Source organism: Hyperolius riggenbachi, chromosome 3, assembly GCF_040937935.1.
Source record: "Hyperolius riggenbachi isolate aHypRig1 chromosome 3, aHypRig1.pri, whole genome shotgun sequence".
NCBI lineage: Eukaryota > Metazoa > Chordata > Amphibia > Anura > Hyperoliidae > Hyperolius > Hyperolius riggenbachi.
Genome location: NC_090648.1, coordinates 195,055,874 through 195,344,231, shown reverse-complemented (window position 1 = coordinate 195,344,231; position 288,358 = coordinate 195,055,874). Strand labels below are relative to the sequence as shown.

General features: G+C 44.8%; 1 protein-coding gene across 3 annotated transcripts; it reads left to right on the top strand.

The window, feature by feature from the left end:
* Positions 1 to 138,203: 138,203 nt before the first annotated feature.
* On the top strand, positions 138,204 to 248,020 carry ZNF280D (zinc finger protein 280D). 3 transcript variants are annotated; one of them, XM_068275502.1, is made up of 21 exons: positions 138,204 to 138,289; positions 192,069 to 192,243; positions 193,033 to 193,095; positions 193,171 to 193,538; positions 193,693 to 193,807; positions 197,292 to 197,507; positions 198,031 to 198,228; positions 208,595 to 208,725; positions 209,627 to 209,856; positions 221,445 to 221,602; positions 223,651 to 223,751; positions 226,372 to 226,518; positions 226,640 to 226,774; positions 228,436 to 228,728; positions 228,970 to 229,110; positions 229,700 to 229,762; positions 232,035 to 232,153; positions 232,296 to 232,335; positions 241,523 to 241,568; positions 242,785 to 242,828; positions 245,885 to 248,020. In XM_068275502.1, the coding sequence occupies exons 2-21, from the start codon at positions 192,075 to 192,077 to the stop codon at positions 246,504 to 246,506; spliced, it is 3,399 nt and encodes a 1,132-aa protein (XP_068131603.1). In that variant the 5' UTR covers positions 138,204 to 138,289; positions 192,069 to 192,074; the 3' UTR covers positions 246,507 to 248,020. The 3 variants fall into 3 exon arrangements, with proteins under 3 accessions (XP_068131603.1, XP_068131605.1, XP_068131604.1); XM_068275504.1 differs by lacking the exon at positions 197,292 to 197,507; XM_068275503.1 differs by lacking the exon at positions 226,372 to 226,518.
* The last annotated feature ends 40,338 nt before the right edge of the window (positions 248,021 to 288,358 follow it).

Below are 288,358 nucleotides of genomic sequence, written 5' to 3'. Positions count from 1 at the left end.
ATTTTCTGGTGTCTGCTGCCCACATTACGATTTTCTAGTGCCTGCTGCCCACATTAGGATTTTCTGGTGACTGCTGCCCACATTAGGATTTTCTGGTGACTGCTGCCCACATTACGATTTTTTGGTGACTGCTGCCCACATTGCAATTTTCTGGTGACTGCTCCCCACATTGCGATTTTCTGGTGACTGCTGCCCACATTATGCTTTTCTGGTGACTGCTGCCCACATTGCGATTTTCTGGTGACTGCTGCCCACATTATGATTTTCTGGTGACTGCTGCCCACATTACGATTTTCTGGTGACTGCTGCCCACATTACGATTTTCTGGTAACTGCTGCCCACATTAGGATTTTCTGGTGTCTGCTGCCCACATTGCGATTTTCTGGTGTCTGCTGCCCACATTACGATTTTCTAGTGCCTGCTGCCCACATTTCGATTTTCTGGTGAACTCTGCCCACATTACGATTTTCTGGCCCACATTACGATTTTCTGGTGAACACTGCCCATGTTACGATTGTCTGGTGAATGCTGTCCACGTTATGATTTTCTGGTGAACGCTGTCCACATTACGATTTTCTGGTGAACGCTGTCCACATTACGATTTTCTGGTGAACGCTGCCCACATTACGATTTTCTGGCCCACATTACGATATTTTGGTGAACGCTGCCCACATTACGATCGTCTGGTGACTGCTGCCCACGTTACAATTTTCTGGTGACTGCTGCCCATGTTACAATTCTCTGGTGACTGCTGCCCATGTTACAATTCTCTGGTGACTGCTGCCCACGTTACAATTTTCTGGTAACTGCTGTTCACATTACGATTTTCTGGTGAACTCTGCCCACATTATGATTTTCTGCCCCACATTCTGATTTTCTGGCCCACATTACAATTGTCTGGTGAAATACTGCCCACTTTACAATTAATTTACAGTGAAACGCTGCCCCATTACGATTATTTGGCACCTATGGGGGGGCCCCATCCAAATATTCGCAGGGGGGCCCAGTGATTTCTAGTTACGCCCCTGTTTGCTTTTAGTGCTTTGCAATCAGAATTCAGTTCAGAAGCAGTGCGAGTGATTCCCCTGGTGGTTTAGAGGTCCAGGGCTCACCTGTATCTCCCTCTGGGTATCGCATGGTAGTTTAGGGGTCCTGGTCTGTGGCAGATTCCAGGGGCCCCTGACTGACGTGTGAACCAGTGTTTGTGGTTTTACATGTTTTTTTTTGCAGCTTCCAGGATGCGGTTGATCGGTGAGTTGTTAGGGAGGGGACCAGATGGGCGGTTACCTGCACACGGTGTCCCTGCTGAGTGACATAATCTACGATTACGTCCGACCGAAGTCCCCCACCTGAATGCTGCTGCTATATCCAACAAGCGCAGCAATGTCTCAGTTTTGCAGAAAAAGACTTTGACAACATTCAACACTCCAGTCTGCAAAATGGTCTCAACTTATTGTAACTTCATCAGTCACTGGAGTGATCCACACCAGCCCAGGAGCTCATCTTAAGCCCTCCTGCCACTCACCTTACGCCTCCTCGCCCAACTCCAGGGGCTACAGGCTGTGATTTGCATGGGAAACTGTCCCATCAGCACTCAGACACTTTTATTCAAATTATTCAATAGTATAACTGTAGGAGCACAAACTAAAATATTTTAAAACAACAAAATCCCTACGTATAATGGTCCTAAAACTCTCTTGCCAAATAATCAGGTCAAAGGGTGGAGACATCAAGGGAGGAGACAAGGCTTTAGCAGATGAGGAAGTGATGAGCTTTCAATTCCATCTACAACTAATTATAAGCTTATCTGAAGAGATGTTTTAAGGGTGTTTTTAAAGAGAACCCGAGGTGGGATTTAATGATGTTAGTGAGGCACAGAGGCTGGTTGTGCACACTAACACCAGCCTCCGTTGCCCCATGGTGTGCCTCCAGGACCCCCCTGCGCGCCGCTAAACCCCCCCCCCCCCGCAGTGCTAGCAACACACAGCGTGTCGCCAGTACAATGTTTACCTATGTGCTGTCTGTTAGCGCTGCTCCCCGCCTCCTCTGTATCGGCGCTACCCGTCCCCTTCCTTTCCCTCCCGCCGATTGGAGGGAAGGGACGCGGGCGGGTAGCGCCGATACGGAGGAGGTGGGGGAGCGGCGCTAACAGACAGCACATAGGTAAACATTGTGCTGGCGACACGCTGTGTGTCGCTAGCACTGCGGGGGGTATAGCGGCGCGCAGGGGGGTCCTGGAGGCACACCATGGGGCAACGGAGGCTGGTGTTAGTCTGCACAACCAGCCTCTGTGCCCCACTAACATAATTAAATCCCACCTCAGGTTCTCTTTAAAGATTTCCATGGCCGTGACCAAGCTGGATGACAAGAGTGTCTCTGAAAGGAGTGGAAGTTCCAGGAGGGATGGTATCTGTAAATGAATGAAGAAATGTATGGAGATGACATCCTATGTAGAGCTTTGTATGATAGGGTTAGGAGTTTGAACTGGATCCTTTGGGTAATTGTCAGCCAATTAAGGGATTAGCAGTAAATTGTACAGCACTTCCGACTGGCGATTTTTACGCGTAAATATAATAATCCAAATATAGTTAGTTATACTCACCTGGTTTCCCGATGTCTGGCTTCCGTTTGTAGCCCCGCCCCCTAGCGGAGGAGGTCATAAGTATGTCTCTAGGACCAATCAGAGAAGCGACTGTGACCTCTTCTGCTACGGTCCGATGCCAGACATCAGAACACTCAGTAAGTATAACTAACTGTATTTAAAAACAAAACATTTAGGCCCCAAATTGCTGCAATATCACTTTGGAAAGCGATTTTGTAGCATTTCAATACTTTGCCTTGAGCACAAATGCACCCAAAATGCTGCATTTCCTGAGATCATGATTTTTTCCTAATCGCAACCGCACTAGTGGGCACTGATGGACCCATACTTGTTATCTCTGACGTATACTGCGTGTGCTATCCTATACTTAAGCCGTGCACATGCCAAGCCCGATGCCGGGCACGATCCAGTGGTGCTTGGTGAAATAAACATGATTCTGATTTTGGATTGATTTTCTTGGAGATGGTAAAATAACTGATTAATTTAGGGCAGAGTTCTTAGTGGGACAGCTGAACTTCAAGTGAACCATCCTCAATTTATTTATTTAGTATTTCTATGGTGCTGACATCTTCCACAGTGCTTTACACAGTGTACAGTCTTTACACTAGCTGTCCCTCAAGTGGAGCTCACAATTTAATCTAGCATAGTCACATGTCCATCACAGTCTCAGGGCCTTTTTCCAGAATCAAAATCAGAATAATTTATATTGCGAAGTACAAATGGGGGGTTGTATCCGGAATTGGTTTTGGCTCATACAGGTTCTGGAAGGATGGCGGGATAATGTCCAAAAGCCAAGGAAGGCAAAGGATCAGCAGTGATGACCCAGTTCTTCATGAAAGAAACTTGTGGTGATTATTGACACTGCAAATTGCAAAATACAAACATATGTGATTGCGATGTTTCGTACATTTCCAGCATGCGATCATGCATTTGTCACTTTAACATTAAGCACAATCATGATCAAAATTGCACAAGGATGCATTTGCATTTTCATCAAAAAATCAAAACTCAGCAATAATAATTAGCAATTTGTATTCTGTAGTGACTGCAGTTGTGATTCGCAAATTGCATCTATTTTGCAATTCTGACCGAATCGCGTTCAGTGAGAAAAGGGCCCTCAAGCCTCATAAACACTGTGCGGCGAGTTTAGGGACCAGTCTCTACAGGCACATGTATATTTTTACATTTCAGCAGCAAGCTTGTAAAATGGCATTACTTTGTGTTATTCATACAGCAACTCACTGTAATGCATTATATATTCCATTTAAACATTTCTACAGTGCTCATTTAAATTGTATATTAAATAATTTATTAGACATCATTCACAATCTGACCAGATTTTTTTTTGCAATGCATTTGCTGAAAATATTTATGCATATTAGCAACCACTAGAGGGCATATTGATCTTTGTTCTACTACAGCTGAGCTGGGCTCATGCTCAGTGTGTGAGTCTGAAGAAAATTTTAAAGCGGTATTGTCACCATAAAAATCAAATTTCAGCAGCAACTGGTCTGAGTGTATTAAGTGATAAAGATGCTAATCCTGCATTCAAAACTTGCAAAACTTTTCTGCTGTTATGGTTTGTAGTTTTCACATACTTTAGGAGCACTGGCCCTAGTGCCAAACAGTGCCAAAGAGTTGAATGCTGGGAGTTCTTTTTATCTATAATATATTCCTCCTCTTCCATTTATTTCCCTGCCTAGCTGCTTATCAGAAAAACCCTATGATTACTTGTGTTTACGAGCAAGGCTGAGGTGACTCAGTGATTGGATGTGTAAATAAAAAAAAGACAGTGCAGTTGTTAGTATACACCTCAGTGGGAGTGTCTGAAGACTCTGGGAGGAGGGCAGCTAATGAATACACAATGAGCAAGAGAAGGGAGGGGGGAAAACAAGAGTCAGGGAGGATATGATGTCAGCATTAGCTTGGCAAGATGGCCACTGCCTAGAATAGGATTTTCTGCTTTTCCTTTATAAAATTCACAGGAATCATTACGTGGATAGCACAATACATCTGTTATGTAAATAGAACTAGTATTTATCTACTTATATATGTGTGTTTTTTATTTCTAGGTTAGCATGGGTGTCGCTTGTTCTTTAAAGAAAATCAGAGCTGAGATAAAGTAAAAGTTTTATACATACTGTACCTGGGGCTTCCTCCAATCCCTTCCTCCAACCTTTATATCAGCTCTGGTACACTTTAAAGAGAAGATCCAGGATGAATAAAAAGCAAAAATCTACTTACCTGGGGCTTCCTCCAGCCCCTGGCAGCCAACCTGTGCCAGCCCCTTGCTGTAGCTCCGGTGGCTCCCAGTCCCCTCCGGTGCAGAAGCTGACTTCGCCAGGTCAGAATCTACTTGCGCTTCAGCGTGCAGCTCATGGAGTTGCATTGATGTCATCCAGACTGTACTGCGCAGGTGCAGGACTACTTTGCCTGCGCAGTACAGTCTGGATGACGTCAGCGCTACTCTGTGAGCCGCACGCTGAAGAGCAGTAGTCATTTTGTACCGGAGGAGACCCCGGGCCACCGGCGGGTAGCGGAGCTATGGCAAGGGCACGGGATGGCTGCAAGGGGCTCGAGGAAGCCCCAGGTAAGTAGATTTTTGCTTTTTAATCACCTCAGACCTTCCCTTTAATTGACAGCTAACTCTCTGAATCTTTTAAGATGGCCAATAAATTATATCATCCAGATTCAAAACCTTCTGCCTTGACACAGTGAAAGCAACACTCACTAAGCTTTCCACAGTTTGGAGTGTTGCATGGTCAGTGAGCCACACATCCACTGTGCTTTGCTTTTCTGTAAGGGCCAGTTCACAAAAGTGACTGCCGGTGTTCAGAGTGTGGTTTACCACAGCGATCAAAGAAAATGACATTGACGTTTAACGTAGTTTGCCGATGACTGTGGGAACATCGCAGTCACTCAAAATTTTCCAGATTCTGCATGGAGCTCCCCTGACAGTTCTGTTAGCCACTTCCATGCCCCTCATGGGCCTCAAAGCACCATGTGACGATGGAACGACAAGAACCGAAGCCAAATGCTTTTTTGCTTGGTTGCGGAAAAGCGTTTAGCATTGGCTAAACGAGACATCCCCTGAAATCTGTGTGACCCGACCCTAATAGAATCAAACTTTATACATATATTATGCAAATGAGGCATTCCTATGGGGTGCATTTGTAAAGCATGTACCACAAAAAAATGCTATAAATATAGACAACTAGTCCCAAAGCCCGCTAGAGCACAGGTTCTCAACGTGTGGTACGCGTACCCCAGGGGGTACTTCTGATGGTTCCAGGGGGTACTCGGGCTTGATATAATTAACCAAGTATAACAAATTTAGAGTTTTAGATTATGATAAATCCTATATAAACAACACCAAATTAGTATTTTAGCTAATTAAAAGCAATAATAAATGCTTGGAAATGGTTTAGAACCAATTATTATGTACTATGATTAAAAATATATTTGTCAAGGGGTACTTGAGATAATGTTTACTATGCCAGGGGGTACTTGGTGAGTACAGGGTTTTAAAAGGGGTACATACCAATAAAATGTTGAGAAACTCTGCGCTAGAGAACTGCACCGTCCACAGCCACGTGTCATGCAACATGACTCATGGTCATGTTGCATGTGCCTGGCCCCAAGTGAGTCTGCGAATGTGCACTTCTGACCCTGCGCCCATTTATGATTTCTGCATGAAATCTGACCACGGCAGTGAGCCGCACATTGGCAGACACTGACACGGATGTATACATACAAGGACACAGGAGGACGCAGCAACAGGGAGATTGTTATATAGGATTGTCCATTGCCTGCTTTATGTTGATGAAAATGGTAAAATTTACTTACATTAATGGGGATTTTAATATAAAATATATGCTCAAATTAATATTTGCACTTTTTATTTGTACAATATATAGTAGTGCTTCCATAACGTAAGGTGGCCACACATCCTACCTAATAAAACGCAAGTTTCTCTGCGTCCCATGTCCCTGTGCATGTGCAGGGAGGGACGCAGAGACACTGAGGAGAGCTGGGGGAATGACGCGGTGGGGGGCAAGGAGGGCGGGCGCATGCACACAGCGGGAGGGCATGTGCGCGCGTGTGGCTGGCGGGCGCACGCACGTGAGCACGCGGCGGTCATGCACATGCAGGCAAGCGCGCAGCGGATAAGCGGTGACAGACTTAGCCGTTTTTAAACAGGCTAAGGTCAATAGTGATACTATAAAAGGATCAAATTTTCTTTGACTATGTTTACATACCTCCTTTTTGAGATAAGAGGGACACTTAAGCCATGCCCCTGTCACAACCATAACCATGCCCCCGGCACACCCCTTGTCACACATACCATAAAGATTTCATAAGAAAAATTAGTTGTTTTATAATTCAAACAACACCGGTTCTTTCTATCCTGGTTCGTTTTCTTTCATATTAACATTTAAAAATAAGAAATATATAAATTGCATTGATGGCAATAAAGTTTAAAGTCAGTTTAACACATTTTTCAGTAAAAAAAATAAATAAAAATACATTTATTTACATAGATCTGTAATCAGTCTTGAAAGAGGGAAAAATAAGGAAAAAAGAGAGACAGAGAGATTGGGTTCCCTAAGAGCGGCTGTCCTAGGACAGTTGGGAGCTATATGTCTATTGAAACATTTAATAAAAGAACAGGAAACATGCAATCATAATAGTCTAGGGAAAAAAAAAAACCTAATCTCCAGCAAATAAAAAGACATACAATTACCACAATAAAGGTCCTGCTTTATGCATATGATAAGTGTTAGATATAACCCATCTTAAAGGGAACCTAAAATAAACAGGGAAAAAAAGCGTTACACTTACCAGGGGCTTCTACCAGCCCCCAGCAGCCATCCTGTACTCCGCCTCGTTCTGGAACAATCCTCCGGTCCCCCACAGTGGCTGAGTTTTGATTTCGCCCTGCGAATCCTCGATCACACTGCCTCCACCGGGAGCGTCCTGCGCATGCCTCATTCCGCAATCATGCATGCCCAGGAAGCTCCTGCCTCCAAGGCTGCACACAGCCAGGGTCACGCAGGCGCAGTGGCCGGCGACTGGCTCTGTCGCTGAAATCGAAACTAAACCACTGCAGGAGACCAGAGAATCGTTCCAGTATGGCGCAGGCACAGGGTGGCTGTTATAAGCCACAGGTAAGTGAAACTCTTTTCTTTCTGTTTACTTTAGTTTGCATTGAAACCCAAAACAGTATACCCAGAAAACAGAATAAGAACAAAACATGTGGTCTCCAAATTGCCAAGCATATTTGGGGGCTTTGCGGGGCAATTTGCTGGGTGATTTGCAGGGGGCTTTACTGGACACTTTGCTGTGGGCTTTGCTGGGTACTGGGCTGGGAGTTTTGCTGGGCTATTTGCTGGGGGCTTTGCTGGGAGATTTGTTGGGGGCTTTGCTGAGGGCTTTGTGGGTGCTTAGCTGGGGGCTTTGCTGGGCGCTTAGCTGGGGGCTTTGCTGGGCGTTAGCTTAGGGCTTTGCTGGGAGTTAGCTGGGGCTTTGCTGGGTGTTTACTGGGGGCTTTGCTGGGTGCTGGGCGTTTTGCTGGACGCTTTGCTGGTGGCTTTGCTGGGCACTTTGCTGTGGGCTTTGCTGGGCGATTTACTGGGGGCTTTGCTAGGTTATTTGCTGGGCGCTTCGCTATGGACTTTGCTGTGTGCTTAGCGGGTGGCTTTTCTGGGTGCTTAGCTGGTGACTTTGCTGGTTGATTTGCTGGCGCTTTGCTGGGGGCTTTGCTGGGCACTTTGCAGTGGGCTTTTCTGGGCAACTTACTGGGGGCTTTGCTGGGTGCTGGGGGTTTTGCTGGGTGCTTTGCTGCGGGCTTTGCTGGGTGATTTGATAAGGGGCTTTGCTGGGCACTTTTTTGGGTGCTTTATTGTGGGTTTTGCTGGGGGCTTTGTTGGATTCTTATGTGAGGGTTTTGCTGGGTGCTTTTCTGGGGGTTTGCTGGGCGATTTGCTTGGGGCTTTGCTGGGTGATGGGCTGGGGGTTTTTCTGGGTGCTTAGCTGGGCTATTTGCTGAGGGTTTTGCTGTGTGCTTAGCTGAGCTCTTTGCTGGGGGCTTTGCAGTTTTGCCGGGAGATTTGCTGGGTTGGGTGCTGCCTCACTGGGTGAGAGGGCTGGTTGCCGTGCTGCAGACCTCAGATCAGTGGCAACTGGAGAGAGGCAGAGCAGAGTGTGCATTTCCTGCCCGGACCTGCTACACTTCACATGCAGGAAGTGACTAATGACGTCACTTCCGCATTTGAAGTGTCTGCATTCGTGGGTAGTGTGCGCCCTGGCCCTGCTCTGCCTCTTTAAGGTCGCTGCTGATCTGAGTTCTAATTGAGAGAAGAGAGGCAGCGGGGATTGGGAGGCACACTGCGGGGGAGGCCCCATAAGAGAGCGGTGCTGGTGCCATGGCAACTGGCACCGGCGCCATTTTTAAAGTACAAGAGGGCACACTTGGGATGCCCTGGCGGTCCAGTTCGGCCCTGCATGTAGGAGGTTTCTTTTAGGACTTATTGTCTAATGCATCCTAAATCTCCTCCAGGACTTTTAACTACTTTACATCAACTTTACATAATTTGCTTGCAAACCCTGTGTAGGGTAGAGTTATTATTGAAAACTAACTTTATCTCCAAAATAGCATTTATTATTGTATTTCATGGAAATGTCAAAGGCTGCTGGCAATGGATAAGTCCAGATGTTAAAAAAAAGTAACAAAAGCAACAAGTATCTCCTGCCTTGTGTACCATACTACTTCTTGTGATGATCCCGGAGTCTAAGTTGGTACCTGAACTTCAATGCTGCTTATTTTTCTTTGCAGCTGCCACTCCACACTGTGTCAGTTCCTTCATCTTCTTGTTTGTTTCAGTTTGCTGTGTGCCTCTTTCTTCCCCTCTTTCCCTCACAGTGCAGATGAAATCATTACAAGGATGCTCAATGTGTGAATGTTCAATGGTGCAGGACCAAGCTGACCAGGGCCCACAGCCAGAAAGATGCAAGTTAAGTCCACAAAAATGCTGGACCGCCAAACTTTATTCTTCAGAGGGATACAAACATCAGAAGAAGCAATTGACAAGTCAGCTTTTTTTCAATCAAGTTTGCTTTTAGAAGCTCACCAGCAATTTCAGAGATGAAATAATTAGACAGATATAGAAGTCCCTAGCTTCCCGGCATGTGTTGCATGAGTTCAGCCTAGTCTTTGTTCTGCCACCAGCTCACTGAAATACTTTTGTCTGGATACCAAGTTCAGCCACGTCTGTGTTCTGCTGCCAGCTTCCCTGAATCTTGACATTTTAGCCTGAGCCTGAATCCTAATCTTGCAACTTGCTGAACCTGAATCTTCTTATAATTCTGATTCTGCTGCCTGTTGAACTTGTATAATGTTCTTGAAACCCAAACCTGAATCCTGATCTTACAATCTGTTGCACTTGAATCATGATTGTATACCCTAAACCTAATCTTACAAGCTGTAAAACCAAGACAAGACAAATAACATTTATATCGCGCTTTTCTCCTGGCGGACTCAAAGCGCCAGAGCTGCAGCCACTAGGACGCGCTCTATAGGCAGTAGCAGTGCTAGGGAGACTTGCCTAAGGTCTCCTACTGAATAGGTGCTGGCTTACTGAACAGGCTGAGCCGAGATTCAAACCCTGGTCTCCCATGTCAGAGGCAGAGCCCTTAACCATTACACCATCCAGCCACTACTACAAAACCAGAACCTCATCTTGCAGCTTGTTGAACCGGCATCTTGTTTAACCCTGTCCTGTATCTGGAATCATGATCTTGTATCCTGTTTACCATCTTTAAAACTTCTAACTTGCTTTAAAGTTAACAGGCCTGACTCACAAATCTTTTCTGTTAAATTATCTCACCTTATTTATTAACTCACAATTTATCTCTCCTTAAAGAGAACCCAAGGTGGGGATATGGGGGGGCGGATGGGACACAGAGCTATGTTCTCTGCCTAATGACATGGCTCTGTGTCCCCCAACTGCCGCACTCTGCCCCCCCAACGCCGGGCTATAGCCCCTTAGGTTTAGCGACAAGATTTGTTGCTAACTCGGAGGTAAACAGAGGGGAGAGGAATTCGCTGTTTAAAACGCACACCAGGGGCATTCCTGCAGGGTTTCCTGAGCTGCCATTGGGCAGCTAGTCGCGCCTCCTGTCTCTCCCCGCCTCCCTGTATGCTATGAGAGACAACACAGCCTCTCAGTGCAGCGTCGTGACCCAGGGGTAACGCAAGTGAAAGTGGGCCATTGCGGTCCACGGTAGTGAAGGGGAGCGGCGCTTTTTGCAGCTACCTGATCCGCTCAGCCCTGCGGATCAGGTAGCCTGCTTTTGTTTTATTTTTTAAAACCCACATCGGGCTCTCTTTAAATGACTTAACTCATGGTTTAGCTCTCCTTATTTGACATAACTCATGGTTTAGCTCTCCTTATTTGACAAAACTCATGGTTTAGCTCTCCTTATTTGACAAAACTCATGGTTTAGCTCTCCTTATTTGACAAAACTCATGGTTTAGCTCTCCTTATTTGACATAACTCATGGTTTAGCTCTCCTTATTTGCCACAACTCATGGTTTAGCTCTCCTTATTTGCCACAACTCATAGTTTAGCTCTCCTTATTTGACATAACTCATGGTTTAGCTCTCCTTATTTGACATTGCTCATGGTTTAGCTCTCCTTATTTGACATAACTCATGGTTTAGCTCTCCTTATTTGACAAAACTCATGGTTTAGCTCTCCTTATTTGACATTGCTCATGGTTTAGCTCTCCTTATTTTACATAACTCATGGTTTAGCTCTCCTTATTTGACATAACTCATAGTTTAGCTCTCTGTATTTGACATAACTCATGGTTTAGCTCTCCTTATTTGACATAATTCATGCTTTAGCTCTCCTTATTTGACATAACTCAGGGTTTAGCTCTCCTTATTTCACAAAACTCATGGTTTAGCTCTCCTTATTTCACAAAACTCATGGTTCAGCTCTCCTTATCTATTTATCTCATGAATTGCCTTGCCTTATTTGTTTATCTCATACATTAGCACTCGTTACTGTTAAGGTGAAAAATCAGTAACCTTCATGAATCAACCCCATTGTCTGTTACTGGATGAATTTGGCTCGTTCTTAGACTCTGATTGCTAACAGTCTGCCCTGTCTCTTGGATTGTGTATGGTTTCTCTCTGATCACTGATTTGTACTTCCTTTGAACTTAAACTTGTTTATTAACTTGTGATTGCCCATAGTAACTCACATTGGGGTTGATTCACAAAGGTTACTTATTTTTCACCTTTATTGTAAGGAGTGCTAATGCAGGAGATAAACAAATAAGATGAAACCAATGCCTGGCAATGGAACAGTTTCCATTGCGTGCTGGTTATGCAGAGCAGTGTGGAGCGATCCAAAAATCTGCAGCATGCTGCGGATTCTCGCATGGCCGCATCCTCCCGCCGTCTCCTCCTATACACTTCCGCATTGGGAGATGCGGAAGTGACGTGAACGAGATCGGAAGTGACGTGATGCGATACTCGCATCACATCCCTTCTGTCAGTGGAAAAGGGTCCTTAGTGACATGACTATGGACTATATGATGCACTGTGGAGCATGCCAGTCCTATATAAATAAACAAATAATAATAAACAATAATAATAATAATAATAATAATAATAATTCCAGAACAGTGTGGTGTACTGTCAGAATCCCTGGTCTGTTCATCATTGCAGTTTCATCACTGACCTACAGTACATTACATACATACTCACATTACAAGTAAATTAAGAAATAACCAAATTAGAAAATACATTTTTCCATATGGGACAGTGATCATCACAACATAATCACTTTCTGTTTTCACTTTTCTCCGCTCATATTTTCCCTCATCCTCTTCCATTACAGTTGTCATATCTTGGCATGATGCCCAACCAGCATGACTTATGTCCGTATATAAATTCCTTTGAAAAGTTGCTAAAAATATGAAACGCAGAGTGGAGGGAAAGAAAGGGTAAGACCCCCTGTGTTATAGTAAGTTAGGCTGACATACAGTCCATTACATTCTTACTGAGACAAATAGGAAGATTATGCCAATTCGCACGAGTCCTGCAGTCTGAATCACACATTCTCAGCTTGGAAAACAGCAAGTTAGAGCTAATTTAATTCCAACCATAGGAGAGGAAAAGTCTGCAATTGCTACCACACTGTTTAATTTGAACTAGAAGCATAGATCCTGAATGGTACGCTGAACATGAGTAATTATTGTCATCTGCGCTAAATGTCCAGTGAAATGTAATTATGAGAAAAATAAATGTAGGCAATATACAGAATTAAGTGAAATTTTAGTCAATTTTTCTCACCTGGAACATTATTTTCCTTACTGCATTACACAGATCCCATGATATCCAGAAACAGATATTTAAAGATCAATGAACTTAAAGAGGAACTTCAGCGAAAAGGGGAAAAAAATAAATCAACACATTGCAAAGTGAGAAGTTAAAATATAGAAGAAAGATCAAGAAATGATTGATATTCGCCCTGTAATTTGTTCATATTGTTTGATCTACAATCAGCCTGCACATGATCATCTTTACTACTGGCAGACATGAAAAATACAGACAGCACCAAATGCCATTATCTATAACCACAACCCCTAACAATTCAATAGGTTAAAAGTTTTTTTTTTTTATAGATATACATATGTACAGAGGGATATACTGGTTGCTTGACAGTTGGAAACAGCTGTTATTTCCCACAATGCAACAAGGCTCATAGACAGCAAACTTAGGTCCTGACATCACACTGTGGGAGGGGTTTCACCACAATATCAGCCACACCAACCCCCTGATGATCTATCCGAGAAAAGGTAAAAATTTCTCTTGAAAGCAGGGGATGGGGGTTATCACCTACTGATTGGTATGAAGTTCAACCTTTGGTTATAGTTCCTCTTTAAAGAGTAACTGTCAGGCTGCAAAAGCTAATTTAAACCTTTATTCTCCTGTGTTAAACAGTTTAGAAGGAAGCCAAAAAGGCAATACTGAAGTTAAAAGTCTCTCTTACTTTGATGTTTGCTGAATCCTCTTTATTCCCAAGCTCCTAAGGAGGCCGACAGGCCGCATAACAGATACTGCAGAGCATGCTGGGGCTGCTTCTTCTCCCTACTGCACTCCCTTGGTCCTCCCCTTCATTTCCCTATCCCGCCCTAAGGCTGCTTTCACAGTGGGAAGTTACAGGCTCATGTTACAGCAGCTTATAACTTGCAGCCCAACTCACAGCACTGAAAAATCAATGTGCTGTTCACAGTGCACATGTTCGGTTAGAGTATACTGCAGGAGTCCGCTATTGTTCCTAGCCACATAGCTAATTAATATTCACTGCACAGTAGTGTTGTCTGGATCATGAACCATTAGGATCTTTGATCCGGATCTTTTTTGTGAGTCAAATCATCCGAGATTCGGTTCACAGTGGATGTCTGGAAGAAACAGGAACTGTAGCTTCTGTCACTCTGCTGAAATGATTCAAAGATTCGGTTCAAAGATCTGGATCTTTTCAATGATCCGATTTGAATCAGAGTGACAGACAATATGCCCCGTTAGACCAGAGACTGGTGGGAGTGTCTGAGGGCAGGAACTTGGGATGGCTAAAGAATCATCAATCACGAAGCAGGGTAAGCTAGGATATTACATCACAATTGGCTTCATACAAGACAGACAAACATGGAACCTGCCATGAGCTGTCAGGAGCATCATTCTCTGCAAATACTATATAAAAATTCTGTGAAATCCAAACATGGACAGTGAAATGCATATGTAATGTAAGTACTGCCAATATTTAGATTCTGATATACCTGTTATACCTAACAGCTCCTCTTTAAAGGGAACCTTAACTGAACGGGGTGTAAAGAGTTTCAATTACCTGGGGCTATTACCAGCCCCCTGCAGCAGTCCTGCGCCCTCGGAGCAGCTCTGGAATCCTCCGGTCCCCCGCTGTCACTTAGTTTTGTTTTTGACGACTCACCAGTCGGCCGGCCACCATGCGTATTATTGGACGCATTTCCTACTGCAATTAGCGCTGTTGCGGACCGCAACGCGTACAAAAATGCGGCAACGTGTATTTTTGTACACATTGCGGTCCGCAACAGCGCTAATTGCAGTGGGGAATGCGTCCAATAATACGCATGGCGGCCGGCCGACTGGTGAGTCGTCAAAAACGAAACTAAGTGACAGCTGGGGACCGGAGGATTCCAGAGCGGCTCCAAGGGCACAGGACTGCTGCAGGGGGCTGGTAATAGCCCCAGGTAAGTGAAACTCTTTACCCCCCATTCAGTTAAGGTTCCTTTTAAGCATCAGAACAACAATGTATTTACATGATAAAATGGAGAATGTGATATTTTTTACAGCTGCATACATCTAGTTTATCAGTATAATCAGGGCCGGATTTGGACTTCCTAGTGCCCTAGGCCCGGTACCACCAACCGCCCCCCCCCCCCTCCTCCACACACACACACACACACACTCAGGGTGCATACACACATCAGACCATAGTCTTTGGAAAATGAAAGATCACAGACCAATTTTACCCCCTTCCATGTAGTATGACTGCCATACCTACACAGTCTATTCTATGGAGCTGAACTCCCCATCAGATAGAAATCTTTGCAAGATCCTGCACACAAAGATGCTGTACACATTCAAAAGATCAGTATCTGCAAAAGATCTTTTCCTGCAAAAGATCCGTTGCTGCAAAATGCATTCATAGTCTATGATATCTGCAGCTCCTCATACATACCTTGTTTAACAAACATTCATCTGCAGATCAGATCCACCAGGATGGATCTTCAGATCTGCAGATAATTGTCTGATCTGCGGATGAATGTCTGTTAAACAAGGTGTGTATGAGGATCTGCAGATATCATAGACTATGAATGCATTTTGCAGGAACGGATCTTTTGCAGGAATGCAGATACTGATCTTTTGAATGTGTACAGCATCTTTGTGTTCAGCATCTTGCAAAGATTTCTATCTGATGGGGAGATCAGCTCAATAGAATAGACTGTAGGTATGGCTCTCATACAACATGGAAGGGGGTAAAATTGGTCTGTGATCTTTCATTTTTCAAAGACTATGGTCTGATGTGTGTATGCACCTTCACTCAATATCATTCTGTCCAACATCCTGACTAAAGGCTCATACACACATCAGACCATAGTCTTTGGCCACATACACACATCAGACCATAGTCTTTGGAAAATGAAAGATCACAGTCCAATTTTACTCCCTTCCATGTAGTATAATAGCCATACCTACACAGTCTATTCTATTGAGCTGATCTCCCCATCAGATAGAAATCTTTGCAAGATGCTGAACACAAAGATGCTGTACAGACACAAAAGATCAGTATCTGCAAAAGATCTGTTCCTGCAAAATGCATTCATAGTCTATGATTTCTGCAGATCATCATACACACCTTGTTTAACAGACATTCATCTGCAGATCAGATCCACCAGGATGGATTTTCAGATCTGCAGATGATTGTCTGATCTGCAGATGAATGTCAGTTAAACAATGTGTGTATGATGATCTGCAGATCTCATAGACTATGAATGCAATTTGCAGGAACGGATCTTTGGCAGGAACAGATCTTTTGCAGATACTGATCTTTTGTGTCTGTACAGCATCTGTGTGTGCAGCATCTTGCAAAGGTTTTTTTCTGATGGGGAGTTCAGCTCCATAGAAAAGACTGTGAAGAGTATGGCTCTCATACTACATGGAAGGGGGTAAGATTGGTCTGTGATCTTTCATTTTCCAAAGACTATAGTCTGATGTGTGTATGAGCCTTAACGATCACTTGTTTACAGGAGGAAATGCCTGTTATAGTGACTTGTGTATACCTATGAATGTTTTCTCTCTGAAAAATGATGAATGATTGTTTTTCCTGTTAGAGCAGTGAGTCCCTAATGCCTGGTACGCACCAGATAGATGAGTTGAATCGATTTTTTGATCACTTATACAAAGTCGATTAGAAAAATGATCAGAAATCAGATTAGACCTGTCAGAAATAATCAATTCGAACCCATCTATCTGATGGCAAATTGCATGGTGTGTACCAGGCATGAAGTAGCAGAGCGGCGTTCATCTCCCTCTCTGCTCTTCTGTAATCACAGATCTGTTGCATTTATTTTATAGTATTTATTGTACTGACTCTTTCACAGTTGTTTTTTTTACTGTTTGCCAACACGGTACAAATATATATTTTTTTTAATTTTTAGTGTATGTTATTACTTTTGGTATACAAAACAATGTAACAATACAAAAGTATACAACAGTACATTTGCAATTATAATTATAGAGAAGTTGTCTATCTCATACTACTGCAGACATTACTGCTGCCTTTAAAATGAGCCAGCAAGGGGTTAAGATTTAGCTTAGAAGGGGCTGTCATAAATCTCTCTAAGGAAAAAAAACCTTATCTTTCTGTTTAAGATTTACAATCCAGGGGGAGAGAGGAGAAGGAATGGCTCAAGTCATTAACAGAGTCTAACCAGCAATACATTGTTTAGCCCAGCTTGAGTTGTAAAGTGAAAATAATTCTGTTACAATGGTTACCTTACTGGATCAGAAATTGTGTCTACATTGTGATCCATGTTTCTCTCACCCCTGGCAATAAACTGAAGCTTGTATGTTCAGGAGATAGCACTGTCTCATCGCACACCACAAAGTAAGTAAAATACACGGAGCTCTGGAATTCTGACTGTGTGTGCAGCAAAGCCAGGGCGCTTCAGAGCAGGAGAAATGATTTATTTTGACATGCAGCCTCTTATCTCTCTCAGGTCCTGCCACCCTTTTATCCTTCTGATTTTTTTCCGCCCCAGGCCGTGGCCTTTGTGGCCTTTGCAGAAATCCGGCCCTGAGTATAATTTGAAATCATTATGCATGTATTGCCTGCTGGAGATGGTAATGAGATTAAATCATTTTGGCTAGCCTGTAGATTTAATACAAACCATAGGAAAACGGAAATAGCGCAAATCAGCTAGAAGTGCAGTTAACTGGTCTAGGTCCAAACAGATTACAATTTGCTTCACATTTTCATGCAAGCTGGATTTATTAGCATCTAATTGACCATGACCATTCAAAATCCACAAATTTAAAATTGAAATTGATTTCAACTCTTTCACCATCAAATCCCTCGTTTTATGATCGTCTATTATCCCATGTTTTCATTAATTTTCTTTCTTTTTCCTATTTACATAACTGAAAAAAATGAATTATTTAAAGTCTCCTAAAAGAAGAACTCCAGCCAGCTATCCATATGGCAGGATGAGAGGAGGGGGGTGTACTTGTCATGTTCCTCCAACAAGGGGTCATCACTGGATCCATGCTGTTGAAAAATTGCAATGCTGGTCTCCAGCAGCCATTAAAGGGAACCCGAGGTGAGAGGTATATGGAGGCTGCCATATTTATTTCCTTGTAAACAATGCCAGTTGCCTGGCAGCCCTGTTGATCTTCTGGCATAAGTAGTGTCTGAGTCAAAACCCTCGAACAGGCTTATGGCTAATCCAGTAAAACCTCAGTCAGCTGAATCAGAGTACCTGATCTGCTGTATGCTTTTTCGGGGTTTATGGATAAAAGTATTAGCGACACAGGTTCAGGAGAACTGCCAGGACTGGTATTGTTTAAAAGGAAATAAATATGGCAGCCACCATATCCCTCTCACCTTGGGTTCCCATTAAAGTGCACCTGAACTGAGAGAGATATGCAGGCTGCCATAAAAATTTACTTTTAACCAGTTCACTCCCAAGGGTTTTTATCCTAACGGACCAGAGCAATTTTCAGTTGTCAGTGCTCCTCCCTTTTATTCCCTAATAACTTTATTACTACTTATCACAAGAAAATTATCTATACCTCGTTTTTTTCGCCACCAATTAGGCTTTCTGTGGATAGTACATTTTGCTAAGAATTTTTTTATTCTAAATGCGTTTTAATGAGAAAAACAGAAAAAAAAGAAAAAAAATCATTATTTCTCAGTTTTCAACCATTATAGTTTTAAAATTAAACATTCTCCTGTGGATAAAACAAACACGTTTTATTTGCCAAGTTGTCCCGATTATTAAATAGTTTAAATGATGTCCCTATCACAATGTATGGCGACAGTATATTATTTTGAAATATAAGTGTTATTTTTCTGTTGTGTTTTTTTTTTATTCTGGCCATAATTACAAGCCCCTATGTAATAAATTAAAATTAATTCCCCCCCATAAAATATAAATTAACAAAGCTGAGTCCCTAAGGCAACTATTAATTTATTTTTTTTAGCTGATTTTTTTTTTACAAGTTTTTTTTTTTTTGGGGGGGGGGGAGGGTTGGAAGTGTAATTTTATTAAGATCTGTATGTACTTGAAAATGAATGTATTTTGTAGGTGTAATGTACTTTTTGGCCACAAGATGGCGTTAGTGAACACTCATAGGAAATGTTCACTTTTTTTTTTCTTCACTTTATTTAATTGTTACATTTCCTGTTATTGTGAATGGACGTAGCCGCTGTTCGCGGTCACGTCCATTCACTCCAGGCACTGCGATTGGGTAGAGGACCGTTTGGTCCTCTTCCCCAATCACCCAGCACGGAAGCCCAGCGGGAAAAGCGGCAGTAGCGGCGCACACACGGCGGTAGCATCGGCGGGAACGCGGGACGTATTAAAACATCATGTTGCTGTTAATAGCGGTAAGCATGACGTTTTAATACGTTAGGATGTCAGTAAATGGTTAAACAATACCAGTTGCCTGGCATTGCAGGACGCTTATCTCTTTTGCTGCAGTAGTGCCTGGATCCCATACCTGAAACAAACATGTGGCTAATCTAGTCAAATTTCAATCAGTAACATTTGATTTGCATGCTTATTGAGAGTTTATGGCTAAAGGTATTAGATGTAGAGGATGAGCAGGACAGCCAAGCAACTGGTTTTATCTAAAAATAAATAAACAGGCCAGCCTCCATATCCATCTCAGTTCAGGTGTGCTTTAACTTAGAACTGACCTGAACTCAGAACATCCTCTCTGCTCTAAAAGATAAGCAATAGCATAATAAACTTCAAAGATAAACATTTCTTTGTTACAGCTGATAAAAATTGTGCAACAATTCTGCAGTGTGTCTACATCCTGCTTTCAAGGAAGCAGACATAGGGTTAACATCCTGTGGTTACAAACTAGTTGCTCTGCTGAGATTTTTGAGCTGACACAGCTCAAGAGATCAAATTATACTTTTGATTAGTCACAAATGAGGAGGGATTAGACAGGCTAAACTCTCTAAATACATACAGCTTGGATTTCTCTATGTTTTTTATCTGCCCTGTGCAAGAGTTCAGATCCACTTTAACCACTTGAGGACCGTGGGCTTTACCCCCCTTAAAGAGACTCCGTACCAAAAATTGCATCCTGTTTTTTATCATCCTACAAGTTCCAAAAGCTATTCTAATGTGTTCTGGCTTACTGCAGCACTTTATACTATCACTGTCTCTGTAATAAATCAATGTATCTTTCCCCTGTCAGACTTGTCGGCCTGTGTCTGTAAGGCTGCCAAGTTCTTCAGTGTTGTGGTTTTGCTTTGAACTCCCCCTTCCAGGCCCCTCTCTGCACACTGCCTGTGTGATATTTAGATTAGAGCAGCTTCTCTCTTCTCTCTTATCTTTTACAAGCTGGATAAATCGTCCTCTGAGCTGGCTGGGCTTTCACATACTGAGGAATTACAAACAATGGCAAAGCTGTTTGCAGGAAGAAAAGAGCAGCCTGAAACTTCAGTGCATGGGGGAAAGAAACCCACAAATGATCTCTTGAGATTCAAAAGGAATGCTGTATACAGCCTGCTTGTGTATGGATGTATTTTTCTATGTGTGGACATATTGTACATCAACCTACTTCCTGTTTTGGTGGGCATTTTGTTTGTTTACAAACAAACTTTTTAAAACTGTTTTTAACCACTTTTAATGCAGCGAGGAGCTGCGAAATTGTGACAGAGGGTAATAGGAGATGTCCCCTAACGCACTGGTATGTTTACTTTTGTACGATTTTAACAATACAGATTCTCTTTAAGGACCAGGCACTTCTTTTCCATTCAGACCACTGCAGCTTTCACGGTTTATTGCTCGCTCATACAACCTACCGCCTAAATGAATTTTGGCTCCTTTTCTTGTCACTAATAAAGCTTTCTTTCGGTGCTATTTTATTGCTCCTGCGATTTCTACTTTTTCTTATATTCATCAAAAAAGACATGAATTTTGTCAAAAAAATGATTTTTTTAACTTTCTGTGCTGACATTTTTCAAATACAGTAAAATTTCTGTATACATGCAGCACGAAAAAATGTGAACAAACATGTTTTTGATTAAAAAAAACCCATTCAGCCTATATTTATTGGTTTGGGTAAAAGTGATAGCGTTTACAAACTATGGTGCAAAAAGTGAATTTTCCCATTTTCCAGCATCTCTGACTTTTCTGACCACCTGACATGTTTCATGAGGGGCTAGAATTCCAGGATAGTATAAATACCCCCCAAATGACCCCATTTTGGAAAGAAGACATCCCAAAGTATTCACTGAGAGGCATAGTGAGTTCATAGAAGATATTATTTTTTGTCACAAGTAAGCGGAAAATGATACTTTGTGACCAAAAAAAAAAAAGTTTCCATTTCTTCTAACTTGCGACAAAAAAAATGAAATCTGCCACGGACTCACTATGCTCCTCTTTGAATACCTTGAAGTGTCTACTTTCCAAAATGGGGTCATTTGTGGGGTGTGTTTACTGTCCTGACATTTTGGGGGGTGTTAAATTGTAAGCACCCCTGTAAAGCCTAAAGGTGCTCATTGGACTTTGGGCCCCTTAGCGCCGTTAGGCTGCAAAAAAGTGCCACACATGTGGTATTGCCGTACTCAGGAGAAGTAGTATAATGTGTTTTGGGGTGTATTTTTACACATACCCATGCTGGGTGGGAGAAATATCTCTGTAAATGACAATTGTTTGATTTTTTTTACACACAATTGTCCATTTACAGAGATATTTCTCCCACTCAGCATGGGTATGTGTAAAAATACATGCCAAAACACATTATACTACTTCTCCTGAGTACGGCGATACCACATGTGTGGCACTTTTTTGCACCCTAACTGCGCTAAGGGGCCCAAAGTCCAATGAGTACCTTTAGGATTTCACAGGTCATTTTTGTTTCAAGACTACTCCTCACGGTTTAGGGCCCCTAAAATGCCAGGGCAGTATAGGAACCCCACTAATGACCCCATTTTAGAAAGAAGACACCCCGAGGTATTCCGTTAGGAGTATGGCGAGTTCATAGAAGATTTTATTTTTTGTTGCAAGTTAGCGGAAATTGATTTTAATTGTTTTTTTTTCACAAGTGTCATTTTCCGCTGATTTGTGACAAAAAAATAAAATCTTCTATGAACTCACCATACTCCTAACGGAATACCTTTGGGTGTCTTCTTTCTAGAATGGGGTCATTTGTGGGGTTCCTATACTGCCCTGGCATTTTAGGGGCCCTAAACCGTGAGGAGTAGTCTTGAAACCAAATGTCGCAAAATGACCTGTGAAATCCTAAAGGTACTCATTGGACTTTGGGCTCCTTAGCGTACTTAGGGTGTAAAAAAGTGCCACACATGTGGTACCGCCGTACTCAGGAGAAGTAGTATAATGTGTTTTGGGGTGGATTTTTACACATACCCATGCTGGGTGGGAGAAATATCTCTGTAAATGACAATTGTTTTTTTTTTTTTTACACACAATTGTCCATTTACAGAGAGATTTCTCCCACCGAGCATGGGTATGTGTAAAAATACACCCCAAAACACATTATACTACTTTTCCTGACTACGGCGGTACCACATGTGTGACACTTTTTTGCAGCCTAGGTGCGCTAAGGGGCCCAACGTCCTATTCACAGGTCATTTTGAGGCATTTGTTTTCTAGACTACTCCTCACGGTTTAGGGCCCCTAAAATGCCAGGGCAGTATAGGAACCCCACAAGTGACCCCATTTTAGAAAGAAGGCACCCCAAGGTATTCCGTTAGGTGTATGGCGAGTTCATAGAAGATTTTATTTTTTGTCACAAGTTAGTGAAAAATGACACTTTGTGAAAAAAAAACAATAAAAATCAATTTCCGCTAACTTTTGACAAAAAATAAAATCTTCTATGAACTTGTCATACACCTAACAGAATACCTTGGGGTGTCTTTATCTAAAATGGGGTCACTTGTGGGGTTCCTATACCGCCGTGGCATTTTACAGGCCCAAAACCGTGAGTAGTCTGGAAACCAAATGTCTCAAAATGACTGTTCAGGGTTATAAGCATCTGCAAATTTTGATGACAGGTGGTCTATGAGGGGGGAATTTTGTGGAACTGGTCATAAGCAGGGTGGCCTTTTAGATGACAGGTTGTATTGGGCCTGATCTGATGGATAGGAGTGCTAGGGGGGTGACAGGAGGTGATTGATGGGGGTGGTTAGAGGGGAAAATAGATGCAATCAATGCACTGGGGATGTGATCGGAAGGGGGTCTGAGGGGGATCTGAGGGTTTGGCTGAGTGATCAGAAGCCCACACGGGGCAAATTGGGGCCTGATCTGATGGGTAGGTGTGCTAGGGGGTGACAGGAGGTGATTGATGGGTGTCTCAAGGTGTGATTAGAGGGGGGAATAGATGCAAGCAATGCACTGGTGAGGTGATCAGGGCTGGGGTCTGAGGGCGTTCTGAGGGTGTTGGCGGGTGATTGAGTGCCCTAGGGGCAGATAGGGGTCTAATCTGATAGGTAGCAGTGACAGGGGGTGATTGATGGGTAATTAGTGGGTGTTTAGGGTAGAGAACAGATGTAAACACTGCACTTGGGAGGTGATCGGACGTCGGATCTGCGGGCGATCTATTGGTGTGGGTGGGTAATCAGATTGCCCGCAAGGGGCAGGTTAGAGGCTGATTGATGGGTGGCAGTGACAGGGGGTGATTGATGGGTGGCAGTGACAGGGGGTGATTGATAGGTGATTGACAGGTGATTGACAGGTGATCAGTGGGTTATTACAGGGAAGAACAGATGTAAATATTGCACTGGTGAATTGATAAGGGGGGTCTGAGGGCAATCTGAGCGTGTAGGTGGGTGATTGGGTGCCCGCAAGGGGCAGATTAGGGTCTGATCTGATGGGTAACAGTGACAGGTGGTGATAGGGGGTGATTGACGGGTAATTAATGGGTGTTTAGGGTAAAGAACAGATGTAAACACTGCACTTGGGAGGTGATCTGACGTCGGATCTGCGGGCGATCTATTGGTGTGGGTGGGTGATCAGATTGCCCGCAAGGGGCAGGTTAGGGGCTGATTCATGGGTGACAGTGACAGGGGGTGATTGATGGGTGGCAGTGACAGGGGGTGATTGATGGGTGATTGACAGGTGATCAGTGGGTTATTACAGGGAAGAACAGATGTAAATATTGCACTGGCGAATTGATAAGGGGGGGTCTGAGGGCACACTGAGAGTGTATAGGTGGGTGATTGTGTGCCCGCAAGGGGCAGATTAGGGTCTGATCTGATGGGTAACAGTGACAGGTGGTGATAGGGGGTGATTGATGGGTAATTAGTGGGTGTTTAGGGTAGAGAACAGATGTAAACACTGCACTTGGGAGGTGATCTGACATCGGATCTGCGGGCGATCTATTGGTGTGGGTGGGTGATCAGATTGCCCGCAAGGGGCAGGTTAGGGGCTGATTGATGGGTGGCAGTGACAGGGGGTGATTGATGGGTGGCAGTGACAGGGGGTGATTGAGGGGTGATCGACAGGTGATTGACAGGTGATCAGTGGGTTATTACAGGGAAGAACAGATGTAAATATTGCACTGGCGAATTGATAAGGGGGGGGGTCTGAGGGCAATCTGAGCGTGTAGGCAGGTGATTGGGTGCCCGCAAGGGGCAGATTAGGGTCTGATCTGATGGGTAACAGTGACAGGTGGTGATAGGGGGTGATTGATGGGTGATTGATGGGTAATTAGTGGGTGTTTAGGGTAGAGAACAGATGTAAACACTGCACTTGGGAGGTGATCTGACGTCAGATCTGCGGGCGATCTATTGGTGTGGGTGGGTGATCAGATTGCCCGCAAGGGGCAGGTTAGGGGCTGATTGATGGGTGGCAGTGACAGAGGGTGATTGATCGGTGATTGATAGGCGATTGACAGGTGATTGATAGGTGATTGACAGGTGATCAGGGGGATAGATGCATACAGTACACAGGAGGGTGGGGGGTGATCAGGAGGGAGCAGGGGGCAGTTTAGGGAATAAAAAAAAAATAGCGTTGACAGATAGTGACAGGGAGTGATTGATGGGTGATTAGGGGGGTGATTGGGTGCAAACAGTGGTCTGGGGGGTGGGCAGGGGGGGGTCTGAGGGGTGCTGTGGGCGATCAGGGGGCAGGGGGGGGGAAATCAGTGTGCTTGGGTGCAGACTAGGGTGGCTGCAGCCTGCCCTGGGTGTCCCTCGGACACTGGGACCACCAGGGCAGGAGGCAGCCTGTATAATACACTTTGTATACATTACAAAGTGTATTATACACTTTGTATGCGGCGATCCGGGTGCTAGTAACCCGCCGGCGCTTCCGAACGGCCGGCGGGTTACAGCGCGAGGGGGGCGGAGCCAGTCCCCGGTGGAGGATCGCGTCACGGATGAAGCGATCGCTCCGCCCATGCCCCTACAAGGACCGCCACCTCTGTGCATGCGGCGGTCCTTGCGGGATCCACTTTCCGGCCGCCCCTGTGCAGTGGGCGGTCGGTAAGTGGTTAAAATGTAACTGTTAGGCATTAAATACAAAATTAATTTTCTAGTGCAGGCTGTTACAATAGTCAAGAGGATGCTAACCAGGCAAATCCAAACTTCAAAATTTATCTTACTGTGCTCCTTCTCTCCCCATGCCCCCAGGCTCTAAGATGGTACGCAGACTAACACAGACGCAAAAGAGAAGTGACATGCTATGCTGTATCAGCCTGATTGGCTAAAGCCTCTGTCACTCACCTCTCTGCACTGTGATTGGCTGCCTGCTCTCCCCATTACTCTCTATGTTTCAGCCACGTTAGTGCGCAGGGAGGGAGGCCAGAGGCTGTCTCCTGTCACTGTCTTCGGCCCCCCTCCTTCAGAGGCATGTGGGCTCCCTCTCTGCTGCATCTGCCGCCCGCCGCCCGCAGAATTCTCCCTCTTCCCCGTGCTGAATATTGGGGAAGGATAAAGGAGCTGCACACAGACTAATTGAATAATGGTTCCAGGCGCAGCAGTTCCCTTCTATTCTCTCTGCACTACCTCCGGTGGTAGTGCAGAGAACAGATGGGAACGCCAGCACTTGGATACATTGTTAGGTGAGTCTGTGCCTGCTGCCTTTATCCTCCCCGCTGTGCTCTGAATCAGTGCAGGGAGGAGGTGGATGCAGAGGGGGGGATTCTTTAACCTAGAGGGCCCAAGATGGCACCTGCTAGGAAAATAATATAAATTGAAAATGAAAAGAAACCAAAACGTGGACAGTGCATTACATCTGATACAGTATGTAAGTAGAGCAAGCATTTATCTACTTACATATGTATTTTTTTTTTGGGGGGGGGGGGCATATGATAGCTAACAGTTGTCCTTTAAGCTTTTCCACTGTACTTGTGAATTCCTGCTTATTCAACTAGGTAACTGTCTACAGACCTCCATAAGAGTCTAAATTCAAAAGACAAGAAGGTCCAACAGAAATATGGAAATCTCGCTGCTGGAGATTTCAATGACAGATATCCAGCAATGCCTCCTGTAGGGTGAGTATTCCCACACTCTCCTTCACTTGTGTGTTATATGGTGCTGGTGATATCTGGCCCACCATACCCACGAAGTTGGAAAGCACTGATGTAACTAATAAGTAATATTAACCAATGGCATGCTCCTTGCTTGTAAAATCGCATGTACAACACTAAATGGTTTGGGAATGCAAGCTAATAGGTTTGCACCTGTGATATAATCAAAATCAAATATCCATGTGTCACAGGAGCCCTAGTGGTCTGACCGCACTTAGCCTTCTAAACGGTGCCAGCGCACAGATCGTGCGAACTCTGGTCGCAGTCAATGCGCAGGAACCGTTAAGAATTAGCCGCAGACAACCCAGAAGGGAGCCTGTGAGACACGGGTAATTACAACATACACACGATTCCACGGTATCTGCCACCACCACTGGTATGGGCCAGTGGACCCGATTTACTGACTGACTAGTCCTGCGAATAAAACGGTTAAACACACGGTATTCTGTCTAGCCAACAACAAACAAACAGTAGCGTATCTTCAGAGACCTGGGATCAGTTCTGTGTGTGCTGATAAGCAGGGTAGCGGACAGTGAATGACTTGGAGAAAGTCTTTTATTCACAGCAATATAAATAATTAATATATACAGACAATTATTAAAATCAACAATTATTAAAACAGTAATAGCCAGTATAAAAAATAAAAGAAGGGAGAAAAATACTTAGTTCCTGGAAAGATGTCCTTTTTTGTGGGAAAAATCAGAGTTCTGGGTTTCAATCAAAGTTCAGAGTTCAGACCAGGTGGATGCCAGCATATCCTCAAGCTGGCACCGATGAGTTCAAGATGTTTTCAGGGTGGAGGACTCTGAGTTTGGGTCCTCTGCCATTCTTATGCCCCTGATTCAGTAGGAGGGAGTGAGGGCGGGGAGCCACACACCCCCTTAGAAGATGAGATGAGCCCTCCCCTTGTCCTGGGGACCAGAAATCATATCTACCCATATATGGGCTCTATCTCACAGAACCGTACAGGTCAGGGCAGATTTATTAACATTTTCAGGTCTGTCTCGATTTACCCAGCGCCCTGATACCAGACATGAGGGGTGGGACCCCTGTGGTATCATCAGGGCACTTTCAAACTGCCTAACTGGCAGTCCTTACCGCAGAATGTTCTGAAACTTCCTCAGAACCAGCATCGGGACTCATGCTACACTTCCCCCACGTTTGGCGAAGCTGCCATCTCAGGAACCCCAGAAATATGACAGATCTGGGAAGTTATGGATTATGCTATGAGACTCAGGTTATTCAGGATGTGTTCTAGCTGCTAACAGCTGACTTCCCTTTGATCTTTACCAGAGAGCAAGGTGTCAAGACCTCCCGAGGATTCGTAGCCTGCCTGGCTGCACCTAGGCATCCTGATCACCCTTTGGTTAATTAACATCTACATGAGATCAGCTAGGTGTCACCTGGTTCCCAGAACAGAAAGGGTAATTGTGCCTTCCACAGGAATATGTCCAAGCTAATTAACACCTCCCCCCCAGGCTTTCACTTCAGCTAAGACAGATCCCCCAGCTGTTCCTAGGCAGAGGGATACTACACATCAAATCTTGTTTCTATTGATCTAAAGCGCAATCGATGCAGGAAATCGAGTGCGATCGTTCTTTTCTTCACGGGCGGTTCCAGGACGCGCCTGCGGCCCCGCAACCGTCCGTGACAGCCCTCCCCCTTGTCTGCGGCTTAGCCACACATCCGCAAGATGTGTGGCGGCGCCGCTAACCTGGCTGACGGGCCTCGAGTTGCCGGTACGGCGGGAAAACCTATTGGAGCCTGTGGCTCGGTTCCCCGGGACCGGTCGCGGTCTGCTACCCTCAGGGTTGACCCGACATGGACCGTTCTGGACAGGGCGTTTGCGCCACTGCAGTCGGACGTGGTGTCTGCCGGGACTGCTGACAACGGGCAGTGGGTTGGTTAGGTCAACAGCCAGCCCACGCAGGGTTCCCCTGCTAAGTGGCTGTGGACCTAAGGGAACCCCGCGGGAATCCCTGGACCTTCCCAGCTCCTGACAGACGGCACATGCCCTGCAGTAGTTTGCTACATCCCTGTTCATCCGGGGCCAATAAAACTGGTTCAGAATACCGGCAAGTGTCTTGCGGACACCCGAGTGCCCTGTCAGAGGATTACAATGTGCAGATTTCAGCACATGTCCCCTGAACGCACTCGGGACCACAAGCCATTTGGTATTCGTGTGGGATCTACCTGTAGGGGGCTGTACAGACTCACTGTACAGTCTCCCACCTTCCCAGTACACCTTGAAAGCGGCCCCGTCTGTGAGGGGCTCAGCGGCTTGCTGCCTGAGCACCTCCAGGCTTGGGTCACTTTGTAGTGCGGCTGAGAATACGGCCCTGTCAGTTTCAGCCAACTGGCTCATGTCACACGAGGCCAGCGGCTGAAAGGTTTCATCCCTGCGGTCAGAGGAGGGGGAGGAGGCCGGAACCCCCTCCACCTGTTCTGAGCTCGGGTTCTGAGCAGTGCAGCTGCGCGGTACTGCTAGCACAGGTACACTGTCAGAATGGCACAGACGGACATTACTCAAATCATCATTGCATGCAGTAATGACATTGACAGGTATAGACATTTTTTTCATTACAGACAGGTTGTACAGGAAACTCAGGTACAGTTACGGCATCATCACAACAGACAGTCTGTACCTCAAACTCAGGTGCCTTTGAAGCAGGCACTATTGAACCTGGTACCCTTGAACTGGGCACATTCAACCCACCTCCCCCTGGTGCTCCCCCAAGTGTATAAAGTACCTGGTGGGGGGTGGAGAGTCCGTCTCCTTCTGTGAGCGACAAGGCGGTCGTGGCAGGTTCATAGTAGGACACAAGCTTGCCCAAATCAGTCCGCAGCAACACAGGGACTGGGAGATCCTTCATAACCCCAACAACCCTTTCTTGGATTCCTCCTACTCCCCAATCCAGCTTCACTCTTGCGTGGGCTATGTGAAAAAGGGTGCCCTCTACTCCAGTAAGGGCAAGGGATCGGCTGGAGCTGATGCTCTCCTTTGGCACAAGGTGTGAGTGAACTAACGTGATGTCAGCTCCGGTGTCTCGAAATCCGGTGACAACTTTGCCGTTCACTCTAACAAGTTGCTGCTGGTCGGTTCGGTCGCGGATTTCCTTTCCGCGGGCAAACAGGACAAAATCTGATGATCCAGGCTGTGGTTCGCTGGCGGGTTGCCTCTGCTGTGGGTGAGGTACAGGTGATGCAGATGATCCAGGTGCTGGTGGTGTCTGTCTCCGCTCCGGACAGTCGAATTTCATGTGTCCGGGCTGGCGGCAGTAGTGACAGGTGACCTCTCCAGGGGCTGCAGGCCTGGGTGCAGCAGCTGCGCTGGGTGGCCTCTGTGGCTGACGGCTCACAGGGGCAGGAGAGTCTGCCGAGGTATTGGGCTGACCTCCTCTCCAGCTGGATGGGACAGTTCTGCGGGTATCAGCCACCCGGGTAGTTGCAAAAGTCTCAGCAAGGTCTGCAGCGACAGTGGCTGAAGCCGGCCTGCGTTCTAGCACAAACTGTCGTACATCAGCAGGGCAAATGTTCAGAAATTGTTCGAGGACTATCAAGTCCTCCAGGACGCCATAAGACCCTTTGGTGAGGCCTAGAGTCCACTGGCGGAGTGTGGTGAGCAAGCTGCTGACCACATCTCGGTACGAATCAGAAGACTTTTTCTGCCAGGCCCTATACTTTTTCCGATAGGCTTCTGGCGTCAGCTGGTACTTAGTAATGATAGCGTCTTTTATAGCAGCATAATCATTATCCTTCTCCGCAGGCAATTCTGCGAAGGCATCAAGCGCTTTGTAGCGCAGCAAAGGTGTCAGATGTCTGGCCCACTGGTCTTGGGACAGACGATACTGACGGCATGCTTTTTCAAAAGACCGCAAAAACAAGTCAATGTCTGTGTCTTTCTCAATATTAGCAAATTTAAATTTTGCACTTACGGGTGTTGCAGCTCCTTCAGCAGGGAGGTTGGGCGGTGAACTCCGGCTGGCCTGTTGAACCTTTGCCATGTTGAGCTCATGCTGTCGTCTCTCCCGCGCCTCTGCAGATTGGCGATCCAACTGCGCTTGCATGTACTGCAGGTACTTGTCCAGGTCAGTCTCCATCAGCTTTCTATGGAGAAAGACAAAAAGAACAATCGAGAGCCCCCACTAGTGTATTACTGATAGACAAGTTGCGTATTTGATAATAGATGAGATTATACTCACAAGTGTGGGTTGCCAGCCTCAGGCAACCACTCTCAATGCGTATGGGGAAATTAGACCTGTCCCCACTCAGGCTAAAAGAAGTCGCTCTCCGTAGAAACAGAAAGGGTATAAACACCCATCCACCAGGTGGATTCCAATGTATAAGAAAGAAACAGAGGCGCCAGCAGAATAAAAATGTAGCCAATTAAAACCAAATAAAATGTTGGTGGCGAGGGTGGACTCGTCTCCCCAACAAAAGAACACAACCGCTGTGTATGTACACAAATTTTTAATCAAGCAGAGACGCTACACCAGCTGACACTACTGCGCTGTTACTCCTGTTGCATTTTTGCCTGAGGAAGCGGGCTTGAGATCCGAGAAACGCGTTGCAATTGTTTTTTGGAGTATTTACTAAATTTGATTAAAAATTTGTGTACATACACAGCGGTTGTGTTCTTTTGTTGGGGAGACGAGTCCACCCTCGCCACCAACATTTTATTTGGTTTTAATTGGCTACATTTTTATTCTGCTGGCGCCTCTGTTTCTTTCTTATCCATCAGCTTTCGTAATGCCTGCTGCATTACCGGGTCAGTACAAACGGACAGTCCAGTACTGGCCGGTTCCAGGCGAGTACCTTCAGAAACTCTGGGATTGGGGTCCACACTGACATTCTCCTGCGTAACTGTTGATGCAGGGCCCTCAGGATGCACAACCTCTGTACGGTCAGGAGTCTCAGTCTCTGGTTCCCCTCGATTGTCAGATGGGCTGGTATCCACTTCAGCGGACACTCCCGGCTCCCGCAGTTGCTGGGTATCCCATTGAAACAATTCCGTTACCAGGTCCCCTTGTTTCTTGCGGCCGACATCAATGCCTCTCTCTTGGCAAAGATTTTGCAGGTCCGCCAGGCACATTTTCTTGTAGTTCCCGGACATTTCCACGCCAAATAAAATAAAACATTTGGGGAGGGGTACTGGCTACACAGTCTCTCTGTATATATAAAAAATATATTGCCTTCCAGCTACACCAACGAATTAGTTCGTTTCTTGATAGCGCTAGCGCTATCTTAGATACCTTCAGCACAACACAGGTCCCAACCGCTGCCTAACACTGTCACAGGAGCCCTAGTGGTCTGACTGCACTTAGCCTTCTAAACTGTGCCAGCGCACAGATCGTGCGAACTCTGGTCGCAGTCAATGCGCAGGAACCGTTAAGAATTAGCCGCAGACAACCCAGAAGGGAGCCTGTGAGACACGGGTAATTACAACATACACACGATTCCACGGTATCTGCCACCACCACTGGTATGGGCCAGTGGACCCGATTTACTGACTGACTAGTCCTGCGAATAAAACGGTTAAACACACGGTATTCTGTCTAGCCAACAACAAACAAACAGTAGCGTATCTTCAGAGACCTGGGATCAGTTCTGTGTGTGCTGATAAGCAGGGTAGCGGACAGTGAATGACTTGGAGAAAGTCTTTTATTCACAGCAATATAAATAATTAATATATACAGACAATTATTAAAATCAACAATTATTAAAACAGTAATAGCCAGTATAAAAAATAAAAGACGGGAGAAAAATACTTAGTTCCTGGAAAGATGTCCTTTTTTGTGGGAAAAATCAGAGTTCTGGGTTTCAATCAAAGTTCAGAGTTCAGACCAGGTGGATGCCAGCATATCCTCAAGCTGGCACCGATGAGTTCAAGATGTTTTCAGGGTGGAGGACTCTGAGTTTGGGTCCTCTGCCATTCTTATGCCCCTGATTCAGTAGGAGGGAGTGAGGGCGGGGAGCCACACACCCCCTTAGAAGATGAGATGAGCCCTCCCCTTGTCCTGGGGACCAGAAATCATATCTACCCATATATGGGCTCTATCTCACAGAACCGTACAGGTCAGGGCAGATTTATTAACATTTTCAGGTCTGTCTCGATTTACCCAGCGCCCTGATACCAGACATGAGGGGTGGGACCCCTGTGGTATCATCAGGGCACTTTTAAACTGCCTAACTGGCAGTCCTTACCCCAGAATGTTCTGAAACTTCCTCAGAACCAGCATCGGGACTCATGCTACACTTCCCCCACATTTGGCGAAGCTGCCATCTCAGGAACCCCAGAAATATGACAGATCTGGGAAGTTATGGATTATGCTATGAGACTCAGGTTATTCAGGATGTGTTTAAGCTGCTAACAGCTGACTTCCCTTTGATCTTTACCAGAGAGCAAGGTGTCAAGACCTCCCGAGGATTCGTAGCCTGCCTGGCTGCACCTAGGCATCCTGATCACCCTTTGGTTAATTAACATCTACATGAGATCAGCTAGGTGTCACCTGGTTCCCAGAACAGAAAGGGGAATTGTGCCTTCCACAGGAATATGTCCAAGCTAATTAACACCTCCCCCCCAGGCTTTCACTTCAGCTAAGACAGATCCCCCAGCTGTTCCTAGGCAGAGGGATACTACACATCAAATCTTGGTTCTATTGATCTAAAGCGCAATCGATGCAGGGAATCGAGTGCGATCGTTCTTTTCTTCACGGGCGTTTCCAGGACGCGCCTGCGGCCCCGCAACCGTCCGTGACACCATGTGTTTAGAACAGCTGAAATAATAATCTGGTTAAAATTGCCTTTATTGGACTAAAAAAGCATCTATGCTATATACTAGTTACTTACATAGTAAGTATGCCAACCGCTTACAGAATCACCAAAATCACAATAATGTCTACCTGGAATAGTGCGTCTTGTCTATACAACATAAGCAGCCTTTGGTGATAACTCTAACAAAGTTCAAAAAATCCTTCCAGAAAAATACTCACAGATCCACTATAATTAGTCAGCCTTACTCCAAAGGTTTTAAGTGGTTGGTGGGCGTGCCACATCCTTGCAGTGGTTCAAGGCTTTGGCATCATCCATCTATGGAGATAGACTTAGTATGTCACTGTTTTAGGGTAAATGTTTGGTATGTCTCTTCGGTGCAAAGACAGGCATTCCTCCACCTAGAACTCCTTTGAAGAATTGCCACTACATCGTAGGGTGGTGCTATCTAGGTACTTTGGGGACAGGACATTGGATGCACAAGGATTGCTTTTCTGATATATAAATGGATATAAGGAGGGAAGAAGGTGCTGTGAAGTTGTATGCCATGCTCCGAGGAAGTCAGGTGAACCCGAAATATGAAGCACTTAGTACTCATGGCTAATGTGACCTGAACCCACTACTGTAGGGGGGGACTGTGATCAGCTGGTGAGATTGTTCCTAGCTAATGGCCCAGCATTGCCCGGGTATGTATTTGGATGTTGTTGGCCCCGCCCACTTTTCCTAACCCTAACACAATTACTAAATGACCAAGTTTGTGAGCTTTGCGATCTGTGGCATCAATAATTTGCATTACAATTAAACAAATCTGACAGGCTGTGGCTCCACCCCCTTTTCTGAATTTGAACCCCACTCACCCAATGACCAACTGTACCAGGTTTCTTAGCAATTAAATATTCCCCTTGAAAATCAATAGGTGAATTTTGATTGGCTTTGGTAGGCTCCACCCACTTTTCTGAATATTAATCCCAGTCACCCATTGACCAACTGTGCAACGTTTGAGAACCCTGCCATTAACAGTGTAAGAATGGCTGCAGTTTACATTTTCCCAGTGAAATCTGTATTTGTCTCTGCCCACTTTTTGTTTATGGGGATAAAAAAGTATCCTATATGTTATTCCAGATAATGTATTATGTGTGTGCCAAATTTCATTCAACTCCGTTCAGCCATTGTTGCGTGATTGAGTAACAAACATCCAAACTTTCGCATTTATAATATTAGTGAGATTATATTTAATGCTGACCAGACATGCCAAATTATATATATTTTTCCCAATATGTGAAATGATCGTATCTACAAGAAAGAGTTGAAAGACATTAGGATTGGTGAGAGGTATATGAGGAAGTTTTATTCTATATGGGGGGTGTAAGTGGAGGTGAGGTGGCAAACGGCTTGCATTGTCGACATGAGATGCCAAGAGTATCCTACACCCTGGAAAATCAACAGGTGGGTAATGCACATTTAAAAGGGCTGCTAGACTGCCTTCATTTCAGACACCTGATGATCCATAAGCAAAACTGTCAGGGTGGAGAAGAGGCAAGTTATGCATTTTTATGCATTTATAGAAAGCCATTTATACCTGGTAGTGTCCTTATTTCTGTACAACCTGGATGTAAGTTGTATTACTTTTTTTTGTACATATGAAATAAAATGGCCTTTTAACTTTACTGTCTGCTTTCTATTTTTTTGTTCATATGCCTACTGGGACATCCTTTGACTTATGGAATAATTATTGATGGCTATCTGGAATTGAACATCAGATTATCCATTGAAACATGTATTCTACATTGTAGACTTTATAACTTTAGTCTCATTCGAATCTGATAAGCATGGATTTGTCTTGATGCTGGGCATAAAAAAATTCATGATCCAGTTTTCTAAAGATAACAGTTTATTGGATTCAATGCACAGAGCTACATTTCTTGGCTGCATCTGGACTTTTAACTAAACATTTATTTATTTATTCACTAGCATAACTATATAGCATTTTTATATAAATTACTGATTTGCACGCTGCTCCTTATTTTAAGATCCATGTGTGACCAGCAATGAATGTTAGCTAATAAATAACCCATATGGATCATCGTCCCATTTCCAAAACTTGTTTACAGCAAAGCATGACCAAAGAGTACTAAAAGCCTATTAACTTAAATTTAAACTACAAAATAATATACATTTTCTGTAAATATAAGATAAAAATGACCATGTTTGTAGTAAGCAAATGAGCCATGAGCAGGAGATTAGGGACAAAAAAAAAAAAGAGTAAGGAATCAGAAAAAAAAATGCACTATGGCCCATATGTAATTCACTTTTTCTCCTAGGTGATATTTTTTCATCTTATTTTTAAAATAACTTTTCAGCATTTTGCAAATGCTGATGAAGCTGCTGCTGGAACGCAGGCCGCACATCCTGACAGCCGGAGGGTGCAATCCCAGTATGCCCTCCGCAGATGTAAACAATAGTCAGCTGACAGCGCGGTTACAGCTGACACCTAGGTAGATGTACCGCTGTATGATTGGATGTGCGGATTGTGGCCGGCCACTGATTGGATGAAAGTTGTATTTAAGCCTGCAGAGTGCTCCCAGTCATCGCCCGTGATAAGCATAGCTGTGGCTAGTTGCTGGGTGCGCATTCACATTGTTGAATTACTGGATCTCGACCTTGGCTTGTATTTGACCATTCTTCTCTGCTGTTATTAACCCTTGCTTTGATTCCTGGACACTCTTGCTTGCCGCATGGACTGACCTCTGCCTTTTAACTGGATATTCTTGCCTGCCGCCTGGATCGACCTCTGCCTGTTAACTGGATACTCTTGCCTGCCGCCTGGACCTACTTCTGCTTGTTAACTGGATACTCTTGCCTGCCACCTAGACCGACCTCTGCTTGGTAACTGGATACTCTTGCATGCTACCTGGACCGACCATTGCTTGTTACTGGACACTCTAGTTATACCTGGACTAATCCTTGTTTGTTGCTTGAATAACCTTGCATGTGCACCTTGCATGAACTCTCTCACAAACTGACTGGACCATTCACTGCCTGTTCCTGAAACATCTGTCATTACTGGCATTCAACCCTGAGGGCCTCATCCTCCTGAATCAAGGTAATAGTCCTTTGTGATATTTATGAACTATTGAACTGTGTTACTTGCCTCAGTGGGGTTCTGGTGGGTTATTGTCCTCTCTACATCAGTCTGTATGCCTTGCACATTAAGACCTGGGGGTAACAGTAGTCAGGAGACAAATAGATTGGGGCATAGAGACTGATTGGGGACATAACCTGTCAGGCCTTACAGGTGGTTTATTGACAAAAGGTGAAAATATCACCTAGGAGAAAACTTGGGAGGAAAGGTTAATTGCATATGGGCCCAGGTCTCCCAGAGTGCACTCTGGAGCAGAAGTCTGTGCGACCTCATAGCCTAGGCTAAAGATCACTGGGAGGGCAGGGTTACATTCCAATATACAGCAATATAAAGATACAGGAAATATTTCTGACTCTGAAACTTGGATATATAGCGTAATATTGGCTATCTTGAATAACGCATGACATTCTACTATATGAAGTTATGGAGCCTTTAAGGGGTCCAGTAAGCCCTCTATAGAGCTTCTACAGCAGTGTATACAGGCAGACTACGCCCTCCATAGTGCTAGTGCAGTGTCTCCTTATGGGAGCATTCACATTGCAGCATTGCAATTTGTATAAAATAAATCACAGAAGGAGGAAATAATCTGAAATGCCACTTACCAATTCCTTACATTATATATAGCTGAACCAGATAATTAACAATATTTTTTTTTCCATAATTGAGAAAGTTACATTTTAAAATGTAATTTGTGTTCTTTCAATAATGCCATAAACATGGCAACACGGTTTGAAGGGTTAGACTAAAGGAAACATTTATTACTAAACTGAAATCAAAACCCTCCAGTACTACAAAGGTTAACATAATGCTTTGTTTTAAAGAAGTCAGATTCTGGCAGCAATAGATAAAGACACCTGCAAAGACCTGACACATAATTGGGAAGTGGGAGGACTTTAAATGGAACATCCTGTGGTTCTAGCATGCTGCGAGAAAGTATTTAAACAGATGTTAAGCTCCAAAATGCAATCTCTGATGATAGCTGTTTTTGAAACGTTATTATCCTTTATGGTCTATTTCATTTATGCTGAATAAATACGATTTTTGTAGCTGTGTAATTTATTTACCTCCTGTTACCTTCATTGCTGTATTTTAATTTGATTGACTGGTTTTACCAGGTGGACAAATATCACTGGTGCCTATCTGTCAACTATGACATTAACATAACAAACAGCACTCAGATTCCTCCAGCACGCTCTATTACTTACTTACCATAGATGTTACCCTGTCTTTATGAGCGTGAAAAAGCTCCCCTGCTATGTATGAAAATTTCATTTCATCTCTTTATTATAATAATTATTGCTAGCAAAAGCGTGGCCTTTTTGTAAAAAAATATGTAAGTGTAACTTTCTGGACTGAACATATTTCAGTGTGATGTATTTAGGGGGACAAGCACAGTCAGGCCTGGAACCCACTAGAAAGCACAAAACGCTATCGCAATCGCTAGCGATTTGTGAAAGCGTTTTGCAAGTGATTTTAGGAGCGATTTTCCTGCTCCTATACAATTCATTAGAATGGAAACGCTCCCCAAATGCTGCATGTTCTGCGATTGTGATTTCCTTAATCGCAAGTTTGCAGATCACGTCTTGGCAGAGCATTTAGGGAACCGTTAGCGATTGAAAAAGCTCCCTAAGCGCTCTAAAAACACTGTAGTGGGTTCCAGGTCTAAAGGAGGTAAAGGAAGTACGCAACCTGCATGAAATGGTTAAAGGCTACTTGTAGCTCAAGAAATAGCTAATACAGTATGCATTTTCTTTTTCTGAAAACACTTGTTGGTGAGATTAAGAATACACTGCTGCACCCCGAAGCTACAGATGAGCTATTACCTAAATGCTAAGTCACTAGCAACTAAAATTCCAAGCATCTGTCCTGCACCTGCAAATTACTTTTCCTATAGTTGAGTCTATAGCTCAGTTAACTCAGCTCCTTACCACAACTTAAAGTGACACTGAAGCGAAAATAAACGTATGAGATAATGAATTGTATGTGTAGTATGCATAAGTAATAGAACATTAGTTGCAAAGAAAAAAGTCTAATATTTTTATTTTCAGTTATATAGCTCTATTTATAACATTGCATCTCTCTGTCATATTTGCAGTTTAGAAACCACACTCTGTATTGTAAGCTGTAAAACAGAGCAGAGCTAATGAACTGTATTTGACAATATTAAGACCTAAATTAATTTATCACCACTATCTACTGGTCGTTATCCAACTTATTGTAAAACACAGGGGCTAGGTCGAAGAGAGAAAGGAGGAAACAGGGATTAGCATAAAGAAGAAAGCCAATTAAGCTACTCAGGAGACTAAGTTCATAAAACATTTTTTTGTAACTTCACTCATGTTTTATATAACTCTGATCCAGATTAGGAGGGGGAACCAAGAAAAGCTTTTATATGCAGGCTTTTACAATAAACATATCTTCTATTACACATTTTTAATGCTCAGTGTAATAAGCCTTTTCAAAACAGAAGGTGTTTGAGGTAATTCAGCTGTAAAGGTGTGTACACAAGTTACAACTGTAATGAACGAAGGGTCCGCCAGACCCTCCCGCTGGGCGGGTGTTCTGCCGACAGTAGTGCATGTGTACAATCTGTCAGGCAGACTGATAAGGCTCGTTCAGAAACAGCCTTATCAGTCTGCCGATAGACTGTACACACGCACTACTGTCGGCAGAACGCCCAGCGGGAGGGTCTGACGGACCCGTCATTCATTACATTAGTGCAAGTGTATGCACCATAAGTGAGCAACAGTGGTTTCCCATAATGCATCCCCCCTGAATATGCCAATTATCTCTTTCCATATGCCTCCATGGCAGCATACATATGGGTTAAGCCCCACCCCTACCAATTAACAGGACCTTAGCTATAAAAGAAAGTGACTCCTAGCGAGCAGCATTCTCATTTTTGTCCTCACCTCCGAACAGGTTCCTTAGTGTTTCATCGCTATTTATTTTTATTTTACTCTTACCTCGCCGACATTCCTGCGGCGTTCCGGCCAGGTTCAGCCTCTCCTAGTCGCAGCCCTGTTGTCATGACTAAATGTCAAATTATTTAGGGACCTTATATCTGGGGGTGATGGTGGGAGCTTGATCTAAATGATCTTTTCCCCCCTTTATGGCTGCTCTGCATGACTTAAATACGATTGCAGAGCACAGTGTGATCCTTCTCACTTTTTTTTTCTTCCTGTCTGCTGTCTGCAGTTGCACAGGTTAGTGGTGCATAGTTCAGCTTCTCCTGCTGGGTGTTTGGTGCTGCTGAATGTTAAGTGTGATCCATCTCACCTGTTTCTCTTCCTCTGTCTGCTGACTGCTCAGGCTCCATCATGTGAGGCATACTTTAGCCTCTCCAGGTCCTGCAGCGTCTCCCTGCTTCCCCTGTCTCACAGTAAAAGGCTCTGAAGCACATGGCTTAGAGTGCATTCCAGCTTGGAATGCACAGCCATCAGACCAGGAAGTGTTTGCAGTGACTGCTCTCCATTCCCTGCTCTGGACACAGCAGAGATCTCCTCACAGCTGAGCTCTCCTCCCCTACTCTCACAAGGCTGGATACACACAGGACTGTGCTGGCTGCAACACTACCTCCCTCTATGTCTGGCTTAAAGGTAAAGGCACTATTATTTGCTGTCCCTCTGATGTAATGCTTCTCAAGCTGCAGGAGAAGGTAAGTTATTCCAAGTATCTTGGTAGCACTATGTACTCTATTCTATCATCTGCCATTCTCATTATAAACAGTTATATTATTTTTCTGCTACGTTTCATGTACCTCTTATCTTACTTATTTCATCTCTTGCGGTCCGTTGGACTGCATTCTGGATCACACTGTGCCAGAAACAGATAATTCTGAGGTCAATAGGTAAGAGTCATACAGGTAAGTGACCCCGCTTTTCTACAAAAAAAGAGAGCACACCTTCCATAAATGGGCTGTACTTTTTTATATACAAGCCCAGGAAGAAGAGAACAAAGGAGGGCAAGTTCCCACCACAGTTCTAGGACATTAGTTCTTTGTCATCATTTGAGATCCTGCTCTAGATCTTTATATCATCACTCAGGATCCTGCTCAAGGAGCAGGTAAATAATCTGCCTGGGACCTGGAGGATCAGGTCCCAGTTAAAGGCACCATAGCCCCCCAGAATGCTGGGCTTGTGGCGACAGAACCATGCCAGGGAAATCAGTAAAGTAGATCTGTTTCCACCAGATGGGAAAAGAGCCAGAGTTCCACCAGATGCACACATCCAAGATGATAGAGCAGGCTGTCCAGGAATCAATGGACTCCTATGTAGGCTCTTTGGTCCCCAAGCATCCTCCCAGCAAATCAATGAAGATACTGAATATCCTCAATCATCTATGGTTTAGCATGAATCCAATGAGAGTGAGCATACAGATATCTGGTTTCTATTTCTCCTTTATCCAAACCATCTGTGAAGCATTTCACTGGGAAGAGGAAACCCTTCTCCAGGCTAAGAAACGTCTGAAATAATTATCATTCTCCTTTCCTGTCTTGAAAGAGATCAAATAAAGATGAATGGGAAAAGGTAAGGAGGAAGTCCTTCCTGAAAAAGCAGACTTTCCAGACATCATCCTTTTTCTTCAAGAAAATTCTCCAGTCCTAGGGTTCGCTTCCATGGAGGACATGTCAGTCATGTGTCTTGCATGCCATGTAAGGTTAAAAGTCTTGATTACTTTTTAAGATGTCCTAGACCATAAACTTGATATAGATTTAACGATGGTGTATACCACTACTGGAGGGGCATGTAAACCAGCCCTGGCTCTATCTTCAGTTGCCACGGAAGTGGACAAGGATTCTGATTCTATCCTGGCAGCTTAGAGAACTTTCATATTGTCTCTAAGTTTATTAGGGATGCGGCTATAGATTTTGTCCAGTCCACTTAATATGCCAGGCTTTTTGCCATGACAGTGAATTGGCCTGTCAAAAAAAAAAATAATAATCTAGTCTGCTGATCCCAGCTTCCAACAAAATGTGTTTAAAATTCTGTTTGATGGAAGAAATCTTTTTAGTAACAAGTTGGATCTGGCAACCAACAGTCACCAAGGCTGGTATTATACCAAAGGAGAGAAGACATTGCAGAAGGAAATACCAGACCATAGGAATTGGCAAACTTCACATGCTAATCTACATAAGCTCACAAAGCAGTAAGCGCAGAGTCCTATTGACAATTCTGAAGTCCAGATAGTAGCTGCAAGACTTCAGCAGTTCCATATTATCTGGACAAAAACAAAGGACGAGTGGGCCACAGATGCAAAGTGGTTCGGTTTTTCTTGGATGTGCAAGTTCACTCCACCACTCAGTCACTTTGTCTTTACAGAGACCTGCTCTTTTACATTCATGACTCATTGCAGAAAACTGCTGTTATGTTGGTTCCAGAAGAGGAGCGCTTTCAGAAAGTCTACTCTCCTCTCTTCGTTGTAAAGAAGTCAGGTGATCTGCGTTCAGTACTGGATCTGAAATTTCTAAATCTTCATCTTTCTGAAAACATTCAAGATGGAGTTACAACAAATGAATGGATCAGCCATTCCCTTACAGAACTGAATATATTCAATAGACTTGGCAGATACATTCATTATTCCAAACTTCTTTCCACCATGCAGTTGGTAACATTCTTCTCCAGTAACCATCCTCCTTCTCAACATTATCACAGCCATGACAACCTTTTTTGGTACTAGTGTGTCTGGTTACTCAGTTGAGAAAGCAAAGTTAGGACTTTATCACTATTTAGACAATCTTTTGTTGCTAGCCTCAGATCCCAAGGCTCTACTGTGTTAGCAACAGATTCTTCTTCAAACACTGTCTGTCTTTGGCTGGTTAACAAACAAGGAGGAAAGCCACCTCACTCCTTCTGAGGACCTAATTTTTCTGGGAGCAAGATTCCAATCTATATCCAATGCAGTAACCAGAGGAGAAAATTGCTGCCAAAAGTTCGCGAGTGCTGATTATCATACTATATTCATTAATCAAGGTGTTGTATACACCTCCTGGGCACTTCGTCATCTACAATCCAGATGGACAAATGGGTTCACTGGCACATCTGCCCATTCCAACTAGGGTTTCTCCATCAATGAAACCACCAGAGTTACTCTCAGACCATTGTTTTTTAACATGTGTAATGCATAACGTATGTTTACTGTACCATCACCGACGCTGATTGTGCCAAAAATAATTCCGGGTACAACTCACCGTTGTACTTGGCGAAATAAATGATTCTGATTCTGATCCTTCTCACTCCCACGATGAGACTGTCTGCGGTGGTGGCTAAACACAAGCTATTAACCAATCGTTCACCCATAACTCGTAAAGATGCAAGCATGGTTTGACATGTCTACAGGTCGTATTAGCCTAGGTAAAATAGTCAAAACAAAGCTGATCGATCCCTGCAAATATACTCAAACACAGGGTGGCTTATATGGTGCTTCAGACCTTCAGCCATCACTGGGATGAGACGTCAGTCTTTGATATCAGGTAGCAGAGGGACACAAGGAGTCTGTTCCTCATGTTAGAGGTCAGCAATATTATCTCCAGTGCAGAGAGCAATCTCTGCAGCATCATGGCAGTTTATCTCATAGGGCCTCAGAACTCTGCGGCAGATTTTCTCAATAAAGGGGACTGAGGCAATAGCTTGTGGCCACTCAATAAAATATATCCAGAGTGATCTGTGACCATTGGGTAGGTGGACCTGATGGCAACCTACATCAACTAAATGCCAGCTCGAGGAGATTCGCCCCCACATTCAAGGGCTCAGGGTGCTCTGGCAACACCTGAAATTTCTGAATGGTCTCTGTTTTTTTCCTCCAACTCCACTTTTCTTCAAAATTCTGAGGAGACTCCTCCTAGAACAAGTGGTACTCCTGGAGGTGGATCCATTTTGGCCATGCCAGCCACGAGTCCCTCTAATTTGGAGCCTGAAGTTGGAACCTCCTATTCCTCTTCCAGTCAGACCAAACCCCCTGTCCCAGGACTCAATTTATCATGTGTCTCCTCAATCCCTTAATTTAATGGCTTAAGGATTGTGGGAGAAAGCTAAGAGACCTGGTAAACTCAGAATCATTGATAAACACACTGCTAAAAGCAGGGAAAACTACCACAAACTGGAAAATATTTTTTCTCCATTGCTCTGGTAAATAATTTTGATCCGATGGCTCCACCAGCACAACATATTCTTAGCTTCCTCCAGATTGGCCTAGAAAAACAATTGGCTCGCACTCTCAAAGTGCAGGTTTCTGCTATCTATGCTTTGACGGATCACTGCTGGGTCTCTCACCCTCTAATAGTGCAATTTATGAAGGCTGCCACCAAAAACAAGCATCCTAATTGCAACCTTTTTCCAAAGTGGGAACTGCGCAGGTTCTCAGTTACCTAGCAAAACCTCTTTTTGACCCAGTGGAAGACTGCAGGAGATGAGACCTATGTGAAGAACTATGCCTCTAGTCGCTATCTCTTTGGACAGAAGAGTTTCCGAGCTCCAGGATCTAGGGGCTCATTCTTGACATTCTACTCAGTAGTTTTGAGACAGATTAGATAATATAAGTAGTTTTGAGACCACTACAGCACTTCACTTAAGAACTATGCCTCTAGTCGCTATCTCTTTGGACAGAAGAGTTTCCGAGCTCCAGGATCTAGGGGCTCATTCTTGACATTCTACTCAGTAGTTTTGAGACAGATTAGATAATATAAGTAGTTTTGAGACCACTACAGCACTTCACTTAAGAACTATGCCTCTAGTCGCTATCTCTTTGGACAGAAGAGTTTCCGAGCTCCAGGATCTAGGGGCTCATTCTTGACATTCTACTCAGTAGTTTTGAGACAGATTAGATAATATAAGTAGTTTTGAGACCACTACAGCACTTCACTTCCGGGCTTCCCTTTAATCAGGATCGGACAGTGCCATCTTTTATGGATACAAATTCCTCTGATCTGCATGTTCTAGATGTTGCAAGAACACTTAGAGCCTATGTGAATGTAACAAGGGAGCTTCAGGAAATCAGAACAGCTCTTCATAATTCCATCAGGTCTGAGAAAGAGCCAGCTAACATCAAACTCAAAGATCTCTTCATGGTTTAAATGAATTAACAAAGCCTTTTATTAAGGCTAGCCTTTTATCAGGGTTTTTGACCTTGTCCCTCTGGATGGCATTACAGTGCACTCTTCTCAGCTGTCCCCTGTGCCACCTTCGCTATCCGGGCAAAGATTCACCAGGCTGCCAACTGGTCCTCTGTCCATACTTTCATTGCCCATTTCAGAGTCAATCCAGCAGCCTCCGCTTCAGTTTAATTTAGAAAGAAAGTTATTTCTGAATCTGTTAAAGCCTTAATTGAAATTATTTTTGGTCAGCAAGTCTTGTCCCACCCTTAATTTTTTTCTGCTAGTTAAATCCCATATGTATGCTGCCATGGAGGCATATGGAAAATGGAAAATTGTATACTCACCTAACGGTCATTTTCCTTTCCATGTGCATCCATGGCAGCATAAGGATTTCCCTCCCTTTCCTTTTGTTGACTTTTTGCTGTTCTCTGGTTCGGCTAGTCAATAAGAATGCTGCTCACTAGGGGTCACTTTCTTTTATAGCTAAGGTCCTGTTAATTGGTAGGGGTGGGGCTTAACCCATATGTATGCACATGGAAAGGAAAATTACCGTTAGGTGAGTATACAATTTTCCGTTTTTTGCCCCTGAAGAAGGGCTCCTTTCTCTGCACAACTACAAGAGCTGAGAGCAGGGCAGCCATCAGGTGGGGGGGGGGGGGGGGGGGGACAACTGACACTGCAGTAAGGGACCCAGGACTTCTGGAAGGGCTGCATGTGCTGGCTGTGGGCCGGTGACTCACTAACCAGCACACCGCGTTCCAGCACTGAGAGAAGAGTGACATCAGCGCTTGAACGTGGGGAGCAGATGAGTGAGACCACTACTATACTATACTGGGGAACCTATACCTGTATACCTATACTGGGGGCACCTATGCCTGGATACCTATACTGGGGGCACCAGGAAGAAAAGAGGGGGACAAAAGAGAAGGCATAAAGGATAAGAATGGACATACAAGTCCCTATCTCATTTGTTAGCCGGGGACTACCTGTATTTTGCTAGCATTTGGCTCCAGCCACAATATGCCATGGCCAGGCCCACTTTTTGCCGCATCATACTGTGCAGGTCGCTTTCTTCAGTGTCAGAGCCATGCACATTTTTCGCCGGAGCGCACTTCACGCACAGACATGGGGTAGCTAGTGGGCGAGCACAGCAACCAGTGGGTGGGCCTAGGGATGGGGGGCCCAGGCTTGATGATGTGTGAGGGGCCCTAAAATTTTTGATGGAGGCCCTGGCTGAGAGCATTTGGCAGTCTCAATACCAGAAGTGTCATTTGAAGGTCACATCAGGCCAGTCAGAAGAGCAACAGCAAAAACATGAAAAAATAGGTTTAAAGCATTTCTGCAAAAATGTTTACAATTTTACTGAATATGAAAAAACAGCAACCTAATGGTTGCCATAAAACATGTAAAACTTGTTAAAAACAATGACCAGGGCATAATGTCACAATTCAGTATTGCAGATTCACATGCACGATAGATTCCAAATTGCAATAACCATTGTGGAGATCTCAGGTATAGCAAGCGGGTAATATGAAATAGGCAAAATGTTGTAAAACTGCGTTAAAAGCTAAGTCCTAAGAGCAAGAGTAGCATGAACAGGCGCACCAGCAGCTGTATAATAAAGAAGTCAGTTTGTTAATTAGAAGATGTCTCATGTAAAGAAAAACTGCCAGCACAGGAGCAAGACTAGCAGAAGTTAGCAAGGTGCTTGAAAAACATTCAGTGTTAGGAAGGCCTACTTAAATGTAATGTCACCCATTCATAGGAGTAATATTATGCACTGCCAAATCAAACTCCAGCCGCTGCTTGAGACTCTGGCTGAAGACTCGTATGAAAAAAGAAGATATGGCAGAAGGAGGACATTTGGGAGCGGCAGAAGTTTGGGCACCGCCATTGGCGCCTTTATAAATATGAACAATAGTGTGAAATTTGGGTGCCCTCAGCACGAAAAATAGCAAGCGCTGAGGCTGTACTTTGGCATATTTGCATTGCAAGGGCTCCCAGCACCCGCCATTTATAAGGTGCCAAAATTTCATACCATTGCCTATATTTATAAAGGCGCTTAAGGCGGCACCCAAACTTTTTGCATCAGATTAGCGTCAGGAGTGGAGGCCGGTTAAGGTTAGGCTGGGGGATGGTTACGGTTAGCAGTGGGGGGATGGATAAGGTTAGGCGTAGATAAAGGGGTGGTTAAGGTTAGCCATGGGGGGTTCCTATTCATTGGTCCATATGTTTTTATCTGCATGTACTGTATTTATATGTATTCATTTATTTATTTATTAACCTGCTCTTATTTATTGACTAATGCTTATACAAGGCTTATTCCAATTGCAACTAGTGCATTGCAGTTTCATATCTGGTATGAAATCTTCTTTGCTCTAACAGATTCTTTACAGTAGTGGTCCCCGTTTTTTCACCTAAGGACCGCTTCCACATCAGGGAGTTTTTCCAAGGACCGGTATGTAATTCTGGATCCCTCAGTACACAAAGTAATTCTGGATTTCCCCCAGCACACAGAAGGTAATTCTGGATCCCCTTCAGTACACAAAGTAATTCTGGATCCCCTCTACACACACAATCACACATTTATATACAGGATTGGCAAAGATATCCTTCCAACACAAAGCTCTTTGCATGCACTTACCTGTTTATACATGGCTATTGTAACAAGAAAAAAATGCACTATAAACAGATACAATATCAATAAAGTGTACCAATAAGCATCTGTATACAAACAAGCAGTACAACCACAGCACATACTAAATAACTCTTATGAATAATACAAAATCAACTTAAATTCTGAAAAGAGACAATGGCCCTGATTCACTAAGCTGCGCTGCTAAAGCGGCACAACTTAAAGGGGAACTTCAGCCTAAACAAACATACTATTATTAAGTTACATTAGTTATGTTAATTAGAATAGATAGGTAATATAATCTTTTACCCACCCTGTTTTAAAAGAACAGGCAAAGGTTTGTGATTCATGGGGGCTGCCATCTTTGTCATGGGGGCAGCCATCTTTTTGGTTGAAAGGAGGTGACCGGGAGCATGCGACACAGTTCCAACTGTCCTGTGTCCTGATAACCCCTCCCAGCTGCACACACTAGGCTTCAAATGTCAAATTCAAAATGTAAAAAAAAAAAATTGCACCAAAACAGCAGAACGAGAACAACAACATCAGAAATCCCATAATGCTTTGCACAGCATAAGGGGAAAACTGCCCGGGCAGTTTTCTTCTGTGCAGCTACAAATGAGGCTTGTATAAGAGAAACAAAGTTCTGATGCTATGAACTTGTTAAAGAGTAACTGTTAGCCCCCAAAGTGAAATTTAAATCTCTACAGCAATGTTTTATTTAGTATTAAAGTGATCCAAAAATCCAATGCAGAACTTAAAAATCAATATAATTTTGTTACTATGTAGCCTTTTGCCCAAGCTAATGACGCAAAGCCGCATATCTGATACTGATGAGCATGCAGAGCATGCCTATGTCTGCCCGACCCCCTCTCCCCCCTCTCCCCCCCCCCAGGACCAGGTGCCGATCTATTGGCACCACAAACAGCTGACCGCTCTGACAGGGAGAGAGAGCGGCAGCACTTCCAGCGCAGCCACGGCAGAGCAGCCGCCACCGTGCATCTCTCTCACATGTCTCACATGTGACTCGGTGGCGGCTGCTCTTTAAAGAAACATCAAGCCTTTTCAGTGCTGCTGAGTCGATTTTTAGTCTGGAGGCTCACTTTAAATTGAACAGCTCAAGTTAAAATTACTGTGCGCAGAGGATTTTTAACTTGTGCTGCTCAATTTAAAGAGTAACTGTTAGGCAAAAAAAGCTAATTTAAATCTCTATTCTCCTGTATCAGTTTGGAAGGAAGCCAACAAGGCAATACTGAAGTTAAAAAGATATCTTACTTTTTTGTTGGCTGAATAGCAATCCTCTTTATCCCCAGGCTGCTAAGGAGGCCGCAGGCCGCATAACAGAGGTGCAGAGCATGCTGGGAGGGTTTTTCTCTCTCCACTGCACTCCTTGGTCCTCCCCTTCATTTCCCTATCCCGCCCTAAGGCTGCTTTCACAGTGGGACGTTACAGGCTCACGTCACGTTACAGCAGTATACTGCACAGTCCGCTATTGTTCCTAGCCACATGGCTAATTAATATTCACTGCACTGTAGTCCAGATCATAAACGATTTGGATCTTTGATCCGGATCTTTTTTGTGAGTCGAATCATCCGAGATTCGGTTCACAGTGGATGTCTGAAAGAAACAGGAACTGCAGCTTCTGCGCACAAGCACAATCTTCCTGCTGCATCTCTCCCTTCCCCATTAGCACCCTCAATGTGCCTTCATTCTCCTGCACCTCTCACTCTGCTGCAAATGATTCAAAGATTCGAATCATCCGAATCATTAAAAAGATCTGGACTTCTAAGTATAGAACTAAAACGGCTCACCTCTGTTCATCTGACAGCCCTCCGGGAAGATCACCCGCCCCCCCCCCCCCACTGACAGCACGATCGCCCCGCCCCCCCCCATGCCCCCCCTCCCCGCTGAGTGACAGACAATGTGCCCCTTTACACCAGAGACTGGTGGGAGTGTCTGAGGGCTGGGACTTGGGAGGGGTAAAGAATCATCAATCAGGAAGCAGGGTAAGGGAGGATATTACATCACAATTGGCTTCAGATAAGACAGTCAAAGATGGAACCTGCCATGAACTGTCAGGAGCATCAATCTCTGCAAATACTATATAAAAATTCTGTGAAATCCAAACGTGGACAGTGAAATGCATATGTAATGTAAGTAAAGCCAATATTTAGCTACTGATATATGTGTTTTTTTTCCTCTGAGAACTTATACCTAACAGCTCCTCTTTAAGTCACACAGCTTAGTGAATCAATGTGATGTGACAATATTGTAACAACAGACACAAGTGACAACAGTCCCTGTCCTGTGACTAACCCAAGTTTCAAACAAAGTGACCAAGACCTATAGAATACTATAAGCAGGGACCCTTTCTGTGCTTCTCTAGAACAACCAGTCTTCTCTAAGATGGACTTTAAAGGTGGCCACAAACCGTACAATTTTTTAAATATCTGTTCAACTGAAGAATTGCAATCAATTTTTCTGACTGATTGTAACATTTCAAAAATCTGACCAATGTACCACACACACAATTTTTCCTCAATTATGATTAAAAGATTGGAAACTGAGAAAATTGCTTGGTTGTATATTAATAAATTAACAATCTACCACACAAAATGTATCAGCAAAATCCACCCTTCCAGTTCAACTTTTATCAAATAAAAAACGGGAAATCCAATCAGATTTCATGTTCGAATAATAAACTTTAGATTTTTTGGGAAATCTGATTTCTTATTGAAATGCCATAAAAATCGGATAATTTTATAGTATGGTGTGTGGCCACCTTAAGTCAGCGATAACCCTCATAATTTCCCGCCTTGACTACTGCAGTGTCCTTCTGTCTGGTCTCTCTCTGACCTCAATTGCCCAGCTGCAGTCCATCATGAATGCGGCAGCCATAATTATACACTCCTCCCATTGTTCCACCATGACGGCTCCCCTCTGTGAATCCCTCCACTGGCTTCCTATCCAGTCCAGAATCAGATTCAAGATACTGTGTCTGACTTACAAATCTGTCCACGAAACCTGCCTAACCTACATTTCCAATCTTACCCAGAGGTATACACCTAGCCGCTCACTCCACTCCTCCAATTAACTTTGCCTGACTACCCCCCTTCATCACCCAGTCCCATGCACACCTCCAGGATTTCTCAAGAGCTGCTCCAACACTATTGAACTCCATACCTCCCCCCATTAGGGTTTCTCCCTCCTTCAACATCTTCAAGAAGGCCCCTTTTTACTCTGGCCTACCACCTCACTAATGCTCTAAACCCGTAGCTGAACTCTGGTCCCCTTCCTTTCGTGTCCCCACCTCTCCCTCTACATTGTAAGCCTTTGCCAGGGTCCTCCTCCTTTTGTGTCCTACCTGTGTTCACGCACCTCCATTACCGTACACAAATCCTATGGATCTGAGCGAACTCTTGAGTGAACTCGACTTGCCTAATCTCCATGCTCCCATCCAGTGACTGACTAAGCATTATCTTGTACTCATACTGTTCTGCATGATCTGGTTTGCATGTATTTCTGCATTGTCTTATTGTTGTATGTCACCCCTAAATATTGTCTGTAACCTTAACTAATGTTCAGCACTGCGTAATATATCAGTGCTTTATAAATACAATAAACAAATAAAATAAATGTCAAAATACAGAAATGTCAACTCTGCAGTTAAACCTCTCCAGTGATCCCAATACATCAATAAGTTAGCAGAGCTACAGATCCGTATGGGCTGCGAATGATACCTCACTATATTTAGATGAACAGACAGATAGAAACACAGTCGATCAGAAGCACATATTTCAGGCAGCAGGGAGTGTGACACATAACTGCAGGAAGATACTCCCAGCTTTCTCCAGCTCACTGCTGGCTGCCGTTACTGAAAAAAGGAAATCAGATCTCATGAGTGTGAAATACAGAATACATAATAGTCCGAGCGCTGGCAGTACTCACCTCCAAACTTCCACTACATGTCTACCAGCTGGTTAATACTGAGAGTCCGTCCAACCGCCCATCGCGTCAGTGCCGCCGCATCACAACTCCACTGCAACTGTAGAGACGCAAAACTGAGGCCAATAGTGTGTTATAAGTGCACAAAAATGTCAAGGTGCTTAACAAATGAGAAAAAACAGTCCTTATCCAATTAACCTTTTCTCCTGAGCTTTCTGCCAGGAGATACTTTTTAATCTGGTCTTAAAAAAAATGTATACTTTTCAGCACTTTACAATTGAAAAAAAAGTACAGAAGGTAAAAAAAAGTAATATCATACATACATACTGTATCTTGATTATTTTCTGACATGGTGGGAGATTTAAAGATATTTTATTGATAAGGTTTGAAAATATCCCCTTGGAGAAAACTCAAAAGAAAATGTTAATAGGATATGGGTCAAAGTGTACTAAGGTATCCAGGTACCCAAAGATTGCTCCAAGTACCCAAAGATTGCTCCAACCCCTTGACTCCACAGCTCCATACAAAAATCATCCGACGAGTTGAGAGGATGTGGCAGCTGGGAGTGTCTGCACAAGAGTAGCAAAGATAAGAGTCTAATATTGCTTCCAGTACAGGAAGAATTAAGAAATTTCAGTTATTTAAGCAAATGAGCTTCTCTGAGTTTGCCAACCCAACTTGGGTAAAGACCTCAGGTAAAGTTATACTGTAGGGAAGTTCAAAGGTTCATTAGCTCTGCTCTGTGTCATAGTTTAAAATACAGAGTGTAGTTTGTAAACTGCAAATATTAGAGAATGATGCAATGTTATAGAAAAACAGCTATATAATTGAAAATAAAAATATGATACTCTTTTCTTTGCTACTAATGTTCTATTAATTATCCGTACTACCCATACAATTCATTATATCATGGTTTTTTTTTCGCTTCTGTGTCACTTTAAGCATTTATTGCAGAAAATAAAAAAGTGGATGATAAACATTTTCTGCCTGCATTTTTAGCCAATCACACAAGCAGTGCAATTACAACCAGGGGACGCTTCCTCGCATACATGTAAAAAGGGCACCAGGAAAGTTGGGCGCAGGGTGAAGGTGAAAAACGTCTTACCCTGCTGTGGCAAATTTCCCAGAGGCGTTAATTACTATTCCCCCTCCAAAGCGGAGTACAGCAGGGGTAAGACGCATTTCGGCTTCCAGCTATTGCTGGTGTCACGGTCAGTTACCTGTCCAGGACCGGCGGCTGGCACAAACGGATGCTGGCGGGTCTCCTGGTGTAGTTCGCCGGCGTGGAGATCTGGCGTTCTGCGCACCGCGGGCCGCGTTGCGCGGCGTAACCGTTGGTGGCGAGAGCTGCTGGCGTAGCGCTGTGCGCGCGCGCGCGTAGGAGGCTTGCCTTATGCATATTCTCTGCCTGATTGTGTTAGCGTGTGTGCGCGCGCGTGTGTGCGTGCGCATGCGCACGGCGTGACGCGCTGCGCATTGGCGCCAAACGGCCTATTTAAGTCTGGAGAGTGCCACTCTCCAGTGCTGTAGTATTGCAGCTAGTTTGTGAGTGTGTTCTCCCGTGACCTGACCTAGAGTCTGCCTGTTTGTCTCCTGAATGCCGATCCTTGCTTGTCTGACTGCCCACTCCGTTGCCGACTTCCTGCTTGTACGACTGCCCGCTCTGTTAACGACTTCTGCCCGTCTGAGAACCCGTCCTGCTGCCGACCTCCTGCTTGAACGAGAATCTGATCTGTTGCTGAACTCTGCCTGTCCAAGAATCTGCTCAGCTCTCCAGTCACCAGCTGCCATCCATTTAACTGGGTTCCTGAGTCATTGCAGTACCCGACTCAGCCTGCGGGGGCGCTGCTTAACCAACCTGAACTCTGCTACGGTTCTGCAAGCGCTCCTGCCCCTTGGTTACTGTTGGCTCCTGTTCCAACCTCAGGCTCCTCACTTGGCAAGTCGCAGGAGTTGCTGTCCTCAGCATACCGGTCTCCATCCACAAAGGTACGTGACAGCTGGCGGACGAATTGCAGTGTTTTTTTGTAATTTAGGCTCCGTCTTTTGCCAGCGCCCAAATTACTCACTGAGTGCCGCTATAGCAGTAATTCACATTACAGCCTATGGCGGCGCCCAAACCTCAGCAGCCGCGTGTTGCCCTTTTTACCTGACTCAACTTCCTCCTCTAAACAATGGACTGTTGCCATGGTCGCAAGTTACAATTATAATTTCTTTTGGAACTTTTAGTAAAACCATAATTAGCTACTGACATGGAATGGTAATTTAACAACATTAAAAACGTTTCAGATGAATTACATCAGCTAATGAAAGCAGAAATATCTACTCACCTCATCCGCAAAATATCCAGCCTTTTCTTCATTAAGCCCTAAATAGGACAGGACAGATATCACAATGCAGCTCCGACACATTGAGTCACATGGACACTAAAGATGGCCCGAACGGTTCCAGGCAAACTTCGGTTCGACCCCCGTAGTGCACTATTAGGGTCAACTTTGACCCTCTACATCACAGTCAGCAGGCACATTGTAGCCATTCAGGCTGCAATCCCTCATGGAGCCACTCCCCCACTTATAAAAGGCAGGCATCGCTGGCCATTTTACTCACTCGTGTGCCTGCAGTAAATAGAGAAGGGACAGCTGCTGCAGACTCTCGCGTAGGGACAATTACCTTACGAAGGCACATAATTACAAAGCACAAACTGCAATGAGATGACCACCTGAGGAAAAGCAGCACACAAAAGCAAAGCCACACACACCGCAGTGGAAGATAACAGGCCGCAATTTTTTCTAAAAAAAGGCGATACCTAAACTATACCGTGATGTTGAAAGGCAACTGGTAACATCTCTGGCACACAGCGTTGGGTCAAGGGTCCATCTGACCACGGACACCTGGTCTGCAAAGCACGCTCAGGCCTGCCCGAAGACTTAAGGTGCGTACACACATGCGACTATAGTCGTTTGTAACGATCGTTCCACGATCTTTACCAACGATGATCGTTACAAAAAACGAACCACCGACTATTAAGGCAAACGACGAACGAGCCAAATCACTACAAAAGAAAGTTCTGTCTCGGCGGATTTTAACCAACGACGATCGTTTGCAAAAGTAGTACATCGTTGGAAACGGTCGTTCGTACTAGGCTTGACATGCGCATTTCACAATTTCTCCGTGAAACTTCTAATTTTTATGCGCAGGCGCAATAGTTGCTTTACGTGATGTAACGTTCGTTCTAACGATCAGATCGTTACACACCTTTTAAAACTAACTTCACTTAGGTCGTTCTTTCATCAATTAAAAGTTCGTTCGTCGTTCTCAACGAACGATCGTTGTCGCATGTGTGTACGTAGCATAAGTCAGTCCCCACACAGCATCTCTGCCTGCAGGCCAGTTGACTGCCTTCTCCGCCACCACCAACAGAGTCCAGGACTCCAGGCAGATTCCTGAATTTTTAAGGCTGCTGCTAGCAGCAGCCACTATACTAATTTTTCTGTTGCGTGTACATGCCTGCCTAATTTTTCTGGCTGCACTGCAGCTGCAACAACAAAACAAAAGGCATGTACATGTGCCCATTCCCCTTCATGATCATTACCTTGCCGCGGTGAAGGGGCTTGCGTATCACAATGAAGCAATGACCGCCGGCTATATGAGTGTCTCGGGGGGTGGCACACTAAAGATAATAAGGTTGTTGCTTCATTGTGGACAGACCAAATTTGATCAGCTGGACAGTCACTGTTGTTCTATTATTGAGCTACCACAGCCCGGCTACAATATGGGCTTGAAAACCGCCGCGGCCTGCACTCTGGCAATGGTGCGCACCAGTCCAGCACCACCGTCACTTCGCAAACAGCTGTTTGCGGTGCGTTACACAGTGAGTTTGGTGTGTCAATGTGAAGAAGTACTCTAATTACACTCCCTGATTGATGTATACACATGCAAGATGTTTTAAAGCACTTTAGGCCTGCAATTTAGCATTCAATGTGATTTTTGCCCTTAAAACGCTGCTTTGCGTCCAATCTGGATTTTTCCTGGGGACTTTTGGCATGTACCCCACTCCGCCATGCCCCCCTCCAGGTGTTAGACCCCTTGAAACATCTTTTCCATCACTTTTGTGGCCAGCATAAATTTTTCTAGTTTCCAAAGTTCGCCTCCCCATTGAAGTCTATTGCGGTTCGCGAAAGTTCACGCGGACCGAAAATCGGAGGTTCGGGCCATCTCTAATGGACACTTGCAGGGGAGGTGAGTATAATCTTTTGTCCTTTAGATTGTAAGCTTGCAAGGGCAGGGCTCTCTCACCCTTTTTTTGTGTCTCGGAATTTGTTATATCGTATATACTCGCATATAAGCTGACCCGCGTATAAGCTGAGGTACCCACTTTTCCCTCAGAAACCAGGAAAAAGTGATTGACTCGCATATAAGCCCCCCCTACCCAGGATAGCCAACAGTAGCCTGATGTACCCTCAGTACAAGTCAGCCCCTCCCCATATATATATATATATATATATATATATATATATATATATATATACTGTATATATATGTAACCCCGCCCTTCCAGTGATGCTTATTCTAAGCTGATTAGCTAAGCGGAATTCTCCTCCCAGAGCCACATGGGATAACAGGCATTATTTTCACTGGCTTAGGTATTCTCAGTAAACTAACATTCTGCAGAGAACTCCTGACAGAACTAAAGATGATTCTGATGGAACCGACAGGTTTTTGACTAGTCCATTCTTCACGACACACACACACACACACGCACACACGCGCACGCGCACGCGCACGCGCACGCGCACGCGCACACGCACACACACACTTCACTAAGTGCTTTTGTAAGTAGAGAAAGCATGAGAATCCCCTATGAGGAGATGGGCCAGACCAAAGCCTGTCAGTTCTGTCAGATTTCTACTACCTACTGCAAGTGTCTGCAACATGAGAGTCTGGGAAATGTACTTTTTATTTATGCGGTTTTATGAATTTTAAATTTGACTCCCAGCATTCCCTTGACTCATCATTCAGTACCAGCAGTACACTCCTCATGATGTTCTTCAGGGGGCCCAGGCCGGAGCAGTGCTTTTCAGCGCTGCTAGCTTTGGGCGCAGCCAGCGCCGCCATAGACTGTAATGGGAATCAGTCTATAGCGGCGCTCAGTGAGGAAGGTCGGCTCCGTCAGAAGACAGAGCCGAAGTTGTTTAAAAAACACAATAATTCGGCCTCCAACAATCGCTGGAAGCCGAATTATTTCATTCCCCCACTATCCATGTCGGCCTGGAGGGGGAATAGTAATTAAAACGCCCCGGACTTGTGCAGAAGCAGGACCAGCCATTTAACAGCTGGATCCTGCGCCCAAGTCTACCAGCGCCGTATTCAAATGTACGCGCCCAGGCTGATGCCATTGTCTTCAGCAAAGTCTTCTAGCTGAGATGTGAACTGGTCAGCCTGCAGGGTACACAAAAAAAAAACAACCACATTAGCTGAAATCAACACAGCCTGGATCAGAAAAACACTGACCCCAATTTACTCCCTGGTGGGGGTGGTCAATGAGATGCGGATACAAAATGTTCTACTAACGTTATGCACATTTATTCGGCTTGAAAATTGACCTATCAAATGTATCCATTTAAGGCCTCCTTTCCACGGACCGCTGGTAGGCAGTGAAATGCCTCTCAAACTCTCACAACTGCTTGCTGCTGCCTAGTAACTGCTTGTTGCTGCATGATAACTGCTTACTTCTGCCTGGTAACCGCTTGCTGAGCACACAGCTCAACAGTTCGTGGAAAGGAGGCCTCAAAGCTCCAAACATTTGCATAACATTAGCATAAAATCTGCATCAGCTCAGAATTCTGGTAGGATTCCCTGTCTCTGCAGTGATCAGCAGGTGCTGGAGCTGTTCCAATTTGCATATGCATGTATCAGGACTCTCTGTAAAGCCTCCTTTCCACTGACTGTTGAGCTGTGTGCTTAGCAAGCAGTTGTCAGGCAGCAGTGAGCAGTTACTAGGCAGCAGTGAGCAGTTGTGAGAGTTTGAGAAGCATTTCACTGTCTATAAACAGTCCGTAGAAAGGAGGCCTTACTGCAGCAATGAGCTGGCAGTGATCCAATTTGCATATGCAACGGGAATCACAAGCGCAAAGCGTGCAAGAATCGCAAGAGTTTTGCTAAGACCACGAGCCGAACGTGATCGCGCGCTAGCGGCACTCTGAGCGCCGAGTGTGAACAAGCCCTTAACCTGGAGTCAATGGCAGCCTGCAGGGGGAACAGTAATTAACACAGTCAGGACTCTTGTAGGAGCAGGGTGAGCCATTTTTTGTCTTTACCCTGTGCCCAAATTTCTTGACGCCTTAATTACATGAACGCTTGCCAGGAGCTGTGCAGGTAATCAGGTTATTCACATATCGCTGTACTTTTAGCATGTGACTTTCTGAAAAGCAGAGATTGTGCTACCGGCTGCTTCAAGTACAACTGAAGTGAGAGGGATATGGTTGCCGCTCTAAAAGATACACAACAGCATAATAACCTGTAGGATACTTTCCCACTAAGACGTTGCGTTTTAGGCATACCTCCCAACATTTTGATTGTGAAAAACGGGACATTTAGGCCACGCCCCTGGACACACCCCAACCCCCTAGTCACGCCCACCCCACAAAAAGTTTTTTCCCAACTATTAATTACTCCCAAAGGGGAGGCGCTGTGAGGGTGCCAGTGGGTGGGGGGGGGGAGGATGGTGAGGGTGCCAGTGGGTGGGAGGAAGAGGGGGAGGGTGGTTGTGGGCGGGCAGAGAGAGATCGAGGCACCAGCCCGGTATGCGGCATGGATAGCCGCCGCCTGCCGCCATTACACTTCTCCCTCCCTCCCTCCTAATATGCCCCCAGTGTCCCCTTCTCCCCCGCAGTGTAAAATGGGCAGCGGTCGGAGCGGGCAGTAAAAGTCTTATCACTGCCTCTCCGCTGCGTACGGGGATCTCCTCTGCTCTTCCTGCTTCCTGTGACGTCACAGGAAGCAGGAAGAGCAGAGGAGATCCCCGTACGCAGCGGAGAGGCAGTGATAAGACTTACTGCCCGCTCCGACCGCTGCCCATTTTACACTGCGGGGGAGAAGGGGACACTGGGGGCATATTAGGAGGGAGGGAGGGAGGGAGGGAGAAGTGTAATGGCGGCGGGCGGCGGCTATCCATGCCGCATACCAGGCTGGTGCCTCGATCGTTTTTTTTCCCACTCACTCCCCAGCGGCCGGGACCAGGGGGGGGGGGGGGGCAGCGCGGGACAGCGGGACGGCCCCCCAAAATCGGGACCGTCCCGCCGAAATCGGGGCGGTTGGGGCCCCTGGTTTTAGGGGACATTATGGTCGCATAACGTGCCACTAACGCAACGCATGGTGGTGTTGAAGTTGGACGTCAGATTGAGCCGCGTTATGCAGCTCTCAAAGCCGCCATTCCAGGTTAGTGATAGGAAGTCCGGATCTTTTTAAGGATTCGGATCATTTGAATCGGATCATTGAAAAAAGTTACGGATATTTGAACCGAATCATTTGAATCATTTTACTAGGGAAGCAGACTGGGTGAAATGACTAGCAGGACAGGACTTTCCCTGCACTGTGAGGTTGTGTGGTGAGGAGCTCCTAGAGGTCTGCTGGTGGATTGCTTGTAGCCGACTTTGCTGCTTCCTCTTAGGCTTGTGGTGAACTTGAGGTCCCTGCTTCAGGCCTAGCAGGGGCCTTGCCTATTCTAACCTGTCGCTCCAGGCATGGAGCGGTCGGCTCATACCCCCCCTATCACTTCACCTTACCTGGGGGGAGGAGAGATGTACGCTGATAAGGTGGTGGCCTGGTTCCAGGAGGTGAAGGAGCTCTCTGAAAGCCTGAGGGAGTTGGAAAAGAACTTTAAAAGCAACAGGTACAGACATGGGCTCAGCTGGAAGCCAGAGCTCCTAAAAACTGATCCAACTTTAATATGTTTGAAAGCTGAAATTAAAGACAAGAAGAAAAGGCTGGCCTACCTGGAAAGTATTGGCGGTCCCCTGTCTGAGCAGACAATGCACAAAAAACGGTTTAAAGAAATGTTGAAGCCAAACACCGATATTGATAGTGATGATGACACCGATGAATGTGTTATCTTGGAGGAGCACAGCACCCCTCAAGAAAGACCCCATGGGTGAAGGACAAGGACACCCAGTCCCCAATACCCCTCGGACAAGGCAAGGCCTTTGGAGGGGCGGTGACCAGTGAACGCGGCGAGCCCAAGGAAGTGACCGGGAGTATGACCAGGTTAGTACCCAGCCCTGTGGTGGGTGCCCGGGAGGGTGCTGGGGGTGCCTGTGCTGCTGCCTCTGCCGCCGGGGGTCCGGGTGGCTTAAGTGCTGCTGGGGTCTCCGGTGGGGCTGGGGGTAGTGGTGCGGGTGCCTTTGATACCCGGACTGTGGTTGCTGTGCCCCTCCCCCCTCTGAGTCACCTGGAGGTGGTGGTGTGGCTGGGGCTGTAATGGCCTCCCCGGGCACCCGCATGGATTTCCCCCCTGGTGGATCTCTGGGTCCCGCTTTTGGGTCATTATCTGTGGCTCCTGCGAGGTCTGGAGTGAAGCTGGGGGTGGAGAAGTGCACCCGGGGCTCAGGGGAAAGTCTACCTGGTGTTAACGCTGGTTTCCAAGATGGCACTGAGGTCCAGAGTGGCATGGGAGAGACGCCGAGGCAACTTCCAATGCTGCTGCTGGAAGTGACACATGCGGACATTAGTCTGCATGCGCCGCCAACAAGCGGAGAATTGAACCAGGAGGATGCGGCCGTTAGTACGTGTGCGCCAATATCAAGCAACGCTGGGGAGGTGAATGATGCGGCCATGCGTACGTGTGGATCATTGCCATGCGGAGAAGTCAAGATGGCGGATGCGGCTGTCAGTACGCATGTGCGGGAATTAAGTGGAAGTTCAGTGAAGAGCGAAGCGGCCGTTGGAGCGCAAGAGAAACCATTGCCCGACGGAAGTCCGCGAAAGGAGGACATAGTCACCAGCACGCATGAGCAATCAGTAAGTGACGTCTCTGGGAGAGAAGAGGCAGCTGTTAATGCGCATGATCGAGCTAAGGACGGAGTTTTGCAGCAGGAGGTGGATCCTGGAAAACAGAGAGAGGAGGAACATGCAAATGTGAGGGAGGAGTCACTGGAGGACTCAGGAAGCATGGAATTAAGCGGAGATACTGTGCAAGACCTTTGCAAAACCCAAGGAAAGGGGAAATTAGCAAGGGGATCTCAAGTTGCTGGGCAAGCAAGTCTAGACTTATCTGCCGAGGAACTTTTTAAGGGGGACTCTGCAGAAGTCGAAAGGATGAACTCCCTTGGGTGTTGGACTCCACCAAGTGGTGAACTTGAGCAGCTGGCTCAGGAGTTTTTCCCTGAGGACAACAGTGAAGAAAGCCAAGGTCCCCTAGAGGTCGAACCTGGAACTGTCACTGATGGTGAGAACTTTTCTTCTTCTTCTTCTTTATCTTGTGAAAAAAAAGAGAGCTAAAAAGGGGAAAAATAAAATTAGTAAATGTGTGAAGTTGCCCCTTGGTGACACAGGTAATGTTGATGAGCAAATTGTTGTTGAGGAAACAGATCAGGAGAATGATACGTGTGCCCCTAAGGGTGGCAATGTTCAAAAAGAATCTTTTGTACAGATGGAGGAGGGTGGCGAGATATTGTTGGTCCAGAAAGGGGGTTTAATTAGACCACCACAAAATTCAATGTTGGATACACTTTTTGAAAGGAATCTGATCTCCTGCTCAGAGTCAGATAGTGAGTTGAGTGAGGGGGAAAGGGAGAAAAAGAGAAAGAAAAGGGAGAGGAAGAGAAGACAAAAGGAAAAACATCTAGAACCGCCACTAGTAATTAAAGGTGACCTGATCACGGAATTTCACACGGCAGATTTAATTGTGCGTTTAGAGAAGAGACGGTTAATTGTAATTGATGCTCACATCAATGAGGCGGTTGTCCAGGAGGTGGAACCGGGGGGAGACTATTCGGGCTTACATCTGGTAGGCATGGGTGACCCCGACTGTGGTCGCGCCAGATAGAGTTCAGAGCAGGTGGGAGGAGGATGGTAATAGAAAATGAAATGTTTAAGTGTTTTGATTTTCAGGGTAAGCAGACTTTTCTGCCGACCATATTTGGTTTGGGCCCTAATGCCCCCAGGTGTGAGCCCCCTTCTCCCCCTGCTTCCACCTCTGATGTCGTTGAGGTGGTGCCTGACAGGGTGGTTGAGGTGGGTGTGGAAGCTACTGGGGGTGACGAGATGGAACCTCCAGAACTGGAGAGTGTAACAAGAGTTGGCTTCCCGGGTCTTAGCCCTGCAGCAAGACCAGGGGCCCTTGACTCCATGGCGACTCCAGCCAGGGGTGCTCCCTCTGCCCGACCTATTTCTTACTCCAGAGTGGTTAGGAGTGCTGCTTCAGGGAGGAGCGTCCTGGCTCCCCTGGAGACGGAATCGGAGGCCTACACTCCAGGTCGACGAAATGTTGTTCGCCTTAAATGGGAGCATTCTTCTGCGATTCCCACGAAGCGGGAGTTTGTTGGCTACTTGTTCGACCTGGGGTTTAGGCCTGCTGACTTATTCGCGATTCTGGCTCCAGGGGACCCACCACCCTACTATGATGTGTCCTTCCTTTCGCAACAGGGGATGGAGGCTTTTTTAAAGAAGAGGTTAGGGGAGTCTGTAAACGGACAATGGCATGGGTTTATTGTGGCACCTCTCTCAAGACAGTCATTGGAAAGGAAGGCACATATAGTAGTCCAAAACGAGAGTATTCCGGTGCGTGATTTGATGACTTGGGTTCAGCACTACGCGGACCTCATGTCCCCGCCCCACAGGGTCCTGGATGACCTGGGAATTTGGTGGGGGGAGTATGAGGTGGCGATCAAACTCCACATTAAGGAGGGGGTCGTCACCCATATTCCCCGTTCCGCCCTCATAGGGCGAGACAAAGTAGTCACTTTTTATCCCGGTCAGCCCAGGACCTGTAACAAGTGTGGTAAGCGGGGACATTTGGCAAGCGGGTGCCCAGATCCGAGGTGCGGCCGGTGCCAGGAGTTCGGGCACACTGCTTCTGTGTGCAAACGCATAAAATGTAATTTTTGTTTTGAATACGGACATCCGTACACAGCGTGCCCGGTCTCCTGGAACACAATGCCCTCGGATCTCAAGAGGGCCATGCTGGCCCGTATGGAGGAGGGACAGGACGTCTCAACGTTAAATCCTAGTGTGTCCACCCAGTCTATGTCAATCCTTGATGTGTTAGATCGTGCTGTCGACCCTTCCTCTGTTGCCCCTTCCTCTGTTCCTCCTTCAGCCAGCATGGCCCTTGTAAGGCAATCTGGACCCAGGACTTATGTCCAGGATGCTGCTCGTGGTGGGGACTCTCCTCCCAAGGAGTAGCGAACCAGGCCTACCCGGTCTGGAGGGGATGGGAGAGGTGGAGGGACTAAGGTTCCCCCCCCCCCCCTGCTCCAGGTGATCCCCAAACTAATACTCCTACTCTGCAGCCTCGAAGGAGAAATCCTCCTAGAGCTGCTTCTTCTTCTCGTTCTTCACTTCCTGATGAATCCATCCTTCCCTCTCCTGCCCCCCTCCCCCTGACCTTCCTCCTCCTTCCCCTACTCCTCCTGCCCCCCTCCCCCTGACCTTCCTCCTCCTTCCCCTACTCCTCCTTCCCCTACTCCTCCTTCTTGTCCTTCCCTTGCCTCCTCCTGCTCCCCCTTTTTCTTCTTCCGTTGATGGTGAGGCTGCCTCCTTTCCCATCAACCTGACTTCAGGTGCTTTTTGTTTTTTCGCCTCCCGAGCCGACGGGTGCTTCCTCTGCCACTTGCAGGAGGGAGCACTTGTCGGCGGAGGAGAGAGAGTACCTAGAGGAAAGGTTTAAGACCAAGAAAAAGAAAAACACTGGGCCTAAGTCCCTATCGCGGTCCTTCTCTGAAGAGAAAAGACAGACTGAGGCAGGCAGTTGAACAGAGAAGGCAGGAGAGTAAAGATCTGAAACTCTCCAATAGGTTTGGTGTTTTGGCCACCTCCCCCCCCCCCCCTCCCTTTCTTCGGAAGAGGAGGAGATGGTGGTTGAGACCCCTGAAGCTGTTTGAGGGGGCATTGTCCCATGTGTTTGTGGTGTTTTCTTTTCTGTTAATGTTGTCCTTTTGTTTTAGTTTTTGTTTTTTGTCAAAATGAGTATAAAGGGAAGCCTTAATTATTCTGATGGCTGTTTCCCCACCACTCATGTTGGCAACGATCAACGTTGCCAGCATTAACCACTTGAGGACCTAGGGCTTTCTACCCCTTAAGGACCGGCCACTTTTTTTCCATTCAGACCACTGCAGCTTTCACGGTTTATTGCTCGCTCATACAACCTACCACCTAAATGAATTTTGGCTCCTTTTCTTGTCACTAATAAAGCTTTCTTTTGGTGCTATTTGATTGCTCCTGCGATTTTTACTTTATATTATATTCATCAAAAAAGACATGAATTTTGGCAAAAAAAATTTTTAACTTTCTGTGCTGACATTTTTCAAATAAAGTAAAATTTCTGTATACATGCAGCGCGAAAAATGTGGACAAACATGTTTTTGATAAAAAAAAAAACCCATTCAGTGTATATTTATTGGTTTGGGTAAAAGTTATAGCGTTTACAAACTATGGTGCAAAAAGTGAATTTTCTCATTTTCAAGCATCTATGACTTTTCTGACCCCCTGTCATGTTTCATGAGGGGCTAGAATTCCAGGATAGTATAAATACCCCCCAAATTACCCCATTTTGGAAAGAAGACATCCCAAAGTATTCACTGAGAGGCATAGTGAGTTCATAGAAGATATTATTTTTTGTCAAAAGTAAGCGGAAAATGACACTTTGTGAGAAAAAAAAAAAAAAAAGTTTCCATTTCTGCTAACTTGCGACAAAAAAAAAAATGAAATCTGCCACGTACTCACCATGCCCCTCTCTGAATACCTTGAAGGGTCTACTTTCCAAAATGGGGTCATTTGTGGGGTGTGTTTACTGTCCTGACATTTTGGGGGGTGCTAAATTGTAAGCACCCCTGTAAAGCCTAAAGGTGCTCATTGGACTTTGGACCCCTTAGCGCAGTTAGGCTGCAAAAAAGTGCCACACATGTGGTATTGCCGTACTCAGGAGAAGAAGTATAATGTGTTTTGGGGTGTATTTTTACACATACCCATGCTGGGTGGGAGAAATATCTCTGTAAATGACAATTTGTTAATTTTTTTTACACACAATTGTCCATTTACAGAGTTATTTCTCCCACCCAGCATGGGTATGTGTAAAAATACACCCCAAAACACATTATACTACTTCTCCTGAGTACGGCGATACCACATGTGTGGCACTTTTTTGCACCCTAACTGCGCTAAAGGGCCCAAAGTCCAATGAGTACCTTTAGGATTTCACAGGTCATTTTGAGAAATTTCGTTTCAAGACTACTCCTCACGGTTTAGGGCCCCTAAAATGCCAGGGCAGTATAGGAACCCCACAAATGACCCCATTTTAGAAAGAAGACACCCCAAGGTATTCCGTTAGGAGTATGGTGAGTTCATAGAAGATTTTATTTTTTGTCAAAAGTTAGCGGAAAATGACACTTTGTGAAAAAACACAATTAAAATCAATTTCCGCTAACTTGTGACAAAAAATAAAATCTTCTATGAACTCGCCATACTACTAACGGAATACCTTGGGGTGTCTTCTTTTTAAAATGGGGTAATTTGTGGGGTTCCTATACTGCCCTGGCATTTTAGGGGCCCTAAACCGTGAGGAGTAGTCTTGAAACGAAATTTCTCAAAATGACCTGTGAAATCCTAAAGGTACTCATTGGACTTTGGGCCCTTTAGCGCAGTTGGGGTGCAAAAAAGTGCCACACATGTGGTATCGCCATACTCGGGAGAAGTAGTACAATGTGTTTTGGGGTGTATTTTTTACACATACCCATGCTGGGGGGGAGAAATACCTCTGTAAATGGACAATTGTGTGTAAAAAAAAATCAAAAGATTGTCATTTACAGAAGTATTTCTCCCACCCAGCATGGGTATGTGTAAAAATACACCCCAAAACACATTATACTACTTCTCCCGAGTACGGCGATACCACATGTGTGGCACTTTTTTGCACCCTAACTGCACTAAGGGGCCCAAAGTCCAATGAGTACCTTTAGGATTTCACAGGTCATTTTTGTTTCAAGACTACTCCTCACGGTTTAGGTCCCCTAAAATGCCAGGGCAGTATAGGAACCCCACTAATGACCCCATTTTAGAAAGAAGACACCCCAAGGTATTCCGTTAAGAGTATGGTGAGTTCATAGAAGTTTTTATTTTTTTGTCACAAGTTAGCGGAAATTGATTTTAATTGTTTTTTTTCACAAAGTGTCATTTTCCGCTAACTTGTGACAAAAAATAAAATCTTCTATGAACTCACCATACTCCGTACGGAATACCTTTGGGTGTCTTCTTTCTAGAATGGGGTCATTTGTGGGTTTCCTATACTGCCCTGGCATTTTAGGGGCCCTAAACCGTGAGGAGTAGTCTTGAAACCAAATGTCGCAAAATGACCTGCGAAATCCTAAAGGTACTCATTGGACTTTGGGCCCCTTAGCGTACTTAGGGTGTAAAAAAAAGTGCCACACGTGGTACCGCCGTACTCAGGAGAAGTAGTATAATGCGTTTTGGGGTGTATTTTTACACATACCCATGCTAAGTGGGAGAAATATCTCTGTAAATGACAATTGTTTGATTTTTTTACACACAATTGTCCATTTACATAGAAATTTCTCCCACCCAGCATGGGTATGTGTAAAAATACACCCCAAAACACATTATACTACTTTTCCTGAGTACGGCGGTACCACATGTGTGACACTTTTTTGCAGCCTAGGTGCGCTAAGGGGCCCAACGTCCTATTCACAGGTCATTTTGAGGCATTTGTTTTCTAGACTACTCCTCGCGGTTTAGGGCCCCTAAAATGCAAGGGCAATATAGGAACCCCACAAGTGACCCCATTTTAGAAAGAAGACACCCCAAGGTATTCCGTTAGGTGTATGGCGAGTTCATAGAAGATTTTATTTTTTGTCACAAGTTAGTGAAAAATGACACTTTGTGAAAAAAACCCAATAAAAATCAATTTCCGCTAACTTTTGACAAAAAATAAAATCTTCTATGAACTCGTCATACACCTAACAGAATACCTTGGGGTGTCTTTTTTTTCTAAAATGGGGTCACTTGTGGGGTTCCTATACCGCCCTGGCATTTTACAGGCCCAAAACCGTGAGTAGTCTGGAAACCAAATGTCTCAAAATGACTGTTCAGGGGTATAAGCATCTGCAAATTTTGATGACAGGTGGTCTATGAGGGGGCGAATTTTGTGGAACCGGTCATAAGCAGGGTGGCCTTTTAGATGACAGGTTGTATTGGGCCTGATCTGATGGATAGGAGTGCTAGGGGGGTGACAGGAGGTGATTGATGGGTGTCTCAGGGGGTGGTTAGAGGGGAAAATAGATGCAATCAATGCACTGGGGAGGTGATCGGAAGGGGGTCTGAGGGGGATCTGAGGGTGTGGGTGGGTGATTGAGTGCCCTAGGGGCAGATAGGGGTCTAATCTGATAGGTAGCAGTGACAGGGGGTGATTGATGGGTAATTAGTGGGTGTTTAGGGTAGAGAACAGATGTAAACACTGCACTTGGGAGGTGATCGGACGTCGGATCTGCGGGCGATCTATTGGTGTGGGTGGGTGATCAGATTACCCGCAAGGGGCAGGTTAGGGGCTGATTGATGGGTGGCAGTGACAGCGGGTGATTGATGGGCGGCAGTGACAGGGGGTGATTGATGGGTGGCAGTGACAGGGGGTGATTGATGGGTGGCAGTGACAGGGGGTGATTGATGGGTGATTGATAGGTGATTGACAGGTAATCAGTGGGTTATTATAGGGGAGAACAGATGTAAATATTGCACAGGTGAATTGATAAGGGGGGGTCTGAGGGCAATCTGAGCGTGTAGGCGGGCGATTGGGTGCCCGCAAGGGGCAGATTAGGATCTGATCTGATGGGTAACAGTGACAGGTGGTGATAGGGGGTGATTGATGGGTGATTGATGGGTAATTAGTGGGTGTTTAGAGGAGAGAATAGATGGAAACACTGCGCTTGGGTGGTGATCTGATGTCGGATCTGCGGGCGATCTATTGGTGTGGGTGGGTGATCAGTTTGCCCGCAAGGGGCAGGTTAGGGGCTGATTGTTGGGTGGCAGTGACAGGGGGTGATTGATGGGTGATAGGTGATTGGCAGGTGATTGACAGGTGATCAGTGGGTTATTACAGGGAAGAACAGATGTAATTAATGCACTGGCGAATTTATAAGGGGGGGTCTGAGGGCAATCTGAGCGTGTGGGCGGGTGATTGGGTGCCCGCAAGGGGCAGATTAGGGTCTGATCTGATAGGTAACAGTGACGGTTGGTGATAGGGGGTGATTGATGGGTAATTAGTGGGTGTTTAGAGAAGATAACAGATGTAAACAATACATTTGGGAGGTAATCTGACGGCGGGTTTGCGGGCGATCTAATGGTGTGGGTGGGTGATCAGATTGCCCGCAAGGGGCAGGTTAGGGGCTGATTGATGGGTGGCAGTGACAGGGGGTGATTGATGGGTGATAGGTGATTGGCAGGTGATTGACAGGTGATCAGTGGGTTATTACAGGGAAGAACAGATGTAATTAATGCACTGGTGAATTGATAAGGGGGGTCAGAGGGCAATCTGAGCGTGTGGGCGGGTGATTGGGTGCTCGCAAGGGGCAGATTAGGGTCTGATCTGATAGGTAAAAGTGACAGGTGGTGATAGGGGGTGATTGATGGGTGATTGATGGGTAATTAGTGGGTGTTTAGAGGAGAGAATAGATGTAAACAATGGATTTGGGAGGTGATCTGATGTCGGATCTGCGGGCGATCTATTGGTGTGGGGGGGTGATCAGATTGCCCGCAAGGGGCAGGTTAGGGGCTGATTGATGGGTGGCAGTGACAGGGGGTGATTGACGGGTGATTGACGGGTGATCAGGGGGGATAGATGCATACAGTACATGGGGGGGGGGTCTAGGGGGGGGGTCTGGGGAGAATCTGAGGGGTGGGGGGTGATCAGGAGGGAGCGGGGGGCAGGGGGGGATAAAAAAAAAATAGCGTTGACAGATAGTGACAGGGAGTGATTGATGGGTGATTAGGTGGGTGATTGGGTGCAAACAGGGGTCTGGGGGGTGGGCAGGGGGGGGGGTCTGATGGGTGCTGTGGGCGATCTGGGGCAGGGGGGGGGGAAATCAGTGTGCTTGGTGCAGACTAGGGTGGCTGCAGCCTGCCCTGGTGGTCCCTCGGACATTGGGACCACCAGGGCAGGAGGCAGCCTGTATAATACACTTTGTAAACATTACAAAGTGTATTATACACTTTGTATGCGGCGATCGTCGGGTTAACATCCCGCCGGCGCTTCCGTATGGCCGGCGGGATGTTGCGGCGGGTGAGCGGCGCCAGGCGGAGGCGGAGGATCGCGTCACGGATGACGCGATCGCTCCGCCCATGCCCATACAAGGACCGCCGCCAATTGTCAATACGGCGGTCCTTGCGGCGTCCACTTCCCGGCCGCCAATTGTGTATATACGGCGGTCGGGAAGTGGTTAAAATGACCAGGGCTCGAAAATTGGATTTTTCGATTTTGGCTGCCCATGAGGCTGATGTGTTTTTCCTACAGGAGACCAGGCTCACCTCTATGGCCGACCTTTGGTTGGCCGAGAGGGACTGGGTGTCTGGTCCGAGTTTTTGGTCTCTTGCGGGAGAGCCTGGTAGTGGTGTGGCGGTCCTTTTTAGGGCCGACATGGTAACGTGCCGGTGAGTAATTGAGGTAGAGATGGGTAGGTGTCTGGTCTTGGACGTCTGCATGAGGGGGCAGGATCTCAGGCTGATCAACATCTATGCCGACCCCAGGTCTAGGGGGGAGAGAAAGCGCCTCTTTATGCAGATCAGGCCATACCTTTTTTCAGCTTATCCTGTGATCCTGGGTGGTGATTTCAACACCGTCACTAGGGCCAAGGACAGGGCAAGGGCCCAGGTCCAGATAGGCGTAGATGGTAGGTTTTTAGCGAGTTTAGTTAGTGTAGGGTGACCATATTTTGATTTCCAAAAAAGAGGACGATCACAACAGCATGTGGGCATGGTCATGGGCGGGGCCAAATATACAAGACCTCAGAAGTGTGCTGTCCAACTTCGCGGGCATGGAGGGCCATTTTTTTTTTCCAGACCACATGGCGGAGGGCCGGTCGACCACAAAATGCAATCAGATTAGCAGAATATTTCCCCACAAATGCAATCTTATCGACAGCAGATGTATCCACAAATGCAATCTTATCGACAGCAGATTTATCCACAAATGCAATCTTATCGACCGCAGATTTCCCCACAAATGCAATCTTATCGACCGCAGATTTCCCCACAAATGCAATCTCATCGGCAGCAGATTTCCCCACAAATGCAATCTCATCGGCAGCAGATTTCCCCACAAATGCAATCTTAGCGGCAGAAGATTTCCCCACACTGCACAGATGGGATAAAAAGCTAAAAAATTAGTTAATGATGTAAGATGCTTATGGTGCTGTAGGTAGAAGTGCAGGGCAAGAAAACTATCATATAGAAAACATTGAAAGTGACAGTGCACATTTCCCAACTAAGAACTCCTAACCAGCAGTGAGGGAGTTAATGCAGAATGAAGTGAGAGAGCTTGGAATGATTAGTGAGGGGGGAAGAAACAGCACAGATAAGCAGCTCACCCAAAGGAATGCCAAGCATGTATCTCTTGTCCTCATCCCAATCTGTCTGGCTGCATCATGCTTCTCTATTTAATCTACCCACGCTGGCTCTGGAGGATGTGTCTTCGCAGTCAGAAGCAGCCAGGCAGCATGTGACAGCATTACGCTGAGGAGCGTCTGCATAGAGGCAGGAAGGGAGAGGAGAGAGACACTCGGGGAGGGACCCGCCTCTCCTCCAATCAGGGGCCTGTAGGCTCTGTGCCTCGGTACTTTAATAGTAAAGAGCCAATTTGGGAGCCGAACGAGCCGGCTTTTTGGAAGCTGGGCGGCCAAGCAAGCCAGAAGAGCTGATGCTTAAAGAGCCGGAATTCCCATCACTAGACTGAGACTCAGTCTAGTGGTGGGAATTCCGGCTCTTTTAAGCATCGGCTCTTCTGGCTTGCTTGGCCGCCTAGCTCCCAAAGAGTCGGCTCGTGTTCGGCTCTCTGTCTCTTCAAGCGGCTCTTCTGCCACTTGGCTCGCTCTGTTTGGCTTTCTTCCCCGGACATTTTAAAAACCCGACAGGACAGCCCGGATAGGTCTGAAAAAGTGGACCTGTCCGGGCAAAAGAGGACGCCTGGTCAGCCTAAGTTAGTGAGGCTGATCCGGTGGATGTGCACGTTCGTCACTCCCCAGATCTCACGGGGTTCATCTTTTTCAGAGGTAGCAGCAGGTCTAGGATAGATAGATTTTTTTGTTTCAGAGGGCCTCATCACTTTAACTCCTAAGTTATTGGCGGTGGAGTTCTCAGATCACCTTATTCTGTCGGTGGGCTTGAATGCTTCGGATGCTCCTCCCAGAGGCCGAGGTATTTGGAGGATGAATTCGACCCTGCTACTGGAAGATGAGGTGAGACAATCCTTTGAGGAGTTTTTTCAGGCACAGGTTTTCATCCTGGACTGCTTTGACAATAGGTCTGAGTGGTGGGAGGAAGTCAAAAAACGTGTTGTGAGATTTTTCAAGGGTCTAGCGTCCCGAAGGAGTATTAATAGAAATTTAGCTTACCAGCGTCTAAGGGAGAGGTTAACCGTTCTCGTCTCTGAGGGCGGAGATCCGGGGGAGATCTCTGAGGTCAAACTTCACCTTAAGCAGCAGCAGTACGACCGGCTGGCTTCTTTGGCTCTGGAGAGGGATCATGGTAAATACCGCTTGCCTGATCCTTATCAGAGTTTCAAACAAAGTGCAGCGCTTAAGACGGTCATTGGTCTCAGGAATGGCTCGGGGTCTCTGGCGAAGTCCAGGTCGGAGATTCTAGCCATTGATAGAGAGTTTTACGCTGATCTGCTTGGGGAGAAGCCACTTGACCAGACGAGGATGGAAGACTTCTTGGCTTCCACACCAGGTCTGGGGGATGTTAATATCTCTGCCATAGATTTGACCACAGAGATTACTACAGATGAAGTAGCGAGAGCCATTGGTGGCCTTGCGCCTAAAAAAACCCCGGGTCCGGATGGATTGACGGCTGAGTTCTACAAGGCTTTTGTGTCCATCCTGGCACCTCAATTGGCCAGTGCATTCAATGATTGCCTTGCTGGGGGCCAGTTACCGCCCTCCATGAGACAGTCTGCAGTAATCCTGTTATCAAAAGGTCGTGATCCTGAGATGATTGAGAATTGGCATCCCATCAGCCTTCTCAACGTCGACAGGAAGATTCTGGCGAAAATTTTGTTCTGGTGGTTGTCCCAGGTGACAGATTTGCTTTCTCGGCATCAGCACTGCTCTGTTGTGGGGAGGAGCACACTCTCAGCACTGTTAGCTGTCTGGGAAGTCCTGGAACGGTGCAGGGCTGAAGGTTGGGGAAAGTACCTGCTGACGTTGGACCAGTCTAAAGGCTTTGATCGGGTCAATCACAAGTACTTATGGCAGTTACTTACTGTGTATGGTTTGCAGGGGAGGTTTGTAGATTGGCTGCAACTTTATATAAGGAGGCTGAGAGTTTCGCCATCGACCCCCATCGTGAGAAGGCTAGAGGGCAGCATGCTTGGTGGGGTTCCGGTGGGCGTCTCTGGTAGCTCATCTCTGAAGGTGGTGGCATATGCCGATGATGTCACTGTGGTGGTCTCGGACGCTGAGGAGGCGTTGGTGGTTGCTGAGGAGATCACCCGATACTCATTGGCCTCCGGTTCGAAGATCAACCCTGATAAGTGTGAGACTTCCTGGATGGGCAAAGTTGGAGAGTCCTTTAGACTTCCCGGATCCTTTCCCTTGCCTCAGGAAGAAATTAAGATCCTCGGCATCAAATTTGGCCCAGGCGATTATGGCCTGTGAAATTGGGAAAGCAAGCTATCTGATGTCGACAGGAAAGTGACTCGCTGGAAAGGTTGGAGTTTGACCTTCAGGGAAAGGATTGACCTGAGCAAGACTTACCTGGTACCAATACTGTTATGTCAGTTATGTCACGATTTTGCCAGCAGCCCTGTATACCAGGGTCAATGGTCTGTTTTTCCTATTGTTATGGGGAAACAGACTAAACCATGTGCGCAGGAATATTACTACAAAGCTAGGTGGGAGGGTGGCCTAGGTATGGTCAACCCGATTGTTTTCTTCTCCTTGGTTTTTATTAAACACAATATTGGTAGTTGTTTGATGGAGAACCCGCCTAGCTGGGTAGGTTTCTTCCAGACTTGATGTGAGCCTTTCCTTGGAGAATGGAAAAGCTGTGGCCCAGTGAAAAATCTGAGAGCACGTCATGGCTATCTTCCGACCTATGTCTTGCCTTGTCTGAAGAAACTGCGGCAGTGGGGATTGACGGTGGAGGACATCAGATCGGTCGACAGGAAAGTCCTGTCGGCTAGGTTGGTGGACTCCTACTTTCCTGACTCACTGGCCTTGAGGGATTGCCCAGGCACAATTTTGGAGGAGGGCTTGCGTTTGAATTCACTGCGGGTTCCGAATAAATTGTGGGACATCGCCTGGCTTACCTTCCAGGGCAAACTCTACATTGGAGGGAACATGAAGTGTCGGGATGTGGCGGAACATGGTTGCCCTCGACAGGGGTGTGCTGTTGAGGAGACCATGGACCATTTCCTGATGTCATGCCCTTTCAACGTGGAGGTGTACAAACAGGTGGGGAGGGCCCTGAATATCCCGTTTCTGGCGCATCTTAGGTATGCCGAGTGGGCCTATGGAGCTTTCAATCAGCGCCAAGGTTATGATTTGTGCACTTTATACATAGTTAGCTTAGTAGTCAGGAGACACTTATGGTTGGCACGGTGTGACTTAGCGATTAGAAAGCAAAACTTGCCCGTCCAGGTGGTGGTGAGCAATATTCTCGGTGAGGTGGGGACTATTCGGTTCTTGGAGAGGAAGAAACTGGGGAGAGGAGCTTGGGTTCTGGCGTGGCAGAACATCAAGCCTCCTTAAACCGGTGGAAGTCTCTCCTGGGTGTTTGGCTTGCCTATCACTTTCTCTTGTACACTGTAGATTTTGTGCTTTTCTTGACATTTTTTGAAGTATGGCCGCAGGCACAAGGGGAGTGTCCCTTTGTGCTCCTCCTTAATTGTTGGTGTGGTTTTTTTTGTCTCGTGTTTTGGGTTTAATTTTTAATTTAGTCTTGTCTTGTTTTGTGTAGTGTTGTAGTCTTATGCACTTCCCTTTGTCGGGCGTAAAAGTATGAATGTGGGGTGCATGGTGTAGTGTGGGTGTTGTCTTTCATTTTTTTGTTTGGTGGTGGTGCATGTTACATGTTTTCTTTTCCTTTTATTATCGTTTCGTTGTATACATGTCGTAATGTAGGTGTTGACTTATGTAATTTTGGTAGGGGTTGGTGGTATGTGTTTTTTTTTATTTTTATTTTTTCCTTTTTGTCTGGTTGTCTACTTGTTTTAATGTATATGAGTGGTGTCCTCAACAGCTATGTTTCTTGTTACGGAACAGACTGCTCATAAGTTGTATGCATTTTGCATAGCACAAATTGTTTTTTATTTTCAGTTCATATTATTCTGTATTGGCAGAGTATTTTGTGCCTACTATTTTTGTTCTGAGTAGCATTATATTATGGGATGAATTATTCCCTGTTTTTTTTGTTTTGTTTGTTTGTTTTTCTTGATTTTTTTTTCTTTGTATTGCATACTTTTTATTTTATTTATTGTCACATTGTATGCTATTTGATGTTATTTCTAATTTTAAGAGCATACCTTTTTATCTTATTTATTTCTTGTATGCTTAACCCATTCGTGTTCCGTCGTTTTCACTTGAGCAATGTTCACCTCCTATTGATTAGCATATAACTTTATCACTACTTATCACAATGAACTGATCTATATCTTGTTTTTTCTGCCACCAATTAGGCTTTCTTTGGGGGGTACATTTTGCTAAGAGCCACTTTACTGTAAATGCATTTTAACAGGAAGAATAAGAAAAAAACGGAAAAAATCATTTTCTCAGTTTTCAGCCATTATAGTTTTAAAATAATACATGCCTCCATAATTAAAACTCACGTTTTGTATTTGCCTATATGTCCCGGTTATTACACCGTTAAAATTATGTCCCTATCACAATGTATGGCGACAATATTTTATTTGAAAATGAAGGTGCATTTTTTTCCATTTTGCATCTATCACTATTTACAAGTTTAAAATAAAAAAAATATAGAAATATTTCATCTTTACATTGATATTTAAAAAGTTTAGACCCTTAGGTAAGTATTTACATGTTTTTTTTTATATATTAAACATTTTGTGTGCGTATTTTTGGGAGGGTGGGATGGAAACTAGAGGTTTTTAATGTAAATGTGTGTTGATTTTGTTTATTTTATTTTAGTTGTAGTTTTACTTTTTGGCCACAAGATGGCGGCCATGAGTTTGTTTACATGACGTCACTCTAAGCGTAACACACGCTTAGAGTGACGCATGGGGGAGGCGACAGCCAGAAAAAGCACAGCTTCCGAGAGAAGCTGTCGCTTTTTCAGCGGGGGAGAGCAATCAGTGATCGGGCACCATAGCCCGATTCACTGATTGCCTGGCTAACGAACCACGGGCCGGGAGCGCGCGGTAGCGCGCATGGTTCCTGGACGTAGTTTCTACGTCCAGGAACCAAAATAGGTTAAGTTTGTTGATTAATAAAAAAAGTTCCCTGCACTGTACATTCTGTATGTTCCTGTTTCTTCCAGACAGACATCCACTGTGAACCGAATCGTTCAGTATGGTGATCCGGATGATTCAACTCACAAAAAAGATCCGGATCAAATGAACGCTTCGTTCATGATCCGGACAACACTACGAGTTCCACCATGAGTCACCACAGTGCAGTGAATATTAATTAGCCATGTGGCTGGCCCCAGAGGAGGAGGGGAGACCTCATCCTCCAACATTACTGAGCATGTGCAAACAGTCTAACGTGGCTTAGCCCAGTATAATGTACAGCATGCAGCACATTGTTTAAACATGCTGCGTTACTGTGTAACGCAACGTGTGCACTGTGAACAGCACAACTGATTTTACAGTGCTGTGAGTTAGGCTGCGTTACTGGCTGCTGTAATGTGGGACTTTAACGTCCCACTGTGAAACCAGCCTTAAAGGGACTCCGAGCTCACCCAAAAAAAGAAAGTTGTACTCACCAGGGGCTTTCTCCAGCCCAGTGCTGGTCGGGAGGTCCCACGCTGGCGTCCTGGCTCCTCTCCTTCTCCCCGCTCCGGAATGGCTGACAGGCCGCAGCCCGGGCGACACTCCGGAGAGTGTCGGGCTGCTCCTTCCGCGTATGACGCGGCTGACGTCACACGCCGGCCGCCTCGCGTCATCACGGCGGCCGGTGTGAACGTACTGCGCATGCGCGCTTTAATCGCGCATGCACAGTACTTTCACGCCGGCCGCCGTGATGACGCGAGGCGGCCGGCGTGTGACGTCAGCCGCGTCATACGCGGAAGGAGCAGCCCGACACTCTCCGGAGTGTCGCCCGGGCTGCGGCCTGTCAGCCATTCCGGAGCGGGGAGAAGGAGAGGAGCCAGGACGCCGGCGTGGGACCTCCCGACCAGCACTGGGCTGGAGAAAGCCCCTGGTGAGTACAACTTTCTTTTTTTGGGTGAGCTCGGAGTCCCTTTAAAGAAAACCATGTATTTGTAACAGCTGATACAAATCCTAAAATAAATCTACACTGTTTCTACTTCCTGATTCGTGAAAGCAGACAAGTTAACATCCAGTGCTTTAAAATGAGCTTATCTGCCATCTCTGCCATGGCAGTCATGTGACACAGGGAGAGATCAGATTACAACTTGTGATTAGACACAAATGAGGGGTTTTTTTTTTCAGGCTAAACTCTCTAAATAGATACAGGGTGCATGTCTCTGTTTCGTTCTGTCCTGTGCAAGAGTGCATGTCCACTTTAAGTTGGCAGAGGCAGCCGATGACCGCCTCAGCCGATAATCAGACGTGTATGGCAACCCCCAATCCGAAAGCAATTTGCCAGGCGGATCCACTCACCTCCAGCGACGTCGGTCGCCCGCCTATTACATTATTCAGACTTCCCTGCATGACATCACACATGTGATGCTCGTCACCTCTCTGTTGTCTCCCCCGTGTAACAACACAGCACATAGTCAACTACACATCTGACGTGTGTGCAGCGCGAACCAGGGATGTCGCCCAAGGGGATCAAGCCAGGGACATCAGTCAAAGGTGTGTACACACCTTTAGAGGTAGAGGATCAGCAGGACAGCCAGACAATGTGCATTATGTAAATGTAAACAAATGTGTCACGTGACAGCAGAATGCAATCTCACCATTGAGATACAGTGCCCCCTGGAGGACAGGAGTAAGAAATGCTGTGCTGGTCTGGATCCCAGAGAGGTGATTTCTGTAAGGCTGTCCAATCTGGAGCATCCTTCTAGCAGATTTTTTTTTTCCTTTGAATTTTAGGGTCTAAAAGCAGAGAACAATTAAACCGCTTTTAGTCCCTAAAATACAGAAAAAAAAATCATACTGCCAAGGAGGTTCAAATGGTTTTCCAGACAAAACATTGTTATTATGGTTTGGAAACAGCAGGAAGGCTTGAAACTTCTGTCAAATCATGCTGGCAGGGAGTTCTTAATTGGAGACATATCCATTAACCACTTCATGACCCAGCCTTTACCCCCCCCCCCCCCCCCCTTAAGGACCAGCGCTGTTTTTGCTGATCTGTGCTGGGTGGGCTCTACAGCCCCCAGCACAGATCAAACACCAGGCAGAGCGACCAGATCGCCCCCCTTTTTTCCCCACTAGGGGGATGATGTGCTGGGGGGGTCTGATCGCTCCTTTCTGGGTGTGGCTGGCGGGGGGGCACCTCAAAGCCCCCTCCACCGCTGGATTCCCCCTCTCCCTCTCCTCCCTCCCTTCCCCAGAGATCAGAGGCTGCACAGGAACGGATCTGTCCTGTGCAGCCTCTAACAGGCTCCTGCCTGTCATGTGACAGCAATCCCCGGCCGCTGATTGGCCGGGAATCGCTGATCCAGTACAACGCTGCTACTGTTAGCAGCATTGTACAAATGTAAACGAAGCGGATTATTTCCGCTTGTGTTTACATTTAGCCTGCGAGCCGCGATCGGCGGCCTGCAGGCTATTCACAGAGCCCCCCGCCGTGAATTGACAGGAAGCAGCCGCGCGCGAGCGGCTGTTTCCTGATTAATTAGCCTGCAGCCGGCGACGAAGATCTGCGTGCGCGGTCGGCAAGTGGTTAAAGGGAATATGAAGTGAAAATAAAGTTATGACATAATGATGTGTATGTGTAGTACAGCTAAGAAATTGACCATTAGTAGTAAAGATATGAGTCTCATATTGTTTCCAGTACAGTTCAGCCTTCAGTGTTTTTTCACCTTATGCATCCAAGCAATTTTCACCTCCCATTCATTCACCAATAACTTTATCACTACTTATCACCATGAAATTATCTATATCTTGTTTTTTCTGCCACCAATTAGGCTTTCTTTGGGTGGTACATTTTGCTAAGAATATTTTTTTTCTAAATGTATTGTAATCTGGAATATTAAGAAAAAATGGAAAACAATTCTTTATTTCTCCGTTTTCGGCCATTGTAGCTTTAAAGGATACCAGAACTGAAAGGTTCTGGTAAAAATGATAGCTGCAGTGTGTGTGTGTGTGTGTGTGTGTGTGTGTGTGTGTGTGTGTGTGTGTGTGGGGGGGGGGTTAAAAGTACATACCATCCGCTCCTCCTACCCCCCTCCATCTGCCGCCATTAGTGTAATATACATGCCGGCGTCCCGGCGACTTGCTTGACCCTTCACCCGGAAATACTGCGCCCTGTGGGCACAGTATGGTCTCCCCTCTTCACTTCTGGCCGGCGCATAGCGAGCGGCTCAGCACGCTGATCCCTCTGTCTCCTCTGGGCTCCGTGTGCGCTCCACTACACCAAGCGTCACATGTGACGCTTGGTGTAGTGGAGCGCACACACAGCCCAGAGGAGACAGAGGAATCAGCGTGCTTCTGATCCGCTCGCTATGCGCCGGCCAGAAGTGAAGAGGGAAGGACATACTGCGCACACAGGGCGCAGTATGTCCGGGTGAAGGGTCAAGCAAGTCGCCTGGACGCTGGCATGTATATTACACTAATGGCGGCAGATGGAGGGGGGTAGGAGGAGCGGATGGTATGTACTTTTAGGCCTGTTTCACACCAAGACGTTGCGTTTTATGGGACGTTCAGGTCGCATAACGTGCCCCTAACACAACGCATGGTGGTGTTGAAGTTGGACTTCAGATTGAGCCATGTTATGAGGCTCTTGGTGCTATCTTGGGAAGTCCGGATCTTTTCAATGATTCAAATGCTTTAAATTGGATCACTGAAAAGATCCGGATCTTTGAACCAAATCTTTGAATCATTTTACTAGGAAAGCAGGAAGCAGGGGTGCAGCAGAGTGAGAGGTGAAGGAGAATGAGGGCACATTAAGTTCGCGTTCCTGTAAAAAACGAAACGCGGTAGTGGAAATGACCTACCGCGATTCCTATGTTAAAAAGCTAACCGTAGCGATTGTAAAATCGCTAGCGGTTTGCGATTTTCCGATTAAGCCAGCGCAAACGCACTAGTGGAAAAGGGCCCTGAGGGTGCTAGTGGGGAAGGGAGAGATGCAGCAGGAAGATTGTGCTTGTGCACAGAAGCTGCAGTTCCTGTTTCTTCCAGCATCCACTGTGAACCGAATCCTTCCTTGTGGTGATCCGGATGATTCGACTAACAAAAAAGATCCAAAGATCCGAATTGTTTATGATCTGGACAACACTACAGTGCAGTGAATATTAATTAGCCATGTGGCTAGGAACAATTGCGGACTCTCCCCTTACTGAGCATGTGCAAACAGTCTAACGCAGCTAAAACCACCTATAACGCACAGCATGCTGCACTTTCTTTGAACGTGCAGCGTTACACTGTAACGCAACCTGGGTACTGTGAACAGCTCATTGATTTTTCATTACTGTGAGTTGGGCTGCGTTACAGGCTGCTCTAACTTGCTCCTGTAACGTCCCAGTGTGAAAGCAGCCTTAACCCCACACACACTGCAGCTATCATTTTTTACCAGAACCTTTCGGTTCTGGTATCCTTTAAAATAATACATGCTACCATAATTAAAACCCCCTATTTTATTTGTCCCGGTTATCACACCATTTAAATGATGTCCCTATCACAATGTATGGTGCCAATATTTTACTCGGAAATAAGGGCTGCATTTTTTTAGTTTTGCATCCATTACTATTTAGAAAGCTTATTTTTAAAAAATATATAGTAATATACCCTCTTGACATGCATATTAAAAAAGTTCAGACCCTCAGGTAACTTTTTTTTTTTTTTTTTGTAATATATATATATATATATTTTTTTTTAATTAAAAATTTTATTTGGGTATTTTTGGAGCGCGTGGGAGGTAAACCGTTAATTTATAAATGTAATTGTATGTCTGTGTATTAAAAAAAATTGTATGTAGATGTAGTTTTACTATTTGGCCACATCCTGTAAGCAGGCGATCACGCTTACAGGAAGTGGAGGACGTAAAAAAAAAAATATTTTTTTCTTCAGAAAGATTGCGGCTTCTCTAAAAAGCCATCGGTCTTTCTAACAGGGCCTCAGATCGATGAATGGGAACTGTGTTCCCATTCATTGATCTCCGGGCTAACGAGCAGTGGCACAGGAGTGTGGCGGCACGTGCGCGATCGGCCGCGGTAGCGGTTACGTCCAAAAGGCTTAATTGGTTAAACTGCTTTGGTTGAAGTTTTAGTCTAAAGCCATTCTTTACCATATTTTTTTACTCATCCACCCCCTTCCTTCCTCCCCAGACACATGAGCATCCAGAAGAAGCAGGCAAGGGTCATACTTGGGAAAATCAGCAGTATTTTGCAGGACACCAAAAACGCATGTGGAAACGCATGTAACGCTAGTCTTTGGTGTTGCTGCATATTCTGCAAGCATGTGTGATTCCACACAGCGTTAAAAAAAAGATAAAACCTACACTACTTTCCTGCAGAGCGCATGTATTTTTTTTTTCATTAAAATCAATAGTTACTGTAACAAAAATGCATGCATTAAAACGCACCTTAAAAAACACAAATGTGCGACAAAAATCTTGCGGGGGAATTTATCTGCGATTCCCAAAGCTGCAAGTGTGATCCCTCCCTCACAGATGACACCATGCAGAGGTCACCAGCTTTTGGGAGGAGACACACACAGCATCCCCGCTGGTACTTTGGGGGAGGGAGGGGGTGCGGGAGTGACATCACAGACAGGCAGGGTAAGTTGGGCACTAGTGTACTTAAGGGGACCCAACAGGAATCCCCATAGACATTTGGTTGTGACCATTAATTTGTAAGAAATAGGTGACCCAGGGGGTAACACTAAAACTGTGCACCCCACACAAGGACTCTCGCTCTTTGGGCACGGTGTTCTCTTTGGCTACTGTCTGCACAGCTTTATTAAACTTATTCGGTAGATGCAGTGGGTAGTGACTCCTGCTGGCTCCCCTATTAATTACTAATGGTAGCGGCCATTGGTCTATGGGAATGCTCAGCATTGGGTCCCCTAAAGCAGACTAATGCCAAGTGGAGAGGACCATGCTCTTGAGCGCAGCTAGACATTATGGGACCACATAGCAAAACATTCATGGGGCCACAAAATATAGGCATTCTTGAGAAATGCTACCTACCTCTACCCCTATGGATATGAGGTAACTGGGAGATTTGCATTCTCATGTGATCTACACTGCATAAAGTATAGTCCATGGGTACTTAGATAAAAATCACAGGGTGAAGGAACACAAGAAGGTTGGTGAATCCATCAAGTACCACCCGAGTTCCCTCTACTCCAGGGCCACATAGGAGCAGATATGACTATTGCTACACCCTTGCTTGGGCGTCCATAGGCTGAACCAATACATCAGGCTGAATGCGTGCCGGATAACATAGAGGGCTGCTGTACACACACTAGATTTAGCATTGGCAGTTATCAGCCGCCATGGCCAAATTCACTCTATCTAGTATGTGTACAAAGCTTTAGTGCATTTTGTTCAGGTATATTTCAGAGTCACTTTACAGCTCCAATATTCCCACAAGTCCTCAAGCCATTGTCAGTGCCTCCTGCAAAGAAGGAAATCTTAGGGTTAGGCATCGGTAGAGGGAGGTCTTAGGGTTAGGCATCGGTAGAGGGAGGTCTTAGGGTTAGGCATCGGTAGAGGGAGGTCTTAGAGTTAGGCATTGGTAGAGGGAGATCTTAGGCTTAGGCATCGGTAGAGGGAGGTCTTAGGCTTAGGCATCGGTAGAGGGAGGTCTTAGAGTTAGGCATTGGTAAAGGGTGGTCTTAGGGTTAGGCTGCTTGTGCACAGCTGTTTTCTCTGTGCATGAGTGGCTCCTAGCTACTGCACAGGTTTAGGCCTTACTAGCACCTGCGTAGTATGGTGAACATGGAGGGTTGTGTGGCCACGAAGGAGAAGAAGGTCCTGGCTGGTAGCAGAGGGGTTGTGGATATCTTACAGTCCTCTGGATCACTCAGAGGCTTCCCTCTACAGTGGTATTTACAGGGGCGTAGCAATAGGGGGTGCAGCGGTAGCGACCGCATCGGGGCCCCAAAGGGCCCTCCCTCAACTTCAGTATTAGCTCTCTATTAGTCCTGTGCTCATAATAATAATCACTTTGAATAGTGGTAATCATTAGCAGGCTGTTCCCCATCCCCTTCTTGCACCTCTGACACTGTAGTTGCTATTGGCAGGTTTTGGTGTGCCGTATCAATTGTTATGTATAGAGTGCTTGGGGGGCCCCATTGTAAGACTTGCATCAGGACCCACAGCTCCTTAGCTACACCACTGGGTATTTACTTTTTTTTTTTTTTTTTTTGTAAGCTTCAGATTTACTAGAATCAGAATCATTTTATTTTTCCGCCAAGCACGACTTGGTCGTGCCCGGAATTGGGCTTGGCATAAAGCAGGTACAGGAAAGGACAGACAACAGAAATAAAAGGGTAGCATACATCAAACAAATGCAATACAGTGATACATACTGAGAAAAAAACCTTGTTCACAGTAAATATGTGCAGACATGCTTAAAGGAGTCATCAGGGGATATTGAAGAAAATGTAGTAGTTGTCCGCTCCGGCCCACATGGCAGTGATTGACAGCGCCGCTCGCGCAGGCGCAGTACGGAGCGACTTGACGTCATCGCATGGGACTGGGATGGACCTGTGGCGATCGGCTGAAGGCAGAGCTGCGGCGAGGGACGTCCTGGGAGCTTGGAGCTGGAGGAAGCCCCCGGTAAGTAGCACTAATTTTCTTCAATATCCCCATATAACTCCTTTAAGAGACGGTTCTGGCTTGTCGAGGAAGAACAGGCTAAGGGGAGAACGGTGGTGGTGGGGGATGGGAGTGAGTCTAGAGAGTTCAGTGATTTGACCGCTGAGCGGAAGAAACTGTTCCTGTGTCTTGAAGTCCTGGTATAGATGGATCGATACCTCTGGCCTGAACGGAGCCGACTGAAGAAGCAATAGCCTGGGTGTGAGGGATCGTTAGCGATCCGCAATGCTCTGGCGCTCAGTCTGGTGTTGTAGAGGAGGTCTATAGGGGGGAGAGGTTTCCAATGATTTTCTGCCGATTTGATGACCCTCTGTAGCTTGTGTCTATCACTGGCAGAGGAGCCACTGGCTGAGGCTTTGCAACAGTACCCTATTAAGAGTACAGACCACCTATAAACTCCCACATTGCTGCAATAATTAGCTGCATGGAGCAGTGGCACTCCTCTATTGACTGGCAGCAAATTTTTCATACGTTTTATCAAGTTTCATTAAGAGCTCTTGCACACTGTGCACGTGGCACAATACACAAGGAGAGATACGTAGATGTGGCCACCGGAGAGATGCGTAGAGAGCGCTGGCAGAACTTACGAGACTCGGTATCAGAGCTGGAGAAGGCTGAGAACAGCGGTGTGGGAGCGAAACCCCAGATATATATATAAAACCTTTATTAAATCTTGTCTCTGGTACACTTTAAAGAGAGCCCGAGGTGGGATAAAAAAATAAAAAGCGAGTGGATTAAGTAGTCGCAAAAGCCGCCATTCCCCGCCGCTCCTGTGGGCCACAATGGCCCACTTTCATGGCCTCTGGTTCAAGACGCTGGAAGGAGAGATTCATTCTCTCACCAGCGCGCAGGTGTATTTACCTTCGAGATGGTGACAAATAATGTTGCCAGTCTTTGGGGGCTATAGTGCGGCGGTGGGGGGCAGAGAGTGGCGTTGTGGGGACACAGAGACATGTCATGAGGCAGAGAACATGCCTCTGTGTTCCATCTGCTGACCCAAGAACCACCTCGGGTTCTCTTTAAAGAGAACCCGAGGTGGGTTTGTGACCTCAATATTAGGACACAGAGGCACATTCTGCATACAATGCCCAGCCTCTGTGTGCCCCCAGTCTCCCCCGGTGCTCTGCTGTCCCCCATTATAAAACCCGCCAGGCTAGTGACACGCAGAATGTCGCTAGTTGGCTGTTTACCTTTTGGCTGCCACTCAGCGCTGCTCCCCCACCTCCTCTATAGCGCAGCTCCCCGCCTGTGTCCCTTTCCTCCCCGCTTCCGTAAGCTTCCTCCAATCGGCTTACAGAGGCGGGGAGGGAAAGGACAGAGGCAGGGAGTGGCAGGGGTTCAACGCGGAGTGGCAGGCAAAAGGTAAACATCTGACTAGTGATGACAATCTGTGTGTAGCTAGCCTGCTTTTTTTTATAATGGGGGACAGCAGAGCACAGGGGGAGACTGGGGGCACACTGTAAGGACACAGAGGCTGGGCATTGTATGCAGAATGTGCCTCTGTCCTAATATTGATGTCACAAACCCACCCTTTAAAGATCCTGAAGCCTTCTAAAAATTATCTTTTTATTAGACATTTATCTTTAGCCCTGCTAAAACGCTGCATTCTTGTGGCAGAACGATGTCATTAACCCCCCCCCCCTCCCAAATACTGGAGCAAAATTCCAAGACTTTCCAAGTAGTGGATTTTGCTGCCCGGGGAGGCAGAACTTAGCGCTGTAGCTCTGCCTCCATTAGCGTCAATCCCTACTTATCGCCGCCCCTTTCCCCGCCCTTCTCAGTGAAAGAAGACTGAGAGGGGCGGGGAGAGGCGGCAATCAGCGGGGATTGACGCGAGTAGAGGCAGAGCTACAGCACAAAGCTCTTCCTCTTACAGGAAGCGCACCCCACATTTTGCCACGAGTATTTGAGGTGGTTAATGACATTGTTCTGTCGTGGGAATGCTGCGTTTTAGCACTGCTGATATTGCTAAAGATAAATGTCTAATAAAAAGATGATTTTTAGAAGGTTGATTTGGAAGAAGGAGGCGCCCAATTGGAGAATTTATGTAATTCAAAAAAGATTAAAGAGAGTCTGAAGCGAGAATAAATCTCGCTTCAGACCTCATAGATAGCAGGGGCATGTGTGCCCCTGCTAAAACGCCGCTATCCCGCGACTTAACGGGGGTCCCTTCACCCCCAAATCCCCTCGGTGCAGCGGGGGAGTGCTTCCTGGTTGGGGCAGGGCTAACCGCCGCAGCCCTGCCCCACGCACGTCTGTCAGCGCGTATCTCCTCCTCTCCCCCGCCCCTCTCAGTCTTCCTTCACTGAGAGGGGCGGGGGAGAGGTGGCGATGCGCCGCTAACAGACGCGACTGGAGGCAGGGCTGCAGCCGTTAGCCCTGTCTCCAGGAACGACTAAATCTACGACCAAGTATTGCGGGGGTGGGTTTGGGGGTGAAGGGACCCCCGTTTAGTGGCGCAATAGCGGCGGTTTAGCAGGGGCACACGTGCCCCTGCTAACTATGAGCTCTGAAGCGAGATTTATTCTCGCTTCAGAGTCTCTTTAAAACATGTATTTGATGACACGTATTTATTATAAATTAGGAAGATAAATCATAACGAGATTGAATATGATTTTATTTATTAAATGAAATCATATTCAATCTTGTTATGATTTATCTTCCTAATTTATAAGAATACGTGTCATCAGATACATGTTTTAATCTTTTTTGAATTACATAAATTCTCCAATTGGGCGCCTCCTATCTTCCAAATCAACTTGCTATACCCTACCTAGTAGGGATTTTCGTCCTCGCTTATACAGCGAGCCGAATATTTTTTCATTTGGAGTTGTGACCGACACCCAGCAAGAAAAGGCCGAGTGGTTGCCTCCTTGAAGCAACCCATGCTTGTGAGTATATTTGTACCAGAATTGCCTCACCTAAAACCTAGGAAGACGATATTACACCAGATCGGGCTCCCGGTGGCCGGGTGTTTTTTGTTTGTGTTTCTTCAGCTTCGATTTTTAGAAGGCTTCAGACTCTCTTAAGGCCCCTTTTGCACTTAGACACTTTCATTGCGTTGAGTTACCCTTTCTGCATGCAGGGTAACACAACAGCAATGAAAGTCTATAGGGCCCACTACCCTTACCCCGTTGTGCTGTGCCAGATGTTTCCAATCAGCCCACCGCAAAGTTAACAACGCGTTACCATCGGACTTCCATGGCGACACAGTGGTGATGGAATGTATGCAAGTGAATGGGCAGTGCAGAACATCTACATACGTTTGAAGTGGTGCAGAATGACGCAAATATGATGGGGAACCTGGGAATCCTAGTGTCCTTCGAAGAGTATGTCACTGGGCGAAGGATGGCAGGGGGGCGTGCCAGGTGCGCTATGCATATGATCCTGTTGGCGCACTCTGCCATATGGTCATATGAATGTAGTTTTTTGTGTTGCATTGTGATGCAATCTGGGTGGAGCATTGCAATGCAAACACAAGGCCCAGATGTAAAACTGACCTCATACAAAGCCCGCATACAGTGAGTTAGAATAACGCGATCAGTTACAACACAGTACTGAGAACAGGCCCATTGACCTGTATGGGCAGTGAGTTGACATGCAGAATTATTCTGCAATGCAAAGGATGTAGTGGAATGTCTGTGTTTATTAAATGCAGGTAAAAATAAAAAGAGGACATTAAGATAATGTTTCCTGGTCTTCCTTTTACATACATAGAATTAACTTGAATAAATTGTGTTTTTTCCCAGCAAAGTGGTATTTTTCTATCAATTAATGCATAGTACTGAGTGTGCATTAATGGCTGGGGTGGGCTGTGCAGTAATGCCAGAAGATTTGTGCTGCGTGAAATACAGAGTGGAGGGGTCAGTGATGTTTAGGGACAAACCGTGGGATGTGAGAGTGGCGAATTAGTGCAGAGCTCAGACTGGGCAGCAGAGGAGTCCTCAGCCATAGACATCTATTAATGCCAAGATCCTTGTGCAGTCAAAAACTTAGCTTGGGCTGTAGACCAATTCTTTCAAAAACTTTTATCGTAAGTTTTGGTGTTGACCGATTTGACAGATATTTATGACAGCACTTTCCGTCTTCTGCAGCACTTTACAGGAAACATAGTCATGTCACCGACTGTCCTCAGAGGAGCTCACAATCTAACCCTACCATAGTCATAGACTAATGTCCTACCATATTATTATGTATTCATATAGCACTGACATCTTCCTCAGCACTTTACAGAGTACATAGTCATGTCACTGACTGCCCTCAGAGGAGCTCACAAATCTAATCCTACCATAGTCACAGGATTATGTCCTACTATATTATTGTTATTATTATTATGTATTTATATAGCACTTACGTCTTCCTCAGCACTTTACAGAGTACATAGTCATGTCACCAACTATTCTTTGAGGAGCTCACAGTTGAATCCCTACCAAAATCATTGTCTTATGTCTCTACCCAAGTCTAAGTGTGCAAACACATATTCAATTTTGATTGCCCAGTGATTGTCTAATTTTACCACTACCATGTAGTTTGAGAGACCTGACTTAAAGGGGTTCTTTCGCGAAAAAAGTAGGCAGTTAAAAAATGTGACAGATGACAGGTTTTGAGCCAGTCCATCTTTTTAAAGGGGATTCTCAGGGCTTTCTTTGTTTTCAACAGCATTTCCTGAACAGCAGTTTAACTGCCAAAATAGCAAGATACCAGCCGGCCTCCCTAATCACTTGCACACTATTATGTCAGTTAGATTTTGCAACTGCTGTTCAGGAAATGCTGTTAAAAACAAAGAAAGCCCTGAGAATCCCCCTTAAAAAGATGGACTGGCCCAAAATCTGTCATCTGTCACATTTTTTAACTGCCTACTTTTTTCGCGAAAGAACCCCTTTAAAGAATCTGTTTTTAGTATTCAAAATCTGTCATAGTATTTAAAATCCAGACATTGGACAATCATAATTGAATTTGTGTTCACACCCTAACGCCTCAGACATGCCAAGTCAACTGGCAGAGATTGGTACTGAATCAGGCGACAGTTCGAGGCCAAACTGGATTTTGCATTGTGGAGGTGGGGGGATGTTGCCAGACGGCACATAAAGGAGCAACCGGCGGCAGGAGGGGCAGGTGGTGAGAACAATGCCCTCAGTCAGCACTTGGTCAAATCGATCCGTGAAGAGAATTGCTGACCAAGACATCGGGGGCAGGGACCACTGTACTCAAGCGAGATTCTCGGCACAGGGGGTCATTATCGGCTGCCTCGGCCAACTGTAATCTAGTGTGTACACAAGGCTTAATTGTTTGTACACAAGCTTGTTGGAAATCTTGGAAAGGGAATGATCGACATGCTTCAGGCAACAATTGTGAATCATGTGTTAAAGCAAACCTGAAAATTAAAAGTCACAATAACATACACGCCTCATACTTGCCTGCCGCCTGCATACTCTATTAGATACAACACAATATCCCTCTAATCTGAATCTTGTTAAAAATTAACTTTTATTGGTCGATTAAAATAAAGACTGACTGACACTAAATATACTCTCTAGTATTGTCGGGCCTACTACGTAAGTAATGAGGAGGTCATGCTGTAACCTAGGCCTAGTAACAATACTACAAAATTATTAAAATCACACAACCCCCACCAAACAACCCGACATGTTTCACTCCTAAACGGAGCTTTTTCAAGGGTGAAGTGACATTAAAGTGCAATTAGTGATAAGGTGCAAATATAGAGTATGGCCATTAGGCTCATAACATCATAGCAGCCAAACAGAAATGGCAGTTGGCTTCCCTTATATACCCTGTCCGGGGGTGTGGTGGACATGTCTCCTCCCCCAGAGGTCACCCTCTGGTAGGGCCAGCACTCTATTGGTTACGAGTGCTGTTCGTCATGTCCTCCACCAATAAAAATAGAGATATATGTATGCCCTGTGTGTTAAATAAGCCCCCTAAGAGGAATGCTGTGCTATCAAAAAACACATGATATTGTGCCTCCAATATAGGTGAGGGCATACCTGGGTAATGTATACATCAGCTCTCTTTCATATGCCCCCACAGCGCTCACAAACCTCCACTCCGCAAACCGAGCCTGCTGATTGGCTCACAATGATTCTCCCCTCTAGAGTACGCCAGCCAAACAGTAGCGAGTATCTCACATGACGTATGCGGAAGTGTTTCCGCGTTATACGCGTGAGGCGCACACGTCATGTCCTTAGTACGGAAGGACTCGCATTGCGGCCAGCGTAGGAGACCTGGGGGTGGGGTGTTGCCATGGTAACCCTCGTGTAAACAAGGGTGCGTGCGGAGACCTACGGACTCCGGGCTCCCTCTAGCGTCCAAACTAATACACAGCGTCCTGGGGCTCGCCATGGCAACACTTCGTATAAATAAACAGTAGATACAGTATAGTTTCAGGAAGAACGTAGGTATCAGTTAGCGCAGGAGAAGCACTTTCTCATCCGTGCTGTCCCTATAACATGGTAGGCACAGAGGTGGGGGGATAGTAATGTACACAGGGCATGTAGCATACCCTAAACACATATAAGTGTACATGTAGAAAGAAGATAGAAACCGGAGATAGGGGACAGGGTTATATATGAAGGGGTCGAGAAACTGATTGAACATTAAAGCGAGACAGTATATCAGTACATGTGAGGCATTTAAAAGGGGGGGGGACGGACCTTGGCAGAACACACCCAAAAATACGGACCTTGGCAGAGCACACCCCAAAAACTATATGGAGACCGGCTTAGTGGAAAATACATCCATCGAACCTATTATAGGAAGGGTGAGAAGGTGAAACCCTCATTCAGACCCTCTGGACTGAGGGTACCCAGTCTGTATATCCACTTGGATTCCAATTGTCTCAATTTCAGATCTAGGTTACCTCCTCTGGGACCCAGCCTCCATTCCTGGATGACCCAAAATTTAAAGGTACCTACTCGAAGCAATCACCTACTATTAAGAAAATTATCAATACACATTGGCCCATCCTTCAATTGGACCGGGATTTGAGGAGCCTCATTCCTCCCAACCCACTCATTACGTATAGGAGGGGAAGGAACCTTGGTGATACATTGGTACACTCTTTTCTGTCTGATAAATCTCTAAATCCTGCAGAAAAAAATAACCATAAGAGAAAAACATGGCTGGATAACAGACTAAATGGCATGCATAAATGTGGCAAATGTAAGGCCTGTACTCATGTGTCCAAGTGCAGAGACTTTACTGCACCGAAAAATGGCCGAAAGTATGATCTGTTGGATTTTTATAACTGTGATACAGAGGGGGTCATATATGCCATCCAGTGTTCCTGCCCACTACTGTACATTGGAGAAACGACAAGGGCAGTCAAAACAAGGATTCTTGAACATCTGGGCAACATAAAACATAAGAGAAATACCTCTGTTGCCCGCCATTTCAATGATAAACATGGGGGTGATACTGGGACCTTTAAATTTTGGGTCATCCAGGAATGGAGGCTGGGTCCCAGAGGAGGTAACCTAGATCTGAAATTGAGACAATTGGAATCCAAGTGGATATACAGACTGGGTACCCTCAGTCCAGAGGGTCTGAATGAGGGTTTCACCTTCTCACCCTTCCTATAATAGGTTCGATGGATGTATTTTCCACTAAGCCGGTCTCCATATAGTTTTTGGGGTGTGCTCTGCCAAGGTCCGTATTTTTGGGTGTGTTCTGCCAAGGTCCGTTTCCCCCCCCCCCCCCCCCTTTTTAAATGCCTCACATGTACTGATATACTGTCTCGCTTTAATGTTCAATCAGTTTCTCGACCCCTTTATATATACCCTGTCCCCTATCTCCGGTTTCTATCTTCTTTCTACATGTACACTTATATGTGTTTAGGGTATGCTACATGCCCTGTGTACATTACTATCCCCCCACCTCTGTGCCTACCATGTTATAGGGACAGCACGGATGAGAAAGTGCTTCTCCTGCGCTAACTGATACCTACGTTCTTCCTGAAACTATACTGTATCTACTGTTTATTTATACGAAGTGTTGCCATGGCGAGCCCCAGGACGCTGTGTATTAGTTTGGACGCTAGAGGGAGCCCGGAGTCCGTAGGTCTCCGCACGCACCCTTGTTTACACGAGGGTTACCATGGCAACACCCCACCCCCAGGTCTCCTACGCTGGCCGCAATGCGAGTCCTTCCGTACTAAGGACATGACGTGTGCGCCTCACGCGTATAACGCAGAAACACTTCCGCATACGTCATGTGAGATACTCGCTACTGTTTGGCTGGCGTACTCTAGAGGGGAGAATCATTGTGAGCCAATCAGCAGGCTCGGTTTGCGGAGTGGATGTTTGTGAGCGCTGTGGGGGCATATGAAAGAGAGCTGATGTATACATTACCCAGGTATGCCCTCACCTATATTGGAGGCACAATATCATGTGTTTTTTGATAGCACAGCATTCCTCTTAGGGGGCTTATTTAACACACAGGGCATCAATATATCTCTATTTTTATTGGTGGAGGACATGACGAACAGCACTCGTAACCAATAGAGTGCTGGCCCTACCAGAGGGTGACCTCTGGGGGAGGAGATATGTCCACCACACCCCCGGACAGGGTATATAAGGGAAGCCAACTGCTATTTCTGTTTGGCTGCTATGATGTTATGAGCCTAATGGCCATACTCTATATTTGTTAATTGTTGTTAAGCTTGGAGGTGTATTCTCCACAGTCAGCATGCAACACATAAGCTGACGTGAAGGAGGTACACACACTAGCACAAGGAATCAGGATATCCCCAGTTTAGTGGAGGAGAGGACTGACTCCAATAGGAGATTGTGGTGCACAGAGCCGGTGCAGATCCGAACAGCCACAAACAACACTTTCGTAATAACGTCTCAGCGCAAAGTAGCGCTGAGCGCATAAACCAGGACTGAGGAGATCAGGACAGGTAGACAGAATGAACGCTTGCTAAACTAGCCACTACTTAGTGACAGCAAGCGTCCACAATAAAACAGACTGGAATGAGGTAGCCAATGCGTTTGCAGCAATGGCGTGCCTCACAAAGACAGGACAGGATAGTCAGGAAATAGCAGGATCAAGATAGATGAACGTAACACAGATAAATATACAATAAGTATGATTTCCTAGCGTATTACAATTACAGCTATCAATGAAACTATTTGTAATGTCTGACTTATGTATATATCGGCAATGAACCGATATATGACATAAGCAGGAACTCTGACTAAGACTGGAGTAATACAGGGAACAGGACTCAGAAGGATTCGCTATCTCTTCGCAGAGATGAACGCAATCCACAAACAGGACCAGGAACAGGATACTAGCTCAGCACGGGTGCTCACGATACGCGCAAACTACCAAAGCGTGCTGGAAGGCTGACTGACTGAACACAGGAAATAAACAGTTCGTGTACGTATATATCAGCGACACTGATGTATCAACGTAATACGAATACAAAGAAAATAACAAAATGCGCAAGTATGCGTATATATTGGCGATGAACCAATATATGACACAAGACAAGCAGAGTAACAACTTCTAGAACAAGAGCAGAACTAGGAGGACTCGCTGACCCCTTCGCAGGAGTCAGCGCAGTCCACACGGACTAGGAACGAGGTGGGGCACGGGCAGAGTAACAGACAGAATCTGAGACTATGGTAGCCCATGAGGCATTGCAGGAAGCAGTTCTTTATACTGAGGTCATCCAATGGGAGCAGACCTGCAGATTCCCACACAAGTGAATGGTAATTAATCACAGGCTGATAGCAGGAAAAGGCAGACAATGATATGCAGCCTGCAGGAAAGGGATTGCCCCTCCATTGCAGCAGACAATGGGCTCTATTCATAAAACCTTACCGCAAGTTTTCCGCTCAAAACAGCGGATTTTCCCGTCCATTTAGCAAAGTGGGCATTCATAAAAGCTGTTCCCGCATGAAAATCTACAATCCCCCAGCAGAGCGAGAAATTTCCGCCTTCTCCAGTGTTTTTCTAGATTTATCTAGAAAAAAGTAACAAAATGGCCATTCATAAAGATTAGAGGAAGCGGTATGTGGACGGGAAATACCGCTTCCTCTGATTTTGCGGATTACATACAAGTGAATGGGACAGACCTCCCAGAGAGAGCAGTGCACGGAGGGACTCTGCCGGCTGAAGTGTTTCCGCATGCCTTCCGACAGCTTACCGCCAGCTTTCAGCGGGAGATCTCCGCTCTTGCATCGCAGCTTTCAAGATTTCTTTGAATGACCACCCAGAAGTGTGAAATACCGCTGCGGTATTTTCCCTCCAGGAGTTTTCTCGCAACAACTTTTTTATGAATAGAGCCCAATGTTTGTTTACACAAAAGCATATTAAACTGTCATTAACTTCAGAGCGACTGCAGATGGAATCAGCAACTAGTTTAAGTGCAAACCAAACTATGCAAGCAAATGCATGTAATGACATTAGAACTGCTTGGTTTGCAATACCACTGCAGCCAGCAGTAAACGCTGCAGAAGCGATCATAACAATTATGTAAATTTGCACCTTATCACTAATTGCACTTTAATGTCACTTCACCCTTGAAAAAGCTCAGTTTAGGAGTGAAACATGTCGGGTTGTTTGGTGGGGGTTGTGTGATTTTAATAATGTTGTAGTATTGTTACTAGGCCTAGGTTACAGCATGACCTCCTCATTACTTACGTAGTAGGCCCGACAATACTAGAAAGTATATTTAGTGTCAGTCAGTCTTTATTTTAATTGACCAATAAAAGTTAATTTTTAACAAGATTCAGATTAGAGGGATATTGTGTTGTATCTAATTGAGTTCAGGTTTTGTTGTTGCCTGCATACTCTACTCAGAGTTGGGACAAGGTCCTCCAGCACCCAAGGCTGAGACACCAAAGTGCGCCCCCCCCATCTGCGCAGGCGCAGTACAGGCCGACCTGGAGGTCAGCCTGACGTCATCGCCGGGGACCGGGAGCAAGCTGTGCCGAACGGCTGCGGGCAGAGCTGCGGCGAGGGACATGCTGGGAGCTTGGGGCTGGAGGAAGCCCCGGGTAAGTAGCACTTATTTTATTCATTTTCCCTGATAACTCCTTTAAGCCCAGACTCTACCACACCCCTAATCACGCCCCAACACACCCCTAGTGTCGCATACCATAAAGATTTCATAAGAAAAATATGTTGTTTTGTAATTCAAACCATAATGATTCTTCCTTTTCTGGTCCATTATCCTTCATATTAACATTTGAAAATAAGAACTATATCAATTTAAAGCCTAGGAATAAAGTTTATAGTCAATTTAACACATTTTTCAGTAGATAAAATACATATATGTACATAGATCTATACAAGAGTCTTGAAAAAGGGACAAATGAGGAGGAAAGAGGGACAGAGGGACAGGGTTCCCAAAGAGGGACAGTTGGGAGCTATGCTGTTTGTCCACCGTGATCAATGGAATTCTCCATCCTCCATTTTAAAAATGGCGATGACCCAGTAACAGCTTCCCGGTCAGCACACTGTTCAACTGAAATATTGCCCACTTGAGCCATAGGGAAGCATGGTCATTAACTTTCACATCAGTTGTTCTTTGAGTTATAAATGACAGCAAATTATATATTTCAGTTCTGTCAGATCTTGTCAGAACTGGAAGAAATCAATGCTGAAAGAAAATGGTGAGCTTCTGAGAGAAACTGATGCCGAGGTAAGTATGTAATATTCATTTGCAGGTACATCATGTGTAAATTATTTTACTTGATTCAGGTTTACTTCAAACCAAACATTCGAGCTTGAAAAAAACAAACCAAGATCTACTTACCCGGGGCTTCCTCCAGCCCCTAGCAGTCTATCTGTCCCACGCCGCAGCTCCGCTTTCAGCCAATGGCCAGAGGTCCCATCCATTGCAGATGCCGACCAGCATTTTCTGTGCCTCCGCGAGCACGTAGCCGTGCCGTTAGCAACCGCACTCACATAGCCTGGAGCGTCTTGCGCAGGCGCAGAAGCACCTGGCGAGGTCAGCATCTGCAATGGAGTCACTCTGGGGCCACCGGCTGGGATCGGAGCTGCGGTGAGGGACAGATCGGCTGGTAGGGGCTGGAGGAAGCCCCAGGTAAGTAGATGTCTTTTTTTAAAGTTCAGAACTTCCATTTAACCCCCTTGCCGTTCCAATTCTGACGGCAAGGGGGCAGCGCAGCACTTTTTTTGTATTTTATTATCTTTTTTTAAATCATGTAGCGAGCCCAGGGCTCGCTACATGATAGCCGCTGACAAGCGGCATCCCCCTACCCACTCCGATCGCCTTCGGCGATCAGAGTAAGCAGGAAATCCCGTTCAGAACGGGATTTCCTGCTGGGCTTCCCCGGTCGCCATGGCGACGGGGCGGGATGACGTCACCGACGTCATGGATGTCACAGGGAATCCCGATCCACCCCTCAGCGCTACCTGGCACTGATTGGCCAGGCAGCGCAAGGGGTCTGGAGTGGGGGGGCGGCGCAGTGGGTAGCGGCGAATTGGCGGCAAGCGGAATATGCACGCAGCTAGCAAAGTGCTAGCTGCGTGCAGTAAAAAAAAAAAATTGAAAATCGGCCCAGCGGGTTTAGAGAAATCCTTCTGCGCAGGTTACCCCGAGCTGAGCTCGGGATAACCGGCAAGAAGGTTAAGAAAATGACTCCATACACACTACTAAGATTGGACTGTCTAAAACACCAATCACGGCAGTGGGATCTCCACGCGCAGCAGATAGGTATGTGCGTGTAACAGGAACTGGCGAAAGAACATGAAAGGACGTGACACAAGATGTCGTTCAGCTATACGAGCTCCATCCACAGCACATGCACACATGCTCCACAAGCCATTCATGTAGAAATAAGCATTCTAAATTGATGTCCATTTGCTGAACTGGCAACATTGGTATGAAACTCAAAATGAAATGTACAGCGAAAAACATGTCAATCAGAGGCATAATTGAAGCGAATTTACAAGACTGCTGGTTGCAGGTCAAATTATCAGATTGTCTGGTAATTACGGAATTGCTGTGCAAACAAAGTAGAATGTTTTCTGCTCCCCCTGGATGTAGTAGAAGATGCTCTGCATTGTTTACACAGCTTAGTATAGTTGAACAGAATCTGATCATTTTGAAAAGGGAATCTTTTCAATTAGCTTATGAGTGAAGTAAAGGTTTGAGTATCAACTCTTCCAGTAGCTTCTAAACCATTTAGATTATTTTTTTCCCAGACAAAAGAGGAACAAATGCTCACTCCCAGACAGCACTCTGCCATTTATATAGTCTGCAGAGTGCCAGTCAGCCAATAGGAAGTGCAAATTACTTACACATAGCCATGGGCGTTCGCAGAAAAATTTCCAGGGAGGAGCAAAAAGGGGGGGGGGGGGAATTGGGGGCACGATGTGTGGCGCGCGCATAGCTCCGAAAAATTGGGTTCCGTTGCCGAAAAATGGGTGTGGTCATGGACCAGAATGTGGGTGTGGTCACGGTTGGAGACAAATTTACATGAACTTAGCAATGGTGGGACATTAGATTAGGACAGTGGTGGCGAACCTTTTGGAGGCCGAGTGCCCAAACTGCAACCCAAAAGTCACTTATTTATCGCAAAGTGCCGTACTTTCCGCGCTCCCGCCGCTGCCCGCACTCCCGCTCGCTCTAGCGCGCACTACCGCTCGTAAACACGCCGCCGGCCGCTCGCCCGGAGATCAATGAACGGGAAAATTCATTCGCGTTCGTTGATCTAAGCCCTGCAATGATCCACTGCTTCTCCGATAAGCAGCGCGATCATTGTGAAAAAAAAAACTTTCACAGCCTCCTAGTACTTCCTGCAAGCGTCCGGAAGGACGAATAAAAAAAAAAAATTACAATTAAAAAAAAATATACATAAAAATTTACCTTAGGGACTGAACTTTTTAAATATTTATGTCGAGGGTATAACACTGTTACTGTAACGGTTGGGTGCCGCAACTCAGATGTCTGATCATTTGGTGATCTGCAGAATCACCAAATAATGCAGACGCTATACCCGATTATGTGTGATCTGCAGAATCACCAATAATACCAGTATAGCTTCAAGGAAGAAATGAGTGTTGTGCTTGGTGCAACCGTAACTTTAATAGTTATCAAGGCCTTACCAGAGGAGCTGGTAAGGCGCACTCAGTACACGGACTGTACAACTATGAACAGACCTTCCCAGAGGGCTGGAGAAGGTACCAACAGAGAGAATACAGAGATAGACTGACTAGTCCTTACTAGAGGAGCTGGCAAGGAATTAGTTAAACAGGTAGCAAGAAAAGCTATGTTAGACCTTTCCATTGGAGCTGGAAAGGTGATACAAGTGACTCGGATAGTTTGGCTAAACCTTCCAGAGGAGCTGGGAAGGTGCTATCAGTCACTAAGCAACACCTCACCAGTGGAGCTGGTGAGAATAATGAATAAACAACAAGTGCTCATCAGAGGAGCTGATGAGCCTCAGAAACCAATCAGGCTAGGCCCCTTCAGAGGTGCTGGCTGGCACTAGCTGAAACTAATAAAGGCTAGGCCCCTTTAGAGGTGCTGGCTGGCACTAGCTACAAGGCACTACTAAATACGGCCAGACCTCCGGGGGTTCTGGGAACGTACTAACAGATACGGTAACTTCATAGTTTGGCTAGACCTTCCCAGAGAAGCTGGCAAGGTACTATAAAAGAGAACAGTAACTAATAGTTCGGCGAGACCTCACCAGAGGGGCTGGTGAGGTCCTATCAGTACGTACAGGAGTACGAGCCCCAGCAAGCTGGGCATGCAGATACTGTGGAGATAGAATCTCCCGAGGAGCGGGTGATTCAGACTGTACTGCAACCTAGTGATCACCTGAGGAGCAGGCGATTAAGAGTGTACTGCAGCCTAGAGGACATCCGGCGAGCAGGTGCTACAAACAATACGGTAATTACTGATCACCTGAGGAGCAGGCGATTAAGGCTGTACTGCAGCCTAGCAGAACAACTTCACCAGAGGAGCTGGTTAAGCTAACACCTCACCAGTGGTGAGGGCCCACTGGTGAGTAGAATGGTCTGACAGGCAAGGGTCGGCAACAGAGAGGACAGTATCAGTGCAGAATCGTAAGGCAGAAGAGTAATCGGTAATTGGGCAGAGGTTCTGCAACTTTAGGCAGATAGGTACAGAATCAGTAAGCGAGATTAAAGTCAGAGTTTAGCCAGAGTCATACACAGGAAATCAATAACAATATAAACAATATCCTAGTCTAGGTGTGAAGTCCTTGGTTTCAACACCTGGGATCTAGTCTAAAGTCTGAGTGCTAACACACAGTGTTTTCACGACAGCAGACAGTGTCCGAATGAAGCCCGGAGGCTTAAGAAGCAGAGGAGACCTCACTGGCACGCCCCCTGCAGCCAACCAATCCGGGGCGCCGTGGGTCTCCTCTGACATCAGCTGACCAGCCTCTTCCTCGCATAAAGGTCCTGTCTGTGCGCGCGCGCCCGCGCGAGACAGCGACCTTGTGGAAAAAAGATAGACCCGTCTTTGGCGTCCTAGACGCCAGAGGGACGGGCAGGGGAGCAGAGTCAGCTGCGGCGGCGGTGCTGTCCGCCACGGCTGTACTTGTTACAGTTACTTTATAAACTATGGGCTTGTAATTAGGGATGGACGCAAAACTGAAAAAAATGCACCTTTATTTCCAAATAAAATATTGGCGCCATACATTGTGATAGGATATTATATACAAAAAAGAAAAGAAAAGACCCATCTAGGCCACCATAAGTATTAACTAAAGAACAACTCAGATCTCAATGTGACAATCATGAATCCTTTATTAATAAACAAGCGTGTAATAAAAACAATTAAAAACTACTCCTCTGGTGCATGCCAATTGTAATTGGTACTGCTTCCTACTGGTCTTAAATTAAATAAATTACACCATTATAATGCATCAAAAATTACCTGGTATGCTGGGAGCCACAGACAAATAACCATAGTGCAAATCACACCAATCCCCAATGCAGGATAAATATGTGACATTGTGATAGGGACATAATTTAAACGGTTTTATAACCGAGACAAATGGGCAAATAAATTTCATGGGTTTTAATTACAGTAGCATGCATTATTTGAAAACTATAAAGGCCGAAATCTGAAAAATAATTTTGGCACTTTGCGATAAATAATTTTTCCTATTTTCCCATTAAAACACATTTAGAATAAAATAATTCTTGGCATAATGTCCCACCTAAAGAAAGCCTAATTAGTGGCGAAAAAAACAAGATATAGTTCATTTCATCGTGATAAGTAATGATAAAGTTATAAACGAATGAATGGAAGGAGCGATGAAAGGTGAAATTTGCTCTGGTGGTCAAGGGGTAAAACCCCTCAGTTGGGAAGTGGTTAAACTAAATACAAACGTTTTAACTCATACATGAAAATTATGGAAAATCCAAGTTGAAAATAAACTGTGAAGATAAACAATTTCATCCATCATACATGAACATTATGGAAAATCCAAGTTGAAAATAAACTGTGAAGATAAACAATTTCATCCATCCTACTCCTGAAAAATTTATTCATTTTTTTAGAACCTTCCAGTTTTATTTTCTGTTTAAAAAAGTAGGTTTAATGCTATTGTCTCATTTGATGATTATTCAGCTTTTTCCACAGTCTCACAGTTAGCAATCATGTGACCCCCAACAAGATAAATTCAGCAATCATGAGGCCCCCAACATGACAAATTCAGCAATCATGAGGCCCCCAACATGACAAATTCAGCAATCATGAGGCCCCCAACATGACAAATTCAGCAATCCTGAGGCCCCCAACAAGACAAATTCAACAATCTTGAGGCCCCCAACAAATCATCAGGACCCCAACAAGACAAATTCAGCACTCATGAGGCCCCCAACAAGACAAATTCAGTAACCATGAGGCCCCCAACAAGACAAATTAAGCAGTCATGAGGCACATAAATAGACAGCATTTCACATAAATAGGCAGAATGCCCTCTTAATATGATAGATAGCTCTCACCTGGCTTCTGAATTCTCCTCTACTGGCTGCTGTGCCTGGCTATACTGTTTTTAGCTGGATTGGGGATGATGTGTGGGCTGAAAGGCCTGGTGGTGATGCTGTGGCTGGGCTGGCAGTGATGCTGTAACTGGGCTGGCGGTGATGCTGTGGCTGGGCTGGCGGTGATGCTGTGGCTGGGCTGGCGGTGATGCTGGGCTGTGCTTGGCTGAAGTAAATTCTGGCCTGACTGATGGTGATGCTGTGGCCTTTTTGACAGTGATTCTGGGCTGGTAGTGATGCTGGGCTGGCTTGCCTGGATAGTTTAGATAGTGACAGGTGCCCCCTAGTTTAGGTAGCGCCAGGAGCCTCCCAGTTTAGGTAGTGACAGGGCCCCCCAGTTTAGGTAGTGACAGGGCCCCCCAGTTTAGGTAGTGACAGGAGCTCCCCAGTGTATGTAGTGATAGGTGCCCCCCAGTTTAGGTAGTGACAGGAGCCCCCCAGTGCATGTAGTGACAGGTTCCCCCCAGTTCAGGTAGTGACAGGGACCACCCAGTGTATGTAGTGACAGGAGCCCCCAGTTTAGGTAGTGACAGGTGCCCCCCAGTTCAGGTAGTGACAGGAGCCCCCCAGTTCAGGTAGTGACAGGTACCCTCAGTTTAGGTATGACAGGAGACTCCCCGTGAATGCAGAGACAGGTTCCCCCCAGTTCAGGAAGTGACAGGGACCCCCCAGTGTATGTAGTGACAGCCCCCCCCCCAGTTTAGGTAGTAACAGGTGCCCCCAAGTTTAGGTAGTGACAGGTGACCCCCAGTTCAGGTAGTGACAGGTGCTTCCCAGTTCAGGTAGTGACAGGTGCCCCCCAGTATAGCGATCCAGGTCTATAGGTGTCCCAGTTTAGATAGCCAGATCTATAGGTGTCCCCAGTGGAAGCGGAGAGAGAAGAGAAGCGGCGGGGAAGTGTGGACGTCTCCCCCCCCCCTTTCCCTCACCTTGGGGCTCCCCCTCTCTCTCGCTCCCACCTTTAGAATTAAGTGATGCGGCAGGCAGCGGCGGGACACTTACTCTATTCTCCGTCCCGGCGCGAGTGAGCTCTCTGTCTAGACCAGAGCAGCGGCGCACAGATACAGAGAGCTCATCATGTAGACATTTCCCCGGGCCCCCCCCCCCCCCCCCCACGCATTTGTTGTCCGGTAAGCAGGCGCTCTCACTTTATTATAGCACACTTGTGTTTTTTTATGCTGAATTTGTTAGGCGGATTAACCCTCACTACACTGGAAATTGTATTTTTTATTTATTCATGTATGTTTTTTTTATATACATTTTGCGTATTTATGCATGGTTGTTATATAATCAATTTTTGAGTATTTTTTACTTGGGGTCCTGTGCACATACGCGCACCCAACTATTGTTGTGTGGGGGTGGGCATGCACCCCCCCCCCCTTTTTTTTTTGTGGCACAGGGTTGAGTGGCATTTTATTAGTGGCTATATGCAGATTAATGATTGGTGAGATATTTGTATTGTATACTTGTATACGGCACATATGCGTGTATGCACACGCCCACATGGTTTTGCAGGGGCGTGGGCATGCACACATACTTTTTGTATTTATTAGCATCAGGCACTGGCACTTGGTATACTAGCACTTTCAGCACTTTGAAGGGTTGTTTTGGTCACATGTAGCGCCTGTAGTGACCGGATAGCCATAGCTCTAATTTAATTATTTATCATTATCCATTATTAGTGGGGGTGTATACCCATTATAAATGGCAGCCTCTGGGAGTCTCTACATTGTTTTTAATGTATCCAGCTTGTTGAAATAAAGAAAATTTTCATGTGAGATCCGATGTAGTAGTTATTATTGGTGACCCATACTTTGCCCAGGATGGCTTTCTCTTTTTGAATGGTGGAATTAGCGTATGGTTGATTGCCACAGGGAACAATTGAGGTGCACAGAGATGCACAATTATAATTATGGTAGTGCTCATTTGTTTGCGTGTTTTGTACATTTGCACACAATTTTTAAGAAGTGCCTGCTGGTCTAATCACTCATGCGCCTCAGTGATAGGAGAGCACGTATTTCTGTGCGGCCTCATTACCCATGCGTTCCAGTGATAGGAGAGCACGGAATTCCGTGCGCTCCATTACTAACTACCTTTTTGGCTTCAATGCGGCTATACTTCCGCATCAGCCTTGGACGCCTCCCATTTCTTAGATCCATCATCCAATCAGTGCGCAGTATTATCGGTGGCTCCTAGTTCTTAAGCACCCACAATGCACCGCTCCTGAGGAAGTAGTCATTTGAACCACGCCACGCGTGGAGCGTCCTGTGTGCCTCTCACCGCCCTTACCTCGCAGCTGCTGGCATATCCAGACTGGTATACGTATGTATATACACCCTTTTCAGATTTGAATTCCTGATCCCTATATGCACTGTTCATGCATCATTATCACTATTTATGTTCCTTGAGCATATATTATTAACACCTTTTTGTTTGCACTATGGTTTTTCACATGGTCTATTCAGGCAATTGTACTTTTTGATAGGATTTGAGACCCGGATCTGGCATTGCTCTATATTGGGCTCAATATTTGAACCCAATTGACAATCTATGCAGTTTACAGGGCATACTATATATTGAGGTGGTGAGGCATTGTTGATACTTTTTTCCCACATTAACCACTTAAGGACTGCAGTCATAAAACCCCTTAAGGACCAGAGCCTTTTTTTCCATTCAGACCACTGCAGCTTTCACGGTTTATTGCTCAGTCATACAACCTACCACCTAAATGAATTTTACCTCCTTTTCTTGTCACTAATACAGCTTTCTTTTGGTGCTATTTGATTGCTGCTGCGAGTTTTACTTTTTATTATATTCATCAAAAAAGACATGAATTTTGGCAAAAAAATGACTTTTTCAACTTTCTGTGCTGACATTTTTCAAATAAAGTAAAATTTCCTATACATTTGAGCGCGAAAGTTATTCTGCTACATGTCTTTGATAAAAAAAAACCATTCAGTGTATATTTATTGGATTGGGTAAAAGTTATAGCGTTTACAAACTATGGTGCCAAAAGTGAATTTTCCCATTTTCAAGCATCTCTGACTTTTCTGCGCACCTGTCAGGTTTCATGAGGGGCTAAAATTCCAGGATAGTACAAATACCCCCCAAATGACCCCATTTTGGAAAGAAGACACACCAAAGTATTCAGTGAGAGGCATGGTGAGTTCATAGAAGATTTTATTTTTTGTCACAAGTTAGCGGAAAATGACACTTTCAGACCAAAAAAAAAAAAAAAGTTTCTATTTCTTCTAACTTGCGACAAAAAAAATGAAATCTGCCACGGACTCATTATGCTCCTCTATGAATACCTTGAAGTGTCTACTTTCCAAAATGGGGTCATTTGTGGGGTGTGTTCACTGTCCTGGCATTTTGGGGGGTGCCTAATTATAAGCACCCCTGTAAAGCCTAAAGATGCTCATTGGACTTTGGGCCCCTTAGCGCAGTTAGGCTGCAAAAAAGTGCCACACATGTGGTATTGCCGTACTCAGGAGAAGTAGTATAATGTGTTTTGGGGTGTATTTTTACACATACCCATGCTGGGTGGGAGAAATATCTCCGTAAATGACAATTTTTTTTATTTTTTTTACACACAATTGTCTATTTATAGAGATATTTCTCCCACTCAGCATGGGTATGTGGAAAAATACACCCCAAAACACATTATACTATTTCTCCTGAGTACGGCGATACCACATGTGTGGCACTTTTTTGCACCCTAACTGCGCTAAGGGGCCCAAAGTCCAATGAGTACCTTTAGGATTTCACAGGTCATTTTGAGAAATTTCGTTTCAAGACTACTCCTCACGGTTTAGGGCCCCTAAAATGCCAGGACAGTATAGGAACCCCACAAATTACCCCATTTTAGAAAGAAGACACCCCAAGGTATTCCGTTAGGAGTATGGTGAGTTCATAGAAGATTTAATTTTTTGTCAAAAGTTAGCGGAAATTGGATTTTTATTGTTTTTTTCACAAAGTGTCATTTTCCGCTAACTTGTGACAAAAAATTAAATCTTCCATGAACTTACCATACTCCTAACAGAATACCTTGGGGTGTCTTCTTTCTAAAATGGGGTCATTTGTGGGGTTCCTATACTGCCCAGGCATTTTAGGGGCCCTAAACCGTGAGGAGTAGTCTTGAAACCAAATGTCGTAAAATGACCTGTGAAATCCTAAAGGTACTCATTGGACTTTGGGCCCCTTAGCGCACTTAGGGTGCAAAAAAGTGCCACACGTGGTATCGCCGTACTCAGGAGAAGTAGTATAATGTGTTTTGGGGTGTATTTTTACACATACAGATGCTGGGTGGGAGAAATATCTCTGTAAATGACAATTATTTGATTTTTTTACACACAATTGTCCATTTACAGAGAGATTTCTCCCACCCAGCATGGGTATGTATAAAAATACACCCCAAAACACATTATACTACTTCTTCTGAGTACGGCGATATCACATGTGTGACACTTTTTTGCAACCTAGGTGCGCTAAGGGGCCTAACGTCCTATTCACAGGTCATTTTGAGGCATTTGGATTCTAGACTACTCCTCACGGTTTAGGGCCCCTAAAATGCCAGGGCAGTATAGGAACCCCACAAGTGACCCCATTTTAGAAAGAAGACACCCCAAGGTATTCTGTTAGGAGTATGGTGAGTTCATAGAAGATTTTTTTTTTGTCACAAGTTAGCGGAAAATGACACTTTGTGAAAAAAACAATAAAAATCCAATTTCCGCTAACTTTTGACAAAAAATAAAATCTTCTATGAACTCATCAAACACCTAACAGAATACCTTGGGGTGTCTTCTTTCTAAAATGGGGTCACTTGTGGGGTTCCTATACTGCCCTGGCATTTTACGGGCCCAAAACTGTGAGTAGTCTGGAAACCAAATTTCTCAAAATGACTGTTCAGGGGTATAAGCATCTGCAAATTTTGATGACAGGTGGTCTATGAGGGGGCAAATTTTGTGGAAACGGTCATAAGCAGGGTGGCCTCTTAGATGACAGGATGTATTGGGCCTGATCTGATGGATAGGAGTGCTAGGGGGGTGACAGGAGGTGATTGATGGGTGTCTCAGGGGGCGGTTAGAGGGGAAAATAGATGCAATCAATGCACTGGGGAGGTGATCGGAAGGTGGTCTGAGGGGGATCTGAGGGTTTGGCCGAGTGATCAGGAGCCCACACGGGGCAAATTAGGGCCTGATCTGATGGGTAGGTGTGCTAGGGGGTGACAGGAGGTGATTGATGGGTGTCTCAAGGTGTGATTAGAGGGGGGAAATAGATGCAAGCAATGCACTAGCGAGGTGATCAGGGCTGGGGTCTGAGGGCGTTCTGAGGTGTGGGCGGGTGATTAAGTGCCCGCAAGGGGCAGATTAGGGTCTAATCTGATGGGTAACAGTGACAGGTGGTGATAGGGGGTGATTGATGGGTGATTGATGGGTAATGTAATGATCGCTGCTGCAGCAGGTGTTGCTGGAAGTAGTAGTGCTGCAGCTCAGGCAGTTCTAATCTCTTTCCATGCAAGCTGCATAGCTTTGTCTGCCTTTCCCTGCTGTCAGCTTGTGACTGATTATCATTCACCTGTGTGGGAATCTGCATGTCTGCTCCCATTGGATGACCTCAGTATAAAGATCTGCTTCCTGCAGGACTCCTCGGGTTTTCATAGCTTCAGTTTAAGCCTGTCTTGCTGTCGCTTCAGCCCCCGATCGTGTTTCTTGTTCTAAAAGATACTTTGCTGGTTTTGCATCATATATTGGTTCATTGCCCATATATATGCATACCAGCACGTTTATTATTTTCCTTGTATTCGTGTTACGTTGATACATCAGTGTCGCTGATGTATACGTACACGAACTGTTTATATCCTGTGTGCAGTTAGTCAGCTTTCCAGCACGTTTTGGTAGTTTGCGCGTATCGTGAGCACCCGTGCTGAGCTAGTATCCTGCTCCTGGTCCTGTTCGTGGATTGCGTTCATCTCTGCGAGGAGATAACGAATCTTTCTGAATCCTGTCCTGTTACCGTTTGTGGATTGCGTTCATCTCTGCGAAGAGATAACGAATCCTTCTGAATCCTGTTCTGTTACTGTTTGTGGATTGCGTTCATCTCTGCGAAGAGATAACGAATCCTTCTGAATCCTGTTCTGTTACCGTTTGTGGATTGCGTTCATCTCTGCGAAGAGATAGCGAATCCTTCTGAGTCCTGTTCCCTGTATTACTCCAGTCCTAGTCAGCGTTCCTGCTTATGTCATATATCGGTTCATTGCCGATATATACATATGTTAGTCAGACGTTACAAATAGTTTCATTGATAGCTGTAATTGTAATACGCTAGGAAAACATACTTATTGTATATTTGTCTGTGTTACGTTCATCTATCTTGATCCTGCTATTTCCTGACTATCCTGTCCTGTCTTTGTGAGGCACGCCATCGCTGCAATCGCATTGGCTGCCTCATTCCAGTCTGTCTTGTTTTGGACGCTTGCTGTCGCTAAGTAGCCGCTAGCTAGCAAGCGTTCATTCTGTCTACCTGTCCTGATCTCCTCAGTTCTGGTTTATGCGCTCAGCGCTACTTTGCGCTGAGACGTTATAACGAAAGCATTGTTTGTGGCTGTCAGATCTGCACCGGCTCTGTGCGCCACAATCTCCTATTGGAGTCAGTCCTCCCCTCCACTATACTAGGGATAGCCTGTTTCCTTGTGCTAGTGTGTGTACCTCCTTCACACCAGCTCATGCGTTGCATGCTGACTGTGGAGAATACACCACCAAGCCTTACAGGTAATTAGTGGGTGTTTAGAGGAGAGAAGAGATGTAAACACTGCACTTGGGAGGTGATCTGATGTCGGATCTGCGGGCGATCTATTGGTGTGGGTGATCAGATTACCCGCAAGGGGCAGCTTAGGGGCTGATTGATGGGTGGCAGTGACAAGGGGTGATTGATGGGTGGCAGTGACAGGGGGTGATTGATGGGTGATTGACAGGTGATCAGTGGGTTATTACAGGGAATAACAGATGTAAATATTGCACTGGCGAATTGATAAGGGGGGGTCTGAGGGCAATCTGAGCGTGTGGGCGGGTGATTGGGTGCCCGCAAGGGGCAGATTAGGGTCTAATCTGATGGGTAACAGTGACAGGTGGTGATAGGGGGTGATTGATGGGTAATTAGTGGGTGTTTAGAGGAGAGAATAGATGTAAACACTGCGCTTGGGAGGTGATCTGATGTCGGATCTGCGGGCGATCTATTGGTGTGGGTGGGTGATCAGATTGCCCGCAAGTGGCAGGTTAGGGGCTGATTGATGGGTGGCAGTGACAGGGGGTGATTGATGGGTGGCAGTGACAGGGGGTGATCGACAGGTGATCAGTGGGTTATTACAGGGAAGAACGGATGTAAATAATGCACTGGCGAATCGATAAGGGGGGGTTTGAGGGCAATCTGAGCGTGTGGGCGGGTGATTGGGTGCCCGCAAGGGTCTAATCTGATGGGTAACAGTGACAGGTGGTGATAGGGGGTGATTGATGGGTAATTAGTGGGTGTTTAGAGGAGAGAATAGATGTAAACAATGGATTTGGGAGGTGATCTGATGTCGGATCTGCGGGCGATCTATTGGTGTGGGTGGGTGATCAGATTGCCCGAAAGGGGCAGGTTAGGGGCTGATTGATGGGTGGCAGTGACAGGGGGTGATTGACAGGTGATTGACAGGTGATCAGGGGGGATAGATGCATACAGTACACAGGGGGGGGGGGTCTGGGGAGAATCTGAGGGGTGGGGGGGGGTGATCAGGAGGGAGCAGGGGGCAGTTTAGGGACTAAAAAAAAAATAGCGTTGACAGATAGTGACAGGGAGTGATTGATGGGTGATTAGGGGGGTGATTGTGTGCAAACAGTGGTCTGGGGGGTGGGCAGGGGGGGGTCTGAGGGGTACTGTGGGCGATCAGGGGGCAGGGGGGGGCAGATCAGTGTGTTTGGGTGCAGACTAGGGTGGCTGCAGCCTGCCCTAGTGGTCCCTCGGACACTGGGACCACCAGGGCAGGAGGCAGCCTGTATAATACACTTTGTAAACATTACAAAGCGTATTATACGCTTCCTATCCGGCGATCGTCGGGTTAACAACCCGCCGGCGCTTCCGATTGGCCGGCGGGTTGACGTTGCGGGTGGGCGGAGCCTATTGCCGGCGGATGCGCGCGCATCCCAGCGCGCGATCCCCGGCCAAAGAGTGCCCCAGGATCTGACGCCATTCTGCGTTACGTGGTCCTGGGGCTGCCACTTTGCCGCCGCCAATGTGAAGTAGGCGGTCGGCAAGTGGTTAATTGTATTGTGGTGTGTTGCTGCATGGCAACTTTTTTAAATGATTTTATCATGTTTATACAGAGTGTATACAGAGAGGCACATATCTATGTAGAAATTAAGATGTCAAAAAAACATGTAAAAAAAACTCACATCTGCTGCACTGTAACTGCACAGCACCCCCCAGTGGAGAGAAATACATCATAGATAATTTAAATTAAATCAAATTAAATTAGTTAAGTCATAGTCCCTATTTAAACCTTTAGGTGACAATGTGACAATTTCTTAATCCAAAAGTTTTCTCTCATGGCCAATAATCTATGTCTATCACCCCCTCTACGTGGAATAGGCACCCCTTCAATTACCTGAACCCTGAGTTGTGATAATCGATGATCTTTGAGGCAAAAATGTTCAGAAACTGACAACTCCATATTTTTATTTCTAATGTGGGATTTGTGGATAATCTGTCCCTGAGGGCCTGGGGAGTTTTACCTACATACCCAAGTCCACAGGGACACTTCAAAAGGTAAATCACTAATCTGGAGTCACAAGTATACAACCCCTTGATCTTGAATCTAGTACCTCGACTGGGGTGGGTAAAGATCTCACCCTTGACAATATAGCTACATAAATGGCATCCCATACATGGGAAGGTGCCATTTCTCTTACTATCAGTAGTTGTAGTTGGACCCAAATCATTTTTAACCAATTTGTCTCTCAGTGAAGGCGCTTTTTTAAAGGACAATAGTAGCCAATCATTGAGCTCCTTGACATGGGGTAACCCTTGTCTAAGTATGGACCAATGTTTATTCACGATTCGGCCAATCTTGTCAGACAGTACATTATATGTGGTGACACAAGGTAATCTTTCTGAAATCCCCAATTTAACACTCCCCAGTCCTGAACCAAATCTACCCCCTTGTTTGAATTTAAAATTTTCTTGTAGGCAGGATAAAGGATATCCGTGAGCAAAAAACTTACATTTCATCTCATAAATTCTCTGACATCTCAGTCTTTTCATCCACGATTCTTTCAATGTGTTTAAATTGTCGCTTAGGTATATTGTACCGTACATGTGGGGGATGAAAGCTGGAGAAGTGAAGAATAGAATTTCTGTCTGTCTCTTTCACGTATAAATCTGTGGACAAACGTCCTTCCCTCTTAGTGACCCAGACATCTAGGAAACTGATCCTCGATTGGTCACAATGGACAGTTAGTTCGATTGTAGAGCATCTAGTGTGCAATTCTTCAACAAAGGCATCCAGGCTCGAACGTGGTCCCCTCCATAGCACAAAAATATTGTCAATATAGAGCTGCCATAGCAGCGCATGTTTGCAAAATAGGGTACTGGAGTAAACAAATGCCTCCTCGTATAAACCCATAAAAAGATTAACATAGGAGGGGGCCACGTTTGAGCCCATCGCTGTGCCCCTGCGTTGCACGTAAAAAGTAGGATGAATTTGATGAGTGCAAACAGGCTCTCCAACTAACTCTGAAGGAGTATGAATCCTCACTGGAAGAAGTGAAGCGTGGCAAATTTAATAGGGATATGCAGGACTATAGTACGGGTTACGTATATAGGTGGCAAAGGGGAGTTGGAGAAAGCCACCCGAGACTTCCTAGACCTGCAAGACCAAAAGAATCCCAAAAAGAAACCTAAAACTCCTAACGAGGGAGGGGCCCAATCATCCACAGATTTTTTTACCAACAACCGATGACCAATCCGCTCAGTCGGACAGCACAAGCGGAGGGAAGGAAAAGGTGCCAGAGGCAATAACAAAGAGAAGCCGAAAGAAGGTGCCAAGATGCAATTGAGAAAGCGGACATAATTCCAGTTGACCTGGTTGTGAACATATCTAAGTTTAGATAGATACATTTAAGCAAAACAAAATGTAACAACTGTGGAATGTGACTCACTCTCTCTGACTGTGCAGGAGCTGGAGGACAGCCAAAGAGTGTGTAACATTCCTCGCTTGTTACATTCTGTTTATTTAAATGTATCTATTTAAACTTCGGATGCGTCTGCAGTTCTCTCCACGGAACTTTAAAGCTCTGTGTGTAACCCTTCCAATGCTGGTCTAGTAAAAAAAAAATGCTGGTTGCATATAATATGCTGTAAATAATGTTTTAGAGCAAAATTGAAATGCAGGGTTATATTCTGCTTTAAGAACCATAGTAATTAACTTACAATCTTATCTGAGAGATACTAAACGTTTTCTTGAAATCATTTCAGGAGTGGAAGAAGTTGGATCTGATACCTGGTTGGTCACGATGGACGTAAGTAGTCTACGTGTATATACCGCAATTCCCCATGATGGTGGACTTGAGGCGGTTGATTTTTATTTTATGCTTTAGGGTAAGTTCACAGTGGGACGTTAAAGTCGCACGTTAAAGATTTTTACAACGCTCAATAACGCTCTGCAATGCAAAAGCATTAGTGTGTTCACAGTGCAGACGTTGCGTTGAAGTGTAACGTGGCACGTTAAGTGAAAGTACTGCATGCAGTGCGTTCATCACGTTATTATGTGCGTTGCAGTCTTAGCGCATGCTCAGTATAAGTGTATTTTGTGTGTGTAAGTGACGCATGCGTCTTGAGAATGGGTTGTTGTATTTAATTAACCCATACATCGGTTTTCGGTTTACTTAAAGACGCATGCACACATCAAATTTTTGATCCTTCTGTTGAAGGTGCACACCATATAGTTGTTAATTTACGTAATTAGGGGAGGCATATGAATATGTTCACTCCATGTGTGTTTGATTATGTGGTTAACTCCACCTATAAAGGTAAAATGAGTGTGTTTGTTTATGTGGTGTTAATAATGGTTGGTCGTGGCAAACGTGGTGCTGCTGGTGGCCATGGTAGTGGGCGTAGAAAGCGTTTTTTGTTTGATGTGGACGGTTTAATAGCAAGGGTGCAATCATACCCACAACTGTATGACAAACAACACCCCAAGTATCAAGATAATGTGGCCAGTTGTGTTGTGTGGGAGAAAATAACATCATCCTTTTATGAAGACTGGCCCAGTGAAAGCGATAAACCTCGTAAAAGTAAGTTTTTTTTTTTTTTTAAACATACTAATGACTATGCCACTTTATAGTGACATGATGTACTATTTAATAGAGATCGTTATGTAGTCTATGCGACCTTATGGCCGCATACCATTAGCGCCATTGATATTACTGATGGTGCATTCTTTTCTGTGTTGATATTTTTGATTTTTTTGTCTTTTTTTTCAAGTAACTTTATTAAAAAATAAAACAAATAACAACCATAAAAGTAACTATATAAAATGGGTACAGTAAAATTATAAAAAATTTATGTCTTTGTGCAGCCATGGCCTCTAGCTGCTGCTGAATGTCCTGAAGGCAGACTATAATGCCTTTTAACATGTCCACCACAAATTTAAATTGGACTTCTGTGTTCGAAGTGACATCTGTGAAAAAAGTGAATAGTAATCAATGTACATTATAATATGTTTTGTGCGTACACACTTATTGGCATATGTTATTTATTGCCTAGGGAACTTCCGAGACAATTGTTCATCCATCTGTTGCTGTAATTGGCCGACAATATTGTTGCCAATCGTTGTCTGTGTTAATGGCTGTTGTGTTTCCATCACCTGTGGTTGTCCTATGTGTGACTGATCGGCCGTTTCCTCGTCGTTGTGTTGGGTGTTGCTGCCATCTTGTATGTGCTCGCTTTCAGCCTCATTGTCTGTGTGGTTTGGAGACAGTTCCCATGTGAAAGTGCTGTCCGGTGTATTTAACTCGCAAGAGTAGTCATTTGCAGATGTCATAGGCATCAGTGGTATGGGTGAAAAGCAAATGGTACTTTCTCCTTCGGAACCTGTGGCCTCTATTTGTGGTGGTGGTGTGTTTGCCATTTCCGGAGTATGGGGTGTGGATTTTCCTTGGTCTAGAACTCAGAGTTTCCTTCAGTGTTCTTCTCGGATATCTGGAATATAAACACATACAATGGGCAATAAATCTGTTTTAATGTATAAGCGACTTGGGTCAACTTCTGTGCATGTATTGTGTAAGTGCGCATCACCTACCTTCTTCCACTTCTTTTTTTTTCTCAATGAGACACTCTCCTTCGCGCCTTTTCATGTCGATCCACCTCTTTTTAATGGTTGTAATGGGGTGGTATTTGCGGTTGGTCTGCAGGAAATGGTCCTGTATGGTAAGCATTATATGCTGCTTTTGGAATCGTGTCCGCACAATGTCATAGTTGTGACGCAGCATCGTCTGTATAGGGTATAAAAAAGTTAAACACCATCAGTCAACATGTCCGCCTTAACATAATCTTCATGTGTACTATAATTATATATCTAACATTACAAAGATGGTTGTAATGCAAACACCTGGGTGTATAGTATATTATTGGTGTGTGTGTTGCGTTATTATAGTCATACCTTAGCTATGAATTCCTTCTCCTGGTCGGAGAATTTTGCCTTCGGCATTTTGCTGCTGGCTGCGCCTTCCCCGTCTGTACTCTCCCACAGGAAGTGCGCACTTCAGATACAGTTGACTTGGATTGTGGGTGTTTTCAATAGAATTGTGGGTATTTTACATCACATGATGTGTGCTATTGGTAGCGCTGTATGCCACTATATAGTGGCATTGTTGTCATTAAAGTGAAATGGTCACAGTATATCGTATTGACCTACATATGTGTTACTCGCTTTGCCACTTTATTGTTCTAAGTATATCGGAAATGTTTTTTTATTTTATTTTTGGACCATTTATTTCACAGGACACTAATGATTGCACCACCATTATTTCATTACAGTTTGGGACATAAGAGAACGATGGCTGTCACTACGTGATAACTATAAACGAGCACTTGAAAAACAGAAGGCATCCGAACGTAGTGGTGCAGGAACATCCAGCACAAACACATATTGCCACTCTATGAATTTAGAATTCTTACGGCCATGCTTCGAAAGGAGAGAGTAAGTATTTTTCATGGTCGACTTGCATTAAATGTAAGAATTTATATTTCACCTGATTATTATTTAAAGGGGTTCTTTCGCGAAAAAAGTAGGCAGTTAAAAAATGTGACAGATGACAGGTTTTGGGCCAGTCCATCTTTTTAAGGGGGATTCTCAGGGCTTTCTTTGTTTTCAACAGCATTTCCTGAACAACAGTTGCAAAATTTAACTGACATAATAGTGTGCAAGTGATTAGGGAGGCTGGCTGGTATCTTGCTATTTTGGCAGTTAAACTGTTGTTCAGGAAATACTGTTGAAAACAAAGAAAGCCCTGAGAATCCCCCTTAAAAAGATGGACTGGCCCAAAACCTGTCATCTGTCACATTTTTTAACTGCCTACTTTTTTCGCGAAAGAACCCCTTTAATGTATTGTCTATTTTTCAGGACTGAGGATAGCATTTTCCCAGAAAAAAACACACCCGAAAACAATGCTGACATCAGGTGTCATACAACGGATTTGGATATGTGTCAGGAAACACAACAATCAGATAACACAACATCTAATACTACAGAACAACCATCACATCATAAACGATATAGTAGGGAAACTACTTCTGCTATGCGACAAATGGATCTTAGTATGATGTCTGCATTTGAAGAACTTATGAATCGATGGAAGCAAAGTCAAAGCCAGATGACACCCAGACAAAAAATTTGTAATGGATTAGTTCCATTTCTGGATGGAGTTCAAGAACACCTTTTGCCATATGTAACAAAAGACATTATTGATGTCATTATATCATATCAAAACAAACAAAACAACACAGATAACCAACAGCATTGGCCCCAAAACATTGCATACGATGATAGCACAATGGCTTCCTCTCACCCTCACCACCATTCCTCTCAACCTCCACAACATTCCTCTCAACCTCCACAACATTCCTCTCAACCTCCACAACATTCATATCAACCTCCACAACATTCATATCAACCTCCACAACATTCCTCTCAACCTCCACAACATTCATATCAACCTCCACTGATTTCTAATCAAGTGCACAGCTCTACATACCCACCACCAACATCTACTTACCATGCACCAGTACCTATGCATACAACAACAATGTGTAATTACAGACCACAAACACTAACATATACGCAATTAAACACACGCTTTGGCACACCCATTACTGCATCAAATGATGAAAACACAACAGACCAACACACACTTATTCAACACACATACAGTGAAATACCTCCACAAACAACAAATACACAGTACACTCAACCAATCACATACCACAAAGATTGTGAGGTCGAACATGCTCAATTTTGGTCATCAACATAGAATCTACTGAACTTTGATGTGCGATATGTTGTGTTCCAACAATAAACAACAAATGTATGATTTACATTTAATTTAGTTTGTGTATGACAATGTAATATCTGATGAATATAATACATGCTTTCGATTACATCAGTGGAAAAAAAATTATTTGATTACATTAATGGACACATACAATAAACATTGCAGTTATGTATGTGATGCAACATCATTGTCATTGTAATGATTTCCTTTATTGACAGTAGACACATTGTATTGATTAAACCATAAACAAACAATGTTATTCTAGGTTTGTAACCTTGGCGGAATGGGTGTTTTTCACAAAACCGGAAATTAAAATTGGTTTGCACTGCAATGGGAGTAACTAACGCTGTGCGTTACACAACTGCATTGGTACATACAACTCAGTAGATATCTACTGGGCGGAAAAGGATTCTGCACAGGTAAACCCATAGCCTTACCCAATAGTGAAAATTCAAAAAAACATTGTTTTAACATGCAATGAGAGATTGTTAGTCCCACATATGCAAAGGAATGTGGTTAAGCCCCTCTGCCAACGACAAGGCCAATCTCATAGAGGGGACCCTACACTAACCAAAGATACATGTAAAAAAAAAAAAAATACTAATGTGAGTTATAAATTCGACTGCCAAACCACTCTCCCAGTATTCAAAAAATAATGTGTCAAAGCATTGCGAACACCTAGGGAATCAAGGTCTCCCCTAGGTGGATTGTGCACCACACCACGCATCATAGACCGATCAGGTTCATCAGGCCTAGCTCCTTCGTGGTGTCTAACAAAATTATGCAACACACAAGCTGCCTTAACCACAGCCACAGCATTGTGCAAACTCAAATTTATTGGAGTGTGCAAAATACGCCACTTACTGGCTAAAATGCCAAATGCACACTCCACTGCTTGTCGAGCACGAGCTCAAACCAAAAGCCTCATCAGCCACAAAGGTGTATGGATGAGGAGGACCAGGGGTTCCAGGCCAAGGTTGTGGCGGGGGTACATCCAAATCTCCAGACTGCATTTTATGGTAAAAATTGGTATGGGAAAAAACAAAGGCATCACTGGAACTACCATAAGATCCCACATCAACATAAATGAAATTTGAGTTGCTATCTGCAATTGCCATCAAAACTATAGAATAAAACTTCTTATAGTTATAAAAACGACTGCCACTATGTGGAGGCATAACAAGCCGAACATGCTTGCCATCTATGGCACCTAAACAATTGGGAAACTTTGCATTCTGCCAAAAAGCCTCAGCTATCTCCTCCCACTTGGCACGGTCAGGAGGCTGTAAAAAAATAGGTGCAAGACGCAGCCATATTGCTCGGCAGGTATCTCTTACTATGTAAGAGATGGTAGACTTACCTAGCCGAAAACTATAATGCAATGAAGCAAAGGATTGTCCTGTAGCAAGATATCTAAAATAAAAAAGAATAAATTAATTACAAAACAACAAAACAACACACAAAATCAAAAACACACATATAACAGTACATACCGCAAAGTTAACAACAGCTTTTCCTCAGCTGATATCACAGACCTAAAATTAATGGGACGCTTTTCAAGATCGGCACCAACTATAGCCAATAATTTTTGAAAACTAAAACAAAAAAAAAATACCATTGGTACTTGAAACAAACACATAAGTCATACATCAATAACATTATAATTAAACTTTTTACCTCTCAACTGACATCCTGGTGTAATTGTAAAACTTTTCAGGATGAGCTAATAAATCTGGAAACAAAGATTCATAATGCCCCCTCTCTGGACGCACAGTAAGAAGGGGATGCACCCAGTATCTCCTTCGCCTCCTACGGCGACGCCGCAAAAGGTGCATAAAAAAATAACAATGTACCACCACCAAACACAAACTCCTCATCCTCCATGATGATCACAGGCCTTCAAAACCACTAACTAATTATATTTGTAAAAAACCTATTTATAGTCAGTAATGTGCGACTTTAAAGACGCGCGCAAATGACGTCATCAGTTCTAACGCAACGTGTCAACAACGCAAACTACTGTGAATCCAAGTGCGCTGCATTACAATTCACGTTGCCACCTTAAAGTGGCATAGTAACGCAACGTCCCACTGTGAACCTAGCCTTACACTGGTTTTGATAGGAAGCAGAAACATTTTTTGTTGACTTATTTACAGCTTATTTTGAGGAACAATTATTTATTTTTTGAATTTACTTTTTACGTGCAACGCAGGGGCACAGCGATGGGCTCGAACATGGCCCCCTCCTATGCTAATCTTTTTATGGGGTTATACGAGGAGGCATTTGTTTACTCCAGTACCCTATTTTGCAAACATTGACAATATTTTTGTGCTATGGAGGGGGCCACAGTCGAGCCTGGATGCCTTTGTTGAAGAATTGCACACTAGATGCTCTACAATCGAACTAACTGTCTGTGGTGACCAATCGAGGATCAGTTTCCTAGATGTCTGGATCACTAAGAGGGAAGGACGTTTGTCCACAGATTTATACGTGAAAGAGACAGACATTTCTATTCTTCACTTCTCCAGCTTTCATCCCCCACATGTACGGTACAATATACCTAAGCGACAATTCAAACACATTTAAAGAATCGTGGATGAAAAGACTATGAGATGTCAGAGAATTTATGAGATGAAATTTAAGTTTCTTGCTCGCGGATATCCTTTATCCTGCCTACAAGAAAATTTTAAATTCAAACAAGGGGGTAGATTTGGTTCAGGACGGGGGAGTGTTAAATTGAGGATTTCAGAAAGATTACCTTGTGTCACCACATATAATGTACTGTCTGACAAGATTGGCCGAATCGTGAATAAACATTGGTCCATACTTAGACAAGGGTTACCCCATGTCAAGGAGCTCAATGATTGGCCACTATTGTCCTTTAAAAAAGCGCCTTCACTGAGAGACAAATTGGTTAAAAATGATTTGGGCCCAACTACAACTACTGATAGTAAGAGAAATGGCACCTTCCTATGTATGGGATGCCATTTATGTAGCTATATTGTCAAGGGTGAGATCTTTACCCACCCCAGTCGAGGTACTAGATTTAAGATCAAGGGGCTGTATACTTGTGACTCCAGATTTGTGATTTACCTTTTGAAGTGTCCCTGTGGACTTGGGTATGCAGGGAAAACTACCCAGGCCCTCAGGGACAGATTATCCTCCCACAAATCCCACATTATAAATAAAAATATGGAGTTGTCAGTGTAACGATCGGTGTAACAGAGAGGGTCTGATTACCGGTGATCTGCAGTATCACCGAGAATACAGATATATACCCGATTATTGATGATCTGCAGTATCACCGATACTCAGATATATCTCTAACCTCTGGACATCTGGGTAATAAGAGTGTTTGGTGCAACAGAAATACTTTGAGGACTGCACCTGAGGGGCAGGTGCACAGCAGTAAGGAGTACTGCACAGTAACACATTCCTTCCGTAAGCCTGAGCCTCTCCCGAGGGAGGGGTCAGGCTAGGGGTAGGAAGGTCGGAGTGTGAGTGACACCAAGAAAGGGTGTCACCCCCAGGTCTGTGAGCTATCTCTAGACTGGGGAGATAGCTCTCAAGGTCGGACAAGCCAGGTCAGCAACAGACAGACAGATCAGGGACAGAGATAGGAAACAGATGCGGAATCCTAAGACAAGCAGAGTTCGGTAACAGAGAATCAGATAAAGCGAAGTACCTAATCAGAGATCAGAAGAGTAGTCAGGAAAGCAGAAGGTCATAACAAATAATCAACAATGCCTAGTCTTGGGTGTGAGCTCCTTGATCATCAACACCCTGGAACTGGTCTAGATAATAACACAGATAATAAACAGTTTTCCCTAGACTGAGGTGTGAGGTCCTTGATCGTCAACACCCAGGAACTGGTCTAGATAATAACACAGATAATATCACAGATACTGACAAGGTCTAAGTGCTACCACGTAGTGATCGCAACGGCAGACAACCAGAGAATGACCAGCACCCAGTATATATAGCAAGGCGCTCTCCAGCACCTCCCCTAAGTGCTGGACCAATGGGAAGTGGTACTGCCGTCAGCTGACCGGCTTGGTCAGCTGACTCCCTTCTGGCTGTCATATAAGTTCTGCCTCTCAGCGCGCGCGCATCCTTCTGCACCTGTGTGGACTATCAGTCCCAGCCACACCAGACATGTGATGTAAAGCACCCGCCGCGCTGGGCGCGGAAACCGTAGTACCGCTATCAAGGCATGCGGCGGTTTCTCCGCGTTCGGCCATACTACTAGATGTAGGCCCACGCGTGCCAACCGCCGCGTTGGACGCGGAATCAGCAGCCTTGTTCTGAGTACACGCTGCGGATTTTCTGCGTTTAATCACAGTACCCCCCCCCCCCCCCCCCCCCGAGGAGTGGACTCCGGACAGCTCCTACCCGGCTTCTCAGGATGTAGGGTATGGAATACCTTCTTTAATTCATCCGCATGCATCCGGCAATCAGGTACCCATGTTCTTTCCTCTATGCCATAACCCTTCCAGTGAACCAAATACTGTACCGAGTTCTGTACTATACGTGAGTCTAAAATCTTTTCCACTTCATACTCAGGTTGGTCATCCACCATCACAGGAGGAGGAGGAGTGGAACCTACATGTACTGCTGGCTTAAGCAGGGAAACATGAAAGGATCTTACACCACGCATGCTGGCAGGGAGACCAATGGCATAAGTAACATTGTTGATCTTCCTGGTCACTGGAAAAGGGCCCACAAATCTGGGTCCTAACTTGGGCGAGGGCTGTTTCAGGGTCAAATGACGTGTGGACACCCAGACCAAATCTCCTGGCCGGAACTTCCACTCTAAGGAGAGTTTCTTGTCAGCTTGACCTTTCGGACTTTGAAAAGCCTTCTCCAAATTATTTTTCACGATCCCCCAAATGTTCTTAAATGACTTTTGCCAAGCCTCCAAAGCTGGAAACGGAGTGGAAGCTACTGGCAGTGGGGAGAACTTAGGCAACTTTCCAGTTACCACTTGAAACGGAGAAAATCCAGAGGAAGAGCTTTTCAAATTATTGTGCGCAAATTCTGCAAACAGCAAGAACTTGACCCAATCATTTTGCGCATCCGCAAGATAACATCTTAGAAACTGTTCCAACAACTGATTAATTCTCTCAGTCTGACCATTGGTCTGTGGGTGGTAGCCCGACGAAAATGACAGTTCCATGCCCATTTGATGACAAAATGCCCTCCAAAATTTAGAAACAAATTGGACTCCCCGATCTGACACAACGTTTTCCGGAATGCCATGTAGCCGGAAAATGTGGATGATGAAAAGATCGGCCAACTCCTGGCCGAGGGGAGTCCTTTCAGGGGCACAAAATGGGCCATTTTACTGAAACAGTCGACTACCACCCAAATGACCGACATGCCCTCAGACCTCGGAAGCTCACCCACAAAATCCATGGACAAATGGGTCCATGGTTCACTCGGGGTGGGCAAAGGCTGCAACGTTCCCACAGGTGCCAGACAGGAGGGTTTGCTTTTTGCACACACTGCACATTCTCTCACATACTCCTTGCAGTCAGTTGCCAATGAAGGCCACCAAGCACACCTAGCAACCAAGGTCCTGTGTTCTGGTGGCCCCAGGATGTCAAGCATTTTTGTGGGAGTGGAACATCTGCAATATCTGGAGACGAAATGGCAGTGGTACAAACATCACCCCTTCAGGCTTTCCCTCAGGGACATCCTGCTGGAAGGGACTTAAAGTCTCCATCCAGTTTTTCCAGGTCTCTGTGGCTGCCAACACTACTCTCTGTGGGATAATAGTCTCTGGGTCTGAGAGCTGTGCTGTCTCTGGCTCAATGCATCTGGACAAAGCATCCGCTTTAACCTGCCTGGCGTTCTATTAAGATCGCCAGGCAGGCTGCGGGAGGGTTTTTTTTTAATAAAAAAAAAACTATTTCATGCAGCCAACTGAAAGTTGGCTGCATGAAAGCCCACTAGAGGGCGCTCCGGAGGCGTTCTTCCGATCGCCTCCGGCGCCCAGAATAAACAAGGAAGGCCGCAATGAGCGGCCTTCCTTGTTTTGCTTACATCGTCGCCATAGCGACGAGCGGAGTGACGTCATCGACGTCAGCCGACGTCCTGACGTCAGCCGCCTCCGATCCAGCCCTTAGCGCTGGCCGGAACTTTTTGTTCCGGCTACGCTGGGCTCAGGCGGCTGGGGGGACCCTCTTTCGCCGCTGCTCGCGGCGGATCGCCGCAGAGCGGCGGCGATCAGGCAGCACACGCGGCTGGCAAAGTGCCGGCTGCGTGTGCTGCTTTTTATTTGAGCCAAATCGGCCCAGCAGGGCCTGAGCGGCAGGCTCCGGCGGTACTGGACGAGCTGAGCTCGTCCAGACCGCCCAGCAGGTTAATGTTCTTACTACCCGGAGTGTACGTAATTACAAATCTGAATCTCGAGAAAAACAGTGACCACCGAGCCTGATGGGGACTCAATCTCTTAGCCCCCTCAATGTATTCCAAATTTTTGTGATCAGTGTAAAAGGTAATCGTATGTTCTGCTCCTTCTAGCCAATGGCGCCATTCTTCGAAGGCCAATTTAATGGCTAGGAGCTCCCTGTTGCCTATATCGTAGTTTTTCTCTGCTGGTGAAAACCTACGAGAGAAATAGGCACACGGGTGTAATCTTCCCTGCAACCCAGAACGCTGAGACAGCACAGCCCCTACCCCGACCTCCGAGGCGTCCACCTCCACAATAAAGGGATAGGAGGTGTCGACGTGTCTCAAAATGGGTGCAGAGCAAAACAATTCTTTCAAAGTGGAGAAAGCAGCCAGAGCTTCGGGTGACCAGTGGTTGGTATCTGCCCCTTTCTTAGTAAGACTGGTGAGGGGTGCTATGACTGTGGAGTACCCCTTTATGAACCTTCTATAGTAATTAGTGAATCCTAAAAACCTCTGGAGAGATTTCAGTCCCACTGGCTGAGGCCATTCCAGGACAGCAGAGACTTTGGCAGGATCCATAGAAAGGCCCGAGGTGGAAATGATGTACCCCAGAAAAGTGACAGATGTTACCTCAAAAATGTATTTCTCCAATTTAGCATAAAGCATGTTCTGTCTTAACTTGTGCAGCACAAATTTGGCATGAGCCCTGTGCTCAGAGAGGTTATCTGAGAAGATTAGTATATCATCCAGATATACCAGAACAAATTTACCCAACACCTCCCTGAATACTTCATTAACCAGCTGAGCGGTCTGGACGAGCTCAGCTCGTCCAACACCGCCAGAGGCTGCCGCTCAGGCCCTGCTGGGCCGATTTTCACCAAATAAAAAGCAGCACACGCAGCCGGCACTTTGCCAGCCGCGTGTGCTGCCTGATCGCCGCTGCAGCGCGGCGATCCGCCGCGTGCAGCGGCGAAAGAGGGTCCCCCCAGCCGCCCGAGCCCAGCGTAGCCGGAACAAACAGTTCCGGCCAGCGCTAAGGGCTGGATCGGAGGCGGCTGACGTCAGGACGTCGGCTGACGTCCATGACGTCACTCCGCTCGTCGCCATGGCGACGAGGTAAGCGAAACACGGAAGGCCGCTTATTGCGGCCTTCCGTGTTACTTCTGGCCGCCGGTGGCGATCGGAAGAACGCCTCCGGAGCGCCCTCTAGTGGGCTTTCATGCAGCCAACTTTCAGTTGGCTGCATGAAATAGTTTTTTTTTTATTTAAAAAAAAACCCTCCCGCAGCCACCCTGGCGATTTAATCAGAACGCCAGGGTGGTTAATGAGTTCCTGAAAGACGGCCGGGGCGTTACACAACCCGAAGGGCATCACCAGGTACTCGTAATGCCCATCGGGTGTGTTAAAGGCCGTCTTCCACTCATCTCCCTCTCTGATCCGCACCAGGTTGTATGCACCCCGCAAATCCAATTTCGAGAAAATCTTAGCATTGGTGACTTGAGTGAATAAATCGTCTATCAAAGGCAATGGATAGCGATTTTTTTACTGTGATTTTATTCAGGCCCCGGTAATCAATGCATGGCCGAAGGCCTCCATCTTTTTTCTTTACAAAAAAGAAACCTGCTCCGGCAGGCGACCGGGAAGGGCGAATGAAACCCTTAGCCAAGTTTTCACGGCTGTACTCTGGCATGGCCACTTTTTCTGGCCCAGACAAATTGTAGAGATGACCTCTAGGGGGCATACAACCAGATCTGAGATCGATGGGGCAATCGAAAGGGCGATGTGGAGGTAGTTTCTCTGTAGCTTTGGGACAATACACATCTGAAAATTCAGAATATTGTTCCTGTACTCCCTCCACATGAATTCTGGTCTGACCCAAGGTTAAACAACACAGATCCTGAATTGATCAACAATTAACAAATTATTCCCTCACAAAGGGATAAAACTTAACATTTATTTAAACATTAAAACCTTCTAGGATTACTGTCATGCTAGTATCTACATTAAAGGTTGATAAAGTAGGTAAAGTTATAAAGAGTAAATACTCATCCCACTGTCAGCCAGGTAATAACCGTTTACAAAAAAAACCCCACCATACATGAAAAACCCGACATGTTTCACTTCCTATTTGGAAGCTTTCTCAAGGGAAAAGTGCAGTGCATTAAGTGCATATAGTGATAGGATGCATTACAAGGTTATTAAAAACATTATCATTAGTAGCATAGCGTATAGGCTTATGACAGCAGCCCAGCCATTATGGCGGAGTATCCCTCCTTTTATACTTCTCAGAGGTCACATGGGGTAGGGGTGGGGCTACATTGCTTCCTCCCCTTCCACTCCAACAGATAATTGGTTTAGACATCTGTCAATCACATATTAACCAATCGGTGGAGGGCTCCATCTACATCCATAGGGTTCAGAAAAGGCACTTAGGGAGAGAAATGAGTCTATACATAGGAATATTGGTGCATCTGGGTTTATATCCTACCTCATATCTAAAGCTGATATCATCATTTTTCCGTGCACTATGTGAAAAGCCTTAATTTCCACCAAGCCGATATTCCAGCGCGCCCATTGGTTCCCAGAGGTCACATGGTGCTTTCCAGCCTCATCCAATGGCAACGCGCAGTTACCTGCATTGATTCCACGGGTAGCGCTGATTCGTCTAGGCGTGAGTAGCCAATCGGCAGGACGCGTATGCGGAAGTATCTCCGCATAGTCCTCTGCCATAGGGCAACAGCGCTGCGTGGGAGAGAGGGAAGGGAACAAGTAGGCGTCACTGATGACGGCTGATATTAGAGTTCTAGAGGCCATGGTAAGCCGCTGTGGGTAACGCCCATTATGCTGCTATAGGTCAAACGCAGCATAGGGCGTATCAAAAAAATTTAAACAAACCCTCCTCTAATCCTAAAAACAAACTCTCTCCTCAGCACGTGTATATATTCGCATGGCAACCAAACAAATCACCTAACAAAACGGTTTCATATACAATAAAGGCTCGGAAATATATAGGCTCACATAGACCGCAAACCACATTGCTTATTGCAAATATCCAGGTAGTCTTATATCAGCTATCAATATTTGGACTACTGGCCATCAGCCAGATCTCTTAAAGAGGCACTCATTATTACACTTAGTATTAGAACTCAGTATTGGCACGGGATAGACAGAGGAGGATACACATATTGGCTGCTTCCAGCAGCACAGTTTATATTTATATATATATATTATAATTAGAGAGCTGGCACGCCCCTTTGATCACAAGTATTAGTTCCACACTGCCCTTGCTCATGCGAAGCAGGAATACTTTACCAAGCTCATCGGAGCACAAGCTTCCAATCCCCGGCGTCTTTTTAGCACCTTCAACTCCCTGTTTAAACCCACCCCCCCACCTTCTGTTTCCTCCCTCTCTGCCACAGATTTAGCCACTCACTTCACCAACAAAATAGTCTCCATCCGTCAGGAAATATCCAATCTTCAATCTTCACCTCCCACCTGCTCACAACCTACTCCTTCTCCACCCTATCCTCCACTCACCTCCTTCACTCCTACTACCACTGAGGAGGTCAACCACCTACTGCAGACTTCCCATACCACTACCTCCCCCCTTGACCCTATCCCTTCTGATCTACTTCAGCCTCACTTCACGGATCTGGCCCCAGTCCTCACTACCATGTTTAACCTCTCCCTATCCACAGGCACCTTCCCCTCAGACTTCAAGCAGGCCACTGTACTGCCTCTGCTCAAGAAACCCTCCCTCGACCCCTCGCTACCCTCCAACTACCGCCCGATCTCCCTCCTCCCCTTCGCCTCAAAACTCCTTGAGCGTCTGGTTCACAAACGCCTGACCCAGTACCTCAATGCCAACTCACTACTAGACCCACTGCAATCTGGATTTCGGCCTGCCCACTCAACCGAAACGGCTTTCACCAAAGTGGTCAATGACCTTGCCTTAGCTAAAGCTGAAGGTAAATACACCATTCTCCTCCTCCTTGACCTTTCAGCAGCTTTTGATACAGTAGATCATCCCCTACTCCTCCAGTCCCTCCAATCCATGGGCATTCACGATCTCGCCCTGACCTGGCTTTCATCCTACCTCTCCAACCGCTCCTTCACGACCTCCTTCAATGAGTCCTCGTCCACCCCCAACCACCTCTCAGTGGGAGTCCCCCAAGGCTCGGTCCTTGGCCCCCTACTGTTCTCCCTATACACATCCTCCATTGGCAAGGTTATCTCCTCCATGGGTTTTAACTATCATCTGTATGCAGATGACACACAGATCTACCTCCACACCCCTGACATATCCACCACTACCATGGACAAGGTCTCCTCCTGCCTATCTGCCATCTCCTCCTGGATGTCCGCTAGGTTCCTAAAACTAAATCTAGACAAAACGGAATTTATGATCTTCCCACCCCGGTCATCCCTGGACCTCCCAGATGTGCAGGTCACTGTTAACCACACTACTATTCACCCTACCTCTCAAGCCCGCTGTCTGGGTGTCACCCTGGACTCCGCACTCTCCTTCACTCCCCACATCCAAAACCTCACAAAGTCCTGCAACTTCCACCTTCGTAACATCTGTAAGATTCGCCCTTTCCTGACCCCTGCCACCACCAAACTCCTCATCCATGCCCTCATAATTTCCCGCCTCGACTACTGCAATGCCCTTCTGTCTGGACTCCCTAAGACCCGAATAGCCCCACTGCAGTCCATCATGAATGCGGCTGCCAGAATTATCCACTCCTCCCATCGCTCCACCAGGGCGGCTCCCCTCCGTGAATCCCTCCACTGGCTTCCTATCCAGTCCAGAATCAGATTCAAGATATTGTGTCTGACCTACAAATCCATCCACAAAACCTGTCCAACCTACATTTCTGATCTTACTCAGAGATACACACCAAGCCGCTCACTCCGCTCCTCCAATGAACTTCGCCTGACCGTCCCCCGCATCACCCAGTCCCATGCACGCCTCCAAGACTTCTCAAGAGCCGCTCCGACACTATGGAACTCCCTACCTCCACCCATTAGGGCAGCCCCCTCCTTCAACACCTTCAAGAAGGCCCTCAAAACTCACCTTTTCACTCTTGCCTACCACCCCTCACAATTGCTCTAAACCCACAGCCGAACTCTGGTCCCCTACCTCTCGTGTCCCTACCTCTCCCTCTAGATTGTAAGCCTTTGGGCAGGGTCCTCACTCCTTTTGTGTCCTACCTGATCATGCACCTCTATTAGTGTGCACCCATGCTATGCATTTGAGTGAACCTAACTTGCCTAACTCCATGCTCCCATCCAGTGACTGACTAAGCATTACCTTGTACTCATACTGTGCTGTGTGATCTGGTTTTCTTGTATTCCTGTATTGTCATATTGCTGTTTGTCACCCCTAAATATTGTCTGTAACCTAAATTAATGTCCAGCGCTGCGTAATATGTTGGCGCTTTATAAATACAACAAATAAATAAATAAATAAGTATTACACACATACATATAGTGAATAGGGAAAGAAACACAAATAATTATTAAGAGGGACTTTTAGGGACAAATGGTTCTTGGGCATCACAGAGTGTGACAATTTATGGAAGGTGAGTATTCTTATACACATTCTTATAGAAAGGGGGTATATGTAAACCCCTCATTGAGGCCACCCGGAGATAAAGTACCCATCCTATATATCCACTGAGCCTCAATTTGCCTCAGTTTCTGGTCCAGGTTACCCCCTCTTGGGCCCATCCTCCATTGTTGAACCACCCAATATCTCAGTCCCCCAAGGTCTCCCTCGTGATGTTCCAAAAAATGTCGTGCAACTGATGTGTTGCGTTTGTGTTTAATATCACCTATGTGTTCCAGGATCCCAAGGTTACCCTCACTAAACAATGATGAAAGCAATGGGCTGACCAGCTTGTTAGCTGACCAGTGGCTCAATTAATCTGAGGGGAGTGAAGGTGTAACCAAGGCATGCCAAGGATGATAGTGGAGGTTGTCATGTGTAACACAAAAAAAACCCACTTCTCCCTATGCAGCACCCCTATAGTGACTCCCACCTCTGGTGTCTGAGACTGAGGGCAGTTACGTTGCAGGGGGGAATCATCCACTGCCGTAACTTGGATAGGTGGTGTTACCGGGGTGAGCGGAATACCCAATTTCTTAGCAAATTCGTAATCCATAAAATTAGCCGCTGAGCCCGAATCAACGAAGGCCTCAGTGACTTCAGATTTATCTTCCCATCTAATCGTACAAGGAAGAAGCAACCTTTTATCATCTAGGGGTAAAAGTTGTACGCCTAGGGTATTACCCCCAACTACTCCTAGGCAGTAGTGTTACCCGATTTCTTAGGGCAATTCTGTACTCTATGACCCCCTTCTGCACAATAAAGACATAACTGCTCTGAAATCCTGCGTCTCCGTTCCACTTGAGACAACTTTGACCGACCAATCTGCATTGGTTCGGGTGGAGGTGAAACAGGAGGAGGTGGAGTCACAGAAGGCGCAGCGTAGGACACCATCCTTACATGGTCTCTACCTCGGGTCTGTCTCTGATAGCGTGGCCTACGGTCGATCCTGATGGACGATGAAATGGCCTCATCAATGGTCTTAGGTTCAGGCTGACTTAACATAAGATCAGAGACCTCATCTAACAACCCTGATAAGAAACAATCTAACAGGGCAAAGGTGCCCCACCTGGCTGATACTGACCACCTTCTGAAATCAGCAGCATACTCCTCGACCGGATTCTCTTGCCTTGACGTAACAACTTGAGCTTCCGCTCAGAAGTCGAGGCAATGTCTGGATCGTCGTAAATTATTGCCATGCCTTTAAAAAATTCATCTACAGAGGTTAGGGCTAAGTCTCCAGCGGGTAGACTGTACGCCCAGGTCTGAGAATCGCCTGATAACAAAGTCTTAATAAATGTGACCCTTTGGGCCATAGTTCCTGAAGATCTAGGTCTCAACTCAAAGTATGATAACACTCTACTCCTAAAATTTCGGAAATCAGATCTGTGACCAGAAAATTTTTCAGGTACAGTCATACGTATGTCTGTGCTAGGAGGAGATCGCACTTCATCCACAGCCGTCTGGAGGGTTTGTAAAGACCCGGACAAAGCGTCAATTAATGCCCGGTGATTACCCAGCACTTGGTTGATGGTATCCACCGAAGTGGTAAGTACGCACAGACGGTCGGTTTGTGCGTCCATTTGCATTTTTCGGTCTGCCGTTCTGTAACGATCGGTGTAACAGAGAGGGTCTGATTACCGGTGATCTGCAGTATCACCGAGAATACAGATATATACCCGATTATTGATGATCTGCAGTATCACCGATAATCAGATATATCTCTAACCTCTGGACACCTGGGTAATAAGAGTGTTTAGTGCAACAGAAATACTTTGAGGACTGCACCTGAGGGGCAGGTGCACAGCAGTAAGGAGTACTGCACATTAACACGTTCCTTCCGTAAGCCTGAGCCTCTCTCGAGGGAGGGGTCAGGCTAGGGGTAGGAAGGTCGGAGTGTGAGTGACACCAAGGAAGGGTGTCACCCCCAGGTCTGTGAGCTATCTCTAGACTGGGGAGATAGCTCTCAAGGTCGGACAAGCCAGGTCGGCAACAGACAGACAGATCAGGGACAGAGACAGGAAACAGATGCGGAATCCTAAGACAAGCAGAGTTCGGTAACAGAGAATCAGATAAAGCGAAGTACCTAATCAGAGATCAGAAGAGTAGTCAGGAAAGCAGAAGGTCATAACAAATAATCAACAATGCCTAGTCTTGGGTGTGAGCTCCTTGATCATCAACACCCTGGAACTGGTCTAGATGATAACACAGATAATAAACAGTTTTCCCTAGATTGAGGTGTGAGGTCCTTGATCGTCAACACCCAGGAACTGGTCTAGATAATAACACAGATAATATCACAGATACTGACAAGGTCTGAGTGCTACCACGTAGTGATCGCAACGGCAGACAACCAGAGAATGACCAGCACCCAGTATATATAGCAAGGCGCTCTCCAGCGCCTCCCCTAAGTGCTGGACCAATGGGAAGTGGTGCTGCCGTCAGCTGACCGGCTTGGTCAGCTGACTCCCTTCTGGCTGTCATATAAGTTCTGCCTCTCAGCGCGCGCGCGTCCTTCTGAGCCTGTGTGGACTATCAGTCCCAGCCACACCAGACGTGATGTAAAGCACCCGCCGTACTGGACGCGGAAACCGCCGCACCGCTATCAAGGCATGCGGCGGTTTCTCCGCGTTCGGCCATACTACTAGATGTAGACCCACGCGTGCCAACCGCCGCGTTGGACGCGTAATCAGCCGCCTTGTTCTGAGTACACGCGGCGGCTTTTCCGCGTTTTCTCACAGTCAGTTTCTGAACATTTTTGCCTCAAAGATCATCGATTATCACAACTCAGGGTTCAGGTAATTGAAGGGGTGCCTATTCCACGTAGAGGGGGTGATAGACATAGATTATTGGCCATGAGAGAAAACTTTTGGATTAAAAAATTGGACACATTGTTACCTAAAGGTTTAAATAGGGACTATGACTTAACTCATTTAATTTGAATTATCTATGATGTATTTCTCTCCACTGGGGGGTGCTGTGCAGTAACAGTGCTGCAGATGTGAGTTTTTTTTACATGTTTTTTGACATCTTAGTTTCTACATAGATATGTGCCTCTGTCCCCTTTAAAAAGTCCTTTGGCGGACGTTGTAGCCCGCCAGATGATTGGTGGAGCCGACGCTACTCGTAGTGAGATGTGTATGCTGTCACATTGATCGGCGGCATTTGGTTCTGCCTTATGATCTATGTACAGGGAGTGCAGAATTATTAGGCAAATTAGTATTTTGACCACATCATCCTCTTTATGCATGTTGTCTTACTCCAAGCTGTATAGGCTTGAAAGCCTACGACCAATTAAGCATATTAGGTGATGTGCATCTCTGTAATGAGAAGGGGTGTGGTCTAATGACATCAACACCCTATATCAGGTGTGCATAATTATTAGGCGACTTCCTTTCCTTTGGCAAAATAGGTCAAAAGAAGGACTTGACAGGCTCAGAAAAGTCAAAAATAGTGAGACATCCTGCAGAGGGATGCAGCCAGGGCCGGCCCGCTCATGAGGCGGGGTGAAACTTTTGCCTCAGGCGGCACATATCTAGGGGCGGCATCCGCCCGTCGGTGGGTGCGGGGAGCCGGCCGCCGAGCTGGAGGGGTAGCGGGCAGGACGGGGGTATCGGGCCTAGCGGCGGGGAGGAGGGTCGGACCCCCCCCTCCCTCGCCTGGGTCCCCCCTCCTCCGCTCCCCTCCAGCCTTAAATAGATCAGAAGCAGCCGCTACTCCTAAGAGGCAGTGGGCGGGGAGGACTCACCTCTTCCTCGATCCAGCGTGCGCTCCACTGACATCACTTCCTGCAACGCCGCCCACTGTATTGTAAGTGGACGGCGTTGCAGGAAGTGACGTCAGTGGAGAGCACGCTGGATCGAGCGAGGAAGAGGTGAGTCCTCCCCGCCCACTGCCTCTTACGAGTAGCGGCTGCTTCTGATCTATTTAAGGCTGGAGGGGAGCGCAGATCGGGGGATCCAGGCGAGGGAGGGGAGGTCCGACCCCCCTTCCCGCCGCTAGGCCCAATACCCCCGCCCTGCCCGCTACCCCTCCAGCTCGGCGGCGGCGGCGCCCCCCCCCTCCCAGTCCTACTGCCAGTGTCTGGAAGACACCTTCTTCAAGCAGTGGTACAGGAAGAAGTCTGCATCCTTCAAGAAAAACATGATTTTCATGCAGGACAATGCCCCATCACACGCGTCCAAGTACTCCACAGCGTGGCTGGCAAGAAAGGGTATGAAAGAAGAAAAACTAATGACATGGCCTCCTTGTTCACCTGATCTGAACCCCATTGAGAACCTGTGGTCCATCATAAAATGTGAGATTTACAAGGAGGGAAAACAGTACACTTCTCTGAACAGTGTCTGGGAGGTTGTGGTTGCTGCTGCACGCAATGTTGATGGTGAACAGATCAAAACACTGACAGAATCCATGGATGGCAGGCTTTTGAGTGTCCTTGCAAAGAAAGGTGGCTATATTGGTCACTGATTTGCTTTTGTTTTGCTTTTGAATGTCAGAAATGTATATTTGTGAATGTTGAGATGTTATATTGGTTTCACTGGTAAAAATAAATAATTGAAATGGGTATATATTTGTTTTTTTGTTAAGTTGCCTAATAATTATGCACAGTAATAGTCACCTGCACACACAGTTATCCCCCTAAAATAGCTAAAACTAAAAACAAACTAAAAACTACTTTCAAAAATATTCAGCTTTGATATTAATGAGTTTTTTGGGTTCATTGAGAACATGGTTTTTGGTCAATTATAAAATTATTCCTCAAAAATACAACTTGCCTAATAATTCTGCACTCCCTGTATTCCCATTGACAGCTCCTTCTCATGTGGGATTGGTCGCTGGCTGCACTGTATGTGCCCGCCTCTCTATTTCTGCGTTGTGGCGCAGTTTGGTGAGAGGACGCCGTCGGCGCTTCGCTCATTGGCTGTCCACGAGCGCTTTGAAACCCGCCCCCTTTATTCAGGCCTGGCGACTTAGCCGCAGTTTTGGAGGCGGAACGCTGTCGGCAGCCTATTCATTGGCTACCTCTGAGCGGTCTGGTCTCCACCCCCTCCGCCTATGATTGGTGGCATATCCGCAGTATTGTAACGGATGCTGTCGGCGTCCATACTATAGGCTGCGGGTAGTAAGTTGGACAAGTAGCTGCTATTACAAGCAGACGTTGTCGACTGAGAGCCGATTGGAGGAGCCGTTCGTTGCTGAGTTCTAATTGGCTGGCACATACTCTGTGGGGGTAAAGGCTATATCTATCTTGGTGTGGATTGGCTGTATACATTTTGAGGACACAAGGAGACGATTTTTACAGTTTGCCCGGCGTGTATTGCAGGGCATTGTTTGGTCAGTTAATATTAATTAGCCATGTGGCTAGGAACAATAGCGGACTCATGCAGTATACTCTAACGGAACATGTGTCCTGTGATTTTTCAGTGCTGGCTGCTGGTACAAGCTGCTGTAACATGAGCCTGTAACGTCTCACTGTAAAAGCAGCCTTAGGGCGTGTAGGGGAAATGAATCAGAATCACTTTTATTTCACCAAGTTTTCAATATGACTGACGTGAAAGCGACAGGTCTGAAGTTGTTGAGGTCAGACACGCCCTGCTTTTTGGGAACAGGGATGATGGTGGACCGCTTGAAGCATGCCGGTACCTTGCCACTCACTAGGGACCTGTTGAAGATGGAGGAAAGGATAGGTGCAAGCTGCTGTGCACACGTTTTCAGGCAGGCTGGTGACACTCCGTCAGGGCCTGAGGCTTTCCTGGCATTTAGTCTGGACAGGAGGCCCTCCACGTCCCACTCGTTTACGGTTGGGGTAGGCAAGTCTTGGCATGTTGGTACTAAGGCGAGGGGTGAAGTGAAGGGAGCCTGTAGCTTCGGAGACCCTTTCGGGAGCCTCCTTCTCCTCGAACCTGCAGTAGAAGCTGCTGAGGTTTTCTGCTAGCTCAGTGCTGGGAGGTGTGTTTTGAGGGAGGGGCTTGTAATTGGTGGCAGCCTTAAGCCCTCGCCAAACAGCTTGTGAGTCCTTCGAGGAGAGGTCCTCCTTCAGCTTATCTGCATAGCCCTTTTTTGCAATTCTCAGTTCCGTCGAGGTTGTTCTTTGCCCTCCTGTATTCTTCCTGGTTCCCCGACTTGTGTGCGGCTTCCTTGCTTCTGCGCAGTTGCCGAAGTTTCTTGGAGAACCATGGTTTGTCGTTTGGATAGAGTCTGTGAGTTTTTGTTGGGATACAGGAGTCTTTGCAGAACCTGATGTACGAGCTCACATTGTCCGCCCACTTGTCCAAGTTTGATGCTTCCAGAGCCTTCCAGTCCGTGCAGTCAAAGCATGCCTGGAGTTGAAGCTTGGCCTCGCTTGACCACATTTTGGTTGATTTAAGGACTGGTTTTGCAGTCTCCAGGCGCCTCCTGTAGGTGGGGATTAGGTGGATGATGCAGTGGTCGGACGCGCCTAGAGCTGCCCATGAGGTGGCTTTGTACGCGTCCCTCAAGACTGTGTAGCAGTGGTCAAGAGTGGTCGCGTTTCTAGTGGGACAGGTGATGTGCTGATAGAAGCGTGGAAGCTCTTGGCGGAGGTTAGCCTTTTTAAAATCTCCTAGCATGATGAACAGTGAGTCTGGCAGGGACGACTCCCATCGAGTGACAGTGTCGCTGAGATTGCGCAGGGCAGTTTTGATGTCGGCATCGGATGGGATGTATACGCCGACAAGCACGTAGGAAGAGAACTCTCTGGGAGAGTAAAAAGGCCTGCAGTTGAGCAGAAGGAGTTCAAGCTCTAGTGAGCATTTTTGGCAAGGACAGAGGTGTTGGAGCACCAAGTGGGGCTGATGTAGAAACAGATGCCGCCACCTTTCTTTTTCCCGGAGAGGGTGCTGTCGCGATCTGCTCGGATGAGGTTGTAGCCTGGAAGGTGTAGGGCACTGTCCGGGATGTTATCGTGGAGCCACGTCTCTGTGAGAGGAGCCACAGCTCCTCTAGCTTGTTGGGGAGGGAGCGGACATTCGCCAGGAGGACTGCTGGTATAGCTGACCTCAAGCCTTTCCTCTGCAGCCTCACACGAACACCTGCCCAGCAGCCTCTCCGGCGCTTGCGCGCGTGCGTCCCTGTCGGAGAGGCCATAATTTTCTGAACATGGCTCCATATGGAATCAGCCAGTAGCCTGTCTTCCGGGTGTAGGGCAGTGGCATGCTCCCACCTGAGTAACTGTGACCTGGTGTAGGTGGTGTGTGTGGAAAGGGGTGATGCGGGAGACATAGCGGCAGGGTTGAGTTTATGCGCCAGTGCAGCAACATTGAGGCCAGCAGTAACTGCAGCTTATGAGCCAGAGCTACTAGCAGTACAGTGCATAACATACTCCTAGCAGCAACAGTAACAGTGCAGTGTGGTCCAATAAGATGGTGCGTAGCAGCAGTAACAGTGCAGAGTAGTCCATCAGTCAGTGCGCACAGCAGAACAGTGCAGAGCAGTCCATAAGACCATGCTTGGCAGCAGTAACAGTGCTGAACCACCATACGTCAGTGCAGCGGTAGTAGCAGTGCGGAACAGTCCATAAGTCCGTGCACGACCGCAGTAACAGTGCAGAGCAGCCATAAATTAGTGCATAGGTCCGGTCAGGAACAGCCGTAAAAAAACAAAAAACAGTTCATGGAACAGTGCAGAACAGTCCATAACAGTCCATGGATCATAATAGCACAGCACAGTCCACAAAAACAGCCCATGGTGGAAAACGCACAGAGCAGAACAGAACACACCATAAACAGTCCATGGATCATAATACAGTGCAAAACAACCGACCATGGATCAGTACAGAACAGTTCATACAACAGGCCATGGATCAGTGTTTAGTGTTCAGGTGCCTGTAGCAGGCAGATGCCCAGGCAGGGCGGCAGTAGCAGAGTATGGTGCCCACTAGCAGCAGATGCCCTGGCAGAGAGGCAGTGGAAGTGAGAGGTGCCTGTGGGCTTTACAACGGGGCCCAGTAAACAAGCAATGGGGTTCTCACCTGACCTGAGTGGTGCTCCGATGTTCCAGGGGTGAACCAGGCGGAGAATGCAGCACTGTGGGTTGCTGTCTGCGGGTGGCTGACTGCTCCAGGCCAGAAGTGCGGTGACTGCGGGCTCCTCAGGCAGGCGGGACTCCCAGGCTTCCGGGATCAGTGGCTGTCCGAGCTGCAGACGGTAGAGCGCAGCTGTAGGGGTCACGCTGCCCACCATGCAGCGTGGGTGGCCTAGCAGACCCGAGGCGGCGGCCGCGAGTGGATCCAGGCCTCCCTGATGGTGATCGCCGGTGGAGTGCTGGCAGCTCGGAGTGGGCCGAGGGGCACTGGCTGCCTTCCGCCTACCACGGCGCCGGTGAAGGAGGCGAGGTCTCCTGATGTGGATGGCTGAGGAGGAGGGCACGGCGTTGGGAGAAGGAGCACGTGGAGTGCACGTGGGCCCCGGCAGCGGGCCTGGCCGTCCTTGGCTGGTGCGGTGATTGGGGGACACAGTCCAGCGATCCGCAGGCTCCTCAGGCAGGCGGGACTCCCAGGCTTCCAGGATCAGTGGCTGTCCGAGCTGCAGACGGGGGAGCGCAGCTGTGGAGTCACGCTGCAGCGTGGGTGGTCTAGCAGACCCGAGGAGGCGGCCGCGAGTGGATCCCGGCCTCACTAAAAGGGTTCGCCGGTGGAGTGCTGGCAGCTCGGAGCGGGCCGAGGAGCACTGGCTGCTGCAGGAGGTTCGGCAGCCTCGTCGGGTGGTGCCCGGACCTTGGTCGCCGGTGGGGGCTTGGAGCCTGTAGTGCGCAGCAATGGAGAGTAGGTAGGCAGCCGTGACTGCGGCTAAAAGCTAGGAACTAAACTAACTAAACTAAAAAGCACCTAGTACACTAACTAAAGAATAACAGCAAACCTAAACTGGCAGAGGTCTAAAACTAACAGAGGACAAACTAGACGAGAAAAAAAGTTGGAAGAGAAGAGGCAGCCCCAGAATGCTTTGCAGTATCTGTTATGCTTCCTGCCGGCCTCCTTCAGAGCTTGGGAATAACCAGCCTTGCTGTTCAGCACACATCATAGTAAGAGAGATTTTTAACTTCAGTATTGCCTTTTTGGCTTCCTTCTAAACTGTTTAACACAGGAGAATAGAGGTTTAAATTAGCTTTTGCAGCCTGACAGTTACTCTTTAAGTTCATGTAATTTGGTCCCACCCATCTCCACGCCCACTCACTGCAGGCCACGCCAATTTTTTTTTGCCATGGAGCGCTACACTCACTGCAGGTCCCCCCCCCCCCCCCCCCGTGCCCTGGATCTTAGCAACACTCCTGTCTGTTACCATGGTAATGTGTATACAGTTGATCCGGCGTGCAGCGGAAGTGTTAGACTCTTTAGCTTCTCTTGGGTTTCAGCAATTTCCCCGAGAGCCAGACAGGAGAAATACTGACTAACAGCTTGTACAATTAGCTAGCTGACTTGGGGTTTGATTCACTTTGTAGGACAAGATCCCCGCACTTTGGCCCAATAGGCTGCCTGTCAAGTGACAGGCAGCCTATTGGGCCAATTAAAGTGTGGGGATCTCGTCCTACAAAGTCACTGGACCTGACAGAGTCCAGAGTGGGACAATTGGAGTGGCGGGTAATTTTGGGGTAGCACGAGTAAGTTAGTAGCACATGCTACAGCAGTAGCGTGCCTACTCTGAACATTTTACTTGCTCTGCCACACTAACATACCTCCCAACTTTTTGAGATGAGAAAAGAGACACGGCTCTGCCACACTCCTGATCACACCCCATCACAACCCTAGTCACGCATACCATAAAGATTTCATAAGAAAAATATGTTGTTTTATAATTCAAGCCACACTGGTCCTTTCTATCCTGGTCCATTTTCCTTCATATTAACACTTTAAAATTAGTAATATATCAATTTAAAGCGGAACTGTAAATTCGTTAAAAGCAAACAGTTTCACTTACCTGGGGCTTCCCGAAGCCCCCAGCAGCCGTCCTGTGCCCTCGCTGGTCCTGCCCGAGCCTCCGTTCTCCCGCGCAAGCTACTTTCATTACTGCCTAATTACAAGTCGACGGCAACTGCGCCTGCGCGCCCCGGGCAATGCGACTCTTTCTTCGCGTTCCCACTCGCTAGAGCAGCTATAGTAGGCAGGAACTCGAAGAAAGCGTCGCATTGCCCGGGGTGCACAGGCGCAGTTGCAAGTCGGTGGTAATGAAAGTAGCTCCCGCCGGAGAACGGAGGCTCTGGACAGGACGGCTGCTTGGGGCTTCGGGAAGCCCTAGGTAAGTGAAACTGTTTGCTTTTATCTAATTTACAGTTCTGCTTTAAAGGATGTGAATAAGGTTTAAAGTAGAGTGACCAGACGTCCCGGATTGCCCGGGACGCGTCCCGGATTCGGGGTCCACTGTCCCAGGCAGCATGAGGTCCCAGGAAACGTCCCGCTTTCAGCAGCGGGACGTCCCGGCCTCAGGCCACACTATCCTCATGAACTGGCAGCGGCGTCTATAGACGCCGTACCAGTTCATTGCCTACAGCCCCGCTCCACCCTCCTTAGTCTTCCGGTGTCTGTTCCGACACCGGCAGGCGAGCAGGGCTACGGCAAGATGGGCGCCATCTTGCCATAGCCCTGTCAGCGCGGGAGACGAGCAGGAGGAAGGTGGTCCCGGGAGCAGCACGCCAGAGGCCGGAGACTGCCAGGTGAGTAAATGCTTTCTTTTCCAGGTGAAATGTGCTCCCATTGTGTTTCTTTTCTGGTGAAATGTTTGCCCGCATTGCGTTTCTTTTCTGGTGAAATGTTTGCCCGCATTGTTTCTTTTCTGGTGAAATGTTTGCCCGCATTGCGTTTCTTTTCCGGTGAAATGTTTGCCTGCATTGCGTTTCTTTTCTGGGGAAATGTTTGCCCGCATTGCGTTTCTTTTCTGGTGAAATGTTTGCCCGCATTGCGTTTCTTTTCTGGTGAAATGTTTGCCTGCATTGCGTTTCTTTTCTGGTGAAATGTTTGCCCGCATTGCGTTTCTTTTCTGGTGAAATGTTTGCCCGCATTGCGTTTCTTTTCTGGGGAAATGTTTGCCCGCATTGCGTTTCTTTTCTGGGGAAATGTTTGCCCGCATTGTGTTTCTTTTCTGGGGAAATGTTTGCCCGCATTGTGTTTCTTTTCTGGTGAAATGTTTGCCGCATTGCGTTTCTTTTCTGGTGAAATGTTTGCCTGCATTGCGTTTCTTTTCTGGTGAAATGTTTGCCCTTGCGTTTCTTTTCTGGTGAAATATTTGCCCGCATTGCGTTAATTTTCTGGTGAAATGTTGGACCCACAAAAATCTGGTCACTCTATTTAAAGTCAAACACATTTTTTGGTGAAAAATACATATATTTACATAGAAAGAGGGACAAAGTCCTGAAAAAGGGACAGCGTTCCCAAAGAGGGACTGTCCCTCCGAAAGAGGGACAGTTGGGAGCTATGCACTAAGCTGCGCTTGAGCAGTGTAGCTTAGTGAATCAACCCCTACTGATTTGTCTGTGAGCCAGATGTGGCCATCAAAAGAGCCACATCTGGCCATATGTTCCCTATCCCTGATGTAGATGAATGGATATTGCACAGAGATAGCAGCGTGTGAGGGATATGGTGCCGTCTCCCGTCTGGCTCCTCCAGTAGCTGCTCCGGGTATGGCAGCTCCGCAGTATGATAGGGAGCGGGCGGGCGTGGCTCTGCAGTACCCAGTTCCCCGCCCAGCCGCTGCTCAGTGCGCTAGTGTGTCAGACAGAATTTGCATATCCCACTCGCGGCGGGCTACAGAGGTCAAACTCCGCTTTGTGGTGTAATTCGTGAGCTGTCCCCGACACATATCGCCGCCCCCAGGGCGCCTTCCATATTCCCGTAGACCAAAGATTTGCATTGGGAACGGCGAGTTCTGCCTCACGCAACATGGCGCCTGCAGAGCAGACAGCTCCAACCGCGTGTTGCGTACATATCTGCCCGAGCAGATAAAGCGTCACCTGGCAACAGCGCGAGGCGTGAATGATTCATGATGTGACGTCACGGCGCACGGTACGTTCTACAAGCGCGTGACATCAGCACGGATGAGGCCTGCTTGAGCGAGGCTGAGAAGATAACGGGTGAGGAGGCGGGAGCGGGCTGGGTTGCTGGGGTTGCCGGTGGGGCATTTGTTGTGTCGTCACATATGTAATTCATGTCATGGCTGCAGCAGCGGCCACACACTTCATACACGCTAGCCGAGGGCCTCTCCTTGTCATCAGGTGTTCCCTTCACCACTGTCGGGGAGCGTTTCCCTTAGGGCCCTTTTTTCCTCCACATGAGTGGGACAACAGGAGAGGCAGCCGGGGACCTTTCCCCACCCCACAGGGGGTGAGGCCGGTGTCACGTCGCTTCTGAATACCCGTCCGAAAAAGACACTTTGTGCACTGGGCATGCGTACATCCATCAGCTCTTCAATGGAGGGGGGAGGGTTGTCGCCTATAGCTACCTTTCTGCTTCGTGCTCAGAACGGCTTCTGGAGACAACGTGTTTGGATTTATTGTGCCCTGCAACTGTGTCCCCAGTATTTTGAACTTCTCTCCCTCCTACAGACGCTGGATTTCCCTCTTGTGCAGGCACTGGCTTAACCCCTTCGGGAGTTAGTACATCCCCCCCCTTCCCCCCGGCTGGAGACTGATCACCTCTGCTGATTAGAGACTGATCAGCTGTGGCTCTGTCCCGTATGCTCTGTAGTTGTGGCTCTGTCCCGTATGCTCTGTAGCTGTGTCCTGCATTGTATGTGCTTTGCCAGCATAGCTGCTGCTAGTGTACTCTGGCCCTGCTACCCTGCCATTCCTGGTGAGTCCTGCTGCATTTGTTCCTGCCTGTGTCCTGCTCCTGTTTTAGCCTGTAATTCCTGGTGAGTTCTTTGTCCGCTGCACTGCTAAACTCTCCATTTCTGCCTTTGTCTTGCTCCCATTCTAGCCTGCCATGCCTGGTTAGTTCTGTGTCATGTAGCTATTCTAGCCTGCCTATCACTCCATGCCTGCACTTTAGCTTTTCTTTTTCTGCTTCCCTACTATTCGTATTGCTCCATTACTGCCTTTGTCTTGATCCTATTCTAGCCTGCCGTTCCCAGCGCGGGGCGACGCAACGCAGTAACTGGGATTCAATGCTACGGTGGGCGCATGAACAGAGGCGTGGGTAAGCACATACTCACTTCGCTGGGGTACTGCCTAAGTGTATTACTTCTTCCTCCTTGCTGTTCTTGCGTTCCATCTCCCTGTAACCGCCCAAGGAGATGGAACACCAGTTCAGGAAGAAGAAATAATCAACTACACGTGCGCAGGACCCCTGCTAAGTGAGTATCTGTTTACCCTCGCCCCCCATCTGACTATCTATACTGTGGGCACCTATTCCTGGCTATATAACTGGCTGCATGTATCCCTGGCTATACTGCGGCCACCTATTAACTACACCTATCCCTGGCTACTTATACTCGTCCCATCTCCATGGCTGCAGAGTGCTAAAAAGTTTGGTACTTATCCGTTAGCCGGGCGCATCCGGCAGGTGGCGCTAATTACTATTTCCCTTCCAGGCCGCCGTGGATAGTAGGGAAAGATGTAACTCTGGTGGAGTTTTGTCGCCACCTGCCGGTTGCGCCCGGCTAACGGATAAGTACCAAAAGTTTATTTTAAATTATACCAGAGGTGAACTCTTTTGTAAAAACAAAGGCTCCAGGTAAGTATGGGCAGGAGTCCTCATGCCAACTGCTTTGCACTCACCTCCATTCCCCTCCGTTCTGTTGTAAAAACCACGCGCAAGTTTGCCAAGTCCGCTAGGTCACACACTACTGCGCCGTGCTTGGTTGCGCTCTTATGGCCATGAGTGCTCTGCACATGTGCACTACGAGTCGTTAGAAGTGTTTGCAGCTAGTTTGTGCGCAACCTAGCCGCAACTTAAAGGGAAGGTTCACGGTCCCTAAAAAAAATAAATGCAAATCCACTTACCCGGGGCTTTCTCCAGCCTGTGGCAGGCAGGACGTGCCCTCGGCGCCGCGCGGCAGGCCGGCTGCCAGGTCGGGCTCTTCTGCGCTCCAAAATGCGCCTCACGCGGGCGCGCTGATGTCATCGAATGTCCTCCGGGCTGTACTGCGCAGGTGCAGTAGTTCAGCGCGCCCGCGTGAGGCGTATTTTGGAGCGCAGAAGAGCCCGACCTGGCAGCCGGCCTGGCCGCGGGCTGGAAGAAGCCCCAGGTAAGTGGATTAGCATTTTTTTAGGGACTGTGAACCTTCCCTTAAAAGGAGTTATCAGGCAAATTTTTTTAAAAAAAGCTTTACTCACCTGGGGCTTTCTCCAGCCGACTGTCCCATGCCGACTACTCCCATTATTTATGGGTCATAGCAGAGCGAAGGGGGAACTTAGGGGGGGTTTGGGATAGCAAGAGGCTGGGCAGTATATGCCGACCCAGCCTCTGTGTGCGGTTAGCATTGTTAGAACGCTTCTCTGGTTCTCTTTAAGATCAGTCCGTTGAGCAGGCCTCTCTATCTACCACTGTACACAATTATACTTAATAAAACGTGAATATATCCACATCAATCTGCAATCATATGCACTGCTAAGGTGAATATGAACAAGTCCAGTGTAATTCAAATATATTATGGATCCACTTCTAATGTTTCCACGCAATGTTAGATCAATCTGCAGTTATGTTTGTGCAAATCAGCGTAGACCAATAATCTGGGCATGCTAAGCAAAACCACATACCGTTAGGCAATATATCCGCTCCTGCGGCTTTTCAGCATGTAGTGTAAACTCGCGTATCCAGGAGGGGAGGGAGGAGACCTTCTATCTCGGAGTAACAAAGATCCTCAGTCCTTGCGACACAAGTCCCGGCCGGTGACTCATCAGATGGTATTGCTCTCCTTGGATGTTAAGACCAGCGTACACGAACTTCCCTTAGATGGCAGCCAGAAGTTCGGGGGTGTCGTCACCGCAACAGAGCCACTAAGCCAATGCGTTTCAGGAGCCACGCCTACCTTCAGTGCATGCTTCGATTGGTCCATCTTTCTCTTTGTACTCCTTAACTCCGCCCCCTCCTCTCGTCGGCCTCTTCTTGTGCCGTCCTTCTGCATACATTTTAAATAAAAGCGTACAGCTCCACATCTAAACTCAAACCTTGCGGTGCAAGGCTGTTTAAAGTGTAAATCCATTGCGCGTCTCAGCGTGATATTTTCTTAATATAATCTCCTCCCCTCCATTCTTTTTCCACATTCTGGATAGCATAAAACTTAAGTTTTCAGATTGTCTCCATGGTATTCCTTAAATCTTTTGCTCAATGGCAGTTTGGTTTTCCCCTTTTTTATACTATTCACATGCTCGCCAATCCTAGATAGGTTTTCTCTTTGTTCTTCCTACATACTGTTTATTACATCCACACTCTGACGTATGACACCTGTACTCCTACAGTTTAATTCACCTATTACATCAAAGATTTCTTCAGTGACCATGGATTTAAATTCTGTCACTGGGGCTGCATATTTGGTGGATTTACAGGGTACACAAACCACATCTCTCATTTTTTTCTTTCTATATGTCGTTTCTCATTCACAGTTGGAGCAATCATATTTTTTGTTAGCTCTACTGAATGTGAACCTGGGCCCATCAGTTGAAATCCCATTCACCATCTTATCCTGTAGCAGTATACCCCAATATTTGTCTACCACCTTCCTCACATCTCTAGATTGTTGGTTGTATTGCATCCTAATACTAAGGGGTGGCTCCATTACTCCTTTATTTTTTGGCTTTAAAAGATCACCCTGACTACAACTCCGCACTTCTATTGTCTGTCCTAGTCCCTGGGCTTCATATTTCCTCTCTATTAGTCTATCTTTCACAATTCCCACCTGTCTATCAAAATCCTCCATCAGTACAATGTCATCTAATACGAGTGAATTGTTTTTTTTTTTTGGCTATTGGTTAACCATTTTAGCATGTGGCAACTATCCAAAAATCTATAACTATTAGTGTCTACTTTTAAAAAAAAAAAAATTTTGGTTTTTATTTTGCCCTCCTGTACAAAAACATTAAGATCTAAAAAAATGTACTTTTGTGCTATATTCACTCGTAAAGACCAAATTGTATTCATTCTTAATATTTAACCAGTCCAAAAATTGCTGTAATTTCTCCATCCCCTCTCCAAATAAAAACATATCAAACCTTCGCCAGAGGACGAGGTCCGCACCGGGGCCCTCCAAAATAAAATGTTCCTAATAGGCCATATATAAATTGGCGAACCCCGGTGTGAGCCTCGTCCCCATAGCTGTGCTGACCCCTCTGTAAATAGTACTGGGATTCATAGAAAAAATAATTGTGCGTTAAGATGTAAAAGATAGCATCTCCTATAAACTCAATCTTTTTCAGTAATCTCTGTATACTGTTCCAGGAAGAATCTCGTCGATTCAATCCCCTTTCTGTGGTCTATAATAGTATAAAGTGAGCTAATGTCTGCTACACATAGTATATCACCATCCTTCCACTCCCAAGATTTTTAAAAAATGTCCTGTGTCTCTAATATAGGACTGTGTTTGCACCAAAGGAGAATACAAGTGAGAATACAAATGAATTTACGATAAGTGCAGATTTATGGCAATATAGAGAAGAACGTTTAAAACGTATTGAAACATTTTTTTTTTTCAAAATCATGACAAAAATACAATCATAGACTTTACGGATGGAGATTTTATTCAACATAACAGTCGGAGGTTGGAGAAACTAGTAACTCAGGAAACCAAAAATATGTGGGAAATGTTTGCGTTGGAAAAATATAGAGAACAAGGAAAATGTCGTCCTGGTTTGATTGTTTAAAACAGTGGTCCTCAAACTAAGGCCAGCGGGCCGAATGTGGCCCCCTGAGGCTTTTTTTACCAGCCCCCCACACAGCAAATGTATCACTTATAGATGCGGTCAGCTACATCTTTAAATATTGGTGGTCCGCATATGGAATAGCAGTGCTGGCACCACCCATCCACATGGAAGCCAGAAACCAGTAATTTCACTGGTTTCCAATCAAATTCCACATCAGGTGACACGGCTGTCCAATTGGATGGACTGCAGGTTGTCACCTAGGTATGCTTCACTGTCTGGCCCGCAAAGACTTCTACATCATCTTATGTATACTCCGGCCCCTCAGCAGTCTGAAGTATGTTGACCCGGCCCTCGACCCAAAACGTTTGGGGACTCCTGGTCTTAAATCTTGGCACTTGATCTTAAATCCGAGGCGGTGCAAGCAAACTGGGAAGGAATGTTTAAAACATTTTCTATGCAAGTCTTGGAGTTTGTGACCGAGGTGAGAAAGATGCAGATCATTGATCACAGTGAGGAGGTTAGGAGTTTGTATACCAAGCTTGAACCTTTTGCAGAGACAGAGATTTTCAAAGATTTAGAGAGCAGTATTCAGGGGAGGTTGATTAAGATGAAGGAATTATGCATAGAAAATTAAAGAAATTTGCAAGAGATTAAGTAGAATGTAAAATCTAAAGATTCTAAAATTTTTGGGAGGAAATTATGAGACAGTATAGAAGATTTTGAGACCACCTTGCAGACTATCGGTAAGTATATAGCACCACAGGGAAGTAGGAGAGAGATGAGAGGTATAGGGATGATAGACATATGGAGCAGTTGGGACAAAATGGGGGTGGGAGAGGAGGAAAAACAATGGAAATTATTCCTGAGATAATCACCCCGGTAGAATTGAATAATGAAGTAACATCTTTGATAGAAGAACCTCTGGTTGGGGAATCCGAGACCTGCAAGGAGGATGTAGTACAGGCAGATGTCTCACTGGGAAAGATGTTAAATCCAGGAAGAGTACTGCCGCCAATCGTGGCTGAGGTTATTATTCAAATACCAACACAATAGTTTCACTCCACTCACCAGGATTCCTGATGTAGCTAAATGTTGTCGCAAATTTATGGACTGTAGGACTGTGTTGGATCAGAGAGGGGGAAGGAGAGAGGAAGAAGGGAATGTTTAAAAATACTATGGCAGATCATCGAAAGAGATTAGAGGGAAGGGGGAATGAAATAGAACAAATGGTGTTTAAAATCGCATCAGAGACCAAAAAGACAAAAAGATCAGAAGAATAAAATTGCCAATCATTTTTTTTTATTCAGGGGAAGAAAAGAGGAAGCTAATATAGAAGTAGGGGGAGGTGCCGGTCCCGTAAAAAAAAGAAGCTGATCTTGAACCCAAAGATTAGAGATGGCATTTTTAATCTTGGTGACAAAAAAAAACTTGAATCAGCAGAAGTGTCTGTCTTGAAAAAAAAAGGACTAAAATTTGCCCCACTAACAAACTAAATACATTTGATGCCTTTATAGGAATCAAAAAATACATGAGAATTATGTTTAAAAAATATTTTATAAAAAAACTCCCTGGGAGAAGTGAAAAGGAAAAAGAAATAGAAGACTATCTCCACACACATTTACAAAATATATCTAATTTTAATCCAATTATTGAAATAAGCGACTCTATGGTCACTTTTGAAACAATGGTTTTGAATGATATTAAGAAGATTAAACCAAATAATCACTCTAACAATACAAGAGAAGAAAGCCATAAAATTGCTACGGGATTATTCACAAATTAATATAAGACTGACAAGGGTGGGGGGGGTGATTCAAAATAAGAGGGATTATGATGCAGAAGCAATGCACCAGCTCAAAGATGAAAAAAAACTATTTACCTCTCAAAGGAGATCCCTGTAGAGAGTTTATAAAATAATTAGAAGAATTGGTCAAAATAGGGGAGAGGGAGGGGATTTTGAATGATAAAGAACGATATTCTGTACTCCCAAAAAATCAGAGACTGCCAATATATTATCACCTCCCAAAAATACAAACAGGTCAGGGATCCTCCGGGAGACCGATTAGCTTTAGGATTGGATCACTGACTGCTAATTTATCAGAAAATGTTGATGATTTTCTGCAAAAAGCGGAGGTGCAAGCACAGTCCTATATTAGAGGCACAGGACATTTTTTAAAAATCTTGGAAGTGGAGTGGAAGGATGGTGATTTACTATGTGTAGCAGACATTAGCTCACTTCATACTATTATAGACCACAGAAAGGGGATTGAAGCGACGAGATTCTTCTCTTCCCACCCCCAAGCCCCCCCCCCCCCCCGGTAGTCCCCAGGGAAAATTTTGGTCTGGATAGTGGTTCCCGGGCCAAAAAAGTTTTGGGGACCCCTGATGTAACCCATTCAGTTGCTGATTGAATATGTGAGAAACTAGTGGGTAAAATCACACAATTATGACATGTAAAGTCTCTTGGAGTTCATCTAAGCTGTGGCAATTAACCCCATTGCCGTTCCAATTATGTCGGCAAGGGGGCAGCGCAGCACTTTTAATTTAAATTTTTTTTTAAAAAAATTCATGTAGCTAGCCTAGCGTTAGCTACATGATAGCCGCTGACAAGCGGCATCTTCTTACCTACTCCGATCGCCGCCGGCGCTCTTTGCAAGCAGGAAATCCCGTTCAGAACGAGATTTCCTGCTCGGCTTCCCCGTCACCATGGCGACGGGGCGGGATGACGTCACCGACGTAGAGGGAATCCCGATCCACCCCTCAGCGCTGCCTGGCACTGATTGGCCAGGCTGCGCAAGGGGTCTGGAGGGGGGGGGGCAGCGGGTAGCGGCTAATCGGCGATCGAGATATGCACGCAGCTAGCAAAGTGCTAGCTGCGTGCAATAAAAAAAAATTGTGAAAATCGGCCTACCGGGGCCTGAGAAATCCTCCTGCGCATGTTACCCTGAGCTGAGCTCGGGATAACCGGCAAGGAGGTTAAAGGGAAGGTCCAAGCAAAATAAAAAAATGAGTTTCATTTACCTGGGGCTTCTACCAGCCCCATGCAGCCATCCTGTGCCCTCGTAGTCACTCACATGCTGACCTCCCAGGTCGCCATGCTGCCAGCGGGGGACTGGAGCAGCAGTGAGTGACTACGAGGGCACAGGATGGCTGCATGGGGCTGGTAGAAGCCCCAGGTAAATGAAACTCATTTTTTTATTTTGCTTGGACCTTCCCTTTAAATAAAATGTTAAAGGGAACCTTAACTGAGAGGGATATGGATGTTTCCTTTTAACCAATATGGCAGTCCTGCTGATCTGTTTAGCTCCAGTAGTGGCTGAATCACAAATCTGAAACAAGCATGCAGCTAATCCAGTCTGACTTCAGTCAGAGCACCTTATGTGTATGCTTGTTAAAGTGAACCTTTGATCAACTCTGATCAACTCGTCAGTGCATTGCTTGCATATATTATCCCCTGTATTCACCTACAGATCACCTATCAATCACCCCGTCATCCCCTGTCACTGCTACCCATCAGATCCGACCCTAATCTGCCCCTTGCGGGCATCCAATCCCCCGCCCACACCCTCAGCCTCCCAGACCCCCTATGATCACCTCCCCGGTGCGTTATTTACATCTGTTCTGCCCTCTAGTCACCCACTGATCACCCCGTCACCACCTGTCACTGCTATCCATCATATCCATCAGATCAGACCCTCATCTGCCCCTTGTGGGCACCCAATGACCCACCCACACCCTCAGTTCTCCCTCAGACCCCCCAGATCTTCTCCCCAGTGCATTGCTTGCATCTATTCCCCTCTCTATTCACACCCTTAGACACCCATCAATCACCTCCTGTCACCCCCTAGCACACCTATCCATCATTCAGGCCCTAATTTGCCCCGTGTGGGCTCCTGATCACTCGGACAAACCCTCAGATCTCCCTCAGACCCCTTTCCGATCACCTCCCCAGTGCATTGATTGCATCGATTCTCCCATCTAATCACCCCCGATACACCCATCAATCACCTACAAAACACATACTATTTCTCCTGAGTACGGCGATACCACATGTGACACTTTTTTTTTGCATCCTAGGTGTGCTAAGGGGCCCAAAGTCCTATGAGCACCTTTAGGCTTTACAGGGCTGCTTACAATTTAGCACGCCCCAGAATGCCAGGACAGTAAACACACCCCACAAACGACCCCATTTTCGAAAGTAGACGTCCCAAAGTATTCAGAGAGGGGCATGGGGAGTCCGTGGCAGATTTCATTTTTTTTGTCACAAATTAGCAATGGAAACTTTTTTTTTTTTTTGTCATTTTCCGCCAACTTGTGACAAAAAAATAAAATATTCTATGAACTCACCATGCCTCTTAGTGAATACTTTGGGGTGTCATCTTTCCAAAATGGGGTAATTTGGGGGGTATTTATACTATCCTGGAATTTTAACACCTCATGAAACATGACAGGTGCTCAGAGAAGTCGGAGATGCTTCAAAATGGGAAAATTCACTTTTTGCACCATAGTTTGTAAACGCTATAACTTTTAGGCCCGGTTCACACTTGCGGTTCTCTGCCAAACGGACCGGATGACCTGACCGGATCCGGACCGGAACCGTACGGTTCTGATCCGGATCTGATCAGGTCAGGTTGCATCAGGTGTTCATCAGGATGCGATCCGGATCCGTTTGGCAAAAGATAGTAGAAATAGAATAAAAATGGTGGGGTCTGGGAGGTCAGCAGAAGGTGGACCTGTGGAATCAGGCTCTCCGCTGTTTAGCACTCACCTCCACCTCCGACATACTGCCAACATCTCCAGCACGTTTAAAGTCACTGCTGCTCCACTCAAAAATGCTTGCCCATGTGTCCCCATCCAAAATCGCCGCTACAATACGCATAGGAAGTGGGGTAGAACATCCGGATTTTTAGCCAGTGTGTTGTGCGCTCTCCGGTTCTCATTGGTTTGTATTGGCCGGATGGTGCAGTCCGGCTCCGCTCCGGATACGGCTGCCGGAGGAGCCGGACCAAAAAATAGCGCATGTTGGGTCTTATGCCGGAGTCCGGATCCGGTCTGGATCCGGTCCGGACGAAACGGACGCATAGGCTTTCATTGCTATGCCGTGCGTCCGATCCGTCCGTTCTTCATGCGGTCCGGCTCCGGCGCGGCGATTCCGGACGGCGACCGCTAATGTGAACCGGGCCTTACCCAAACCAATAAATATACACTTATTGATTTTTTTTTTTTTTATCTAAGACATGTAGCACAATACATTTGGACAAAAATGTATATAGACATTTTACTTTATTTGAAAAATGTCAGCGCAGAAAGTAAAAAAAAAATCATTTTTTTGACAAAATTAATGTCTTTTTTGATGAATATAATAACTAAAAATCACAGCAGCAATCAAATAGCATCAAAAGAAAGCTGTATTAGTGACAAGCAAAGGAGGTAAAATTAATTTAGTCGGTTGTATGACCGAGCAATAAACCGTTAAAGCTGCAGTGGTCTGAATGGGAAAAAAAGTGTCTGGTCCTTAAAGGGAAGGTTCAGGGAGGGGATTAAAAAAATAAAAATAAATTTCCACTTACCTGGGGCTTCCTCCAGCCCGTGGCAGGCAGGAGGTGCCCTCGCCGCCGCTCCGCAGGCTCCCGGTGGTCTCCGGTGCCCGACCTGGCCAGGCCGGCTGCCAGGTCAGGCTCTTCTGCGCTCCATTTCCTGGGACTTCTGCGTCCCACGCCGGCGCGCTGACGTCATCGGACGTCCGCCGGCTGTACTGCGCATGCGCAGAACTACTGCGCATGCGCAGTACAGCCCGGCGGACGTCCGATGACGTCAGCGCGCCGGCGTGGGACGCAGAAGTCCCAGGAAATGGAGCGCAGAAGAGCCCGACCTGGCAGCCGGCCAGGTCGGGTTGGGCACCGGAGACCACCGGGAGCCTGCGGAGCGGCGGCGAGGGCACCTCCTGCCTGCCACGGGCTGGAGGAAGCCCCAGGTAAGTGGAAATTTTATTTTTATTTTTTTTAATCCCCTCCCTGAACCTTCCCTTTAAAGGATACCCGAACTGAAATGTGACATAATGAGATAGACATGTGTATGTACAGTGCCTAGCACACAAATAACTATGCTGTGTTCCTTTTTTTCTTTCTCTGTCTGAAAGAGTAAAAATATCAGGTATGTAAGTGGCTGACTCAGTCCTGACTCAGACAGGAAGTGACTACAGTGTGACCCTCACTGATAAGAAACTCCCCTTTTTTTACCTCTTTCTTGCTCTCAAAAGCCATTTTCTGCTAGGAAAGTGTTTTATAGTTGGAATTTCTTATCAGTGAGGGTCACACTGTAGTCACTTCCTGTCTGAGTCAGGACTGAGTCAGCCACTTGCATACCTTATATTTAACTCTTTCAGGCAGAGAAAGAAAAAAAGGAACACAGCATAGTTATTTGTGTGCTAGGCACTGTACATACACATGTCTATCTCATTATGTCACATTTCAGTTTGGGTATTCTTTAAGGGGTTTTATGACTGCAGTCCTTAAGTGGTTAACGACCAGAATATTTTATCGCACAGCCTTTTATGAATTGAGGACGATCTGTTTAATTCACTATCTAAGGGCTGATTCACACTACGAGAGCTTTTAAACACCAGAGATTTTAAAAGCTCTTACTAATGCAATCCTATCGGATTTTTACTAATCACATCGCTCCAGTGTGAACCCTCACATAGGAGAACATTAGCAGGAGATTTTAAAATCACAAGCACTTAGAAAAGCTCTTGTACTGTGAACGAGCCGTAAGGCTATAGCCAAGGCCAGGGGGATGAGTTCTAATTTGGTGCCAAGATTTTTGTGCAATAATTTCATGTCGTCGGCCTGATCAGGAAGAGAGACTGGGCATACTTTTGTTCTACATAATTGTGCATTGGATTGTATACTGTAGTTACTCTTGATGCTTGACTATACCACCTGGGTCCTTGTTATAAGGGCCATTGATGTGACTGCTGTGTACTATTTTAGTCTTACTTTTGTGTTAAACCTTTTGGACTTTCAAAAAAGTTACTGAACCTTTCCTCTTGTGGTCACCAGTTTTGTCATTTTCTTGAGCTCCAGGTGAATACATTTTTTTCCAGTAGTGGTTTGACAGGTAGAGTAGCAAGTGCTGAGGATTCTGTACTGTTATATGGTGCTACTTTTTAACCTTAATTATAACTTTGAGACAGAAAATGGTGATCATGTGACCAGTGCCACTGGTCAGTCCGCTGTAGTGGCCCTGATTCACTAACCAGCGCTAAGCAGGTTAGTGTGCCTTAAGAGCTAGTGGCTCAAACCATGGAGTTGAATGGTTTGCGCCCACACATTGCACCCAGGGCAGTGCGCGCGTAGCAATTAATAGTGCGCGATAACGCCGCACCCGCTGCCCTGTAAACGTTGCACCCGGTGCAACAAAAACTGCGCATCGGGTGCTCCGAAGCGGTGCATTGATGCGCCGTTTCAGGGGCCCTCGATGCGCCATTTTCGTTGCACCGGGTGAGACGTTTACAGGGCAGCGGGTGCGATGTTATCGTCGCACCGTGCACTAACTATTAACGGCTGGGCGCGCACTGCCCTGGGCTGTGCGCGATGTAGCTTTGCGTGGCTATTGGTGCCCGCAAAGCTACATGTCGGGCACTGAGTGGCTTTTCACTCTGGCACTAATACTTAGCGCCGGTTAGTGAATCAAGCCCATTGTCTCTGTGACATCATATCCCCAGTTCAAACCTTCATACTGTGTGTTTAAATGAAGGTTTGAACTGGGAATATGATGAACTTGGGCTGGGGGAAAAAAACTGTGAAGGACTGTGGCAGTCAGGAATTCCTGATAATGCAGTCTAGCAGTAGTAACCATAGCAACAAAGCCTGCCTCCCAACATGGCAATGCTCCAAGTCTGAATTGGAACAGAGGCTGTGTGTGAAGGTGTGACTGCTCCGTGAAGCCCTTCTCATCCATCTAATCTAAGAAGCTGGTTTCATATCCGATGGGCTGGAGCAGGCTTTGCCATTTTCCGCTTTTGATGTACATGACTGTTAGGCCCTGCTCCAATTCAGTGGAAAACGGATAGGTGGGGTTTTGCCTAGAAGTACACCAGCAGCATACAAAATGCTAGAGAACCACTCTGCAGCATTGCTTATCACAGCCTCAACCGCAACACACGTTGTGTCAAATATGGCTGGTTTGCTTTATGCTTACGTGATTAGGTGCACCGCTACAGAGGGGATTTTTGAATTTGAAAAGTTCAGTTCTGTAACTATCAACATTTTATATAACTGTTGTATGCAACAACAAATGCAGTGTAACTGAGCCAAACTGTTTCATACCTTAAAGGACTTACGAGGCGAAAATGTTAAAAAAAAGTAAATTACCTGCCTCATCTTTTATGGCACGGAGGACGCCGTCCGCGCCCTCCGTGCTGATCCGCCTGGTCCCCCCGCTCATTAGCCCCCCGGGCCGGCTGCCGACCCCACGGCCTGGGTCGGGCTCTCCTGCCTCCCGCAATATGTCCGCTGCCTTTGGCCGCGGCTGCGCAGTCCGCCTGGCCGCGAGTCGGCTGCGCAGCTCTAGGGCCAACCCCCCTGATCCACGCTACGTAGCGTGGATCAGGGGGGCTGGCCCTAGAGCTGCGCAGCTGCACTCGCGGCCAGGCGGACTGCGCAGCCGCGGCCAAAGGAAGCGGACATATTGCGGGAGGCAGGAGAGCCCGACCCGGGCCGTGGGGTCGGCAGCCGGCCCGGGGGGCTAATGAGCGGGGGGACCCGGCGGATCGGCACGGAGGGCGCGGACGGCGTCCTCCGTGCCATAAAAGATGAGGCAGGTAATTTTACTTTTTTTAGCATTTTCGCCTCGTAAGTCCTTTAAAGGACTTCCGAGGCCAAAATTACTAAAATGACACTTTACCTTTTTATTATCAGAATCCACGGAGGACGCCCTGCTCGTCCTCCGCTCCCTTCCGCCGTCAATCTAGAGTTATCGGTTCACCCAGGGCTTTGCCCGACCCCACCGAACGGGTCGCATGCATTCCACCACTAAGATGGCCGCCGCCTTGATCCACGGCTGCGCAGTACGCTTTGCTGCGAGTGTGACTGCGCAGCCTTTAGCCCGCCTCCAGCCGTGTAGTGATTCCTGGCATCCTCCTGAAGCGTCCGTCGGGCGTGGCTGGAGGCGGGCTAAAGGCTGCGCAGTCGCACTCGCGGCAAAGCGTACTGCGCAGCCGCGGAGCAAGGTGGCGGCCATCTTAGTGGTGGAATGGATGCGACCCGTTTGGGGTCAAGGCAAAGCCCTGGGGGAACCGAAAACTCTAGAATGACGGCGGAAGGGAGCGGAGGACGAGCAGGGCGTCCTCCGTGGATTCTGATAATAAAAAGGTACAGTGTCATTTTAGTAATTTTGGCCTCGGAAGTCTTTTACTGAGGAACTCCAGTGAAAATAATGTAATAAAAAGTGCTTCATTTTTACAAATATGTATAAATGATTTAGTCAGTGTTTGCCCATTGTAAAATCTTTTAAATCCCTGATTTACATTGTGACATTTATCACATGGTGACCTTTTTACTGTTGGCAGGTGATGTAGCTGCTGCATGCTTTTTTGGCAGTTGAAAACAGCTGTAAACAGCTATTTCCCACAATGCAACAAGGTTCACAGACAGGAAACTGCCAGGAGTACCAATCTGTACTTGGTGTACCTGAGATGGAAAAAAGTATCCATATATACCTGAGGCTTCCTCCACACCCCCTTCATTTGTTGTCTCCCTCGTCACCTCAATCCTCTGCTGTCTGTCTCGGTAAATCTGTCAGTGGCCATCACTTATTGCACAGTGTGAATGTGCAAGTCTGCCCTCCCCTATTGCGCTCCCGGTGCATGTGCAATACACAGTGACAGCGGACACTGATAGATATACCTGGATGGCCAGAGAAGGATCGAGACAGCTGTCAGTCTGAAGAGGGCTAGAGGAAGCCTCAGATACGTATTTATTTGTTTTGTTTTTTTTTGTCTCAGGTTTCCTTTAAACTTTACAACCATATCAAGATAGTTTGGTTAGCTGCACACAATACAAAAAAACCCCAAAAAGCAGTTTTTGGACCTTCACACTTGAAAATGATTGTGGTATTTTATAGCCCTGAGAATGGAGATAAACCCAGATCATGGTAACATGCAGTATGAGCTGTCAAGATCCATACTGCTTGCCTTGCTCAGGCTCAATGATCTGGCTGTCAAGCTGCAAGCAAATAATCGCCCTGGCAGGTTTTACTCAGTGTGAAGAGAAGAAACGCAAACGCATGATTACGTCAGGATTCCTCGTGTAGCCTTTTATTGCAGAAAAACGTGGCACGCGGCCACTCCTGTGCAAGGCTCCTTGTCTGCTGCTGCATAGGATGGACGGATTCCTCCTGTATCAGTGGCTGCTTGCTGAGGGGTGAGGACACAGAATGCTTCTTCCATCCCTCTCTGTCTCCAGCCGACATTTCTGCAAGTCACACATTAACATTATGTACAGTAGCGTCTGCTGGCACATCACTTATGTATGTGGCAGCAGTCAACAACAGAGGCAGGTAGTTGCTGCTGCTGTCTGGGAGGGGTGATGGGAATCATCCCCTCTCCGCCGTCGTCCTTTTGTATGGCAGCGCCACCCGGGCTCCTGTGAGGGCACGTCAATTTAATTACAGGAAATTTGTCCGTGTGGCGCTGCTAATCTCCCCCCCCCCTCATCCTGCTGCCACCAGCGCCCCGTCGCGTGTTTGTTTAGGCAGGAGAAAGGCAAGCGGCCACCACAACACGCACGGCTATGGCAAGATGGCGCTCGACACAGTGATGTTCGGCAAGCCATCCTCTCTGCACTTTACCCCACCTCCCCCACTGCGATGTGCTCCGGCCCCGGGACTCCAGAGGAGGCCTCCAACAATGCACCCCCCCGCACCTCGCAAAGGCAAGCTTAGGAAAGAAAGCAAGCTTTCCATGTGTGCGGTACAGTAGGAGAGCTGGCAAGTTCGGGCAGCTTGGCAGTAAACGTGATGGGCTGCTTGCTGCTGCTATCGGGGAGTTTGTGTAAACTCGCTGCGGTGAATGCTGTTAAATGGTAGGTCGGACAAGGCTGCTTGTGTGTGCAGGAGGCGCGCAGGCCGGGGAGCATGTGTTGTCCTGCCCCGGCACAGCGCCATTAGTGGGCAGCAGGAGAAGTGCGAAGAACGGGAATGCCGAGGAGGAAATGTGAGAAATAAAGCTGGAGGCAAATGCCACATAACATGGCCACGTGTCGGCAGTAATAACTCAACTTTTACACAACTTTTCACCACTAAAAACACAATTTTTTAAATTTAAGAAACCTTTTCTACAGAGCCACTAGGCCCCGTTTACACTGCACGCGTTTCCAGCCGCGTTTTGGAAACGTGTGCAGGTGGCCGACACGCACGACTTCAGACAGTGCATAGAGTGCACTGTCTGATGTTCACACTGCATGCGTTCCGGACCTGTGCGGTCCGGGAACGCATGCTGCACGCATTTTTTGTAAAAACGCATGGCTGTCTCATTCACTTTTCAGTGATGGGATCAGCCACGCAACGCACACAAACGCGGATGGCGTGCGTTCGTACGCGTTGCGTTCCGCACGCATGGCCATCCGCATTTGTGATGTGAACAGGGCTTAAGGCAGCATGCTTTAGAAGTCTTAAAGAGACCTCCAACAAATTAAGTCTCAATAAAGGGGAAGAAAAACTCTACAGTAATATATGCAGTGTTAGCACAGTTTAAGGAAGTGTCAACAGGATATTAATTAGAAGAGATGAGCTTCAATTCTGGCTTTTTGTAAGCTATACTTGGACTTTGCACAGGGCTAATCAGACCTGTAATGTAAAGCTAATCATTAGGGGGTGGTCAATGAGAGAATTCAAAGTTGATGCATATTGTAATGCTTTTTTTGGAAATTTACAAGGCTTGAAGAAAGATCAATCAAATCCTAATGTTGTGGTATTTGGAAAACATTTTTAAATTACATAAAATTAGTATCAATTTGGGATTATTTGCATTCCATTGACCATCATATTATTTATCTCTGCTCAGTTAGGCTCAGCTCACATACGGTATTGTGACAAAAGGGTCCAATTTCCGCAACGGACCCCAATAGACTTGTTGAAGACCCAATGTTAGAGACACTGCGAAAAACAAATTATGTAATGAATTGTATGTGTAGTATGGATAATTACTAGAACATTAGTAGCAAAAAATTCTCATTTTTATTTTTTTTTTTATAACATTGCATCATTCTCTAATATTTGCAGTTTACACACTATTCAGCATTTTAAATGATTTCACAGAGCAGGCTAGTGAACTTTTGAACTGTTCTCTGCAGAAAAAAAATAGTGTTAAACACTTGAGATAAAGCTTCAGAAGACAGAGCGCTCTGCGACTTTGAAAGTTGTGGAGCTCAATGGCTCTCTTGCATAGATAACTGGAGTTTAACTCTTCCTGTACTGGAAACAATATTAGACTTATGTATCTGCTCCTAATGTTTTATTTCTTAGCTGTACTACATACAAATCATTTATATCATTTTTTTTCGCTTTAGTGTCACTTTAACTATAGGATCTATCCACAGATTTCAATGTCCATTACTGTGATTGAATGCAAAATAGTACAAAACTTTTTTGGAGAGCCAGTATGGTTTGACCCAGTGGCAAACCTCATCATTATCCAATCACAGACCCCTCTTCAACTTGAAGCATTGTAATTGGCAAATACTGTAATGTGGGTGTAGTTATTACTGAGCCTCAGATGTGGACTGAGCCTCAGATGGGAAGCTGAACTGCGTGCTTGACAATTTGGGTGCAATTTAAATGCAAATGAATTCAGCAGTAGTAACACTATGCGTATCAAGTGCTGACACTCAGTGTTACAGGGCAGCAGAGGACTACAATATGTCGAGTCTGAGCATAGCTTCTCCCTCAGATCTGACTCCATGGGGGGGCACCTGTCTAGAGCCAATACCCGACCTCTAGCAAGCATCCGGCCGGTGAAAGGCAGGGAATTTACCACCTGTCAGTTGCCCTTCCATCCCTAAGGCCACGATCACACTTAGCAGAATCACATGAGTTTTCCTATATGTTCTATGGGAAAACGCATGCAATTCTGCTAAGTGTGACCCTGGCCTAACCCTTTACCATTATTTATATTAAAGTTGTGACAGCGCTCCTCCTTGTGATCTGCAAGATTAAACAAAATTGCTCCACATAGTGCGTTACTGCTTAGATAAAAATGCAAACAGCATGCAGTCACCCTTGTGTGCAAATGTGACAATCCGTGCTCCACTCAGTGTTTCAGTCATAGACCCCCTCAAATTTAGCAGCTCACCAGATAGACACCACCTCAAAATCCAGGTGGGTCTAGTGTATAGAGATAAAAAGCCACAGAATCAACTATTCCAATTCTTCAGCAATGAAAAATCCAATATTTAATTCAAAGTACATGTAAAAACAAATAAAACAATAGCGTAATACAGCTTAAAATGTCAGCGTATTTGGCCAGCGCATACATGCGCACTCACTTGAGCCTGGAGTAAATACAGCCTATCGGGCATAAGCAGACCAGCAGTATCCGTCCGAAGTACGGTGCCAGCGTCCCGTACCTCCGCTGTGGACTGGTTCCTAGTTGCGCGAATCTCCTGCTGCCCAGTGGCGTCAGACGCACCTGACTCCGCCCCTAACCCTTTACCAAGCACAGCGTCAGCCTCTGCTAATTCCAGCAATTGCACTACAGCAAAACTGCTGATGTGGAATTTAGATCACATCTAGGGATGGTGAATGAGATGCAAATAATTCCAGCTTTATCCAGGTCTGTGCAAATTTAGTATACAAATGTATGCAGCATGAGAGCTAATTAACATTACAAGAGCTTTTATAAGCACTTTGTGATTTTAAAAGCTCTTGTTAATGGTATCATATGTGTGTGCTCTCACTGGAGCCATGTGATTTTGTAAAAATCCCCCATAACATTGCATTAGCAAGAGCTCTTTAAATCTCTAGCACTTAAAATGCTCTTGTGTGAATCAGCCCTAAGGCCAGAAACCCACCGGGAGCACTTTGTAAGCGTGAGTGATTTGAAAAAGCTCTTGGTAATGCAATGCTATGGGGGATTTTTATAAAATCACATCACTCAAGTGGTATCACACTCATAGCATTACATTAGCTAGAGCTTTTCAAATCAGAAAGCGCTCAGAAAAGCTCTCCTAGTGGGTTTCTAGCCTAAAAGTGGATCAGTTGAATCTCGCTTAGTTGAGATTCGATTGGTCCATTTTCATGTTGCATTAATGGGCATAAGAACTTTGCATAACTCTGCATTAACTGAGAATTATTGGCATGTCATTGACCAGTGCTGAGAGGAGATAGTCAGTAACCCTGGTACACACTTTCAATTAGGATTGGCCAATCAATGACCAATTTAACCACCTTCATGTAGTATGAGGATCGACATATGTTGAATACTGTGAGCAGATTCTGTAGATAAACTCCCATACTACATTGAGGTGGTGAAATTGGTCAGTGATTGGCCAATCAATTGAAAGTGTGTACCCAGCTTTTAGGGCTTGTTGACAACTAGGGTGTTTTGCCCTTTAAGCTCTGGCAATGTTCAAAATCGCCCCAAAAAGCACTTTAGCAATGATTCCCTATGAGAGTGTTCATATCTGAGTGTTTAGTTTCCGACCCGCTCAGCACAGTGCTGCCTGTACCATTTTCTAAGCGTTTTTTGCTCAATAGAAGGTATAGGGAAATCGCAAAGCACTTGAAAAAGCGCTTGGTATATCTATTTCCCAGTGCTTTTTAGAATAAATGCATTGTATTTATTATTTTCCGGGTCAAAGAGTTCACTTCCTAACGCCAGGAAATGAAACAAATCGCTCTGCAAAAGCGATGTGAAAAGCGCTTTACACAAAATCGAAGTGCACGGGTAAGCGATGGGAGGGGGGGGCGCAAAAAAATTGAAAATTGCTGCCTTCAGCGATTTCAATTTTAGACGTGAACAGGCCCTTAAGATGGCCACTAGGGCTGAAGGGTTAGGCGGTTTTAAACCGTAACCGCGATTCCTGCAAAGACTATACAGGGATCGTCAATACCTACGGTTTTCCAGGCACCAGCTATGCTTGTCGGTGCGGCTCCGCCTACCACCGCCGTCCTATCATGAAGATGCAGTGATTGGCAGAAGCTGGGCCTGCTCTGTACAGCTCCGCCTACGCTGCGGGCCCCCTGATGCTCAGAGCGGATTTTCTTTGGTCATGTGATCCGCTTCCTCCGGTGCCTTCTGTCAGTAGTATCAGTATCTCATGCACCTCATGCAATCTCCACCTAATCATCGGAGACCCCTTCTCTGTAAACCTCCAGGTCTGTCGGCAGTGTAGTTTCACTAGCTAAGCTGCTCCACTCCACAAGTTACATTCTTGCGTCTTCAATAGTACGGAAGGCGGGCAGACGGTCTGCCTGTCCCAGCTTCCGATGCAGTTTACTGTTGCTTAGGTCCTGTAATCTGTCTCCCCCTGACTCTCTTATCTACCAACTTGCCGGAGTTCTGGCTTCTCTGCCTCCTAACCTGATGCGTCTCCCAGTGCGCACACAGACCTACTGATCTGAGGCGACATCACACAGGACAGTACAGCTCCAGCTCTGGAGTAAGGGGTTAGGAGATTACTAGTCAGCTGTAATCAGCTGCCCTATTCATCTGTAAAGCTGCCGGGGATCCCATAGACTTCAGAAACAGAGCTGTTTAGCAGCGTTGGGCTGTAAACCAAGCTGTAAATCAATTCTAACTCTGATGCATTCCTCTGAAGTGGTGATGCCTGTCTTGTCCTGGCCTTACTTTCAAACTGCTCTCCAGGTAATTAAATGGGCTGTTTTCTCCTCCACTCTGATCTTTGCCATAGTTATCTCACCTACTCCTCTGCTTTATTGCAACATAACTTAAACACCCTGCTTATATTTACTTAGTGAGGCTGGGTCACCATTTACTGTACATTAATTTCATTGCCGATTGTCCTCTGCAAAACGCCAGCAAACAGATTATCTAAGCGGATTGTGGCTAGTGGAAAAGGGAGCTAATGCTCCATCCGCGTACTGTGCATGGGGATGGGAAAGGGAGTGCTACATCTGGCTACTTTGATTTGAGTACTACCAACAGTTGAGGTGGGGCTAAGGGGAAGGCATACTGGCTACGTAGAGCTGGAGTGGGTGAAAGGGGGCGAAGAAGTGCTTAATTGTTTTGGGGGGCCCAACCAAAATTTTGCTATGGGGCCCCATGATTTCTAGCTACGCCCCTGCACCACACTGTTAGTACACTACTTAATCAGCTAGGCTACTAGGATTAGAGTCCTTCCTTAAGGTCTCTGAGACTCTGCACTGGCCTGTCAGTCACTGTTCAGCCAGTCATCAAGCCTGAAACTAGGCACATTTTTTATTGGCTAGGATTAACCACTTGATGACCTAGGGCTTTCTACCCCTTAAGGACCGGCCACTTTTTTTCCATTCAGACCACCGCAGCTTTCACGGTTTATTGCTCGCTCATACAACCTACCACCTAATGAATTTTGGCTCCTTTTCTTGTCACTAATAAAGCTTTCTTTTGGTGCTATTTGATTGCTCCTGCGACATTTACTTTTTATTATATTCATCAAAAAAGACATGAATTTTGGAAAAAAAATGATTTTTTTTAACTTTGTGCTGACAATAAATAAAGTAAAATAAAATTTCTGTATACATGCAGCGCGAAAAATGTGGACAAACATGTTTTTGATAAAAAAAACCCCATTCAGCGTATATTTATTGGTTTGGGTAAAAGTTATAGCGTTTACAAACTATGGTGCATAAAGTGAATTTTCACATTTTTAAGCATCTCTGACTTTTCTGACCCCCTGTCATGTTTCATGAGGGGCTAGAATTCAGGGATAGTATAAATACCCCCCAAATGACCCCATTTTGGAAAGAAGACTTCCCAAAGTATTCACTGAGAGGCATAGTGAGTTCATAGAAGATATTAATTTTTGTCACAAGTAAGCGGAAAATGACACGTTGTGACAAAAAAATAAATAAAATAAAAACTTTCCATTTCTTCTAACTTGCGACAAAAAAAATGAAATCTGCCACGGACTCACCATGCCCCTCTCTGAATACCTTGAAGTGTCTACTTTCCAAAATGGGGTCATTTGTGGGGTGTGTTTACTGTCCTGACATTTTGGGGGGTGCTAAATTGTAAGCACCCATGTAAAGTCTAAAGGTGCTCATTGGACTTTGGACCCCTTAGCGCAGTTAGGCTGCAAAAAAGTGCCACACATGTGGTATTGCCGTACTCAGGAGAAGTAGTATAATGTGTTTTGGGGTGTATTTTTACACATACCCATGCTGGGTGAGAGAAATATCTCTGTAAATGACAATCTTTTCATTTTTTTTACACACAATTGTCCATTTACAGAGGTATTTCTCCCACCCAGCATAGGTATGTGTAAAAATACACCCCAAAACACATTATACTACTTCTCCCGAGTACGGCGGTACCACATGTGTGGCACTTTTTTACACCCCAAGTACGCTAAGGGGCCCAAAGTCCTATGAGTATCTTTAGGATTTCACAGGTCATTTTGCGGAATTTGATTTCCAGACTACTCCTCACGGTTTAGGGCCCCTAAAATGCCAGGGCAGTATAGGAACCCCACAAATGACCCCATTTTAGAAAGAAAACACCCCAAGGTATTCTGTTAGGAGTATGGTGAGTTCATAGAAGATTTTATTTTTGTCAGGGTCTCTGCAATCATTACATGTATGGCCAGTATTAGGAGTTTCTGCTATACTCCTTATATTGGGTATACGGGTAATGCACTCTGGGCTGAAAGGAAAAGTGAACGGCAAACATACCTTGCTCCACATCAATGGCAGATCTTCCTCCACATCAATGGCAGTGATAACCTCAGGAGAGAGACACCCCGTGCCACCCTGCACTCAGGGTGAGCCACCAACTTATGTGACTGGGCCTCAGAACTTTAGTATACAGCATTATGCCTGTAGCATACAGCAATATGCCTGCCAATAGAGATGACTCTGTGTGGCATTAAAGCATCATCATAGGCCCAAATCACATATAAACCGGGGGTGTCCACACTCAAGGGAAATTCAAACATGCCGTCTTATATCGCCAACCCAGGACAGATCAGCAATATCAAGCATGGAAACCGATCCTTCTTCCGACTTTTATGCTTACCCGTTTGGTTTTCAAGCTTACCTCTCCTCTCCCTGCGACAATGTGCGAAAGACCACTGAGTGTGTGCCTACTCCTGTGTCTGGAGTTCCCTAGGTTCTAATAGTGTACCTGCTCGTGGTACCTCTCAAAACACGGCCTTACGCATAGGCCAGGCTGGTCAGGACAGCGGGGACAATAATAAACTGTGTCAGTCCTTGTTCCAGCCCTGCTGCAGACACGGCAACATTTTCTTCGGATGCGTTGACCTGGGGCACACGGAAGCTGATAGGCGTAATGCCTTCCATGCAGTCGGCTAGTTGCATCTGGGGGGGGGGGGGGGCTGGCACCTCCTGGATACAGGATGTCCAGAACGATCTGTTCCTGAAATTGGAGGAAAGATCCAGTTCTCCCAGCCTTACTGTAGAGAACAAAGCTGTTGTAAACTGCCAATTGAATCAGATAAAAAGACACTTTCTTATACCAGCGTCTTGTTTTCCGGGTAACTAAATAGGGCGCTAACCTCTGGTCATTGAAGTCCACCCCTCCCATGTTGACATTATATTCGTGGACGACAAGGGGCTTTTCAATGACCGCAGTTGCCCATTGAATTTGGACTGTCGTGTCTGTGTGAATGGTGGACAGAAAGTAAACGTCCCTCTTGTCCCTCCATTTCACCGCGAGCAGGTCTTCAGTACGCAAGGCGGCCCTCTGCCCCCGTTCAAGTCTGGTGGTAACGAGCCGTTGGGGGAAGCCCTGGCGACTAGGCCACAGCATCGGATTCCTTCTAACTTTAAGTGCTGAAAGAGGGCCACACTTGTGTAATAATTGTCCACAAAAAGATGGTACCCCTTCTGGAACAAGGGTGACACCAAGTCCCACACAACCTTTCCACTGCTCCCTGGGTAGTCAGGGCATCCGACCGGCTCCAATTTTGAGTCTTTTCCCTCATAGACCCTAAAACATGTATAGCCTGTGGCCCTTTCACAGAGCTTATACAGTTTCACCCCATACCGGGCGCGCTTGCTTGGGATGTACTGTTTGATGCCAAGGCGCCCGGTAAAACGTAAGAGGGACTCGTCTACGCAGATGTTCTGTTCAGGGATATAAGCATCTGCAAATGTTGATGACAGGTGGTCTATGAGGGGCCGAATTTTGTGGAGCCGGTCATAAGCAGGTTGGCCCTTTTCATGACAGGTTTCGTCGTCGTTGAAGTGCAGGAAGCGCAGGATGGACTCAAATCGTGTCCTGGACATGGCAGCAGGGTACAAGGGAACATGATTTACTGGGTTCGTAGACCAATACGACCGCAGTACATTCTGTTTCATTAGTCCCAAGTGAAGGATAAGGGCCAAAAAGATTTTAATGTCGGAAACTTGGACTGGTTTCCACCCGAAAGGCTGGGCATACATGCTCTCCGGGTGCTCGGTGATGAATTGTGTGGCTTTACGGTTGGTCTCAACCACAATTAAGTCCAGGAGAACCTGGGTGATGAACAGCTGCAAAAAGTCTAGGGCCGTTCCTAGATGAGCTGTCGCCACCTGGACTCCAGACTGGGCGGTGAAAGGGGGCACTACGGGTGCGGCGGAATCAGGGGATTGCCAATCTGGTTGTGCCAGCACCTCTGGGAGTCTATGGGTACTACGGGCCCGTCTTCTTCTTGGTGGCTGCGACGGGGGTACTACTGCACTTGCCACCGTACCAGTTTCAACTTCCATGCTGACGCTCACCACTTCGCCAGGGTCTACAGAAGTACTGGTACCAAGTCCAGGAGATGCTGCGCTGCTGGTGCCTGCCTCACCAAGAAAACTATCAACAGCGCTAGCACCAACCTGCTGCCCTTGAGGCGGATTCTGCGCCACCTGCGGTCTAACGACTTGGGGTCTGGTACGCCTGGCTCTAGCCGGGACCATAGCCTCGTCATCACTTTCGGTCAGGGAACCACTGCTTTCTACAGGTTCAAATTCGGACCCGGAAGATTCGACGGATGATTCTTCCCAAAAGAACTCATCCGACTGGTCCATGTACCTGTATACCTCGTCATCGGAAAGCCCCCTTCTTGCCATTGTGGATTGCTAAATTTATGGGGTTTTCCTCTGAGACTACCCAGAAAAAAAGAGCACCTACCTAGCAAAAAGGGAGTATTTGAGAGGTATTGGGGTTGGTGGGAAGTGGGGTCTCAGAGGCAATCAAACAATCATGGGACAATCAAATACAATTACAGCACAATCGACTCCAATCACAGCACAAACAAATCTGATGCACTCGGAAGGTGGTGGTTGGGTGTGGTGGGGGGGAGGGTGGGGTTGGGTGTGGTGGGGGGGTGGGGTTGGGTGTGCCGGGAAGTGGGGTCTCAGGCAATCAAACAATCACGGGGCAATCGAAGCCGATCACAGGACAATCAAATACAATTACAGCACAATCGACTCCAATCACAGCACAATCAAATCTGATGCACTCGGAAGGTGGTGGTTGGAGGTGGTGGGGGGGAGGGTGGGGTTGGGTGTGCCGGGAAGTGGGGTCTCAGGCAATCAAACAATCACGGGGCAATCGAAGCCGATCACGGGACAATCAAATACAATTACAGCACAATCAAATCCAATCACAGCACAATCAAATCTGATGCACTCGGAAGGTGATGGGGGGAGGGTGGGATTGGGTGTGGCGGGAAGTGGGGTCTCAGGCAATCAAACAATCACGGGACAATCGAAGCAGATCACGGGACAATCAAATACAATCGCAGCACAATCGAATACAAGCGCAGCACAGTCAAATAAAATGCACTTGGACGGTGATTAGGGGGGGGGGGGGGGGGTCTGAGGGCGATTTGAGGGGGTGGGGGGTTGATCAGGAGCCTGCACGGGGCAGACTGAGTCCTGATCTTATGAGAGGCAGACGCAGGGGGTTACTGATCAAAGATCAGTTAGTGATTGCTGGGGAGGACAGATGTAAACAAAGAGCAGGGGATGTAATCAGAAGGGGGGTATGAGGGCAATCGAGGGCCTGGGCAGGTGATCGGTTACCCCCGCGGGGCAGTTAGGGTCTGCTCTGATGGGTGGGGGTGCTGAGGGGTGATGGACAGGTGATCAGAGGGGGATCAGGGGGTAAGGTAGCTGTATACAGATGTATACAGTATACAGGGGGGTAGTCTGGGATGGGGTGTGGGGGTGATCTAAAGGTAGGGGGGGGGAGGATCAGGGGTGACTAGGAGGCAGTTAGGGACCTAACGCAGGGGATAGCGTCAAAGGTTAGTGGCAGGTGGGGGGTGGGGGTTTTATATGGGTGCAAGGGTGCTGGGCAGGGGTCTGTTGGGGTGATCAGGGGGGGTATGAGGCCTGGGGTGGGAGATCAGGGGGGCTGTGGGCAAAATAAAGTTATGTGCTGGTATACCTGAAAGTGCTTCCTCCTCGCTGGTGGTCTCTGCAACAATGAGACTACGAGGCGAGGAGGAAGCACGTATAAGGCACTTTGTTTACCTAACAAAGTGCCTTATACATTCTGATTGGCCTATTGTGCGGATTCCTCCGCTCGCCGGCTCTGCTAAGTGGCCGGCGAGCGGAGACAAAATGCCCGAGTAACGATCCCGGGCGGAGGATCGCGTCACGGATGACGCGATCGCTCCGCCCATGCCCTTAGAAGGACCGCCGCCTCTGTGGGTGAGCCGGTCCTTCAGGGCTCCACTTCCCGGCCGCCCCTGTGCGGTGGTTAATAACAGCTTCACAATGTTACTGCAGTAACATTTACAAAAATGACAGAAAATGACATCATACTATCAATTAGATAGTATGATGTCATTTTCTGACAATGCATTTTTGTAAATGTTACTGTACATTGTAAATTTAGTACTAAAGCTTGATTTTGATGAAAATCATGAATCAAATCGAAATCGCAATTTCTGACAGAAATCGTGCAATTCAATCTTTTCCTAAAATCGATCAGGCCTAATGGCCACTAACGATTCAATTTGCCAAATATAATTTGGGACCACTAACAGACAAAAATCTCTCAAAAAAAGCCAATCAGATTAATGAATCTATCCAATTTTTGGATTGATCTCGTCAATCTGATTGGATTAGTTAGAAGATTTTTGTCCATTAGTAGTCCCAAACGATCATTTCCAATCGTTCATACAATCATTTGCCAAATTGTATCGTTAGTGGCCTATGCCATGTGCATAGGCACATCCAATTTTACTACTTCCGTGTAGTATGAGAGTGAACAGATTTTGAATACCGTGAATAGATTCTGTAGATAATCTCTCACACTACTACATTGAGGTGGTAAAATTGGCCAGTGATTGGCCGATCATAATTGAATGTGTAATCACCCTTTAAGGCCTCTTTTCCACGGACAGTTGAACTGTGCTCAGTGAGCAGTTATCAGGCAGCAGCGAACAGTTGTTAGTTTGAGAGGCATTTCATTGCCTATCAACAGTCCGTGGAAAAGAGGCCTAAAGCCTGGTACACTTTCAATTATGATTAGCTAATCACTGACCAATTTTACCCCCTACTGGGCTTTACCTGACGTGATGCAGATTTTATGCTGATTTGTATGCAGCTTGAAAACAAACCAATGGAATTAAGCTTCTGTATGATTTTATTAGTCCATCTTCAAGCATTGTATTGGTAAATTGGTAAAAATGAACACAAAATTACCATCAATTTACTTGCGTCTTGTGGGTCATCCCTAGTGCTGAGTAGAGCTGGTAAATGATGCGAAAAAAAAAAGGTAATACAAATAGTTTTTTTTTTTTTTTTTTTTTAAATTTATGTAGGGTGAAACTAAACTAATATGCTCTTGATGTGGCATTTGGTTAATTTTCAAGCTGCGTACATAACAGATTGCATCATTTGAAAATTGTTTGCATCTCATCTACCATCCCTCATACTGAATAGGGATGGTCTATATGAGATGCACAAATGCTTTCAGTTGATACAGAATTATTTAAATAGTAAAAATGCCCACTCATTAAAAAACAGGTGCTAGGCCACGGCGGCTGGTAAACCCTGGCAAAGCGCATACAGACGCTTCCTACTCACCTGTCCCTTACCACGAAGTATATGCACACAGGGAGATGTTGCTTGCTTGGCAGTTGGAAAAAGCTGTTATTTCCCACAATGCAATGAGGTTCTCAGATAGCAAACTGTCAAGTCTGGCAGCAGGGACAGGAGGATGACGCAGGGACAGTGGGGTTTTATAGTTCTCTGATAACAGTAGAGCAGAGAGGTAGATGAACTCTGCTCTGCTACTTCACTACTGAGGGACAGTGTTGTGCACTATGAGTACGTAGCTACTTGTAATTGAAATTTAAACTAGAAAGCGCTGCCTGCGTCAGAGGGGAGGTTAACTTACCCATGCCCGCAGCCTTAAAGAAAACCTGAACTGAAAATGAAAAGTCAAAATAAGCATACAAAAGTCCTACTTACCTTCCATGTAGTCTACTCCTCAGTGTCTTTCTCCTGTCCTGCGTCCTGTTTGTTCACTGTGATCAAGGGAATTTTCCGTCCTCCATTTTGAAAATGGCCATTACCCATAACAGCTTTCTGGTCAGCACACAGTTAAACTGTAACATCGCCGACTTGAGCCATAGGGAAACATGGACATTACCTGGTACATCAGTTTTCCTCTCAGCTATAACTGACAGCAACTGATATTTTACTGGCAGCAACTGATATATTTCAGATCTGACAAAATGTTGTCAGAACTGGAAGGGATCATTGTCAGAAGAAAATGGTGAGCTTCTGAGAGGAACTGATTGCAAGGTAACTATGCAATGTTCATTTGAAGTTACCTCATGTGTTTGTTTTAAATATTTTTGCTCAGTACAGGTTCTCTTTAAGGCCCCATTCACACTTGCGTTTTGGCAAGTAAACGGACCGGATCCTGACCTGATCCTGATCAGAACCGTACGGATCAGATCCGGATCCGGTCCATTTGCATCAGGCTGCCATCCGGATCCGTGGGCAAAAAATATCGAAATTTTAAGAAAAAAATGTTGGGGTCAGCAGAAGGTGCACCTGTAGAATCAGGTTCCTTCGCTGCAGGCCTCACCTCCACCTCCGACATTCTGCCAAACAGCTCCAGCACGTCTGTCACTGCTGCTCCACTCCAGACATGCTTGGCCCATGTGTCCCCATCCGAAATGGCCGCTTGGATACGCATAGGAAGTGGGGTAGAACGTCAGGTTTTAGTAGGCAGTGTGTTCTGTGCCTTCCGTTCCCCATTGGTTACTGTGTTCCGGATCGTGCTGTCAGGCTCAGGTCCGGCTCCGGTCCGGGTGCGTGGGCTGGAGATCCGGACCCAAAAAATAGCGCATGTTGGAAAACTGTCCGGAGTCCGGATCCGGTCCCGCTCCGTACTGTACGGAACGTACGTATGTGAACGTCCGCATAGCCTTTGCATTGCTATGCGGAACGTACGTTCCGTTTGTACAGTATGCGGTCCGGATCAGATCCGGAAAATCCGGATAGTGAACGCTAATGTGAACCGGGCCTAACCGATGTGCTCCACTTCCGTTCCACGTCGCTCCCTTGTCTCATTCTCCCGGCTTGAAGGAGAAAGCATAGGATTAACGTGTAGCACATTGGCTAAGGCGTCAGCATGGGTAAGTAAACCTCTCTGCCGCGGGTAGCGCTGTCTAATTTAAATTTTAATTACGTGTAGGTACTCCTAGCTACTGGTAGTGCCCAACACTACTAAGGCCTCTTTTCCACTTACTGTTGAACTGTGTGCTCAGCAAGCAGTTGCTAAGCAGCAGTGAGCAGTTACTGGGCAGCAGTGAACAGTTATCAGACAGCAGCAAGCAGTTGTGAGAGTTTAAGGGGCATTTCACTGCTTATCAACTGTGGAAAAGAGGCTTTAGGGCTCATTTCCACGGACTGTTGAGCTCTGTGCTCAGCAAGCAGTTGCAAGGCTGCAGTGAGCAGTTATCAGGCAGTAGTTACCAGGCAGCAGCAAGCAGTTGTGAGAGTTTAAAGAAAACCTGAACTGAAAATTAAAAGTCAAAATAAACATACACAAGTCATATTTACCTCCTGTGTAGTCTACTCCTCAATCTCTCTTTCCTCTGCTGCGTCCTGTTTGTAAACTGTGATCAATGTAATTCTCCATCCTTCATTTTGAAACTGGCCATTACCCATAACAGCTTCATGGTCAGCACACAGTTAAACTGTAACATCGCCCACTTGAGCCATAGGGAAACATGGACCCATCAGTTCTCCTCTCAGCTGTAACTGACAGCAACTGATATATTTCAGTTCTGACAAAATGTTGTCAGAACTGGAAGGGATCATTGTCCGAAGAAAATGGTGAGCTTCTGAGAGGAACTGATGGCAAGGTAACTATGTAATGTTCATTTGAAGTTACCTCATGTGTTTATTTTAAATAATTTTACTCAGTGCAGGTTCCCTTTAAAGAGAAACTCCGACCAAGAATTGAACTTATAATCAGTAGCTGATACCCCCTTTTACATGAGAAATCTATTCCTTTTCACAAACAGACCATCAGGGGGCGCTGTATGGCTGATAGTGTGGTGAAACCCCTCCCACAAAGAAATTGAGTACGTACTTTTGGCAGTTTCCTGTCTGAACCCTGTTGCATTGTGGGAGATGGCTTTTTACAGCCGTTTCCAACTGCCAAAACAGCAAGCAGCAGCTACATCACTTGCCAGCAGTAAAAATGTCACCATGTGATAAATTTCAGAATATAAATCAGGGATATAAAATATTTTGCAATGGGCAAACACTGACTAAATCATTTATACATAATTATTGTAAAAATGAAGCACTTTTTATTACATTTTCACTGGAGTTCCTCTTTAAGACGCATTTCACTGCCTATCAACAGTCTGTGGAAAAGAGACCTTATGGACTCATCAATCATTTGTCAGCTGAGAGGAAATGCATACACAAGTCACTAAGGGCTGATTCACATTACGAGAGCTTTTTTTAAACGCCAGAGATTTTAAAAGCTCTTGCTAATCAGGGCCAGATTTAAAGAGACACTGAAGCAAAAAAAAAAATATCATGAATTGGTTGTGTAGTAGGGGTAATTACTAGAACATTTTCAGTTATACAGATTTTTTTTTTTTTTTTTATAACATTGCATCATTCTCTAATACTTGCAGTTTAAACATTACTTAGCATTCTAAAAGTTTTTGCAGAACAGGCAGTGAAGTTATGACCTGTCCTGAACTGTTTTCTGCAAAAGAAAAACACTGTATTCAGTGGAGATAACCTAATCAGAAGTCGGAGCACTCCGTGACTCAATGGATATTTGCATAGATAACTGGAGTTTCTTAACTCTTCCTTTACTGGACACAAATATTAAGCCCCATCTACACGATACAATTCTTTGAGCGATTCGACTACGATTCTATTTACGATCCGATTAAATCCGACATGTCCGATCAGGATTCGATTTGCCATTATTTTGTAATTGCAAATCGAATTGAATCGAATCCCGATCAGGCATGTCGGATTTAATCGGATCGTAAATAGTATCGTAATCGAATCGCACAAAGAATAGTATCGTGTAGATTGAGCTTGAGACTTATGTCTCTCAGTGTTCTCCCCAGAAATTTTTTTTCAGCCGGGTGGTATGAAAAAGTAGCCGGGTGGGGAAGTAAGGGCCCTTTTCCACTAGGAAGCGCAATCGCGCTGCGATCGCACAACCTACAATTTCCACTATATGTGATTACGCCATATAGCTGCCGGGAATGGTTCACAAACGATCACAATCGCCCGACTATTGCCATTCTGAAAAAAATGACAGTTTACCATTTATTTTTAACACTTTCAGACACAGAAAGGAAAAAAAAAGGAACACAGCATAGTTATTTGTGTGTTTGGCACTGTACATACATATTTCAATCTCCTATATTATAACATGTCACCTCGGGTAGCTTTTGAGTTAAAGCTATAATGAAACTACCACTTAAATTTACTTATCGATCAGAGGGTACACACTGGGTGTAAACAGTGTGATGAGAGTTCTGTTTTAAAACAAATTTTCGAACAAAGTAGGTGAGGAGGGGAAATGCATTGCATGCCCCACAGGAACAGTGGCAGCTCCCAGCATCCCTGTACAAACACCAAATATTCCCACATAGGATGAGGTGATATGACACACTGACATTTTCTGTGACAAAAAAAAAAAAAATGTGACTGTGCTGCAAATTCCAACAATGCTAGGGACAAAAACCAATCACCCACAGCAGAACTATAAAATCCAACAGATTCTGTAACTGTTCTGAGAAAAGCGGCAACTGCATTTCACTAAAGTAGAAAGATAATTACAAGAGCTCAGAAATCTTCACAAACACTCAGAAGTATACTTTAAAAAAATGTCAGCAAATTCTCGATAACTGCAGAAATCGTCAGAGATGAGTACTGTAGTGCTACGCTGAAAGCTAATGCAGAAAGCAGCACTGCACTTTGTATAAAGCCGTTTACAAATTCACCAGAGGTTCCAACTCGGTAAAAAAAAAGAGATTCCAGTTCAACAGGAGCAAAGAGCAAGTACACATGACAAGCAGTGTCTCTAATCCTGCATCCTCTTATCGAGCTACATTCCTCACCCACCGTCTGTTCCCACTTTCCTCTCCACTCTCAACTGCGTCTCTGCCTCCGGCTCACTTCAGGCATGCCTCAGCCTCAGAGCTCTTCGTCTTCCTCCCCCGCGCGTACAGCGTGCACACCGCTAGACTGACAGTTTTAGACTCTGAGGCCTGGAACCCACTGAAATCAGCAAACGCAAAACGCAACCGCTAGCGTTTTGTCTGAGCGGTTTGCAAGCGGATTCATGCGCGTTTTTGGTCGTGTTTTGCAACATTGTATTTTTTTGCCCAGCGGGTGCGTAGCGTTTTGCGTTTTGCGTTTTTATCCTGATTGGTCCTGTGAATTATTTTTAATTTTGTTACAGTGTGCTGAACCGCAAAACGCTAGCAAAACCGCTCAGTTTAGGTTTTGCTGAGCGTTTCTGCTAGCGTTTCAATACTTCACATTGAAGCGCTAACGCTCCCAAAATGCTGCAGGTCCTGCGTTTGCGTTTCTGGGAAACGCAAACGCTCCTGTGGAAGTTGCCCCATCCATTAACCTTCCTGGCGGTAAGCCCGAGCTGAGCTCGGGCTATGCCGCTGGAAGGCACCGCTCAGGCCCCGCTGGGCCGATTTGCATAATTTTTTTTTTCCTGCACGCAGCTAGCACTTTGCTAGCTGCGTGCAGTGCCCGATCGCCGGCGCTACCCGCCGATCCGTCGCGCCGCCCCCCCCCCCCCCCCCCCCCCCCCCCCCCAGACCCCGTGCGCTGCCTGGCCAATCAGTGCCAGGCAGCTCTATGGGGTGGATCGGAATCCCCTATGACGTCACGACGTCGGTGACGTCATCCCGCCCCGTCGCCATGGCGACGGGGGAAGCCCTCCAGGAGATCTTTGAACGGGATCTCCTGATCGCCGATCGCCGGCGGCGATCGGAGGGGCTGTGGGGATGCCGCTGAGCAGCGGCTATCATGTAGCGAGACTGTCTCGCTACATGAAAAAAAAAAAAAATTTAAAAAAAAAGATTTGCTGCCCCCTGGCGATTTTTTTTTAGCAAACCGCCAGGAGGGTTAACATTAGCCCAGCGTTTTGGCAAACTGCTAGCATATCGCAGTGCTGCCAAAATGCTGCCAAAAGCGCTCCTGTGGGTTCCAGCCCTGACAGTTTCCGGGGGCGGGCGTCTCCTCCGAGCAGCAGGTAGGCATCTCTGGTCTCAGGACGGATCTAATCTCTTTGCTGCTCGGACGCTCTTTGCCGCTTGGACGCTGGCTAATTATACCACATGGGTGGCCAAATTTTACCCGGGCGGCCGCGGATCTTACCCCGCCCTGCTGATATGCTCTGGGGAGAACACTGTCTCTGCTCCTAATGCTTTATTTCTTAGCTGTACTACACAACCAATTCATTATATCATAATTTTTTTCGCTTTAGGATCAAAGGCGGGTGGGAAGCTGGCTATACTAGGGGGAAGGGTCACCTTGCTACCTATACTGGAGGGAGGGTCATCTGGCTTCCTATACTAGAGGGAAGGAGTGGAGGGGTCATCAGAATACCTGTAATGGAATAAGGGGGGGGGGGGGGGTCATCAAGCTAACCTGGAGGGGGGTCCATCTGGTTACCTATACTGGAGGGGAAGGGTCAATGGGCTACCTATACTTGGGGGCGGGGTCATCTGGCTATCTATACTGAAGGGGGTGGCTGCTGACCGTGCCCTTGGGTGGTAAAGAGTACAAATCCAGCCCTGTTGCTAATGCAATCCTATGGAGGATCTTTAGAAAATCACAGCGCTCCAGTGTGAACACTCACATAGGATAAGATTAGCAAGGGCATTTAAAATCACAAACTCTTAGAAAAGCAGCGTAGCTACATTGGCAGCTCCAGTACTGGTGGTCAGTGACTGGGATCTAAGAACAAGGAATGTGCTATTGATCATTAAAGGGAACCTTAACTGAGAGGGATGTGGATGTTTCCTTTTAAATAATACCAGTTGCCTGGCAGTCCTGCTGATCTCTTTAGCTGAAGTAGTGGCTGAATCACAGACCTGAAACAAGCATGCAGCTAATCCAGTCTGACTTCAGTCAGAGCACCTGATCTGCATGCTTGTTCAGGGTCTGTGGCTAAATGTATTAGAATTAATCAAGAATATCTTGGGGTACAGTCCTTTTTATTGTGAAGGATCAAAACACAGTCCTTTTACAGGGTAATCCACCTTACCCACCAACACTTATTTGTAACTTTAGAAAAAGGACTATATATCCACAGTAACAAAGATACGAGGTCGGCACTCCACAGGCGATATAAACTTGCGTTTATTGGATAAGCTGTAAACACGACATGTTTCGGGGTCACCCCCTTCCTCAAGTGTACATAAAAAAGGACTAAAAAAAGTGTACACAAAAAGGACTATATATCAACTGATGCAATCTCAGAGAGGCAAAAGAACTATGAAAAAATATTTATTGACACGTATAGAAAAATATCAAAAAAGTACATAATTCCTTCAATATCACAGTAATCGGTCTTGGACATATATAGAATTGATTTGAATCAACAAGCGGTTGTAGCTTTTACGGGTATTAAACTTCAAGGCTACGACACATGTTCGTTTCGGGCTTTTTTGTATAATTGTATATGCCCTTCATCAGGCCGTGATACCCAATTCTGTGTAGCTCAACCAAGGGGGAGAAGACCCAAGGCTGGGTTATACAAAAAAGCCCGAAACGAACGTGTCGTAGCCTTGAAGTTTAATACCCGTAAAAGCTACAACCGCTTGTTGATTCAAATCAATTCTATATATGTCCAAGACCGATTACTGTGATAATGTGATATCATTACCATATTTGTATATACAAATACCCTTTTAGAGATTAAAAACAAAAAAAGTGGAGGAGCACTTATACATAAGGAGGAACTGGCGTGTGCCCAAGCCTTGGATCCCAGTATCCTCAGAATCCTAGAAAATGTGTGCAGAAAAAGGCTGGCACCACACAAAAATAGGAAAAGTAAAAAATTTGCTCTTTGTCAGTCATTAAAATGACAACATGGTCAAAAAGTAGGCTCTGGCAGCGACAGCCTGCTGTTTCAAGCTGCTATAGCTCTTTATCAGGGGCTGAATGGCTTGATAAAGAGCTATAGCAGCTTGAAACAGCAGGCTGTCGCCGCCAGTGCCTACTTTTTGACCACGTTGTCATTTTAATGACTGACAAAGAGCTAATTTTTTTACTTTTTCTATTTTTGTGTGGTGCCCACCTTTTTCTGCACACCCTTTTAGAGATTGAATTTACGTGGTTTCTTTATTTCTGGTCGATGGTTTCCATATTGAATTTTTGAGGGCAACCCCTAGAAATATATGCTGCTTTGTATAACTGAAATGACTCCTTAACCAATTTCTTCCAGAATAATATAGTGGGTGGTTCTTCTTTTTTCCAGTTAAGGATTATTGATTTGCGATAATAGTATAGTAGCAACCCCACGAGCGCTTGTTGTGACTTCGTGGCTGCTATGCTGGTCACCACACCCAGTATACAGTACAGAGGATCAATAGGGACATTTTATTTTAGTGATTTTTTTTTGTGATAAAATCACATATACTTCTCCAGAGGGGGACCACTTTAAAGCATGACCATAATATGTGATCTATGTTTGCGTCTAGCTCACCACATCTCCAGCATGTCACTGGGTTATTTGGGTAAAATTTAGTAAGTATGGCAGGTGTCAAATAAGTTCTTTATACAGAATTTCTTCTAGGTCAAAGATGCTTAACCGAACTGGAGTATTGCCAAATTGTTTGGTGTAAGCATGCCTTAGTTGAAGGTATCTGAAAAAATGCGTATTGGAAAGTGCAAATGTTTCTTTAACCACTTGATGACCCACCCTTTACCCCCCCTTAAGGACCAGCGCTGTTTTTACTGATCTGTGCTGGGTGGGCTCTGCAGCCCCCAGCACAGATCAGGTAGCAGGCAGAGAGATCAGATTGCCCCCCCTTTTTCCCCCCTATGGGGATGATGTGCTGGGGGGGTCTGATCTCTTCTGCCTGCTGGGTGTTGCGGGGGGGGGGGGGGGGCACCTCAAAGCCCCCCTCTGCGGCGAAATTCCCCCCTCCCTCTCCTACCTGCTGCCCCCCCCCCCCCCCCGGCGATCGAGGCTGCACAGGACGCTATCCGTCCAGTGCAGCCAGTGACAGGACGTCCCCTGTCACATGGAGGCGATCCCCGGCCGCTGATTGGCCGGGGATCGCCGATCTGCCTTACGGCGCTGCTGCGCAGCAGCGCCGTACAAATGTAAACAAAGCGGATTATTTCCGCTTGTGTTTACATTTAGCCTGCGAGCCGCCATCGGCGGCCCGCAGGCTATTCACGGAGCCCCCCGCCGTGAATTGACAGGAAGCAGCCGCTCGCGCGAGCGGCTGCTTCCTGATTAATTAGCCTGCAGCTGGCGACGCAGTACTGCGTCGCTGGTCCTGCAGCTGCCACTTTGCCGACGCACGGTATAAGCGTGCGGTCGGCAAGTGGTTAAGGAAGTCAATTTGCGAAAGGGTTCCTGCATGTATTAAATGTTCAATATGCGTTATCCGTTTGGAGATCCACACTATAGGGTCAGGGATCATGAAAAATTGGTGCAAGGTGGGGTTGTTCCACAAAGAGGGGTCTTAGGTGAAATCTTTTATTTGGGGAGTTCCAGAGCTGAGCCGTATCCCAGGCTTTTATAATCCCTTTCATATTAGGTGTTAAGTCGTATGGGGCCCTAGCACCTCTGTACAGAATTTGGCCGAGGGCCTCAAAGGAACCAAGAATCGCTGTGTCTAGTACCGTAGCAGCATTGGAGTCATCCTGTACCAGCCACCAGTGAGCCGTTAACTGACTCTCAATGAAGTACTTAAAAAGATCTGGGAAAGCCAGGCCCCCCTCCGTCCATGCCCTCTGAAGTTTTTTCAAGCTAATTGTGTGGTTTTTAGTGTGCCAAATAAAACGGAGCATGGAATTTTAGCTTTTTAAAGAATTTCCGTGGGATCTACACTGGGCAATTACGTAGTAAGTATAGGTATTTTGGTAATAATTTCATTTTGACTAGGTTTACTCTACCTACTAGTGAGAGAGGAAGGGCTTGCCATCCCAGAAGCTTTTGTTTGGTGTATTGTAACGGAGGAATTAGATTAGTCATAATGTATTGTTGCATCACTAGTAATCCATATTCCTAGGTATTTGGTTTTAGTAATGGTTTCCATTGGAGACAGAGGCATGGAGGTGGAGTTCCGCAATAGAAGTTTGGATTTTGACCAGTTGACTTTCAACCCGGTTAAGGGGGCGTACGCATTAAAGATCTATAGTGTTCCCTGAATAGAGTATTCTGGGTTCGTTAGGTAGATTACAAGATCATCCGCATACAGGGATACCCTCTCCTCCAGCCCCCCTACCCGGAACCCTTGAATATGTTGGCTTTGTCTAATAGCTGTGGTTATTGGTTCCATGGCAAGGGCAAATAATGCTGGAGAGAGGGGGCACACCTGCCTGGTACCCCAGTGCAAACTAATTTGTTCAGAAAGTTCAGTAGCTATTTTAATTTGAGTTAAAGGGGACTTATAAATTGTTGTGATCCATGAGATAAGTTTCTCCCCATATCCCAGTTTAGAATGGGTCGCCCATAGATAAGGCTATATCTACAAATGCAAGAGCTTTGGGAAGGGAGTCTTTATCTGCTGATTGAATATATGTGAAGATGCGCCTAAGATTTGTCTGGTTTTCTGTGGCATAAAGCCGGTTTGGTCTGGGTTTACTACCTCAGTTATAGAGGAGTTTATTCTAGTTGTAATTATTTTAGTAAGGATTTTTAATTCCTTATTCAAGAGGGATATAGGCCTATAAGCCTGGCATTCAAAAGGATCCTTGTCTGGTTTCGGTATAAGTATAACAAGTGCCTCATAGAATGAAGGGGGAAGTTGGTCATTGTCTAAACAGTGCTTAACTGTTTTCTGTAGATAAGGAGACAAAATCTGTGCATAGCGTTTGTAAAATTCAATAGGTATTCTATCTGGGCCCGGTGATTTGTTAGGGGGAAAGGATGCTATAGAATCTAGTATTTCTTCTTCAGTTACCATATATCATGCTCCAGCGCAGAGGAAATTTCTTTACGAAGTATAGGCATGTCAAGGTTAGATAATTAGGAATTATTGATATATGATTGATATAAATCTTAGTACGCGTAAAAGGTATGAAGTATTTGTGAGGGGGAGGAAGTAATCAGCACATTGATCAGGTGATCATCCATAATCTCCTCATAGTTCCATCTGCGGGTGAGCCGGGGAGTTGCACAACTCCCAGCAAGACGAGAGCCATCTACTGGTGGACAGAAGTCTGCACCAAAGTTCACCAGTGCTGCCACCATCCTGACATTACCCACCTCTTCTGCAGCGGACTCCGGATGCTCCACAAAAACTCTTAAGAGAACATGCACCTGGGTCCCAAGGCCCAGGCAATTGGAAGTCACCAGACCGAGCAGGAACCCAGAGAAGGTCTGAAGAAAAAGAAAACTGGCAGGTCTCAAATGAGGTAGCTTGAAGTCTTTTAGGCTGAGCAACATTTTTGAAATCCTCAGGCTGGACATGACTAGACAAGATGGCAAACTGGAACCAATCAGGAAGATCTGCAGAGCAGGGATTACCAGGAGGAGCAGAAAACTGGGTACCATCTAGAGGGGCAGCAAACTGGGTACCATCTAGAGGGGCAGCAAACTGGGTACCATCAGGAGCGGCAGCAGACTGGATACCAGCAAGAGCAGCAGCAGAAGTCTTTAATGGCTGGGCAGCAGCAGCTTAAAGGGAAGGTTCAGGGACGATTAAAAAAAAAAAATCCACATCCACTTACCTGGGACTTCCTCCAGCCCGTGGCAGGCAGGAGGTGGTCTCCGGTGGCGCGCCCGACCTGGCTAGGCCGGCGGCCAGGTCGGGCTTCTTGTGCTCTCCAAAGTGCGCCTCACGGCGGCGTGCTGACGTCATCAGACGTCCTCCGGGCTGTACTGCGCAGGCTCAGAACTACTGAGCCTGTGCAGTACAGCCCGGAGGACGTCCGTTGACGTCAGCGTGCCGCCGCGAGGCGAATTTTGGGGCGCACACGAAGCCCGACCTGGCCACCGGCCTAGCCAGGTTGGGTGCGCCACCGAGGGCACCTCCTGCCTGCCACGGCCTGGAGGAAGCCCCAGGTAAGTGGATGTGGATTTTTTTTTTTAATCGACCCTGAACCTTCCCTTTAAAGGACTTACGAGGCCAACTATGTAAAAAAAAAGTTAATTACTTGCCTCTCCGTTTCAGGCGTGGAGGATGCCGTCCGCGCCCTCCGTGCTGCTCCGCCGGCTCCCGACCCCTCCAAAGATGGCCGCTTCCTCTGGCCGCGGCTGCACAGTCCGCCTGGCCGCGAATGCGACTGCGCAGCTCTAGGGCCAACCCCTCTGATCCACGCTACGTAGCATGGATCAGAGGGGTTGGCCCTAGAGCTGCGCAGCCGCATTCGTGGCCAGGCGGACTGCGCAGCCGCGGCCAGAGGAAGTGGCCATCTTTGGAGGGGAAGGAGAGCCCGACCCGGGCCGTGGGGTCGGTAGCGGCCCGGGGGGAAAATGAGCGGGGGGACCCGGCGTGCCTGAAACGGAGAGGCAAGTAATAAACTTTTTTTTACACAGTTGGCCTCGTAAGTCCTTTAAGGAAACAGGCTGCCAACAAAAGTTTTCAGGAACTGGGAACCAGCAGAGGACTACGTGACTGGCTGGACACTGAGTTTAACATCAGGGGGCTGAAAAGTGTCAGGCAGAACTCCAGGCAGGGCAGCAGACTGGCCGCAGGCAGGGCACCTGGCTGGGCCGTTGGCAGAGCAGCGGGCTGGAGCAAAGCCTGTGCGGGCTGGAGCAAAGTGTCAGCAAATTGCAAAGTTTCTACAGCTTGTAGCAAGGTGTCTATAGACTGGGTGCAAATTTTTGCACACTGGTACACTGCGGGGTTGGCAGACTGGCTTACTAAAGCGTGTAAAAATCCAAGAAAAGCTGCAGAAATATACAAACTTTCGTTCTGCTGGACAACGGAGGTTGAGGTCTGAGTCAATTGTACCTGACAGGGATCAGCTGGAGGCTGCACAGGACCGGGATCTTTTTCTTTTTGGGTGAGGAATTAGTCTTAACCGATCTTTGCCAGGACCAAGGTATGGGTCTGACTGCAGTTTGCAATGAAGTTTGTACAGATAACTGGTGTGCAGGTTGTGAACTCTGGACATGGTGAGGGTTATCGGAGAGAGGGTGAGATGGAAATTTAGAGGCTAGAATTTCTTGCCAGATGGCAATCAAGGCAGAGGCAGGTTCATACTTGCATAGAGCATTAAACATTAGAGTTCTAACACCATGCATACAACTACTGATAAATTCCTCACTCAACTGAGAATAAAATTCAACAAACTCTCTCCCTTTTCACTTTTCAGATAACCATAATAAGCATTAACCTGTTCTGAAGTGAATTGAAAACTGGCATGATTTTCACAAGGTCTGCCATCCAAATCATACATGCAAGCATCTGCATACAATTCTTTAACAACTGAAAAATTCTGGCATGCGTCAAAATCTGGATCAAAACTGCACTGGTCTGAAGAAATTTATTTTCTGCCACATGGCAATTAAGGCAGAGGACGATTCACGCTTGCACAACTTGTGATCACTCATCATGCATATATTCATATATCATGCATATATTCATATTTATCCATCTCAGAATAGTATTCAACAAAACCTTTCCTATCTTTCCTTAAATATCAGCTGCACAAAAGACAGGAATTAAACTGGATTGGTTCTTAACTGGCATTGAATTAATTTGGCTATTAATAGAACTAGACTGGACTGCATCAGGAACAGGATCAAGACTGGACTGGTTTCTAACAGACAAAGAACCAGTTTGGATCTTATTCTTTGCTGTCACAGAACAAGGTTTGTAGCAAGAAATTAACATTTCCTCCCAGGCAACAATGAGGTTTTTTTTTCAAATTTGCATACTCTTAAATCATTGAATGATTGAAGGGACTTGAATCACGCTTGCACAATGCTTTTGTCTTTCTTAGGAAGTCTTTTCTTTGACAATTAAGCTGCCCATACACTAGGCCGATTCCCGCCAGATCGACAGCAGATTCGATCACTGGGATCGAATCTGCTGTCACATCGTTCCCGCTACACGCCGAATTTCGATCTATTTCGTCCGATCCCGTCGATCGCTCCGTGCGGAAAATTAGCGTCGGTCGCCCGCGGGTAGGGAGCGCGTCGCTAGTGGCGTTCGAGTGCCCGATGACCGACGCAATAGAGCGGCAATACATTACCTGCTCCGCTGGCGCGACTCACCCCGGTCACCGCTGCTCCGTCTCCGCACTGGTCTCCGAGTCTTCACTTCTTCTTGCCCGGCAGGATGTTTAAACAGTAGAGGGCGCTCTACTGTTTAAACTTCCTGCCGGGCAGGAAGAAGTGAAGCATGCCGGGGCCGGAGACCAGAGCGGAGACGGAGCAGCGGTGACCGGGGGCAGTCGTGCCGGCGGAGCAGGTAATGTATGCGGAGGGGGGGGCGGCGGCAGCAGCACCACCACCACCACGACAGATTGTGAACGGTTTCAGGCTGAAATCGGTTCACAATCTGTTTGCAGTAAAGATAGCCATACGATCCCTCTCTGATCAGATTCGATCAGAGAGGGATCTATCTGTTGGTCGAATCTGATGGCAAATCGACCATTGTATGGCTACCTTTATTATATCATCTTTCAATATAGTAGTCAAATCTTCAATATCAGATGGGCTAAATCAGGGGTCGGCAACCCGCGGCTCCGGAGCCGTATGCGGCTCTTTTTCTCTTTCGCCGCGGCTCCTAGGCGGCTCCGGTGTCAGTGGCTGACTGGCTGCGGGGCACACGTGACGTGTGCTGTAGTTGCTGGCCGGCAGCCTATCAGAGAGGCCGCCGGACCAGTGCCGTGCAGGGCTTCGGGCGGCCATTTTCCCGTAGCCCTGCAGGCAGGACGTGACGTAGGTAGAGCATCGTGGGAGTTGCGCGCCACTAGGTCGGGACCGGAGGTCGAGACAGGAGGACGTCGTGACAGGAGGTCTTCTGACGAGGTGAGTAAATGTTTTTTTTTTTCAGATCTGCTTGGATTGTGCATATGGGGGTCATATCTGCGAACTATCTGTGCATATGGGGGTCATATCTGCTAACGATCAGTGCATATGGGGGTCATATCTGCTAACTATCTGTGCATATGGGGGTCATATCTAACGATCAGTGCATATGGGGGTCATATCTGCTAACTATCTGTGCATATGGGGGTCATATCTGCTAACGGTTTGTGCATATGGGGGTCATATCTGCTAACGATTTGTGCATATGGGGGTCATATCTGCTGAAGGATTGTGCATATGGGGGTCATATCTGCTGAAGGACTGTGCATATGGGGGTCATATCTGCTGAAGGACTGTGCATATGGGGGTCATATCTGCTAACGATTTGTGCATATGGGGGTCATATCTGCTAACGATTTGTGCATATGGGGGTCATAGCTGCTAAAGATTTGTGCATATGGGGGTCATATCTGCTAACGATTTGTGCATATGGGGGTCATATCTGCTAACGATTTGTGCATATGGGGGTCATATCAGCTAACGATTTGTGCATATGGGGGTCATATCTTCTAACTATTTGTTTTATAATGGTTTTGCGGCTCCCAGTTTTTTTCTCTTTTCGGAAACGGGTCCAAGTGGCTCTTTATGTCTTAAAGGTTGCAGACCCCTGGGCTAAATGAAGGATCAAGAAAATTATCCTTAAAGGACTTACGAGGCCAAGTCCATCAAAAAAAATAAAAAAAGTTAGCTACCTTGCTCAGCTTGTAAGGCACGGAGGACGCCGTCCGCGCCCTCCGTGCCGTTCCGCCTGGTCCCCGCCGCTGCACAGCCCCCCGAACGGTCCCCGACCACGCGGCCCGGGTCGGGCTCCCCAGCCCTTACCAAGATGGCCGGCGGAGCCATTTTTTTTGATGGACTTGGCCTCGTAAGTCCTTTAAAGTGAACCTCCAGACTAAAAATCTACTCAGCATTGAAAAGGCATGGTATTTCTTTAACAGTTTCACAGCATCAGAACTTTATTTTTCTTACCCAAGCCTCCTTTTTAGCTGCACAGAAGAAAACTGCCCGGGCATTTTTCTCTGATTCTGTGCAATGCATGATGGGGTTTCTGATGTTCTCCTTCAGCGGTTTTGGCGCAAATGTGTCCTTTTAAATTTTGAATTTGAGATTTGGAGCCTAGTGCGCGCAGCTGGGAGGGGTGATCAGGACACAGGACAGTTTGCACTGTCTTATGCTCCCTGTCACCTCCTTTCAACTAAAAAGACGGCTGCCCCCATGAAATCAAAAACATTTGCCAGTTCTTTAAAGAAGAGTGGGCAAGAGATTATATTACCTATCTATTTTAATTAACATAACTAACGTAACTTAATGACAGTATGTTTGTTTAGGCTGAAGTTCCTCTTTAAATTTACTTATCAATAACCAATGAATGACCTGCAGCAGGTCCTGCACATCTGCATACAAGATTTTCTTTTTTACATATTTTTGCACAAAAGCAATTAACTGCTGAAGGTGCTTTCTGGAGTAAGCTGCAAAATACAGGAAGAAAGGTTTGGTTTCTTCAGCGACCAAGGCATAGTAGTACACATCTTCAAGTTCAAACCCATGATTGCAGACAAGAGCCCTCAGTATTTGTGATAAAAATATTTGGGTATGGCTAGATCATTATGTAAGGATCTGCACATGCAGATTCTTATCAAGACAAGATGTAGCTGCTGCATGTTTTTTTGGCAGTTGAAAACCGCTGTAAACAGATATTTCCCACAATGCAACAAGGTTCACAGACAGGAAACTGCCAGGAGTTCCACGGTCCTCAGTTTCTTGTGGGAGGGGTTTCACCACAATATCAGTCATACAGCGCCCACTGATGGTCTGTTTTGAAAAGGAATAGATTTCTCATGTAAAAGGGGTATCAGCTACTGATTGGGACAAAGTTCAATTCTTGGTCGGCGTGTCTCTTAAAGGCCACATTTACAGTGCCGTTTTCCATATGACAGCAGGAATGCAACGGATCGGGAAAGTGGCGCCGCACAATATGGGTACAGTGAAATATACAATCAATAAAAATGTTTTGTGCCTTTAGCAATGCAGTGTTACAGTGCCGCAACCTGTTATAATGCAACGCTTCCACCGCACTGTGAACTTCGTATAAGTAATGCATTGCAGTGCGGTAATCCGTGTTGCAAAGCGGCTGTTACACTGAGCTGTGCCTAAAACGTATCTCTTACTAAATGTTAAAAAGCACGTAGAGTATATTTTAGATAAAATATTTATATTAAAATGTTTTGATAAAATTGCAGATTTACCTAACTAGAATCATGACTGATTAGATACTTGTTTTTAGACTTTGCCCCAGGTAGTACAGTATATATTCCTGGCAATGTAGGCACCAGGCACTAAGTATGACTCTTGTAGGCTACTAGAGTTAATGTTTACATGGGTTAAAATGTTGAATAGTATCATTTTACCACATATAGGGAAATGGCTCCTGTGCTCCATTGAACTCCAGGAGTGTGTAAGCCCTCTTACTAAAATGTCAAGCAAAACTATAAAAGTGCCTTGCACTGCCTCTCCTCTGCCTCTTTTACGCCCCTTCTTCACCTCTCCTCGCCGCTACCACTTCTTTGTGCTCTACTAGAAGCACAGAACGGAGATGCAGTGTCGTGACCCTGGAGTTGTGGCTATATAGATATATTTTCTATCTATATAGATAGATTTTTTTTTTTCTCTAAACCGAAACAACTGATTGAAGGCTGTAGGAGAGGCACGGAGCGGCAGTAAGCGGCACTACCTAAACCGGCTCACAAATTTCACCCCCCGAATCATGTAGTGTGTTTTTGTTTTTCTTAGGTTTTGCCACTGGCTTTGTTCCACTAATGATGGCCATACATGGTACAATAAAAACGGTCGATTATCCCGTTTATTCAATCTAAATGATCGAATTGAATGAAATTTGAAAATAGTTATATTTTTCTATGACGAAATTTGAACGATTATCCCGTTTTTTTTTCGAGAAAAATCAGATCGGACATGCTGGAAAAATCTTTATATTTGATCTAACGGAATAATCAAACTAAATTGTACCATGTATGGCCACCCTTAAAGTCTGCAATGAAGTGTACATGTTAAATCAAATGGTACTGCTTATCTTTTTGCCTATAGTGTGAAGGCTTTTTCCAGGAAAAACATGGTTTGGGCATGTACATTTGACAATCCGTTTTTCTGCGTTTTTTTTTTTTTTTTTATAGATCAATTGTCAAGATGAATTTGAAGCTTCTGGATGATGTGGAAGTCTTTAGTTAGTAGACTTCAATTCTGTAAAACTTCTCCAGGGTATTGCTTAACACTATGGAATAACAAAATATGATTAGCTTAATTCTGAAAACATGCCCCACAGAACTTTTTGCAGATAAACTGAAAGCATCGCCACTTGTTTCTTTGAATGTTCTAGTACTTTCAAAGATGAATAATAAAGTAAATATTTTAGTTCTAATGAAATGGATGAACTGAAAATGCCAAATCTCCCTGTATAATATGAACTTGTTTTACCCTTTATTATTGGGTGTCTTAAGTCATGTGGGGTAAAGTAGAATGATTCAGGCATTTTAAATTTAATACAAAGGAAAAACAATTGATAAGACACTGATGTTGCTGATGTACTTTTACAGCATGCTATTTGCTTGTGTGTCCTCTTTATCTCCTGCCTCTCTATGTAGGCAAAACATACAATGACACCCATGTTTTTAGGACTTTCTGATCGGTGTGCTTTGCTCAAAATCCTCCAAGTACAATTTAGAAATCTTCAGCTGAACATCAATCAGTTGGCTGAAATGGCTCTTTGTTCAATTTCCAGCTTAAACGTGTGCATTAAAATGGTACACAATAGGCCTGAACGTTTTTAGGAAAAAATTGCATTGAGCAATTTCTGTCTGACATTGCGATTTCGATTCACGATTTCCTTCAAATCATGCTTTGTTCCCCCTCTTTGCCTGTTTGTTCTCCCTCTGTCTCTTTGTGCCCCCTTTGCCTCTATGCCTCCTCTGGGTCTTTCTCTTGCCCCTTTTGTGTCTCTGTGCTCGCTCTTTTTTCTGTCTTTCTCAGTGCCCACTCTGTGTCTCCTCTGTACCCCAAGCTGCATCAGTTCTGGACATAGCTTCCAGCACGAGTCCAGCAATGCCAGTCTATCCACTTCACCTTCTGCAGGCTCTAATACACGGAATGCTTCCTGCATGTCATGTGACATACAGGAACCAGGAGTATTGCCAAGCACAAAAGCTGGCAGGCGATGATAGAGGTCGGACAGTGTTTCGACTCGTGCGGAGGGTATGTCCAATGCTGTGGGCCGCACGCGGACTTTGGGGAAGTTTGAAGCCACTTCTTCAAACTTCCCCATGTGGAAATGACGTGATCGCGATAATTGCCGCTTTGACAATTCCAAAATTGTGATCTTGGTTGATCGCGATTTCGATTTTTAAAATCTATCTTTCAGGCCTAGTACACAACCGCAGCCTAGTTCATCTAGGCCAGGCTTACTCAACCAGGGTTCCCTGGAACCCCAGGGTTCCTTGAGTACTCTGCAGGGGTTCCTTGGCATTTTCCCCCATCGTGGGGGAAGTATAATAGAGCACACTATAATAGGGGGTACTGTAACAAGAAGCACTAAATTGGGGGCTCAGGAGACAATAGAATGAGTGACAGTGTAATAGGGGTAGTGAAATAAACAGCCACACATACTTTCAAAGACCATGCCTCCTGCAAATTAAATGCAGGGGTTCCTCGAGATCAAAAAAATGTTTGCAGGGGTTTCTTGAGATCCAAAAGTTATTTGCAGGGTTCCTCCAGGGTAGAAAAGTTGAGAAAGGCTGATCTAGGCATACGCAGTTGGCTCGACATAGTAGTCCAATCTGACTAGAAATTGATTTAGGAGTGGTGACAAATTTACTACCTTGCACCACTTAGTTCATACCTGGTCATACTGCTGACAAATGAATTTTCTCTGAACTGATAAGAATTTGGTGGGCGTGAAGGTATTGTCTGCTAAGTGACAGAATTGATCAATGTGATATAATCTAGAAAATGTATTCTGTTTATGGCCCCCTTGATACTTTTTTGAATTACCAACCCAGATAGAGCATTCATATTGGGTGCTTTAGCTTAGTGTTTCTCACGTTATTATAGCATGTACCCCTTTATTAATGACTTTATTGCCCACGTACGCCTTAAAGGGACACCGTAGGGGGGTTGGGGAAAATGAGTAGAACTTACCCGGGGCTTCTAATGGTCCCCAGCAGGCATCCTGTGCCAGCGCAGTCACTCACCGATGCTCCGCCTCCGGTTCACTCCTGGAATTTCAGACTGAAGTCTGAAAACCACTGCACCTGCGTTGCTGTGTCCTCGCTCCCGCTGATCACCAGAAGCGTACTGCGCAGACACAGACCATACTGGACCTGCGCAGTACGTCGGCAGGAGTGAGGACACGGCAACGCAGGCACAGTGGTTTTCAGACTTTAAAGACTAAAATTCCAGAAGTGAACCGGAGGTGGGGCCAGAGCATTGGTGAGTGGCTGCACGGGCACAGGATGTCTGCAGGGGTCCATTAGAAGCCCTTGGTAAGATTTGCCCACCCCCCCACCCCCCCCCCACAGTGTCCCTTTAAAGCCCCGTCTACACGAGACGATCCGGCGTCTCGATTAGCCGCCGGATCGCCTCTTCCGCGTACCCGCTCGCTCGCGCGTGTGTCTGATTCGATCCCCCGCTCGGCCCCGCCGGCGCCTCTTCTCTTCCGCTCGATTCCCTGCCATTGTCCCCTCGTGGGGAACGGGCAGGGAATCGGCGGTGGCGAGATCCAACCTGTCGGATCTTATCAATCGAGCCGGATCAGCGGCTCGATTGATGAGGCACATCGTGGAAACCTCGCTCCATGCAGACGGGGCTTAAAGGCAACATCATTTTAGGTACCACTTCATGCATATAATTACTGGCGTAATCTATAATTGCAGATAAGGTATTTTTAAACATGCCTTCATACTTTCAACTAACTACTAATTATTCAGGTTGATTTATAAAAAAAAATGTATCTAAAAAAAAATACCATAATGTACTAAACATAAGTTCAAGAACCTTCTGAACTAATATACATGCTCCATAGTTGAGAACCTAGCCTCTAGCTGCATGGTTTTGCAGGTTTGTGTGAAACAGGCTGAAAACAAAAGATCAGCTCAATAGTTGAAGGATATCCGGGGGGTGGGGGGGGGGGGTGTAGATTTACTTATCTATGCTTTCTTTCAACCCTTTCTAGACTATTGGGTTCCTTGCTGTAGTACCGCTGACCTCCCAGTGCACCGCTTTTCCGGTCATTTGGATAAACACAGTGGTAGGTCATCTCGTCCAGGACGCTACATGTAGCATCTAGGATCAGCTACGTTCTGCCGTTCCGTGTGCCCTCCAAGAGCTCAAAATAAAGTGGCTAAACAAGCAGCCACCATATGCCCGTCTGAATCGGGCTTTCACCCCACACAAACTTGGATACATTTTTTTTTTATTTCTTTAACTTAAAAAAAAAATTACACTTCAGATATACAATAACAACAATAATATTTATATAGCGCTTTTCTCCCTGGGGACTCAAAGCGCTGTGACCCTGCATTATGCAGTCTCAAAGTCTAGGGAAAAGAGGTGAGGTTTTTTTTTAAAGCTGTCCAGAGAAGGAGCCTCTCGTACTGATTGTGGAAGTGAGTTCCGTAGAGTAGGGGCTGCGTAGGAAAAGGCCCCAGCACCAAATGTTAAGTGTATCCTGGGAATAACCAGCTTCATCTTGTTGGCAGAGCGGAGGGTGCGTGGAGGGGCATAAAGTTTCAATAGATCCGCTATGTATTTGGGTCCCATGTGGTGTAGAGCCTTGAATGTCAGCAGGCAGATCTTAAAATTGATTCTCCATTTTACTGGCAACCAGTGAAGAGTTTGCAGTACTGGGGTGATGTGTGAGCTGCGGGGGGCATTGGCTAGGAGTCTGGCTGCAGCATTATGTACTAGCTGTAAGGGGCGCAGAACCTTATCTGTAGATCTGATGAACAGGGCGTTGCAGTAGTCTAGGCGGGAGGATACAAATGCATGAACCAGGACAGGTAGGTCTTCAGCTGGGATAAGGTGTTTGATTTTCGCTATATTTCTTAGATGGAAGAAGGAAGACTTGACGACAGCTGATACCTGCTGTCTGAGTTTTAGATTTCCATCCAGAATCACCCCAAGGTTTCACACAGTCTTTATACTGTACAGTATCTCCCCCAATTGCTAGTTTGAGGCGGTGAGCGTTTTGAACTTTATCCATCATGTGTGGACCACCTACCACCAACACCTCTGTTTTGTCAGAGTTCAGCCTCAGCCAGCTGGTGTTCATCCAAATTTGTAAATCCACTAGACACGCATTTATGGATGCTGATGGTTCTTGGGTGCCAGGCTTGAAGGACAGATACAGTTGTGTGTCATCTGCATAACAATGGTATTCTAGGCCATAGTTCTGGATTATTTTGCCCAGTGGGAGCATGTAGACTGCAAAGAGTAATGGTGATAGTACAGAACCCTGTAGAACTCCATAGGGAAGTGGCACTGGATTAGAGTAGTGTGTGCCCAGACATACTTGCTGTGTCCTGCCAGATAGGAAGGTCTGAAACCAGCTAAGAACAGTACCCCTTAAGCCACAGTAATTCTTCAGTCGCTGGATTAGTATTTCATGATCCACAGTATCAAATGCTGCAGACAAGTCAAGAAGAATCAGAATTGAGCAATTGCCCTTGTCCCTTGCAGTAAGTAGATCATTCATTACTCGGACTAATGCCGTTTCAGTGCTGTGCCTTTTCCTGAATCCTAACTGAAAAGTATCAAAGATGTTGTTATCTGTAAGCCTGGCTTCTAGCTGGTTGGCGACTGCTTTCTTGATAACTTTTGATAAGAATGGCAAGTTTGCCACAGGTCTGTAGTTGGTTACAGAATCCAGGATCTAGTGATGGTTTCTTCAAGAGGGGTTTTATGATTGCTTTATTTAGTTCTTCTGGGAAAAGTCCACTTTGCAAGGAGCACTGAGTGATTTTGTGAAGTGCTGGTCTGATCAGCTGTGGGCACTGCATTAAAGGAGTTCTGTTAGGGGTTTCTGAGGAGGAAAACAGACCCTTACCTTGGGCGTCTATCAGCCCCCTGCAGCGGTAATGTCCCACGGCGGCGTCCTCCCATCTGCCGTTCTCTGCCGCCGGCCCCAGTCTAGCGTGGCATGGGATCCAACTGCGGCTGCGCTACAGTGGCCGCGCACCCGCTCGCTTCCGCCTGCGTCATCGGAAGCTTACTGCGCAAGCGCAGTACAAGGCTCTGTTGTACTGCGCAGTAAGCCTCAGATGACACGAGCGGAGGCACGGCAACGCGCATTATTCGTCTGTGTGACAGACGAATAATAGCCCGGTGCCGGCTGCGGGGAACGGCGGATGGGAGCAGGACGGCATGGGACATTACCACTGCAGGGGGCTGATAGAAGCCCCAGGTAAGTGGCAGTTTTTCTCCTCAGGAAGCCCCACAGAACCCCTTTAAGGATCCAGTTGGGCCAGGTCGCAGGTAGTGGGGCGGAGACTTTGAATGAGAATTTCAAAATCTTCTTCACTCAGTGTCAAAGACTTGTTGGTATAAACATGGTGGAACACTGATCATGTTTGCTTTTTGGATTTGCCTTGGAATCGGGTCCAACCGGGAATATAATTATGCGTTTTAAAAATATTTTCCAAATATACTAACATGCCCAAATATAGAAATTGTTCTCCATTACCTTGCAGCCTTCCACGATGTTGGGGCACTCATGAACAAGCCCCTCCTGATGCACGATATGGCAATAGGCTAGCCAGAGAAAGGAAGGAACACTCCTGGTGACCTCCCTGCTCTCCTGCTATTGCTCTCCCTCACTTCTCCTTATCTTCCTGCAGCCCCCCTCCCAGACACTTATTTTCTTTTTTATCTCCCTACCCCAGGGGAGGACTGGGACCTTTAGGCCTGGGGGGAAAACACAAACTAGAGGCCCTTTATCATGGCAGCCCCAGCCCAAATGACATCACACATGCACCTCACTTTGTATATGCGACTAGTCACATGGAGCACCCATGCGGAAATATAGCAAGAACACTCGAAGGACAGTGTGACACACTTATGTCCTTCCCTTCACCACCATCTCTACTAATCCCTCAAATATGTCCCTCTCCCATCTCTGATATCCCCCTTTACCAGACCACCATCTACCTCAGTCAGATAACTTCACTATAGGATAAAACCCTACAGGCCACATACATACGCAGTACAGACAGGTGGAAAAGCCATTATGATTCAATCAAAGTGAAATAATCTGTCAGTAACAATTGATGCATGTATGGCCTGCTTTAGGTTAGGATAACTAATAAGACTGGAGATAGGAGAGAGAAGGCGAAGCAGTTGGTTAGAAACTAGGAGCTCCATAGCAGCAATAATATGCTGCGCGGGTTTTTAAGGTCATTTGGGGCTCCGGTGATCGACCTTGAATTACATCTCCCTCCGAGTTGCCATGAGTCGGAGGGGGAATAGTATTTAACGCCACAGGGGAGTTTAGCGGCAGCAGGGAGAGCCGTCATTCGGCTCACCCTGCTCTGAACTCACCAGCAGCGTACTATTACTTATGTGGAGGAACAGTGAGGAGAGAGGGGAGAAAAAGCTGAGAGGGAAGAAGATATTTGCCTCACCAGGATTACACTTTTTTATTTAGATTTCCTGTATGACAGGAAGACACAGACACCCAGCACTAGGGGAAGGGGAAATTAAAGGTGAACGAGGGAAGGCTGGTGCACACCAAGTGTTTCTGAGCATTTTTTAAATAGACCATGATTTGAAAAGCGCTTGGCTATTGTTACTCTGAGGGTGTCCCCACAGCAGGGTTGTGAATTTTCCAATATCGTAAACACGCTGCATGTAGCATTTTTTGGGGGGAGTGATTCATTCACAAATCGCTCAGAAAATTGCTTCATAAGTGGAGTGGAGAGTCTGAGAATAGCCTGACATGGAGCAGAGAGGTTAGTTGTATTCCAGTCCCACATCACACAGAGGCTACTTGCCTGTAATATGACTTCTGTCCCTGCAAGTCTCTTCTGGAGTCTAGGGACTGTCAAAAACTTTTCAAACTGTTTAACACCTTATCCGCACATGCAGTCATTATAACAATGATGAGAGACCAGACCAATGTTTTCCCATAGACCCTCAATGCAAGCTCTGCTCTGCATCATGCTGTGTATATTTACCAGTGTGCCCCTCCTCTAATTGCTCTGTAATTGCACTTTATCAGCCAGGCTAGTACTTCACATTGTCTTATACAAAAACAAACCTGAATTCAACAGGCACTGGACTGGCCCTAAATCACTTTTCCCTTTGATCTCCCTACAACCAGCAGACACTTTATTTTCATCTCCCCAGAGCGTACCACCTGGCCAGAGGCAAAGTTCCACAAGTGGTACGTGTACCACAAGTTGAAAAGCCCTGCTTTAGAGAGCTGCTTGATACGGTGATGTTTAATAGTAAACTGTATTATGTGGTGGTCTGACCACACCACTGGGGTTACTGTTATGTTACTCATGTCCATTCCAAGGTGGAACAAGTAAGTCTAGCGTATGCCCTCCTCTGTGGGTAGTAGATTTTACAACTTGTGTGAAGCCTTGTCCACCCATGAGATTTATTAGTTCATTTGCATCTTGTGATTGAGTGTTCTCAGCCCAGACATTGAAGTCACCAAGGATGATCCATCTCGGATAAGACAGTCAGCATTGCCAGAAGTTCTGAGAATTCCTGTAGGAATAGGTCAGCACTTAATAGCACATTTATACAGTTATCCAAAAGTATAGCACTACAACGTTATACAGTAAGTACGAGTATTCACTGGTAAACAAATGTGCCCATTTAAAAAGCAAAAACAAAACCAAGAATGATGTTGTTGCAAAATATGCACAGCAAGGGCCCTGTAAATGTATATGGCACATTTATGAATATGTAGATTACAGTGCTAGAATGTAATTCTGCACTTGGATTTTTAAAAATTGTCATTCTATTTTTAAATTTGAATTTCCTTTTTTATTTTCAGTGAGACATGAAATATCTGCAAGGTGTTTCTTTAAACACTAACTGGAAATTATTTTTTCTTTAAAGGATGAAATGGCTGAACTTTTGATGGAATGTGAGGAAGAAGACCTTGAACCATGGCAGCAAAGAGATGTAGATGTAAATGTAGATGATGAAGATGACGATGATGAACCTATTTTTGTTCGGGAAATTAGTTGTCCAAAAACCACCAGTACAAGTAGTTCAAAAACTACTACCACAAGTAAGCTATGTTATAACTTTTTATCTACTAGGAAAAAATTCCCGCCCATTTAATAACTGGCGCTAGGCAAGTGACCTTGTGCGCGTGGCTGCAAACTGGGTCCTGTGTCTGTCCACAACCGCTACTCGAAGCCTGCCCGTGTGCTGCACATGCGCATTAGGCCACTGGCCTGGACACCCGGAGGATGTAGGGACAGGGAGTTATTATATAGGAAGCTTCCTTCAAGGGAAAGGTTTTTTTATTTATTTTTTAGTATAATATAGTTTTAGATTGAATAAACTCGATTATTTGCTATGACTATTAAGCAAGCTGAAAGTGGCAGCCTAGTGGTTTACTGTTTAAATTAAAAATCAGAATATATAATGGGAAATCGTCACAAATACTGTATGTATTGAAACCATTTTAAATTAAAATTGTGCTTCTGTCCATATTATAATTAATATGTAGTTTATGGCGGCCAACAAATCTCTCTCCGATCAGTTTTCATCAGAGGGAGGTCTGTCCATTGGTCGATCGGCCGCCAAAGTTGGTGGATTAAAGTATTTTTTGTTTTGTCCTTGTCCAGTTTTCTTTGCTAAATATAAAGTTAATGCTGTGGTGTTAGTCACACTTGCATAGACCAGCGTATTCAATTTTCCATTTCACACTGACTAATCTTGTATTGTCACAGATTTGTTATTAAGGAAATCACTGGTTAAGTAACGAAAAAAATTAAAATGCGTCTTGTGTGCAATATTTATCGTACGTTTCATCTACAATACTGTACTTTGTTTACCGTCTTCAAAACAGGCAGCACCTCTGGGTCCCAGCCTAGTTCATTTGGAAGGGTTGAGAATGGAACACCAGCGAGAGGTAATTTTTTTTTTAATGTTCTTTCTTATTCATAGTCAGATTTATGGCATTTTATGGAATTTTCTGTGTTTTTAGGACCCAGTGCACCATTTCAGCCTCCAAGCAACCACTACAAACCCACTACTCCTCCACACAAGGCTGCTAGTGTTACTCAACCAGTTGCACCCATGTACCGGCCTATGACCAGACCTCCAATCAGTTCTGCCATAGTCCAACCACTTCCAAGACCTGCTAGAATGCCAGAGCCAGTGAGGAGACCTATTGTTGGACTGCCAATGCAGCAACCGCCAAGACCAACTACAGCTATGCAGCCTATTTGCAGGCCTGTGCCGTTCACACCAAACACTCCTCCCGTATGTCGGAACATTACTTTTCCTACTATGTCGCAGCCACCTCTTCGCCCCGTTGCTACCATCCCTGCACAGCCTGTAATGTTAAACCAGGTACGTGGAAAATGTATTTTAAAAATCAGCATTCCATTCTGCCAATTTATGGAGTAACAATGTATAGCCACGCATGATCTATTTATGCAGATTATTTGCATGCATTACAGCATTGTTATACAAAAACTACATATTTTGCTATCTTTAATCCTAGGGTTATATTATGACCTCTCCCCAGATGCCTTCAAATTCTCATAATGTAATGTATGCTTTGCGGCCGAGTACAACGGTACCACAATATCAAGGTGTACAGACACTAACTGCGACAGGTATGCCTACACTAATGCTATTTATCCTGTCTTACTTTACAGAATCTGCTGATGTTGACTGTTCTATACCAATACACGTAAGCTGTGTGCCTGACGCACACAAAACCTCAGCCTCGAAAGGGTTACATGTGGGAAATTAGTGTGCCCAGCAACTTAGTGACACTTGTGGCTGAGTTGCAAATTGTGCTCCTACTAATCTGCTACTATTCATCAGTTGTCACATTCTCAATTCATGGGATACTGGTGACAGGACTAGAGAGCACTGGTCTAGAGACAGTTTGCTAATGGGAGGAGATTTGTGAGGAAGGATAGGGCAGGCACAATTTACTCCTCAGCTAGAGTATCATGCCAGTCCAACAGTCGGACACACTTTTTTTTTCAGAAGTAAAATCTATTTTCCAACTTATAAAAAAAGCAGCCTTTTTTCAGCTGCATGATGACAAATATAAAATATTTTACATTTATTGGAGGAACCCCCTCCCTTTTCATATTGCTGGGACAAAATACGGCCAACTGGTGGAGTGGGAGGTGTCCGGGAAGGAGGAATTGCTAATGGCTGCCACCTGTATAACCCTAGTTATGAAAAGAGAAGAGTGAAAAGCATGCACTAAAATGCTCATAGGCTAGAAGGAGTGTTTATTCATCTTTGTATGTTTCAGAGTGGTGCTACTAAATATTTTGAATTAAAAAAATGTTTGGTTTGGGTCCGCTTTAAGGAACTCTGTGAGGCCTTTTTCAGACGGGCAACCAACAGGTGGTGAATTCGCCAGCTGCTCTCCTGCATCGGCCCAGGTGCATGTTAGTGCTCTGTACCAGGGCTAGACACATGGCCCCTGCATGGTGTCACATCTGAGCACGGCCGCAGCTGTGCTCTCATGTGACATGTCAAGTCCTCTGGCAGGTAACACCACCGTGTGTCAAAGCTTGATGTGTGGCGTTATGACCGCTGCAATTAAGCTGCATTTAAAGGGATACTGTAGGGAGGTCAGGGGAAAATGAGTTTAACTTACCCGGGGCTTCTAACGGTCCCCCGCAGACATCCTGTGTGCTGGCGCAGCCACTCCCCGATGCTCCGGCCCCGCCTCCGGTTCACTTCTGGAATTTCAGACTTTAAAGCCTGACAACCACTGCGCCCGCATTGCCGTGTCTTCGCTCCGGCTGATGTCACCAAGAGCGCACAGCGCAGGCCCAGTATGGTCTGTGCGTGCGCCGTACCCTCCGGGAGCGAGGACACGGCAATGCAGGCACAGTGGTTTTCTGACTTTAAAGTCAGAAATTCCAGAAGTGAACCGGAGGCGGGGCCGGAGCATCGGTGAGTGGCTGCGCCAACTCAGGATGTCTGCGGGGGACCATTAGAAGCCCCGGGTAAGTTCAACTCATTTTCCCCCGACCCCCCTACAGTATCCCTTTAAGTTGCACCTAATTTACACTGGCGGGTGGCAGATGCTCGTGCAGGTGCTCGGCAAGCACGCAGGTTCAGCCTCCCATCTGAAAGAGGCCTAATTGCTGAGAGGCCTGTGGGTCAGTGGTAGCACTGATTTTTCAAGTAAAAAAAAAATCTTTATTTCTTAGTGGTTTGTTCACATATAAGCAGGGCTGTGGAGTCGGAGTCGGGGCAATTTTGGGCACCCGGAGTCGGAGTCGTTTATTTCATAAACTGAGGAGTCTGAGTCGGGAGTCGGATTATTTTTTTTGTACAAAATCCACAGCCCTGTTAAGTATTAAACTAAGGAGTCGAGGAGTCTGAGTCTGAGCCATTTTGGGTACCCGGAGTTGGAGTCGTGGTTTCATAAACCGAGGCGTTGGAGCTGGAAGATTTTTGTACCGACTCCACAGCCCTGCATATAAGGACCAAATAATAGTGTTAATTGCTTGATATTTAGGTGTACTAATGTCCCTTTACAGGCCCATAGAAATGAATTGCAGATTTTTGATCTTTCTTGAATATGCTTTGGCTGGCTAATGTGCATAAATATCACCTGCAAATCTCAACTTCAAACCCTACTAAACCTAAAGTTGAACTACACAAATGTTTGTGAGTTAAGGTACAGTTTAAGTATACCTTTGGAATTGTACCTGTGCACCTATCAATAAAGATGTAAAATCTCTAGAGTTTGATTAGTTTCCACTGGCCATACACTACACCTGTTACCTGGCATCTTCCTGCATTGGTTGTGAAATGGTCGCACCTGCTTGATCCGCCCACCAGCTACAACCATTAGCAAGCTGTAATGTAGTTTGGGAAACCTATTTAATCCGTGAGTCAGGTTTTCTGACTACCACTTTGCTTCTATGCACTTCTCATATTGAGTCAAAATGATTGCTGTTAGTGTCCCTTTTTTTTCAGTTTTAGATATAGTTTGGCTTTAAACCCACATTTGGCTCATTAACCCACATAGTAAACTGCATGCAGTCAAGCTTCTGTGATTATACGTTTCTTCGTGTGCTTTAATTTGAAATGATTGTAAACTCTCATAAGTTCACATGCTGGATGTTGCTTTGGTCAGTGTCTCTTGCTGCTGACACACATTCTCCAGGTGTGGCACACAGGACAGATGGAGCCACAAATCATGCTTACTTTGATGCAGCAGAAAGTGAAGCAAATACATCACTAAAGTGTTTGAGATAATGGCCTTTATTATATTAACTTCTCCTGGGACAATTTTCAGCTTCTCTTTATCACATATGTGATAGATTGCTGTAAGGTATTGCTTACAAAAGATCTTTCCATAAAAAACCTCAACTAGCCTGAATATACATGTTCATTTAGAGGTGGAGTTAATAAAGGAGCAGTTCTTGACTGCCTTTGGAAAACTGTACCAGTTGATCAGGAAAATAATTTGTTTGCCTCCAGCAAGGTTAGCCAAGGTATGTGTGAGGATAGGGACATAGTCCTTTTCTAATCCAGCTATAAATAACTGGATTTGGCAGTGATCATTGTATGCCTATAGGGTTCTGTGATCTTGCTCATTCTGTATCCACTGAGCACTGAATTTGTAACTTGCTTGAGTAATCTTTTGGTAGTTAAACTGTTCTTTATGAAGAAAGTTTTCATACTGTTAGAATAATCAGAATAAGTACTGTTTGGAGGTTTATTGTATAAATGAGATGTGTACTGTGCAGCCAATATGTGGCGAAGCTGTCTTTAGTCCCTCAGCTTAACAGCTCGGTGTAGTTACACATTTCCATAAATACAGGCAGAAAACTGATAGCAAAATAAAGGTCTACAAACTGAGGTTTCTCATGAGTTGAAACCTCTGATTTAGCAGTGAAATGTGACTAGTCAGTGGCTTGGTCTACCTAAATTGCTGTTAGTAAAGAACAGTGAAAAATCTCCCTTTTCTTATATGTATAGTACTGTATATTTTCCCTGAGATGAATCCTGATGCTCACATGTGGTTTGGGAATGATGTATATTTCAAGCATTCCATATTTCTCTGTTTTCCCCTGTTGTTGGTAAACACTAGTGTGTTGTTTGTTACAGGAAATTCTACTTCGTTAATTCGACCACTACAACCATTACACCAAATCCGCCCAGTTTCTACACCTGCAAGGACAACACCCACTTATATTCATAGACCTCCTCCTCCTTCCCCATCGATGCAGCAAAACAACCTCAACCTAGTACCAGTACTTCATCAACCTTTACTGCAGAATTCACAGAAAACCCAACAAACTATCCTTACACAAAGTTCTTCAGGTATAAGAAAAATGTCCACATCTTAAAAGGAAAATTTAGTAAATTCAACAACTATGGTAATGCCATACATATAGGGGTGGTTTTGCCAAAGTTAGGGTGACGCACATAAGAGATGGCACAGGAAAATGAAATGTGGGTCATTTGGAATTGGATTACTTTTTATGCATGTGAAAATGAATTGTCGCCTTAAAGCAAACGGGTGATAAAGAAATATGGAAGCTGCCAAAACCAACTGTTTTATTTATAGTTTTAAGTAGTGTCTTGGTTGTTTCATTCATCCAGTGATTTCTCTAGTGATTCTCCATCCCATAAAAGGTATGGAGCCAGAGAAATGTTAAGTTCCTGATCTGCATTGTTGATTCTTGTTTTGAGTCGTTGAATCAAAAGTAATGATGCTGTAAGAACATGACAGACAGGAATCTAGTCTGTAAGCAAAGGCAGCTTCCATAAATATATCATCATAGTTCTCTTAAAAGTCCAAAAAGAAAAGATCATCATTTTTTTTTTTCTTCTTTTAATAAAGCTAACATTGGTCGTAATGAGAATGTACCAATGGAAAAAAGATCAGCTACTATTGATCTCACTGATGACTCACCGAAAAGGCAAAAAACAAACGAGAATATTGTAGAAAGTAGGCCACATGGAGCTTCGACAGCATCTAGACCGGTGTCTGTACCTGGGAGACAACAGGCAACACCATTGCAAAATATGCCTGCAAAAGGTAACTAAATGGCTACATACTGAGATTCATATGTAATGTATTTTAGTAAACTTCCTATTGGAAACTGTACTGGTCTGGGTTAACATGTTTTTAGTAGGAGAATTGGTTACTAAAACTACTAAAAGAGTAGTTAGGTTTGAAGCAGGCATGTAGGCAGAAAATGGGTTAACCGTGAGGATGTGAAATCAGTAAAGGGGTTATCTATTGGGTTTGCAGGAAGAGAATACATTAGTTGATTTGGGTATTTAAACAGACATGGTGTCAGCAGGGGTTGGGAGGGTAGCTTTAATGACTGGGGATTAATTATGGTGGAGCAAGCAATTGGTTTAAGTAGTCACCCTAGGGGGTAATTGGGAAGATATGGTCAAGAGGGGCTAATGGGGTAGATGCAGGTAAAAGGGAAATTAACCCTCCTGGCGGTCTATTGGAATCCGCCAGGTGGCTGTTTTTAAATTATTTTTGTTTAATCATGTAGCGAGCCTAGGGCTCACTACAGGATAGCCGCTGTACAGCGACATCCCCCCGCCCGCTTTGATCGCCTCCGGCGATCTGTGATCAGGAAATCCCGTTCAAAGAACGGGATTTCCTGAAGGGCTTCCCCCATCCAGACAGCGCACGGGGTCTGGGGGGGGGGGGGGGGGGGGGATCGACGGGTGACTGCGGCGATCGGGCAGTACACGCAGCTAGCAAAGTGCTAGTTGCATGTACCAAAAAAAAAAATTATGCGAATTGGCCCAGCAGGGCCTGAGAAATCCTTCTGCGCGGCAGTCCGAGCTCGGCTAACAAAGTTAACAAAGTTTAAGTGGGTAGAGAAAGGTGTATTGAGTATATGGAGCAGTTGTAGAGATTAATGCCATATTAGGCATGAAGTCAGATGAGTAGGCTAGCTTTGGGTAATTGTACATGCAAATACATGGTTGAGATAGTGGAAACATGCAGTGATATGACAGTTTATCATCTTTGGCTTCTGAACTTTGTACAGCTTACCTATGCAGATTGAGAGTAAAATACTGTATGTATGAACTGACCTCTGAGTATCTCTGGTAATGAGCTGCCTTTATGTGGATTGTTGCCATTCACTGTGATCATTTAAATGGAGTTTTTAAAGATACAGCTTTGTATTCACTAAACTATGCCCAGGAAAAGTTTAAAACACCAAGAGAAATATTAACAATTTATTAGATTGATAGAGGATAAAAAGAGGCGCCAGAGAGTAAAATACACTAAAACATTTTAACAGTGGTAGACCGATGACACAATGGGTCTATTTCGGTATAGAACACAATTTTATTGGAATCTTACTCCACTTTGTTGCAACATGTTTCGCAGGTCGTGCTCACTTCCTTAGGCAATAGGGGAGTAACTGTGAGAAGTCTCTTAGTGCATAGGCGCACTGAAATGGGATTTATACAAGTGTTCCCTCTCCAGTAGGCATGCAAGTAGAAATCCATGACTTCATGAGATAGGACTGAGCACTATTTCTTGCAGGGGCCTTCTCTGATCCCGGACTGGATTTTGAAAACTGCAGTATATGTCATGTGAACATCTCTCTTGTCCACAAGTAGGACTTCCTTCACAGGGTGCTAGAGAATTGTAAGTTGGGCCGATAATACTCCGTGTATGTCTCTGATTGCAATGGCATCATTGTGCAGCCAAAATGAGGCTGAGCATATGCGGAGATCTCTTGTGAATTCCACATTAAATTGCAAAGCCGGGAATAACAGGCCGGACAAGTGCTGGCAGGTACAATGAGATCACCACACAGCTGATTCCAGAGCCTCTAATGGAGAAAGGGATTTGTGCATTCCAGATTGCAGGCTGTGGACCATGGCCCATAGGAAAATACTTACTACTTACAACTTGAATGGTAGGGTAGATTAGTAGAGATTAATGGAAATTTCAGTTTAGATGCTTGCTGGAGATGTCCCACTGTATGAAATTCATAAATATTTGAAGATATATGCTTATTTGAGATTGCCCTTTTAATTTTTGTATTTTTTATTTTAGCTATGTGAATGCATTTAAAGAATGTTTTCATAATTATTACTATTGTAAAGATCCACCAATCCTCTGAGAACAGAGATGAAGGGAAACTGTTAGAGGCTATCCAGCTAAGACTTTACAAGCACAGTTAGGTTCCAAAGGGAAGCAGCCTCGTCCTAGGTTACCATTTGTGTCTACTTTCAGTACATGCAGTGATGCCATCTCACGTATTTTTATTAGACACTGGCAAATTCTTTCAGATGGTTTTCCGAGTGTCTCGAAATTTCGCTACCCCCAATGATGTCGTTTAAACGAGCTCCTACCTTTCGTGACAAATTGACCCCGAGGTTACAACCCTCACAGACGGGTCCATTCTGTAAAGGAATGTTTCCATGCTTGGGATGCCACATGTGTGGCATGGTCCTTAAAAGTAATAAGTTTTTTTTCATCCATCTCGCGGTACAGTTTTTGATAAATTGCTTCTATACGCGTGAATCTACATTTGTGGTGTGTATGCTCAAGTGCCCTTGCGGCCTTGCATATATAGGTATGACCACACAGCGTTTGAAGGATCGAATTTCTTTACACAAGTCTGCTATATGCAATAAAACTTAAGGGCCAGGCTATTTCTGATCACTTCACTGCTAATAGGCACTCTGTATCCCAACTAAAGGTAACAGTAATAGATTCTGTACCGTCTTACTTGCGAGGAATTAATATAGAGGTAGCTCTCCTTAAAAAAGAGGCTGCCTGGATTAGGTTAGGTACACTAGAACCAGGGGGTTTTAACCGTTAATATGATCTTGGGTTCTGTCTACATTAGTTCAGTGTACTTGTTGGAGGGGGGTCTTTTGAGTGGTGGTTTGCAAGACTTTGGAAAGGGTTCTAATGTGTGGGTATCAGGATGTAGTCCCTCTGTCTGGGTTTTTTTTTTTGTCTCGATCGTTGCAATTCTGTGACCAGGTGTGGTCCGGGTTGCAGTGGTTACATGGCGTGTTCTGATATAGTATTTGCGTGCCTTGGTTGGGACTTCATCCTGAGACCCCGGGTGAATCTGGTTTATTTCATTTTTGTTTATATTTTTTTTTTTTGTGGCAAACCTGTATAGTTTACTTCCTTGCGTTCCAGGTTCTGTGAAGCACATGGTGCTGGTATGGGAGGAATGTTTCCTTTTAATTGGTTTGCTGCGGGTCTCGTGACCCATGATGTTGCATGTTCCTGGCCGTCTCATTGTGTGAGGGTAGGAGGAGGGACACTATGCGTCATGGGCGGCTGTGTATGCGCATGCTTTGTCTCGCGCTCATTTTGGTGCTGGTACCGCTGGTTTGCTTATGGGAGATCAGCTGTGATTGGTCACTCGGGCATTTAGTTACACAGGATATGACGTGCTGTACGGGCGATTGCTGTTCCCTGCTCACACAATAAACGCTGGCTCCTACAGCTAACTATTGATTTATGCGTTTGCATATTTGCGTATTACTGCTACCTGTTCCCCATCAGGTCCGCCAGTAGTCACGCCAAGAACTACACCTGATAGGTGTTTTTATTGGGGGTGGGGTATTTAAGACACTAGGTGTGTGGGTTACTTTGTGGCTTGTGCAATTTGAAACTGAAACCGTGGCACACCGTTTTTTTTTCTTGGAGTGGTGCTCCTCCTATCTTGCTGTATATACCAATAAGTTGGTAAAATTGAAAGAACTTAGAATATAGCTGTGGGTGCACTCTCGAAAACCAGCAACCATTACTGTGGAACTAGCTCTCATGGAAATTGCCACAGGAAAGGAAGACCAAGAGTTAACTCTACATCAGAGGATATTTTCATAATTGCCTCAGAAACCGCACATTAACAGCACCTCAGATTAGAGCCCACGTAAATGCTTCAGAGTTCAAGTAGAAAGCATATCTTGGTATCAGCTGTTCAGAAAATGCTGGGTGAATTAGGCCTTCATAGTCAAATTTCTGCAAAGAGAATTGCTTGAGTCCTACAGCGCAAGGAATGGGCATTAGATCAATGGAAGTCAGTACTTTGCTCTATTGAGTCCTTTGATCTATTGAGTCCAAGCTTGAAACTTCTGGTTCCACCCGCCATGTCTTGGTGAGACACGGAAACGTTTAGGGGATGTTTTCTACACATGGGGTTCAGTTAAGCATGTAGGAGAATGTGCAATATTGTGAGTTTCTTTGCTGAAGACATTGGCCTCAATTCTGAAAGGCCACTCTGTAAAATAACAAACAAGAGGAGAAATGCTGCATTTGGGTATTTTCTGATAAATTTTTTTTTTTAAAGTATTCTTAAAGAGACTCTGTAACATGAAAAAGATCCCCTGGGGGGTACTCACCTCGGGTGGGGGAAGCCTCCGAATCCTAATGAGGCTTCCCACGCCGTCCTCTGTCCCACGGGGGTCTCGCTGCAGCCCTCCGAACAGCCGGCGACAGACCCGACTGTAAAATCAATATTTACCTTTGCTGGCTCCAGCGGGGGCGCTGTGGCTGCTTTCCTGTCCGAACTACACGGAAATACCCGATCTCAGTCGGGTCCGCTCTACTGCGCAGGCGCCGGAAACTTGCGCCTGCGCAGTAGAGCAGACCCGACGGCGATCGGGTATTTCCGTGTAGTTCGGAGCCGACAGCCGTCAGAGCGCCTGCGCAGGAGCCAGGAAGGTAAATATTACGTCACGGCTGTACGGAAGGCTGCAGCGAGACCCCCGTGGGACAGAGGACGGTGTGGGAAGCCTCATTAGGATCCGGAGGCTTCCCCCACCCGAGGTGAGTACCCCCCAGGGGATTTTTTGAGGTTACAGATCCTCTTTAAAGCTTTTCCCTAGTGAGGGGAGGGAGGACAGAGGGGGATGCCTTCGTCAGCTCACTGATCCTCCGGGCTGATGGGCAGAAGGCATTGGGGCTGAGTGCAGGGGCTGCGCTGTTGCATCCACGCACCAGCAGCTCTGAGCAGTAGCCGGTCTCCACCATCCCACTCCATGCTACGCAGTCTCCTGTCAGGACGATCAGCAAGGAACACTGAGGTCAGCCAGAAGCACACAGTGAGGATGGGTGTAAAGAGACACCACAGCGCCCAGCAGGAGACTTTACAGCAGCCATGCCGTCACCCTGCAGAGATCCCTGGCCCCCAGCACAGCCTCATCAGCCAGGATTCGCACATGACAAGTAAACTGTCCCCCTCCTGCCACCTCGCACCAGCCAGCTACAATACCGTGTGGCTAAAATGAAGTTACCGGCAGGTAAGAGCTAGTCTTAAAAAGCAACTACTTTTGCTTGTTTTCGAATGCTCTAATCTTTCAGAATTGACATTTACTGACTTTTAAGGAGGATTTTACCTCACAAGTCAGTAATTTACCTCACTGCTTGGTAACTTAACTTTTCCATGCGGTAGCAGCCTATCAGAATTAGATAAATAAGAAACACAGAGAGCCCAATATAGTGTAGTATGTATTGGAAACCGTGGATAAATGTAAGTGTGAGATGAATATGCTCACAAACATGGATTACCTCTTAGGCAACCACTGTAGATGCAGGTGAGGAGATTAGACCTGTCCTCACTCAGGATTAAGATGTTGCTCTCTGTAGATCAGAAAAGTAGGGGTAGGTCACCCCTCCACCAGGGGTGGATACAGTATTATCGTAAGAGAACAGAGGCGCCAGCAGGATAAAAGGTAATAAAAAATTTAAAATTTGCTGGGAGACAGTGGTGGACTTATCTCCGGAAAGCAGACTCAAAATACTGTCTGAATTAAACAAATGTATTATTGGTACCCCGAAAGATGCAACGCATTTCGCAGGCACAGCCCGCTTCATCAGGCAATAAGATATGGGACAAACAGTAGCTCCTCAGTAGCACAAATAGCGCCTCTGTTTGTCCCCTATCTCATTGCCTGATGAAGTGGGCTGTGCCTGCGAAACGCGTTGCGTCTTTTGGGGTACCAATAATACATTTATTTGTTTAATTCAGACAGTATTTTGAGTCTGCTTTCCGGAGGTAAGTCAACCACTGCCTCCCAGCATATTTTACATTTTTTATTACCTTTTATCCTGCTGGCACCTCTGTTCTCTTACGATAGTATCAGAATTAGATGATTGCTAAAATCAGTGGTATTTTTCCATTACTGAATGCGGTAATGCTTTCAGAATTGAGCCCATTGTTGGTTGATTTATTCAGAATTTAAGGTGCACTTAACCCATATGGCTACCACAGCATTCTGTTATATGCTATCCCATCTGGTTTGTGCTTGGTGGGACTGTCATTTGTTTAACAGGACAGTAACTTCAAACACATCTCCAGGCAATATATGGGCTATTTGATAAAGGAGAGTAAATGAGTGCTGTATCAGATGACCTGGCCTACACAGACATTGAAGCTAAACCCACCTGAGATGGCTTGTTAGGCCACAGAGAGAAAACAAAGCAGACAACTGCTCGGCATCTTTAGGAACTTCTTCAAGACAATTCTGCATGAATACCTCATGAAGCTAAGGGCAGTGGCGTACCTAGGGCATTTGACACCCGGTGCTGGGTATTAAAGTGACTCTAACAAAAATTACAATGTTTTTTCTACCATTCTACAAGTTCCTAAACCTATTCTAATCTGTTCTGGCTCACTGCAGCACTTTGTACTATCACTGTGTCTGTAATAAATCAATGTATCTTTCCCCTGTCAGACTTGTCGGCCTGTGTCTGGAAGGCTGCCAACTCTTCCTGCTGGTCTGTTCCTCTATGCACACTCCAGTGTGTGTTTTATTTACATAAGCCAGCAGCTTCTCTGCTATCTTATCAGTGATAGAAGAGAGCTGGATAAAAATCCTCCCCTGTTAGGGCCCGTTTCCACTAGTGCGACGCGATTTCGCCGGCATTCCGACGCTTGTAAAAACGCATGCGGGTGCGTTTCCGCATGCGTTTTACCCGCGATTTCGCATGGCAGGGTGCCATGCGAAATTAACCATGACACTGCCAGGACAAAATAACATTGGGACGGGTGCGAAATCGCACGCGAAATCGCGGGTAAAAACGCATGTACCAAACGCATGCGTTTTTGCTATTAAATACATTAGCGGCGATTCGCACGGATTCCCGACGCAGGCGAAAATTGTGGGTCCCGCCGTGCAGATTTGGCCCGCTGCCAAATCCCGCACGCCGCACAGGTGGAAACAGCCCCATCCACTAACATTAGCTATGCGAATCCGCATGCAGTGCCCGCATGCGGATTCGCCCTAGTGGAAACGAGCCCTAAGGCTGTGAAAGTAGCTGGCTGACACATACTGAGGAATTACAAACACAGGCACATGCAGAGCTGTCTGCAGGTAGCCTGTAATGTTCAGTGCATGAGAGAAGCAGGGGACAGAAGGTAAACACATAAATGATCTTTTGAGATTCAAAAGGAAAGCTGTATACAGCCTGCTTGTGTATGGATGTATTTTCTATGTGTGGACATACTGTACATCAATCTACTTCCTGTTTTGGTGGCCATTTTGTTTGTTTATAAACAAACTTTTTAAAACTGTTTTTGACTACTTTTAATGCGGCGAGGAGCGGCGAAATTGTGACAGGGGGTAATAGGAGATGTCCCCTAACACACTGGTATGTTTACTTTTGTGCGATTTTAACAATACAGATTCTCTTTAAGACATGACTGGATGAGGGCGGAGCTAACTGTAATTTAACGTGAACCCGGGTTGAGAGTGATATGGAGGCTGCCATATTTATTTCCTTTTAAACAATACTAGTTGCCTGCCAGCCCTGCTGATCTATTTGGCTGCAGTAGTGAACTGAATCACATCAGAAACAGCCATGCTTGTTCAGGGTCTATGGTTGAAAGAATTAGAGGCAGAAGAGCAGCACAACAGCCAGGCAACTGGTATTGCTTAAAAGGAGATGAATATGGCAGCCTCAATATTATTCTCACCTGGGGTTTCCTTTAAAAGTGCAACGCAAAGACAGTGGACCCAAGTTTTGGTGACACTTTCCCCAGAACATTCACATACTTGTGCAGGTTTTCTCAAGAAAATACACGTAATGTGTGCAGATTTGCCCAGAAAATACATGCAATCATGTCGGCAGATTTGACCAGAAAACACATGCAATCATGTCGGCAGATTTGCCCAGAAAATACATGCAATCATGTCGGCAGATTTGCCCAGAAAATACATGCAATCATGTCGGCAGATTTGCCCAGAAAATGCATGCACTCATGTCGGCAGATTTGTCCAGAAAATACATGCAATCATGTCGGCAGATTTGCCCAGAACATACATGCAATCATGTCGGCAGATTTGCCCAGAAAATACATGCAATCATGTCGGCAGACTTGCGCAGAAAATACATGCAATCGTGTGGCAGACCTGTCCAGAACACACTTGGAGACACTGAAGCGAAAAAAAAATTATGATATTAAGATTTGTATGTGTAGTACAGCTAAGAAATAAAACATTAAGATCAGATACATCAGTCTAATTGTTTCCAGTACAGGAAGAGTTAAGAAACTCCAGTTGTTATCTCTATGCAAACAAGCCATTAAGCTCTACGACTTTAAAAGTCGTGGAGAGGGCTGTTATCTGACTTTTATTATCTCAACTGTTATTGAACTATTTACTTTTTCTCTGCCAGAGGAGAGGTCATTAGTTCATAGACTGCTCTGAAAGAATCATTTTGAATGCTGAGTGTTGTGTAATCTGCACATATTATAGAATGATGCAATGTTAGAAAAAACACTATATACCTGAAAATAAAAATGAGAATATTTTCTTTGCTGCTAATCTTCTAGTAAGTATTCATAGTACACAACCAATTCACTATATCATATTTTTTTTTTTTTCGCTTCAGTGTCTCTTTAAATTGTGTAGCAGACCTGGCCAGAACATAAACGACACACCTGGCTGCTAGTATAAATTAAAAAGAAAAAAAATTTACTCACCTGCAGCAGAGCTCCTGTTCCGGCCTCCGTCCGGTGCGCAGCTCCCACGATCCTCTGCAGCCAGCAACTGAAACTCCCAAAGTCTCCAGAGCAGGGCTTCGGACATTTTACTATAGCCCTGCGCTGCCGCTGCGGTGAACTGAAACTGCATCTAGTAGATGCCGAAAGTCAGTTCACGCTGGGGGGTGCTTGGAGAATTTTAGTGGCCCCCATAGTTGCCCCAGTATAGCTAGTATAGTGGCCCACAGTTTAGATAGTATAGTGGCCTCCAGTGTAGCTAGTATAGTGGCCTCCATTGTAGCTGGCATGGTGCCCCCCCAAGTATAGGTAATATAGTGGCCCACATAGTGGCCCCGGTATAGCTAGTATAGTGACCCCAGGCCAGGCAGGCCCAGTGTAGCTAGTATAGTGCCCCCCTGTATAGCTGCCCCCAGTATAGGTAGTATAGTGGCCCCCAGTGTAGGTAGTATATTGCCCCCCCCCCCCCCCCCAGTGTAGCTAGGAGGGGTGACAGCAGGGATAGCGGTGGGGGGTAGGGACATATCCCCCCTCACCTGGGTCCCCTACTTCTGCCTCTACCCCCAGAAAATGCGGGCAGCAAACAGGGCGAGCAGGCGGGCGCGGAGAATACTCGCGTTACTTCCGCGTATCAGCCTGGAACGCTGCGTCGCCGTCACGTGCCTCTTCTGCGCCTCCAATGGAACGCAGCGTTCCAGGCTGATACGCGGAAGTGACGTAAGTATTCTCCGCGCCCGCCTGCTCGCTGCTCAATGCCCCCGGCCCGCTGCCCGCATTTTGGGGGGGAAGAGAGGCAGAAGGAGGGGACCCAGGTGAGGGAGGGTGGGGGGATATGTCCCCCCTCCCCGCCGCTATCCCTGCTGTCACCCCTTCTGCTACCGCTGCTCTTCCCCTCCTGGCTCCTGCAGGCTGCATCTATGGGGGGTCATGGCGACACCCCCCCTGGCTGTCTGGCACCCGGTGCGCCACGCCCCCTGCGCCCTGTGGTAGGAACACCTCTGGCTAAGGGAATGCGAAGCATGTGCTATCAAAGCAAAACGGTGGCTACTTAGAGGAATGTAAAATAGAAAAAATATTCTGGTTAAACACTTTTTTTTTTTTTTTTAATCTTCACTGTACAAAAAAATTGTTTAAACTTTTAATTGATACTGCATTTAAATAAATTCTACTGAAATTGCAAATAGCATGTACCAGCACAGTTTAACTATTGAAACCCTGAGCACACAAGCATTAACAGAAACGAAGGCCTGTTGTACATCTCAATCACTTCCCTGGTTGTGTATGGTTGTAAATGGTGAGAGCTTCAGAAATGCATAATATTTGCTGCCATGTTCAATAACTGTTTTGAAGTTCATGGTGTAAATGCGAAGGTAGGATGTACTATTCCTTCTGTACGATGTATAGTACCAGTGGTTAATAGTAGCCATGTTTTCTCTTTCCAAGTTAATGCTGGACCTGGTCCAGGTACTGGTACAGCAAGCTCTCCAACAAAAAATGGAACGCCCTTTCCTCGTGCTTGCCCAAAGTGTAATATTCACTTCAACCTTCTGGAACCCATGAAGAAACATATGACGGTAACGAAATCCTGCGTTTCATTTGTTAATTAATGATTTTACAAAAAGCTTAGAGCCATTGTTAGTGAAGCGAGAGCCAAAATGATAAAATCATAGTAAACCTGTTAGTGGAGATCTTGTTCATGATCATTGATAGTTGTTTAAAAGGTGAGCAACTTTGTATACTTTATATATTAGACTGTGACCATTCAAAAAGCCAGGTGGGCATTATTGTATAGCTTGTACCTGTATTGTTGTTAATTACATTATTGAGCATATCTTCTTTGATTGGGAAATAAAAATCCAGATCCATAAAATTTAACTGTAATCAGTTGCACTTTCGATTTCTCCCGTCGATATCTGGCCAATTCGAACATTGATCGAATTGGCTATAAATCGATGCAGTGAGTGGCCTGATCGGTCCTGATGTAAAGTCTAGGTCGATTGGCAGTGGGTCGAGTGGTGGTAGAGCGACAGCCCATAGCGTTTCACTGCCTCGAACAGTGCAATTTCATTCTGGAATCTATTGAAAATCTGTTCCTAGTGTGTGGTACATAGATAGATCCCTCTATCTGATGGTTGAAGCTGTTGGCCATCTATAAGTGTATGGCCACCTTTACCCCCAGACATAAGGGCCAGCTCCATTGGTGCCAGCACTTGCCTACCAATAGCATAGAAATACTTTTTGCCATGACCAACCTGTAATATGCCAGTGGAAAAACAGATTGCCTGTGTGAATACTATGTCCAGTTAATACAAACCTGTGTGTATCTTATAGGGGTAACTATTAGTTAGTTTGTAATATGATACTGATTGGGCCTCAGTAGCATAGTAGATGTAAAGTAATGTGATGGTCATAAAGATAGTTAACTACTAATCTGATAACCTTATCATAACCAAACATTTCCTTTCTTAATTACAGTATTGTTGTCCAGAGAAAATGCAACATTTCTTCCCTGGTATAGCAAATGCAGAAGCTTCCAAACCTCAAATTACCATTGAGGATAATGACAAGGGAAAATTGATAATGCTAGTCAGTGAATTTTATTATGGAAAACACCCTGGGGACCCTATTCTGGTACAGCAAGAGCAGAAGACCAACACAACTTTCAAATGTTTCAGTTGTCAAAAACTTCTCAAGAACAATATAAGGTATGTGAACATAGTACAAAATCATGATACTATATGCTGTAATTGAATAGCTTTTAAGGCAACTGTTCAGAACTGCTGTAACATGGTACATCTGAGGCTTTTATCCACTGCTGGGATATGAACTGCTTCTCTGTGTGTTGCTGTAGAGGGGAGACACAGGAAGTAGCCAGTATGTTGATGTAAATAGAGGGAGCACACCTATAGCTGGCAGGAGTATGCTAATTGCAACATTAACATGTTTTGGCAAGTAAAAACATTTCATGTTAATGGGAACTAATTTGTCCCTAGAAGCTAAACCCATTTAGGTATTAGAAAACCACTTGTAAGATGTTTGTTGTTCTTTAAATGGAAAATACAGCTGAAATAAAGTTTGTGTATGTACGGTAATCAGAATCTTTATTTCACCAAGGGTGTTTATTTCGTACAGGGCTACTGTGCGGAATAAAACATACAATAAGAGTACAAATAAAGCAGTTTCACCATCAACATTTACACAGAGTATGAGCTCATGTATGTAAAGTGTGCAGATTGCAGTCATATGCTAACAAAAACTACTTGTATGGGGCAGATGAAGAGAGTTCATAGAGTTCAAAGATTTGACAGCAGAGGGAAAAACTGTTCCTGTGTCTTGTGGTCCTGGTGTAGATGGAACGGAATAGTCGACCTAGGGGGAGCCGACTGAAGAAGCGGAAGCCTGGGTGAGACTGATCATTGCCGATCCTCAGAGCTCTGGAGCGCAGTCTGGAGTTGTAGAGTTGCTCCAGTGAGAAAAGTGGTTTCCCGATTTTCTCTGCTGATCTTATGACCCTCTGTAGTTTGTCGCCAGCGTACCAGACCAGGATGGAGGAGCAGAGGACAGATTCAATTGTGGCGGTGTAGAAGCTTGTCAGAAGCTCCTGGGCCATCCCAAACTTCCTCAGTTGGCGATAAAAAAACAGCCTCTGCTGGGCTTTACTCTGGGTAGGGGTCGTGTTGGCCTTCCAAGTTAGGTCCTTGGAGATTGTAGTGCCTAGGAGGCGTGCGCAAGGGACGCTTACCACTTCTGTGCCATCAATGCAGATTGGGGGTGGGGTGGGAGTGTTTTTCCTAAAGTCAACAATCTTTGTTTTTGTGGTGTTGAGGACTAGACTGTTCTCTGTACACCAGTGCGAACTTCTGTCCACCTGGTTTCAGTATTCCCGGAGATGAGGTTAACTATGGTGGTGTCGTCAGCAAACTTGATGACTTTGACTGAGCTCGCCGTGGACCTGCAATTGTTGGTATATAGGGAGAATAAGAATGGCGACAGAACACAACCTTGAGGGGTCCCTGTGTTGGTAGACCTTGGTTGTGAGATGAGTGTCCAGCTTGACAGCCTGGGATCTGTTGCTCAGGAAGTCTGTGATCCACTGGCGAAGGGAAGGGTGGACCCTGAGGGCAGCAAGGTTCTCTTGTAGTTTTTGGGGTCTAATGGTGTTAAACGCCGAGCTGAAGTCAAGTTGGAGGATCCTGACATAACAGTTTGGTCAATCTAGGTGTTTGTTGACCAGCTCCAGGCAGATGTTTATGGCGTCGTCAGTGGACCTGTTCGCTTTGTACGCAACCTGGAAGGGGTCCAGCAGGGCCTCAGTAGAACATTTTAGGAGGGGGAGAACCATGCTCTAAAAGGTTTTCATGATGACAGATGTGAGAGCCACCGGCCTGAAGTTATTGAGGTCAGAGACAGGGATGATGGTTGACCTCTTGAAGCACGCTGGAACTCTGCCATCCTGGATGGATTTGTTGAAGATGGAAGAGAGAACAGGAGCTAGCTGCCGTGCACAAGTTTTCAGACAGGCTGGTGACACTTCGTCTGGACCTGAGGCTTTCCTCGCATTTATCCTTGACATGTGCTGCAGGATGTCATCCTCGTTCACAGCCAGGGGAGGTAGGTTTGGCTGCAGAACTTCTAGGTCAGAGAAGGGGGCAGGAGACTGGGTGCCCTGCGGTTGCCGCCTTGTTCTCAAATCTGCAATAGAAGTTAAGGCTCTCGGCAAGCTCGATGCTGGTAGTTGCGTGCTGAGGGGCCTATAGTTTGTGGCGGCCTTAAGCCCCATCCAGACAGCTCGTGAGTCTCTCGAGGTTCTTTTCTACTTTTGCTGCGTAGTTTTTTTGCGGCCCTCAGTTCCTTGTTTAGAATGTTTTTTGCTTTCCTTTAGTCTTCCTGGTTGCCAGCCTTATGTGCCATTTTCCTTGCTCCTCCTCAGGTGCCATAGTTAGAGAACCACGGTTTGTCGTTTGGGTAGTGCTTGCGAGTCTTTGTCGGTATACGCTAGTCCTCGCAGTGCTGATGTATGAGGATACGTTGTCTGCCCACTCGTCTAGATCTGGTGCTTCCAGGACCTTCCAGTCCGTACAGTAAAAAAACATGCTTGAAGTTGTAGTTTAGCATCATCCGACCATACCTTACTGGATTTTAGGACTGGTTTAGCAGTTTCCAGGTGCCTCCTGTAGGTGGGTATTAGGTGGATGAGGCAGTGATCAGATGAGCCTAGGGCTGCCCAGGGGACAGCCTTCTATGCATCTCTCAAAGCTGTGTAGCAGTGATCTAGGGTGTTGGCGTTCCTAGTGGGGCAGGTGATATGCTGATGGAGGCGTGGTAGCTCTTGTCTAAGGTTGGCTTTGTAAAATCACCCAAGATGATGAACAAGAGTCTGGGAGGGCTGTCTCACACTGCGTGACAGTGTCACCGAGGTCACTTAGGGCAGTTTTGACCAGGGCTGTGGAGTCGGAATTGGAGTAGAGTCTGGGCAATTTTGGGCACCCGGAGTCGTGGTTTTGGAAACTGAGTCAGAAGATTTTTGTATCGTCTCCACAGCCCTGGTTTTGACATTGGCATCGGGTGGGATGTACACACCGACAAGGACATAGGATGAGAACTCTCTGTGGGAGTAAGTCGGCCTGCAGTTTACAATAAGGAGTTTAACCACCTGAGCGGTCTGGACGAGCTCAGCTCGTCCAGTACCGCCGGAGGTCGCCGCTCAGGCCCTGCTGGGCCGATTTTCATGAAATAAAGTGCAGCACACGCAGCCGGCACTTTGCCAGCCGCGTGTGCTGCCTGATCGCCGCCGCTCTGCGGCGATTCGCCGCGAGCAGCGGCGAAAGAGGGCCCCCCTAGCCGCCTGAGCCCTGCGCAGCCGGAACAAAAAGTTCCGGCCAGCGCTAAGGGCTGGATCGGAGGCGGCTGACGTCAGGACGTCGGCTGACGTCGATGACGTCACTCCGCTCGTCGCTATGGCGACGATATAAGCAAAACAAGGAAGGCCGCTCATTGCGGCCTTCCTTGTTTATTCTGGGCGCCGGAGGCGATCGGAAGATCGCCTCCGGAGCGCCCTCTAGTGGGCTTTCATGCAGCCAACTTTCAGTTGGCTGCATGAAATAGTTTTTTTTTTATTTAAAAAAAACCCTCCCGCAGCCACCCTGGCGATTTAATCAGAACGCCAGGGTGGTTAAGTTCCAGGTAGCATTTCTTGGCTAGTACAGAGTTGTTCGAGCACCAGGTGGAGCTGATGTAGAAACAGATGCTGTCACCCTTTTCCCCAGAGAGCCTGCTGTCCCGGTCTGCTCAGACGAGGCTGTAACCTGGGAGATGTAGGGCGCTATCAGGGATATCGTCATGTAGCCATGTTTCCGTGAAGCAGAAGACTGAGTGGGGTGTTGCTGCCAAGTTCTCTTTTGTTGCTGAGGAGCCGCAGTTTGTCTAACTTGTTGGGGAGGGAGCAGACATTTGCGAAGTCTGCAGGGATGGCTGATCGCAGTCCCTTCCTCCTCAGCCTCACACGGGCACCAGCCCTACAGCCTCTCCTTCGCTGGCTATTGCATGGCCCTGATGCAGGGGCAGTGATTTATTTTTTTTGGACATGGCTCCAGACATATTCGAAAAGACCACCATCAAGGCAGATCAGTATATGCCCTGAGCCGTCCTGCCCTGAGCCCCTGCGGGTTTGTAGCGCTCGCTATTCTACTCTAAGGCATTTTAACTTTGATAAGGCATGCTAACTTTGATAAGGCATGTTATTTGTCTTAGTGACTCAAGCCCCAAGTGTTTTAAAATGACAATCCTTTATAATAATGAGCCTGTGTTGCAGCGTCCAGCAGTTATGCAGCGTCCCTGTTATTTTGTTACTGCGCATGTGCGCAGTAACGGACAGCTGGAGGGAGCGAGGTGGGTGGGCGGGTGCATGTGCAGTGAATGGCGGCGGTAAAAAGAAAAAAAGACCTAGAGCCCGTTTTTAAACTGGCTTGGGTCTACTAGTGTACAAATAATTTTTTAAGTAGCTATGTAGACATTTTTCTACTTTTCATGTTAAATATCAGAGGCAAAAGCTTGAATTCATTGTGTGTAGGTTTTGGAATGCTTCATTTGCAAAGGTGAATCTCTGTTTCAATATTAGTGGGTTTTTTTTGTTTTTTTTTGTCAGACTGCAGAGTTACCGTGTATGAAAAGCCTGTGGTGTCAGGCTTCACGCACAATTTCAAATGTTTAGGTTGCACATAAGATACATTTCCTTTGCTCTCTGCAGACAGTTCGGTCAGCGACAGGCAGCTGCCAGTGAGAGCTTTCTCGCGCACAACAGATGTAGTGTGAGGGAATCCCCCTCCCCTCGTGATTAAGTAGTCCATCTGATTTGGCCCATCAGTGAAGTGTGAAAGGACTTAAACTGTAAACAAACAGATAAGCAGTGAAATGTATACAGCAGCACCTACCAAACAATTCCTCTAAATTGAAAAAATAAGTTAATTGATAGTGTTCCTTTAACTACAATGCAGAAATCAAATCCTTGATTGCTACTGTTACATATCTTATCCCCCGTTTAGAAATGAAACATACCAGATCCCGTTCTATGGGCCCACCAGTGTATTAAAGCCATACAGCACATTGTAGGAAGCGAGGGGCTATTGTCATTTAATGTTCTTAAAAATAATTTTAATTTAACAAACAAGATGTTCTTCAGATATCTACAGCTTCGCCATGCTTATAATACACAATTTAAAGATAATAGCCCTGCTCTATCTTCCTGCGACTTAGAACAAACACTAATGGTTATTAATATAGATAAACCCCTATCTGTAATATATTTTGCTCTTATGAATAACACTACGCACAGCCTGTCTAGATTCCAATCTCGGTGGAATGAGGAAATTCCGGGGCTTGATGGTGCAGAGTGGGAAGAAATTTTTAGAAAACTTTATCAAAATACCAATATTAGCAAAAGACTGATTAATCCAATTTAAATTTCTGCATAGAACATATTTAACACCTAATGCGTATGCACAACATTTCTCATACAAATTCTGTAAGTTGCCCCAGGTGTCGCTGATCTCGAACCTATTTCCATATGGTTTGGGAATGCTCTGTGGTGTATGGATTTTGGTCGAAGATTAGCGATTTAATTAATGAAATTCTACAAACACAACTGGTGTTAACCCCTAGGGCGTTTCTTACTGGGTTTATTAGACGACATCCCGCCAAGCAAGCATTCTCAATATCTAATCAGAATACTGTACTTTTATGCATGCAAAGAAATCTTACGCACTTGGAAAACAGACCACCCTCTTAACTTCTGGAAATCTACTATTATGAAGGCCTTGCCACTCTGTCGTCTAACTTAAGTCGCAACTGCCCCCAATGATTTGATAAAATCTGGGCCCCTTGGTACAATAATGTAGAAGCCCTTCTATCTGGTCCAGAAGACTAACTACCTATTCCTCTTCGCACCCCATATATTTTTTATACAAGAACCAATTCAATAACCCTTCGGATACCTCAGCTGATAGTCAGGCATCAGAGACTTTCCCTTTTTCTCTTCTTTTTCCTTTCCCTCTTTCCTCCTCTTCATTCTTAAACGCATTCTCCTCTTAAACATTGATACAGCTCAAACAGCTGTTAATTATTCGAGTTTGTACACACTGTCTTGTACCGATTCTGCTATATATAATATCTATAATACTTATTGTTGTCAATGACTATGCACATGTTTATGATTAATGTAAAATGCACTATTTTGTGTTACCTTTTATGTGTATATCCTTGATGCACAAGCTGTACCAATGGTACTTGCCTTGCGTGCTGCTCACCTTGGGTGACACTGCTTTAATTCTTGTTATAAACTCAATAAAAATTGAATTGTTAAAAAAGAAATGGAACATAATAATCCAGATTTTAAAATCTACTTGAAATGACATGTAACACGATGAGTTAAATTGTATATACAGTATCAATATTACTTAGAACTTGCATGTTACTTTTTTTTTTCCTTTTCCCCCTTTTAAAGTGGGGTGAAACTCAAAATGCATCTCTGGTTTAAAACATTGAGGGATACCTGAGGCAAGGGACAGAAGTTCAGTTTAACTTACCTGGGGCTTCTTATAGCCCCCTGTAATCTATCAAGTCCATTGCTGTGGTTCTAATACACTCCAGTGTGCCACTGCACCCTTCCGAAATATCTGCCAGTCGTACTTGAGCAGCCCTTCACTTCCTCGATCTTTATGAACTGAGCATACGCAGAGCACAGTTGAGGAGGTGCAGGCCACGCATGCACAACTTGGATATCTTTAGGAGGGGGCTGCTGCACACTGGAGTGGATCAGAATCACATCCAGGGACCTGATTTACTATGGGGGACTAGAAAAACCCCCAGGTAAGTTAAAACGGAACTTCTGTCCCATGCCTCAAGTATCCTTTAAAGGAATACTATCGATTCACATATTTTTTTCAATTGACACAGGGGTTGTTTGGGAAGTGCTGCTAAGTACTGCTGTATACATTTTAGTAGCAACTTCTTTGTTTACTGTTCTCAATATACATTCAAACTTTACTGACGCCAAAACTGACGGCTGACTGAGCCATGAGGAGAGGGGAAATTCCCCTCACACTTGATCAGTTAACTCTATGTGTAGCTCTGTGTGTGACAGAGAAGAGAGCTTCCAATAGCTGCAGCTCCTGTGTTTCTGACTGACCTGTCTGAAGAGAGCAGAGAAAATGTAACTAATTGTCACAGCTTTTTCATACTGTTTTTGCTTTCAGAGTTTGTTTGATATTTTCTTTCTGTAGTCTGATATGCAACTCTGGCTGTGCATTGAAGCAGACACCCCTTCTGCAATTGATTTGTCCCAATATAGCTAAATCCTACCCTCAATAAATTACAGATTTTGCCTCTATTTAACATGAAAAGTAGGAAAATGTTTACACAGCTACTTAGACATTATTTGCACACTGTCATTTTAGAACACTTGGGTATCGATAGTATTCCTTTAATGTTTTAAACCAGAGATGCATTTTGAGCTTTACACCACGTAAAAGCAGGGAAAAGAGAGAAAGCAACAGGCAAGTTCTAAGTAAGATTGAGACTATGTATACACGTTTATCTCCTCGTGCTACATCACTTCAAGTACATTTTTAAAATCTGATTATTATGTTTTATGTCTAAAACCGAGATAGGATTTGTTACAGTGGTAATCAAAGATTTGATTACCGCATTGTTTTTAAAGTATTTGATTACTAGCTGCAAAATCTGTTAACATACCCTGTTATGTAAAAGAGTAGCCTTTGATTGACCAGATTTATCTGCTTTCTTGACTGGAATCCCCTTCTTGAGGAGGCATTGTAAGCCCTTAGACAGCGCTATGTGCTGTCCTAGCAAGACAGCACATAGCTGGCCCAAAGCTGCTGTCAAGATTATTAGAATGCATATCCCACTATACCCCGTTTTTGTATTCAGTCTTGGATGTTGCTACTGTTAATAGAGTATTTATTGGTTTAAGGTTTTCCTGTATAGTGCTTCAAGTCATGAAAGACCACTTCAGTTGTAATTATTAACTCTAATGCTGCATTAAAATTGAGTAGTGTGATTTGCAACAACAAAAGGTTACAGTATTCACTTTCTGGAAACATCACATTCCGTACTCAAAAAACTAACTACAGTACACTCCTCTTACTCTACTGCAGTACCAATGCCAGGTCAACTATTGTGCTCTACGCCATTTAGAATTAAGTGTATTTAGCAGAATTGTGTTTGGGCAATATTATTCCACGGTGCGGTTTTGATTGAACAACTTTTAGTTTTCAAATCAGCACAAAAGGACACTGTGATCTCCTTGAGTAGGCAGACCAGCTTGTTTCAGGACCTCTGCCTGGCAGCAAAGGTCGTGGTGCTTCTCAGTGAGAACCTGCATGTAGAAGCTGAAATGGCAAAATGTGAAGCTGAAAAATGGCTCAAGTACAAAGGGCTTCATCTGCAAGTTGAAATGAACAGACTTGCCTTGGCTTATGTCATTAAGGAAAACAAAAGCCTGTTGTAATTGCAAGCACTAAAATCGCTATTACACACACTTAGAACCAAAGATGCAGGTTGAAGCACAGGCAATTTATCTCGTAAACAGCAGGAAACTAATGTGTGTAGTCAGGATTTGTCACTTATGAAAATTTTTATCCGCTGAAGTCTCTCTCGCTAAAATCATATTTAACAAGTAAAACCTAATTAATTTGCATGGCAGATTTTATATGCATAAAACATTAGTTTGTTTGTTTGTTTCTGTCAGTTTAGGCAAATTTGCTATTTGTTTCTATTTATATACATCGGTTTTAAACTTCCATTGATTTTTTTTTTCTTTTCTTTTTTTGAACAGCATATAAAAGCTGCCATTGTAACAATGGGAAGTTGTTCTGTTCTGGATTTTGACTGGTGCTTGTTTATGCACGTTTTCTCTAGTGGCGATCACCTGAGCACTTTTAGAGGGGGGACCCTGGTAGTTGCTAACCAATATTTGTACATCTGTGTGTGGTGTGATTACAGATTCTTCCCTTATGAACCAACATGTAGATTACATTGTGTGAATATCTCTTGTAACAACCACTTTAGTATGTTATAGGCATGTTCTTTTTCACTTCAGCTAGCTGCTATATTGCTTAAAAAAAAAAAAGTGATGCTTTGGTCAGTTGCATTGGGAAATTGTTGCGTGTAAGTCAAAATATATAAAAGAAAATTCAAAATCCAACTGCTAGTATAAGGAACTGGTAACTTCAGAGTTGTAGCATTATTATTGTGCCCATAGAGAAAAATGTTCTACACTTCCTACTTTTAGGCAAGAAGTGGCTAAATCTTTGCAGTATGCAATGGAAAAGACAGCATGCAATAGTTAGAACTGCTATTTAAACTGCTTTTACCCAATTCCCTCTCTGCAACACCTAAAGATGCCAATCAATGCTACAATCTTGATTGTGCAGTCTTAACAAATTTATATAGTAGCAGGGTAAACTGAGTGTTGATCATTTCTTTAAAGTGTAACTGTCGTGCATAAAATCAAAAATCAATTCTTTATTTTTATCTGGTAAACAAGTAATAAAGCTTCTAATCGGGCAATCCAAAACCTTTATTACTTTTCTTGTTTATAAATGATCATTCCCCAGTTTACCTGACTCTTATTTGGTACGTTGCTGCAAAACAAGTTGCAGGGCATGCTGGGTTTTTTTTTTTGCTTCTTTATTTCCCCTCAGACTAAACTAATGTACAGAAGCAAAAAAGGACAACCCAGCATGCCCTGCAACTTCCTACCAGATAAAAATAAAGAATTGATTTTTTATTTTATGCCCGACAGTTACACTTTAACCACTTTTTCCACCCTGTTAACACCAAAGGACGGAGAAATCCGTACCTGACGCCGCTGTCCGCGCTCCCACTCGCTTGTCCGCGTGCCCCCGCGCTCGTGCATGCCGTCGCCCGGAGATCAATGAACGGGAAAAACCTTTCCCGTTCGTTGATCTCTGCCCCCCGCATTGATCAGCTGCTTCTACGTGAAGCAGCGATCATTGTGAGAAAAAACAGTTTCCCAGCCTCCTAACCCTTCAGTACGCTTGCAGGTCGCATAAACAGAGTTACTGTGGCCATCTTGTGGCCAAATAGTAAAACTACACCCTAAAGCATTTTTCATATACAAATACATTACTTTTACACTAAAAATTAACTCATTACCTCCTACACTCCCCAATTTTTTTTTTTTTTTGTAAATAAAAAAAAAATTACAATTAAAAAAATATATAGATAGTTACCTTAGGGACTGAACTTTTTAAATATTTATGTCAAGAGGGTATAACACTGTTACTTTATAAACTATGGGCTTGTAATTAGGGATGGACGCAAAACTGAAAAAAAATGCACGTTTATTTCCAAATAAAATATTGGCGCCAAACATTGTGATAGGGACATAATTTAAACGGTTTTATAACCGGGACAAAAGAGCAAATACATTTAATGGGTTTTAATTACAGTAACATGCATTATTTAAAAACTATAAAGGCCGAAAACTGATAAAAAAATGTCCCCACATTTTTTCCTATTTTCCCATTAAAACACATTTAGAATAAAATAATTCTTGGCATAATGTCCCACTTAAAGAAAGCCTAATTGGTGGCGAAAAGAACAAGATATAGTTCATTTCATTGTGATAAGTAATTATAAAGTTAAAGACGAATGAATGGAAGGAGCGCTGAAAGGTGAAAATTGCTCTGGTGCTCAAGGGGTAAAACCCCTCAGTTGTGAAGTGGTTAAACTAAAAACTGACTAGAGCTCATTTGGAAGGAAGCTAGATAACATATCTGCATGTTTTTAAATTGTGGGATGAAACCGGAGCATTCAAACAGGAGAACATACAAACCCCATGCAGATAGTGTGGTAATCTGAAATTAAGGTGGCCACACACGATACAATAAAATGATCCGATTTTACGGCAATTCGATAAAAACTATCGGATCTCCCGAAAAAATCTAAAGCTTTTTTGCATTCGACTGAAAAATCTGATCGGATTTCCCGTTTTCTTCTTTTTTTCTTTTTCTTTTTTTTCTTTTTTTTTTTTTTTTTCTTTTATCGATCCGGGATGCCAGATATTTTTCTTCAGTCTTTCTAAAGATTGTATGGTGTGTGTTAGATTGTCAGTTTATTAATATATACACGCTAGCAATTTTGTCAGTTTCCTAACATTTTTATCATAATTGGGGGAAAATTGATCATAGGTGTGTGGTACATTGATCATATTTTTGAAATGTTACAATCAGTCAGAAAAATTGATTGCAATTCTTAACCACTTTAGGACCGGGCTGCTTTCCCAGATCTGTGCTGCGTGGGCTCTCCAGCCCGCAGCACTGATCAAGATTGAGGCACCGCCGTATGGCTGTAAACACGGGATTTCTTCCCCGCGTGTTTACATTTAGCCTGCGAGCCACGATCGGAGGCTCGCAGGCGTTTCACGGAGACACCCTCCGTGAACTGACATGGAACTGGCCGTTTCCATGGAAATCCACAAACGACCAGCTGCCATCTGTCGGCGTTAGCTGGTCGTTATGTGGTTAAATTGAACAGAAATTTAAATTGTATGGTTTGTGGCCACCTTTAGTCCTGAGACTCTAGCATTTCAAAATGAGCATGTGCCACCATTTCACCCTCTGTCACTGTAAAAGTAAGTTTTAAAATTTAAGCTAGATAGGTTTAAGTAAAACTCATGTACAGCTCCATTGCTTCTTGTACACTCAGCAATATAAAGTGTAATTTTTCATATTATCTTTGCTTTTTCTTTTAGATTCATGAACCACATGAAGCATCATTTGGAGCTTGAGAAACAGAGTACAGAGAGTTGGGAAAACCACACCACCTGTCACCACTGCTATCGCCAGTTCCCCACTCCGTTCCAGCTGCAGTGCCACATTGAAAGTTCACACACTCTCTACGAATCAACAAGTAAGATCAGAGGACTTTGTGTTGTAATGCTCTATAAGCCATCCAAAGAAGAATGCACTTTTTAAATGTATGATAACCTAGTATTTATTATATTGATACAGACTGAACACAAATAATGCAGAAAAAAAAAGTAACAAAAGTTACTACACCACGTACAGCCTGTTAAATGAAAAAAGGATTCTGATTGATTGCTCTGGGCAACTGCCCCAATTCTGCCTACGTTTTTTTTTTTCTTCTTCTTCTCAGTCTGTCTTGATAAATCATCCTCATTGATTCACAGTAACAAGTTGAAGGCGCACAAATGCATCCTCTTGCTTTATTGTTAAAGATAATTTATCAATTAAAAAAAGGATCAGTGTGCATCCCAACTTATTTGTGTAAAACTTTAATACCGGGACTGGGTAATGCTGTTTGAAATTAATTGGTCACATTTCTCCATTCTCAGCGGCTGAGACATGCAATAACTTTTTTAGAGATTTTGAAGGGTATATCATAACCTCAGATTTGGGAGAATTCAAATAAGACACATCACAATAGTTAAAGTGGTAAAAGATTACTCCTGATCTTAATAGTGAGAGTATTTAACTGCACGTTCAGATCATCCCTAACCATTGTGCTGAGGCTGCACCTTATGTTTAAATGAAGTTTGTAATGGGTAAAGGCTGAATCCACCATAAGCTTTTAGTGGTTGTATTGAAAAACCTTTAACTTCAGTTGCCAGTAGTTTCAGTTCAGGCTCACTGTAGATCAATTGCAATTTGCCCAGTACTTCCAGGTGTACACAAACATTTTTCTTCTGATTGTGCTCAGGTTGAAGACAAAAATCAACCTCAATTGAAATCTCTGTGTACACAGGCCCTAAACCTTGAGGACCAGGATGAGGCAGTTCTCATGACTGCCTATTAGTGTCAGTTACAGCCATAATGAGGAACATCCATAGCAGTCAAAGGTTAAACAAAGCATTTGTAGTTATCACTTTCACTTGTTAAACAAGTATCATTATGCCTCATTTCAGTGCAGTGAATGGTATCCTTGATATCATTGATTGTGCTTTTAAATGACAGCGGTTTTGTGACTTTTGTGTAGCTAGCATTTTGAAAATATGGCTAGCATTTATTGGACTATCTCCCAGTGACTGCAGTACCTATTAGATGCCAGAGCAATGTCAAGCCATATAGCCAGAAATGTCAATTTCCCTGATATGCTGCACATGGATTTTCATTTTGTTTGTTTTTTACTGCTACCAAACTTTGCCATAGATTTGTATAGGAAACATTTTCCGGACCTCTTTCTGCCTGTTTATTCCAGCCATTAGGCTTGTAGCACATATTTACAGGTTTTAATAAACTGTTGTTTCTTTGTTAAAATGATGCAAATGTAAGTTATTTCATCGGTGAACTGCTATCTTGTTAGGGAAGATCTTGCTGCATATTGGAGGCATGACAAAGATCATATGAATCACCAACTGACTTCTTTATGTTACTCCTCATACTAAACATCGCTTGGGAGGATATGGGCCTATACACACTGTGCGCTTTTAAAATCGCATGCGTTTTTTAATCACAAGATCTTTTGAAAAATCATGAAAATTGTGAAGACCTGTACACGCTGGCGCAATGCGATTTTTTTTTCTATTTTCATGAAGGCTTTGCGATTTTAAAAACGCAGCACAAGCGCAGTATTGTGTACAGGCCCTATCTGACTGCTTTCTCTTTTCTGGCCTAGGCTTATGGATAGGATAGAGAATTTCAAACGTCTGTTACTTTTTGATGATTTATCTGGACTCTGATTTGTTTAGCAAATGAGCATTTTGCAAGTTTACTTTTAAAAAATTATTTTTCTCATATTCTCATATTCTTATGGATATTCTCCAAATCTTCTAATGGAGTTCTTCTTGATCATCTTTAGTATCACTGTAAATGAATTGCTTGTAGCTCAAAACTTGTTGAATTTGCTTTGTTCTACGTGCTAATCATTATATTGTATTGTATTGATCTTGATGTATTTGTTTACCATAACCACTTATATTTATCTTATGTTTTCTTCAGCTATTTGCAAGATATGTGAGTTATCGTTTGATTCTGAGCAGATTCTCTTGCAGCATATGAAGGATAATCATAAACCCGGAGAAATGCCATATGTTTGTCAGGTAAACCGAGAATTCTTTCAGATTAGTACACCTTTCCATACATGCTGTTAGTTCTGGATGCTAGCATTCAGTACTGCTGCCAGCGAATGATGGTTTTCCCCCTAGTAGCGGCTTTCTCCATATAGTTTCCCAGATGTCTGTATTCCACCCCAATCCGCCAAAACCATATATCAAATAAAGTGATGCTCTTTAGTGTATTCAAATGTCAGTTATTCGATATAAAGTCCCCTAAATGCGGTTTATAAATACTTGGCAATAAAACAATCCACACATACTGGAAGATTGTCTTCTAATTCCACCACCCCCACCTCAATAAGGAGTCTCCCCCTGAAGGCGGCGTGGGAGCGATCCAGGTTTATGGAGCTGGAGGAAGCCCCAGGTATGTATAAATCTATGTCTTCTTCATCTCTGGTTCTCTTTAAATCCAAATCTGCAGATGTGGCTATAGATCACCTCCTTTACTCACTTTGTGCAGTAGACATGGGTCAGGATGGGCACTCTGACTGGTTTGTAAGTATGCAGCCCTAGATGCAAAAAACTATGATGCACTGTGTGACACTTTCTACTAGCAGCCAGTATTAGGCGTCTTGCACACTGCATGCAATTTCGATTCCGATTTTTAATCTGTTTTTACATCCGATTCCGATTTTTAAACATTACTGCATGCTGCGTTTTTTGATCAGTTTTTCTGTTGATTGCATTCAGGGAAAATCGGAATTGCAAATCGGAAACGGAATCGCATAACGGATTTGCAGTGTTCAGAGAGCCTTACTTTTTACAACCATTTGAGCTATAGCAGCTTGACCAGATTGGATAGTCTTCTCTACATAAGTGTGTAAATGTACCTTGAGCCAGAGTTTATATATGTGGTCTTTACTTAGTTCACTTTTGGTAGGAACATCTTACTGACCGCCATTTTGGAAATGCTCTATAACGTAGTCTTCGCGCTATCACATTTGGCCTTTGTCAGTTGTTTGGGGTTTTTTTCTACTTATAATACATTACACTTGCTGCATAATTTATCCCACCCTTGACAGGGGCCATTGCTATAAGGTAATCAGGGTTATGTCGCCTTCCAGTAGTTTTAATGTTGTGACTGATTAGTGTATATGACAGTTCTTTAAAACATTTGCCAGTTTAAATAATCTTTTGGATTATTTTTAAATTAAATCCGAAATCTAAATTGCACATACAGCAAAGTCCCTGTTATCCAGAATTCAGGCAACTGAAGTCTCAACTAACCGGCAAGCCTGAGGGATAACTGGTCCTCTCTTGAGGCTTCCTGTGGGTTCTGGCAGGCAGTAAAATAATTAGAGGCTCCAGCGATGGCTAGCAGTCTCCGTCTATCTCTTTGTGTGCTACTAGCGGCTTCCAGCATCTGTGTATGGGAGCCGGCGTGTCACATCACCCAATGCAGGTCAGCTGACACTCTGACAGCTGGAAAGCTGCTCCGAGACCGCGGGGAGACAGGGGAAGACTGTCAGACATCCCTGGAGCCCCGGTAAATACTTCAGGGAGAGGTTACTGCTATTTTGGCCGTTTGCTTACGCAACTGGCAAGCACATTTACTTCTTATGAGTGTTTATTTTATGAAACTATAAATGACTTCCAACACATTGTTGTGTCTTGTGATCGCAATCCCATTCTTTAAAGGGATCTGAGCATAAAATGTTCTAAATGAGGGAGGTTTGTTTGCTAATTGTGTGGCCTTGTATGCTGGAATATACATTTATTTACCTGGAGGCTGTTCTCCAGACCCCCCCCCCCCCCCCAATGCTGGTATGGATGCCTCTCTCCCTTGGTGTAGGATCCACAGATTTCTGCTAGTTATTTGTAGGTCGCTGGCCGCGCAATGCATGCCAGGAGATGTATTAACCAATGAGGTGGTTGCATCATGTACTGGATTCTGATACGTTTTATTTGAGCAGAATAAGGAGGAGATGGGGGGGGGGGGGGGGGGGGGTGCGGTGTTCATTTTTAGAATGATTAGCATGACCAGCTGGTCCATTAAATGATACTGTATCCATACACACAGCATACTGGCATCTACATGAGGATGGCTTAAAGCGGAACTGTAGAGTGAAAACACATTGTTTCACTTACCTGGGACTTCCCCAAGCCCCCAGCAGCCGTCCTGTCCTGCGCCAGTCCTGTCCGAGCCTCCGTTCTCCAGCTGCCGTCCCGTACCTCGACTTTAAGTCGATGCCAGCGCAGTCCTGCCAAGCGTATCCTTTCTTCGCGTTCCCCTCTGCAATAGCGCAGTGGGCCGGCGGCGAAACCGAAAGTAGCTGGCGGCGGGAGAATGGAGGCTTGTTGAGAAGTGGTGCGGGACAGGACAGCTGCTGGGGGCTCGGGGAAGCCCCAGGTAAGTGAAACTGTGTGTTTATTTTCACTCTACAGTTCCGCTTTAAGTAGATTTTTTTGTTTTTGGGTTTTTTTTGTTTTTTTTTACTAAATTTAACAGTTTGTATATAAGCTGTAGAAAGCAACTCAAAGATTATTTCTAGCTTCGTTCCATTGCTCTTGAAGTGTTCTTTTCTTATAAGCAGCTTTGCATGCCGTGTCTGTTTGTATAATGCTTAGCATTTGTAATTCATTGCTTTTCTTTGCTACTCTGCAGGTTTGCAATTACAGGTCTTCAATTTTTGTAGATGTTGATAATCACTTTCGAAATGTCCATGAGAACACAAAATGTTTGCTTTGTCCGTTTTGTCTGAAAGTTATTAAATCAGGAACGCCGTTCATGCAGCATTTTATGAAGCACCAGGTTAGTTAATGCTATTGCTGTTTCTTGGCTTTACTGAGATGAGTTAACAATTTTTCCTAAAAATTATTTGCTAACTAGGAACGGTGTCCAGGTTGACTATTATGTGTGTCTCCATTTTTAGAACAAAGGAGTTTATAGATGTGGCAAGTGCAGATTGCAGTTTTTGACATGTAAAGAAAAAATGGATCATAAAGCTCAACATCACAGGACTTTTAGAAAGCCGAAACAGCTAGAAGGTCTTCCACCCGGAACAAAGGTTAGCTCATTTTATTTCTCCTCTGAAGACCGATTTTAAACATGGTCTCTAAGCACAGGTGTAAAAATATTCTCAAACTGCTTTGTAATCAGCCTGCTTAAAGGATACCGGAGAAAGGATTATTAAAAATGGGGGGGGGGGGGGGGTGTTAGCAGGCATGTAGTAGCTGCTACAAGATTAGCTGCTTGCTTTTTTCTAGTTTGATTCTGACACTATTGCAGCCAAATAGATCAGCAAGACTGCCAGGCAACTGGCATTGTTTAAAATGATCAACCTCCATATACTTCTCACTTCAGGTTCCCTATAAAGGGTCCATAGTCACTCATGTGTGAAATCCCCTTGACCCATTACACACTGCACTCAAAGACCAAGATCAGAAAAGATCAAGGGCTACATCAGAATGCCTACTGACCCCTGATTAACACTTAAAGGGAACCAGAGAGGAACCTTCGTTAAAAATACAAAAAGCTTTTATACATACCTGGGGCTTCTTTCAGCCCCATAAGCCTGGATCGCTCCCACGCCGCCATCTTCCGCTTCCTCTATCGCCGGTACTGGGTCCTGTCACTTCCGGCGGACGCGGCCAATTGTCCGCATCACAGGGGCTCCCTCCATACCCGTACGCATGAGGCTGCTCAGTATGCAGCCTCACGCGTACTTATATGGAGGGAGCCCCTGTGATGCGCACAATTGGCCGCGTCTGCCGGCCGACTGGTGGTAATGACGGGACCCGGTAGCGGCGGATCCAGGCAGCGGAGGACGGCGGCGTGGGAGCGATCCGTGCGTATGGGGCTGGAGGAAGCCCCAGGTATGTATAACAGCTTTCCCCCAACGTCTCTGGTTCCCTTTAAAGGGAACCTGAAGTGATCCCTTCCAGTTCTGACATTATTTTGTCAGAACTGAAATATAGCAGTTGCTGTCAGTTATATATCAGCAGCTGTCAGTTACAACTGAATGTGCAAGGTAATATTCATGTTTCCCTATGGCTCAAGTGGGTGATATTACAGTTTAACAGTGTGCTGACCAGGAAGCTGTTATGGGGTAATGGCCATTTTTAAGGCCACTTTTCTACGGACTGTTGATGGGCAGTAAAATGCCTCTCAAACTTTTGCAACTGCTCAGTGCTGCCTGGTAACTGCTTGTTGCTGCCTGGTAACTGCTTGCTGAGCACACAGGTCAACAGTCCATGGAAAAGAGACCTAAAATGGACGACTGAGAATTCCACTGATTACAGTGGACAAACAGGACGCAGGAGAGGAGAGAGAGATTGATGAGTAGACTAAAAAGGAGGTATGTCCTGTGTAAGGTTATTTTGACTTTTTATTTTCAGTTCAGGTTCTCTTTAAAAATGCCTGAGTAGCCACATGCATGATCTGTATGTGCTTCTCCTGCCATTTTTAAGAAGATATCTAATTATAGGTCTTACATTCATACATTTTTAACCTGAATATTTTCTTTATTGATGTAAACCTAAATATAAGATCTTAAAACCTTGATACTAGAGCACAACTAGCACAATGCTGTGTTCACAGTATGGTGTTCTCCCTTGCTTCAAGAGCAGTTTCTGGCAGGTATATCTAAGCAATGGCTCAAACTTTTGAGCAAGTATAGGATGTCAGTTACGTGTTTAATATTTATGTATGTTTTCTTTTTTTTTTCAGGTTACAATACGAGCATCTACTCTAGTTGCTGCAAGCCCCCTTCCCTCCCCTACCTCTCCTGTTCACCAAAATCCTCCTGTGACGCCGCCAAAGCCACCTCCCCAGCTTGTGCCTGCCTCACCTCCTAAACCAGCACCCCCGAAAATTAAAGTTGTAAGCCCTAAAAACACTCAGGTTTCACCACCTAAAGTAAACCCTGTCCCACCCAAACCTAAATCTCCTCCAAAGAAACCTGCAACTCCAAACACTACAAGAAGAATGAAAACGACCAATACCGTGCTGCAAAGCATAAGGTAATAACTGTTAGTAGATTTATATATCTGTAAAGTTTGTAGAGCAACTGACAGGAGGTGAATTCACTGCCTTCAGCTGCCTCTATGAAAGAGCACTTAATCCTAGAGTTTGAGGAAATGGAATGACACAATTAAATATATTTTACAGTAGAGTTGTTGGAAGCTGAATGATAGATTTGGGTATCAGCATAGGTAATGCTGAATATAGTATCTCAAGTAATGAATAACTTATTCTCTTTAGGTATATCCCCGGGTTTCATAAATGCATTGAATGCCATCGCCAAGTGGTTGATTTTGAAGGTCATTTCCACACTTACATACACTGCAGCAAATGCAAGTTTAGTACCAGCTGTAATAAAGCTTACACAAGCCACATGCAAAGGTAAGCAGAAAAGTAAATCTTTCTCAATATACATCATGTATCTAACATTTGTCTCGAAAAGATAATATTTTACATTTAACCACCCTGGCGTTCTATTAGAACGGCCAGGGTGGCAGCGCAGCACATTTTATTTTATTTATTTATTTTAAATCATCTAGCTAGCCTAGCGCTAGCTACATGGTAGCCGCTGTGCAGCGACATCACCCCGCCCCTTCCGATTGCCTCCGGTGATCAGAGCAAACAGGAAATCCCGTTCAGGGGTGGGGGGGGGGCTGTTACGCGGTGGGTAGCGGCGCATTGGCGGCAAACTGTATAAGCGCGCAGCTAGCAAAGTGCTAGCCGCGTGTTTTTGTTTTTTTTTTTAAAAATGTGAAAATCGGCCCGCCAGAGCAATCCAGCGCGGTGGTCGTGGACGAGCTGGGCTTGTCCATACCGCTAAGCTGGTTAAATTGATATTCAACTTTTTTTTATATATATTTTATTGAGAATTCATTATTGAAATAATTAAGGCTTATAAATGTGTATATCAGAAGTACTGCATGCATGTTTTCCCATTTTATAATTCATTTGTTGTATTTTACATTTGTAGCTTTCATGGTAGAAATTCGAGTAAACGTTCCAAAGGTTCTAAAAAAACGCCTAAGGACAAAAGGTATGTTGTAATTGAATTGCAAATGAATGCTGTGTTTTTATTTGCAGTAATGAGTGGATACATGTTTTGATGATCAGCAAAGAGCTAGGGTAGTGTTGCCCTATGAGGGTGTTCGCAGCGGTGTTGCAATTTGTTTAAAATCGCAATCTTGCTGCAGATAGCATATTTTCAGTGATTCGGCTTAAAAGAATGCTCAAAAAGCACATTCTTTAAACAATTGCTCTGACACCTGTACTGCATTGTGAATTAAGCCATAGTGATGTGCAAGCTTTTGATTTTTCACAGCAGACATGGTTGTTCATGGTTGTCACAGCCAAAACTCTAGAGTGTTTATGGATGTCTCCCTATGTCATTTAGATGGTGGTTGGTGGTCTCTCATGTTGGATCCCCAGCAACAAGCTCGTGTTTTTCCTGCAGGAACTTTTGTAGAAATTCCATTTGGAATGGTTGCTGTTTTGCTTCCGGCTAAACAGCGTGTACTTCTCTGTGGAACTGGGAGGGTAGAGACGCAGGAGTAGCACCACATTGCGGGATCCTCTGTTGGATTTCCTGCAGAGTACTACAGGCATCGGGGGACAGCAATCTGACCAGGGTGGATTCCTACATGGGAGGCTACAGACGACAGCAGACAACACTAACTGTTCTCACATGCCATCTGAAACCATAGGAACAATCCTTTCAGCTGAGGAAAATCCTATATAATAACAGTTGGGACTTGAGGATGGGGCCAGTGAGCGGCAGGTGCGCACGCATGAGCGGCAGGTGCGCACGCATGAGCGGCGGGTGCGTGCGCATGAGCGGCGGGTGCGTGCACTGACATGCGCTGGTGGCGGCGTTAGAAAACAGACCTAGAGCCCGTTTTAAACTAGTATTATAATAAACTGTATTTCTTTAGGTAGGGAGTGGTACTGAGCTTTGTAATCAATCTAGTGATATAACCATGTGGCTGTGCAACGCAGCAAGTAATGGAAAGCAAATTGTTTAGTTCAAGTGTGTGTATGTATATAATGTATGTACTGGAGGAGTGTTGGGTATTTTGGAAAGTACTTTGTTTTACTTTAAAAATTCAGTACATTGCTTTGATTAGATTTTTTTCCCATGTTAATGGACTACACTTGTCTCATCCGGTTAAACTTTCTAGTATGGTTGCGCTTCACAGGAGCTATTCTTTATGGCTAATGCTGGGTACACACAGATTTTCTGGCCGATTTACTGTGAGATCGATTATTTCCAACATGTCCGATTTGCTCTTCGGCGATTTCCGTGCACTTTAATAGGAAATCGATCGGAAAATGCTCGTGAATCGATCGGGAAGCAAATCAGACATGTTGGAAATAATCGATCTGACAGTAAATCGGCCAGAAAATCTGTGTGTACCCAGCATAACAAGAGCTTTATAAAAGAGTCAAATGCTGTGCACCTGTAACTTACTGTGCTACTACAGGCAAGCCTGTAGTATAATATTGCTGCTTTCTTACACTAGTTTCAGATCTGCTTTGAGATTTGTTTAAACAGAAGCCTGGTCTAGATTTTATGTCTGGCCATGGCAGGAAATTGTTATATCATGTTTTAGCACACTGGTTTTTTTTTTTCTGTAAGGTAGTGTAAAGCGTGGTAATTTTCATTGTGCACAGACAACCTTGAGGGACTGCGATCTAGACAAAAACAGAGGCGCCAACAGGATAAAATCACAATGATAAAAAGTTTAAAAATGCTTTGGAGGCAGTGGTGGACTTACCTCCTGTAAGCAGACACTAGAAACTAAGTCCACCACTGCCTCCAAAGCATTTTTAAACTTTTTTTATCGTTGTGATTTTATCCTGTTGGCGCCTCTCTTTTCTCTATATCGTATCATTATCGACCCTTGGTGGAGGGGGATACCCCCTTTTTCTTATCTACAGAGAGCAACCTTTTAACCCTGAGTGGGGACAGGACAATCTCCTCACCTGCCTAGACAGTGGTTGCCTGGAGGTAACCCTGGTTTGTGAGTATTTTTTATTGTACTCCTTCCATTAATCCAATCACTACATAACTTACTACACTATATTGGGCTCTCTGTCTTCCTTTTTTTCTATATCTCTAAACCTTGAACCGTTGCATTACAATTTTGTGATTTATTTAAAGTTCTATTCATGGGTTCCTAGACTGTTGCAGTCATTTTATTTCATGGATGTGAATAAAACAACCTGGACTGTTAATTTTTCATAGTCTGTGAAGTGATTTTACAGCATATACTCTATACAGCCTAAGAGTTGTGTTTTCACTTTACTAGGCGGGTAACCGTGGTATGCCTGAACTGCGATTTCCTGACTGATGTTGCTGGTTTAGATGATATGGCCAAACATCTGAGTGAAAGTCACACTCATTCGTGCCAAGTGGTTACAGAGAATGGTAAGAAGAGATTTCATTCTGTGTATTCATTAACGTTTTTTACTCTGTATCCTTTTTTTCATCCCTCATTATTAATTTAATCGTTGTTGTAAACCGTGACATTTTTTAAAGTGAATTCATTTTTTTTTTCTTTTGATCTCAGTTTCCATATTTTCCTCAACTCATGAAGGAGACATGTCTAAGTAAGTTAGTTTTTTGCTTACTGCCCTTAAGCTACTATAACCTTAGTGTTTGGCTTCTAAGCTTTGGATAATTAGTCGCCTGTAGCTTAGTGCTTACTGTGCTTTATTGGAACTTACTTAAAATTGTTTTATTGTCCGCATTAGAGTCTATTTATAAGCAAGTCCTCAGTATGCACTAGCTTCCCAAAGAATGGTCCTGTATAATATGTTAAATGTATATAAATAAAGTGATTTGGCTGTTGGTTTACTTGGCAACAGTAGCAACTTCTCCCTGCAGCATTAAGGTTCATATTTTGTGGTGAGTTAGTGATGCATAGCATATGCAGATAAGCAGCTACTACAAGCAAGTTTACATTTACCTTCTTAATATATCTGACCCTAGAAAGCATCATTTTCTGCTAATCTAGCTAAACAAGGTTGATTATCCACAAACTTCTGTTTGAACTCCAAAATGTCAATAACTGTATTGCACTGTTTTTAAGAATTGTATTACCCTGGAAAATGTAATCATAATTTAGTGATATGTGGAACAAATCTGCTAAGCATCCTGTCTATTGTTTACATGTTACAATGAGTGTTGGTTTGAATAGATCATTAAAGAGTGACTTAAGTCCACATTGTTAGATGTAGGTGTGACTTGATGGGGAATGTTAGGAGGCTGGCAACAGTGAGGATGTGACTGTTGCCAACATACTGGAGAAGCAACTTTACATGTTAAAATTGGACAACATTTCTTGCAGTTTAACTGTAAGAACACTTATTTTTGTAGTTCCATATTAAAATAATTAGCAGTTAATAAGATGGGGGGGGGGGGGGCAACCATAGCTTTCACCCGTCCACTGACAACCTCGCTATGCATACACCAAGAAAATACACCCAACAGTCTGCAAGTTCAATAAAGACTCCAACTCTAATTTTTTTTAAAGAAAAAGTAAGGATGGAGACAGATATAGAGATTGCCATTGATGTGAGGTTCTTGCAATGTAAAGCCTAAGATACTTACCTAGGTAACGGTAAGCCTCACAATAGTCCACAGGCTTCTCGTGTCCTCCTCGTCGCCACTGTTGCCAACTTGCCACACACAGATTCCTGGAACTTATTGGACAAGAGCTTGTTGTGTATATGTTCTTTTCTGCGCTCCACTTCATTCATGAGCGTGGCTGCACAGCACCTGCCCCGATACAACTGCACCTGTGCAGTAAGCCAAAGCTATTTGTGTACAGGCAGCTCTGTGAAACTGCACAGGCACAACCATACTTGTGCAGGCGCTGTACTACCACGCTAATGCATGAAGAGGAGTGCAGACACAAACTTCCAGACCATCCTGGGCAGCAGCGGTGGTCTGGTAAGGACCGGCCGCTGCCTCCCGACTACTCACTCCTGGAGCTCCCCCAGTGTACAATTGCCTGCATTACCTTCCTTGAGAAAGCGGTACTGGGTTAATGCGAAACCTCAATTAAAAATGAATATATATATTACTTTGTAGTGTCAGTCCTTACTTTGTATTGAGACTATTGGTTTATCCAGTGACCATGACCTGAGTACCCAACTACCATTTAGGCTATAACCATAAGATGTGCATTACCCAAGCCATCACACTGCTATGAACTAGGACTTGGAGACAAATGTCACTTCAAACTAAAGGTGGTTCCGCTGCCTGGTGTATAAAGTAACCCACAATCACTATCATTCATAAGTGTGGTCGGTAATGAAAATCAGTGCGGGAAAACACCGCTTTCGGTATTTTAGACTTCTGTGTGGTCATTGATAAAAAAAGTGTACAGTTGCGATAGCAGTGCGGAGATTTCCCAAATCAGGCTGTCGGTAGGCAGGTGGTAGGCTTGCGGAAACACAGGAAGCTGCCAAGTTGATACATTTCTCAGTGTTCCGCTCTTACTGCAGCTGCCTGGGAGGTCTGTCTCCATTAAGTTAGCATGGTTCTCACCACATCCGAGGGAGCGGTATTCCCCGTCCTCATACCGCTTGCGTTAATTTTTAGGAATTGACATTTTGTGACATTTTTTAAGATGCTCTGCTCGGGAATTTCAGCTTTTCATGCGGAAACCGCTTTTATGAATAAACACTTTGTCAAGTGCTCGGTAAATTCAGCTGTTTTCAGCATTTCCGCATGCGGAAGTGTTTTATGAATGATACCCAAAGAAAGCTATATTTTAGTGCTCTTTTCCAGTATGAAACGTAATTGCAATCATGCTGCAATACAACCGGGTTTTTTCTTAATTTAAACTACTGTGGTAGAGCTTCTATACAAAGCTCAATAGCAGCCAAAATGCTGCGGGACGTTGATTGCGTTCGGGAGAAAAACACGTCGAAATCAGATTGCACTAAAGGAAACGGTCACTGCTGTTTCCATTCGTTTAAACTGTACCCTGCGTTTTATGATCTGTTAGTGATTGGAGTCTGATCGCAAATGCAGGGTAGTGGAAAAGGGCTTTTAGCGTGATTTAGAGGTAAAAGTATATATTATCCATCAATTTTCTAATCTACATGCTCCTGTTTCCCATTGTGTTCTAGCAGTTCACAGCCTGATCTTGTTCTGATTTTGTTCAAATTCATTTAGGCTCCTTTTGAATTAATATTCAGTTCAGTCCAGTTAGTTGCTGCCAGCTCTGGTGTTTGGGAATAGCATGCCACGTCCTGAAGATCTATATTGCCTTTTTGTTTGTGTGAACTAATTTCATCTTTTATTGACTGATGTGTGAATGCTGTGCATTGGCCTACCTTTTAACAGCAGCTTCTAACAAATGTTCCCTTCTTGAGTTTATTGTACTGTATATCCTAGGCTATAAGTCGAGAAATTTAGGTTTAACTAAATGAAGAAAAGTTGGGGCGTCGACTAATATTTGAGACCTATATTTTTAATTTGTGGCCGGGATTATGGGGGAGCCGATAAATTTTTATAAACCCACAGTTCATTACATCCTGTCACCCACATTATAGCACCTTCAGGGGGTGGCAGGGGGCCGCCGATGTCTTTTTCAGTGTTTGTCTGCCCTCCTCTCTCCCCCCATTCTTATGTGCCCGCCTCTCCCGTTCTTATATGCAGAGTTATTGCAGCGGAAAGTGCATATAGATGAAAATGCTACAATCCGTCACTGGTAACGAAACATTGTATTAATAATGTTGCATTCCTGCACCATAGACTTCCCCAGTCTGCTCCCTGCATTGTAAAGAGTGTGATGAGGCCAGCTCAGCAGCAGCCCCTCCTTCTATGTAACTTGTCTTTTTAACCCTTTCATGTCAACTGTTTCTGGTTACATACTAGATTTGTTAAAAATAAGTTTTCTGGTACAGAAGCCTAATTTTACAGAATTGGGTAACATTTGATCAGCCACGGTTACCAAATGCTAGATTTAGGTTTGCCTGAAGACTGACTTTAAAGAGTAACTGTCAGGCATAACATCCAAAATCAATTCTCTATTTGTAGCTGTTAAATAAGTAAAAAGGATGCTAACCTGGCAATTAAAAAGTTTGAAATACATCTTTTATTTTTTTTTATTATAATAACATGACCTCAATCCCCCTGGCACTTATTTTGTATGGCTGCCAGACAAAGGAAGTTGCAGTGCATGCTAGTTCAGCCTGATTGCCTGAAAACTCTATCCCTCTCGTTTCCCCTCCCACACCTCTGTGATTGGCCGTCCTGGAGATCCTGTTCTCCTCCACTACGGTTGTCGCATGCTGCTTGGGCGCAGGGAGGGTGGTCAGCACCTGTCCTCTGCCACTGTCCTTGGGGGGGGGGCTCCTGTAGTGTGCCACCATCTGACCCTCTCTCTGCAGTTACCATCTATACTCTGCACTACCACCGGTGGTAATGCAGAGAGTATACACGGGAGCTCTTGCACCTGGAACCATGAGTAGGTAAATCTGTGTGCGCTGCCTTTATTCTTCTCTGCTGCGCTCTGCAATGCTGCAGGGAGGAGGGGGGAATTAAGGAAGGAAATTACATCAGTATTTGCTTCATCCTATGCGACCCCAGATGGCCCCTGCCAGGAACAGAATTATCTTTATTTTACTATATAAAAGTCACTGAAATCAAAACCTATACCGTGCCATACATCGGTTATGTAAGTAGAGCAAGTAAGTGTCTACTTACATATGTGTGTTTTTCCTGGCATAGTATGGCTAATAGTTCCTCGTTAACCTCCCTGGCGGTCTATTAAAACCGCCAGGGGGCAGCGCAGCACTTAAAAAAAAATTTTTTTAATCATGTAGCTAGCCTAGTGCTAGCTACATGATAGCCGCTGTGCAGCGGCATCCCCCCGCCCCCTCCGATCGCCTCCGGCGATCAGTGCAAACAGGAAATCCCGTTCAGAACGGGATTTCCTGTCCTGTTTGGCTTCCCCCATCGCCATGGCGACGAGCGTCATCGTGAGTCCTGATCAACCTCTCAGCGCTGCCTGGCGCTGATAGGCCAGGCTGTGCAAGGGGTCTGGGGGGGGGGGGGGGGGCGGCGCGGTAGGTAGCAGCGAATTGGCGTGTAGCGGCGGTGATCGGGAAGTACACGCAGCTAGCAAAGTGCTAGCTGCGTGTACCAAAAAAAAATTATGCAAATCGGGCCTGAGAAATCCTCCTGCGCTGCATAGCCCGACCTGAGGTCGGGCTTACCGCCAGGGAGGTTAAGAAACATTAATTTGATAAGCTAAAAAATATGTATGCACAAAAATCCATTTTTTTTTCTCTTAAACATATATGTGAGGGTTATCCTGAAAGCTTTTGTCATACAAGGTACTCTTTCAGTTTAATTTTAAGGACCACTATTGCAAGAAACATTGCTAAATTTAGAATACATACAAATAATGTGTACATTCCTCCCAGATTAAAATGCACTATGAATGACCTTTCTCCTATGTTGTTTGTCGCTTATAGTAGGCAGTAATGATCTGGTAGGATTTGGATTAATCCATCTCTTCATGGGGGATTCTCAGTATCTCCTTTTCAGTAATTCATGTATTTATTTTTGGATACCATTAGTGCACCAGATTTGTGCTGATCTTTATTTTGCTTTTGACTTTTATAATTCAGTACCATATAATGTATATGTACAAATAACAATTCATTATCTGAGCTGAAATCCCCCAGTAATCTTAGAGTGACGAGATAAATTTTCAAAATATCCTGCATACCTTATGCCGCAAAAATTGTTAATGAAATGTTACGGCTTTAAGCAAAATCCTATTTAAAGAGAAGGCGAATACTGAGACTCTCAGGACACTTGTATTTGACCATTTTCTTATCAGTTTTACAATGTTTCTTGGGGAAATAAATCATTCATGGCGATTGTGAGATAAGTAACTTAATTAAGTTTGCTAAACATTTGAATAATTTATGTTGTTAATATGCTCTGTTCTGTATTTATATAGCATAACCAACACAAACCGTATTTAAAGAGACTCTGAAGTCTCATAAAAATCATCTTTTTATTTCAAAAACCTGTAACCTTATTGCCCTAACTAAAACGCTGCATCCCTGCGGCTGAAATCTAACGAAATCCCCCCAAACTCCCCGGTGCACATTGCGGGGGAGCGCTTCCGTGAGAGGCAGAGCTTTCAGCTGCAGCTCTGCCTCTCCACGCATCAATCAGCGCTGATCGCCGCCTCCGACCGCCCCTCTGTCTTCCTTCACTGAGAGGGGCGGGGGAAAGGCGGAGATATGCGCTGATTGATTGCTTGAGGAGGCAGAGCTGCCTGCCTCCTCCAGCAGCAAAATCCACAACTAAGAAAGTCGTGGATTTTGCAGGGGAGAGGGAGGGGGGAGTTAGGGGAGGATTTAGTTAGATATCGGCCACGGGGATGCTGCGTTTTAGTTAGGGCAATAATGTTAGAGGTTTTTTAAATAAAAAGCTGATTTTTAGGACACTTCAGTGTCTCTTTAAAGGATACCCAAACTGACATGTGACATGATGAGCTAGACATGTTTCTGTACAGTGCCTAGCACACAAATAACTATCCTGTGTTCATTTTTTTTTCTTTCTCTGCCTGAAAGAGTTAAATATCAGGTATGTAAGTGGCTGACTCAGTCCTGACTTAGTCCTCAGTCCTGACTACAGTGTGACCCTCACTGATAAGAAATTCCCCTTTTTTCCTCTTTCTTGCTCTCAGAAGCCATTTTCTGCTAGGAAAGTGTTTTATAGTTGGAATTTCTTATCAGTAAGAATCACACTGTAGTCACTTCCTGTCTGAGTCAGGACTGAGTCAGCCACTTACATACCTGATATCATTATTTCAGGCAGAGAAAGAAAAAAAGGAACACAGCATAGCTATTTGTGTGCTAGGCACTGAACATACACATGTCTATCTCATCATGTCACATGTCAGTTTGGGTATCCTTTAAAGGTTGCCTTTTCAGGATGTTTACATAAAATTTTTTTTACTCAAATGGATTCGTTTAAAGTTGCAATATGTTTGTCAATGAAAAAGTAAGGGCCCGTTCACACTGCGCGCGTTTCCATATGCGTTTTGGAAACGCGTGCGGGGGGGCCGACACGCAGGACATCAGACATTGCATAGAGTGCAATGTCTGATGTTCACACAGCATGCGTTCCGGACCTGTGCGGTCCGGGAACGCATGCTGCACGCAGATTTTACAAAAACGCGCGGCTGTCCCATTCACTTTTCAGTGATGGGATCAGCCACGCAACGCATACGAACGCGGATGGCGTGCGTTCGTACGCGTTGCGGTCCGCACTTTGTGGTCTGAACGGGCCCTAATGATTTTCTTTAAACTCCAGTTTGCATAGTTTCATAAAGGTCACAGAGGATGGACTAAATAATTTTGATTCAGAGCTGCAGTTTTTTTTTCTAGTATGGAAATGCTGACTGCAACTTCAAGAAGACCTAATTTTCAAATGAACTACAGTTTATGTGGTCATCTGCTACAGTAATTAGCTGTGCAGATGTCTAATGGTGGCCACACACCATACAATTTTTATATTTCTTTTTAATTCAAGAATTACAATCAATTTTTCTTATTAATTGTAACATTTGAAAATCTGACCAATGTGCCACGTGTTCAATTTTGCCCCAATTACGAAAATAAATTATTGATAATTCGGAAGAAAACTTTGGTCTTTAAATCAAGAACTTGACAATCTACCCTATACCATGTGATTTTCATAAACCTTGATCAGAAAACTCCACCACTCTAGATCTACTTTAATATTAAAGGGAAATTTGATGTCTCAAATAAAAACAAAACTTTAGATTTTTATGTACAACAGATCATTTTTATAGAATTCATTGTATTGTGTGTGGCCACCTAAGTATTTGGACTTTTTCCATTCATTGTAAATACTGTAGTAATAATTGAAAAGAGGTTAGCTTGAATTTTTATGTTTTTTACAGAGTGCCTGCTATGTGGATTTTTAGCTTACTTTCTCTTGCAGACTACAATATCTGGAATGATTAAATTACAAATCATATAATTTTCTCATGAATGTTTTGATTTCCTCTTCCTCATTTTAACATACAATGTTATGTGAATTGATGGATTTTCCTCTCCCCTCGGTTTACTTAGTATACATGGTATTTATTGGATCGGATTTACATGTTTAATATTTCATTGCAAAGCCTAAAGTCTTGATTTTTCTGCAGAACTGTATGAATATGCTGAAAATACTTTTGTATGGGTTTAACTAAACCCTGATTAGAGACACTGAAGCGAAAAAAAACTCATGATATAATGAATTGGTTGTGTAATGTGGGTTATTAATAGAACATTAATAGCAAAGAAAATAGTGTCATATTTTCAGGTACGGTATATAGCTTTTTTTAATAACATTGCATCTTTCTCTAATAATTGCAGTGTCCACAATACACTCAGCATTTTAAATGATTTCACAAAGCAGGCTAGTGACCCTTTGAACTTTTCTCTGCAGAAAAAACATAAACAAAGAAACCATGAGAGACAGTTGAGCTAAGTGCTTAAAATACAGTGCTGTCCATGACTTTATAAAGTTGTGAAGCTCAAAGAAGTTCATTTGCATAGATAACTGAAGTTCCTTAACTCTTATCTGTGCTAATAGTGTTTTATTTTTTAGTACTATACATTCAAATCATTATATCATAATTTTATTTTCACTTTAGAGTCCCTTTAAAGTAAACCTGAGATGACCTAAAAGAAGACATTTATACATATCTGGGGCATCCTCCAGCCCCCTTCAGGCTGATCAGTCCTTCGCCGTCATCCTCCTCTGTTGCCTGGATCCCTCCACTATGGGTCCCAGTAATTCAGCCAGTCAGGGTGTAGTATACATGTGCAGCCTGGCCGCATGCTCATCCCGGGGAGAGTTCTGCGCCTGCGCAAACGCTCCTAGCCACAGGAGCTCGAAGGGGGAGCGCGTGCGGCTGGGCTGACTGAGTTACCAGGACCCATAGCATAGGATCCAGGCGGAGAACAGTGAGGGACCGATCAGCTTAAAGGGGGATGGAGGAAGTCCCATAAATGTTTAGGCTTTGGCTAGAACCCAAAGTCTGGCCACTTCGTGTTATGGCCGGCCAAAATGCAAAGTGGCGACCAATGTCAAAAAAATTCATTCTGGCAGCTCTGGCTCCTCCCCCTGCCTCCTTTAGCAGTCTCTTCTCTGGCAGCCGTGGGTCCAGTGTCCCTACCCACCCTCTATCTACCCTCGCACATCCGAGATGCAGGGAAGCACCATAAGAAGCAGGCTGCAGGAACACTGCAGACATTGCCTCTGCCAGCACCCGCTCTGCAGAGCCCACGTGTCGGAATAAAAGTGAAGGCACGAACCACTGCTTCTTGCGGTAATTACCCGCAGTTACGAACGGAAACTTGTCGTAGTAGGGAAGTGAGCGAGGCGGAAGATACAGGGTGTGTAGGGATACCCAGTGCCCAATGCCAGAGGTGAGAGGCGGGGACGAGACGAAGCCCCGGACTCTAATTGCTGCTTGCTTTTGGCTGACTGCTGAGAGGAGGGAGGCAGGGCAGAGGAGGCGGAGCCGCCGGAATGAATTTGTTTCTGACATTGGGTGCTGTAACATGGCCACTTCGCTTTTTGGCCGGCCATAACACGAAGTGGCCAGACTTCGGGTTCTGGCCATAACATATACATTTCTTCTTTTAAGTCATCTCAGGTAAGCTCTAATACCATACCCTTCATTCAGATGTGTTAAATGCAAAGTAAGCCTTTCACTGGGTTTTATTTCTTTAGAGCAAGACTTCAACTTCCAGTAAAGCAAGCTAAAATCAGTCATAAGGTATGTTTTTTTTTGTTTGTTTTTTTGTTGTTTTTTTCCTTCATAGAAAAGCTAGCGTTATTATGTAGAACCAGAAAGGAGCTACAGGTGAGGTGACACAAGCTTCTCTAAACTATGGGGAAGGTAGGTGTACAGGATTCAGAAACTGATGTTTTGGGTCCTCCTAATGTTGACAGTTAGGGAAAAACTGGGTGGAGTAATCCAGGGTCCCCATCTTGATTGTAGTTTAGTAGTGGATTAGTCAAAATGTTCCCAAAATGCAAATCTCCACTAATTCTGAAAAAATAAACTGTCTGAACCAAGTAGCTGCTCTGTAGCTGGAAGTTATTATTAACTAAGAATATTTATTGGTGAGTGATTCAGACATTACTGCTGACAGAAAGCTCAGCAGTACTGCCAGGTAACTGGCATTGTTTAAAGGAAATAAATATGTGAGCAACAATATCACATCAAGTACTGGCGTCCATCTCACAAGGCGAATGTTGACATAGTAAAAACGGGCCCTTAAGGTGTTTCCGAGGTGAACCTTGGATACGAAAAGAAATGCCTAAGAACAGGGAAGCCTCTGGATCCTATAGGCTACCCATGTTGTTGCAGAGCACGGACCCTCAAAAATTACTGACAACTGCTTGTCTGTAGCACCCGTGGGCCGCGTTGACATGTGTGCAACATGGCTGCGCTTGTGCCAGATGAGTGTCGCCCAGAGTTTGAGGGTCCTGGGTAGTGGAGGAGGACCAGAAGACAGGGTGAGCAGGCTTTGGAGGATCCCAGAGGCTTACCTCTACTTAGATAAGTATTTACTGCTTTAGGTAGTTTGATATCTTGGGTTCTAAGTTATCTTTTAAAAGCTTTGATAAATATTTTGAGGACCCCAAACAAAGTATATATGTATCGGGATTCATAAGATGTTATTCACAATATGCAGTACTTGAGAAACTCCATCTGTCATAAAGGGGTACGTGCTGTAATCGTGATGAGAAACACTGTCCTAGTACACAGCGCGGTGTAGCCTTGGTAGTAAGGAATATTTTAGCAATGTTAAAAAAACAAAATAAACATTTTGTTGAAATGCATAGTAATGGGTTATACCATTAAATTACAGAGTGGCATGTGTAGCTATTATATGTTTAAACACTTTTTGGTGAGCTTTTCTTTAATCATTGCACAGGTTCATGAAAACCAACAAAGCACTTCTAATTGGTTTCCCTATTTGCAGGATGAAAATTCAGATACAGAGAATCATGCAGCAACAGATGAAAGGCAAGTTCTAAGGACATCCTTAGATTTATAACATGCATTTTCATGAGAAGGTTTTAATACATCAGTGTGCCAATATATGTTTCTGTATGCAAACTTAAGTTGAAAGTGTGGCTATATAAAAATGTCTAGTACACTTAACCACCCTGGCGTTCTATTAAGATCGCCAGGGCGGCTGCGGGAGGTTTTTTTTTAAATAAAAAAAAAACTATTTCATGCAGCCAACTGAAAGTTGGCTGCATGAAAGCCCACTAGATGGCGCTCCGGAGGCGTTCTTCCGATCGCCTCCGGCGGCCAAAAGTAACACGGAAGGCCGCAATGAGCGGCCTTCCGTGTTTTGCTTACTTCGTCGCCATGGCGACGAGCGGAGTGACGTCATGGACGTCAGCCGACGTCCTGACGTCAGCCGCCTCCGATCCAGCCCTTAGCGCTGGCCGGAACTATTTGTTCCGGCTGCGCAGGGCTCAGGCGGCTGGGGGGGACCCTCTTTCGATCAGGCAGCACACGCGGCTGGCAAAGTGCCGGCTGCGTGTGCTGCTTTTTATTTCGTAAAAATCGGCCCAGCAGGGCCTGAGCGGCAGCCATCGGCGGGGATGGACGAGCTGAGCTCGTCCATACCGCTAAGATGGTTAAAGCACAATGAGCACCTGGGTGTATCAAATGAACCTCCTCCTAAGGAAGGTTTGTAAAATGTTTTTTTTTTGCGGGGGGAGGGGGGGGGGTGCAGCATGCAATTTATTACCTAGGAGGGCTGCTCTGTAGCTGAACTCTCTCCCCCACACCCCTTTTTTTTTTTTTTTTTTTTTTTTTTTTTTATTTCATAGGAAAGTTATACAAAGTTCCAGCATAAGCTTCAAATTTTCATGGCATACCAAACAGCAAAACCTACATTTTTACAGTAACCATAGAAAGTGCATCATAATACCTTTAGTCTAGCAATATGTCTACCTTTTTCCTATCATCCAATTTTCAGCTTTTTCCATCCGCAATGAATTGTGCTTTATTGTACTTTTGCATAAATTCCCAGATAACACAATTTTTTATTTAGTCTAATAACTTATGAAACCACAACTCATAAGCTGGTGCATCAGATCGGTATCCGCCACATTGAAAAATCGAAAGTTTCCCATTAGAGGACAACATATCATAAGAGCAATCATAAAAGACATTATTCCTGAACCCTACATTCTGTACACTAGTCCCTCCATAATTGCCTCATATTTATCCATAGTTTGGTATAAAATCGAAGACATCCATACCATCTTATACTTCTCCAATATGTCCCTTCCTGCCAATATGGCTTCCACAGCTTCCTGCAGTTTATTAATGTAATTGAACCACTTCTTAAATGCAGCAAAAGGCCTGATTCCCACTTACTGGAAATCATGCTCAATACCCTCAACTAACATAAATGGGATAACTGAAGCCCTGTATTTCCTCAGAGATTGGAGCAAGGTGAACAAATTGCCAAGGGTTCCAGTTCAACTCCAAGCCTGTTACCTTCTTGATCACCTCTCTCCCCGTTTCCCAAAAAGGGATAAGCACTGGGCATTCCCAGAATAAATGTAGCAACGACCCTCTCCCCCTCCAACCCCTCCAACACTGCGCTCTGGGAATCAAAAATCCTGGAAAGGAAAACTGGGGTTCTATACCACCTTAACAATTTGTAGCATCCTTCTTGTATATGTGGACTGATTGATGTGGCATGTGCCTAGTGACCCCTAGTCTCCTCTGAGCCTTCGTCCAAGTGAATCCAGTATCCCTCTGCCACTCCCTCAAAAAGACTGCTTTACCGCCTCCCAAATCTTCTATAATGGCCTTATAGAAGTAAGATATCAAATGCGGAGGTCCATTCAAATCCCCCCCCTCCCCCCCGTTTATGCGGATGCCTCCATTTTCTATGTCCCTGTGCCACAGGTTCAAATTCCTGCAGGAAATATCCTGCCCCATGCACACACGCTGTGATGCATGGTGGGGTGGGAACACGCGGTGCATGCCAGGAGATGTAGTGCATTGATGTGTTTACACCTCCAGATTTAGGATATGCAGTCACAAACATGGGAGCTTCCTCTCCCGGCATACATCGCACATCCCTAGCCTGCATTACAACTGCGTAGGGACATATGGTATGGAGGGGGGGGGGGGGGGTAGTAAATGCCTGCTTTAAAAAAACTGAAAATACTTACCAACTTGCTAAGGAAGCACAACAGGACAAGTCTCTCAATCTTGTGCACATTATGGGGTGATATCAATGGCATACAGATTTAAACAACATTAGAAATACTAATCTCTTGCTATTTTTCTCTAACTGTTCTTGCTAGCAAAAAAACATTTGGTTCAAAAAAACCTTAGAAATCACCCACTAACTTTGCTGTAAGAGTAATTCCACCTTCAGTTTTGTACATTTTAATCGTCAGTGGATTAGATCATTACAGTTTTCAAGGAAAGTGAATAAGACTACATAGTATTCAACTATGCATACTAGCTATTAGGGAGGATTAATGAGATGCAAAATAATTCCGAGTTGATGCAGAATTATGCAAATTTTGTATGCAAATATATGCGGCTTGAAAATAAGCCAATCTATTCAAATCTTGGTGGGACTTGTGTGGTCCACTTTCAAGCTGCATGAATATGCATAGATAATTAACATAATCCTGCATCAACTCAATTTTTTGCATCTCGTTGGTCATTCCTTCTAGCTAGCATAATTTAACTTCAAAAATGGGTCTTTGTCTGATGCAGTTGATTCAGTCACAAAAATCACATTTACCCAGTTTTGCATCGAAATGCTATACAAGTCCCATAGTAAATGTTGTTTAATTTTGTATATAATATTGATGTCTATGTTTCTCCACACTGCTGTCCTATGAAAGGCAATTTTGTTAGCTGGCTCAAAAAACATGCAACAACTGGCATAGTTTGCCATATTTTGTGACCAGTGCATCTTTTTTCTACATGAAAAACTGAGCATGCCATTTATAAACTGTTATCACTAAATGTGTGTTGGGCTAATTTTTGTTTTCTTCATGTACTCATACAGTGTTTATTTATTTTAGCATGGAGAACAAGCTCACACCAGAGACACAAGAACATGAAAATGATGCATGTGGAGATAGTAGCCCCTCACAAGGCCAAAAAAGCACATTGTCACCTAGCAAGCAAACTACTGTGGAGCAAGGAGAAGCAACCATTGAGAAAACAGAAAGCTCTTCTCCAATTCCAGAAGACACAACTCAGGTTATGGAGTCAGCGAGTAAAATTGAAAATGTCCTCACTGAAGATAAGTCTTGCAGTGACTCTGCATCAGAGATGGATGAGCCTTCTGATAATGAAGAGGTTGTTACAGGGGATTTTGAGGAAGTGTCTTCTCCTATGGAAGCTGAAGACCACCAGGAGTTAAACCCTGCTAATGACAACATTGGTTTTGAACAGTTTTTAAGAAAGGATGTAGCAGACTCTGTAAGTTCTGATGTTAGTGAGCCAAATAGCCTACAACTGGATCCTTTAACGCCCTCTGAAGTGTTAGAGCATGAGACAACAGAAATACTGCAGAAGGGGTCAGTTGGTGGCTCCTCACAGACTGGTACAAGTGGAGAGAAAACGGAAGAGGTTCCAGACACTTCTGAAGATGTATCCGTACCTGTTGAAAGTGAGGGGGAAAATGACAATGTGCTGTAGAAGCTTTGGACATTTCCTGCTGTCACATTTTTTTTTTTTTTTTTGTGCTACGATTTTAATGCATGGTCAGTGACCCAAGGACTGTTTATCCCAAAAATTGCTGAAAATGAGCTCTATGCTTTTGGACGCAATGTCAGGAAAACGTATGGACTGATGCCTTCATAGCTACTGTAAACAGTGTTAGGATTACATATTGCAGGGCAGCTAGGGGGGGGGGACTATCCAACACCTCGATGCAATTCATTCCGACTTGTTTATCCAGGGACGTTTGCTGTGGTTCAGAATCTTCTCACAAATACATAAGGTAGCATTAATACTTATTTTCCATGGAAGTATTGAGCTTTGGTAGCTGTGATACTTTGGAAATAAGCGACTGTGTAAAAACCTTACACCTAGTTTTAAAATATTTTACTTTTAAAAGTAACAGATCTACACATCTCTGAACAGGTGTAATCCTGTCAGGCAATTTACCTTATTTTAAACTTTCAATGAAAGTGGAAAATACATTAGTGACATTGTGTACATAGTTTTAAATGTATATAGGACATATTCACATTGGCTTTGTCATCTTTTGTTTCTTTTATCGGACAGTCTATAATCGGAGCATATACATCCAAAATGGTTTCCCATCCTCACAATGATTCATGGCACAGCATGGATATAGTTAGAGCCATAGCAGATCATGCTGCCTCTGTGGGCTCAGCGGCACGGAATACAGGTACAAATATGCCACAGAGGTGGGGGCAGGAACAGTATTTGTAATAACTGGACCGGTAATGAATGTACATAGAAAGCAGACACACGTGCCACTGAAGTAGAGAAATGTTTCATATCATGCAGTATTAGCTATAGAATCAGTGTGGCATATGTCTTATTATTGCTAATGCCTTGAAGATGGAGCGAGCTGAGAGGACTTTGCTGCAGGGTCCTGTCTTTTTTTTATACCTGTGCCTATCGCTGATAGTATTACTTATTGCCTATAGTGATGTCATTGTAAAGGTTTAATTAAACCTATTAACATGGAAGCTTCTACTGGGGGTGGCCGTCTTGTACAGTGGACAGTGTTTTTAAGAACTCAGAAAACTGCCTACTGCCAAGCACCTCTGAAATGGATGGCTTTTTCATCTGCCTGTAGGTAATAAGACTGAGGAAAAAAATGTAGACTGGAGAATTATCCTATTTGACCTACTTATGTAGGAAAGTCTGACCATTTCAATTTTTTTCCTTTTTTATTTTTTTATTTGTTATTACCTAATGGTCAGTCTTTGTATGTAACATGTATATACAACCCTGATGTAGCCTGTCCCTAGGTAATAATCCTACTTTTAATATTAAACTACTAGACTGTAGTTTGAGGAATATAGGATGGATGTCCTCTTGTTTTAGAATGGGAATACTGTTTGCTGTATATATCCATTCTTTTAGTAAATGTTTGCAACAAAGTTCTGACTTTGTTTCTTTTCAAAAACACAACATGGTTTACTAATAATAAAGTACACTACTCTTTTAAAACAGATCTGTATATCAGCATATTTGCTAAGAAAGTGTTCTAAGTAAATCAGTTAAAAGAAAAACAAACATCTAGTAATTGTATTATTTTTAGGTGATTGTTATGGGGCTGTATTGACCCATATTCTTGAGCTGAGATAAGAGGAGCAATGATTTCTGTTCTAAGCATCAGTGTGTAATGGGGAAGTGTGTATCTGTGTGCACTGTGTCTGACACTGTGTATGCTTGTGTGACTGTGTTTATTATTGTGATTCCCCACCCCCTCTGCAACGGTAAATAGAAACATTTTTTTAAATCTTACATACAAAATTATGCTTTAAAAGTTATACCTGGGGTGTTGGAAATGCTGGGGCTGATTCTGCAGGACTGCCAATGCTGTATTTGCAGTTATTGGTATAGTGCTGGCATTGGCAGATCTGGGGTACTGAAGGCTATTGCAGACACATGGGTGGCTGTAGTGGCACACTGTCAGTGCCATTTACTTCAGAAGGGAAACAATGGCTACTGATGTATTAGCAGCTGGACTGCAGCCACCTCACTGGAGAACTGGACATGCTGGGCTAGCACTGGCAGAACTGAAGGACAGCAACTGTGGCTGCTCAGGGGTGACTGCTCCTGGATTGTGCATCAACAATATATTGATATGGGCAGTTGTTGAAAATGCTGGGCACATGCTGATAGCCAGTACTGGGGTGCCAAGAGCAGCTTAACAATACAGGGGAAGCTATATCTGCACACTGTGATTGCAAAGTAAGTGACAGCATGGTTAGCACTGTGGGGCAAGCACTTTGCTAATGTAACCCTATGTGGGTTTTCCCACAGCAGCGTTGCAGTTTGGTTAAAACCAAGCATGCCGCTCGCAGCATTTTTTTTTTGAGCAATTCAGCTTGAAGGAATATGCAAAAACACACTAAGTTTGTACCAGGCCTCCACCCACGTGTGTGTGTGTGTGTTTAAGTGTGTGTGTGTGTGTGATCTGTCTTGCCAGGAGAACAATAAAGAAGCCTACCCTAAATTCACAATCCTCCATTTGATTCTGCAACTAAACGGGATTAGATTTCAGCATCAATACGAAGTGTCCCCCTGGTTATGAGTGCTGTGCATTAACTGGTGGTTTGCACGATGTACACATGCATAATATTCAATGCTCATAGAGCAGTACACTGGAATATTATCATTAGCGTGTTAGATGTTAAGTTAGCCATACAGCTAGCGATTATGATTCAATTGCCTAAGCGATCAACTTTATTGGGTGATCAACTTCAGTGTGGTTGATCGATTGACTAGTGGCTACATTAGTCAATACAACAAGCGATATCCTGTGTGATTCACCTTCACTAATCAATCTGACTGATGTTGTGCTTCCATGCTCTGAATGCAAAGATCAATTAAAGTGGATCTGAGGTGACCTTTTACACATTGCATAATTGTGTTCCTTTCCTATTGTTTATAGGGCATTCCTCAAGCCAAATACTTTTTTGTTTTTGCTTTAATACTCCAATTCCCTATAATCTAAAAAAGCCACACCCACAGGTTTTCAGAGAGCCAAGGCAGTAGCAAGGGCTCATGGGAGCTGAGTCTAGGCAGGAGGAGGGGGAGGTGTTACTAGCCATTGATTTCAGAGGCAGAGGGGAGGAAGGAGGAGGAGAGGGGATTAGGCTGATGGCTCAAGATACAGATAAGCCTGCCTCTGTGTAATGTTTACTAACAACATGGCCGCTGTCATTGTATCACAGGAATAATCATATTCTATCAAAACTGTTTGCAGCTAGATTTGCTGTGTAAACCATCTAAACTTTACATAAGATATATAGACAAGTTACTTGTTATAGTTAGTTTTTCATCTCGGATCCGCTTTAAGTGTTGATCAAATGATGTGTAAACAGTAACCAACCCATAGCTTCCATCCTCCTGATCGACTAAGTTGGTTGATTCAACATGATATTGGACACTTTATCGATCGGGCTTACTGGATTCTCTCTCGAAGCAATAAAATTATCTAATTGAATGGTCAATCGTACAGCCAAATCGCTAGATGTACGGTGACCACCTGTAGTTTTTTTTTTTTTTTGTTTGTTTGTTTTTTAAAGAGCAGTTACAAGCCCTACACACATTAATTACTCAGGAGACACTATTGTTGGTGTACACAAATATAACAGTTACACAAACTACAGCATGTTATCAGTAGCTTTAATATATTATCCTAATCTAGCACTGCACAGATTAAAGGAAAACAATGTGGTAAACTTAAAAAAAAAATTCTGGTGGGTCCAGGAAATGTCAGTTTATAATTGTAGCTTGATGAAATTAGAGTAGAATTTTGTTAATCTGATGGGTGATGGAGGGCAGTGAAATCAGCACTACAAGCCCTTATGATGAACATCGATGTTTTCCTGCCAAGCTCTTGCTGTCTCAGGGCAAACATACAGTGGGGGTGTAGAGGTGGCCATGTAACCCCTGTGGTGACACCCAGAGCTTTTTTTTTTTGTGGGCAGCTTCATTGTACAGCACCCACAAGGGATTGAAATCAGATTTCTAACACAAGGCCTCTGTTGTAGAACTTGCAGCCGGATTTAGAAGGCAGGGAAGGGTGAACTCAACTTCTCATCCCAGATGATGGCTTGGGAAAGACTTCACATCACAGTTGCAACAGCAGAGGGGGAGTTCTTCCCACAGGATAACACAGAAGGAATGACAGGAAGCAGCCTTTACCACCACAGGAGGACAACAGGCACAGGAGGTACTCCTCCTTCCAGGCCTGCATCAGTCTAGCAGAATGGAATCCGAGCAATCTCCAAAGTCTTCAAAATAAGGTGATATCACAGATGGGTCTCCAAGTGGACTAGTCAAGCAACAAAGCGCACTTGTGCAGGCAAATTAGTAAAGATAAATAAGACAGTAAAGATAAAAATGAGTGAATCCATGAATGCATTTGTTTGAACATTTGCATGTGAGTATCCATCCTCTGCAGTTGCCTGCTAGACAACACGTGGCAGTTTCCTGCTGCATAGTAACAGCAATGTGTACTAATGGGGTTACAAACCCTGCAATCTGGTTGCATTGCATAGCAATCAGATGGCAATTGATGCTTGACAGATCGGGGGCTGAAATGCAAGGCAAGACCGCAGTCGAAAAGGCTTTAAGCTGCCACTTATCTGGCCTAATTGTTGTTTCACCTATTATTATTTATTTATAAAGCGCCAACATATTCCGTGGCGCTGTACAATGTAAGAAAACAAACAAGGGATACATAATGATACAGACAATGATATACATCAAATATAAACACTGATACAAGATAAAGCACTGCTGATTACAATTTGATTTAACATGACTAAAATATATAAATGTCTAACAGTGTGCAAGCAATTAAATTAATAACAGTCCATGACACAAAAGGGTGAGAGCCCTGCCCTTGCGAGCTTACAATCTAAAGGAATGGGGTGGAAACAAGAGGTGGGGATGTATACAGTATATGTACAGGCAGTGCGTAATTAGGTTATTTAGTGGGTGCATGGCCTAAGCTAGAGAATATGCTTGTCGGAAAAGGTGGGTTTTGAGGGAGCGTTTAAAGATTTCAAAGGTGGGAGAGTGGCGGATGTGTTGTGGAAGGGCATTCCAGAGGAGGGGTGAGGCACGTGAGAAGTCTTGTACACGTGAATGTGAGGTAATTGTAGAAGAGGATAGAAGAAGCTCATGTGCAGATCTGAGATTGCGGTTGGGTTGGTATCTGGAGACTAGTGAGGAGATGTACAGTGGAGAGAGATTGTGGAGAGCTTTGTAGGTTAGGGTTAAGAGTTTGAACTGAATCCTTTCATTAATTGGTAGCCAGTGAAGAGCTTGACAGAGAGGCTCAGCAGAGGAAGAGCGAGAGGAGAGATGAATGAGTCGAGCAGCAGAGTTCAGTACAGAATTGAGCGGTGTTAGTCGGTTAGTTGGAAGTCCACCAAGCAATATATTGCAATAGTCCAATCGAGATATAATAAGAGCATGTACTAACATTTTGATTGTGTCATGGGAGAGAAAAGGTCGGATACGTGCTATGTTTTTCAGTTGGAAATGGCAGGAGCTGGTTAGGGAGTTAATGTGAGGAGTAAATGAGAGCGAAGAATCAAATATTACCCCCAAGCACCGTGCTTTGGGAACTGATGTTATAGACGTGTTGTTAACATTTATTGTAATATCAGGCAAAGGGGTGGACAGGGATGGTGGAAAGACTATTAGTTCAGTTTTATTCATATTAAGTTTTAAGAAGTGAGAGGACATGAAAGAGGAAATAGCGGACAGGCAGTCGGGAACCCGTGTGAGGAGGGAGTTAAGGTCTGGGGCCGAGAGGTACAGTTGTGTATCGTCTGCATATAGGTGGTATTGGAAACCAAATGAGCTGATTAAGTTACCAAGACCGTGCATGTAGATGGAGAAGAGGAGGGGACCAAGGACAGAGCCTTGAGGTACCCCTACAGACAGAGGATGTGAAGAGGAGGCCTGATCTGAATAAAGGTGCATACACACGTCAGATAAGTCTTTGGAAAATGAAAGATCACAGACCAATTTTAACCCCTTTCATGTAGTATGAGAGCCATACTCTACACAGTCTATTCTATGGAGCTAAACTCCCCATCAGATAAAAATCTTTGCAAGATCCTGCACACAAAGATGCTGTACAGACACAAAAGATCAGTATCTGCAAAAGATCTGTTCCTGCAAAAGATCCATTCCTGCAAAATGCATTCATAGTCTGATATCTGCAGATCCCATACACACCTTGTTTAATGGACATTCATCTGCAGATCAGACAATTATCTGCCGATCTGAAGATCCAACCTGGTGGATCTGATCTACAGATAATTGTCCGTTAAACAAGGTGTGTATGAGATCTGCAGATATCATAGACTATGAATGCGTTTTGCAGGAATGGATCTTTTGCAGGAACAGATCTTTTGCAGATACTGATCTGTTGCATGTGTACAGCATCTTTGTGTGCAGCATCTTGCAAAGATTTTCATCTGATGGGGAGTTCAGCTCCATAGAATAGACTGTGAAGAGTATGGCTCTCATACTACATGAAAGGGGGTAAAATTGGTCTGTTATCTTTTTTTCCAAAGACTTTTATCTGACGTGTGTACCCACCTTAAGAAACAGTGAAAGACCTTCCAGAGAGGTAGGAAGATATCCAGGAGAGAGAGAGGTCCTTTATTCCTATAGATGAAAGGATCTGTAGGAGTAGAGTGTGGTCGACAGTGTCGAATGCTGATGACAGATCTAGAAGGATGAGTATGGAATAATAGCTGTAAGACTAAGGAATAATAAGTATGGAATAATAGCCTTTGGATTTAGCTGTGAGGAGATCATTAGCTACTTTGGTGAGGGCTGTTTCTGTGGAGTGGTTATATTGCTGCAGTTGTCTGCTACAGGGTGCTTTGTAAACATAATTAGAGCAGCTGTTGCTGACTCAGCACATCCAGTTTCATAGAAGGCTGTGGAGAAAACCACATTGTTTAACCACTGCTGTCACTGTCATTGATGCTTATAATACATCCTCTAGCAGCTGATTGTGGTCACTGATTAAAACTAGCCATACATCTAGTGATTCTGATTCAATCGACAAAGCAATCAACTTTATTAAGAAATCGACTTCAGTATGGTTGATCAAATGTCGACTATTGACCCACACACTACAAATGATATCGTAAGCGATTCACATTCAATCTGAATGATGTATCTCCATGCTCTAAAATCAATTCAGAATCGATTAAATGACATGTAAACAGTAGCCAATTCCTGTGTGATTGACCGATATCTTGCATTCTGGTCGATCGACTAAGCCGGTAGATTCAACATGAAATTAGCCACTTTTCATCTATTGGGAATTCTGGAACACACTAGATTCTTTCTCTATTCTATAAAATGATCGAATTGAATGGTCGATCGTACAGCCAAATTTCTAGACATATGGGCCGACTTGAGAGGGAACAACAACATGCTCCTTACTTGAATGGACCCTTTACCTTCTGTCAGTACTTTGACAATTTCCTTTTAAAGCTGAGCTCTAGCCAAACTGCTAAATTCTCTTTTGGAATTTAGAGGCTATGAACTGTGAACTCGCCACTCGCTTACAAACTATATGCAGCCACACCAGCTACTTCACAGTAGAAGATGTGACTTTTTACAAATAATGTCTGTGACGCTCACACTTTTCCTGAGAAAACCGCGTGTGCACCATTTGAGTCAAAGAAGGGCAAATTTCATTGCAAATACCCAGAATGACATTTGAAATCCTTTTCCCCCTATTCCCTGGCTCTGCTAGCAATCACTGATAGCTTTCAATTACGGAACCTTTCACTTAGGTGTGAAAACTGTTCCCAAGCATTCCTGGCAAGTTTTTATGGCCCATACATCAGATGAAGTCAGAGATGTGCTTGCCATAAATTGTAAAACCCAAGCTTTTGGGAGAATGGCGTCTATTTTGGCACCTTCGTCCAGAGCAGCCAAAAGGCACTACCTCAAAGTTCCGTACATGAAAAGAGCAGCCAAAGAGCTAGCGACAGGGGGTCCTGCAGAAGCCACTTAGAGAAAACATCTGGCCTTTTCACTGACCTAGGAAACCTTCCCCTTCCCCCTCACAAATATGAAATCAATCTTTTGTCATAAATATGACTTTCCAAATGGGCATTGGCCTTTAGAACCTGCTTATTATGAAATTTGGAACAAACCACACGGTGTTTCTGAATTCACGGTAAGCCCTGCCAAAGCAGGGATATGCATTTTGGGGTCACAATTCACTCCAGACCCCTCAAGTTTGATATCATAATTGATAAATTCTGACCAACCTAAAAATGTTACTAGATTTAACATAACCTGTATGGGCTTGGAGATACAAAACCTATCATGCTTTAGATCAGGTATGTCAAACCGGTCCTACGAGAGCCGAGATTCTCACACATTTTTGATACAGCTCAAATGAATTGATGGGTCTGAATCAGGAAAGGTGTGGTCCATCAGGTAGAACACATTCCTTTCTTTCTCAGTCCATGCTAAACACTGGCATGGATCTGGCCCTCCAGGCCTGGAGTTTGACACATGTGCTTTAGATATATTTTGGTCTCCATGAGAAGGGGCTGGCTCATCTCAGGTTCCAAAGAGGTGTGTGATCTTTGCCCTCACTCCTCCTTGCTAGAGTGAAGGGCTATAACTCAACTGGGGCCAGGGTGTCCAAAGTCCAATTGCTAAAATCTGACGTCGAGTTAACATCCACTGACAGCCAGCTGGTCACTGGCAAAAACACTTGGATTATTTCCTACTTCGGCCTCTGGCCGCATGGCAATCGCCATCTTGAACTTTCCGCCAAAGACTTGCGATTGCCGCATGGACTACCAATAACTGTATTTGAACTGTATATTAAGACATTCTGTTTTTTTTTTTTCCTCTACCCTTTTTCTATCAACCCAATCTGTTCTACCGGACAGGTATATTTATCTGTGGGTTAAAGTATACTGTGTGTATGTAGTTTTATAATAAAACTAACAATTTTATCGTTCAGCCTTGGGCCTGTTCTGGTCATCTGATTGTTGCTACAAAGGATCTTCCCCTCCGGAGAGTCATTCTACCGCATTGTTGTTGGTTTTTTTTTTGGGGGGGGGGGGGGTTATAAAATGTGGATTTGCTAGCTAGGTTGTAAATAAGTTTCTTCCTTCTAGGATCAGCTAGTCCCAGATTTCCTGCGCAAAATCAATAACTTTAGTTTATCGATTGTACATACAATCGAGATTGCATCATGTATTGACCCAGTAGCCTTTCTTTAACGTCACACTGCTCAGTCTTCAAGCCTTTGGAAGTGACTATTCCCCGAATGGTGACTGGTGAATGTCGGACATGATTGGGCTGGCTGCCATATTATGATAGCGTTGGGGTCTCTTTGCCCTATCAAATCGGAGAGTGGTGGCAGTGAAATTACCCGATTTCCAGCTTGAAATCGATATTTTTAGTTTACTGAATGTACATACAATCGGGATTGTACATGTATGGGCACCTCCAACCAATTACATATTGTCGACAGCCTTGCCACCAATCTTTAGCGTCAGACTGCTCACCATACTTCCTGCTAACGGGAGCAGATTAGACGGGATTGGCACACTCTGTCACATTACTACTTTCTGGCGATCCAGCAACCGGTCTTTTAACGTCTTGTAGACGGGATCGTGGGGCAGGATTGTCACAATATCCAAATATAGTATTTCTTTGCCTCACAAACTGACAGCCAAAATCATGTATGTCTGGCAATCCAGGACATGCCCCTTCCCAGGAGTGTCTTTGGCAGCTTGCACCATGATTCTTGATATTGTTCCCACTCCTCATGGCATGAAGAGATGGAGGGAAACTAGAGTAAGAAAATGATTGTAGAGTTTTGGCACAAATTAAAGCATCTAGCTCATAACAGTGACATGCGCTCTGTCTTTGAAAATATAATTAACCACTTTACCCCCAGCGGTACGGATTTTTCCGTCCCTTTTTCACACCCTGTTAACACCAAGCGACGGAGAAATCCATACCGGACGCCGCTGTCCGCGCTCCCGCTCACTCGTCCGCACGCGCTCGTGCACGCCGCCGCCCGCTCGCCCGGAGATCAATGAACGAGAAAAACATTTCCCGTTCGTTGATCTCTGCCCCCCGCAATGATCAGCTGCTTCTACGAGAAGCAGCGATCATGAGAAAGTTTCCCAGCATTCTAACCCTTCCTGCAAGCGTACTTCCTGTACGCTTGCAGGTCGCATAAACATAAAGTTACTGTGGCCATCTTGTGGCCAAATAGTAAAACTACACCCTAAAGCATTTTTCATATACAAATACATTACTTTTACACTAAAAATTAACATTACCTCCCACACTCCCCAATTTTTTATATTTTTTTTTTGTAATTAAAAAAAAAAAAATTACAATTATAAAAAAAAAAACCATAAATAGTTACCTTAGGGACTGAACTTTTTAAACTTTATACACTGTTACTTTATAAACTATGGGCTTGTAATTAGGGATGGACGCAAAACTGAAAAAAATGCACCTTTTATTTCCAAATAAAATATTGGCGCCAAACATTGTGATAGGGACATCATTTAAACGGTTTTATAACCGGGACAAAAGGGCAAATTTCATAGGTTTTAATTACAGTAGCATGCATGATTTAAAAACTATAAAGGCCGAAAACTGAAAAATAATAAATTTTTTTCCTATTAAAACACATTTAGAATAAAATAATTCTTGGCATAATGTCCCACCTAAAGAAAGCCTTAGGGCCCGTTTCCACTCTCGCGGAAACGGCCGCGAATCCGCAGAGTTTCCCCGCAGGCAAATCGCGCGGGGAAACTCTGCCATAGGGGACAACGGCGCCGCCGGCCGAATCGCTTGCAGTAGCGATTCGGCCGGAAACCCCCACAGAATTCGCGGCGGAGGCTGCGATTCCCATAGCCGTGCATGGCACGGCTGATGGGAATCGCCTGCGATCCCGCCCACCCGCTCAGTGCCGGCGTGCGTCTACGAGACGCACGCCGCACTAGTGGAAACGAGCCCTAATTGGTGGCGAAAAGGAACAAGATATAGTTCATTTCTTTGTGATCAGTAATTATAAAGTTATAGACGAATGAATGGAAGGAGCGCTGAAAGGTGAAAATTGCTCTGGTGCTCAAGGGGTAAAACCCCTCAGTTGTGAAGTGGTTAAGCTAACGTTTATTTAGAGTACTTGAGGTTACAATTGTCAGAATGAGATCAGATGGGGGAAGTTGCAAGGCTAAATAAGTACCTCTCCTGATGTCTTTGGGGCACAGATGAAGCCCTGCCGTTTCCTCCACAGTGCAGTGGCAGCCATATTTACAAAGACTGCCGAAGGTCTTTGGAAACTTGCATCTGTGTGGCCGTGGTCCATCCCCAGCTCAGCAGCCATTAGGCTGCTGCTGCTGAGCTGTGGGTGGGCGTTGCCAGAGCCTTGGCAGCACTTTTGAAAAAAAATTGCCAGGGCCCATCCTGAAAGGAAGACATCAAGACAGGTGAGTATTTAATCCCACGACCACTCCAACCAAACACCATTCAGAAGCACTTTCATACCTAAAAGAGATAAAATGTTTAATTTTCAAGCTGGGGGTGACCTGTTATTTAAGGCGTACTTTTGCCAATTAAGCATTTTTCAGTTACTGTCATTTATTTTTGCAAGATAAGCAATGTTTAAAATAGTAAAATGGCTGGTCAAAACTAATCTGTACACTATGACTGAGGAGAGAATATCCTCAACAGCTGAGTTAGTGAAGCCCAGCTATCTTATTGATGCCTGCTACAGTTATAATCACGTCAGTAACTTAGCTGGGCGTTGGTAACTCGGCTGGCAAGGAGATTCTCACATCAGTCATATCAGTGTACAGATTAGTTTTGACCAGCCAATTTAACTATGTTAAGCATTGCTTATTTTGCAAAAATTATTTAACAGAAACTGAAAAGTGCTTAATTTGCAATAGCGCCCCTTTTTAATGACCAGAGTCAAAGAACAAAACCAACAGATACTGTATAAGCATTTAGACAAGGCTTACAAATCAAGCCTAATTCTGGAGGATATGGATAAGTTTTGGTAAATACCCTTTCCTAAAGAGGCAATTTTCTAGGCCCTACCTAAGATGCACCAAATGTGCATGTGATCCCAGGGGTAAGTGGTGTTTGAAATTGGAGATTTAACAGAGCAAATTAGTAGGTTTATGGATGTCCAGTGTTTACCCTCATACATGAGACACCTACTCATCCTGGACCAACTACAAGTTCCTGTGTGTGCCGTTCTTCTGGCGTTAGACATTGAAGCCTTATCTGCAAGCAAACCACACACCAAAGGCCTTGAGATGGCTGGCAGATTTAGGAATGAAATTACAGGCGCAGGAATAATACACAGAAAAAAGGAATGTATACTTGTGCTGGGTGTGACATTTGCAGATATGTACAGAAAAGTAATATCTATTATAATTGGAACCAATCTGAATGGTTCTATGTCAATGACAAAATTGATTGTAATACTGAGAGAATTATCTTATCCGCTGTCCATGTGATCTCATATATACTGGAAAAACATACAGAGCTCTTAACGTTCGTATAAGAGAGCATGTTGCAAATATAAGGAATCCTAATGTGGAGAGGAAAAAATTAAATCCGACGGTTATGCACTTTAAGTCTGAATATGATGCAAATCCAAAAGGTCTAAAAGTGATGGGGATATACAAATTGAACATCAGTCCCAGAAGGGGTGACTTCGATCGGGAGTTAAAGGGACTCCGAGCTCACCCAAAAAAAAGAAAGTTGTACTCACCAGGGGCTTTCTCCAGCCCAGTGCTGGTCGGGAGGTCCCACGCCGGCGTCCTGGCTCCTCTCCTTCTCCCCGCTCCGGAATGGCTGACAGGCTGCTGCCCGGGCGACACTCGGCAGAGTGTCGGGCTGCTCCTTCCGCGTATGACGCGGCTGACGTCACACGCCGGCTGCCTCGCGTCATCACGGTGGCCTGCGTGAAAGTACTGCGCCTGCGCGATTAAAGCGTGCATGCGCAGTACTTTCACGCCGGCCGCCGTGATGACGCGAGGCGGCCGGCGTGTGACGTCAGCCGCGTCATATGCGGAAGGAGCAGCCCGACACTCTGCCGAGTGTCGCCCGGGCTGCGGCCTGTCAGCCATTCCGGAGCGGGGAGAAGGAGAGGAGCCAGGATGCCGGCGTGGGACCTCCCGACCAGCACTGGGCTGGAGAAAGCCCCTGGTGAGTACAACTTTCTTTTTTTGGGTGAGCTCGGAGTCCCTTTAAGGAAAAAAGAATCAGAGTTAATATATGTGTGGCAGTCTAATGCCAACTGGACTAAATAAAGATTTAAATATCAAGGTGTTCCTCTGATCCTGAAGGCCTTTTGCCTCTTGTTTGCCTGGCTCTTATCTACTTTGAAAGCAGTACGCATATGCACAAATGAGCAACTGTCTTTTTAAATTTAAATGTGAAGTCTTGCTGAGCAGGACGCATATAAAAGCAACACCTTCTCATCCTGATGTCACACGTCTGATGAAATTCTGATTGGATGAAACGCGTCACGTGCAGATGACGCCGCCACGGCTGGAAGGCGTTGATTCCACCCGTGCCTCCGCAACCTTCCTCCTAGTGCTACAAGCACCTAAGATCGGGTCGCCGAATGCGACACACCACGGCTTCATGCGGCAGAATGGAGGGGTGAGCCTCCACACCACTGACCCCATTGGGAAGTGAGGAATCGTTTGGCAGCCGGTCTTTCTAGGCTGCTCACGTGAGTGGACCGCTTCAATTGAAAATTGCCTGTACAACGCTGGTGGTTACTGGGGAGGTTTGACACGCATAGTGTCAGTAATGGTTGCGTAAGTGGCTACACAGAGGCGTGCAGATACAGCACACGGGGGGATTCTGAAGATTCGCTTACTCTAAGCAGAGCAGTGGTGATCACCATTTTTTGCATAAGTTGGGCCTGAAGATAATTTCTACGCATGCTAAGATCCTGCTATCTATAGGAAGTGCACTCCTATTAGGGACTCATGCTGGAAGCCCAGCTATATCACTTTGATTTTAGGGGGGATTTTTAATGCATGTCTTGTTTGTTCACATTGTCATAACGCTCTAATAAATTTTGTAGTCATATTTGCTCTGAGCTCCCTTATCCCTTTATTGTGATTTAGGAATGAAATTAGCCTGGGACACAGACCAATCACTGTATTTGATTAAAACTGAGACTCAAGTTAAAGGAGACCGAGTACCTTCAGGTACAGGGTGCAGCTATAATACCAAAAGGTGCACTAGTTTATGGAAATCAATACCTGGGGACAGGAAACATGAACTCTATCTGTAGGAGTGTCTGAGTACCTGCACCAGATTTGATGCTGGTATGGGTAGACGTACTCAAGATTCATGGTCTCGTCTCGACAAGCCTCACCCATACTCTAGTAAAAATGTGTTGAACAATTTCATGATAATGAATTTCATTTACAATTGACATATAATTATAAAATTATAATAAGAGAAATTTCCTTCATAAACCTTAAAATCACGAAAACGGTGGATATTGGAATTTCAGTCCAAATCTTTAAAGAGGGATTGTCAGCCACAAAATCAAATTCCATTTAATCACTGCTCTGTGTTCACTGGGCAGCCTGGAACCTCACTCTGCATTGAAAGCACTCCAGTCTAATCAGAAATGTTTCTGCTGTAATAAATCTTATCTTAGTCAGCCTGGCTCTATTTTCGCTGTCGCTGACAAGAAGAGCTTGTCATCACCCCTCTCATATTCCTGCTCCACACAGAGGGCAATTCAGTGAGCTGCTGAGCTGAAATCTGATCTATGCTCACATATGTTTACAAAGCAAGCTAACTATGACAGTGCAGTTTCTAGCAGGAAAAAAAAGTAAGGGTTAGAAACGACATTAGAATTGGCTTCAGTCAGAGGCAATCAAAATGGCAAATGCCAGGAACAGAATTCTCTTAACTTATACAGTACAATGCTTGTGTTACAGTATGTAAGCAGAACAAGTATTTATCTACTATAGAAGGCCATACACTGGTCTATTTGCCTTCAGATTCGACCAACAGAAAGATCCCTCTCTGATCAGAGAGGGATCGTATGGCTGCCTTTACTGCAAACAGATTGTGAATCGATTTCAGCATGAAACCGATCACAATCTGTGGTGGTGCTGCCGCAAGGGTGGATAAACATATCCAATTTTTTTTTTTTGGGGGGGGGGGGGGGGGGGCATGTTACCACTTTTATGTAGTATGAGAGTTTATCTACAACTAACCCAAACTTACAACCTACTCAAAACAGGATACAAGAAAACAAACAAGGTTAATAAATTGACAAATGGGCAGGATGGTCACCTGATGTCTGGGACTTTGGTTCTTGTGCACCCTCAGTAATGGGAGTCTGAGTGTGTGCTACTATGGCAACAGTGATGCCTTTGTTCTATTCGAGGTGTGTCCTTTTGATCCCATTTCACCTGCAGGTATTATGGTGCGACCGAGGCTCATCTGGAGTGTGGCATGGTGGTTGGTGATTGTGCCACCATGTAGTGCACGTAGGTTTGAACATTACACTTTTTTTTTTTTTTTTACTATGTTGTATCCTGATTTTCTTTTTTTTTTGGGGGGGGGGGGGGGAAGGTGTTTAAACTATCAATGAGAGTGTGTGAGTAGCACTTGTGTGCTGGGTCCATCACAGTTCCCCACCAGGTGAATTTATTTACAGACTTGGATTGTTTTTACATAAATATGGTGAAGCATTGTTAAGTCCCATACGGTACACGGGTGAATTAATGTGCACACGCCTTATACCCCTATAATTTGTGTACTGCTCTACTCCATGTGTGTTACGATTCCCGTGCACTGGCAACGTTTACAGAGTGTGTAAGGGGCTACAATGGACCTAAAAGCCCAATCAGGTGTACTATTATTATTACACCCTTTGCCTGCTGTACCAAATCTAGCAGGAATTGCATAAATTAGCATTCAGGTGGGAGGCTTTGGTTGGACGCAGTCGTAGATTGCATCGGTTACAGGGACGCCCTGTGTAGGCACATCTCCCACACGGTCCCCTCCCTAACCACTCACCTGTCAACTGCATCCTGGAAGTTGCAAAAAAGAAATTTAAAATCACAAACACTGGTCCTCACGACAGCCGGGGGCCCCAGTCTCTCTCACTGGCTGGGGCCCCCAAACCACCATGCGATACCTAGAGGGAAGTGTGGGCAAGCTCTGGACCTCTCACCTCCAAGGAACTCACACCCACTGCCTGCAGTTGACAGGTGAGTGGTTAGGGAGGGGACCGTGTGGGAGATGTGCCTACACGGGGCGTCCCTGTAACCGATGCAATCTAATGTATGCAATTCCTGCTAGATTTGGTACAGCAGGCAAAGGGTGTATAATAGTACACCTAAGTGGCTGACTGGCGTCTGCTGACCAGATAAAGGCAGGAAATTGCTCTAGCTGGGAGTTAGCAATTGTTTGTTGCAGTTAGCATTCAGTTTAGAGGCAGTGGGGGTGAGTTCCCTGGAGGTGAGAGGTCCAGGGCTTGCCCACACTTTCCTCCAGGTATCACATAATGGTTTGGGGGCCCCAGCCAGTGAGAGAGACTGGGGCCCCCAGCTGTCGTGCGGACCAGTGTTTTTGATTTTAAATTTCTTTTTTTTTTTGCAGCTTCCAGGATGCGGTTGACAGGTGAGTGGTTAGGGAGGGGACTGTGTGGGAGATGTGCCTACACGGGGCATCCCTGTAACCGATGCAATCTACGATTGCGTCCAACTGAAGCCTCCCACCTGAATGCTAATTTATGCAATTCCTGCTAGATATGGTACAGCAGGCAAAGGGTGTATAATAGTACACCTGATTGGCTGACTGGCGTCTGCTGACCAGATAAAGACAGGAAATTGCACTAGCTGGAAGGTAGCAATTGTGTGTGTTGCAGTTAGCATTCAGTTTAGAGGCAGTGGGGGGTGAGTTCCCAGGAGGTGAGGTCCAGGGCTTGCCCACACTTCCCTCTAGGTATCGCATGGTGGTTTGGGGGCCCCAGTCAGTGAGAGAGACTGGGGCCCCCGGCTGTCGTGCGGACCAGTGTTTGTGATTTTAAAATGCTATCTACAATTGACCTAAAAGCCCTCTAGGTCCATTGTAGCCCCTTACACACTCCTAGGAGTTCTGGTTCACCATGAGCTTGCTAGGTACTCTGTACCTCTGGGTGTTTCAAGTCCTACCCCATAGAGCCACATTAATCCATGCCATGCAGTGATGAGGATCAATCAATCCAAAACAGTCTGTATGCCTGTTGGATTATTGTGGCTCTGTAATATTAATAAGCTGACACATCATTGCATTCCAGCAGATCTGGAGGTGTGGCTAGCTCACAGGGACGACAATGGATAATTTGCATATTTCAGCAGTGATGCACTGGGAGACATCTCAGAGCTCACTCCAACCTGAATTATCGCAAATACTTTCTGTTTTAAGAAAGCAATCTTTTGTTTTCATAGCATTTTGAGTAAGAGGACTTTTAGGTCCATTGTAGCCCCTTACATACGCCTAGGGGTTCTGGTTCACCATGAGCTGGCTAGGTACTCTGTACCTCTAATTGTATTAAAACATTTGTTGAGAGCATGGGCTTATTAACCTCCTTGCCGGTGAGCTCGGGGTAACCTGCGCAGGAGGATTTCTAAGGCCCCGCTGGGCCGATTTTCACAATTTTTTTTATTGCACGCAGCTGGCACTTTGCTAGCTGCGTGCATATCTCGATCACCGCTAACCGACGCGCCGCCCCCCCCCCCCCTCCAGCCCCTTTGCGCAGCCTTGCCAATCAGTGCCAGGCAGCGCTGAGGGGTGAATCGGGATTCCCTCTGGCGTCCCGACGTCAATGACGTCATCGTGATCCTGCTGGCAAAGATCGCCGGCGGCGATTGGATTAGGTAGGGGAAAGCCGCTTGTCAGTGGCTATCATGTAGCTAGCGCTAGGCTAGCTACATGCATTAAAAAAAAAAATTAAATAAAGTGCTGCGCTGCCCCCTTGCCGACATAATTGGAATGGCAAGGGGGTTTATTTGTTGTTTTAAAACTTTTTTGATTTTTCAGCTTCGTACTTTTTGTAAAAGAGCATCCTAAGAAGTCTGTATTGTGCGGGATTTGCGTGTTTTGTGCCAGTTTCCTCAGGAACCTGGAACCCATTAAGAAGCCGGCGGTGTTACACCTACAAATCCATGACAAGATGAATATTATACTTTTAATTATGTTTTAATGATAAGAACATGCATTTATCATAAGAAACAGAGACAAGGCATTATGGATACTGAGCATAGCCTGAATTCTTTGTGGTGGGAACAGTCGTAGATGGTGTGACATTGGCAGTGAAATCACAGCTGCATTGAAGACGGTTTCTGTACTCTGCTGAACAGCAGGATTCAAACAGCAGGTAGTTGTAAAATGTGGCCTCTCCATCTACTGCAGAACTGCTAAAATTCTTAAGCAGTAACTTAAATTGATATGCATGGATTTTATTGGACAAAACTAACCAGTCACATTAAGCTGCTAATGTTGGAATACAAACTGTATGAAAGCAGAGGTGAAAAAAAAAACATTTAAGTGTAAAATGCTTCATCCTCCAGGAGTTTCATCTAATTGCAGTTGCCTGCAAGCTACAATAAAGCTAATGCATCTACTCTCATAAAATACTACTGTTTCCCCCTTTTTGGTGAGGGTTATTTACTATTCTAATGGTTATTTCTAAGAGGCCAAGAATTTAAATGACATCCACATGGATAATGGCAGCTTAATGTGTTTGCTTTCCAATTTAGCCCGCCTCATTCTATATCTACAAACAAAACTAGTGCTAATGTTATGCAGACATGATGGGGCGCTAACCAAATACTAACTGGGCTAGCAAATTCCCTTACCTTGTTTACTTGTAACATTAAATTGAACAGAAAATTAAGTAAAGCTATTATTTCACATATACAAGACAACATTTAGTCCCTCAGCCTTTTTACATTAGGAATTCTGGCACTGGGGATATTCATTGCTGCTAAAGAACCCTACCCATTCATAATAGATCTATTGGGTTGGACATTTTGACCCATTTAATAAAAGAAAAAAAAAAAACAGATTTTCTGTCTCCGTTACTGATCCTCACGCCAAAATAAGAATACTTTCTAAATCACACACATGTTCCAGATGAGTGATTCACAAAGCATATACCTAGAACCTCACAATTGCAGCCAAATAACTATTTTTTTCTTTACAATCTGCTATAAATTGTTCTATGATATGTTCTATTACAGTATATTTGTTACCTAGTTTTGAGATTCATTCATGCTTATTTAGGAAAGGCTTTACGGTGGTGGTCTAATAAAAAGGAGAGGGGGACTTTTATGGCCGCTTTTTAGTATGCTTATAAAAGGTTCTCCAGGTTAATGTGTTTGGCGTAGCCCTTTAACTTTTGAGGTGCACTACAAGAAAATGGAGATGCAAATAATTCTGAGTTGATGCAGGACTATGCATTTTTTTATTCACATTTATGCAGCTTAAAAAAAGACCAATCAAATCCCGCCAAGGTGGAATTCCATTGGTCCGATCTGTATTCCTACTTCTAAATAAGTCTTTAAAAAAATATCCTGCAGTTTTATTTTGAGTTTTAAAGCTAAAAGAGTAGGTTTAATGTTTGTATTGCCTTAAACCTCATACACACTTATGAGGCATGTCACCCGAAGGGGATCAGGACAAAAATGCAGGGCCAAGGCTGTACAGACAGGTGTGTTTTGTTGATATGAGGGGAGCGGAGGGCAGCAAGAGTGAGGTAATGCGTCTGGCAGGGTAAGTGAGGGGAACGATTCTCTCGGCTGCAGGGATCAGTCACGCTAATTGCTGGCAGAGGCGTTGGGGAATATTGGTGGCCGCTGTACACGGTGGATTCTCAGCACAGGCGAGTTGATATCAGTGAGAGTTACTGAAAAGAATAAAGGTGGCACGGGTCCCTGATATGTTAAACCAGATAGTATACATTTTTTTTTTAATTTGTACCAATAGATTACATACTTGCTTGCATGCAAATAAAAGCAAAAAAAATCTCTGCTGGAGCTGCAGCACCCAGTGGATATGCTCAAGACAATAGCCAGTACACTAACTATGCTATGCCGGCAATAACAACCACCAACAAACTTGCACACTGACACATGGGCCCAGAAAACCATACATAAGCAGCTGCTTCCTAAAGAATGCTTTAAGCTCTCAATAGGGGACATTAAGTCCACCTGCGCAGCAACGATATGCAATATTGCTAATGAATAGGCCCCATAGGAGAGTCACTTGATAGCAAAGAAGTAAGCAAAAAGCGGAACAAAAATTCCTTGTAACGATCTCACCACCTCCGCTGTGTCAATCATCCAATGGGTACCCACTGTTGCTTAGATGGCTCCACTTTCTCAAGCAGTCTACATCAGAATGTAGCAGTAAACAGCAAAGTGCAGTTAGCGGCCATTAGGTAAGCCATACATGCACTACACGCCGACATCTCATTCAGTATCAAGGCTGACCGGGCTACCACGTGGGAAGCAGTCCCATCAGCGCTCCCGCAGTCAGGGCAGTGTGTGGAGGTTGCATTGGAAGGGTTACACAGTGCTTTAAATTTCCTGGAGATTTCTGCAGACTCATCCGAAGCTGACATAGATACATTTTGTTTACATAAATGTATCTAAGTGTTGAATGTGACTCATCTCTCTGACTGAGAAGGCGTTGGAGGACAGCCAAAGAGTGTGTAACATTTCTCAATAGATACATATAACTAAATAGAATGTAACAATCTGAACTTCTGCATATCTCTCCACAGAACTTTAAACCTCTGTGTTTAACCCTTCCAATGCTGGTCTAGTAAAAAAAATGCTCTTTGCATATAATATGCTGTAAATAATGTTTTAGAGCAAAGTTGAAATGCAGGGTTATATTCCGCTTTAATCTGCATAAATTTGCACGCAAGATATACATAATCCTACATCAACTCAAAGTTATTTGCATCTCACTGACCATCTCTAATATGTAGTCAGCTTGTAAATCAATACTTTCATACATCCTATCACACATGTGGTTTAACGTTTTTATTATTTTTTATTTATATAGCGCCAACATATTCCGCAGCGTTTTACAAAGCACAATAAGACGACAAGGGGAACATAGATACAACCAAAAAATGTACAGCGGAGTCTCAAGCAGCACAAATATTGCGACAAAACCAGTAAACATTAGGAGGATGATCCTGCCCTTGCGAGCTTACAATCTAAAGGGTAGTGGGGGACACACTAGGTAAGGGGGTGGAGGATGAATGAGGCAGTGACCCTTTGCCTCTGATCACATTGTGAACAGATAAGTAAATAGGGGCTATAAAATGTTATAAGCTTGTCTGAAAAGGTGTGTTTTAAGAGTGCGTTTGAAGATGTCCAGGTTTGGAGCATGATGTACAGGCTGTGGAAGAGAGTTCCAAATGAGGGATGATGCTCGTGTAAAGTCCTGGATGCGAACATGAGAGGAGGTGATTAGCTTAGAGGCCAGGAGAATTTCTTGGGAGGAGCAAAGGTTGTGGGAGGGACAATATCTAGAGATTAGTGAGGAGATGTATGGAGTAGTCAACAATTCGTGAAGGGCTTTGTATGTTAGTCAGGAGTTTGAACTGGATCCTCAGGGTAATGGGTAGCCAGTGGAGGGAATGGCACAGTGGGGCTGCATCAGAGGAGCGTGTGGAAAGGTGAATGAGGTGGGCAGCTGAATTTATAAGGGATTGGAGAGGTGCTAGCCCAGGCATGGGCAAACTTGGCCCTCCAGCTGTTGAGGAACTACAAGTCCCACAATGCATTGCAGGAGTCTGACAGGCACAGTCAAGGCAAAAGCATTGTGGGATTTGTAGTTCCTTAACAGCTGGAGGGCTAAGTTTGCCCATGCCTGTGCTAGCCTGTTTTTTGGTAGACCACAGGGCAGGGTGTTGCAGTAGTCTAGGCGGGAGATAATTAAGGCATGTACAAGCATTTTGGTGGCCTCTTGTGTGAGGAAGGGATGGATATGGAATATATTTTTGAGCTAGAAATAGCAGATGGTGGTTAATGAGGCAATGTGAGGTTTAAAGGAGAGCTCTGAGTCAAGTATAACCCTCAAGCAGCGGACCTTAAAGGTCGAGGTTATTGGGGTGATGTCTACAGTTATGGTTGCAATTGGTTACGGTGTAGATAGTGATCAATCACAATTTCCGTTTTACTCATGTTGAGTTTGAGGAAGTGGGAGGACATGAATGCAGAAACGGCACGTTTCTTTCAAAGTGCTGAGAAGTGCATTAGAGTGCATGGCAATGTCAATTAAATTCCATTATGTGAGAGCAATCCCTTTCTTTACTATTTTTTTCAAATTCATGCCTGAGTTAACTTCTTCCACCCACACTATATTCACTAAAACTGCTCAGGTCAGGGACCAATGTGTTTAATGTCTGCTGATGCATGCCAGAAATTAAAATAACACAAGCATGGTTATCTTGTACATCTCAACTTGTGATTTAATAAACTTCTAAAGAATGTATGGCAAAAGATCGTTCTAGAGGAAAGATGAGTTCAAACACATTGGGCTTAATGATCCGTAATGCGCTCTATGCACTCCTTACATAGCAGTGCGCGCTGCCATGTAAGGAGTGTGCCTTCCTTAGTTACGCGCATTGCAATGCAATTTTACATAGCAATGTAAATGTATATTAATACAGTAGCGGCCACAAGTGAAGGGCCGCGTAAAAATGTCATTTTGAGCTGATAACACTAATGTTAATGTCAAGTAATTTTAAACGTTTTTTCACATTGCTGTTGCTTTCATACCATGTAAGCATTGTGAGGGAGGTGGCACCTAGGGATAGGGTAGAAACAATGTTTGTACCCATCAAGTCAATGTACACAGATGTCATGCATGGGACTGAAACGTCAAATGGTGTTAGAAGCCGGATTGTATTCATTAAAGAATACACAAGGTGACATGCAACATGAGATAAACATGTGTATACTGTCCAGCTTCCCTGCTCCCTACACAGTTTTTTGGCAGTTGGACAGAGCAACTGCCATTCATTAAGTGCTTTTGAAAATAAATATATCCCTGAGAATCCCCTATAAAGAGATGGACTATTCCAAAACCTGTCACTTCTGTTAGATTTCTACTACCTACTGTAAGTGACAGCAACATAGGAGAAATGTAATTTATGGCTCATTTTACTCTGGAAAAAATGTACTTCTTATTTGTATATGTTTGCACATATTTTAAATGTTACAGTTTTTCGCTGTAGCACCCCTTTAAATTTTCCCAATGTAAGAGGCAAAGTTAGTGAGAATTATAACACACATTTAACATCCCAGTAAAAAGCATGATGCTTTCCCCCACATCTATAGCGAATTTTTCAGCATTATACCACTTCTATAAATAAATGTGAAAAGTGATGAATAATATGCTGCTGCCTGCGTCTCAGTGGCTGAAATGACATCACTTCCTGTCTTTATTACTAGTACTGGAATCCCATGGGTTTACGGAAAAAGGAAAGTATTTTGGAAGCTTTGTTGAACATATTATTCTGGTTTATACACCAGGCTGATTTGTTTAACGTAGTATGAGGGGGCTGCGTTAAATTGAGCCGCAGAGTTTGCTTAGTTGATATTGCAGTTCTGCAGAAATGTAAGGCGAATGGAAAATGTCTAATCTTCCAACAGCCTTTTCACTCCCACTAAGAAGCTGCGTATTATTTGCATTAATTCTGTTGGTGTATAAGCTAAGGCCTGGTATACTACTTTGAAAGACTGGATTTAGATTTATGTGCCATATGTCTCAGATTTAAACAACCGATAATGCCTACATCACGTAGCATCATTAGTATAATATGCTTGATTCTTCTAATACTGCTGGAAAGCTCACGATGTGGCAGCTAATGCAGTGTATTAAAGAGGAAGCGTGAAAATATACCGCATTAAACTCCTTCTTATCGCAGTAGCTGGGAGGAGGAGATTGGTTCAATCGTAAAACAAAATACTTGGAACAAATATCATCCAATCCATTATGAAAACTTCCTGCTGTATACAGATTAGGAAAGCAGAGCCTAAATTAGATGCGTGTTGGTGTATAGCTATAGTCAGCTGAGTTGTTCTCCTGGGCCTGGCCTGCACCATTCATTCACAATAGATTATGGCTATTCCTGAACACCAGCCAAGCTTTGCCACTAGGCTCTTTTGTTTGGGTACAGATTGCATCACAGATTTTACAGTAAACTCCTCTAAGGGCCCATTCACACTTGAGCGTTTTGCTAGCGATTTCGGCAAATCTCTCAAGCGCTAGCGTTTTTTAAAGCGCTAGTGCAAAAATACCCTATGGGCCCGTTCTCATTTAGGCCATTTTCGTTAATCGCCAGCAATTAACGCAAATCGCCAAACGCAAATTTGTCCTGCACCATTTCCCGCCGATCGCGCTTTAGTGCTATAGAAGCGCTAAACGCGATCACTAAAAAATCGCCAAGTGTGAATGGCAATTCTTTTTGCGTTAATCGCCAAAAATCGCCAGAGCAAAACGCTACCGCGTGTTTTTCAAGTGTGAATGGGCCCTTAAAGCACTTCAAGGGACCTGGCCAAGTAGTTTATTAATATTATATCAGAAACTTACTTTATCTGGATTAGTCATACATTGTATATTCATACAGGCACATGGTCAGGACCTGAGGACTGAGTTTATTATAGCCAGAGGTTTACAGTTTATAGCCAAAAGTTTAGAGTTTAATATTATGAGATTCTAATATAGTTTTTCATTCTTTTGAAGTTTGCCATTATTAACTTTTCATAATGAATCTCAGCTTTTTGTTCAGAAAAAAGAACCGATCACTTCCTATTGTTAAACTTACTTTCATTCATTTCAGATTTCACCTGTTTCTCATCCGTAAAACTGGATGACTTCTACTGATCGGTAAGTTTCACCCAAAGAGTTTGAACTGTTTTCCAAGTTCTCCATCAGCGGTACTTTCAGCATCCAAATCCACCCAGATATGGAAGTATGGTACCTGAATTTTAATGTCTAAAGACTACACAAATAAAGCAGCTGTTAAAGTAGAATTGGTCCCATGCAAAAAAATAATAATAATTGCGAACAGGAAGACTGCATTATTTATTTAAGACCCATACAAATAGCTTTTGGTTCCTTTGCTGCACTGTGCAGAATTTCTCCAGGCAGTCTTTGAGCCCTTCAGAAAGGAACAGAGATAGCCCTGTGCAATGCAGTCAGTGCAAAGCAACCAACCACATTACACACACCACTTCCAAATGCAATGGAAGCAATAACACTGTAAGGGAGACCTGGGGTTTCACCACCCATGTCCGATTACAGAGGAGCACATAGAGGCTGAGATCAGTCCCCAATGATAGAGATCAATGCATCTTCTGGTATGCTAAGGTAGAAACTCCATATTAACTGAAAAAAAAGAAACATCCAATGAAAATGTACTTATTAGATTACCTAAAATGTTGTTTTTAGTGTCCCTCTCACAGCAAACCTCACCTAGATAACAGGCTTACATCACTGTGTAAACTGTTCAGAGGGTTAAGTTAGCCATACATCTAGCGATGTATGGGCAGATTCGTCCAAGAACCAAATCTCTCTCTAATCGAATCTGATAAGAGAGAGATTTGTCAGCTGCCCATACACCGCAAGCCAATTCAGATCAATTTCATGCTGAAATCAATCCTGAATCGTCCTTGTGGGCCGCATCCCCCACCTCGCCGCACTGACGCTGTACCCCTCATGTAAAATGTCCCCCCAGTTCCCAGTGTAAAGTATACATTACCTGTCCACGGCCTGCGCTTGTACCGCTGGCTTACGGGATTCCTCCTGCATACGCGCGCCCCACTTAGTTTCCTAGTAAGAGCGCGCATGTAACATCACACACACACACGCACCCTTACTAGGAAGCCACGTGGTGGTGCGTGTATGGAGAGGAGAATGCGCCCGGAGCAGCAGAGGGACAAGCGCAGGCCGTGGACAGGTAATGTATACTTTACACTGGGCACCCGGGGACAGCGTAGGGGGTTTTGGAGGCACTGCTGTTGCATTGTGTTATTGAAGGGAGTAGCCAAGATGGGTAAATATTATTAATTTCAGGTAAGTATGCCTTTCTTTGAACACTAACTTGTACTTATAGTGTCAGTGACCATTCTTTCAACACACGATGTTTAAGAATTTTTGAATTCAGATGATACCATTTATTGGCTTAGAAGTAAAGGAGTAAGCTTTCGGCTAATGAGCCTTCTTCAGACTTTGTTCCTGTGCACATACGATGTTGTACCTCGTTCAATGCTTCTTATTAAGGAATTGAACATGTCAAGTAAGGCGCAGGGAATCAAGATATAGTATACCTCAGGGATAATTGCTCGTCAAACTGAATTTAATATGAAGCATTTTGAGTTAAGAAAATGATAAAGCATTCATAAATAAAACTGTATTTGTAACGCTATTTTAAAATTTAAAGTAGTGAATGTATGAAAAGCATTTATACAGATGAAAGGTATACTACCCAAAAATGTATTGTGTGAAAAGGTTCCTAAAATTGTTGTAAAAAAAGAAAAACTAGTTGTGTCATTTGCTCCAATGAACCATCTACAAATAGATGGAGAAAAAGTAGAATTTGTATCAGACTTCATCTTCCTGGGATCTCTGCAGATGGTGACTGCACCCCTGAGATTAAGAGACGCTTGTTGCTTGAAAGGAAAGCTATGGCAAGTTTGGAGAAAATACTAAAGCATTGAGATGCCACTTTACCAGCAAAGATCAGGATAGTTAGAGCCATGGTCTTACCTGTAGTAACATAAGGCTGTGAAATGTGGACTTTAAATATCATGCGTAGAAAAATGTATGCTTTTGAACTGTGGGTGTGGAGAAAGCTACTGGGAGTTCCCTGGACTGCTAGAAGATCTGACCAGTCAATACTTAAAGAAATAAATACAGATTTGGAAACATAATGAGAAGACCGGATGCTTTGGAGAAATCCTTGATGCTTGGAAAAATGAAGGGCAAAAGAAGGAGACACAAAACACTAAACTGAAAAAAAAAAACTAGGATTGGGTAAATGCAAAAGCAAACTGGAGCACTGTCCCTAACAAAAGCCCCTCCTAACAGTATATGTAATACCGAAAATATAACTTTTAATAATATAGATTAAAAAATATAATTGGGCTTCACAACCACCCCCAAACATACAATGTGACGATGGGGGTGGATAAATAGAAGAAAGAGAGTTGGCTCTTGGGTGCATGAAAAAATTACAAAAAACCCTTTATTAACTAGAAAACACCTATAAACAACATTAATAACATCATATGAACATTAAAAAACATTCCTGATGTAACCACCCCCAAGGTCCACCCCCAGGATGATTATGAGGCTGCAGTCCTCAAACAGACCCAATGAAATATCAACAAACGATTATTTCCAGTGGCATCAGTTCATGTAACTGGCATGTGTAAGCTTGCAAAAAATCTTGAATGTCCCCCAATCGCAGGGACCTATGGCATGAAAAACTCTTGGTGCAGAGCAAACAATGGAATAAAGCAGTAGCAAATTAGGTGCATTCATTGGTTGAACAACAGTTGGTAATTTGATGGCATGTAAGCTCAAACTTGCACCGTCTTAGGTATCCCCAAATCACAGGGACACGTTGTGTGGAATGGCTCTTGAAGCAAGGCAATAGCTGGATAAAGCAGAGGCAAACAGGTGCACCACTGACATATAGCATGAAAAACTTTTTCTGCAGAGCAGACAGTGAAGCGGAGCAGTGACAGATGGGTACATTCATTGGTTGAACAGCAATTGATGGTTTGATGACATGTGAGCTTAAACTTGCACAGTCTTAGATGTCCCCAAATCGCAGGGACACGTTGTATGGAAAGGCTCTTGATACAAAGCAATAGCAGAATGAAGCAGAAGCAAGCAGGTGCACCAATGAGCTAATGCTGAGCAGTTCATGCATATGCAAAGGACAGTCCATAGTTACCATCCCATTGTGGGGTGTTGAGAGCCAGAGGAAGGTTCAGTGGGTCCTGAGGTCCTGGGGTGATGCCCGGGGGAGTGAAGTGCTGTCAGAGGCCTGACATGTTTCGCCGCCTCTCGCGGCTTTTTCAAAGGCAGACAGCAGCGAGTACATCCTACACGCCATAATGGTGAATATATCAAGGCTGCATGTGTTCCGGGTACGCCCCCCGCCGCCTACGTCACTATCCTCATGCGCAATGAGCGGCCTTCCGTGTTTTGCTTACTTTGTCGCCATGGCGACGAGCGGAGTGACGTCATGGACGTCAGCCGACGTCCTGACGTCAGCCGCCTCCGATCCAGCCCTTAGCGCTGGCCGGAACTATTTGTTCCGGCTGCGCAGGGCTCAGGCGGCTGGGGGGACCCTCTTTCGCCGCTGCTCGCGGCGGATCGCCGCAGAGCGGCGGCGATCAGGCAGCACATGCGGCTGGCAAAGTGCCGGCTGCGTGTGCTGCTTTTTATTTGATCAAAATCGGCCCAGCAGGGCCTGAGCGGCACCCTCTGGCGGTAATGGACGAGCTGAGCTCGTCCATACCGCTAAGGTGGTTAATGGTTGTAATGGGGTGGTATTTTTTGTTGGTCTGCAGGAAATGGTCCTGTATGCTCAGCATTATATGCTGCTTTTGGAATCGTATCCTCACGATGTCGTAGTTGTGGCGCAGCATCGTCTGTATAGGGTTGAAAAAAGTAAAACAGCATTAGTTAACATGTCTGCATTAACATAAGCTTCATGTGTGTTGTTATTATATATCTTTCATTAGTAAGATGCTTGTAATGCACACACCTTGGTGTATACTATATTAGTGTTGTGTGTGAAGCATCATTATAGTCGTACCTTAGCTAAGAATTCCTTCTCCTGTTCGGAGAATTTTGCCTTCAGCATTTTGCTGCTGGCTGCGCCTTCCCCGTCTGTACTCTCCCACAGGAAGTGCGCACTTCAGATACAGTTGACTTGGATTGTGGGTGCTTTCCATAGAATTGTGGGTATTTTACATCACATGATGTGTGATATTGGTCGCGCTATATGCCACTATATAGTGGCATTGTTGTGATTAAAGTGAAATGGTAACAGTATATCGGAATTACCTACATATATGTTACTCGTTATGCCACTTTATTGTTCTAACTATATCGAAATATAATTTTTTTTTTTAATTTTTATTTTTAATGTAATTTACATGTAACTAATGATTGCACCACCATATTTCATTACAGTTTGGGACAATGAGAGAGACAAAAGAGAACGATGGCTGTCACTACGTGATAACTATAAAAGAGCACTTGAAAAACAGAAGGCTTCCGAACGTAGTGGCGCAGGAACATCCAGCACAAACACATATTGCCACTCTATGAATTTAGAATTCTTACGGCCATGCTTCGAAGGGAGAGAATAAGTATTTTTCATGTTCGATTTGCATGTAATGTAATAATTTATATTTCACATAAGTATTTAATGTATTGTCTATTTTACAGGACTGAGGATAGTTTTTTCCCAGAAAAAAACACACCCGAAAACAATGATGACATCAGCTGTCATACAACAGCTTCAGATATGTGTCAGGAAACACAACAAGCAGATAACACAACATCTAATACTACAGAAGAACCATCACATCGTAAACAATATAGTAGGGAAACTACTTCTGCTATGCGACAAATGGATCTTAGTATGATGTCTGCATTTGAAGATCTTATGAATCGATGGAAGCAAAGTCAAAGCCAGATGACACCCAGACAAAAAATTTGTAATGGACTAGTTCCATTTCTGGATGGAGTTCAAGAACACCTTTTGCCATATGTAACTAAAGACATTATTGATGTCATTATATCATACCAAAACAACACAGATAACCAACAGCAATAGTCCCAAAACATTGGAAACTATGATGGCACAATGGCTTCCTCTCATCCTCAACAACATTCCTCTCATCCTCAACAACATTCCTCTCAACCTCAACAACATTCCCCTCAACCTCAACAACATTCCCCTCAACCTCAACAACATTCCCCTCAACCTCAACAACATTCCCCTCAACCTCAACAACATTCCCCTCAACCTCAACAACATTCCTCTCAACCTCCACTGATTTCTACTCAAGTGCATAGCTCTACATTCCCACCACCAACATCTACTTACCATGCGCCAGTACCTATGCATACAACAACAATGTGTAATTACAAACCACAAACACTAACATATACACAATTAAACACACGCTATAGCCCACCCATTCCTGCATCAAATGATGGCAACACAACAGACCAACACACACTTATTCAACACACATACAGTGAAATAGATCCACAAACAAGAAATACACAGTACACTCAACCAATCACATACCACAAAGATTGTGAGGCCAAACACGTTCAATTTTGGTCAACGACATAGAATGTACTTAAATTTGATGTGCGATGTGTTGTGTTCCAACAATAAACATCAAATGTATGTATTAAATTCAATTTCCTTTGTGTATGACAATGTAATACCTGATGAATATAATACATGATTTATATTAAGAAAGAAACAAATCTACTTTATTACATTAATGGAAACATACAATAAACATTGGAGTTATGTATGTGATGTAACATAATTGTAATTGTAATAATTTCATTTATTGACAGTAGACACATTCTCTTGATTAAGCCACAAACAAACAATGGTATTAGAGCATTATAACCTTGGCGGGATGGTTGGTTTTAACAAAAAACTGAAATTACAATCGGTTTGCACTGCAATGGGAGCAACTAACGCTGTGCGTTACACAACTGCATTGGTACATACAACTCAGTAGATATCTACTGGGCGGAAAAGGATTCTGCACATGTAAACCCATAGCATTACCCAATATAAACAAAAACGTTAGTACATTGCTTTCACATGCAATGCGAGATTGTTAGTCCCACATATGCAAAGGAATGTGGTTAAGCCCCTCTGCCAACGACAAGGCCAATCTCATATATGGGATCCTACACTAACCAAACATACATAATAAAACATTTAGAATTATAAATTAGGCTGCCAATGCACTCGGCCAGTATTCAAAAAATAATGTGTCAAGGCATTGCGAACACCTAGGGAATCAAGGTCTCCCCTAGGTGGATTGTGCACCACACCACGCATTATAGACCGATCAGCTTCATCAGGCCTAGCTCCTTCGTGGTGTCTAACAAAATTATGCAACACACAAGCTGCCTTCACCACAGCCACAGCATTGTGCAAACTCAAATTTATTGGAGTGTGCAAAATACGCCACTTACTGGCTAAAACGCCAAATGCACACTCCACTGCTTGTCGAGCACGAGACAAACGGAAATGAAATATTGCCCTTGGCGGGGTAATTGTTCTGGATGACTATGGACGCATAACATGCGTGCCCAAACCAAAAGCCTCATCAGCCACAAAGGTGTATGAATGAGGAGGACCAGGGGTTCCAGGCCAAGGTTTTGCCGGGGGTACATCCAAATCTCCAGACTGCATTTTCTAAAAAAAAATTGGTATGGGAAAAAACAAAGGCATCACTGGAACTACCATAAGATCCCACATCAACATAAATGAAATTAGAGTTTCTATCTGCAATTGCCATCAAAACTATAGAATAAAACTTCTTATAGTTATAAAAACGACTGCCACTATGTGGAGGCATAACAAGCCGAACATGCTTGCCATCTATGGTACCTAAACAATTCGGAAACTTTGCATTCTCCAAAAAAGCCTCAGCTATCTCCTCCCACTTGGCACGGTCAGGAGGCTGTAAAAAAAAAGGTGCAAGACGCAGCCATATAGCTCAGCAGGTATCTCTTACTATGTAAGAGATGGTAGACTTACCTAGCCAAAAACTATAATGCAAAGAAGCAAAGGATTGTCCTGTAGCAAGATATCTAAAAAATAAAAACAAAACAGGGAGAGAACATACAAACTCTTTGCAGATAATCCCAGCCAGGGCACTATCTGCAAAGAGTTTGTATGTTCTCTCCCTGTCTGCGTGGGTTTCCTCCGGGCATTCCGGTTTCCTCCCACATTCCAAAAACATACAGATAAGTTAATTGGCTCCCCCTAAATTGGCCCTAGACTACAGTACTTACACTACATAATATAGACATATGGCAATGGTAGGGATTAGATTGTGAGCTCCTTTGAGGGACAGTTAGTGACAAGACAATATACACTGTACAGCGCTGCGTAATATGTCGGCGCTATATAAATGCTAAATAATAATAATAATAATTATATTAACAACAAAAACAAAAATACACACATATAACAGTACATACTGCAAAGTTAACAGCTTTTCCTCAGCTGATATCACAGACGAAAATTAATGGGACGCTTTTCAAGATCTGCCCCAACTATAGCCAATAATTTTTGAAAGCTAAAATAAAAAAAATAAAAAAAATTACAAATTTGTACTTAGAACAAACACATAACTATTAAATACCAAAAAAATAAAAACATTTTACCTCTCAACTGACATCCTGGTGTAATTGTAAAACTTTGCAGGATGAGCTAATAAATCAGGAAACAAAGATCCATAATGCCCCTCTCTGGACGCACAGTAAGAAGGGGATCCAGTATCTCCTTCGCCTCCTACGGCGACGCCGCAAAAGGTGCATAAAAAATAACATTGCAGCACCACCAAACACCAACTCCTCATCCTCCATGACGATCACAGAGCTTCAAAACCACTAATTATATTTTGTTAAAAAAAAATGTATAGTCAGTAATGTGCGACTTTAAAGACGCACGCAAATGACGTCAACAGTTATAGTGTCAACAACACGAACTACTGTGAATCCAAGTGCGTTGCGTTACAATTCACGTTGCCACCTTAACGGCATAGTAACGCAACATCCCACTGTGAACATACCCTCAGTGTTATTAAAATTACCTTTTCTTTTTAAGATTGCATCCATCCTTGCTTTTCCAAATGTGGCAGATGGTTCCAAACATGCTTACTTGCAGCCATGATGGTGTACACTGTGTGGTGAACACCACAACCCCAATCTCCCTTTGCAAAGTTTGTGTATTTTGTGCAACCACACCTAATTAGCACGTGTTGCTCAACTAGTTATCCTGCCTCAAGAGGATTGTTTTCTTCCTTTGCACACATTTTTTGATTTCCGTTAATAATGTTGAGAAACATTTCTTGAACAAACTGCTCAACATTACAGAATATCCCAAAAAAATGTAAATACGCTTTAACAGGACATCTTTTTCTGTTATACAAAATATTACTGAGCAGCTCTCACCAAGCATCATCTTCAGTTCTGATGGATGAGTTGACTTGTCTGTGGTCAGGTAACCCTATATATATATATATATATATATATATATATATGTATATATATGTATATATATATATATATGTATATATATATATATATATATAATTTATTTATTATATACATTTATTTTTTTTGGTTTAAAGGGAAATTCTACTTACTAAGGAAACCTCAATGCTCTCTGTTCGGCTGAATATTTTTACATTGGGCTTTGTTTCAATAATACGTTCCACAAAGCAAACACTACTGTAATGGTAAGAAATGTATTTATGGAAAAAGTAAAGTTGACAGGCCTAATTCAACTGCAGATGTTAGAAAGCAGAACGTACAAATATGAGCTTCCTGTCACTCCACATTGGACATATTTTACCAACATTTACTATTGACATTTTAGAACTTGCAATGCTGACTGTGTTATTAGCGGCCTAGTACATTAAACTTACTGAATTGAGCATTAGAAATATGTTTTAGGCATATTGCTGGGTAGATTATATTGCTTTTGGTGAGCTTTTCTTCTGCATAACACAACTACGAAACACTTTTAAAGTGGTTAGTGGCGGTAGCCCCCCCTTTCCTGATTTGGAGTGTAGTAAATAGGTAAGTAGGTATCTAGGTATAGTTGCCCCAGTATAGTTAGGTAGTATAGTTACCCAAGTATAGGTACTGTAGTTACCCCTGTATATCTAGTATAGTTACCCCAGTATAGCTAGTTAAGTTACCCCAGTAAAGCTAGTAAGGTTACCCCGGTATAGCTAGAATAGTTACCCCAGTAAAGCTAGTATAGTTACCCCAGTGTAGCTAGTATAGTTACCCCAGTAAAGCTAGTATAGTTACCCCAGTATAGCTAGTAGTTAGCCCATTATAGCTAGTAGAGTTAGCCCAAGAAAGCTGGTATAGTTTCCTCAGTGTAGTTAGGATAGGTGCCTCCTCCCCCCACGGACACCGCTTCTGTTACCGTATGAGCTGGCGGCCGCTTCCTCTCTTTTATTCCCAGATGGCAGCTCTCCTCTTTGCAGCATCTTCTATAACTGCAGCGTGTCCCACGGCTGCTGTAAAGAGGGAAGGACGCAGGACAGCGGCTTCCTGTAGCACCGCTACCATGGGAACCACGGTCCCGCTTCCTTTCCTTCCTTACAACAGCTGTGGGATGTGCTGCAGTTATAGAAGGTGCTGCAAAGAGGAGAGCTGCCACCAGGGAATAAAAGGAGAGGAAGCGGCCGCCAGCTCATAAGGTAACAGGAGAGGGGCGAGAGGCCAGACCACGCCGCAGCCCAGCTGAAAACTGCCCACGGACCGGCAGTGTGCCGCTGCTCGGTGGTTGGGGCCCCCTGCTATAGAGCCTTCCCCCGTCCACATTGGGTGGGCTTTGGCAATCTTCGGAAGCACTCGGGTCGGGCTTCGAAAGACGGGGGCCACTCCTTACTGTGCACGCACGAGCGCCTTCTCTCACACACTTGTGCATGCGCAGTACAGATCCGCTTGTCTTCAGGAGCCTGAATGCTTCCCAAGACTGCCAAGGTTTCCTGCAGGAAACGAGGACACTGGGAGGAGAATGGAAAGGCTCTATAGGACCCAGATTTTTTTTAGCTAAATAGCGTGAATTCCAGACTTGTGGCACCATGTTCTAGAGGAGAGTGGCACTTGTGGTGCGATACCAACCGATGAGCTGCACTTTAGCATTGGTTTTTTTTTCAACTTTCTGGTGCGGTTCTTGGCCTCCCATTGTTTTCTCTAACATAACACATACTAAAAAATATATATATATATATTATCTCACAAGTGCTCTAAACCCACAGCTGAACTCTGGTCCCCTACCTTTCGTGTCCCTACCTCTCCCTCTAGATTGTAAGCCTTTGGGCAGAGTCCTCCTCCTTTTGTGTCCTACCTGATCATGCACTTGCATTACTGTGCACACATGCTATGCATTTGAGTGAACTCATCTTGCCTAATCTCCATGCTCCCATCCAGTGACTGACTAAGCATTACCTTGTACTCATACTGTGCTGCGTGATCTGGTTTTTTTTGTATTCCTGCATTGTCATTTTGCTGTATGTCACCCCTAAATATTGTCTGTAACCTAAACTAATGTCCAGCGCTAAGTAATATGTTGGTGCTTTATAAATACAAAATGTAATATAATATTCGGCTTTTAGTTTTAGCCCCTAGCAAATACTACTGTACTGTATACACACACACACATACACACACACACACACACACACTCTATCCATGGTTGCCGGGGAGTATTTGGAGGTTATGACTTTCAGCATATTTCCACAAATTCATAAAAATTTTTGGGATCTTCTTAAAGGGGAACTTCAGCCTAAACAAACATACTGTCCTCAAGTTACATTAGTTACAGTATGTTAATTAGAATAGATAGGTAATATAATCTCTTACCCACCCTGTTTTAAAAGAACAGGCAAATGTTTGTGATTCATGGGGGCTGCCATCTTTGTCATGGTGGCAGCCATCTTTTTGGTTGAAAGGAGGTGACAGGGAGCAGGAGACACAGTTCCAACTGTCCTGTGTCCTGATTACCCCTCCCAGCTGCACACGCTAGGCTTCAAATGTCAAATTCAAAATGTAAAAAAAAAAAAAATTGCACCAAAACAGCAGAACGAGAACAACAAAATCAGAAATCCCATCAGGCTTTGCACACCATCAGGGGAAAAAAGCCCAGGCAGTTTTCTTCTGTGCAGCTAAAAATGAGGCTTGTATAAGAGAAACAAATTTCTGATGCTGTGAAACTGTTAAAGTGAACCTAAAGCCAGTGCCCTCGCAGCTCCGGTCCGATGGCTCTGGACCCGCCGGCGACGACTTCCGGTTTCGCCGTCACCGGCCGACAGGCATGGGAACGCGAGTGATTGTCCGCGTTCCCAGCCTGCATATCACCCCCTGTGCTGCTATTGCGACCTCCTGGCCGGTGTCGGCGAAACTGGCTTTAGGTTCACTTTAAAGAAACACCAGGCCTTTTCAGTGCTGCTGAGTCGAATTTTAGTCCGGAGGTTCACTTTAACATACTCATAAGTCATCAAATAGTTAAACAATTGACAAACCATTAAATAAAGACACCTGGGCCCATATGTAATTCACTTTTTCACCTGAGTTTTCTCCTAAGAGATAATTTTTCATCTTCATTTTGAATTAACTTTTTAGCACTTTGCAATTGGAAAAGTACCGAAAAGTAGGTGCAAAGTACTGTCAACATTATTTTGAGTATTTGTCTGCTTGCTAAGGGTGTAAAAGGCCTTTTATTTACAAGCTGTAAAAATATCACCAAGGAGAAAACTCAGGTGAAAAAGTGAATTGCATATGGGCCGTAGTCCTCATGCTAAGATGGCAAACCAGCCTACATGTTTGCTTGCACTGATAGTATGTACCGAGTTTGAAAACAGCCACCTGTAGCAGTAGAGGTTCACCAGAATGGCATGGCATGCTAATGTATCTGCAGTGGTAAAATATGTATTTAGCATAGGATATTCCTCTTCCAAACACATTGAAGGATTCAGGGATGTGTACATGCAAGTTCTTTAATGAGAATATGTAATCAAATGCCCTAACAATCACTGGGCCTCCAAAATGTGCTGCTTCTTTTAGATAATGTCAAATAATTAAGTAATCTCCTGGTCAGACTGTCCATAACACTGTGGTAATTCTGACTACTATAACCAGTAGAGGAACCCTTTTAACTACCGCATAAGAAATTTATTCCAAAAATAACCGCATAATAATCTTTTTGAGAGCATCACTGTGGTCAACAAGGAAACAAGGACTGTAAACTTTTGCCACCTAACGAAAGACCCAACCTATTTCAAGTTTGTTAAAACACTTTCATTCCCCACTGTTCTTTAATCGTGGATAACTTTATAAAATCAAACCCAATGTCTACTGTAATGGTTGCCTATGAAGTAAAGCAAATTGACACTGGTAGATATTGTTTGAAATATGAACTTCATTTATTTCTAATCCCAAGCTGCTTTTGTAATGCTTCTTAAAATGTAAATCCCAATATATGGTGCAGGGAAAAAAAAAGAAATGAGAACTGATCGTGAAATAGTTTTTATTACAACATAACATGTGACGTTATCTGGATTATGCCAGTAGTTAAAGTCTCCCAAGAATACAGATACATTTTTTATGAATCTAACACTATACCGTTTTGTAATTGAGGTACTCCGTCCAAGAAACTTTTACTGCAAAGCAAAATGCTGTGGAATGAAAATAAAATTGTTCAGACAGTAAATATTGTTAATTACTGCGCCGTCTTGGGCAAATTAAAGGGCAAAGATAACAAGACGAGATTCAGTGTGGCTTTCTGTCTCTCTACTCCGGGGCGTTTGTTGTGATGCCATCATCAAATGGGTTACGAGTGGCAAGAGGGTTGGATCCTTGGCAGTACCGAGCCTTCATTATAATAATGCAGCTATGACTTCAGGAGCCTGACTTTAACAACCAGGAGATATACAATCCATGTTGGAAAACTGCCTGTAAATTGTCTCTTTAACAGTGTGTTTATGAAAGTCTTCTACGGGCATAAAAATTTGGTACGTGGAATAAAAGACTTCCTGCATAAGAAAATGTTTATTAAGCGTGAGGATAAAATAATACATCCTGTTAATCGCTTTAGGGAATATTTTGCTCGTCTGAAAACGGAATGCAATATTGTAGCAGAATGAGAAGTAGTTAATATTGTATAGGGCAGCGTCATTAAAAAGAAAGCAAGGAAAAAATTTGCCTTGATCAAATGCCATGCAGCACTTTGTCTTGGCTGTATTTCTGTTACTGCAAGTGGTAAACATCTGGCACAGCATTTTTTTTCCTCCCTCTTGCACCTGCAAGTGTAAGAACACACATAAACAAAAGAAAAAAGGAAATTAAATCTTGTGCAGAGGCTGAGAAAAAAAAAAACAGCCACAAGGCTCAAGGGAGCTGTGTGACAACTACTGAGCAGTAAACAAGCTTGAGAGGGATTTAATTCTTGTGACAAGTGCCAGTGGTGGCTTTCCCACATGGACCGAGCATATGTACACATTTCAACAGAGGAACTCGCAGAGGGCTTAATTCAAACAATTGAGAGATCATAACATATCACCTTACTTCAGAGCAAATGCAGCGCAGCAGATCAGGAGAGGTGCTGCCGTAAGAACGATGTTACGGATTGGGTTTGTTTGCAAGCTGAGAACCGACAGATTTGGAGGGAGATCTCTTACGGCTAGAAATTTGTCTCAGAGCTGATATACCCGCTTCTGCAAGTGCTTTGTCAGTTTCATTAAGGTAACGCTTATCAAGAGCACGAGGCGATTCTGGATATGGCCACGAGAGAAGAAAAAATTTGCTTTGTTCATCTTTGCTTGTCATTTCCGATAAAGATACGCCGTGCAGGAATCAAATAAGTAATGTCTTTTAATAAAAGCTGTCTGCTGTGCTCAGTGATGATCACCAGTATTTTTGTGCCCCCCAGTACATAACGTATTAAAAATAGCTGCTTGGAGAAGTCACTTAGCAGCTCAGCTGCAGAATAGTGGCGAAAATGTTCTACAGCCACAGCGCAACTGTTGTCACTTGGGCTTCGAGGCCTGGAGCTTTTAACTCTGCAAATAACAATGAGGTGCAATGTGCTAAAAATTATAATCATTATTACTAATAATTTCACCGCTTTCCTGCAGTATGTTCTGTAATAGGCTTAAAATCAAACCCTTTTTCTGACCAGGGAATCAATGTATAGGTTCTAGTAACACTGGGCATTTTCGTTGTAGGCCAATTTTCTTTCTGAATTATCATAAAGTCCCAAGTCCCATTTGGGGTTGTGGTTTTTAAGGTGAGATTCCACATGTGTTGAGAAATTAGCACCTTCTTCAGTTTATCTTTATGTATTGCTAAGCTTAAAGAGGACCTGTACTGTCCATTTTGTACAATTAAAATCATACAAATTGAGTCACTATGATCTCCTGGATACCTCTTTGCCATTTCCGCCGCTCCCCATTGCGATCCTGGCTTTTAATCGTCAGTCTTAGGCAGTGTTTACAAACTTAAAACATGGCTGCTAACCAGGAAATTATGTTTGTGTATGAGTGTATATACTACAAGTTTTTATTACATAGTGAATTATCTGCACTCCGGTCTGGGTTTAGTCACAGTTTCTCAGCATGTGACAGGCAGCTCCCTCCCCCTTCAGCCTCACAAACTGCATCACAGACAAGCTAAAACTGAGAGCAGGGACGCTGTCTGTGAGGAATAAACAAAGCACATGAAGCCTGGGAAACAAAGCTTGACAAAGAAAAGAAGATTAGATATATTACAGAAACAGTGCAACTAGAAAAGGCTGCAGTAAGCCAGAGCACATTAGAACAGGTATAAGAACTTATAGGATAAGATAAATAAGGCTGAAAATTTTATTACAGAGTCTCTTTAATGTTAAATGCTTTTTCAAAATGCAGTGGTTGCGAGCGAATAACCTCCCTGCCCCTCCATGAATACTCTATCATGTTAACACAATATGTCATGCTGGGGGTGTCCATGTGGATGTCACTCAATGAGGGGAGGTATGGAAGATGCGTAGCATGGCTTCCTGCTTTGTGCAGCTGATTACTCGTGCAGTTAAAGGCAACACATGGACTGTCCGTACTGAAACATAGTGTACAGATTTAGATTAGCAAATTAGTGCAGACTGTGGTTACCGTAAGTTTTGAAAATTGATAGCTGGCTGTAAAATTAAATAAAAACTTCATTTTTTTATAACCTTAACTAGCAGAATCGTTTGTGCATAACCTATACATGTTTGTAGCAACATTTTTGCAAGAGTAGAATTTCACTTTACGGCCAGCTTAAAGTTACCTGTGATGAGAAGAATTTGGAGGCAGCCGTATGTATTTATTTTTAGACCAGTAATCCTCTTATTCTTTTCAAGAATCAAGTACCCCATTTATCCCCCGCAATGCACGCCTGCCCAGCACATGACTACTGCTTACCCCTGTGTACGCATGCGTGTGCTTTCTCCCCTCTCCTTCACTGTGGTGAGTGGGTGGCGGCTTGTTCTTTGCTTGGCATTGACTCAACTGTTGCGTCCACCCGTGCATTATAACTGCCAGTTAGATATATAGGTAATGGCAATAGCCTGGTTGACCTATTGATCTTTCTGGGTTCAATAGTGTCTGATTCACATATGTGAAAGAAACATAGAGCTAAAGCAGTTAGACTATAATCACAGCACCTGATATGCATACTAATTCTAGGTCTTTGGCTTATTAGAGGCACGGGATCAGCAGGAAAGTCACACAGTTGCCATTGTTTAACCACTTGTTGGTTTTGGGCTAGTATATCTACGCCCCTGGAGACTTCAGCCTAGCTCCAGTGGCGTAGATATACATACCTCACCGTGATCTCCTCTGCACACGTTTACATTTACACATGTTAGTAGACTGATTGGTGAATAGGAACACATGTTCCCATTCACTGATCAAAGTGCCTCTGATCAATGATCACCAGCATCAATGAGATGCCGGTAGCCATTAACACTGTAAAAGTAAAAACATACACTAACCATTTCCTGTGTACTGTTCACACTAGCAGGAATATAAAGTGCGTGTGTGTGGGGGGGATCTAGCGGCCAAATTGTAAAATGACACCAACATAGATAAAAATAAATAAAATCTATTAATTACCCCCCCCCCCCCCCTTCCCAACAAAAAAAAAAAAACCACACACACACACACACACACACACACTTGTAATGAAGAGAAAAAGTGACTTTTAAAAAAACAACAACCCATAAATAGTTACCTTAGGAACTCAACTTTTTTCATATGTATGTCATGAGGGTATATAACTGTTATTCTTGCTAATAAGGTCTTGTAATTAGTAATCTAATCTAAACGAATGCAAAGCTGAAAAAAATACACCTTTATATCCAAATACAATATTGTTGCCATACATTTACTATGGACATAATTTAAACAGTATAATAATCTGGACAAATGGGCAAATGAAATGTGAGGCTTTTATCCATAGTAGCATCTTTATTTTAAAACTATAATGGCCGAAATCTGAGAAATAATTATTTTTTTCCATTTATTTCTAATTATTCCCCTTAAAATGCATTTACAATAAAATAATTCTTAGCAAAAAGTACCACCCAAAGAAAGCCTAATTGGCGGGGAAAAAAACAAGATACAGATCATTTCTGTGTGATAAGTAGTGATAAAGTTATTGGCGAATAAATGGGAGGAGCGCTGAGAGGTTAAAATTGCTCCTGTGTATAAGGCGAAAAACCCCTTAGTGGTGAACTGGTTAAAAGGAGATAAATACAGTAGCTTCCATATCACTCTAATTTCAGACAAACTTTTTAATCACCCTCCTTTTTAAAGTGAAAACATAATAATCAGTTTTTGCTCTATTTATTGCAAGGATTTGGGCATTAAACGTGTGTTTTATTCTATGGA

Excerpts from the sequence above, each read along its gene's own strand:
- ZNF280D (XM_068275502.1), top strand. The coding sequence starts at position 192,075 with ATGGCTGAACTTTTGATGGAATGTGAGGAAGAAGACCTTGAACCATGG. Across the intron at positions 193,808-197,291 it reads ACAGACACTAACTGCGACAG|GAAATTCTACTTCGTTAATT; the intron begins GTATGCCTACAC and ends TGTTTGTTACAG. Across the intron at positions 228,729-228,969 it reads ACCGTGCTGCAAAGCATAAG|GTATATCCCCGGGTTTCATA; the intron begins GTAATAACTGTT and ends TATTCTCTTTAG.